This window comes from Cervus elaphus, chromosome 12, assembly GCF_910594005.1.
Source record: "Cervus elaphus chromosome 12, mCerEla1.1, whole genome shotgun sequence".
Lineage (NCBI taxonomy): Eukaryota > Metazoa > Chordata > Mammalia > Artiodactyla > Cervidae > Cervus > Cervus elaphus.
This window is the reverse complement of record NC_057826.1, coordinates 20,953,609-21,205,138: the sequence shown is the minus strand read 5'-3', so window position 1 is coordinate 21,205,138 and position 251,530 is coordinate 20,953,609. Positions and strand designations below refer to the sequence as shown.

Sequence of the window (251,530 nt, the reverse complement as noted above, 5' to 3'; positions counted from 1 at the left end):
GAATGGTATTTGCCTATAGATGAGCCCGTCTCTTGCTAAGAGCCAAAGAAAACCCGATCTCAGCTATTTGGGTTGTCTCACTCTGAGTGGGGGAGGGCGGGATGGGTTTCGGCTTTCCCTCCCTGAGGTGGCCCTAGTTCTGCCTGTTACAGGCTAACAAAGACGTGTGTTCTGCACTCTGAGAGTTCACAAGATGCAAATATGCTGCGATGAGGTGCCTGGGCCGGTGAAATATCTTCCCATGTGGACTCCCTGCTTCCAGCCTTCCTCCTCCAGCTACTGCCCACGTGGTCTTTCTAGCAAGTAAATCCCATCAGACTGCTTCTCTGCTTAAGTCCTGTGGTGGCCCCTGGTTGTTGATAGAATAAAGCTCAAGTACCTGAACTTGACATTCCTTGTCCTCCTGATCTTGCCTTCTCTGGACACTCTGCTTCACTGTCCCTCTCCTCCACTCACACTCCTTGCAAATCTGTATTCCTGGATGGCTGCATGCCTCAGTACCTTTGCATTTGCTATGTGCTTGGACTATCTTCCTGCTTCTACAGGAGAACATTAGCACCTTCTTTAAAAAAGGCGGGTAACGGCTCCTCCCACCTGCATGACTCTCCGACTAGGAGAGCACCAGCCAAGAGGTCGAACTTGAGCCTCTTGAGCCACACTTGTCCCTCTGGGTGCACGAGGCCGTGGCCAGGCCTGCCCAGCCCATCTGGCAACCCCTGGCCAGGTTGGACAGCTTCCCCTTTAGAGACAAGCAGACCCAAGATAAATTTAAAACCTCTCTCCTTAGGTTCTTTTTCACCTTCAAAAAGGTGCCTCATCCCTTCACCTGACAAAGACTTGGTGAATATCCCTTATGTACTAGACACTGTTCTAGACACTTGGATACACTGGTAAACAAAACAGACAAAAACCCCTGCCCTCAAGGAGCTTGTGTTCTAGCAGGGGACACAGACAGTAAACAATAAATATAAGAAAAAAGATAAATCATTTATTAAAAGGCACTGAAGGCTATGGTGAATAGGACAAGTTGAGCAAGATAAGGGAGTCTGGGTGTCCCAGGAAGGGAGAGTGGGCAGGTTGCAATAGTAATAAAGGAACAGGATCAGTCTGCTAAGGCTGCCATAACAAAATGCCCCAGACCTGGCGGCTTCAACCACCGAGATCTATTTCCCACTGCCCTGGAGCCTGGGAAGTCCAAGATGAAGGTGCAGTCCAGGTAGGTTTCACTCTGCAGTCCCTTCTCTCTCCTCGTTGGTGACTGCCATCTTCCTGTGTGTTCACATGACCTCTTCTTTAGAGAGCTCCAGGATCTCTTCCTATGTTTATTTTTGACAATGTTGTTCATGTTTAATTTTTATTTTTTCTATTTATTTTCTGCTGTGGGGCACGTGGGTTCTTAGTTCCCTGCCGGGAGATTGAACCCACGTCCCTTGCATCAGAAGCATGGAGTCTTAACCACTGGACCAACAGGCAAGTCCCTCTTCCTCTTTTTAAAAGGATACCAGCTCTATTGGCGTAAGGTCCCACCCTCATCATATCACTTAATCTTTATTACCTCCTTATAAGCTACTGAAGCTGAAGCTCCAATACTTTGGCCACCTGATGCAGAGCCAACTCATTGGAAAAGGCCCTGAGGCTAGGAAAGATTGAAAGCAAAAGAAGAGGGCAGCAGAGGATGAGATGGTTGGGTGGCATCACCGACTCAATGGACATGAATTTGAGCAAACTCCAGGAGATGGTGAAGGACAGGGAAGCCTGGTGTGCTGCAGACCATGGGGTCAAAAAGAGCTGGACATAACTTAGCACTCAACAACAACAAAGCTTCATTTCCAAATACTGTCACACTGAGTATTCAGGCTTCAACATATGAACTTGGAGGGAGGGTGGGGAAAACGATTCAGTCCAAAATGAGCCTTGCTGAGAAGGCAAAATTTGAGGATGGGATTGTAGGAGGTGAGGAAATTGGAATATCTGGGGGGAGGGCATTCCAGGCAATAGAATGGCTGCAGCAAAGAGCCTGGGGTGGGAATAGGGCCACAGGTTAGAAGAACTGAAAGGAGGCCAGGGTGACTGGGGTGAAGTGAGCAGGGCACAGTAGTGGGATATGAGGTTAAAGGGGTGATGGGACCAGATCATGCAGGGCCTTGCGGGCCATGTGAGGCTTTTCCTAGGCGAGAGATGGGAGCTAATACTGAGAAGGCCCTGTGAAGCTCCTGAACAGGAAGACTTTCTGTAGCCCCCATGTCTTTAATTACAGGAAATAGCCTCCATTCAGCCTCCATGGCCTCTCCTGAGTTCCAGTAGCCAGATTCAAGAAGTTGTTAATTGGTAAAGGGAGGAGATACCAGACCAGAGAGAAACAAACTTGTCAAGAGGAGCCTTGGGGCAAGGTTCTGGTTCAGCATTAATGGATACACACACAATAACTTTGAGCTATTTTGCAGGTGCTGAAAGCCCCTCCAGGTGGGAGAAGTAGATGATTAATGATGGTACACCGCCCACAAGCTTGTAGACCCCAGACCAACTGGATCTGAAGGTGATGATGCTGACTGCTACTTAACTCACCACCAACCCATCAGAAAACATGTCCGCAAGCTGATCACACCCTCTTTGAACAATTACTATAAAACTTCTCATTACCTTTTCCAAGTTGGGAAACACGGTTTTAAGTGCACTAGCCCCACTGTGGCCCCCTTTGCCTGACAAAGCAAGAAAGCTATCCTTTTCGGCTTCATCCAAACTGTCTCTGGGATTTGATTTGGCTCCGGGGTACAGAGAAGCTGAGTTTTCGGCATGAGAACCACCTGAGATGTTGAGCTGAGGGACAGCAAGATCAGACTTTAAGTGACCACCTGGTACTATATTGGGATTAGGCCATGTAGTAACACCTGTTGGGAAGCGCTTATAGAAATCCAGATAAGGAACGACAGTAACTTGGACCAGGGTGATGAGAAGTGAGGCAGTGAGAAGCGGTCAGATTCTGTACTTATTTGGGAAGGAAAATCCACAGGATTCCCTAACAAATTGGATGAGGAGTGGGAGAGGAAAAGGAGTCAAGATGACTCCCAGGTCTTGCCTTGGGCAGTGGGAAGAATGCAGGCACCATTAGTTAAGGTGGGGAAGGCTGCAGATAGAGGAGGTTTAGGGGAAAGGATTAGGTGTTTCGGTGTTGGATACATTGAGTGTGAGGTGTCAGGTATCTGAGTGGATGTATCAGGAAGGTAATTGGATCTATAAGACTGGTATTGAGAGAGAGTCTGAGATGTAGACATAAATTCAAGAGTTATCCCATCCTGATGGTGTTTAAAACCATGAAACTAGGTGAGGTCATCAAGAAGTGAGTGAAGATCAGAACAAAGCTCAGACCCTGGAGCACCCAACAAGAGGAGGAGCCTGCCAGAAAAGTAAGAGCATATCCTCTTAGTGATATGCTCAGAACCAGCATTCCAGGGGAGGACAGAGGAGAGACAGAAAACCCGAGACCACTTCCCGTAGGTTCCCTAGGACAGGTTCCTGATACCACCATGGTTAACCTCCTCACAAGGTCCCACCCCAGCTTATTCACTTAGGTTGTTATGCCATGGCCAAGAGTTTTTCAGTGCTTCCAAACCTCTGACCTTTAAAATGAAAAGTATGAAAATCTGAGATGAGAGCTCAAAGTTTGCATTCTGATCATCTGGTTTCCAGTCTCCAGGAGCAGAGGTCCCCCTCCCACCATGCCCCGTTTTGTTCCACTCCAGGAGGTGTGTTGCCTGCTGCTCCCGCTCCCCGTGAGTCTCCTTGGCAGCCTCCCGCAGCCTCATTCCCCGGCTTCCCTCCAGGTGACTTTTCTCACCCGCTCAGGCCAGAGGAGTGGCAGTCAGCCTTCCCCGCTGAGGGCCGTGCACACTGGCCCAGGAGTGTGGCTCCACGCAGATCCCCAGGAAAATAGCCCTCGGGAAAACAGTCTCACTCTTCCCCATGACTCAGCGCTGGGGATGCTCACGACTCATTTTTCTCACTCGCAGCAGAGACAAAGCCTTGGAGGTGTCACAAGATAATTAATAGTGAGAAAACTCCCAGAGATGCCCCACTTGTCCTCCCAGCACCTCGGGAAAGAGACCATTAGGTCCTCTGCACCTGATTAGTCACTCAGTTGTGTCCGACTCTTTGTGACCTCAAGGACTGTAGCCCACTAGGCTCCTCTGTCCATGGAAGGAAACTGGAAAAAAGTTGCTCTCTGCATTGACTGTAAAGGTGGAACCCAGGAGAGGCTGGAATGAGTCACCTTTTTGAAGGCTGGAAAGGAACCAAAGGAGAGGGACTTTTATTTATCTTGGGTCGTCCTCTGAAACCCTTCCCTCTCCCTTTGCAGCACCGTGTGGTCTAGCCAGGGGTACCGGACACCCTCCTCCAGTTTCCCTCAGCTCCCTGCAGAGGGTCCTTATCTTTCCTTCTACAGCTGAATGGATCTTTTTGCATTCAGTGAGATGCCATGTCTCACCTTCAGATCCACTCTCAGAATTCAAACATAGGAAAAAAAAATCACTCTTTCACTCTTTGAATTTTGTGCTAATTATTTCTGAAATCCTGCCTCTCCCGGCCCCCCCCCCCCGCCGAGTCCACCCACGAACAGGCTGGCGATATCAGCATAGAGCCTGGCACTCCCAATGCTTGTGGAATTGATTTCCCTGCAGCACAAGTCAGAAGGTCCACTTGAAGAGGTGACCTGCAAACAGTGACTCACAACAACCTGGGAGCAGGAGGGAACCTGCTTCGGGGAGGGGAGGGTGTCAGCACGTGGACTGGGTGTTGCAAAGCTTGAAAATACATCTAATATTCTAATATAATTTAAAATAATGATCACCATCCAGCATTTCTGGCCTTCAAACCACGGATAGTAGTAAAGCACGCTTGAGTCTTTTTGGACTATGAGTTAAAAAAATGTCAAGAATCAGAGCCTAAGAGATTGTTTGCCGGTAACTTCCTTGGCAGTGGGGATGAAGTCTCCCCTGAAGGACAGAGTTGGTCCTTGGGACAGTGACCACAGTGCGACCAATCACAGAAGGAACTGCTGTTCCCTGGGGCTGGCAGCCTGGACGCATGGGGCAGTTCTTAGGGGTTTGGCTCACTGTGAGTCTTATTAAGGAAGCCCATGTCCAATGTGTGCACAACACCAGATAAATTGCATCTAACTTATTTTCTTGGTAGAAAACATGGAGGATAGAAAAAGGAGAGGCAATAGACTGTCAGGAGAGTGAGGGTTCCCAAGAGGCCCAGAGAGAAAGAGACTGTGGATAAGAAAGGCCCAAGAGGCAGTTGCCATGCAAGTGTGATGGAGTAATAGGTGATGCCCTGTGAGGCTGACCAAAACCCTCTGGTTTCACTATTCTTACCACGCAATCCTCTGGTCCCTCCCTAGGTCCCTTGGGCGGATGTGGGCTCTGTGCAAATGAGGGGGGTGCTTTTCCATTGTAAAGAATGCATGCTCATTTGGACCGGGGCGGGGGGGGGGGGGGCGCTGGCTGATGTGAACCTCTTTCCCATGGTGGATTAGTTTCTGAAAGAGTTTTGGAACTGCTGAGTCAAGGATCAGACTGGGAGTCCTGATGACTCCACCACGGTGTGGAGGATGCCAGGAGTCTGACTGGAGGGAGGCTGTGGGACTCAGATTCTAGAACAAGCATGCTAACTGCAGACAGCCATCTATCTGCAGCAAAGAACCAGCACCAGGTAGTCTGCCATCACAGGGTGGCTCCTCGCGGTATTGCTGGAGTATGTTCTGTTCCTGACAAGCATTTAGGTAACCGGCAGGCTGGGACTGTATTTCACACACAGTGCGCCACTCCAGGGAACCTGCTGTAGCCGGAATGGGCTTGCTGTCCATCTGCACTCCAGCGAGAGCTTCCTGAAATGGGGGCTGGTGGCTCTGCAATCATAGCTGGTATTTGTGAGTCTCCTTGCTGTTGACAGCATGCCTTCACCTCCACTGCCTCAGCCCCTAAAGAAACAGGGTGGTGCTTTTCCAATTTCTGTTTTAAAGATGAAGAAACAGAGATCAGAGAGTGCCAGCTTCAAGAGAAGCTTGAAATCTCACTCTGCCTAGCCCTGCCCCTCCTCCCCTCCAGTCCCAAGGAATAGGATGTTATCAGGAGTGATCAAGGGCCTGGAGAAGGAGGCAGTGCTTTAGACCTGCAAGATGGGGAGGGTGCGGGCTCTCGCTCTTCTCCCTGCCTGGGATTTCTCTCCCTGAGTGAGCCTGAGGAATGTGGATCGGACATGCTCTGTCTGGGTCTTGGACAGGAATTCTTGCTCACTTTTCCTTGAATGCTTTTCCTAGGACTCACCTTTCCTTACTGTGGGACTGTTAAGTAGTTTTGGGATTCAGAAGAAAAAAAAAAAAAGAAAGCTCCTTCAGTGAGCCCTCAGCCTACAATAAGGAATCTCTTACATAGGGCAGCCTGGTCCACTTGGACAAACGAGTTTCAATAGTCAAGAGTCTGCATTTGTTTGCTCTGGGATAGGATAGGATTTAAAAAAAAATTCTATCCACCACATTTCTTTAGAGTGAGAGGTAAATAGTAAAAAGTGCATTTACTTAAAAAGCAAAAGAATGCCAAGATAGTAAGCTGAGACCCCACCTATGGTGGACGTGGGAGAGTCTCTGGCCACACACTGTCATCCTTATCCAGATAAAGTGACCCTGCTCAAACAACACATCAGTGACCCGCCCAAGATCCCAGTGCCATGATAAGTAGAACCGGGGCTGAAACTCAGCCAGGTCTCCATCTCTTTCCTTCCATCTGTTCTAGTCTTGAGACAAAGCCAAGACAAAATGGGAGGATGGGGGATGGCCCCGTACCCCTGGGCATTCCGGGAGGAGCTCTGCACGCTGGTGCCGGGTTCCTACGGGTCAAGGTTGGTTCCACGGTGGACAAGCTCCACACTCCATACTCTCCTGCAGCTGCCCTGGGAGGCATGTTGGCTTGGCACCACAACCTGACCACAACTCTTCCCTCAGTGCCTGTTCCTCAGGATGAGCTGAAGCCCTTGGGATCTTCTGAGACTGCTTGAAGGAGGAAATCTGTTCTATGTGTAACTTTTCTTCTCCCTACTTTCCCTCCCTCCCAGTCCTCCTTTCTTTTATCTTCCTATTCTCCCTGCTTCCTCCATGCATTCACTCAAATCTAAGCAGATGCATGCCTGCAGCATCCTATCTACTGTCTCCTGTAGGTTCAGAAGCTTCAGAAACTGAATACTTCCCCTGAGTCGAGAGCCATGCTGAATTATTCATAGGTCAAATCTGTTGCAAATTTCAAAGTGATTTTTTTTTCAAGGTTGTGGTTGTAAGACTGTGGGTGAAAGGATTAATGAATATGCCTAACATTAAAGGAGGTCAGGAATGCCCTCAGAAATCAGGTAGTGCAGGGTCTCTGTCTCATAAGGTCCTAGGACAAGCATGCTGAAGAGAAATGTCCTGTGTAGTGATTCATAAAACCTTGGCCTTGGGTGGATAGAACTCTGGACTCCCAGAACTCTTCAATCAGTGGACTGGTGGATTAAACACACCAGAAGATAGTTGGGACTCACCCAACCTCTACACCTGTATAGAATCCATCTCCCCCTCAGCTGGAACCATTCAGGAGGGGATCAGGGTACCCAGAGTTTTCTGACAGAGATACTGGTTGGGGGCAGTGAGCTCCCCAGCTCTGAAAGTGTTTGAGTTGGCAATGATGAGCAACCATCAGGCATGCTGTTGGGGCTCCTGCTTTGGGTATTGTTGGACTAACTGTCTGTGGATGATTATTCAGAATTATCCTGTTGATCAGTTTGGGGGAAAAGATCATCCGTGTAACTGAGTGTCTTGAGAGTCTAGAATGCAGTTACTAGGAATAATTTGATCTCAAAGCAGCCTCTGATCATTGATTCTCTAAGACTCAAAAATGGTTGGCTTCATCTGATGTTCTTTCTTGGATTTACCTGACAACTGTTGCCAATCCCCTCTCTGCCTCCTATTCTTCATTCATTCCTCACAGTGCCTCCACCATTGGGCACCATTCTGCCAGAGACTCCCAGAGTCTCCTATAGCCTCCTTGACCTTCTAGGTGGCTTTACATAGAGGAACTGTGGCCTCATGGAAAGACAAACAGGTCTAGAGCTGGGTGGACCTAGATCAATATCTTGGCTTAACCTTTAGAGCTGTGTGACTTTGGGGAAATTACCTAACCTCTCTGACTTTCACTTTACGCTTCTGTAAAATTAGAATGGTAACACTTTTTATTTATATATAGAACTGTGAGGTTTAAATGAAATAATGTTGTTAATGTATTTAGTCTAGTGTATGGTGTATCCTTTCCCAAGTCCATTGTACTCTTTTGCCTCCTGCCCTTGACTATGGAACATGCATAGACCATTCTGTCCCCACTGTGACAGAGACTTCTAATTGTTCACTAGTGTCCATTCACTAGTGTCCATTCCCTCTTCTTCAAGTTTTAGCTTGAGATATGGCAGACTAGCCAGAGTCTATATTCTCTAGCCTCTCTTGCAGCCCAGAGTGATCATATGACTAAGTTACAGCCCGTGAGATGGAAGCAAAAGTGAGGTAGGCAGCTCCTACAGGAGGAAATTGTCTTTTGTGTTCTCTCTTTTCCTGAAATGTGAAAACTGTGCTGGTGAGTTGGCTTTGATTTTACACGTGAGGAAAATGCCCTAGGAGATGGCAGGGTAAGCTAGAAGGAGGCTGGGCCCTGGAGCATCTATCCAGTCTGGACCATCTGCCTGCCTATGGAATGTCATGCAAGAGAAAAACAAGCCTCCCCTCAGCCTTCTGCTCATCCCTCAGGCCTCAGCTTAGATCTCAGTTCTCTAGGAAGCTGTTTCTGCTGCTCCCAGGACCAGTTTCCACCCATGTCCTCACTGAAGCACACATCACAGTCTTATAAAGATCTACTGGCTTATTTGTAACCCTCACCCTAGCAGTGCTTTAAGGCAGGGACGGCAATCTCACCCGCCCTCTGTTCTCAGGATCTGAAATACAGTAGGCACTTAGTGAGCGTTGATTAGATCAGTGGTAGGCCATGCACGTGCAGACTGCCTTAGTTCTTTCCTAAAGGGATCGTAAACAGCCCCACTGCGTAATCCCAAACAAAAGCGGAAGAACCAATCCCCATTCCTGTCTTCCTCCAAACATACTCAGGGCTCTCTTCCACAGTCCAGTAGGCCAGTCCAGGCCCAGGAGAGTAGCTCTCCCCCAGTGGTTTGTTGACTATGGCCAGATGCAATCTAGCACTCAACCCAGTCCACGGGAGTACATTTCCACAAGAGCCCTGTTATCAGGAGAGCTCCACCCCAATGTGAGACCTGGGAGTGTTTTGATTCCGTGGCGGCTCAGACAATAAAGAACTCACCTGTAATGTAGGAGACCTGAAGTTCAATCCCTGGGTTGGGAAGATCTCCTGGAGAAGGGAATGGCTAACCGCTCTAGTATTCTTGCCTGGAGAATTCCATGGATAGAGGAGCCTGGTGAGCTACAGTCCATGGGGTCATAAAGAATTGGACATGACTGAGCAACCAACACTAACTAACTAACCCTCACTAGATTATCTTTGACTTGAAAGCCCGGGCAAAAAAATAGTCTTTTGGTAAAAACGGGGAAAATCCATACATCAAATTTAATTAGAAAAGATATGTAAGCTCTTTTGTATTTGTTTTCAATTTATATACATCAATGAGGTCTGTTTACAAACCCGGAGCAGGGCAGTCCTGGTGGATTTCTCCAGTCACTGCATGCACCATCCAATGGACCAAGGCCTTGGCAGCTGACTTTGAATGCAGAGGCTCTGGCCCCCCGCCAGCCTTTCCTTGAAGACAGTTCCCAAGAGCCCTGGCCTTGGCAGCAGTTAGACGCTGTTGCTTTTCATTAGAGCTTCCTTGTCTTCTGCCAGACCTTTCTTTGGGGTACTCTATGTCGATGGCAACTTTCATCGCGGCCTGCGAGTTCAAAAGATCACAGTTGGCCTGCCTCACCATTCATCAGCCTTGGCTCTGGGGATCAAGCACACAGCATCATCCAAACTTCCAAACAGGCAGTGTTGTGATCCCACAGCCCAGGAGGGTCAGAAATGGCATCAGCTTTCCTGAGAGCTTGGTGGGTCTAGTGAGCCCCATTCCAGGGCCTAAGAGGCTGACCTTACCCCATAGCAGGGGGGTGTATCATTTAGCCTAAAAAGAATGAGATTGGTGCTTTAGAGAAGAAGAGGAGTACCACTTCAGAGTGGGGCTTTTAGTCTCAGGCACGACCTTGACCACAAGAAGATTATGGTGGTTTAAGCGTTTCTGGTGTTTGAGCCAGGATCCCGCACATTTGTGGAGGGATACAAAGGGCTGAGCTTCCAAGGGCTCGGCCTCTCATGGGCCTTGCTCAGATATCCTCCCCAGTGGAGCAGTGTGACGAGGGTGGGAGAGGAGGCCACCCTCAAATGAGCCATCAAACTGAGTCCTCCAGGGCCACTAATCCCCTGGTACTAGTTCACATTAGCTAATGTCGATCCTAGGGCACTGTTTCAAAGTTCATGTTCACCTTACTTAAATGTGTTCAGGTGACAAGTCACGTGCAAGTCATGAATCTTTGTGGTCTTAAACTTCAAAATACTCAATACACTTTGGTTTTAAATGGCTACCATTTTTTACTACATTGTATTAACAATTTAGATATCCAGAAGCACCAAAGTCTTAAGAAAAACATCATGGGTGGAGGTTAGTTGGTTTGTTCAGTTGCTCAATCGTGTCTGACTCTTTGTGACCCCGTGGACTGCAGCACATCAGTCCTCTCCATCCCTCACCATCTTCCAGAGTTTGCCCAAGTTCATGTCCATTGAATCAGTGATGCCATCCAACCATCTCATCCTCTGTCACCCTGTTCTCCTTCTGCCTTCAATCTTTCCCAGCATCAGGGTCCTAAAATTAAGGCAGCTTATGCTTAATTTTTTCTGTGAATTGACAAGAGAACTGAACTTAGTTCAGCTTTGGGGGAGAAACTTGAAGAGCTTAGTTGAGGGTCCATGACCTCACTCTAAAGGACTGTTAGGATCTGTGATTTGGATTTGAATACAGACACCTCCAGCCAGCCTCTCTGTATCCCTTCTAGCAGTTTCTTCCTGAGAATGAGGCTAAGAGAAATAGTTCAGCTCATAGTTACCTCTGTTCCGACAGAGCCCAGCTTTTAGAAGCACCTACTTTAAAAAAAAAAAAATCAAACAATGAAATTAATCATCAAAGCTCTTTATTGAGCTCATGTTACCTGTCAAGCACTGTGCTATTCTCTCTTCATACTTTATCTCATGTGGTTCTCATGACCACCTGAGACATAGGTACCATTATTATGCCTGCTTTACAGATAAGGAAACTGAAGCTCAGAGAAATTATATAATTTGCTCAAGGTGATGCAAAGGCCAGATTGTCTGACTGTTCCGTTTTTTTACTTTTATTATTTATTCATTTTTGGCTGTGCTGGGTCTTCACTGCTGGGCGTGGGCTTTCTCGAGTCGTGGTAAGAGGGGGCTCCTCTTCACTGTGGCGCTTGGGCTTCCCCTGCAGTGGCTTCTCTTGCTGCAGAGCACTGGTGCTAGGTGCATGGGCTTCAGGAATTGCAGCATGGGCTTACTTACCCCGCGGCATGTGCGATCTTCCCGGACCAGGGATTGAACCTGTGTCCCCTGCATTATAAGGCGGATTCTTAACTACTGGACTACCAGGGAACACTGACTGTACAATTTTGACCACTACATAATTTTGCAAAAAGTTTGATTATTGGGACTTCCTTTGTGGTACGGTGGATAGGAATCCAGTTGACTTGGCCTCCCCAGGCCCCGGTCACTGGATTGACCACTTGCACTGGCCGACTTGGCCTCCCTGGGGAGGGGCCTGGGGAAGCAGCTGGTCTACCCAGCTGCCAGGCCTGCAGAGGCCAAGTAGGCCTGCCAATGCAAGGGACACGGGTTTGAGCCCTGGTCTGGGAAGAGCCTACCTGCCAAGGAGCAGCTAAGCCCATGTGCTACAACTACTGAAACCCAGTCTCTAGAGCCCAAGCTCTGCAACAAGAGAAGACTGTGCATCACAAAGAAAAGCAGCCCTCACTCATCACATCTAGAGAAAGCCCTCATGCAGCAATGAAGACCCAGTACAGCCATAAATAAATAAACAAAAGAAGGCACCCTTAATTAAAAAAAATTTTAAGGGCTGATTATTAATGAAATGGGCAGAAACCAGGTTCTTCCATTTCAGAAAAGGCTGTGTTTTATCACCCACCTCTGATGGTCCCAGAAAACTATTCCACAACCCTTGTGCTCATGGGTAGGGAAGGATCTAAATGGGAATTAGATAAAAGAAAACAACAAAATAGGTTGTCTGAATTTCTTTCTTGCCTGAGTCTGATTTTGCCAACTGTAAAGGTCCTTATCACCCTTCAAGTTTGAAACTCCCCAAATGGTGTATCTTTGGCTACAGCTTCTTCTACCAAGTATATGGATTTGGCAGAGCTGGCTTCATGGGGGTAGTTCTTGTGTACCACCCGGGGCCCTGTGCTTTGAAGGGGCCTGTGCTTTGCGGACTGCTCTGCTATAGCTGTCTGGAAATGGTTTATGATATTTGAATGAAAGGTTGTCCATTTTCAGTTTGCACTGGGCACTGCAAGTTTTGTCATTGGTCCTGTAGTTTAGGAGATAAAAATAAGGTACTGTGGGATTTCCCTGGCTGGTCCAGTGGCCAGGACTCAGTGCTTCCACTTCAGGGGGCTTGGGTTCAATCCCTGGTCAGGGAATCAAGATTCCACATGCCATGTGGTGAGGCCAGAAAAAAAAAACAAAGTACTATGACGCAGAATACAGGGAGCCGTGAACTACCCCAAAGTCAGAGCTGACACTCCTGTGGTACCCGCTTTCTGTGACCACAGAAAACCACCCAGAGGAGACAGCCACTCCTTGCCTTGCAGAGAGGGCTGATGTTGATGGCAGAGCAGGAATTCAGCACTCTTTCCGTCAGAACAGAGGTGGAGGGAGTCCTGATGCTAATGAAAACCTCAGGAGAATGGGGGCAGGTGGCTCAAGGTTCCCTGAGTTTGGGTTTGGTGCCCTGACTGGTGGCCAATGGTCTGATTTCAATGCCTCTGACCTAAACATATCTTCTGACTCCAGATTGGAGTTCAGAGCCTTTGGTACCACCTGTTTTGGAACCAAACTATCAAACCACCACACCATCGGAGAAGGCTCTGCTTAAACAGTTTGGGGAGGGGTGCAGTGTGGGCATGGTGGGGGAGGCACCTGGCTTCTCGCTAAAGGCTACCCAAGGTCTGGGGGTCCCGCCTCTGGTTTAGCCGTAAAGAAGCTAGTTTGAAAGGCAGAGTTGGGGAGGAGAATCAGCGCCATCTGGTTTGGTTCCTGTCTTTATCCTTGTTTCCAGCTCGCAGATAAACCTCAGCTTGCTCCTCCGGCTTTCTCCCTTGTCTAAGGCCCCCATATTTTTGACGACAAGCTCCGCAAAGCTTCGCTGTGGATGCTGGGTCTGGAGCCGCCGTCTCTGCTGTGCCTGGCATTCTGCCCCAAGGTTAATGTCGTTCAATATTAGGGAGGGGAAGTAGAGCTTTTGGTTCTGAGGCTCTGGCCACCGTGGGATCAGCTGGGGCGGGGGGTGATTTGGGCGGGTGGGGGAGACGACATCTGTGAGACACACCATCTGGACAGCACTTGAGATGGATAAAGAATTTCTACAGTCACAAAGCAATGGCAGCCCATTAAAAAACCCAGGTCCTTTCTTTGCCGGATTTCTCTCTTGTTGTTCCGCTGCAAAAGATCATTCAAGGAGAAAAGAGGTCCAAGCTGCCCTGGACTATTGGCTTCGGAGCTAACATTAGGGTTTATGAATTATCATTGCTGGGCATCTGGAGGCACGGGCTCGCCACTTCCTCAGAATCTGCGGAATGTTAACCCCAGACTGCAACACCGCTAAGGCAGATTTTAGCATCCCTGGCTGAGCGGTGCCGGCTCTCTGCCATCCTGCCCCCAGGGCAGTTCTCTGGCTGCTCCGAGCTGGCAGTCTCCTCGCGGCCCTGTGTTGTCATGGAGAAGGTTTTAGAAATACATCGCTGGATTGCAGACGTTTTTCTGCCACCTGGAAACGTGTAGGCTTCTAGAAAAGCGACAATGGAGGGAGAGAAAGGGCTCTTGGAGGGCGGAGCTGGCGCCGGGGGAGCCGGCTGCAGCAGAGAACCGGGAGTCTGCCCTGCTGTTTGCTGTTTGGTATTCTGGGCAGGCAGCAGTGTGCTGAGCATCTCGCTCCCTGCGGAACTCCTGGGAGCATGCAGTCAGCCACGAGGCTATAGCCTCTGCAGAAAAGTTTGCAGATTTTAAGGAAATGAACCGCCCTGCAGCCCAGTCTGATGGAGGGGAGACCAGAAGGATTCTCACTTAGAAATGCTGATGTAAATGTATGCTTCCTGCAGGAAGAAAAGCTGCCTTTGCCCATGCACACCCGCAAGCTGCCTTTCACCTGTCTGCACTGGCTCCTTAAGAGACATCTCTCTGCATGAGACCTGGATGTCCCAGCCATCTGGGCTTCCATCAGGAACTTCCACCCCCAGTTCCTGCAGGGCCTTCAGACAGCCCATTTAGGGCACAAGTCACCCCACTGTTTGCTGCTTTGTAGGTCAAAAAACAGTTGAATATCAGTAATTTCCTATTCAGCCATATTGATAGCTTCAGGGCAAGCTGGCTCTTTCATTGGAATTAGATGATAAGAGCATCAAAGAAAATCAGCACTAGATTTTTCTCTATCCTAATAAACATCATCAATTACCTTCTACATCATTCTAAACTCTAGTGCTCTGTGTACATTTCAAGCCTTCACCTTCTAAATACTGTTACCCACCATGCCCTCAAAGTTAAAAGTGTACTGTCTCTTTTCCTTGAGTTTTGTTTACTTTTCCTGCTACTTGAGGTAGAAACTAGATCTGTTCTGGGCCCATGCAGAGAAGGTGTATCTCAAAAGTACCTTCAAATGGATTCCAAGCATCTGTTAACTGGCTTAATCACTAACACAAGAAATTAGGTACATTCTTTTCTTAGAAGTTTTGGTGACTTTTGGAAAGCCCCTTAGAGACTGCTTGCCTACCCTTTCCTTTGTAAATCTGACAGGTCTAGACTATGAACAAGTTTGAATTGGGACTATAGCTACTCTCAGTACCTAAGGCACCTACTTTCTCCTTTCTCCTCCCTGGATCTTGCTTTGGCTGCCTTAAGATAGCTCCAGTGGTAGGCCTCTTACTCCTTGATTGAGGCATTGACTTATTTAGCTATGCTCAGATTCACAAGACATAGATCCCACCTGAATTTTTCTTCTCTTTTTTAAAATGTTTATTTATTTGGCTGTGCTAGTTCTTCATTGGGGAATGCAGATTTAGTTCCCTGACCAGGGACTGAACCTGCTCCCGCCCCCCCACATTAGAAGTACAGAGTCTTAGCTATCGGACCACCAGGGAGGTCCCTAACCTTGAATTGTGCTGTCTCTGGCTTCTTCTTAGTATTTCCCAACCTCTTTTTAAAATTTCCTCCCTTTTTTCTTCCACTCTCACTGCATCTTATCTTTTCTCGGACATAATGATGCTCTTACTTATTTTAATGGCCCTTCATAAATCAGCCCTTTCTTTTTCCAAAGAATCTCACTTTCCTCCCTCCCCGTTATTTATTTCCACTTATTTTACTGGCTACAGAAAGTGGGAGCCCAGGCAGAATTTTCCACCCACCCATGGCAACAGGAGACTAGGAAATGTAGGGCCAGAGCTTTTGACTGAGCCCAGATCAAACAATTAAACTGCTCCACTCCTATTATACTTTTTCTGCAAATCTCAAGAGGCAGAAAGGGCTGGTCTAGTAAGTGACATGTGTATCAGTTGAAGTTAAGCCCATTTAAACTGAATTCTCCAAACCGGATTCTGTCCAACTAGCTGTGTGACCTTGGGGAAGTGACTTAAACTCGCTGCCTCAATTTTCTTTTGTAAAATGGGAATAATAATGTACTTATCAGTTACAGCTTAAGTGAGGATTAAGTGATTAAAATAGTCAGCTGCCCAACGGAAGTGCTTAGCATGTTAGCAAATTGCTCCCTTTGGTTCTGCGTTTTTCTTACCCTGAGGGTTCTCTTCAAACAAGCAGATATTCCTAGGAGGCACCTTCTGCCTACTCTCAGGTCCACTGCAGTCTCCCTCTAGGATATCCAGGGGCAGAAGAAAGGTGACAATGCAGGGGAGCTCCCAGCAACTTGCCTCACTTGTGGCCCTCACTTCCTGATGCACAGTATGAGCCAGCCTGGGCCAGGCGGCCTGTTCAGCATCTCTGTGCATTGATGTACATCCAGAGTCGGATGTGGACGTGTACAGATCCAGTCCTTCAGCCAACCTCCATGCAGCTGTGTGCAGGGCCAGGGAGTAGGGAAGGAGACAGGAGCATTTTCTGAGCCTTCTCAGACAATGTCATTTGTCTGACATAATGCACGCCTACCTCTCTCCTTTCTGGTCCAATGCCGGTTCCCACAGCGTGTCCATCGGCGCTCTCCCAGGTTGGGCTTGTCCCAGACCTTCTTCTTCATGCTCGTGGGGCCATAGCAGAGCTGGCTGCACATCTCAGAATTCCTGCCAGGTACCACACCTTGCGGTACCAGAGCACCCCAGAAGAGTGGTTCCCCCACACCCTCTTCTACTTGGTTCTGCTAAAGATGCTATCAAAGCACTGGGTCCAACCAGGACAATACACCTTCCTTTACCCCAAGAAAGAGATGCAAATCTTAAAACAGTCTGTCATTTTAGTCATCAAGTCTTAAAATAAAATTTCAAAACTTATCATCATACATCAATTTTATTGCCAAACATTTGGTAAACATGGTAATCCCCCCAACCCTACACTACAACACGTTACTGGGGACCCATTTTTCCAAAGCCCCTTCCCCTGGAATGGTTGGGGGATTGACACACAGCAAGGGGTGCATACTACTGCCAAGGGCTGCCATCCAAGCCTGCGCTCCACCTTCCCACCAGGCTGAAGTTCAACCTACCGCATTCCTTCTTTCACTACCGTTCCAAGTTCGAAATAACAGAATCCACAAATTGAATGCTATCTGCCAGGGACCGTGCCGCTTTCCAAGCATTTGACACATTTAATAACTCCATACCAAGTAGGAATTTTTGTCCCCATTTTACAGACGACAGGAGGAGCCTGTGGAATAGTAGGCAATAGTTTGAATAAGTCAACAAAGCTTGTTCCTTTGCCAAATGCTTTGCTTCGAAGGTATGGTAGCCTCAAGGAACTGGACTTTTAGAAGATATCAGTCATTCTGTCAAGCTGAGATGTTCTGGATGTCAGTATTTTGGCATCCAAATTCCATTTCCCAGTCAGCTTCTCACAATAAGTAGGGGAAGAAGTGTAGTGACAACATGAACAGCCTTTGTCAGCCACAGGGCTCAATGATGGAATTGGGAACATGGACACCATGCTCACCAGCCAGAGACTGAAGAAGCCATGGAGCTGGAGGTAGGTGGAATCAGTGGACCCCCACCAAGGGGGCATCTCACTGTTCCCAGTGCTTAGCCTTCTCTGAAAGAATGAGATGACTACAGAACCCCTCCCTCTGCAAGAATGCTGAGGCTGGGATGGGGAGGAGGATGTGTGTGTGCATGCACGTGTATACTCCAACACAGGAGTAGAGATGAACCATCTGACAGCCCTGTGAACTGCACAAGTGTTTGACACAAAAACACACCATCAATACTGTACGGGTGGAGAGGAGAGAGGCATGAACACTTCAACATGGCTGCTAATTTAAAAATCACTTTGGGGGGAAGAAAACATTTCGGCGACTTCCCTGGTGGTCCAGGGGGTAAGACACCACACTCCCAATGCAGGGGACCTGGGTTTGATCCCTGATCATGGAACTAGATTCCATATGCCCCAGCAAAGACCTGGCAGAGCCAAATAAATAAATAAAAATATTTAAAAAAAAAATCACTTCGGACTAGTTTTTTTGCGCTCATGTGGGACATGATGGTGTTTGATGCATCAGGAAGTTAACAATACTGTAAACAGTGATTACCAGTGTTCCTCAGAAAGAAACCACCCTCCACTTCTACATCCTAACACCTGCTACTAACCATACCCTCTGTCCTAACCCTGACCTATGTAAAGCCAAAGCAGCACCAGGGAGAGTATAAGGGGCTAGGGGCACGTGGGGGTGCATAGGGCTGGGAGGAGGTGCGTGTGGAGAGCACCAGAGCTCCGTGGAACAGAGCAAGGACGTGAACAGACGTAGTGCTCTTGCGGAGAGTCATGCAGCCAAAGCACGTGATCAGGCATGACGCTGCAGTGCCGCATAAGATACCCCGGCCAATGTGTCACATCTAAGGCCTAAATAACATTTCTAGAACCGGGAGCTGTCTGCTGCATCTCTGAAAGCCCCTTCCCAGGCTGTGTCGAGAAATGCCAGATTTCCTTATGCTCCTCTGCCCAATGTTTCCCAGGGACCTGCAGGGTGGAGATGGGCAAGTCTCCATAGCAACCCGGGGGGTAATCTCAATCATCTAGAAGCTTTAAGAGGTGGAATATTCTGGTTCACTGAACGTTCCTAGCAATTTAGTATGAATCAAAAATCTCTTTTTGTTGGGACTTTAAAACTGGAAATGCTTCTGAAATGTTGAGTTTCTTATCTCAGCAAGAACAGTGGAATTATGGAGCTGGTACCCTGTTTTGGTGATCTGGGACTCTGCAGGGCCTGAGGCTTGGTTCTCTACATCGACGATCATTATTTACACTGCCTCTGTTAAAGGCAACACCAATAATGCCCTTGAAGGTAATTAATCTATTTGTACTGTAATCTAAAGTTGATTAAGTACATGACCTTATGAATTTGACCTGAATAGTCAGGGCTCCTCTAAGAGAAAGAGAACAACAAGGACTCGATGATGGTTGGCTGGAGGATGGCAAGTCCCCAGGAAACTCCAAAGGCTTGAAATTAGTGCTTGAAGGACTATCGGGTCTGCCTGTGGTTGGATACCAGGATGGGAAGGCAGTTAAGCCCAACAAGGAAATAAAGGTGTCTGCTCATCTCACAATATCATGTTCTCCAGGGTCAATATCAGAGAGACCTTGTCTTCTCAGCACTAAGAGCAATGCCTGGCCCACCTGGTAGTGGGCTTGATACTAATTTGACAGATGAAGGGAGGCCTCCATTCAATCCATTCTGTGCAAATGTCCTCTGGTTACCATTCTCTGACCACCACCCATCCGCTGTCTATCCCTCTCTCCATCTACTGTTTATGTGGTTATTACATAAGAGGTGCTAAACCACGGGTGGACTCAATGGTAAGTAAGATACAGCCCCTTATGAAGAGTCAATCACTCCTCTGTTTCAGTGGACTTTTTAAAGGAAGGGGGGTGTTAAGTGGTGGGCTTTGCAGAGTGGCCTTTGCGGAGTGCAGAGAGCACAAAGGGCAGTTTCATGTGCCTTCACTACCCTACAGACTGTGCCTTTGGAAAATCCTAATTACTGCTCCCACTAAAGACTCACAGTCTGTGTGCTTCTGAAAGGAAACTTCTGTCTTCCTGTCCAGATGTGGTGTAGGCACTGGTCATTGCTTGAGCAGGACAATGGGCTAGCTCCACTGATGATTCCATCTGAAATGGTTTTGCCCTGCTTGTTTCCTGGGTAACGAACCAAACTAAAGTTTTTTCCAACCCTTCCCATTCTTCCTCATTCCATTTCATGCTCTTTCTGCTCTGAGCAAGGGGATATTCCAAGAGGGCAAGTGGGAAGGTCTGGGGTCATGTCAAGTCTGTATTTTCCTGGATGGTAGGAACTTGCAGCATGGAAGACAAATTCAGGGCAGTTGATGACAGTGTTCACATCAGGAGAAGTAAGACTTTCTCTGTCCATCATCCCCACCATGCCCCACTCCTCCGATTTTCTCTTGCTGCATTTCAGAGTAAGAAACACTACTCCTCCCTACCACCAATTCAAAGAAAACACTATAAATAAAGGGCACGCACACACACACACAAAAGGATCCTGGAAATTGTTCCTCCTCAAAGAGTAACATGACTACTTAGCCTAGAATACACAGAAGCCCCCCTTCTCTAGAGGGTGATCAGGAGGTTGGAAACTTGGAAGAACCATTCTTTACTATTACTAGGTTTAGCCTCTGTTTTTGCTTGAATTATTATTATATGTATTATATGTATTTAAAGAATCCCAAAGTCTTGTTTCCTTTACACTGTGCTTTTCTCTAAGCGCAAATCTCTAATTTGGTGACATTCAGACCCGGACCTTCACATCATATGTGGCATTATAATCCGCAATGTGCTTTTCGAGAACATTTCTTTCTGCACCAGATCACAATGGCCACATTACACTCTAGGCATAGTGCAGTCACATAATCCTTGGTTGTAGTGACTGTACCTGCCGTTCCAAAGTCCTAGAACTGACAGCACCACTTTGATTCTGATTCATCCCCACAGTGTTTGTGTGAGGAGGGCAGAAGTCATGATCCCCACTTTATAGGTGGGGAAACCAAGGCACACAGAGGTGATCTACCCAAAGTCACTCAGGAAGTCAGAAAACAAACTGACTACAGAGCCAGGTAAGATCACCTTTCAGCGCCTTGTCCAAAAAAAAGAAAAAAAATCCAAACAGATTGTATCCTTCTCAAACGAACGCATATACCTTGGAAGGAAGTGGTTTTAGGTGGAACTTCCTAGTAAAGTCTCAGAGTCTCCTCTGTCAAATCAGGAACCACCAGTTAAGAACCAGTATCACATTAACATTTTAGTTAAATACCCTTGACTCACCGACAATGCTGATTATTATAGCTCACTGACAACCTGGTTACCGACATGAAAATTTGAGGAAAACTTCATCCATTCAAGAAATAAGCCTTGGCACAGCTCCTTTCCTGGTTTCACAGCATCTGATGTGTAACAGCCAAGCACTGCTTCCTTCTACGCAATACTCCTGTACCTGTTGGCATTTCACTGGGGTCGGGGGCGGGGTGGGGAGTCGCTAACAGAATGTGTGCATGTGTGTGACACCAGACACTTTAAGGACAATTCTGCCCAACAGAATATACATGAACTATGTCTAACACAATACTTCTCTACCCTGATTCTTCTTCTTTTTTGGTAACTTTTATTTCTTGATCCTGTTCATGTAAAAAGTAATATTTTACTCCCCACCTTCCTTGATGAAGGTAGGGTCCTTGGGTGGACATGCCTGGGGGCTGATTTCAGCTTCCTGGAAGAGAAGCACTTGAAGGGTGAAAGTTGCCGGAAGACAACTGAACGGGACTTTTTGGACCAGAAAGTGTCTTGCATGTATTTTCCCCCAGAGGCTAAATGACCACCTGTCCGTGACACATGGCCAGGAATCCATACCCCTGGAAATAAACTAGGCCAGCAGCAGTCCTCCTGCCTCCCAACTCCAGGTCAAGAAAGGCACAAAGAAGCCCAACAAATAATACTGAGGCGGTGCTTTGGATCTGGGAGGCCTTGAGGTACCAGGAGAAAGAAGAGTACTGATGGCCCCATCTGGACGATGGGGAGGTGAGGCACAGAGAGACTGACTATACTTTCAGTCCTAGGGGAGAGGGAACCAGGAATGTTGGGTAGGGGTGGGTCCTCTTTTTCCTCATTCCGGGAAGGAGAGGAAAGGAAGATACACTGTCAAACCATAGTGAGCATGACCCTCACGGCAAAGACGCAAATTCCAGCTCTTCTGCCCACACAGTAAAGTAAATGCCCTCAGATGATCCCTTCACATAGGGAACGTGACACCCCAAACTCTCTGGGGCCCACTCTTGGGACTGCATCCAGGGCTGGAGATTGAGGCAGAATCGGCCTGGGCAGGCACATAGGTAGCTCTGCTTCTTAAGGCATGGATGCTGTCTGCAAGGAGTGGGCCCCACACTGGGAGGTGGCCATCAGACACTACCTCCCCTGAAAATACCCTGCAAGAAAGCTCAGTGGGGTGGAACACTGCTGCCTAAGGAATCCACATCCCCGGGCTGGGGGCTTCCACTAAAGCTAAACAGCATCACCAAACCTGTGTCAACTAGGAACATAAGGAAGACGAAAATCCAAACTGATCATTACTGGCAGATGATTGTCTAACTAGAGAATCTAGGGGAAACAACAGAAAACCTAGCAGAACTAAGACCACAGTTTGCACAAGTGGCAGATTAAAAGTCTAGTATACAAAAGTCAATAGCTTTTCGGTCACTTGAGGGAGGTGTAATACCTTGGAAGAGCTGTGCTTTTCTGTGAGGCCTCCAAGTGTTGTGCAACTTGCCACATTTTAAAAGATGGAGGGGAGCCAAGGAGATGCCTCCTCTGCTGCAATCTGTGCAGACACCTCAGATACCAAGTTTGTGAAGATGCCTGGGGTGACTGCGGCAGGAGGGGGCAGTCACTTCTGCACTGTCTCCTTGCCCCCCCCCCCGCCCCCACTCTCGACCCAGCCCCCTTCTCCCAGCTCTTTTCCTTTCCAATTCAACAGACACATTGGCAACCGTGGCAAGGGCCAGGGTGGGAGCCAAGAAGGTGGGATGTGGTGGAAGGTTGTGCTCTGTCATTTCCAAACAAAGCCGATTTTTAAAAACAAAGGCGGCGGACTGACGGGTCTCATACATCAGTCCTCTCATCGCCTCACTGGTTAGGAGCCTGGCGAAGCCACGGTGCTCTGCCCCAACTGGCGATTCCCACGGTCCGGACAAAATGGCCAAAAGGGGCGCCACGGGGCTGAGCGTGGCAGTCTAGCCTGCGCACTGCGGCGGTCATTTACGGTCCAGGTTGGCGTGCAGCTGGGCCTCGCGCACCATGCGATCGAAGGAGCGCGTGTTGGTCTCCTGGCGCACCTTCTCGCGCACGTGGAAGGAGGCGCGGGCTGTGGAGCGAGCGCTCTCCAGCGCGCTGCGCCGCTCCCGAGATAGCTGCTCGCTGCGCTCCAGCTTGCGACCGATGGCTTGGAGCAGCTCCCGCCGGCGGCAGTCTTCGTCCCTCTCCACCTTCTCCTTGTTGGCGCGCTGGGCCCGCTCCTTCTCCATCCGGCTCTGGCCCACGCGCCGCGCCTTCTGCTGCACCGCCTCCTCGGCCGCCTGCGCCGCGTGCTGCAGCCGCCGCTCGCCTGCCCGGGCCAGCGCCTCCAGGTGTGCCTGATGCTCCCGCTCCTTGCGCTCCGCAGCCTCCTTGGCCCGCCGGCCCTGCAGCTCCTCCCGCCGGGCCCTTTCGCGCAGCTCCCGGGTGCGCTGCTCCACCAACTGCTCGTAGTTCTCCTGCGCGCGTCCCAGGCTGGCCTCCAGGGAGCTCCGCAGGCCCTCGCGCTCCTGGCGTTCCTGCCGGGCCCGACCTTTCAGCAACGCCTCGTGGCGCGCCCGCTCCGCCCTGCTAAGCTCCTGCTTCTCCCGCTGCAACTGGCCCTCCTGCTGCTGCTTGACCTGGGCCGCGCGCTTAGCGCGCTCCCTGCGGAGCTGCTCGGCCCGCTCGCGCACCTCCTGCAGGCCCTCCTCCCGCTGCTTCAGGTTCTGTTCCTGCTGCAGCTTGCGCTGCCGGTCCTCCCGGGCCGCGCGCTCCACTCGCTCCCGCCGCAGCAGTCCCTGGCGCTCGGCCAGCTCCCGCCGCCGCTCCTCGCTGCGCTCGCACTGCCGCTGCCGGCGCCGCGCCTCCTCGCGTTCCTCGCGACCTCGGCGGCCGCGCCGCTCCTCCACCTGCGCCGCCCAGGCCCGGCGGCCCTGCTCCAGGGCGCGCTGCTTCTCGCGCTCCTCGCGCTCCCGCCGCTGCTCGGCGCGGACGCGCTGCTGCTCCCACTGGCCGTGGGCCGCGGCGCGCTGCTCCAGCAGCAGGCGTTCCTCCTGGTGCCGCGCCAACATCAGCGCCGCGATCTTCCGGTCGCGCTCCGGCACCCCGCGCAGACCCCGCTCGGCGCGCACTTGGCGCACGATGCGCTCCACGTGCTGAGCTGTCTGGGGCGAGTGGCTCAGGTCGCCGAGGCTGAAGCTGCGGCCGGTGAGCGGAACCAGGGCCAGGGCGGATGGGCGGCCCAGGGGGTTAGGAGCCGAGGCCGCCGACCCCGCCGCGCAGCTGTTCCTGGCCGAGGCCCGTGGCGGCCAGTGCAGTTCCCGCAGGCTCTCTCCGCTGTAGGACGACGACGACGCGCCGGACTCGGAGCTGAGGGCGCCCTCCCGCCGGCGGGACAGCGAGTCCAGTGAGTGGCTCTTCCTACCTGCCCGCGACCCCGCCGGAGGGGGTTGGGGCCGGGCCGGGGACGGGCTGGAGGAGGCCTTTCGAGCGGCGCGCGGGGCGGGCGAGGCCGGGAGGCTCGCGCTGCTGCAGCTGCTGCTGCTGCCCGCGCTGGGGGCCGAGGCCGCGGCGGCCGCCGGGCCCAACGGCGTGAAGAGGCGCCGCTTCTCCTCGCGCACGATGCGCTCGCGCTCCGCCCGGCACTGCTGCAGCTTGGCGCGCCGCTCCGCCTCGTATGCCTCGTACAGGCCAGTGGCCACTCGCATCGAGCGGCCGGGGGCCTCGCGCACCAGGTCCGCCAGGGCCCGGGGCAGCAGCTCCACAGGCTTAACAGCGCAGCGGGCGCAGGCCTCTAGCGAGCGGGGGCTGGTCAGCACGTACCGGCTGCCCTCGGCCTCCGGACAGTCGAAGTTGAAGAGGTCGAGGTGCAACAGCGGGGACTGCTCCCGCTGCCCGCCTTCGGCCGCGGACGGGACTTCAGCCTTGCGGGGCGCCACGGCGGAGGCCGAGGCCGAGGCCGAAGACGCCGTGGGCTGCTGGGCGCCCTGGGAGTTAGGGGGCACGGACGCGGCGGCTTCGTCCCCTTCTGAGCCTCCGGGCTCGGCTCCCAGCTTCTCCTCTTCAGGCACGGGATCCACCATGGCTGAGCCTGTGCCTTTGTGGAGTCACTGAGGATAACAAGGGAGGGACATCGAGGAATACATTTAAAAGCAGTCCACCCCCCCAACCCCCCCCCCCATTCCTGTTCATCCCCTCACCCAACTTAATCCGCTCTGGGATTAGGCTCAGAGGCCCGGTGGAATGTAAACCATAATACCGATGCCCTGAAAACCCAAGCGGGCGGGAGGGTGCACAGAGCCTCTGTCTCCCTCAGCGCCGGAGTGCGGGGCGGAGGCCTGTGGCCAAGCCCCCCCCCCCCCCCCCCCCCGGCCCCGGGCGTCTTGCCCGCTAGATGCATCTCTTCCCTGTTGCAGGTTAAAATGTAAAGATCGAGGTGCGGGCGGCAGCCGACCCGAGAGGCTCTGGAGGATTCCCGAGAGGATTAGCGTATTCATTTGTCGCTTAGGCGGGCGACCGGGGAGGCAGCTTTGCAGGAACAAAAAAGGAGGTCTGTGCATCCTCACAGTGCACTGCTGTGAAGACCCCATTTGCCCAGGGAAGAAGTTTATAGTTGATTTCCCTTTTGCCAAAGGAGACCCAAGCGTAGGGCTCAGAGGTGACGGCAGAGAGGAGAGAAGTGACTCTGCCCGAAAAAGACCTCCCCGGGAGGGCTGATCGATCCTTGCTCCTGCCTCTTGGGCAGGGCTTGCAAGGAGCTGTGCCCGCCTTCCCCGCGTCCCCACCACCGGGTGTTCACCGGGGGTGGTGAAGGAGCCTGGGTCTTCCCAGATGCACCCGATTCTCTCTTAAAGCCGTGCTAAAAGCGCCATCCACCCCAGTCTAGGCTCGGACACCTGTCCCCAGACGTCCTCCGAGTGCCCCCACCGTATCCCAGCGAGGTTGGGCTCCTGGAGCTCAGCGAGCCCGTCCGCTTCCCTGGTGCCCGGGCCGGCTCGCTTACCCCACGTCCCGGGCTCGGCCCCGCGCCGAGGCTTTTGTTCGCAGCTCGCCGCTTTCCTTGCGCCTCTTCAGTCCTTTCGCCGGCGGGGTCGGATTACTGCCGGCCGCAGCCGCGATAGGAGCCCCAGCTGCCGCCGCCGCCGCCACCGCCGCCAGCGTCTCTCCATGGGACCGCGCACACCCCAGACGCTCCCTACCCTCAGGAGGGGGAGTGCGACAAGGTCTCCCTAAAATAACGCAGCTCTGCTCCCTTCCCTCACGCTGATTCTTAAAAAAGGAAGCAAGCCGGGTTCCATCGCTGCTGCATCCACCGCCGCCTCTCCAATCGTAAAGGGACCGCAGGTCTTTTGACGTCCCCCGGCGCCTCCTGGTGGACGCTCAAGGGTGTTGATTTGCTTGCTTAGCAAAGAGAAGTTGGGGGGGGGGAATGAATATTAATGATACATTATACATACATATATAATATATATATAATATTTTTACAAGAAACCCTATTCTATCAGCACCTTAGCTAGGCAGAATGAAGGACTTGCTCAGATTTTTTCTCAGCCTGAGAAGCAAACAATCATGATGGCAAATAATTTGGTAGAACTATGGCTCCTGATCTGAACCATGACTATTTTTTTAAAGAAAAATCAAGGACATTCAAATAGGTTTGAGGCAGGCAGAAGATGTGTCTAGGGTTTAGTGCAACATTTTAGCACTTCCTGGTTCCAGACAATACAGATTAAAACCAGTCAGTGCCAGTAAGTGAGTGCTATTTAGAGACACCTCTTCACCACCTCTTATCCAGTTAGTGCGACAATGGCCACAGCAGACAGATGGAAGGTGTACTTAAGGGCAAGGTTTGGAGGGTGGGGGGGACATAACATTTAGGGAGCACAGTGAACTCTGTCGTTAATAACCTTGACGTTTCGGACAAGCAGTGAGGAGCAAGTGAAAGGCTTAGAGCAGGGAAATGACATGGTTTGGTTTATATTAATACTTTGGGAACATAGCTCTAGCAAGGATGGGGTGAAGGCTTTGGGGGGCAAAAGGGAGGCAGAAAACCAAGTTACCTGGACACTACAATCACCCAAGACAGGAAGGACTGGACCTGAGGAGAAACAACAGTAGGAGGCCTGGGCCTGGTGGGAGGTAGGGGTGTACAGATTCCTGAAATAGACAGTAAGAGAAGCAATACTCAAAGGGAACTTGGCTTTGGGGTGTGAGGAGCAGTGGAGGGGCAGGGATGACTTCCTGGAGTGACAAGCTGTCTGGGTGTACCACAAACCTAGAGCGTGGGTCCTAGAGGGAGGATTAGGTGGTGTGAAGGGCCAAGGAAGCATGTGTTCCTTTTAGGACCACCTGAGTTTGAGGTGGAGCCATTCAGCTGGGAAGGTGAGTGGTAAGGTGGCTAGTAAGTTGTGTCACAGGTCTGGACTGAAGCTAGAGTTTATCGCAGTTTTTCCAGTAGTTGTGTATGGATGCAAGAGTTGGACCATAAAGAAAGCTGAGCACTGAAAAATTGATGCTTTTGAACTGTGGTGTTGGAGAAGACTCTTGAGAGTCCCATGGACTGCAAGGAGATCCAACCAGTCAATCCTAAAGGAGATCAGTCTTGAATATTCTTTGGAAGAACTGATGCTCAAGGTGAAGCTCCAGTACTTTGGCCACCTGATTCAAACAACTGATTCACTGGAAAAAACCCTGATGCTGGAAAAGATTGCAGGAAGGAGGAGAAGGGGACGACAGAGGATGAGATGGTTAGATGGCATCACCGGCTTGATGAACGTGAGTTTGAGCAAGCTCCAAGAGGTGGTGATGGGCAGGAAAGCCTGGCATGCTGCAGTCCGTGGGTTCATAAAGAGTCGGACATGACTGAGTGACTGAACTGGACTGAATTGAAACATATTTGAGCTTCTCAAACAGTGTGAGTGAGATCATCCAGGTAGGGCAGGTGAAGCAATCGGGAGGTGGGCAGGGATGGGGCTGCTAAGGGAAGAGGAGTCCATGAAAGGGACCAATAAGGACAGGCAGAAAAGTGCAGTCTTATGGAATCTAATGGTAGGACACTTCAGAAGCGGGGTGTGCCCCTCGTGTTAAGGCGGTAAAGGTTCAGAAAGGTTTTGTTTGAATCAGATACCCACTGAAGCTGGCAGTAAGACAGTCTTTGGTGACATCAGCAGAAATAGCTTCAGTAGTGTCCTGGGAGCTGATGTCAAACCACAGGAGGTTGAGGTGCAGTGGGAAGTGAGAAAGTGAAAGTTATTGACTTTTTTTGACATTTGGGTGAAAGTGTTAAAGACTGTGAAGGGCATGAGATTTTATCCTACTTTCTTGCTAATAAGTTAGCCTGCCACTATGCATAGATGTTCACAGAAGACATGAAACTCTGGGTCAGAAACAAAGGGCTTTGTTACTCGCGGTACAGCAGATGGCATGAAGTTTGTGTTTTTGTTGATCCCTCTTGCTCCGCAAGTCTCATGGGGCAATGGAAATGTGGGTTCAGATAGGTATTGTACATGGGTTTGTGTCACAGCTGAGAGAGACCCTAAGCTTAGTAGTGGGTATGCCTGCTAAGTCGCTTTAGTCGTGTCCTACTCTTTGCAACCCTAGGTGGGTGCTAGTGGTAAAGAACCCGCTTGGCAGGTAAGGAGATGTAAGAGATGCAGGTTTGATCCCTGGGTCAGGAAGATCCCCTGGATGAGGGCATGGCAACCCACTCCAGTATTCTTGCCTGGAGAATCCCATGGACAGAGGAGTCTGGAGGGCTACAGTCCGTAGGGTCACAAAGAGTCAGACATGACTGAAGCGACTTAGCACACATGCTGCAAATTTAGGGTCACTCGGCCGTGTAGACCATACCCTTTTAAAGGGGGCTGCTGGCAAACCTGTTTAAACTTTGCCCCTGAGGGAGGCATTATGTTTGTTATCCTGGGAGAAAACAAATCTTCCCTCTCACGTTGAGGGAAACACTATCTCTGTCTTCCAAGGTTTGTTGTACAAACATCCTTGAAAAGTAGTCTAGAATAAAAGCCTTTTCAAGACTTACGGAAATGCCATGAACTGCCCTCAGTAGAGAAAAGGAGTGATTGGTCAGATGACTAGTAAGAGATAAGGCCGGGCTTTAGACCTGGCTCAGTCTCATCCTGAGTGGGTTCTGTGCATTGTATTTCCACTCCAAATTAAACCTCTGGAGAGGCGTGCATTCAGATGGAGATAAATGGGGTGGTCAGGTCAACCTGCTCAAACCTCTTTACTTCAATTTTCCCTTCCTTACATAAGATCCTACCAAATTGCTTATCTCAAGGATTAATAATGTCTGCTATGTAAATGTCATCTTTGTTCTTAAATAAGACAGTAATAGCCACCTTTCAGGGTTGTTGTCAGAACTGGAAATTAGGCAAAGTACCTAGACTGACACGTTTCAATGAACAGTGATAAAATCATTGATATATTTTTATGAAAAAAAATGTTAAAATTTATTTTTGGTTGCTCTGGGTCTTTGTTGCTGCACGCAGGCTTTCTATAATTGTGGTGATGGGCTTCTGAGTGCGGTGGCTTCTCTTGTTGCAGAGCAAGGGTTCTCGAGTGTAGATTCAGCAGTTGCGGTAGACAGGCTTAGTTGCTTTGAGGCATGTGAGATCTTCCTGGACCAGGAGTTGAACTGGTGTCCCCTGCATTGCAAGGCAGATTCTTAAGTGCTGGACCACCAGGGAAGCCCCCTTACTATTTATTTTGAAAAATCTCACCTAATAGGTGTGATCAGAATAAGAACACGTGTAGTGTCTGTGATATATTAAGGGAAAGCCCAACACATGTTTCACTCTTGATTAAGAAATGATTCTTTATCTGGGACGGTTACCGGAGCAGAGGTTGCTTGGATAGTGACCTAGCCAGACAGTTCAGCATTGATGGGGCGCCATTGAAAACTCAGATAGGGCTCACCTCTCATCTTTAAGTGCCTTGGACATTTCAGGAGTTGGGGTTTCACCCAGGTTAAGCTTTGATTTCCTCAGGTTGGGAGTCCCAGCCTGCCAGCAGTCAGGAGCATTAAATCCAACTTTATTAGGGTACCTAGCAAAGAAAGCGGCCCAGCTTGGGAATACCCACCTGTCCCTTGCGAGTGGGGTGGTGGACATGGGAGCTTTAGGAGTCAGTTTAATCATTCACATTCTGGCTCGGCTGGCCTCTATGAGTTGAGGCAAGTGTCTTAACCACCTTCAGTCTCAGCTTCCTGAAAAGAAGAAGGCACAACATGGACTTTGTCTTGCAAAGACCCTTAGAGATAAAAATTTCTTAAGTACCCCACTAGATCCTTTAATATAATAGCTCACTGTCTTAGTCAGTTTGGGTTGCTATAACAAATTACCATAGACTGAGTGGTTTAAAAAACAAGTTTATTTCTCACTGTTCTGGAGATGGAGAAGATCAAGATACTGGCAGAACCAGTGCTTGGTAAGGACCCACTTCCTGGTTTCTAGATGGCTGTCTTTATGTGTCTTCACACGGCAGAGGGCAATCCTTTCCTGTCATTTCCTGTAAGGACACAAAGCCCATCATGAGGGCTCTGTCCTCATACCCTAATAACATCCTAAAGGCTCCATCTCCCAACACCATTGTATTGAGCGCTAAGGTTTCAACATATGAATTTTTTTGGTGGGGGTAGCCACAAACATTCAGTACATAGCACGCATCTAATTTGGACAAAATAAAATAGAATGTTGACACTCAGTTCAGTTCAGTTCAGTCACTCAGTCGTGTCCGACTCTTCATGACCCTATGAATCGCGGCATGCCAGGCCTCCCTGTCCATCACCAACTGACATTATCTCCATTTAAATTCCTTTTTCTTAGCCTCTACCACCCACCTTTGTGGGTGCTCTGTGCATTCATCCCCCTTCCTCTCAATGTAATCCCCTTCACAGAACAGATGGTTTGATCTAAAGTTCTAAATCAGGAGTTGGTAAGTGATCTGTGGATCAAAACCACTGGCTGTTTTTGTAAATCAAGTTTCATTGGAACAGCCATGCTTATTTGTTGACTTGTTTTCTCTGCTGCTTTTCATGCAACAGTGGCAGAATTCAATAGCTTTGACAGAAATGTATGACTCAGAAAGCTTAAAATATTTACTATCAGGCTCTTTATAGAAAAAGCTTGGCAACCCCTATGCTAATGACTGATAACAGCTCGTGCCAGTTATGAGTTTATTGCCTTGCACCTCCTAATTTACCAGTTAGTACTTGCTCTGGATAATTCCCATGTGGCCCTGGTGGTAAAAACCTGCCTGCCAGTGCAGGAGACATAAGGGATGCGGGTTCTATGCCTGGGTCGGGAAGATCCCCAGAGAAGGGCCTGGCAACCCACTCCAGTATTCTCACCTGGAGAATCCCATGGACAGAGGAGCCTGGCGGGCTACAGTTCACAGGGTCACAGACAGTTCGACATGACTGAAGTGACTTAACACACACGCACGATGCTAAGGTCTCCAGTAGGGGAGCTGCAGGTCCTTGCAGGAGGAAGACAGCATCTCTCCCTGGTTCCTGTGTGCTGCGCTTTTTGTTTTTTCTTTCTTCTGCTCCATAGTGGGCGGTTCAGGTGTGTGGGACTGTCCTGTGAGCGCCCTCCCCAACTCCAGCTGCATACTTAGGACAGTCTCGTGGCAACCTTGCAGCCCTGCCTCAAGCCTGGGGACCACCTTCGCATGCCTTCCTGAGGCGGACACCATGTGCTCCGAGCCTTGAGCCTGTCACATCCCTTTCCCTCCCTCTCACCAGCCTCTGTGTACCTGTGCCGGTGACAGTTTCCTGTTCACCAGAAACCTGCAAAACACCTCTGCCCCAAACCAGTGGGCTGCAGCCACCCTGTTCAGGGTGGTCTGAGCCCCAACCTTGAGGAAGGGGCTCCCCTTCCAAGTTGTCTTTCCTTGAGGACTCCCCTCAGCCATAGGGAACCTTCGAGCATTCACTTTATATCTTCATATTTACTCTCTTGTCACAGCTTAGTACCTCTTTACATTCAGCTTCCCCTGTAAATTACTGTGTGGGCTTCCCTGGTAGCTCAGTTGGTAAGGAATCCGCCTGCACTGCAGGAGACCCTGGTTTGATTCCTGGGTCGGGAAGATCCGCTGGAGAAGGGATAGGCCACTCACTCCAGTATTCTTGGGCTTCCCTTGTGGCTCAGCTGGTAAAGAATCTGCCTGCAGTGCAGGAGACCTGGGTTCGATCCCTGGGTTGGGGAGATCCCCTGGAGAAGGGAATGACTATCCACTCCAGTATTCTGGCCTGGAGAATTCCACAGACTGTATAGGCCATGGGATCACAAAAAGTTGGACACAACTGAGTGACTTTCACTTTTACTTTAAATTACTGTGTAGTTTCTATCTCCTGATTAGACACAGAGCAATATGCAGTCAAAAGTAACCATTCCTAATTCTTGAGACTAAAGCCTTAAGAAGAAATTTATCACACACACCAGCAGGTAAAGGTAATAGTTGTTAAACGTAAATATGTTTTCTTTCATACTTTATTGAAATAATATGTTTATCAGAATGGGAAATTAGAAATGCAGAAAATAGGAAAGGAAAAAAATTACTTGAAGATAAATAATTACCTGGAGCCCACCAACTCAGTTACACAGCTTGGTGTGTGGGCAGCAGGGACTCAGAAGCTGTGGGAGGACCAGTCCAGGCCTATTGCTGCTCACAACTGCTTAGAGCGTGGTGCACAGTAGACCCCCCTGATGAATGCATCAGCAAAAGGGAACAGGGTATAATTGGTGCTACTTCGCTTATTGTATGTCCCATGAAACTGGCCTTGACACAGTATTTTGAGCTATTAGGCCACTTGGATGATTCTTTAGAGTTAAGTATCTTAAGCACATGATGCTCATGTTTGAGGACTACCCTGTGGAACAGGAGAGCCCAACCTGCCCTAAACCGTGGAGGTGTGTCAGCAAGGAAATCTAGAGGGAGTCTTACAATTAATCTAGTGGGGTTTTCCCTTACTCCCAGAAGAGCCACGCCTCATTCCATTTTGTATGATACTGGAGAAGTGGCATCAGTCCTCAGTATGGCCAAGGGGGTCCCCTGGGCATTTTGACTGTGAAACATTTAAGGATCTGCTCAAAAGAGGGGCTCTTGGGACTTCCCTTGTGGTCCAGTGACTAAGACTCCACACTTCCAGTGCAGAGGGCCCTGGGTTCAGTCCCTGGTGGGGGAATTAGATCCCACATGCCACAACTTTGAGTTCACCTGCTGCAGCTAAGACCCAGAACAACCAGATAAATAAGTAAAAATAATTTTTTGAAAAAGAGGGGCTGTTGCTCAGGACCCAGACTTGTCTTCGGTCTCTGCCTCTCTTGCTGGGTCATCTGTCTCTGGCCTGGAGCCGCCGGCCTGCACAGTGCTTCAGGCCGCTTCTGTTTTCGGAGGGATTACTCTGACTGTGTAGCTCCTATTCCCACAGGCCTTTCCCCCAACTATCTGGCAACACACACACATACTCACACATACACACACTCCTTTTTTTTAAAAGGGGAAATTCTAACACTGAACATTGTGCATCGTTGTTGTTGTTTAGTCGCTCAGTCATGTCCAGCTCTTTGTGACCCCATGGACTGCAGCACGCCAGGCTTTCCTGTCCTTCACCATCTCCCACAGTTTGCTTAAACTCATGTCCATCCAGTCGGTGATGCTATCCAACCATTTCATCCTCTATTGTCCCCTTCTCCTCCTGCCTTCAATCTTTCCCAGCATCAGGGTCTTTTCCAGTAAGTCGTCTCTTCACATCAGGTGGCCAAAGTTTTGGAGCTTCAGCTTTAGCATCAGTCCTTCCAATGAATATTCAGGATTGCTTTCCTTTAGGGTTAACTGGTTTGATCTCCTTGCTGTCCAAGGGAGTCTCAAGAGTTTTCTCCAACACCACAGTTCAAAAGCATCAATTCTTCAGTGCTCAGCCTTATTTATGGTTCAACTCTCACATCTGTACATGACTACTGGAAAAACCACAGCTTTGACTATATGGACCTTTGTCGGCAAAGTGATGTCTCTGCTTTCTAACATGCTGTCTAGGTTTGTCATAGCTTTTCTTCCAAGGAGCAATCATCTTTTAATTTCATGACTGCAGGCACCATCTGCAGTGATTTTGGAACCCAAGAAAATAAAATCTGCCACTGTTTCCATTTTTTCCCCATCTATTTGCCATGAAGTGATGGAACCAGATGCCATGATCTTAGTTTTTTGAATGTTGAGTGTTAAGCCAGCTTTTTCACTCTCCTTTTTCACCTTCATTAGTTCTTCTCTTTTTGCCATTAGGGCAGTGTCATCTGCATATCTGAAGTGGCTGATATTTCACCTGGCAATCTTTCTTCCATCTTGAGCTTCATCCAGCCCAGCATTTTGCATGATATACTCTGCATGTAAGTTAAATAAGCAGGGTGACAACATAGAGCCTTGACATACTCCTTTCCCAATTTTGAACCAGTCTGTTGTTCCATGTCTGGTTTCAACTGTTGCTTCTTGACCTGCATACAGGTTTCTCAGGAGGCAGGTCAGGTGGTCTGGTATTCCCATATTTTTATAGCAGTGGAACTCTATTGTCATGGAGAGAATAATGGGGGAGATGACTATAAATCAATCACACGAGTGCTGGTGGAAGGAGAGAGACTGCTGGAAGAGTATCCAGTCAGGCCAGAAATGGCCCTGGCCCGGACTAAGGCAGCAGTGAGGACAGAGAGAATAGAAAAATGATAAAGATACTTGTGAGAGAATCACAAATTGGTGAGTGATTAGGTGTGGGATCAAAACTCTTAGGATGCTGGCTTAGGCAGCTGGATGTGGGGAGGGTAGTGCCATCTGCTGGGATGGAGGATGCAGGAGGAAGGGGAAAATTTGGGCAAAGATGATATGTTCCTCTTTGGACCTGTTTAATGGCCATATCCATCGGGTGTCTAACTCATTGGTTGAGAGCTTGAGCTTCTGAGTCCACAAACCTGGGTTCAAATCCCAGCTTGTCAGTGTCCTGGCTGTGTGATCCTGGGAGAGTTAGTCCACCTCTCTGAACTGCCCTTTTTGTTCACCATAAAATAAGTATAGTAGTGTCTCCCTTATAAGGTTGTTGCTGAGAATTAAACAAGAGGGAATATGTTTAGCACATAGCACAAGTGTACCCATGTCACTGGCACATGGTAAACACTCCATAAATAGAATATCATTATTACTATTGCTAAATTTGAGTGAAATGATGAGCAAGTCCAAGCATTTTTTTTGGCTAATTTCCTTTATGCCTGTAAGTCATGTCTTTAAGTTGAATTTCAGTTCCTCTCTCCATTTGGAAACGTTGCCCGCTACTCATTTCACCTTTTGTTCCTGGAGATTAGGGGCTTTCCCTGATGCTCAGCTCCTTGATAGAGCTGAATGGCAGGCAGGATTATTTTGTTTACTGAAGGCAATTTTTGAGGAGGGAACTCAATGCTCGCTTCACACTGTGGCCTCCAGGTGGCGCCCTTCCTCCGCTCATCTGCTGGTGGTTCTCATGCTGTCCTCAAAGTGCAAAATCAGGACCAAAAACAGCAAACCCAATCCCTAAAGCCCAGAGGAATGTTCAGTGTACATGAGGGACAAGTCTACAGAAGAACTTGAAGGAAGCATCTTCCTCCTTTTGGCCATAGGAATTGACAGTCAGTTCAGTCATCAGTTCAGTCGCTCAGTCGTGTCCGACTCTGCGACCCCATGGACTGCAGCAGGCCAGGCTTCCCTGTCCATCACCAGCTCCCGAAACTTGCTCAAACTCATGTCCATCCAGTCAGTGATGCCATCCAACCATCTCATCCTCTGTCGTCCCCTTCTCTGCCTGCCTTCAATCTTTCCCAGTATCAGAGTCTGTTCCAGTGAGTCAGTTCTTTGCATCAGGTGGCCAAAGTATTGGAGTTTCAGCTTCAACATCGGTCCTTGCAAGGAATATTCAGGGTTAGTTTCCTTTAGAATTGACTGGTTTGATCTCCTTGCAGTCCAAGGGACTCTCAGTCCAAAGAATTCCTTGCAGTCCAAGGAATTGACCTGTACTTACAATTCTCTCAGCAGGCCATGCTGTTTCATACTTCGGCGTCTCCCTCTGTACGTAGCCTTTGCCAGCAATGCTTGTTTCACGCCCCTTTTTCCCACAAATTCCTTCTTGTCTAGCAAAACGCAGCTCAGATGGCCCCTCCTCAGTGACACCTTGCGTGGTTGGCCCTTCAGTCTAGGTTGGACACCCCTCCTCTGGGCTTTCTCCACACCCTGAGTGCTGTGTTTGAATGGAGCTACAGTATATATATATATATTTTTCCCCCCAAGGGGGTAAGAGTGATTTTCTTTCTTTATTTTTTGAATATTTCTTTATTGTCGGCCGAGCTGGGTCTTCATTGTTGTGTGCAGGCTTCCTGTGGTTGCAGCAGGCAGGGCTATTCTTCACGGTTGTGAGCAAGCTTCTCATTGCAGTGGCTTCTCTTGTTGTGGTGCATGGGCTCAGTTGCCGGGTGGCATGTGGGGTCTTAGTTCCCAGACCAGGGATCGAACCTGTACCCTCTGCCTTGGCAAGAGGACTTCTAACCAGTGGACCACCAGGGAAGTCCCTACAACACATATTTTTAAACATTTTATTGTAGAGAACTTCAAACTTTTTTTTAATTGAATGAATGAACTAAGAGCATCAATTTTGCTAAACTTAATGTCTGATTTTCTTATTCTGTTTACCCACAGATAAGGACCTCTATGAGGGAAGGACTTGTATTTTATGACATTTTGTCCCCAACCCCTGGGCCTGACACAGATATCCAGAAGGTTTGAGGAATAAATGGACACAGTACATACTTGGTCTCATCTCTCTATTCACACTCTCCCCCTTCTTTCCTCCTTTCTGGGGAGGGCCTTCCCATCACTGCCTCATTTTTGAGCGTCCAGTGGAGAGGCAGCCACGGGCACTGCCGGAGGGCTCAGGGCTAAGGCTCACCAGGACACCGTCCTCCACTGAGACTCGGCATGGGCTTTGGGACCACACACACGTCCCCGTCTAAATTTTGGATCTTATTTTATGAACACGACGAACGACTGAACATCTCTGAGCTTCAGTTGCCTTATCTGTGAAAACAGAAATTGTTTGCTTTGCAGAGCTGTTGTGAGAATTAAGTAAGATACCCAACTGCTTGGCACGTAGTAGGTGTGCAATCAATGCTAGTTTCCTTCCTGTGGGGTTTTATGTTGAATCCAGGGAAATGACTTCACCCTTGGGGAAGAATGGCCGTTATTCATTATGCAGGTGGAAGAGTGACAACAAGGATCTTTGGGAAACACCAGCTTCCCCTGCCTGGCCCAGGAAGCAGGTCAGCCTGCCTGCGTTACCCAAGCCCTCTGTATCTGAGCCGGGAGGCCAGGTGGGCGGAGGCAAATGCAGGGCAGCGGGGCCTCTGCACGGTGCCCTCCTGTTTGGATTGTCCTTCCTTCCATTCATCTACTCCTTCAGCTGATACTCTATGCTCTCGAGGAGCAAGGTGCTGGGGCTGGCGGTGAACAGGCAGACATGGCCGCTGCCCCCGTGAAGCATGTGGTGTTAGGGGCTGGGTGGAAGGAGAGACAGGTGCATGTTGCAAAGAGGGATAGAGTGAGTGTCAGTCGCTCAGTCGTGTCCGACTCTTTGCAACTCCGTGGACTGTAGCCTGCCAGGCTCCTCTGTTCATGGGGTTCTCCAGGCAAGATTACTGGAGTGGGTTGCCCTTTCCTACTCCAGGGGATCTTCCCAACCCAAGGATCAAAGCTGGGTCTCCTGCACTGAGGCAGATTCTTTACCATCTGAGCCACCAAGGAATAAGGAGTGTGGGCCCTGAGAGGGAACAAAGGAGCATCTAACCTAGTCTGGGGGAGGGGAGAGCTTCCCTGAGGAAGGGACTTGGAAACGGAGACAGAAAGGATGGCTGGGAGTGAGCCAGGACAAGTGCGGCTCACTCACTCTCCCCATCAGCTTGTGGGGGACTCCAGGTGGGTACCCCACCCAGAGCTACCTGTCACACAGCTCCACCCGAGCCAAGCCCCCCAAACCGCCTAGCCCAGCCCCTGTGGCCCTCATCTCAAGTGGCTGCAGGAACCAGAGGTTCTTTTTCACCAAGGAAGTCTCCCTAAGATGACAAATGGGAAATGTGTCCATTCAGGGAGCACTTGCCTTCTATTCAAGGATGCGTAGAGAGGACCTGTCTTTAAAGAACAGATTCCAAATACTGAGCATCTCAGGCACTTTCTGCCCAGTGTTAGGAAGTCATACATGGCTTCCCTCCTTCTCTCTCTCTCTCCATCACTGAACCCTTAACTTCTCCCCACCAGAGCAACCCACCAGCCCCCGGAGCTTGTCCTTGCTTTGGCACAGCCAGATGCCAGGGCCCTGGGCAGCCCAGGGGATTGGGCAGGGACCTGCAGGTTTTCTGTTGCCAGGAACATGATCCGGCCCAGCCCAGGGCAAAAAGTGAACTTGACGTCAGCCCAGGGTGGGGCCTGCCAGTGAATGGTCTGTGAGCCTCAAAAGGAAAAGAAGGATCACCAAGAACAGAGCCCAGCTGCTTTCATTTCCTTTTCTTGACAAGGTTAGCAGATCAGGGCAACACTGGCAATCCAAGGCATGATCCGGGACACTCTTTGTGGATGGGATGGTAAAGCTGGTCCCAATCAGACTCCTGCCAGTCATTCGGTCTACATTTCCAACTTGGATAGAGTTGCAGTGGAATAACTGGGATAAATGATGTAGACTTTTTTTTTTCACTTTTTGTTTATTAAAATTTTTATTTTTAGACAGGAAAATGTATACATGATAAAAAGTAAAAAAAAAAAATCCAGATGGTACAAGAATACACAGCGAGAAGGAGGTCTTTCTGACACTGGGCTCCACAATTTCCCACTCTAAACCAAAATTGCTTTCTTGTGCATGTTTCCAGAGATAATGGGTATAAACAACAGCTATATGTCTGTATAATCCACATTTCTTTAGAAAACGAAAATGGTTATACTATAAGCACATCTTTCCCTTTTTATTGATAACGTTAGTGACTGAGCACACATGCAATGTGTCTTGGAGACACTTCCTATCCTTGTCACCGCACAGTATTTCTTAAGGATGGACCATAATTTAATAATTTAACTAGTGGGGCTTCCCTAGTGGCTCAGACAGTAAAGAATCTGTCCAAAATGCAGGAGACCAGGGTTCTGTCCCTGGGTTGGGAAGATCCCCTGGAGAAGGGAATGGCTACCCACTCCAGTATTCCTGCCTGGAGACTTCCATGAACAGAGGAGCCTGGTGGGCTATAGTCTGTGGTATCTCAAAGAGTCAGACCTAGCTGAGCGACTAACAATTTCACTTTTCATGGGGGTTTTAAAGATGTTTGATGCATATCAATGAATCAGCAGAAGTGAGCTCTGGTTTACAACAAGAAGTCCTATAAACCCAGCTAATCAGTGAAACCAGGATTAAAATCCAGATCAGCTCAAAGCCATGCTATTTCTGCAAAGATGTTCAAAGACCAACAGCCCTGGAGAGGGAGTCAGTTGCTAGAGAATACCCTCCTCATACCTGCCAGAGAAGATTGGACTTAAAAATACATGTGAGGGGTAAGGCCCACCGTTTTTTAAAAAATTGTTAGGATACCAGCCGGATAATTTTATCCTCTATAGCAAATGCTTGCAATGCAGAGTGGAGGGTCCACCCATGGCAGCGTGAGAATGGACCTGCTCCACCTAAAGATACTCAAATTCAAACACATTATTAACTATGCTGAGCAACGTCAGCTTGAGACCTTCACGGTGGCAACGAGATCAAAGCATGCAATACAGAGCAGAAAGAGCAAGCCCTGTGCGCACATGTGGCTGGATCTCTGGTTAGGTGGACAGGACCTCCATCAGAGCCCTGAGGATCTTTTCTGAGACCTGAGTCTTCTTGCAGATCCACTCCGATATGGAACGGAGAGGAAGTAACACCGCTGAAGGCCTTCCCAAAGTGGCAGGGACGGCGGAACGTGGCCTGCAGAGGACCTTCTTGGGGGGACAGAGTTTATCTTTGTCCCGTGCCCCCTGTAGCGGAAATGAAGAGTCCTAACCACTGGACCACCAAGAATTCCCAAAACTGCTGTGACTTCTGACAGATTACTTCTTCTTTTTTTTTTTTGAGTGTCTATGTTATCCCTTGTCACAAAAGTTTTATCTTCTTCCAAGACATGTTAGAGAGGAGTACTTTAATCTGTGAAGCTGGGGAACCTGGAGAGCATACTGTAGACAGAGTGTCTTTGTTAACATGATTACAAAATATCAAAATGCCTATGACTGGATGAAAAGGTGCATTCAGAGACATCCTTCTTAACTCCAAATTCCCTGATATGCTGCTAGAAGTGACAACTATTTCTGCCTGAGGGTTAGTATCAAAGTTGAACTGTGAGTGTGTAAGTCACGTCTGCCAGCTCCTTGGGGTTGTATGGAGCCCACAGGTGCTGGGCGGGAGGTCCTGAGCAAGAGTGTACAGGCCCTCCTGGCTTCTCATCTCTGGCCGCCTCTTCCATCCCCAATCCCTCCAGCTCCACGGAGATCAAAGCCGCTCCCTCGACCATACAAAGCCATTGCTGGAAAGGCCACAGTGATGCGGCAGCTCCTTGCTGACTGGGGCTGGGAGTGGTGCCAGGCCAGAGATTTCGGAAGGGAAAGCTTCCAAAGACTGGATTAAGCCTCTGGAGCAGACGTTGCCTGTGGCTCGCCAGCATTCCGAGACCTAGACGGGCGGCCGGCATGGATGGGGATTCGGCTAGCTCACAAAACTGTTGAGTAAAGACCTGGAGACTCTGCTCTGAAAGGAGAGGCTAAGGAAGGGTCAGGTGTCAGGGGTTTCCAGGGAAGCCCCGCTCAGTGCCTTAAGAGACTGGCATCGCAGTGACTCATTTCAGACAGGAAGGGCACAGAACAGGCGTTCCCTTGAATGCCTCCCCAACACCCCGCCCACACGGCACTCCATGGATATCATTCCTTCTTGCAGCTTTTTACTCAGCCTCCCCACTTGGAAAAGGGGAACAACTGAATGCCTGAAGTTTGCAAAGGAGTCAGACTTTGATCAACAGTAAAAACAATGTAGGGACATATCCACAAACCATGGCATAGTTTTGTTTTTGGCTGTGCTGCGCAGTAAGTGGGATCTTAGTTCCCCGACCAGTGATCGAACCCGCATGCCTGTAGTGGAATAGGGGATCACCACTGGACCACCAAAGAAGTCCCTTAAATCATGGTTTTGTACACAGAACACAGCAGCTCAGACGGAGCTGATCTTGCCCTTTTGAATAGGTGAATGGGGGGCCAGAGAGGTATGCCAACCAGAAGACATCTCTCTCCACCGGCATGTTCCCACGCCTGCAATCCCATCACTCCCAGTTGGTAGCACTGGGTGGCCATATCAGGTCAAAGAAGACCCAAAAGGAGAGGCCAGGAGGCCGAAAAAGACACGGTGAAACATACACTTTGCTGACTGAGCAGATCTGCTTAAGGGCAGCTTTGGGACAAAGACACATTATTCCACGGTACACACGACTGAGCAGCTAAACAAAAACAACACAGAACAAATACCAGACTTGGAGTCAGGTACACCACCGTTTGAATCCTGCCTCTGACAATTACTGGCTGGGTGACTTTGAGTCTGTTACTTGACTTCTCTGAGCTCCCCTGGCTTTCCCATTTCTAAAGCAGGGAATTGATTCCTACCTCATGGGTTTGCCATGTGACTCCTGCCTCACAGGTTTGCCATGAACGTGAACATGCCCTTTTTCTGAGACCCTGAGCACACATGTAATTTATCAATAGTGGTGGTCCGGAACATCGGTGGCACCATCGTGGACGGGATGTTCCATTTGCCTAGCAGATTCTCTGCTGTGATTGCTCTTCTCAGCCCAAATCCCCTGCTTGTTCTTGGGCGGTTCCTTCCAAAGCTGTGATGACCTTCCATGCAAAGCTGTTGAGAGGCTGTTAGAATTTAACTCAAGTTTTCCAAAGGTATTTGCATTTTGAGGCCAATTTCCCTTTGCCATGGTTTTTTTTTTTTTTTCCCCTCCACTTATGTTCGGCCTTGGGGAGAAGGTTTTCATCTCTGAAATTAATCTTTGTCTGGAAGAATTTCTTACCACCAAGGAAGATCTAGGCCTGCCCTTCTCAACCCCTCGCATACACACATTTGCAAAGGAGGGCAGGATAGAGGAGGAAGAGGTGGAGAAAAATTGGAGTCAAGTTAGGAAAAGAAATGATGTGAAAGCAGCAGGTAGAGAAGGTGCAGGCAGCTAGAGGGCAGAGGAAGAGGGCCTTGAACCTGGAGGGTCTCTCCCTGAGTAACTGTGGGAGCCAGCAGTCCCTGTGAAAAGGCTTTCTCCCAGCGCCTCCTGTACCCACCAGAGCAGCCTGCCTCCATGGAGCTTTGCAGGGCTGCCTGCCTGTAGATTCTAAAATCAACTCCTTGTATGCCCCCAGAGTCTTCTAGCTCTCTCTCTCCTTTTCCCCCAACTGTAGCACGGGTCATGCTGGATCTTAGTTCCCTGACCAGGGATCGAACCCACACCCCCTGCAGAGGAAGTACACAGTCTTAACCCCTGGCCCACCAGGGAAGTCCCTAGCTGTCCTTTCCACAGGCCTTCCTGCTGCCTCTGAGAGGCCCGTGGGTTCTCCTGGTAACCACTCTCTCCCTAAGCCCCATTTCCTACGCTGCTTATTGCCACCCAGTGTAAGGTAGGGTTCCTGGGTGTGCAGCCTGGGTGGTTATAACAGGTCCTATGCTCAGAAAGAGCATTAAATCAAAGCAGATTTGATTTAATACTCTGTTTCTGTCTCCATCTTGAAACTTCTACTAATTTAATCTTTGAAATGAATAAGTGTTTTGTAAGTGAAGTCCAATGACTCGATGGAGCACACATGAGACAAGACCCCAGGTGGGCAGGCAACAGGAACACAAGGCAATAGGCAATAGGCTTAGAGGCTCTGCAGGGATACGCGTGCCTGGCAAAGTCTGGGACACCCCTGGGCCACACTGGGGCCTTGAGGCCCCACACTGGGGCCAGGTTCTGGACCCACACTGGTGGCAATGACCGTGGTGGCGGCAGGAACCACAGGAGGCGGGGGGCTCACAGGAAGGCAGCACCAGATCCCCCCGGGAGGCCTGCGTCTGCCCTGGAGCCCATCCTTGCAGTGTCTGGACAACTCTTGGATCTGAGCTCCCAGAAAAGAATTGCTGGCCTTCAGGCAGTAAATTTTGTCAATAAATTATTACAAAATAAGAGCATATATATAGATATTAGAATTATTAGAATTCTTCAGGGCGTTTAGACTCTTCAAGAACTACTACAAAATTGCAAAGCAAATATTCACAGGCTTACAAAGAATAATTAGAATCAACTTGAATTTTTTCATTCAATGGAAAAGAACACTATATTCATATGAAGCTTGGATTAAACCAATTATTAACAAGCAAGGTAACTTCAAAATTAACTTTTCTTGTCATTTAAGATACAATGAAAGAATGCATAAATAGGTGTTTTAAATTACATGCCAAAAATGAGGCCACTTTCAGTTTCTTATATGACCTCAAGATACAGAAAAAGTCAGAGGAAACATTAAAGAGGCGTGGTATAAATTTACATTTAAAATCATATTCAAACTTACATGAAATTGATTTGTATGAAGAATTAAATCTGCCTAGAAAGATTGTTCCATGGGAATCATCAGGTCTAAATGTACCAAAATTTATATTTTGAAGTAATTTATCAAAAATATATTCACAGGCCATAAAATATTCTTAACATCTTCAGTAACAGCTGCATCAGCAGAAAACTCCTTCTCAAAATAAAAAATTATTGAAAATATTTGCTATCTTACATTTGCCAAGAGCAACTAACATCACTCTCCATTATACTGACTGAAAATAAAGTTGCTAAAATTATAAATTTTGGTGACCTAATAAATTAACTTGCAGATAAACAAGCCAGAAAATTGTTATGATCAATCAAGATCTAACATTAAAGAATTATTATTATATGTTGCAATATATCTAGACAGCATATTAAAAAGCAGAGACATTACTTTGCCAACAAAGGTTCATCTAGTCAAGGCTATGGTTTTTCCAGTAGTCATGTATGGATGTGAGAGTTGGACTATAAGGAAAGCTGAGCGCTGAAGAATTGAGGCTTTTGAACTGTGGTGTTGGAAAAGACTCTTGAGAGTCCCTTGGACTGTAAGGAGATCCAACCAGTCCATCGCAAAGGAGATCAGTCCTGAGTGTTCATTGGAAGGACTGATGTTGAAGCTGAAACTCCAATACTTTGGCCACCTGATGCGAAGAACTGACTCATTGGAAAGGACCCTGATGCTGGTAAAGATTGAAGGCAGGAGGAGAAGGGGACAACAGAGGATGAGATGGTTGGATGGCATCACCAACTCAATGGACATGAGTTTGGGTAAACTCTGGGAGTTGGTGATGGACAGGGAGGCCTGGCGTGCTGCAGTCCATGGGGTCACAAAAAGTTGGACATGACTGAGCAACTGAACTGAATTGAACTGATTGCATTATATAAAATATGACACCAAAAATGCTTTTTTACAATTTGTGAGTTTATTTGTTACTTATGTATCTTTATTACCTCTGATAGATTCCATAAATTATAAAAATATTTGTAAAGGCAAAACTTTTACATTCTAGTACCTTTAGTGGCATGTTTTTCTTGCTTTTTGAACAGGGGCTCCCACATTTTCATTTTGTACTGGGCCCTACAAATTATGCAGCCTTCCCTGCTCAGTACCTTGGAGGCTCTCTAAATTTCAGCAAAGCCCATAGACATATAAACTCTACATTTTAAGAGTTTCCCCAGACTCCAGAGCAGAGGTTCTCAACCAAGAGTGATTTTGTCCCTCCCTCAGAAACATGTGGCAGTATCTGGAGAAACTTTTTTTATCATCACAACTGGGGGAGTGTGGGCTTCCCAGGTGGTGTTAGTGATAAAGAAGCCACCTGCCAGTGCAGGAGATGCAGGTTCGATCCCTGGGTCGGGAAGATCCCCTGGAGGAGGGCATGGCAACCCACTCCAGTATTCTTGCCTGGAGAAACCCATGGACAGAGGGGCCTGGCAGGCTACAATCCATAAGACCACAAAGAGTTGGACATGACTGAGCAACTTAGCACAGAACACCAGGGGCCTGCTATCAGCAACTGGTGAGTATAGGCCAAGGATGCTGCAATATCCTTCAATGTACAGGACCGCTCCCACAGCAAAATATTATCTGGTCCACAATACCAAGAGTGGGGCAGTTGAGAAACTCCTATATGGGGTCTCCAAGTGTGATTCTGGACCAGCAGAAGAGCATCCCTTGTGGGTTTGAAATGCAAACTCTCAGGCTCCACCCCAGACCTGCTAAGTCAGGATCTACAGTTTTAACAAGCTACCCAGGTGATCTGTGTGCACAGAAAAGTTTGAGAAGCACTGAGCTAGGGGATGTAAATGGTGTATTTTAGACATGTGAGAGGGGCTGAGAAGCTGTCATGCCAGATTAGACCAGCCCTGCAGGGACTCCAAGGACTATGCTGTTCCTGCCACTTTCTTCTTGCTTCTTGTTCATCTCCTGAGCCCCAGCCCCCAGACATGTGGTAGACAGTCCCAGGTGCAAGGACACTGGTCAGTGTCTGACAGCACCTCAGCCCTGGCACTCGCTCTGATTTTGAACTCTCTCAAGTCAAGCAAGTATGCAGAGAAAGACAGCAGGCTGGTCTCAGACCTGGGAACTTCCAAGTTCTGGCCTGCGTTCCAACTTGTCCCAGGCCACCCTCTGTTGCAGTGGCCCAAGGACTCTGCCACATGCCTTCATGTCCTAGCGACTGGTCCTCAGGAACGCCCCTGCTTCAGAGCACAGCCGCTAAACACACCGTTTCCTTCTCCAGTGAAATGTCCTTTTTCTTTCTCTCTCTCTTTTTTTGTCTAACTTGTATAGTTAATGATTTATTTTGGGCTGTGCTGGGTCTTCACTGCTGCATATGGGCTTTCTCCAGCAGCAGTGAATAGGGGCTTCTCTAGTTTGTGGAGCACAGGCTCTAGACTTGAGGGCTTCAGTAATTGTGGTGCAAGGGCTCAGCTGCCTCATGGCATGTGGGATCTTCCCAGACCAGGAATAGAACCTAGACCCTCCTGCATTGGCAGGCAGATTCTTAGCCACTGGACCGTCAGGGAAATCCCTGTCCTTTCCCTCTTTATTTGCCTCCCAACAAGCATTCAAGGTGGCTTCCCAGGTGGTTCAATGGTAAAGAATCTGCCTGCCAATGCAGGAGATGCAGGAGATGTGGGTTCGATCCCCGGGTCTGAAAGATCCCCTGGAAAAGGAAATGGCAACCCACTCCAGTATTGTTGCCTGGAAAATTCCACGGACAAAGGAGCCTGGCAGGTTACAGTCCATGGGGTTGCAAAGAGTCAGACATGACTAAGCATGCCTGCAAAGAGCTTTCAAGACTCACTCACCTGCTTATCCTGGAGACTTTTCATTTTCCTTGGGGTTCCCATAGCTACCAGCAGACAGATCTATGACAGCGGTCCCAAGCTCTAGGGTCCTCGAGACAGGGAAAGTAAATGAAGGCCAGGTAGAGACTGTGGCACATGCAGAGCTCTCAGCCAGACACACAAAGGCAGGCCCAGTGGGTACAAAGCTTTGGATTTTAGAAGAGAAGCAAAAAGTCTTGCTTTTTATGCAAAATCTCCTTTTCAAATACTAGTAACTGAATTAAAAAATTAAAACAAACCAAAGCGGACCACATTCCTCTACAGGAGGCTAGCATTGCCGATAGACAATTTGCTAGTCTATGTGAACGCTTATTATCTTGTGTTGTCATTATCTGTGGACATCTTTGTCTTCCCACTCAGCCTGGTAGCAACTTGAGGATGAGGCCTGAAACAAGTTGTCTTTAACACATGGTTGGTGAGTAAACGAATGAATGAATGAATGAATGTTGCTGCTACTTCCTATAAGTCGTGGTCATCAGGTGGGTTTAAAACCATGGTTCATTATGGGCAGTGTCACCTCCTAGGAGTTGTTTGGACAACTGTGAGGGTATTTTTGGTTGTTATAAGGATTAAAAGTACCATTGGCATTTAATGGGTGGGGGTAGTCAGAATGATATGGATGGATGTATGGATGAGAGAGCTGAACCATAAAGAAAGCTGAGCGCCAAAGTATTGATGTTTTCAAATTATGGTGTTGAAGACTCTTGAGAGTCTCTTGGACTGCAAGGAGATCAAACCAGTCCATCCTAAAGGAGATCAGTCCTGAATATTCATTGGAAGGACTGATGCTGAAGCTGAAACTCCAATACTTTGGCCTCCTGATGCGAAGGACTGACTCATTGGAAAAGACCCAGATGCTGGGAAAGATTGAAGGCAGGAGGAGAAGGGGACAACAGAGGATGACATGGCTGGATGGTATCACCGATTAGATGGACATGAGTTTAAGCAAGCTCCAGGAGATGGTGAAGGACAGGGAAGCCTGGTGTGCTGCACTCCTTGGGGTCACAAAGAGTCGGACACGACTGAGCGACTGAACAGGAAGTCAGAATGATAAAAATAATATTAAGCACTTATTTTGTTCTCACTGTGTGCCAGGCTTTCTTCCAAGTAGTTTATTGAAAGGAACTTATTTGATCTTTACAATAATCTTACAAGGTAGATACTGCCATCATACCCATTTCATAGTTGGCAAGGTGGGTGAGGGGATGCTAGTAGGTCAGCAACGGACAGAGCAGCCTTGCATAGTAAGAAATTACAGTTTGTTGTATGCTCCATTGGATGCTTATGCAGGAAAAAAAAAGCCTGTTTATAACCATCAGAAATACAATAATCACATAAATGAAGAAAGTTTTATTTTTACTAACTGCTGAAAAGAACTCACCATTTCATAAAAATCAACAGGCAGAAGAAAAAAAAAAAATCAACAGGCAGCAACATTGCTCAAGGCATTTGAGTCTCTAAACCCATATACCTACATCCATCTGAGTTTATAGTTACGAAAGTTATGGTGATTCTAGATGCAAGCATTGGATTGATAGATTTTTTTTTTATTAGTAAACTTTGTATTGAACAACTACGAACTTCAAAGAAGTGAATGAATCATAAGTATACACCTTATGAGCTTTTGCAAAATGAACACTTGTGTAACCAGGACTCAGATCAAGAAACAGAACGTTCTTAGCACCCCGTAAGTCCCTTCTAGTCACAATGCACCCTTAAGGTAACTAGCTACCATCCTGACTTCTAACACCTTACATTCATTTTGCCTATATATCTTTGAACTTTATATAAATGAAATCATGTAGTATATGCTTCTTTAGTGTCCGACTTCTTTCAGTTAAAATTGTGAGATTCAGCCACATGGTTGTGTGAACTGGAAGTCTGTTCATTCTTGTCATTGTGTAGTATTTCTTTGATGGACACACCACATGGATCTATCCCTTCTGCTATAGGTGGACTTTTGAGTTGTTTCCAGTTTTGAGCTATTGCAAATAATGATGCTGTGAATATTCTTTTGATAGCTGTCTTTTGGTAATACATGTATGCATTTAATTTCTGCAAGTATGTGTGTAGGCAGTTTATGGTACCTGTGATTTTCATCTCATAGCAGTAAGTTGTTATTTCAGTCACTAAGTGTTGTCCGACTTTTTGCGACACCATGAACTGCAGCACACCAGGCTTCCCTGTCCTTCACTCTCTCCTGGAGTTTGCTGAAACTCATGTCTATTGTGTTGGTGATGCCATCCAGCCATCTCATCCTCTGTCACCCCCTCTTCCTGGCTTCAGTCTTTCCCAGCATCAGGGTCTTTTCCAGTGAGTTGGCTCTTTGCATCAGGTGGCCAAAGCATTGGCAGTAAGAGGGTGTTACAAAATACTCCCTGTTGTCCTGTGCTTCCTGCTAGGGAGTGCCGTGGCTGAGCTCCAAGGAGGGAGTTTTGAGAATCTTGCCGTAAGACTAAAGGGCCGGGACTTCCCTGGCAGTCCAGTGGTTAGGACTTTGTGCTCCCAATGTGGGGGGCATGGGTTTGATTCCTTCTGGGGAAACAAGATGCTGCATGCTACACTCCCCACCAAAATTAAATCAATTAAAAAAAAAAAAAAGACCGAAGGGCAGAGACCTGCATTCTCACTTCCACCACTAGAGGTCAGGCATTCACGAGGGACAGGGACTGGCCACCCCTCTTCCGATCAACCTTCCTCTCAGGTTCCTGTCCCTTCTTCCCGGGTAACTGGGGATCCAACTCTGCCAGGGGAATTTAAACAAGATCTTCGTAGTGCACCTCAGAGGAGGCAATGAGCCCAACACACTTTGGGGGCAACAAATCTTTTTCACCCAACCTTCCCCGTAAAATGGAGACTCTGTGGGGTCTGGCTGTCTCTTAGGGGTAACCCACATGTTCTCTGTCCTCATTTACTCACTGTCTTTAATGGGGAGTGTATCCAACCCTGGGCCATCTCTGCTGGATTCACTGTCCCTACATGGTGACTTCTATACACACACACGTGCTGGTAAATGTTTACCAACTTGTTCTGGGAGCTGGGGGGTAATTTGTAGTGTTTACTAATTTCTGTGCTCGAAGTACTTTCACCATGTCTGATCTCAGTTATTAATGAGATGTCACTGAACCTGGAATTTGGAAGAGATGCTAAATAGCATATTCGTCATCATGCATATGTGCTCAGACATGTCTGACTCTTCAAGACCCCATGTATTGTAGCCCACCAGGCTTCTCTGTCCATGAGATTCTTCAGGCAAGAATACTGGAGTAGGTTGCCATTTCCTCCTCCAGGGGATCTTACTGACCCAGAGATCGAACCCCTGACTCCTGCAGCTCCTGCGTTGCAGGCAGATTCTTGACCTGCAGAGCCATTGGGGAAGCCCAAATAGCATAATATGATATAGTGTTTCCAACATACATGCATAATAGATGTAAATAAATTTGAAAGCATAGATAAGAGTACAATGTAGTAAAGTTAGGAAGTGATATGTTTTGAGTGTGTATTAGTTTAAAACTTTTGTTTTAGTGTAGTGTAAATGCCATTATTTATTATTGAGGTATAGCTGATGTACAATATTATATGTTTCAGGTGTACAACAAAGTGATTCATAATTTGTGAAGATTATATTTCATTTATAGTTATTACAAAATATTGGCTATATTCCTTGCGCTCTACAAAATATCCTTGTGGCTTATTTATTTTATACATAGTAGTTTGTACCTCTAAACTCTTATCTTGCCACTTCTCCCTTTCCTCTCCCCAGGGGTAACCACTAGTTTGTTTTCCATATCTGTGAATATGTTTTTGTTGTATTTACTAGATTATTTTATTTTTTAGATTCCATGGAGGAGGGCATGGCAACCCACTCCAGTATTCTTGCCTGGAGAATCCCCATGGACAGAGGAGTGGAGCGGGCTACAGTCCATGGGTCGCAAAGAGTCAGACACAACTGAGCAACTGAGCACACATAAGTGTGCACACATAAGCACACATGCATAAGTGATGTGCAGTCCTTGTCTGTCTCTGACTTACTTCACTAAACATAATACCCTCTGGGTCTATTTGCAGTGTTGCAAAGGGAAAAATTTTGGAAAAAAAAAATTTCATTCTTTTTAATGGCTGACTATTCCATGGTACATACCATGGTATATATATCTCTGTGGTATATATACACCACATCTTCTTTATCCATTTATCTGTTTATAGACACTTTGGTTGCTTCCATATCTTGGCAACTGTAAATAATGCTATTATGAACATTGGAGTGCATTTATCTTTTTAGCGTTTTCACTTTTTTTTTCCCCCCAGAAAAATACACAGGAGTGGAATTGATGGGTCATATAATAGTTCTATTTTTAGTATTTTGAGAAACCACCATACTGTTTTCCATAGCAGCTGTACCAATATACATTCTCCCTAACTTATAATTTATTTCACTTTACATATATAATTTAATTTTTGATAAAGGCTGTGTTTAACAACTGGCTCACAGAAATCTTAGGAATTTTACAGTTGGTTCTTGAGAGACAGATGAATAGGCTCCAGCACAACACTGCAGGTAAAAGGCTCTGGTCTCCCTTTAAGAAACTACATCAGAGAAAATAACTGCAAATGAAACAACTGACAAAGGATTCATCTCCAAAATACACAAGCAGTTCATATCTCAATATCAAAAAAACCAAACAACCTGATCAAAAAATGGGTGGAAGACCTAAACAGACATATCTCCAAAGAGGACATACAGGTGGCCAACAAACACACGAAAAGATGCTCAACATCCCTCATTATTAGAGACATGCAAATCTAAATGGCAATTAGGTATCACCTCACACAGGTCAGAATGGCCACCATCAAAAAATCTACAAACAATAAATGCTGGAGAGGCTGTGGAGAAAAGGGAACCCTCTTGCACTGTTGGTGGGAATGTAAATGGATATAGCCACTATAGAGAATAGTATGGAGATTCCTGAAAAAACTAGGAATACAACTACCTTATGACCCAGCAATCCCACTACTGGGCCTATACCCTGAGAAAACTGTATCTGAAAAAGACACATGTACCCCAGTGTTCGTTGTAGCACTATTTACAATAGCTAGGACAAGGAAGCAACCTAGATGGCCAACAGATGAATGGATGAAGAAGTTGTGGTGCATGTATACAATGGACTATTACTCAGCCATAAAAAGGAACACATATGAGTCAGTTCTAGTGAGGTGGATAAACCTAGAACCTGTCATACAGAGTGAAGTAAGTCAGAAAGAGAAAAACAAATATTGTACATTAACACATATATATGGAATCTAGAAAAATGGAAAATGGAATAGAGATGCAGACATGGAGAACAGACTTGTGGGCATGGCGGCCAGGGGAGGGAGCAGGATAAAATGAGACAATGGGTAAGAAAGTTCTTTAAAAAAATATCAAGACATATGTAAAGACCATTTGAGTCATTATTTGCTTTTTATTGGGGACAGGAGAAGTGATATGATTTAGCTGAAAAAGTGGGACTTTTGGAACAAACAAGAATGAATTCTGGTTTTGCAATGCTACGTAGTTTTTGATGTCACAAAAATCTCTCAGAGACTGTTTCCTCATGTGTAAAATGGTGTTGACAATACTTAAATTGAGGGTACTGTCAAAATTAGTGGTTACATGTATAAAGTTCCTACCAAGTATCTGGCACACAGTAGGTGCACAATAAATAGTAGGTCTCATTCCTGCTAGGAATGTCTAGGTTTGTCATACTTTTTCTTCTAAGGTACAGCATCTTTTAATTTCGTGGCTGCGGTCACTGTCCACAGTGATTTTGAAGCCCAAGAAAATAAAATCTGCCACTATTTCCATTTTTTCCCCATCTATTTGCCACAAAGTGATGGGATCGGATGCCATGATCTTCATTTTTTGAATGTGGAGTTTTAAGGCAGCTTTTTCACTATCCTCTTTCACCTTCATCAAGAGGCTCTTGAGTTCTTTTTCACTTTCTACCAGTAGGGTGGCATCATCTGCATATCTGAGGTTGTTGATATTTCTCCTGGCGTTTCTCATGATGTACTCTGCCTACAAGTTAAATAAGCAGAGTGACAATATACAGCCTTGATGTACTCCTTTCCCAATTTGGAACCATTCTGTTGTTCCATGTCTCGTTCTAACTGTTGCTTCTGACTTGCATACAGGTTTCTTAGTTCAGTTCAGTTGCTCAGTCGTGTCCAACTCTTTGTGACTCCATGGACTGCAGCACTCCAGGCCTCCCTGTCCATTGACAACTCCCAGAGTTTACCCAAATTCATGTCCATTGAGTCGGCAATGCCATCCAGCCATCTCATCCTCTGTCGACCCCTTTTTCTCTTGCCTTCAATCTTTCCCAGCATCAGGGTCTTTTCAAATGATTCAGTTTGCATCAGGTGGCCAAAGTACTAGAGTTTCAGCTTCAGCATCAGTCCTTCCAATGAATATTCAGGGCTTATCTCCTTTAGGATGGACTGGTTGGATCTCCTTGCAGTCCAAGGGACTCTCAAGAGTCTTCTCCAACACCACAGTTCAAAACCATCAATCCTTCGCCGTTCAGCTTTCTTTATAGTCCAACTCTCACATCCATACACAACTACTGGAAAAACCATAGCTTTGACTAGACGGACCTTTGTTGGCAAAGTAATGTCTCTGCTTTTTAATATGCTTTCTAGGTTGGTCATAACTTTTCTTCCAAGCAGCAAGGGTCTTTTCATCTCTTGGCTGCAGTCACCATCTGCAGTGATTTTGGAGCCCAAAAAAATAAAGTCTGTCACTGTTTCCACTGTTTCCCCATCTATTTGCCATGAAGTGATGGGATGGGATGCCATGATCTTAGTTTTCTGAATGTTGAGTTTTAAGCCACCTTTTTCACTCTCCTCTTTCACTTTCATCAAGAGGCTCTTTAGTTCTTCTTCGCTTAGTGGTGTCATTTGCATATTTGAGGTTATTGATATTTCTCCTGGCAATCTTGATTCCAGCTTGTACTTCATCCAGCCCAGTGTTTCTCATGATATATTCTGCATATAAGTTAAATAAGCAGGGTGACAATATACAGCCTTGACATACTCCTTTCCTTGTCTGGAACTAGTCTGTTGTTTCATGTCCAGTTCTAACTGTTGCTTCCTGACCTGCATACAGATTTCTCAAGAGGCAGGTCAGGTCGTCTGGTAGTCCCATCTCTTTAAGAATTTTCCACAGTTTGTTGTGGTCCACACAGTCAAAGGCTTTGGCATAGTCAATAAAGCAGAAATAGATGTTTTTCTGGAACTCTCTTGCTTTTTTGATGATCCAACAGATGTTGGCAATTTGATCTCTGGTTCCTCTGCCTTTTCTAACAGGTTTCTCAGGAGGCAGGTAAGGTGGTCCAATATTCCCATCTCTTTAAGAATTTTCCAGTTTGTTAGAGGAGGAAATTGAGCAGGGAGGAAGGGTGTCCACCTTCTGCAGTGAGTCTGGATCTAGAAAATGTTAAAAAACAAAATTCAACCCAATAACTTTGAAGATCTAATTGACTTTACTCAATGGTTCAGGAATCAGGGAGAATCCCATCTAGCAACTATAAGGGCATTCATAGGAGCTTTACAAAATGGAAGGTTTTTTACAGGAAAAAGGGTGGGGCAAGGGACCTATTGTTAAAAGAAAACAAAGGCGGGCAGGGAAGAAGTGCCAAGGGTTTTATTATGCAGATTGTTTCTTCTTCTCTTGGGGAATGGAGAAGGTCCCTGTGACAAGATTATGTGACAGCTCCTCATTGGTGCTGACCAGAAAATTCCAAACTCGTTAAGATTACATTTATGGTAAAGATTGAAACTGCAATTGGGCTTGGTATTAAATCTAGCTTTGGAATCATGGGCTTTAGCACAAGTGATGCCATTTTGGGCCTGTGGGTTTTTCCCTTTAACGGAACTCAGGGAGGAAAGGAGGCAGAACAAGGGCAGGCTAATGGAAAAGGGAGCAGCAGCGGTAATGCAGGGCCCAGAATGGGAGGGTTTCCTTGCTGCTGCTGCTGCTAAGTCACCTCAGTCGTGTCCGACTCTGTGCAACCCCACAGACGGCAGCCCATCAGGCTCCCCCGTCCCTGGGATTCTCCAGGCAAGTGTACTGGAGTGGGTTGCCATTTCCTTCTCCAATGCATGAAAGTGAGAAGTGAAAGTGAAGTCACTCAGTCGTGTCCCACTCTTCGAGATCTCATGGACTGCAGCCTACCAGGCTCCTCCGTCCATGGGATTTTCCAGGCAAGAGTACTGGAGTGGGGTGCCATTGCCTTCTCCAGGGTTTCCTTGGGATGGGTGTGTATGCTTGGTGGTGGACATTCTGGTTGCTTTGTTTGAACTACCTCAAAAATTTGACTTGTTAATTCACAGCACTTTTCTAGAGAAGCTAGCACAATTGGGCTAGGTGAGAGGCCTGAGAGGAGCGCCTGCCTGACCCAGGCTGCAGCAGAGGCTCTGGGTCCAAGCCCAGACTCTAGCACTGCCTATCAAGTAGGAACGCCTCAACATTAATTGAGCACCTCTGAGACAAGTATTATTCAAGACCCTGGGGCGCAAAGATATAAAATCAACCTTTTTGTCATTAAGGGGTTATTCTCTGGTGGCGCAGTGGTAAAGAATCTGCCTGCGGATAGAGGAGATGCGATTCCATCCTAGGGTTGGGAAGATCTCCTGGAGAAGGAAATGGCAACCCACTTCAGTATTCTTGCCTGGGAAATCCCATGGACAGAGGAGCCTGGTGGGCTCCAGTGCATGGGGTTGCAAGAGTGGGACACGACTTAGCTACTAAAACAACAATAAAGCCCTGTAAACACAAGCAGAGGACTTATCTCCTATGGCCGCAGGGGGACCACCTATATATATAGAGATGCTATAACTATAAAGTACTCAAACTGCTTGCATACTGTTATGTTGGAAAATAGCCCTGGGAGACAAAGCTCAGGCTGGGAAATAAAGCCAGGAGTGCTGCGGGGTTCTAGACTCGACTCTGCCAGCCCTCAGGCTGAACTTCAGTTTTCTGAACTTTGAGATTCGTTGCGTGTTTTTAGAATGCCTTTTAGGAAAGCCTGTTAAAATAGATCTTTAACTGGCTTAGATTCCAGTCGTAGCCTTTTTGAATCAGAATGGCTGAACGAGGGACCCTAAATCTGCATTTTTACACCCCTACCCCCGGGACAATCTGACGTTGGTAGGCTTCGCAACAACAAAAACAACAGCTTAGCGACGGGCCTGAAAGAGGGATTCCTAAATCCTAAGCTAAGGCAGCAGGAACGAAAGCGCCTAGTCGACTGGAGAGCAAACCAATCCTTTGCAAATAACAGTACTCCAAAAAACCAAATCATAGCCGAATAATACAAATAATAATACAAACAATAAGAGCAGAAGAACTGGAGAGGCTAAGCGCAAAGCCGTCGCAGTCAGTTCGCAACACCTCCTCCCAGTCTACTCCAGCGGAGTCGGCGTGACGGCCCCTTTAAGAACTCCCTTTCTTCCTCCGTCTCTTCTGCCGCCGGGCGTGCGGGCCGGCCGGCGGCGCGTGCGTGCTGGCAGCCGTCTACCGGCCGGGCCTTTTCCCCAACGGGACGATCGCGGCGGCGCGACGCCGGCGCTCGTTACGTGCGCGCGCGTGGCCCCGCCCCTCGCCCGCCCCTTCCCCTCCCCCCTCCGCGGGCCTCCCCCGCCCGCGCCGTACAGCTGGCCCAGTGACGCGAGCACTGCCGCCGCTGCCACTGCCGCCGCCGCGGTGTTCCATTCTCCTCAGCCGGCGACAGCCTCGTCCCCCTGCCACCGGCATCCTCCTCACGCAGCGCCGGCCAGACGACGGCACGCGCGCGGGGGCTAGCTTAGACCCGAGAGGGTTGCGGGCGCGCGCGGGCGGCGGAGCGGATCCCAGCGCCGCGGAAGCTGCGAGCGCCCCCATCCCGGAGGTCGCCGCGCCGTTCCCCCGGTGAGTTGTCACCGCGGCCGGGGGAACGGCGGCGGGGCCGGGCATTGTGTCACTGGAGCGCCCGACCGGGCCGGCTGTCAGGGGCGCGGGGCCGGCGCGCGCCGCCCAGGAGGGGGACGGCTTGGGGAGCCCGGGCGGCCGCCCCGAGTCGGCTGCTGTCCGCGCTTCCTGCCCCGGCGCCCCGGGGTGTCACCCCGAGTCCCCGGGCGGCGAGCCCCGGTGCTTGGCGTGGGCCGGGAGGGCTGCCGGGGTGGGCTGTGTGCCGAGGCCGGGAGGAGCACCGACCGGCAGGCTTACGGCCGGGAGCTTGGTGGCCGGGACCGGGGCGCGCTGCCCAGGGGCCTCGCCGGCCGTGCGGGGTCGCGTTCCCGACCGGAGTTCAGGGTGGAGACCTCACTTTGCAGGTCGCAGGAGAGGAGGTAGGCAGAGGCTTTCTTTCCTTTATTACTTGTTAGCCGTTTTTGCGTCAGGGCCAACGAAAGCGGCGGGTCCCGAGCTGGGGCAGGGTCGGCTTAGCGAAGGTGGACTTCGCAGGACAACCTTGGAGCCCAGGTGTGCAAGCCCCGGAGCTTTCTGGAGCTCCCGCGCCTCCTCTGGTCTTTAACCTCAAAAACTTCATTATTATCCGGGCTGAGACGCACCGAAACCACTTCCTGTTTGTGTATGTAGACTTTTTTTTTAAATTTCTGGTTTTTAGAAACTCCAAATATTGGTGTTGGTCTGACCCTCCCACAGGGTTGTGACTGTGGGGGCAGCTGAAGTGGGAAGAGTTACCTCGTAAGGGAGGTCAGGAGAAGGAGGTGGTTTGGGGCACCGTGAGACCCAGGAGAAAAGAAGCGTCGAAAACAAATCTTTAGCTGGTTCGAGGAAGTTCAGCAAGGAGGCCTGATACTACTGTTCCCATAGAATGTCCTCTGGTGGCAGGTACTTCCTCAGGCTATTTCTCAGATCACTTGCATCCTTATCTCTTTCTCCGGGGTACACATTGATGGTATGTTTGCACAACATTCCCTTGTTCATACATTCTTTCTTTTCTTTAGTTTCACTAAAGTATTTGTGATATAGAATATATGTCAGGCACTGTGTGCTAGGTATTTGGGTTTCTGCAGTGAATAAGACAGAACCCAGCCATTCCTTACAGAGTTCACAGTATTTAAATCAACTTATTTTGGATTATGTTGTTAATTTTCATTGGTGGCCATTGCTGCTTAAGGAAGTTCTGCCCGCTGTGTTAATAGGAGACAGTACTGGTACAAGGCCTGATAAATAGAAATCCCTGTCCACAGAGTGGCTTTTTGGATACTGTAGTAGAAGTGTTCCGTGAAACCAAACCTCACCTACAGCTAGATGGGGCAGGTCCCTGATCAGAGTAAGACATCCCAGGGCTCCCCCGCAGCGGCCACCACCACCACCCTGCAGTGCTTAAACCCTCAGAGCAAACCCATTGTCAGATGGCAGAGTTCAACTTATTTTCTTGAGGCTTGCCTGCTCAAAGGTCAGAATTTGGGCAGATAGAAATGAAAAGAAGAAGGGTAGAATGAACCATTACAGATGCAGGCTGGCAGACGATGAGCCCTCAGCACTTTGTCTGGTCTCCTGGCAGGTCTCCATTGTGTGCTGGTTGAACTTGTGCTCACATGTAATGGTCTCTTCGTGGGGGATTTCCTCCCTTGTGATGGCCAGGGCAGCAATCTCTGTAGCTTCCCCCCCACCCCGCCATAACACACACTTATGCACCCTCCAAAGGGAATTATTCACCTGACTTAAAAGTAAGAACGTATTTCAAGATTATTGCTATTCAGTGTTATGCATTTCCATCCTCCAGGAAAAAAATTTACCTTATGTTTTAAATCTTTCCTTGTTCTCTTTTTCCACATTCTTAACTCTTCTGATAACCAGATAACTACTGGTGTCTGTCTGTGGCCCGGAGAATTATAGTACTGTGTCTTTGAAAAAAATTTGTGAGTCATGTAATCTTCCTCATTTCTGTACCAAAACAATTGAACTGGCGAGAATGCCTTTAGCAGAGCCTTTTGCAGACTGAGGAGGAGGGCCAGAGAGCACATGTGCTTGTCTTCCCTTCTAGTTCTCCGCTTACCAAGGGGCGATTCACGGAGAGGGACATGATGCCTGCGTCTAGGCCTGACTTGCCCACTTGGAGGCATGAATGTCTGCAGACCCAGCATGCCCAGTTGTGTAATTGCCATGCAGGAAGCACTTTACTGAGCTCCTGAACTGACATGTGATCTCCTAGTGAAAGCTGACAAGCAGGATTCCTTTTCCCTCTTCCATCCGCCTGGACAGTAGGGAAGTCTTGTCTAGGGGGTATTCCCTCAGGCAGTAGGAGAAACATGAGAAGGGACTAGGAGAGGGAGAAGCCCAGTGCCTTTTTTGTTAACTTTGAAGGCAGTTGTTACTGTGGTGCAGACTTGAGTGCAAACTTGCTTCTTGGGTTAAGAGTAAGCATTGGGACAAATGCTTGTATGTTAATAGAGACTCTTTCTCCTGGTCGAGATGGCTTCAGGTTAGGGTCCACCCAAGTATCTATCTGACCATGGTGAGGCTTCACTTAATGGAGTGAGTTTTAAAAAAATTAATATTCTTAAGTTACATTGCCACATTGCAAGAAACTTGAAACTAGAGCAGTGAGAAATAAGGCCCGTAAATATGCTGGTGTTGTTTCCTTATTGGTTGGAATGAAGGATGCAACTCAAGGCTGGGGCTGGGGGGTATGTGATGGGTGTTGGAAGCTACTAACAGCTATGGATCTGAGACCAAAGAAGCAGTCCCAGGACAGCATGGGGATGACCATTCTTGAGCATCAAGACACGTTCACTCCTGCCCTGGGTAGGATTCACGGCAGCAGCCGTTGTGCCCATAGTTGGCTGTGAGTTCTGGTGTCTCTTTCTAAAATCTTTATCTGAAAGAGTAGACATGCTGCGGAAGGAGGCACCTCATACAAGGGCTAGGTTTTAGCAGCAGAGCCTGTGGGTACCTATAGAGGTTTCCCTTTTCTTGTGCTCACCTGTGTCTGTGATGCTGTCCTTTTTCTTTCCGTCTTAGTTCCTTAGCCTAGAAACCGGCAGGATTCCTCTATTTGCTCTCTCGTCTTCTGGTTCAGACCCGAGTGCGGAAGTCCCCACTCCTTCGGTAGACCTTGCAGTGGTGCTGAGCTGGGTCACTGCAGCTGTGGGAGGCCACCTGTGCTGCCGTGAGGGCCAGGGGATGGTTGAGTCTCTGTGAAGGTACTGGTACAGCAGGAGCAGGAAATGCAGCGACCGTGGTGAAAACTAAGTGGGTTTCACAGACTCTGTTGTTGCCTGTGATGTATTCTGCCTCCCTGACTCCTCCATCTCAAAAGAGGAAAATAACCACCCTTGAAACATCAGAAGCTGCGTGCCAAGAATTCATGCAGTCCTCCAGAAACAGGATATTATTGAAGCATTTTTCTCAAGCAGAAACAGATGTAGTTCCCTGCTAGTGTCGCCATTGTTAGTGGATCCTTATAAAATTACCTGCAGCAGTGTGCCCTTAAGTGTACTCCCCCCCCACGCATATACAAGTATTATTATTATTATTATTTTTGGCAGAGCCTCATTGCTTAATCTGGGGAAAGCTAGGCTGGAATTCCTGATGAAAGTTAGCCTGGGTTTGTAGACGCAGAGGTGGTGACTGACAGTTCCTTATTACTCAAGAGGATCTTCTGTGGTGAAAAATTAGATGACTCAGGATTCTCTCCTCCTGTAGTTGGTGATTGAACACAGAACCTCAGCGAAGAGACACAAATAGGGGTTTTTTCCCTAGTTTCCCCTTTCTTTCTGTCCTTTTTTTTTATGGAACACTTCACGAATTTGCGTGTCATCCTTGCGCAGGGGCCATGCTAATCTTCTCTGTATCATTTCAGTTTTAGTATGTGTGTTGCCGAAGCACTCTTTCTGTCTGTTTTTAAGAAGGGGAAAGTCTAATCTTTCTAAATCCAGCCTCCTGCCAGCAATGACTTGCCTTCATTCACAGAAGTTGAAAAACAGCATAAATTGCCCTATGTGTAGACTCTCCTTGCTGAAATTTTGGCTAGACTAGGCTAATGATGCAAAGAACTGACTCATTGGAAAAGACCCTGATGCTGGGAAAGATTGAAGGCAGGAGGAGAAGGGGATGACAGAGGATGAAATGGTTCGATGGCATCACTGACTCAATGGACATGCGTTTGAGTAAGCTCTGGGAGTTGGTGATCGACAGGGAATCCTGGCGTGCTGCAGTCCATGGAGTCGCAAAGAGTCAGACAAGACTGAGCGACTGGACTGAACTGAGGCCAATGAAACTTGCTTCTGGGAATGGGAAAGAAGGAGTGTTCATCCCTTTCTTCCTTCTTTGGGTTATTCTTAGTTGATCTCAGTAAACTAAGTTGATGGGAGTTTAAAAAAGAGAACTTGAAAAAGAGAACAAGGTGGTTTTGCTTATTTTGCATTTTCAGTTGTAGTCAAGACAAACTGAGGGGAGAGGGGAGACTGAGGTTTGTTTTTTTTTAATTGTTTATATGCTGGGACAAGATTACAGAAAACTTAGAAAATAGAGGAGGGGAACCACTGTGATTCTACCATCCTAACACAAACGTCATTTCCATGTATTCTGTGGTAGTCCTGTACATTCAATTTTCTATTTCTTTTTATCATCTAACATTATAGCATAAACATTTTCCTGTAATGACAGATAACTTTTATAATTATTTTTAGTGGTTTTATAAAATTCTGTTAACTATCAGCTGTGATTTAAATACCCTTTCTTATATATCTAGATTATTTCTAAGTTGGCTCAAGGAGACTTTTTGGAGGGTGATTTTATTTTGTCATGACATTTTTTAAAAACAACTTAATTGACACATAATTTATATATCATAAAGATCATCCATTTCAAATGTAAAAGCAGTGGATTGTACTATATTTAGCACTGTCCAGTGATCACCATAATCTAGTCTAATTTTAGAACATTTTCATCACCTCCCAAAGCAACTCCGTTAGTAATCACTCCCTATTTCTCTACAATTCCTCTAGTTCAGGGGTACCACTAGTCCACGCTCTGTCTATAGTTTACGTATTAGGACATTTCATTTGAATAGAATCATATATTATGCAGTTTTTAATGATTGCCTTGTTTAATTTAGCATAATGTTGCTGAGGCTTATACATGCTATAACATATGTCACTACTTCATTCTGCTTTATTGCTGAATAATCTGTTGTATAGATATACCATATTTTGTTTATCCATTCATTAGCGGATGAACATTTGGGTTGGTTCTTTGTTTTGGTGATTATGAACAGTGCTGCTATGAACTCATGGTTTTTGTGCAGGCATACATTTTTTCATTTTTCAGGGAATTATTTTAAAAGCTGCATCCATATTTTTATTTCGGATTTAATGTTCTACTTGGTTATGTTGTTTGTTTGGGTGAGAACAGTATAGTGAGATCTCTTGTCATAAGATGTTAAAGGTATTGCCCTGAATTAAGAGGTGCCCTATCTCTCTGTCTATATCATATATTTAAGAAGTTTGAACTCTCCAGTAGCATTGTTTCCAGATCTTTGGTGCAGAACTTTAAAAAGTAATGAGAGCTGATAGATGCAATAGTGCCTAAATTTAGTGCACATGTACTGCTACTTTAAAAAAAAAAGGAGGGGGAGCAAGAGGGGGTGGTTTAGCATGAAGCCTCCCAGTTCTAAATCGCATCATCATGTCTTTTGGAGACAGAGTTATCATGAACCCCACAGAGCCTTCCTTATCAATGTAATTTATAGTTCTCAAAAGTTTTTCCTCTCTGTATGAAAAATTGTGTGCAAGGGTTCTTTGCACTTGCTTGAGGCTGCTGCTGGGCTGGGGAGTGGCGTGTGTGTACTGAGGAGAAAGCCAGCCAGTGGTGAGGGAGGGTGAGGGGCTATGTAAACACAAGTCTAGAAAAAAATTCTTTAGAACAGCTCTTACAGGCAGACCTTAGTTGCACCCAAGGTTTAAAATATAGATCATGCCAGACACAAAGAGGAACAGATGGTGCTGCTGGGAGTGTCATTTCCTCTGCAGAATCTACCCCTGGGTGGTTTTGCATCATAGCAGCCTCAGTACTGAAATAGTGCCATGCCTACTTTCGCCCTTGTCCTAATTGGAACTCCTAGTATTTGTGATCAGTAGCTGATCTTGCTTCTCCTGATCCTAGGTTCCTACCAGAATGTCTTGAAAGTGTGCATGTATAGGCCACCTAAGGATCAGAGAGTCCAGATAGTTCTACCTCAGAAATATGTGGGACACAGGGCACATGCCCTTTGTCCACAAGCCAGACAAAAACTGGGAAGTTGAGTTATTTTCCCTTGTACCTGTTTCAGTTTCCTGTACCTGTAGCTAAGTCCCAGGACCAGTTCTTCCAGAAAGTTCATTGTGTGTGTGTGTGTGTGTGTGTGTGTGTGTGTGTGTGTGTGTGTAAATGTGTATGAGTGCAGCCATAACTTGCCAGCCACTGTTTACTGCCAAAAGTTTTAGATTTGGAGTGGGCTCTACCTGTTAATGGCTTCCCTTGTGGCTCAGATGGTAAAGAATCTGCCTGCAATGCGGGGGACCTGGGTTCAATCCCTGGGTTGGGAAGATTCCCTGGAGAAGGGAATGGCAATTCCCCACTCCAGTATTCTTGCCTGAGAAATCCCATGAAGGAGCCTAATGGGCTACAATCCATGGAGTCACTGAGCAACTAACACTTTCACTTTCACTCCCTGTTAATTTAAATTCTGTTCCTAAGTACTAGGAGTCTCAAAAGAGTGAGAAGACAGTATCCAGATGTTACTTGCACAGCACGCCAGGCATGTGACAGAGAGAGCTCGTGAAATGCCGAAGTTGGAAGGATGGGACTTGAGGATGGTCTCATTTCACCACCTCACTTTATAGAAGAGAAAAATGGGATATGGTTGCTCAGAGCTCATTTCCTTGAGTGGTGACAGGGCCAGGGCAGAAGCCAGGGCTCCAGATTCCTAGTCTGGTGCATTTTCTGTCCCAGTGTGATCAGCTTCTCTTCTCTGGGCCTCTTCCAGGAAAGCAGGCTGGAGCCCAAAAGGGTGTGTGGTTCATATCGTTAGGAACAAACTCATATCCCTCTGTGATTGAGGTTTTTGAATCTTTAATAGTGAAATTACAAAAGGGAATGAGCCTCTAAATTCTTCCGAAGAACTTCTCTGAAGTTCTGCTTTTCTTCTGAAGAACTGTTCTTAAAATGGGAGTTGTTGTGTTTAACCTGGCCTGCTTACCTCTTCTATCTTTGTACTGTGCTTCCTTACAATTTAGAAAACACTCCCTGACTCCAGGCTGATGGGATGTGTTTTCTGAGTCATTTTCCCCTTCCGGTCTCACTCACCCAGGTGGGACGGTGGCAGGTGCTGGTGGCATCCTGGATGTAGGAGGACTGCCCAGTATTTGAGAACATGCTGTCTGGGAGAGCTGACCGCCTCTTCCCTCCCACCCTGTTAGCAAAGCGAAACCCTTTGCAACTGTGGTTCTGGTTTCCTTGGGTTTCTTTTATGTGGGTCAGCCACCCATCCACATGCAGTGTGAACACAGGTCTCTAACTGTGTCTTTAAGCAGCGAGGAAGGAAACAGACTTCTTGGGTTGAATTGTCACATATACTATCTTTCTACAGATAGCCAGTGAGCAGTTTTGTGTTCAATGGGTGCTGTTCTTTCAGTTGGCATGCTCGGGGCATTTCTAGAGGGTTAGCACACAGTGTGTTGGCGAGTCTACACCTTTATCAATCCTTGATTCTCATCCACCCCCAGGTAGAAACTGTGCCATGGGAAGGCCATCTACCTCCTCGTTTCGGTCCTGTGGGGGATTTTGCTTGTTACACAGCAGGATGGCAAGAAAAACAGGCTCTGGGTTTCATAAGATTTCATTGGTCCATCTTAGTTTCCCCTTTACATGCACCCTCAAGCCCTAATCATTTGTGAGCTGAAAATCTGGTTGGGCGGTGACGTCAGACTGGTGGGAGGTGGGCAGAGGGTTGCTACAGAAACCAAGAGGAAGGAAGGAAGTCAGGTCATTTGTGTGGCAGGTACTTAGTGAATGCCTGTGGTTGTTCAGGCATAGTGAACAAAGAACAAAATGAACACAGCACTTGCCCTCATGAGGTTAACAGTCCGGAGGAATACCCATGGGTTATTTAATGTGACAGTAATGCTGGAGGAATCTGTTGTGTAAAGCAGGCGTTCAGCTTGGCTACTCAAAAGGAGTGGCTCTGGCTTTTTCAGGGACATTTGTGCTCCAAACCTACAATCACCTTGGAAAGGAGGAGGGCTTGCAGCATTCTCTTGGAGAATTCTACCTGGCCTCCCTAGCAAGAGGGCAAATTGCCTTTCTCCACAGAGCAAGCTCGGTCTAGGAGTTTGGAGTTTGGACTCCCATTTTCTGACTTTACTTGAGTGCTCACAGCCTGTGGGATCTTAGTTCCCTGACCAGGGATCGAACCTGTGCCTCCTGAAATGGAAGTATGGAATCTTAACCACAGGGCTGCCAGGGAAGTCCCAATTAGTTTTTAATGTGTGAATGTTTTCTGACCCTGAAGTATCTTCCCTTCACACCCCCCCCCCTTTCTTTTAGTTTAGAGAGAAAAGCCTGTGTGAGTTTAACAGTGAGAAATTGGGAGGGAAATAGGATCAGTGGTGTGAATTCCTTCGGGAATCTTTTATTCTCCATTTCCTTTAAGTCTCAATTTTAAATAATGTTAATTTGCAGTATCTCTTCCTGTTAGGGGACTTTCCTGGTAGCTCAGCTTGTAAAGAATCCGCCTGCAATGCAGGAGACCCTGGTTCGATCCCTGGGTTGGAAAGATCCTCTGGAGAAGGGAATGGCTACCCACTCCAGTATTCTGGCCTGGAGAATTCCATGGACTACAATCTATGGGATCAGAAAGAGTTGGACACGACTGAGTGACTTTCACTTTCACTTCCTGTTATATCGGCTTTATAACCTGCCAGGGGTGGTAAAGGACCCAGTACACTACTGGCACAGATAAGGGCCCCAATATGCACACTTCCCGTGTAGGCTCAGGTTCTTGGCTAAGATTGTAAGTTCCCCAAGGTCAGTGATTGTCTCTTCCACTTCTTTATACTCAGCTTCTGGATTAACTGGTTGATAAGAATTGACCAGATGTGGAGGCTTAAAGCGGAGAAGGCAATGGCACCCCACTCCAGTACTCTTGCCTGGAAAATCCCATGGACGGAGGAGCCTGGTAGACTGCAGTCCATGGAGTCGCTAAGAGTCGGACACGACTGAGCAACTTCACTTTCATTTTTCACTTTCATGCATTGGAGAAGGAAATGGCAGCCCACTCCAGTGTTCTTGCCTGGAGAATCCCAGGGAAGGGGGAGCCTGGTGGGCTGCTGTCTATGGGGTCGCACAGAGTTGGACACGACTGAAGTGACTTAGCAGTAACAGTAGCAGAGGCTTAAAGTAAAAAGGGTGAGAGGGCGAGGTAACTTTGAGGCCATGAGCCTTGGTGACAAGGAATATAAGAGTGGCATTATTAATGAAATTCTAAAAAGAAACATTTTGAGGGAGGCCTGGCTTGAGTGGAAAACAAATATAAACAGTGTGGTAAGAAGCTGTTAACGTTCACCAAGTTCATTCTGACTGGTGGCTGGAAAACAAGAGAGCTCAGGAACCATGGAGGTGGAGAGAGGAGGGGAAGGCAAGAGAGGATATTGGTTGCTGTCCAGAATGTTTCAGTGAGGCCAGTCAGAAACACATTACCCTTACGAATTTTGATCCTAGACCAGAGAATTTCCCCTTCTAATTTTCAGGTGCAGGTCTTTGTTTCTGGAAAACTGTCATTCTTTTAAAAGCCTCAAGAGGTATCAGTCACACCCTTAATCCAGTTTACACGTGTGCCTATCTACTTGTTTGGCCTTTTTTACAGATACATGGCATCCGCTGGGAATCTGGCTGGAGGCAAGGAAGTGGTTAACACAGGATGGCTTGTTTTCTGTTTGTTCTCCCAAACCAAGCTCTTCTGGTTGCGTGCTCAGTCATGTCTACCTCTTTGCAACCCCGTGGACTGTAGCCCTCCAGGCTCCTCTGTCGGTGGGATTCTCCAGGCAAGAATACTGGAGTGAGTTGCCATTTCCTCCCCCAGAGGATCTTCCCAACCCAGGGATTGAACCTGTGCCTCCTGCCTTGCAGGAGGATTCTTTACCACTGAGCCACCGGGGAAACCTGAGCTCTTCTGGGTTGGTACTTTTATTCTTGGAATTGTAAAATAGAATTGTGTGGGTCATTTGCTTTGAAGACCTGTGTGTGGTTTGAAAAATCACATCTTTGAAAGAATGGCTGCTGTCTGCAAAATGCTGACTGCTTTTCTTGGGATGTATGTGAGACAGTGTATGAACAGATTTCACAGGCTTTATTGTTGGTAAAACTTTCTGTGGATGGTAACAAGTAGATATTTTTCAAGCAGTGCATCGGAACTCATTTATTAATTGAACAAGTATTGACTGCTCTTTCCCATATAATCATCTCCCCACAGGATTCTTTGCAGCACAGTGTAACAGGTTTTGAATCCTTCCTCAGTACTTTGGTTAGTCTTTTCCCCTCGTAGATTTCAAACCCCTGGAGGAGAGAAGGGCTGGTTTAAGTTGCTTCCTCATTTACTTAGGCAGGTTGAGTCTTCATATTAATAGCAGTAAAGATCTGTTTACTTTATAGAGTATGTAAGGAATCAGATAGTTACTGTGAGGAAGATTTCAGTCCCATTTTACAAATGGGACAGCCAAGGCCTTTGATGACCAGTGGGCATTTAGAATCCACTGTGTTGGTAAATAGGGGTGCTGAATCAGCTGGGGCTGAGGCTGAATCAAACATTGGTATCCTGCTGGGAAACAGGAAAACTCCTGGAATTGCAGGCTTGCTAAATTTTAACTTGTGCATGGAAAACAATGTAGCAACCCCTTTCCTCATCCCTACCCCTGTGTCAGCTTGGCTGCTCTCAAGATCAGTATGTCAGTATGTTTTTGTGTATCAGTAGGACAGAGATGTGAAAGTATGCCTAATTCAAAAGGGCACATTGCATCTCCTAAGGACAAAGCATTGCTGTATAGTCTGAGAAGATTTTACTTTTATTTTTTCAGAGGAGCAGGAAGGCCACAGGGGCGACACCCTGGTATTTAGAAACCTGTGCAGTTTTGGGGTTAATAGAGGGTCCATTTGGGGATGAGCCAGAGCAGAAATTCCAAGTTCCTAGGACTCTGTGTGGGGATCTTGTGGGCTCTGCAGTTCCATCCTGTATCCGCGTTGTTGCAGTCCTGCTCTTTCTGCAGGTGTGTTCTGACTGGGACACCAGCTGTGGATCCAGAGCCCCCCTGAGATGCCTCCCACTCGTAAGGGGTCCTGAAGAGTGTCCTTTCTTGATGACGTGGGGATCCAGGGTCTCCTGCAGGCCTGGCCTGACCTCCTCTTCTCTTCCCCATTGTCCTGCCTCTCTTGCTTTCAGAGGCAGAAGATGAGCCTGTGTGGACAGTGAGCAGGCTGGAGGGGAAGGTCCTGCCTCAGCCAGGACAGCTGAGGTTTGAAAAACACAAAGCAGCACTAATGTTGCTGGGGCAGGGTGTGCTGAGACCGCGCTGTCTGTTTTTTCCATTTGGTCAGGAAAGTGGAGGCGTGAGACTGGCTGCGGGCCAGGCAGAGTTTCCCCCTTTCCTATGGCAAATGAAAATGGACGATTGTTCGGGGGAGTGGGTATGAGTGGGAGGCGGCGGAGCAGGCCTTGCACTCACACTGGCCCTGCTCAGCCACTTCTCAGCTTCATGACCTCGAGCAGGTTTAACCTCTCAGACTCTGAGTTTTATCACCTGTGAAGTGGAAGTGGTAATGTTACCGCTACCTGTCTCTGGTAGCCACCAGAATATTAATAATTACCTGGGGTGGGGAGTTCTGGGGTGATAAAGGGTAACAGGAAACTATAACTTCTTTTTTTTTTAACTTATTTTTTAAAAATTGGAGGATAATTGCTTTACAATGGTTAACTCTAACTTCTTTTTTTTTTTTAACTCTAACTTCTTAAACTTGCTTTTTGTTTGATTTGAACTTTCACTATTGGCATGCATAACTTAAATTAAGATTTAAATAATGTTGAAAAGTAACCCCTCCTAGGATTGTCAAGAAAATCAAATAAAATGGGATAGTTAAAACACTCGGTATGGTGTGTGACAATTAAAAGATAACTCATGGCAGTTTACTTGGGGAAAGAAGTGATGTTAAGTAGTAGCTGACCCTTGCTTTTTGTAGCGTTAGGTTTTCTGTCTGGCTTAGGTACTTTGGGTGAGTCTTTTTGTTAAGCCCCAGTTTGTCAGCTGAAAATGGGGTTAAAGTCAATATCTACTACATACAGGGGTTTGGAGGAGACATGCAAAGCAGCTAGCCCGGTGCCCGGCTCGTAGTCAGTGCCCAGTAATTATTGCCTGTTAGCCTGTTATCCTCTCAGTCACCCTGGAAGTGAGAGAGTGATGTCCACCTGAAAGCTTCAGAATGTGAGGCACAGAGTGTAGTTTAGGACAGGTGTCCTGTCTTAAGGCCAAGTGCTGAGTTAGCAGTAGAAATGGTGATACCGATGCTCTTGTGGCCTGTTGGCCCCTGTTGCAAACCAGAGAGGTCTCACCAGCAGGCAGGTGGGAAGTACCAGCCAGGGCCGTGGATGAGAAACACACCGCTGGCCTGGACATCGGGGGTTACTGAGGGTCAGTTTGTCCGGGAAGGTGAGAGGCTGGTTTTGGACCACTTCCTTTCTCCACTCTCCAAGGCAGATGGACTGCATCCAGACTGACAGAGAGGAGGGGCTCATTTCCTCTTGCTTTTGTTTCACATCCTCCTGGCTTGTCTCGCGGCGGACTCCTGAACACTACCCTTGTAGCGGGTTCAGTTTTCTCCGCTCCTTCAGTCCAGCCTTCTCTGCTCACCTGCCCTGCTGCTAGTCCGTGCCGACAGCCTCCCAGGCCTCCTCCTTGTGTCCTGGAAGGCCAGCGCAAGGCCTCTCAGCTTCTCTCCCCACACCCCTTTGGGGCTGCTGGTGACACTCCCCACCTGCTTCTCAGCTAGCTGCCCATCTGTGCGGCTGACTGGGTGAGCTGAAGCCAGACTTGGTGGGAAATCAGTCTTGAGCTTCCAGTTCTGTGTATTCACATTTTGCGAGGGAAAGAAAAAGACCCTGCTCAGTCTTGTTTTCCGAGAGTGAGAGGTTCTAGTCTCCAAACCCACTTGTGGGGCCAGAGCTGACTTTGCCCTGGATTCTCACCTTGCGTTTGTACAGTACGCTTCTCACCCTCCCCTTTTCGGTTCTCTTTTTACATCTCAAGCGTTACCACGTTTGCCTTGCTCCCTTCTTCATAGGGGTCACAAAGTCCTTACCCAGAATTGGTGAACAGTGTAGACACTGCAGTGTTTGCAGTTTTAGCAGCCCAGGTTTGCCTGGTGTACTGGAAGGAAGCATGTGCATGCTTGTGCAGAGTCTTGCACTTGATAGTTTTTATCCTGTTACCCTGTGTTTCGAACACACCCTTTTCCATTTCCATTTGATGGTGACTGGTGAGCCTTGTAGTCCATTTTTCCTTGGAGTGTATCCTTGCTGTGGGTGTTGAGTTCACATTTTATGCTTAATTTCCCATCAGGATCTGAACAGTGGGCCTGCTGTGGCGCTACCACCAGCCGAGTCATTACACCTCGAGACAAGTCTGCCCTGACTCCCAGGCTGCTTTCTTTTCCTTATTTATGGCTGCCTGAAGGCCTCATGAAGCGCATCAAAGTGTTTCTTGTTGGCTTGGCGAAAGGAAGACACTTGGAGGACCTTAAAGGTCTTGTGGAGGGGACCCTCTTACTCTTAGCTAATCACAAGTTAAGACTCTTGAGTGAAGAAGCGGCCCTCCCACCCACTTTGTAAAAGTCCCTCTGAAACTCAAGTACTTCTGGCTGTGTGTCATGTTGCTGGAGTATTTATCTGGTTTTTGAAGACAGACTTGCTTAAATTAATCCTGGTTGTAAGGGTGGTGCCTGGAAGTCTTGGAGGAGAAACTTAGGAAAGAATCAAACTCTGGGTTTATTTCAGGCCTAATCAGGAGCTGGCAGCAGTGGCTTTGGGGCTCCAGGGAGGGGGGAATGGCTCCCTGCCTTGGAGCTGTCATCTAGGATGCCACCTTTTGGGAACCAGACTGTAGACAGTTCCTGGCCCGTGTGAAGTTGTGCCTGGGCCTTATCAGAAGTGAACCAGATGGTGTTTCTAGCAAAACTGGCAGATGTTCTTGCTGTCAGAATTAATTTGAAAGTTTTACATGTAAATGTGGAATTATGGGAATTTTTCTTTTGGGGTTTTAGTTGTGTGTGGAAGTGCTACCCTTACCTTAACAAGGCCTTTATGTATCTCCTGCCTCTGGCCAGAAGTGACTCCCAACTCCATGTCCCCCCATCCCCTCTGGTTACTTTCCTCCCCAGATGGGGCCTTTGTGGTGGGGAGATAGAGGGTGACCAGGCCTCTCTTGAGTGTAATTTGAAGGTTGCTGATGGGACCGGCTGCCCAGACTGTGTCTCCTCTACAGGTAACATCAGCGACTAAAACGTTCGTCATTTGAGTCACTCCTTTGAGTTGAGACCTTTGAATGTAGCAAGTATGATACCTAGAAAGAGTGACTGTGTATCAGAGTCACAGAGCCCAGGAAAGAGGGAAGAAGAGAAATCCTGTGGGGACTGGGACAAGGCAGGAAGTCCTGAACGCACGCCCCATGCCAGGCCTTGTGCTGGGTGCTGTTCCTAGGGGGGCCTGTATCCACTTTACAGATCAGAAAATGAAGCTCTGAAAAAGTTAAGTACTGGGTTTCCCTGGTGGCTCAGTGGTGAAGAATCCACCTACTAATGCAGGAGACATGGGTTCGATCCCTGATCTGGGAAGATCCCACCACGTGCCGTGGAGCAACTAAGCCCGGGTGCAGCAGCTGTTGAGCCCACGAGCCCTTAGAGCCCGTGCTCTGCAACAAGAGAATCCCACGCACCACAATTAGAGAGTAGGCCCTGCTCACCGCAACTAGAGGAAGCCCACGCAGCAATGAAGACCCCGGCACAGTACCCTCCTCCCCAAAGAAAGTAGTGTAAGTAACTGTGTGTACCTTGAACCAAGGTTAAAATGATTCCAAAGTCTTTGTTGTTTTCATGGCAGATAAAAATATCTGATGAAGAAGTTGGGGTGGAGGATGAGGTGGTGAGGGAGACAGGGGGAGCCTGGAGAGACCAGAGTGCGTGGGGGAGCTGCGGTGGAGGTGTTCTGGGGAGTGGATGATCCTGGGTGAAGGATGTGGAAAGGAGAGGCTGGTGAGCAAAAATCATCCGAGCTGGAAAAGAGGGGAAAAGAGTTTTTGGTATCGCTTTGGAGGGGTTGACCATTGGCCAATGGGCAGCTCTAACCTGAAGGACTCGTCTCGGAGTCTGTTTGGGGTCTGGAGAATCAGAGAGCCTTTGTCTTCAGGCCGGTGGCAGTTGGGCCCGGCAGGAAGCCTTTTAATCCCTGGTATTTATAGACTGGCCTGTACTTTACTCTAAAGCAACTCCATTTCGGTTACTGAAGGCAGCATTACCTTGCCTTTGAAGTGCCACATTTATGGGTCCCCCGTTTGGCCCAGCGGGAGGTGCTGGGTAGTGCTGCGTCATATTGTCCTGATTCCCGGCTGCCTCAGAGGTTGTGCAGGGACAGTTCTGCCATTTCCCTGAGTGACCTCTGGCTGCCCCCGCTCCTGCAGCTGCTGCTTTTCCTCTGGGGGTGAGGGGGGAGTCAGGACTGGGGAGGTCAGCGCTCTTGTCTCTGTCTTCAGCGTAGCCGGGAATTCCCTAGAACAGTGATTCTGATTTGTTCCTCAGCTCCTTGCCATAAGCCTGGGGTTGCTTGGTTTATAGCACGGGCAGCCCTTGCCGTAAACCCTCAGTCCAGCCCAGCCTTGATTTATTGACACCTGCTGGCATGAGTGTGGGGAGTGTCAACCAAAGATGACGGAGACGGGTCTCTGACCCAGTGCCTGGAGCTGATGAACACACAGCTCGAGAGTAAAGATCAGGTCGGTTCCTCCTCCTTATGGCAGGACGTGTCCATACACCTTCAGTCCTGTCTATCGTAAATGATTATTGTGAGGGCTGATTGTAGCAATAATGAATTGAGACTGCTTCAGAAGTATAAAACTCTATAGATTCACGCAAAACCTTGTTAATATTACAAGGTGGAGTCTTAATAAAAGATGACATGTCTTGAGTGCCTTCTGGGTACCAGGCACTGATGAGATCTAAGTGACTTACATAGTTTATATAATCTTCACAGCAGCTTCAAAATAGGTTGCTTATATTATACCCGTTTTACAGTTATGAGAATTGATGCCAAAAGAGGATAAAAAACACCTTTCTAGGATGAATGACTGGTAAGTAGCAGTAGAAGCAGACACTCTGAAGTCTTGGCTGCATTGTGTGACCTTTCTGAAAACCCCAAGGAATCATAATGGGGGTGGGTGTCCCTCCTCAAAGGGAGGCGGCAGCCAGGACTTACCCTCAGAGACCAGAAAGGATCAGGGAAAGGTCAGCCCGGTGCCCAGAAAAGCATTAGCATTTCTGTACAACCTAATCACATTACCGAAAGCAGTCCTGAACTTGGAGCCATCTCTCTTGGATAGTAATGCAATTGACATAGATAATTTAAGCCAAAGAGGAAGGGCAAACTTGGTGAGCTCACATATGTGGATGGACACCTATTAACTCTAAAACATTGAGAGGCAAAACCTTACAGCAAGTGCATCTTTCTTCAGTTTACAAATGAGTGCCAAGACCCAGGCAACATGCCCTGTGTTGGGACTTTAAAAAAAACACACATTAAAAAATTTTTTTTTTCTCCTGTCAGCCCTTTTGTGTTGAAGTTTCTGTGAAGGGTATCTGAATTTGGTTATTAATATGCAGTGTATCCATCTTTGGCAGTTACTTTTCAGAGGAATCAGGCTCATTTTAATGGGGGGCAGCTTCTAGCCAGGTTATTTCAATTATGGAAGGTGTGGGGCAGATGGCTTCCTCAGATGCAGGTCTGTAAAGAAAAGAGAGCTTTGGGAATTAAAGTCGCTGAATTCCTGCTTCCCTTCACTCCGTTCTGCCAGCAGCATTCTTCACATGGAGCGCCTGTGACTGAAGGTGATGTGTCTCATTGCAGTTCATTAGCCATCAACATCTAATGACCTAGTTCTCAATTGCTGCAGTGGTTTCAGAACGTTTCCTAGAATACCCCCAAAGCATGTTTCTCAAAGTGTGCTTCGTCAACTGATCCACCTCTACCTGAGGAATTCTTACCTAGAATCAGTCTGCAAGTTAAAACTCTTTGCTCTGCTAAGGTTCTGAAGCAGAGCTGGGAAGCCAATCCAAGTCCACTCAAGAGGGTGTAGAGCTGCAAGCTGCAGTGTGAACAATATTCCAAACTTCCTGTTTTTTTCCCCCAGAGTGAATGGAAATTTTTCCTCTTATTCCATAATACATCTAGGATAATTTTAATATTTGAAATGAATTACAGTATCTATCTAACATGGAATTGATTTGAACCTCTACCAAGATTATATGCTTTGGTGTCAGACTGATTCATTTGTAATCTTGCTGTCATGAATTGCTATCTCTGTGGCCTTGGGCAAATTATTTAACTTCTCTATTACCTTGTTTGGGTAGAGAGTTGCTCTCCAAAGAGTCGCTAGGTCGACACTTTGCAGTCCCATGGACTGTAGCCTACCAGGCTTCTCCATGGAATTCTCCAGGTGAGAACACTGGAGTGGGCTGCCATTCCCTTCTCCAGGGGATCGGATCTTCCCGACCCAGGGATTAAACCCGTGTCTCCTACATTGCAGGCAGATTCTTTATCGTCTTGAGTCATTAGGGAAGCCTGGAGATAGGAGTAGTACCTTTTAAGGTTCTTATGAAGATTAAATCAGATATTAGATGGAAAATGCTTCGAGTAATGTGTAGTGATTAGGCAGTTAGATTCCAGGTAATAATAATGATGTGTTATTTTTCTTATCCTGAGGTTCCATGTTACTGGGAGTATGACCACCCCAGTTACAGAGTCGAGTCCTGCAGGATAAAAAAAATCCCTCTTTCATTGGTACAGCCAAGTCACGGACTTCTAAAAGGCCTTTTGCCGTCCATAGGGAGCCTAAACCAAACACTAGGAAAATGTTTTGTGATAACATATTCTCAGCACCCCAGTTTTAGTTCTCCGAGCCCCTGTGTGGAGGGTGTGGGTGACTCTTCTCAGGCAGTCAAGATCTGTCACAGGTGGGAGGGATGCACTTGTTTGGAAAATGTCAGGATCCACCAAGTTGTTTTAACCAGCAGCTGTTTGTTCTTCATTCAGTCTGCACTCTCTCTTCCCTCTTATTCTTGTTTAATGGTTAGGAAAGAGGGCTCAACTGCGCTTTCCCTTTAATGATGTGTGTGTATTTTGTGTGTGTGTGTGTGTGTGTGTGTGTTAGTTGCTCAGTTGTGTCTAACTGTGACCTATGAACTATGCTTTAATAGTACACATGTTAAATTCATTTCCCCCACCAACTTGTTTTAAAAAAATTTAACAAATCACAAGTTCTGCTTCTTTCTTCTTTTAAGTGAGCTTATTAGTGTTTTTTTTTTTTTTAATATATTTATTTAATTATTTGACTGTGCCGGGTCTTAGTTGCAGCACACGACATCTTTGGTCTTTGTTGCAGCACGTGGAGCAAGTAGGATTTAGGTCCCGGACCAGTGGTTAAACCCAGGCCCCCTGTATTGGGAGCTTGCAGCCTTAGCCACTGGGTGGCTAGGAAAGTCCCTCTGCTTATTTCTTGAAGAAAGATTAGGAAATACAGGTTACATGATTCATGGAAGAAGAAAATCACCTTTGATTTCCCTTCCAGAAGTCACCACTATTCACCTGTTAACTGTGCTACTTCAGTCTAGGATGGGCAGGGACTGCAGTGGCCGGCAGGGTGTCAGGGTTCAGAGGAGCGACTGCCTTGCTGAGAGCTGGGCTGGCGCTTTTGTGGCTCAGAGCCTTACACTGGGCAGCTCTGCTTGGGACAAGCACTTGGCAAGTCCTCAGGTGTCCTCCCGCCTTGAGAGTTACTGCGGAGGGCCAGTTGCTAGTTTCCATCGATGCCGTGTCCTCAAGCATTTTTGGCCTTGTTCATGTTGATTCTGCCCTCTTGATTGTGCACTCAGTTTTCACATAGCCAGGTGAAGTGGGATCTTGGGCCTCTCTTCTCTATAAGAGCTGGTACTGGCTCAGGGTTGGTGGTGCTCCAAATCTTGCCTCTGCCTTGCTGAATGTCTCTGGGAAGGCTCTGCCTAGGAGGAGAACTCACTGGGTAGGGAGAACACTGCCTCCCGGCTTTTAAAATGTAATGCCTCCTCCCCCTGTTCTCCGCTTCCCAGAATCAGAGCTGCCAGTAAAAGTTTAGTGCTGGACTATTGAGATGTATTTATTACTGCGTGCTGGACAAAGGAATTGTCAACTCATCCATCTCCTTCACCCCCTTGCAAGTGGGAATTACAGGAAATCACAACTAGCATAAAAAACTGGGCGAGTGGGAAGGATGGAATGTGTAACCCTCATTCCCAAAAATGGGCAGAATGTCAGAGCTGACTGACTTTAACCTTAGGCGGTCAGTGGGCCAAAGCATGGCCTGAAGCTCTCACCATCTGGGAATTGACACCGAATCTTGCTGCCTTCTGACTTTGTGTCATCATGACTCCCCTCTTCTGAGCCCCTCCTATCTGATCAATAACCAGCTCCTGCCAGTTCTTTCTACTGGAGATTTCTGTCACCACCACCCTGGCCCAGACCTTATCATCCTGTCTGGCCTCCCAGGCTGCTTTACTCTCCCTTGCCAGGTTCATGTCCCCTGAACATTGTTCTTATCTCAAGTAAGACTAGGTAAGAGCATGCAGCCTGTGTGTGTGGGAGGTCATACTACCACCCCTTCCCCCGTGACCCTTGAGGGTGAAGACTGAGTAGCCTGGTACCTCTTACATAGTAGGCCTTTAGGAAAGCTTGTTAAGTTGGGTGAAGTCGTGTTTACTGCTCAGGAACATTCCCTGGTTCCCTGCTACCTGTGGATCCAAAGCTGAGTCTCTCTGCCTGTTTTTCATAGGTGTACAGTCTGGCCTTATTGTAAGTATTCAGTGGAATACTTAATTTACTTTGTGGAATAACCAGAGTCTGTTAAGTGATAGATAACCAGGGAAACCGTAACAATTGTGCCTTGCCCTGAGGGATCGCAAATGGATTTTTTTTTTTTTTTTCTGTTCTTCCCTGATTCTTGGCTTCTTTCCCCACCCCTGCCTTCCCAATTTATCATGCTTACTTATGCCTTCCAGCCTCAGAAATTCCCTCTTTCTGTCTACGTACTAATTCAGCTCTCAAGGCTTTCAGGTCAGATCTGCCTTCCTTCTTTTTTGAGGTCCTTTCTCTCTCTTTTTTTAATATTTATTTGACTGTGCTCAGTCTTTGTTGTGGCACACAGGATCTTTAGTGTCAGCATGCAGGATCTTTTTAATTGGGTGTGTGGTATCTGGGCTTCCAAGGTAGCTCCATGGTAAAGAATCCACCTGCAATGTAGGAGATGCGGGTTCTGTCCCTGGGTTGGGAAGATCTTCTGCAGGAGGACATGGCAACCCACTTCAGTATTCTTGCCAGGAAAATCCCATGGACAGAGGAGCCTGATCGGCTGCAGTCCATGGGGTTGCAAAGAGTCTTACACGACTGAGCGACTGAGCATGCATGCATGTGGGATCTAGTTCCTTGACCAGGAATTGAATCTGGACCCTTTGCATTGGGAGCTCGGAGTCTTAGCCACTGGATTCCCAGGAAAGTCCCTCTTTAATTGTCTTGGTTCAGGTCCATTTCTGTCTTTCTCTCTCTTTTTTTTTTTTCATTATTCTGTCCATAACTCACAAGTAGTTGCTGCTTGTTCTTCCTTATTTTCTGAAACTCATACCTCACGATTTCGTGTTTTGTTGCACCCACAGAGAATCCTGAAATAGACACTCTTGCCTTCTTGTGTTTTGATCGTTTGCTGTCAGGGTGGGCAGCTTCTCCATCTCCACCGAAAGTGGACTGGGGCCTGTGGTTTGTGTGCCTTTTGCAGGCTTTACAGAGGACATGATGCTGCACAGAGCAGACAGAGGTGGAAGGTAATCTGGCCGTGCTCGAGAGTGTGGTTCCTGGCAGGAGTTTGGGTGGCCTGAGGCTGGAAGACCATCAAGGAGTGTTTTTTTAGGGCTCTGGAAACCAAGACCTGAGAGAAAATGGAAAGATCAGGAAGGGTTCAGCTTGTCCCCCAAGAGTTTTGTCCGGCTCAGAGATTCTCTTGAAACCCAGTTCACATGGAAATGTGTTGTTCTTGGGAATTGTGGGGAGGCCAGGTGCACGTGTGATGAATCCCCTCTAAAGGAGGATGTGAAAGGTGCCTGGCCATAGGGAAGCTCGTAGCTTGAGGGAACAGACCGTTAGGGGCAGTGGTGAGTGGATGCAGTTTGATTTGTTTGTATTAGTGGCAAATTGATTCCTCTGGGAAGTTTAGGGATTTAAATATATTCTATAAATACATGTTTTTCTTTGCTTTGTCACTGATGAGGTTTATGGCTTATGTTACGTATTTCCTTCTAATAATAGAATCTTATGTGAAATTAAAAGCAGTATCTTCCTCTTCTGACTTAGACAGAATTATAAGTGTACTGCTGACTCCCTACCCCGCTTTTATTTCTCATATTCAACCAGGACTGTGCAAACAGGTTAGTTACATCTGTGGGCTGAGACCGGTTTCAGCCAGCTAAATTCCCTGTAATCCAGTCTCCATCTGAGAGGCGCATCTAAACTTACTGGAGTTCTAGGTAGGAAGTGTGGTTACAGAGGCAAAGCCATTTAATTGTAGCTTGTTTGAAAATAAACCCAGCTTGAGTTTTCTTCTCACAAACTTTCTCTGAAACACTTCTTTAGATCTTTTATTTTTGGCAAATGGGTTTTGGGGTGGCAGCCTCATTACTTGTAATGGAGAGGTAAAATAAGCCAGTGGGTGATTTTCTGGAATCCTGAGCCTTTGAACATTGCAGTTCCTTTTGGAAAGTAATAAGTGCAGAAGCCAGGCTGACCGTCTCAGCTTTATACCCTCTTCCCATTCTCATCTCAACTAGTAAATACTGTGGCGTCAGTCTACCTAAAAACCTAACGGCTTAAATTTGTTTAAATGTCTACAGCAGTTTGGTGATGAAGTTTAGCCCTTTAATGATAATGATGATGGTAGTGATGATAGTAATAGACAAGCAGACTGACTTGAGTTGTGAATTAGTTCTTTTAAGGTTCCCAGGAAGAAAATCACTAACTCACTTTCCATGTCAAGGTCTTAGTGTTGAGTAGAGCAGGGAGCAGCCTAGAGAAACCATCTGCCCAAAGGTTACCCTTCAGACAAGTCCTTTACAGGAAATTGTGTGTTTTCTGTTTGGAGTGGGGTGTGTTCATTCTTTGGAGAAGCCTTTTTACAATAGTGTAATGGTTCCTTTGGAGCTCCTAGCAGTGTTCCTTTTCTGCCCTCTCCTGTATTTACAGCTGCTTTTTCCCTAGGGGAGCATTCATCTGTTTTAAAAAGCTGTGAGAGAAAACAAGAAGTTCTCTCAAACAGTGAGGTTTGGAAATCAAAACCGCGTTTGCCCTTCAGGAGGGCAGGTTCTTGAAGGGCTGTTGTTGGGGTGGAAGACAAGAAGTCCGGCTGTAGTGGCCCGATTCCCTGCCCTCACCGCACCCCCGTGCCCCTCCACCCGCAGGGTGCTTGTGGCAGATGGGAAGGGGTTTGAGCACAGGGCCCATTATGAGCCCTTGGTTGTACTAGATCAAACATTGCTTTTCAGCCCCTGAGTAAGGCAGCTTCTCTGTCAGGCCACTCTCTGGCCCCGCATATCCATGTCCAGGGTCCTGGGCTGATGTTGGCCCTGAAGGGCGGGAGGAGCCTATGGTGATTGCCCTGGAATGTGGAGGCAGCAGCAAAGCGTTTAGGAAGGACCTCTCATCATTAGGATGCTTTCATTATACCAATGCTTCAAGGCCTTGGAGCTGGGGTTTGCCAGGTCTCTAGATGCAGTTAGTCAATGGACTTCACCCCAGTACTCCTTAGCCTCTTTCTGCCCAGTTTTAACCACATAGCTGGTTGTGGATGTGCACCTTTGTTTGATGAAGAAAAGAGGATTTCTACTTTGCAGTTGAGTAACTGTGCCTTCTATTTAGGTTCTGTAGAGGGTTACATTTGAAAAGCTAATGAGTGTTTTCTTCCACTCTGCGCACACAGTGATCCAGGGTGGCTTGCAGTGCAGGTGCGGTTGAAGGCGGATGTTGAGGTGACAGTAAGGGCAGCTGGTGCCCTGAAGCTCCAGCGGCCTGGCCCCCTGGCTGACAGCCCATCCCCCAGGGCCAGGTCAACAGAGAGGGCTTCAGCTTCCCTGAAATGACTGCTTCTTACGGCTAGTGTAAGAAGATCAGCCAGAGGAGGGGGTGGGTTTCCTGGGGAAGAGGGTGGGAGAGCCTTAGCTAAGCCAGTCTGGTTTGGCAGTTAGCTCCCACTCGCCTCCCAGTCTGTGTTGGCTGATAATTCCCTTCAGCTCTCAGAACAAGCCTTTTTCGTTTCCAAACACACACCGCGCCCCACCCCGCCAAAACTACAGCCTCCCTTGAGTGTTAACTGTGTGTACCTTCTGCTTCCTTTCTGGAAGAGGCAGGTAGCTACTCGTGAATTTTTTCCCCTGAGCTGCTCTGGCTGCATTGGAGTTCCTGGAGACTCAGCGCTCCCGGACATTCTCAGCTGGCAGAGGCCTGGCCAGGAGCCATTCCTGGAGGGCTCAGAGTGGACAGAGCACCGGGAACAGTGCTGGAGCTGGCACTCAGTCTGAGGGAGCTCAGTGGGAGGTATTTGGGGGCACCTTGCTGAGTGAAGAGTTGGGAGAGCTGAGTTTTGGTTCAGCCACTAACAAGCCCTGTGTTCCTGGGGCAAGCCGTGGTTCCCTCTAGGCCTCAGTTTCCCTCTCTTAACATGGATAGGTTGAACTTTAGGATCCCAAGACAGACCCCATGAGTCTGCTCCTGATAAAAGAAGGTGACCAGAGGCAGCAAAGGTGGGTGCAGAAGAACCTTGGATGATGCTAGAGTTGTTTTCCAGGTTCATCTCATGGTGGCAGAGCATTGGGTGACTTTGCCACCCCACCCCCAGGGTGATCTTTGGAGGCGATGCTTGGGTTGGGCCTGGACTTTGCCCTGCTCCTTCCCATTTCCAGCCCTGGGGAGGGGTGGGCAGGCACGTGCAGATGGCTGTCTCTGCCAGCTGCCTGGGGCTGGACCATCTGCTGCTGACGCCCGCGGGTGGGGTGAGGGGTGAGCCCCAACCTAATCTCCTCTCCCGCACTAGCCGCTCAGCAGAGTCCACCCCCCTCCTCCCCACATTCTGTCCTGAGTTCCAGCGCTCTGTTCGGCTACCCTTCACCGTGGTCTTGCTTTGTTCCAGCTGCCCCCACCCCCAGGAGAACCCTTGCTGTGTTTTTCTTTACTCTGTGTGTGTGCTTTGCCCTTTAGCCTGTGCCACAAGAATCTTTCTGTAACGTGAGGCAGAGGCAGTAGGAAAACAATGAAACTTTGGACTCCTGTCGGTCTCTGTTCAGATGCAAATGATGAGTCTCTTCCCATCAGAGTTTGTACCTTTGGGTTCACCATCCCTCCTCCTGAGGAGTCTTTGAACGGCTGGGGTGGGCTGAATCAGTCGCTCAGAAAAGCTCTGATTTAGCCTGTGCTTCGAGTCTTGCTCCTTTCCGGCCTTGTGTGGATGTAGGCAGGAGGCAAAGAGAACGAACTTGTCCTCGTGACTGTTGGTGACTCCGGGTTTGGAAGTTCTGAACTGGTGTGTATGTGTTTGTGTGTGTACATGTGCACAAACTGTGCAAGGAGGTGGAGTTAGGGTAGAATGTGGACAATCTTGAAAGTCATCTTTACAAGTGAGGAGATGACAGAGCAGGGAATAGAAGGGCAGTATACCCTAAACCAGGGCTTCTCAAACTTTTAACTAGTCACCTGGGGAGTCTTATTAAAATGCAGATTTTCATTCTGTAGATCAGGGATGAGGGAGAAGGAAAGTGGCAGCCCACTCCAGTATTCTTGCCTGGAGAATCCCCTGGACAGAGGAGCCTGGTGGGCTGCTGTCCATAGGGTCACACAGAGTTGGACACGACTGAAGCGACTTAGCATGCATGCATGCATTGGAGAAGGAAATGGCAACCCACTCCAGTGTTCTTGCCTGGAGAGTCCCGGGGACAGAGGAGCCTGGTGGGCTGCCACCAATGGGGTCGCACAGAGTCGGACACGACTGAAGCGACTTAGCAGCGGGTTAGGGATGAAGGCAGAGACTCAGTGTCTCTGATAAGCTCCCAAGTGATTCCAGGGCTGCTCTTCAGTGGCCCGAGCCTCCCCCTCCTCCTCTTTAACACTGATGAATAAGATTGACCTGAAAAGACAAAAGGGAGACTTTCCTATGTATTTTAAACCTGAGAGCCTGGGCTGGGCTTTAAGCCCGTGTTTGCAGAGCCGTTTCTGGATCGCTTGTACCTGAGCTCCTGGCTTCTCCAGAGCTCCCCCTTGGCTGGATTCGGTCTCTACAATAGCAGAACCTCTGTCCTTCAGGGGTGGTTGTGCATACTCTCGACTAAGCTGAATCCTTTCTCTTTGGCTCATGATAAGGACAGATAGCATTTCAAATAGAATTTTAGATCTGGAAGAACTCCTCAGTCATCTTTTCCAAGCCTTCTGTTTTGCAGAGGAGGAAATGGGCCCAGAAAAGTTTTGTGATATGTAACAGCCAGAATCAACAGCTAGTGGCCGAGATGGGGTGAAAACCCAGACATCTAAACTCTTATTAAACTCCTCTCTCTGAGGGACTGTAAGCCTGAGTTAGGGACAACAGGATCAAAGTGTTGCCTGGAGACAGGTGATAGGAAGAGACTTGCCAGTGGCGGCAGGGAATTTACAAGACATGTACAACTTCTGCTGGTACCTGTTCAGCTCCATGCTGATCCACTCGGGCCAGGGTTCTCAGCTGAAGCCTTTTTGACATTTGGGGCCAAATTCTTTGTTCTAGGGGGCTGTCCTGTGCATCATGGGATGTTTGCTGGCACCCTGGACCTCTGCCTCTTGGATGCCAATAGCACCCACCAAGTTAAGACCGTCAAAAAGTCCTCCAAATGTTGCTAGAAACCCTGGGATCGGGGTGGCGTGTAAAACTGCCCCCGTTGAAAACCACTTGTTCAGGCAGTAAGGTATTTTGGGATGGAGAGTCCCTCTTGGGCACCTATACTAGGGTTTTTTGAGAGAGTGATGGTCTCAGAGTTTACAAAGAAAGCACAAAAAAACAGATAGAGCTCCAGCCTTCCCGGAACCTTATAGTTTATTAACTACAGTTTAGTGGAGAAACCAGACCAACCAATGTTGAAAACAGATAAATTGCCATTTTAATGGTCCCTCCAGGGTAGAACCCCAGGCTGGACTCTGAAGAATGGGGTGCCTGCCCAGGGTACTTAATGAGAAGAAGATTATGTTACCCTGGGCTGGGTTGTATAGCTAAGAATTGAGTAACTCTATTTCACTTCTTGAGTTACTTTTACCTACTTCTTAAGGAATATTTCTTTCATTCTGAAAAAATATTTTATCTGAATCTGTAAAGGCCCATCAGACACATTAACCAATAGATGTGTACACTTGAGGGAGGGAGGCCTCTTCAGGCCTAATGCTGGTGAGGCTGACTCTTTGCATGATGGGGTTTACTTTTTCTTTCTTCCTTGATTTGCTTCAGCTAAGGGATGGATCCTCTGGTAGACCTTGCTTGTCTGTTTTCCAGTGTCTTAAGGAATATGACTGTATAAGAGCTGTAGTTTGCAATGTTCTGAGTACATGAGTATAAAACGTGTCTCTACGAAAGTAAGAAAGGGTCTTTACCCCTTTTGACTCCTCGTAGAATACTGTACTTCCAAAGAGCTTCCCTGGTGGCTCAGTGTTAAAAGAATCTGCCTGCCAATGTTGGAGGTGCTGGTTCAACCCCTGGGTCAGGAAGATCCCTTGGAGACGGAAATGGCAACCTACTCCAGTATTCTTTCTGGGAAATCCCATGGACAGAGGAGCCTGGTGGGCTACAGTTCATAGGGGTCACAAAAAGTTGGCCATGACTTAGTGACTAAACAACAACAAGTACTTGCAGATGTTTATAAGACCACTGAGTTTACATCTTGTGCTCAGCACAGGCCTCCCTGAAAAATATTACTGCAGAGCACAAAAAACAGTGATGGGAACTCAGTTCCTGTCAACTTTTCCTTAGGAAATCAGTGTCAAATTGATTTTTTTCCCCAGTACTTTGAACATGATGCTCCATTGCCTCCTGGGTTCCATTGTTTATAACAGTAGACTTGCTGTAATTCTGTTTCTCTGGGTGCATTGTCTCTCCTCCTACCCCCTCATGGCTGCTTTTAATATTTTCTCTTTAATGATCATTTTCATCATTTTGATGGCAGTGTACCATGCTGTGTTTTCTTGTTAAGGTACTTCTTGTGGTTTGATGAGTTTCTTGAATCTGTGAGTTTATAGTTTACATCAAAAAAATTTTTGTGTGTGTACCTATGTGCTCTCCCCACGCCCCAGTTATGCACATGTTAGGCGGCTTGATACAGTTGTACTTCTGACTTATGTTCTGTGTATATCTCTTTGGATAGTTTCTATTGCTGTGTTTTCAAGTTCATTGATTTTTTTCTTCTGCAGTGTCTAATCTGTTAATTTCATCCTGTATATTTTTCATTTCAGGTATTTATATTTTTCCCTCTAGAAGTTTAGTTTGAGTCTTTGTGGTTTGTATTTCTTTCCTCACCATGCTCATGCCTTCCTGTTTTCTCTTGAGCACACGGAGTATATTTGTAATAGAGATTTGAACATCCTTGTCCACAGTTCTATCATTGGTGTCATTTCTAGGTCTGTTTCTATTCGTTTATTCCCCTCCTGTGACCATAGGTCATGGTCATAATTTTCTGCCTCTTTGCATGTCTGCTCAGTTTTGATTTGAAACTAGACATAGTGAGTTGTATGTTGTTAGGTGCTGAAACTTTCTGTATTCCTTTAGAAACTTTTTGGCTTTTTTCTCAGAAGCAATTCAGTTAGACTTGGTTTGATCCTTTCAAGGCTTGGTTCTCAGCCTTTATTTATTTATTTTTGTCTCTCTCTCTTTTTTTTTTTTTTTGCAGACAGCCTTTAGTCTAGGGCTAGGATGGTCCCACTGCTGAGGCCAAACACTTGTGAAGATTCCTTCCAGTGCCCTGTGAACCAGATTTTTTTCCCACTTTGGCCCATGGGAACGTGTAAACTTCTGGCTCTGTGTGAGCGCCAGGGGTTAGTTCTTTCCTTTGGTTCATTTCTCAGCCTTGCTGCTTTCCTCTGACACGTGCACAGATCAGCACTCAGGCTCTGCACATCATTAGTTTTTTCTCTTTGAGCTCCCTCCTCTCAGTTACTTTGCCCTGCACATTCTAGCCTCCTTGGCATCCCCAAATTCCCAGCTGTCTCTTTATCTCAGTGAAATCATTGAACTCTTTCAGGTTTTTATTTGCCTGCTCTGTGGTCTGAAGACTCCTTTAGGGGGTTAGCTGGGGCACCAGCAGGACTCTGCATTTCTTTCCCTTTTTTCAAAGGTCACTGCCCTGTGCTACCAGTTTTTGAATGTCTGAAAACCATTATTATCTGATTTTCCAGTTGTTTAAGGAAAAAGTAAATCTAGCCTCCGTTATTCCATTATGACTTCTGTGTCCCTCAGGCTAATTTTTAAGTATCTTTTGCCTCCTGTGTTCACTTGTTGAAAAATGAATCCAGTGAGACAGATTTCATTGGGAATTCAACCAGATTCAGGTCATGTCACTGTACCACACATTTACTGAACACCTACCATATCCAAAGGAATAGCATGGTGTAGTATCATGCAGTATGTGGTGTATAATCTGAAACTTAACGTGTATTATGATGCCATACTTCCGAGCAGAACACTGAGTGTGTACTTCAGGTTTATCCTGGCGTGAACATACACGTACATACACTCTGAGCCTCATTCATGTACCATTCAGCCTGGGTGACTGACTGAACTAAGAGGACAGTTGTTGTGCAGGTGCTCAGCTGTCTGTCCATGAGTGAGGCTCCGGACAGCTCTGCAGACACAGGAGCTCTGAATTCCTCTGTGCAGTGGGCCTTCCATCTTCCCTAGTCTTACTCTGCCAAATACTGTTTTAAACTCTTCAGAAATGGGTGAATTATAGACTCTTCACAATTCTGTGAACTAGATATTGCTACCCCAACTTCATATATGACGAAACAGAGGCTCACAGCAGGTAACGCGGGACACCTAGTACCACTAAAAAACAAGAGGCAGAGTCAGGATTGAATTCCTATGACTTTAAAATCCATATTGTGATTAATTCTTTAATTGACTGTTTCATTTCCTTCTGCCGGCTCCACCTTACTTCCCTGTTTTCTCTTTGGCACTTTGGCTATATATCTCCTACGGGTTTTCACATTTTACCTCATTGTAGTTATTCGTGTGTGTCTTACCTCCCCTGTAAACTCTTTAAAGGTATGAGCTTTCCCCCACTTTTGTACCTTTTGTGGAATCCAATATAAGTAGGTGCTCTTTATATGTATTGAATGAAGTCAGTAAGATATGTGTTAAGATTGGAGGAGCTATCAGATTCCCTCATCAAATTACAATGCTTCTGTCTCATCTGCTGAGTTTTATTACAGTCCCTCTTAACATCATCTTAGATGATACATGGACTTTATGAGGTTCTTCATTTGACACCTCTGCCTGAATTTTGACTAATTTGAAATAACTTTTGAGTTTGTATTTAGAGATTTAAAGGAATATTCCTTCTTGTGTGTTAATCAGATCCTTTCTTCTCAGGTCCTGACTTTGAACTCCACATCGAGAGAACTAGAGACATGGTTGGAGCTAGACCTAGAGCATGCAGGCCTTGGTGGATGGCTCTGTACCATAAGAGGGTCATGTCAGGGCAGAGGTAGTGCTGGGGCGTGGGACTAATCATAGGGGAAGGAACAGTAGGCAGGTTCCTCCTTCTCCTTCTTGCATGGGGCCTCACAGTCCAACCTTGTCAACTTACAGGAAGTTTGGGTAATTTGTGAGGAAGAGGACGGGAAGAGTCATGGTTTGCTTATAAATTAGGAGGCTTCTTGGAACTTACACAAGATGAAGAACATTTGGACTAGAAGACAGTGTCTTGATTGGTCTAAATGTATACCTCACCAGGTATACATTTAACAGTAAGCTTCAGTCGTTGGAGGTGAAGAACATGTTCTTGGAATCCTGAACCTGAATCTCAGGGGCAAATCCTCAGCTGACATTTGAATGGAAAGGAGGAAAATGGCAGAAACTGAGACCATATTTACAGAGAATCTTAAGGCCGGAGAGACACTAGGAGAGGCCAGTTTTCTAGCCCTGCCACTAGATTGACTGTTCCTTCTCACTCATCAATCCTACAGAAGAGGTAGCAGTTTTGGAAGAGGGGTGATGGGTTAGAGAGGCTTCTGCTGTTGTTGAACAGAAGGAAGCAGGCCAGTCTTAAACATTCATCCCCAGCGTCTCCCTAGCTTTGGCAGTCACAGTGTGTGGGTGTCATTTCAGAAGGACTCTCGATTGGGGTGGGGGTGGGGGGAGTGTCTCAGAGCTGCAGTTCCAGAAGCTTTAACTGAAAACCTTAGATAACTGAAAAGGTCCAACTCGTAGTACGCGAATTCTCTCTAGCCATCGTCCCATCTTTCATCTGCCTTCTTTTCCAGTTCCACCACCCTTCCCCCCAGTAGTTTTGCCCTTATTGTGTATGCTTTCTCACTTTGAATTCATGATCTTCCCTCATGACTCTAATAAATCCACTCTTGAGGAGGTCACTAGTGATAACCTAGTGATCAGTTCCAATGGATGTCTTTTAGGCTTCGTTTACAGGACCTTTGTTGCGTCTGCCACTCACCCTCACATTCTCGAATCACTGTGTCCCTCCCATGAGGGCTTTGATGCACAGGCTCCTGGTTTCCTTGTACTTTTGGGAGGGTCTTTTCATGATCTCTCTTTCCTTCACATGCTGCTGTGGTGTTGGAGAAGACTCTTGAGAGTCCCTTGGACTGCGAGGAGATCCAACCAGTCCATCCTAAAGGAGATCAGTCCTGGGTGTTGATTGGAAGGACTGCTGCTGAAGCTGAAACTCCAATACTTTGACCACCTCATGTGAAGAGTTGACTTATTGGAAAAGACCCTGATGCTGGGAGGGGTTGGGGGCAGGAGGAGAAGGGGGCGACAGAGGATGAGATGGCTGGATGGCATCACCGACTCAATGGGCATGAGTTTGAGTAAACTCCGGGAGCTGGTGATGGACAGGGAGGCCTGGCATGCTTTAATTCATGGGGTCGCAAAGAGTCGGACACGACTGAGTGACTGAACTGAACTGATAGTTTTTAGTGTGTTATGAATGCTGAGTGAATAAAAGAAAATGCCTATTAATTTCATCTGAATTTAATTTCAGTCTAGCACTTCGGTCTTGTTACTATACTCTGATTACACTCTTAACTTTTGGGGAAGGGCGTTAAATTTTTGACCACATTCAAATTATATTAAGGAGAAGGTACTTTTTTGTTTAAAACAGGACTGCTTTGCAGGAGGGATCAGTCATGACTAGAAGTGGGTTGATTGGCCACGTGCTCTCTTTCAGGACTCTCCTAGGAGCTGCGCACAGGTAGAGATGGGTGGGTGAAGTTGCGCTGTGCTGGCCCTGGAGGGTGTTGTGCTTCATGAACGAGGGCATGGAGGCAGCACTTGTGTGCTGCCCATGCTGTGGCTTCAGTGTGAGCCACAACTAAGACTCTCCCCAGGGAGCCGAGCATGCCCCCTCCAGCTCATTGATGAATTTCATTAGTTGTGTTGTAGTGTTTCTAACATAAACATTGAGGATATGTTGGTAACTGTCCTCCAAGTTGATCTCCCTTCCTTTCCATCTGACCGCCTGAAAAGAAAAAAAAAAGAAGGGACTTATCTGGCGGTCCAGTGGTTAAGACTGTGCCTTCCAATGCAGGGGTTGCGGGTTCAATCCCTGGCCCTGGTCGGGGAGCTAGGATTCCACATGCCTTGAGGCCCAAAGACCAAAACATAAAACAGAAGCAATACTGTAACAAATTCAGTGAAGACTTTAAAAATGGTCCACATCAAAAAAGAAAAGAAAAAAAGGAGAAGGTGACTTAAAGAGCCAGAGGAGTTTTGGAGCCAGAGAAGCTCTTCAAGTGGTGATCATCTAGCTCAGCCTTTTACATTTTCAGATTATGATGACAATAATAGATGGTGAAAACTAGAACACCTATTTTTGACAACTTACTGAATACAAGCAATGTGCTGAGTGCTTTACATGTAATTCCCATGTGATACTTATACCATATGATATACTTACACCATACATACCATATGATACCATGTGATACATAATATGATACCTACAAGGTAGCTATTGTTAGTGCTAGTTTATAGATAAGGATAATGGAGGTCCAAAAAGATTGGATAACTATATTGGGGTTAATGCTGAAGCGGCTGTTGTGCAGAGAGGTGAAACATCATGCTTTTTCAAGGTCAGGTTTTCCAGTTAGAGGCAGAACATGAGTAGAATCCAAATCTCCTGACCTTGAACTCAATAAGTGTGTATTTTCGTTTTCACCTGAGAATCCATTCTCTGTGGTCATTTTAGTCTAACTTCTCGTTCAACCCCTTTTAATTTCAGTGAAATCAAGTGAAGCAAAGTAAAGAGTGGTTTAGAGTTGGGGGTTTGGGTGAGTTTTTACAGTTTATTTTTAAATAGGCAGCATTCCCAGACTGACTGGGAATGTAGCAGAAGGCCTGAGAACCAGGAAATGACACAGACCTGTTTATACCCTCCCACTTGAGAGCCTTTGGAAAGCGATCCACAGAGATGGTAAAAAGTAAACACGACTGCTTCAGCCAGTTCTCTTGGGTTTGCTATTTTTGACCTGGAGGAGGTGTTTTCCTGCACAGCCATGAGTATGTACTTAGAAGACCAAAATCTAGCACCTAAACATCCCCTTGAGTGAAGATATATAGAGGTGTTTATTTCCTGTTGCCAGACAGCAGCAGTCAGCAACTCTTGGCAGAAAGAATTATCACTGTTTATTTTTCCTCTCTCTCTCTGCCATCCTTTTGGTGAATTGTTCTTCCGTTTCTTTTTCTTTCTTTATAATTAGACCTGTGGATGCAGAACAGGCCAGAGAGCTCACTAAATCTGTGCATGATTGTCAAGGCCCAGCTCAAAGCTTCCTCTTTCACCTCCCCCTACTCCCAACCAGAATCCTTTGTTCTTATGGCCTCTGTGTTCTCATAGCACTTTTTTATATTAAAAAAAACAAAAAAACCCTAGTAACAGTTTCACAGTGCTATATGGATAAACGTATAATTCCTCTCATGGAGATTGTGAATTCCTTGAGAGTAAGAACTATGCCCCACGTCACCTCGGTGACCACCCAGGCCTTGCACCGAAGACAGCCAGTAAATATTTGCTGAATTGCAGTATAGTCACTGCAAACACAGAGCCCTAAGAAATCGGATTTAGCAAATCAGCTTCCCAGCCTTTATTTGCCAAGTGAGTATTGAAACCTGCTCTGCTCAGCTCTGACGGAAACCAAGCAGAGGGCTGTGATGACACATAGATGCGTCTTTGGGTCTAGGAACCAATTGCAGCCATGTCTGTCAAGCATCTGTTTTCCTGCCTGGCAAAACGTTCAGAATTTATCTACCCTTCTCCCTTCCTGTTTTATATCTGCTGCTCCTTTGCCATCTTGTATTTCCTACACACATTATGGGGTTTGGGGTTTATCTTTTTTTTCCCCTTCTGTGAACAAATAAATGTTGAACACTCTGGGGCACAGAAAGAGGCAGCTGGTGGGCTCTGCAGGAATTTACCACCTACAGTAAATGTAGTATACAACAGTTAAGTAACTGTGAGCGGTCCACAGGGAAGGTTATGGTTGGGTCTCCCAGTGTTCATGCAGTGATGCTGTGGGTTCAGAAGAGCTGCCCCATGCTGTGGGCCCAGTCGATGAGTTTTCCCAGAGGAGATGCAAGTAAGCTTGACCTTGTATTGGGAAAAAAGAGCAGGGAGCCCTTTGCAGTGTGAAAGCAGGAGGAGGAAAGACTTCTAGGCCCCTTCGATTGCATTTATCTGTAAAATAATGGCACAGTGGCACCTATATAATAAGGTAATGAGTGTGTGTGTGTGTGTGTGTGTGTGTATCTTGGTCATGTAAACTCTGCCCTTTTCCTGTCCTATAGCATATTTGGGCTTTAGAACATATTTAGGGAAAACCTCTTTGGTCCCTCTAGACACATATCACTTCAGGATGCTCATGTACATGATTATATAATTTGGAGGGAGGAATGTTCAGTTCCTTAAAGATATGTATTTTTAGAACTTCATGGGAGAGACCTCTGGAGGTTTACTTGTTTAACCTCGTGGCTCTTCTTTCTTCTAAACTAACTGTGTTTTGAGCCTTGTCTCAGGACAACAGTGCCCTTTGGGAGTTTCATGTGGGCTCAGTCACAGCCTGTTAGAGCAGGAAGGGGCCTCCAGCAGTGCTAATTTGAGGGCCCAGTATTCCAGATGCTGTTCTGATCCTTCATGTTGATCCCATTTCCACCTCCCAACAGCCCAATGAGGTGGGTGTTATTTACCCATTTTGTAGATGGAAACTGAAAATAACTTGCCCTGGACCACCTAACAAACAATATCCACGAAGACCAGAGGTTCTTATCCAGTCTGCTGGAATCTTTCCACTGATCCAGCCTCTCTGAGTGAGAAGAACATGAAACTGTTTCTGTTTTACTGATGAGGAAACAGAGTCATCTGGAGGCAAAGGATTTGTCCTAGTTCAGGCCATCAGTCCAGAGAAGAGATACTTTCCTGTCTTCAGGGTTGGAAATGTATGACCTGAGCCACTTCCTGCTCACAAGCACTCTGCCTTGTCTCTCCTTTTTCCTGTCCCGAGTCTGTCTGTGTGTGTTCTTTTCCATCCTTCTCTCTTGCATCTTTCTGTTTCTCTCTGGGCCCCGAAAGCTGTGGTGATCCTTGCCTGTTCGTGTGTGGAGGCTAGGTTTTTTGTTGTTGTTGTTAGTTGTTATTTTTGGAAAGCACTTTAGGAACACTGGGTACGGATGGCCTATACAAATGTGGTGATGGATTGATTAAGCTCTAAATGGAAAAGCGGAATCTCCTGAGTTTGTTGCAGTGCAGAGGGAGGTAGATGCTAGGATATGTCTGCTCCGGGGAATAAAGAGGAAGGATTTAACATTTCTTCCTTCTAGTCAGAACTTTTGTTGACTTCTGTTTCAGAGGAAATACTTCGGGGCTCCTCCTTTTCCCTAGAAGACATTCCAGATCCCTTAAAACTGAAAGGACACTGGGGGATCATCCAGGCCCATACCCTGAGTGCCAGGAAGAATGAATGACTCGTCTGAGGCCCAGCCACTGTTGGTTGGTGGTGCTAGGACTTGAGAGCTGTCTCCTGCATGCAGGTCCATGCTGCAGTCATCCTGCTGCTGGGTTCTAGAAAGTAGTCATTAGAGATGATTACAGGGAAGGTTCCTTGTGTCTGCTGGTGTTCCTGCTGTCTGAAGCTTGAGGAACAGGGTAGAGAGAACAAAACAGCAAGAGGCTATAGTGAGCAGTTCTGGGAAGAAAGACAAGAATACAGGGATATCAGAGCAATTCAGAAAAGCCTCCAGTACCTGCTTTACCCTGGCTTCAGTGGTTTCGAGAAAGTGAAAGTGTTAGTCACTCATTTGTGTCTGACTCTGCGACCCCATGGACTGTAGCCCGCCAGGCTCCTCTGTCCGTGGAATCCTCCAGCCAAGAATACTGGCGTGGGTTGCCATGCCCTCCACCAGGGGATCTTCCCGACTCAGGAATCGAACCTGGGTCTCCTGCATTGTAGGTGGACTCTTTACCATCTGAGCCAACAGGGAAGCACCAGGAAGTTTTTCTGAGAAAAACTGAGAGTTATTTTTGTGATTTGTAAGAGGTAAATTTTAACAAGACTCTGATGTTTGTGTCCTTTGGGCTTTGGGACTGGAGATGAAAAGGAAATGGATAAAGTAAACATTATGACTCTCAAGGATCTCAAAGCCCAAAAGACAACTTTGTGCCTATTGAAGTACTCAGCTGATGGTGGCATAAAAGAAAGGGGAAGATATAGAGGTTAGCAAGATTGGAAGGAGCCATTTATCCCCGGGGAGGAAAAAAGTGAACTGAAGACATCTAGAAGTAATGTAGTTTTGTCATTTTATGGGGGAGGAGTGGGAGGCATTTAGATCTGATAAATATATAGGTATCTTTTGCTGCTTTTGCCCAGCCAAATCAGGATGAGTGAGAGTGAAGAGGGGAGACGCCACTGGGAGAAAGGGAGCGGTAAAGAGGGCCCCACGGCACATTCTCTGTTCTTATCACACCCTTTGAGGAACTCTGAACTCCACAGAGCTAGCACTTAATTTCTGTACAATCTGAAATGTAAGGGTTAAATTCTGTTCTGACTTCATGAACTGTTGTCTTCCCCCCATCACATGTTAGTATGGGGGTTGGTGAAGATGGTTAGTCAAAGGAACAAACTTATTCTAGATTCTCCATCACCACCGTCCCCTTTCCAAACTAGTCTGAAGCAAGGAAAGGATATCTGTTGGTCTTACTTGTTCACTTAGCTCTTATAACTAATGGAGAGATGGCCATGACTTAGGAAATAATCTGTCCTGAGTCTGAGTTGTAGAGAAACCCAGGTAGCCTCTGGGAGACAGGTGGGGCTGAGTCAGGACCCTTAGCCTCCATAGAGGAGGGCTCAGTAGAGTGTGACCTGAGCGTGCCACCAGCATGACTGTGACATCCTCAACCTGAGGAGCAGGGAGAACAGGGCATTGTGCGCAGGAATGGGCCCCAGGCACAGGGGCGACAGGGAGCTGGGCTGGGTGCCCTGGCTGTTCCAAGGTCCCCCTGACCCCTGCTGCTGCCTGTCTAGGCTGTGAGCCATTTTTCAAGGTGACTCTTAGGATACCTTTAATCTTAGCAGGCTCTTTGGTTCATCTGGAAGCATCTATGGCAACAACAAGTAAGCAAACTTTGTGAACTCAGAGCTCGTGTTACAGGCTGTCCTCAGCCCCAGAGGTGTGCCACGCTTATTGTCTTTGTTCTTATGAGCAGTTTTCTCAGGTCACCTTCTGCTGTCTTGGCTTAGAGGCTGAGACTGTGAATAGAAGGCCTGAGTCTTACCAGTTCACAGAGCAAGCAGTCCCTTCCATTTTGTCCCTTTTGAGCCTTAACTAGAAACTAATGAGATCACTCAAGCGTGCTTTTCACAGATGAGGAAGCGGAGGCAGAGCTGAGGGCAGTGTCCTTCCTCTTGGCTCTGGACAGGAAATGAGTGCTCACGACCATCACATTCAGCAGGGCACAGTCACTCAAGCTTTTGATGCTTTGGGTTCACAGAGGTGGGAGGGGCCAGATGGCAGTCTAAATCATGGTGGTCTCCTTTTACCAACAGGCTATAGGGGTGGCAGCAAGAATCCCAAGAAGGAAAATCAGAAGGGTGAATGTAGGTTTTTCCATGACTCTTCCTCACTTCATGTTTTGGAAGGGAATGCTGGACGAAGAAGTGAATTGTACAAAGAGAAGCGTGGATGCGCTCTGGAGGATTCTGTGTCTGAGAGAGACTTTGGAGCCGTTTTTTAGGTGTGAAAACAGAAGCCAGAGAGTGTTCCTGACCAGCAAGCTGGTTGGTGGCAGCTGGTCCCCCAGGTCCTCTCCTCTCTCCTCACGTCCGGTTTAGATGCTACATGCCTTTTAAGGATGGGTGTGAGTGCAGGTTTTGGAAGTAGGCATGATTAGTTCCCAGTTCCTCTTGATCATAATTTTTCCCAGTTTTTTTTTTTTTTTTACTGTGGTAAAACACACATAAAATAAAATTGACTATCTTAACCATTTTGAAGAGTGGTATTAAGTGCATTCATAATGTCGAACAACCATCACCACTGTCTGTCTCTATAACTCTCTTCATCTGACAAAACCTTAAACAGTAACTTCCCATTCCTTCCTCCCCCCATCCCATGACAACCACCATTCTACTTTGTTTCTCTAAATCATAATTTTTTAAGTCAGGGGAAGTGGTCACTAAATCCCCCCCCCGCCCCCGCCCCGTAAAAGAAATACTGAAGTGAAATGAATTCTTTTTTTTCCCCCCACGTTTTCGCTTAGGTTTTTTCTGGGGATTGTAATGAATACTCAATCTTAATTTATTTTCAGTGTTTTTCTTTTCACCTTGTCTAAAGCCACACTTCAAGGACAGTTTTTTAAAATTTTGCATTCAAAGCAGATCCTTTCTTAAAATGATTAGATGTAGTGTGAGCCTTTCTCTGTAATAGCTGAGTTTTCCCATTTTGGGATACTCTGGGGCTGTGGGGACTCACTTTTCTCCAAGTTATTTCTAAAGCACTACCTTTGGCTCAGCCTTGTGTGTGAACATTCCTTGACTCTCCTCTGTTCATCTTTTCTCTTTGCAGAGCCTGAATTTCCATCACCCCATTTGTTCTGCACTTGATCAGGTCTTTGACTCATGGTGGAATTAGTCCCTTGGCCCAGATAGCTGCTTAACAGTAAGGGAGGAACCAGCTGTTTCTTCAAAACAAAACATGAGCTTATATGTATGCATATTTTCCCCAGTTCCATACTTGCTTCTCCCCATAGTATTCATGAGTTTGGCAGGCATTTACTGCCGGCCTGTCTGGTGCCAGGCCCTGTGATGGCTTTTGAAAATTCCATGTTGAGTAATTCACAGTCCCTGCCTTCAGGAACTTTGAGCCTGGTGAGGTAAGACAGATAAACAGATGTAATCACCTGATAGAGGTACAGTCAGAGTAGGGTGCTCAGGGCACTTTGGGAGTAAGAAGAGGGTTATTTCTACTGGAGGTGGGTGTGATGTGTCAGAAAAGAATTCCTCCAGGAGATGACCCTTGTGCTGAGCCCTACAACTAACTATTCCTGGCAGAGAGAATCAGATTTACTGGAGTGTCCATTAATTTGTTCAGGAAGGAGACAGGTGGCCTATGGGAAGGCCTTGCTGCATTAATTTTATTTTGTATTTTATCTATTTGATTAGGTAATATACAAGGTACAACACTCAAGGAGATGAAAAGGGAATACATTCAGTGAACACTGAGTCTTCCCCCCTCTTCACCCCTAGTTCCCCCCTGATAGCACTTGGTAGCTACCAGTTTCTTGTGCATCAATTCCAGAGAGAGACTTTCAGTGCATACAAGAGTATGTGTATGTATGTGTGTATGCATGCATGTGAGTGTGTGTGTGCATGTGCACACGTGTGTTTCCTTTAAAAACACATGCACACACGCACATGGTTTTCTTCACGTACTAACTTTGGAAGTCATTCCATATTAGTACAGACTGAACTGCCCAGTTCTTTTTAAACCACTGCATGTATTCTGTTATGTAACTTAATTAACTAGTCCCCTTCAGTCTTGTGCCAGTATAAATAATGCACTGAATATCCTGCATATGTATCATTGCACACAAGTGGTTTCTGAGGACAGATTATAGAAGTAGAATGGATAAGTCAGAGAATATGCGCATTTGGGGGCTAGATATTGTTATGTGGTTCTCCAGAGAGCTCTACTTTAATTGTTTAGTTGCTAAGTCATGTCTGGCTGTTTGCAACCTTGTGGTCTGTAGCCCACCAGGCTCCTCTGTCCATGGTATTTCCTAGGCAAGAGTCCTGGAGTAGATTGCCGTTTACTCCTCTAGGGGATCTTCTCCACCCAGGGATCGAACCCAGGTCTCCCTCTTGGCAGGCAGGTTCTTTACCACTGAGCCAACGGGGAATCCCCTACATTAATTACACAGTGCCAAATGTAAGATTCTTTACCACTTGGTAACCCTGCCTCATACCAAGTTACCCTCCCCTTGGTAACCAGTCCTCTAAAATCCGTGCCACAGTGATCTTCCTGAAGGAATTTGCTGTTAGAACTTCCCTGTGTTCAATCCTTATAAGCTCCACATGGTCTTCAATGATAAATTGAATGTTTATTCAATTTTTTGAATAAACATTTTTATTTTTAATTTTTTTTTAATTTTTATTTTTTAATCTATTTTTATTTATTTGACTGCACCGGGTCTTAGTTGTGGTGTGGGGGATCTAGTTCCTAACCAGGGGTGGACCCAGACCCCTGCATGGGAGCATAGAGTCATAGCCACTGGACCACCAGGGAAGTTCTGGTCTTCAGGATCGATTTTAAATTTAGCATAGTCCCTGCCTCCAGCATCTTCCGGGAGTGTAGGGTTCCATTGCTCCCAGCTGCTTGTACTTGATGTGTTTCTTCTCCACTGGACACATCATTTAGTAGTCTGTCTAGCATCCCCTCTTCTGGGTTGTCTTTCCTGATTCCCTCCACTCCTGCACGGAACAATGAGCACCACCCTGATCTGGCCTCGTCCATTCTCTGCAGAAGCACTTGTGCACGTGCTGTCATGGGCACGAGTAGGTGTCATTCTCCATGATCCACTGGTTCTTGCCTCGCGGGGTGGTGAGTGCCTGCCCAGGTTACCCGCTCTGGCTGCCTGTACAGTGGCAGCACCAGGGATCCATTGCTAACTGGCTGGTGGCCTGGGCATAACCTTTAACTCTCTGAACCTTAGTTTTGACTTCTTTCAGAAGAGGAGATGAAGCCTGATGACCTCTAAGGTCTCCTCTGATGCTCAGATCTTATTAATAATTATGACAGCAACAGGTGCCATTGTTTACTGAGGACTTGCAAAGTGCCAGGCACTGTTTTGAGCACTTTGTCTGATCCTAATCCTTATGTCAACCTTATGAAGATGTTGGTATGGTTACTGTCTCCATTTTACAGATGAGAAAACTGAGGCTCAGAGAGTAAATTGGCCACAAGTCATAGCAGAGGAAAGAGATTTGAATTCTGGCATTCTGACTCTACCATTCTTAGCTACATAACTGTTTTTACACATTTACACACAGGTGGTTTTGTGTACCCTTTTGGGTCACTAGCAGACTCCATCCCTAGACCTCTCCTTGAACCATCCCTGTTCTACAGCTGTGAAGGCCCAAGTTGGAGTCTGGGTAAAAGCTGGGGACAGAGGACTCTACAGTCCCAACCATTTGAGGGTGGTGAATGAAGACCCAGTGGCTACCTCTCTTCTTGAGCCCCTTGGTCATGCTCATTGAAGACCCTCATAGCTGCTTTTCCTTTAGACTAAGACAGTTCATATTGCTGTCTGCAGTACCTCTCTTTAGAAGGGCTGTGTAGGCCTGAGCCAAAGGCTTCATACATGGATTAAAGTCAGGTCTGGGTGATATCCCTCAGGGACATCCTTTATTAGGATTGTAGATGGCAGGCTCGCTTATCTGTTTACATAAAGCCTTACTGGAGAAAGAGGGGTGTATGGCATTTAAGAAGGAAGTGTAACCTTATATTTGGAATATCTTTTATAAACTAGGATAAATGATATCAAATGAGTTAAGTAAAATATAATAGATCTATATCAAAATGGATGATCAACCCTTCTGCTTTCCTTAAAGCAAGTGGGAAAAAACCCTTAGAAGTCTTGATCCCTGATTTTTTTTTTCTCTTTCAAAGATACTGGTTCCTATTCTTCTTAAGTCTTTGAGCCAGAGTGGATGGTCGGGCTAGTCAACAGTTATGACTTGTTCTCCCTTCAGTCATTGTCACATAAAGCCAACAGATGTGGCCTCTGGGGTCGCAGGTGTGTTGGGTGAGCCTTGATTAATTAGTCCATTTTTGAGATTCCCTGGCAGGAGCCAGGTCCCCAGGGGCTTCTCCAGCCTCTGGTGGTTGAGCAGGCCGAGCCAGGGGCTCTTGGCGCTGGCTGTGGCATTCCTTCTCTAGGCGGTGCATTTCTCCCTCTTAGACACTGTTCTCTGTTTGTTTGTTTGTTTTCTGGATAGTTGAATCTTCTCTGAGTTCAGTGGCAAAGGCAGAGGCAAACTCTGGTGCAACACTCTCCACGTGAACAACCATCTCTTTCCTCCTCTCTGCCGGAGCCCCCAGGGCAGGCAGGCAGCAGAGCAGTTTTTGAAAGCTTTGCCTAGCTTGACGGATCCCCAGGTGAGCCAGCACTGGTCTCCTTGTCCTGTCACAAGGATCTGGCTCCCAGGTGGTGACCACGCCTGTGGCAGCTTACTGTGGGCCTTGGCATTTCCCCAGGCAAGAGTTGAAAAGCCACTTACATGCTTGTCTCTTCTCCTGGCGGTAGGGATTCAGTTGCTAGAATTCTTTCAACTTTTTGTATGTGACCATGGCTTCCTTATCATAAAGGAAGGCCTATTGTAACTAACGTATGGCTAAAGCTTTCACTTATGTCCTTGTTGTTTTTTTTTTTTTTTTTAATAGGTGAATCTACCCGAAGCTGACTTCAGAGTTCTTCCTTCTTGCTTTTACATTTTTCCTTTTAAAAATAACTTGGACGGATAAAAGATGTGCCATGGCAGGATAGCACCAAAGAGCACCTCAGCGTTTGCCGTGGCCTCCACGGGACATGGAGTATTCCTTCCCCTGGTGATTCTTAGCACCCTCCTTGGAGACGGACTTGCCTCAGGTAAGCGCCATCCTGCTGCCTGTGTGTGCGAAGGAAAAGACTCAATACCATTGTTTTCCCAAAGGCTGGGAGAGGGGATCCTTTGCTTCTGGAGCAGTTAATGGGAGAGGAAAGGGTGGCGGCTTTGGTGCTGGTGCTGCGATACAGCCGGGAGCTAGTCCTGGGGGGCAGGGGGGCTCCAGGGGACCTAGGGAGCCAGCTGGAAGTGGGGGGTATAGGAGCCTGCCAGGGGTGACTTGACCATCCCCCTCCCCTAGCCATAGTCACGTGTGGGACTGAGGTGTAGGATTCAGAGTGTGATGTTCAGGTAAGGATGCGCGCTTTGGAATCCTCTGCCTGTGTTCAGGGCCCAGTCCTGCTGCTCACTAGTTCTGTGACCCAGAGCGAGTCTCTGCTTCTGTAAGCCTCAGGTCTCTCACCTGTGCTATAATGACAGAGTTGGGTAATTGTAACATAGACCATGTAGTCCCCAAAGCCTAAAATATTTACACTTTAAGATATTTGGTCCTTTATGGAGGAGGTTTGCCACCTTACCCCCAGCCCAGAACAAGTGATGCTCACTAAGAATGTGTATGAATGGAGTGGCTGTCAGAGTAAGAAGAAAGAAGGGACTGGGCAGAGCTAGGACGGACCTCAGAGGCTGTGCGCTGGCCCAGGGTCGTGCTCATGGCAGCCCTGGGACCAGAGCCTTGCACAGTGTCTGGTGCACCAGCACGCTGTCCTCTTCCCCAGCTCCTCTGGGGAGGTGTCCCAGCATGTTACATGGCCGTGCGAGGGCAGAGCTTCTGCCTTCGGCCTCTTTAGCTTCATCGGGCCATCGCTGGTACCCCCTACTTTCTTTTATGGGCTTCCCCCAACCCTCCCATTCCACACCCCATTTTCCAGCTACCCACACCTTCCCAGCTTTCCATTCAGGGTCTGAAATCAATTATCAGGGACTGATGTTCCCAGACTGGCTGGATAAAGGGATTATTCTTCTCCAGTATGGAAAAACATAAGTCTGTAGTGTGGGCTCAGACCGGAATGGGAAAATTGGCTCTGTTGTTTTCTTTCCTTCCCCCCATTTTCAAAGAATCCTTCCTCCCCTGCCATCCCACCCCCTCTGCCCAGTCTTTTTATTCCCCATAAAACCTATGTACTGGCGCTGAGCAGGGTACAGACAGGGGAAGGGGTTTCACCATTGCTTCATTCTAGTGCACCAAGTTGCGATATTTTTTCCTCTCTGGAGTGACTTCTGGTGGAAAGAGGTGCCCACAGCTTGGCCTGAAACCTAGAGCACACCTGTATGGCTGAGCTTGCCATGAGTGGCATGCTAGGCAAGCTTGCCAAGAAACCAAGACTCTCAGATAATCTGAAGTTGAGGAAAGGCAATCAGGTCAGAAGAGGTCTCCTCTTCCTGCATTGCTTACCTTTTCCTATAGCTGCTCTTAAACAGCCATTCCAGAGGCATTATAAATGAGATGCTTGGTACCCAGGGAGCTTTAATAGATATGTTCATGTGTCCTGGCACAAACATGACTGCAAGAATCTCACTGGACAGAGGTCAGCAGGCATCCTCTGGAGGTGATTTGTCTGTGTAGTCTGTGGTTGTAAATACCACGTGCATGCCTAGTATTGGTCGTAATTGCTCAGGTTTAAAAGAAAAGCATCATGAAGAGGCACTTGAGAGTTCTGGGGTAAAGTTCTGGGTAAAGTGATATATGTCATGTCCCTAGTTCAGTTTTCTGTCCTGGTTTCTCTTATCTGCAGCCCTTGATTTGGAGTTATAATGGAGACAGGGTTACAGAGGATTGGGTTCAGTTTGCCCCTTGGTCATATGTTTAGCAGAGACGGAGAGAGTTACTGAAAGTTCCCTTTTTCGGAGTGGCTAAAGGAAGCATATCTTACTCTTCACACCTGGGCACAGTCTGCAGGGGAAGACCAAGTCTAAAAATAAGGCCTGTGCTCATGTTACCCAACTTGCCTTTCTTGGGCTAGAGAGGAATTAGGATCCCTGCTGTGTAGCAGTCTCTCCCAGGTCTCTTTGCTTGTGACTTTAAGAAACTTGCGGTATGTATGACCTCAGGTAAATCACTTGACCTCTTGGTGTCACCTATAAAACAGAAATACAACACTTGAGGATGTTAGGTGGGTGTTGTGTAGACTAATAAAAATGATTGGAAGGCGCTTGACATGTAAAGTGCTCTGTGTAATTTTAAATAATAACAACAGCAGATTTGGTATGTGACCTCCTGTTGAGTCACTCTGGGCGGGAGACTTCATGTGGATGACGTCCTCTTCTGTCTTTAAAAAACAAACCTGGAGAGACTTCCCAGGGGGTCTAATGGTCATGCTTCCAGTGCAGGGGGCTTGGGTTCGACCCCTAGTCAGGGAACTAGATCCCACATGTCACAACTAAAGATTCCTCATGCCACAACTAAGACCTGGAGCAGCCAGATAAAGTAAATAAATATTTAAAAAGCAAAACAAAACTGGAGATGTAGAGTCATTTCTTGGGTTGAGGATAAGGGGTTGGTAGGAAGTGTCAAACCTGACCAGTTAAGGAAGGATTGATTACGTCTGGAATCCCTTTCGCCTTCCATGTTTGCATAGTTGGATGGCCCAAGCCAGCTGCCTTGCTGACTCATATAAAAAGCCTTTAATTTCCATTTTCTCCCTGTTCTGAGCAATTTTATTGAAAAAACTCAGTATTTTATTTGTTTTTGTTTTTTTTCCCCTTTAAGATGTTACCATGACACTTAGTGGCTGTGTTCAAAAAAGCACCTAAAGCAAGGAAGGCAGAGTGAGAAAGCTGAGTGCTTAGTGTTCGCTGAAGATGGAAAATGCGGAGAGCTCGGCTCTCGGGGGGATGGTGTGGCTTTGGCCCTTAGCATCACTCTGGCAGAGAGATGTCAGCAGGTGGCCCTGGCTCACCTCACCGTATCTGAAGGGACTTGGAGTCCGAGGTAACACACACTGAGCTGGGAAGAGAGGACAGGTGGGGAAGTGATGTGTATGGAGCATCATTTGTGTGTCAGGCTCTGTGTTACCACATAAAAGTTCTCAGAATGCCCGTGATCTCTGTGGCCCTGTAACGATTTTACAGATGAGAAACCGAGGCCGAGGGAGTTCAGGTAGCTTGCACAGAGGCAGACAGTTGTAGGTGGGGAAGCTGGCTGGGATTTGTACCCAGTCTATCTGACTCTTGCCCATGCTCTTGCTGAGAACCACACTACCTTTGCTGAGTGGCTGGCTTCTCTGAGACCTGTTTCTTGTACTGCTCTCTGTTGGAACACTCAGATCAGCATCCTTCAGAGGATAATTTTGACAGAGGAAGAGAGACACCGTCTGTTCTCTTTCCTGGATGAAAGAAGCAGGAGTCATCTCTGGGTTACCCGGTCTACCTCTGTGGTTGTTTCTGTTCTTCTCTGCAATGACCCTTGGTTGTTTGGGTCCCAGTTCAGGCACAGGGTTCGCCAGGGCAGTTCTATTTTTGGAAAGGAACAGTAGGGACCACAGCAAATTGTTTGCTAAATGAAGTTCCCAAAACATCCGCAGAGCATCTTCCTGTCAGCTGCCGACCATGCTGAGGACGTGATGTAATCTCTCCATGGTGTAATTACCTGTGACTATAAAAAGACTTGGGGATTGTGGTAGGAGGCTGGATGGGTCATTATAGAGCCGGCTGAACCCTGGCGTCATGAAAAGACATTGAGAAATTGCCCTCTGCTTGCTGAATGTTGTGCCATGATTAGAACACCGCCAGCACATGGTATGAGCTTTGCACTGTAACTTTCGAACAAAAGAAGCCAGAAGTCTACCAGGCTGAGCACCTCAGTGGTTCTCCTCTGGGTTAAAGCCTCATTAAACACAAATTCCACCTACCAAACAAAGGTGCCCCGCTACCCTGGTCCTTAATTACAAGCCTACAGGTTATCCTTACCCACCTCTTTCTGTAAAAGAGGGTCACAGGGTGCTTTAAAAAAAAAAAAAAAACCTAGGTGACTGCTCAGAGTCTTTAATTGTTCTAGGTAGGTTTGTAGATGAATTCTTTCACCACCTCTCACCGACTGGGAGATTCCTTTCTCCCTCGTCACCCCAGCAGCATGAGCCTACAACGGCGTAAGCAGTCCTCCCATCCCAGGTGGCTGATACTGGTGTAGCCAGCTGCCTGGACTGTGGCCAGATCAGGAGTGACCGTGGCTGCCTGTGTGCAGCTTTGGGGCCTAGAGGAACGGCAGTGTTTCGAGACAGTTCTTCCATGGTGCGGTGTGACTGAGAGGGATGCCTGCTGCTGGATCTCCCTGACCTGTTTACCCACCTCACCTTAAGCCAACCTTCAGTTCGAACTCTCCATGAAAAGGATGAATACTGCCTCAGTGCCTCACTGCCTGTATTACCTTGGATAATCTTGCTGACCTCATTGTCGGTGTTTCGCTAGAATAGGGAAGACAGTAGATGATCTTACTTCATACGACTGTTGTGAGGATTAAATAAGATAGTACATACGAAGCACTTAAGGACATTGGCGTACAGAGAAGTAATTGCCAGGTGTGAGGACCAGACTCTAGCCCCAGTTGATAGCAGTCTGTACTTCTGACACCACAGCTGATTAGCTCCGTTGGAAGGTGCTCCTTGTTTCTTCCGTGTATCTTGGATTCTTTCGGATTCAATTCAGTGCATCTTGAGTATATTTAGACACATACGGATGAGTTCTTCCCAGTCCGCATGCCCCTGATTCTCAAATGCCACATGTTGGCATCTCACACATGCAGAAAAGAGCAGCAGTGGCCCTTTGCAGTGCTGGGGCTGAGGGTCAGCCAGGTCATCTCACAGTCAGTCCTTCCCTTCAGTGAGGCTTCTTGTTGGCATCTCAGAGCTGGGATTCCCTCAAAGCTGCTGGTTGTTAGGAATGTCCAGAGGTTTTTTGAAACCTTAACAAAATTGATAATGCAGAGGTCTGTTCTTTTTTTTTTTTTGGATTGTGCTGGGTCATCATTGTGGTACGTGGGCTTTCTCTAGTTGTGGCGCACCGGCTTCTCGTTGCAGAGCACAGGCTCTGTAGAGTGCGTGGGCTGTTTAGGTGTGGTGCGTGGGTTCAGTCATTGAGGCTTACGGGCTGTAGTTGCCCCACAGCATGTGGGAATCTTAGTTTCGGACCAGGGATCGAACCCGCGTCCCTTGCATTGCAAGGTGGATTCTCAGCCACTGGACCACCAGGAAGGTCCCCCAAGGGTCTGCTCTTTAAAGAGGTATTTCATCTGCCCAGTGATGAGAATGAAGGGTTACATTCTACAGAATTTCTAATCACATCTAGGAGAACACAAGATAGAATTAAAAAATAAGAACTCTTTCCTCATCTCTCCATTTTGGTAGTGCTTTTGCCTCCTCCTCCTCTCCTTAGCCGTGTTTGACAGCATTTCTTTCTGTAAGAGCCTTTTTCCTACCCAGGTTCACTTGTTTCCCTAGAGACAAGGTTTTCCCCCTGTGTTAACTGCCATAACTTGTTAGCTTTGCCAGTAGCCAAATCTTTTAAAAGTACAACTGTTTAATCATTTAGAATTCTGGGAAGTAGTGCAGAGAAGATAAACAGATTCTCTTCAAGGTTTATTCTTTGCACAGCGTTTTTTCTTTTCAAATTCACAAAAAGTATTTTAGCTGTCTAAACCAAGGAGGGGAGATGTGTTTCAGGAAGTTATCGCCAAGAACTCCTGCAGGATTATAAAATAATTCTGCTCTGGCCTTTGTTACTCTGAGTAGCCAGCGAGTGACACTTTATATAATACAAATGTCCTGACTATCAGTTCTTCACATGCAGTGGATACAGGTCTCCCTGGGAGAAGGCGGGACCTGCGTATTTATTATCACTGGCTTGAGTTCTGACAGCTCGGCCTTGTTGACTCTGGCAGTGGGCGGCTCAAGAGAATGTTGTTGGGATTGTCACGCACCAGACAGGGACAAACGGGGCGTGGGGAGCCGCCTGTCAATATCTGCCAAGCACCGATCTCGGCACTTCAAGGTGCGGGGCCAGCAGGAGCGGAGCCTTGGATGTTTCTGCTTCCCAGTTGGTCTCATTACTTTGGAGGCCAGATTGCAGAGGACTCAGTGCAGCCATACTCAGGCTCCTGATGACGATGCACGCTTGCTCCAGATTGCTGACTAATAGCCTGTGAAGCTGACATCAGTGGACTGTGTGACCCTCTGATTTGTGCCCATCATGCAGTGGAACTTGATCTTAGTTCATGTTCTTCTTGGCTTTATAAAAGTTTGCACATAAGCTCCTTGAAGGCAGAGACAGTGTCCTTTGTACTTTGTTATAACCAGGCCAGGGGTCGGTCCCGGGGAGGTGGTGGTGGGAGGGGTCACCCCCGGTAGGACTGTGCAGGGTCATGGTCCATCCTGTGTATGAGGACAGGCAGGACGAGTCCCTGGCCCTGTGAGCAGCAGCAGCCTAATCAGTGGTTCCCCATAAGACCCTGTGCCCATCCTTCTTGGGAGTGGAGAAGGATGTGGAAGTATCTTCATGCTTTAGAGGGTGAATGTGGTCGGGGCGCTCTTCTGAGGGGAAGGGAGTGGGGCTGGGTAGGTCGCCCAGACAGGTTCATCACCCAGTGTGTTAAATTTCAGCTTGAGCGAGAGTCTTTGAACCCAGTGAGGGTTCCCTTGGGTGATGAGGAGGGAGGAGGGGTAGGCTTTCATTACATGTAGGGAGTGAAGTCGTGTGGAATAATGCATGTGCGAACCATGCTGGCTCTAAACTTATTCTGACGCTGGAGAGGGAGACGGCTGCTTGACGGGTTTGGCTTCCCTTCCCTGCCCACAGGTCCCTCTACCTCTGTCCCTAAAGTCAAGGTTGAGGGCACTCCTTATTCCCCTTTCCTTGAGCACTAGAACCTTCAAGCCTGTCTTTACACTGTTCTTTCAGTGACTAGATTTCCTGTAGCTAGAAGTCCGCTGTCTCCCCTCCCTCCCCTTCTCCCTTCACTTCATCCTTTAAGATTCAGTTCAAAGTCACCTCCTCTGAGACAGCACCCATCCCCTTACCACTAGAATGAATAAGGTCTGAGGGAAGGAGAGTTAGGCTACGTGTGTTATTTGCTGAGTGGAGTAAGCAGGAGCTCTTGGTCTCAGCCCTTTCTCTTGGGAGGATGTCAGAGAGTTTTTCCTATGAACAGGATTCTGATTCCAAGAGTCTTGACTGTCTTTGATTATTGAAGGGACTGGACAGCTCATTAAGGCTTCTGGGAATTCCTGCTTTGGGGAACCGGAACCCTTTGTCCTAAGATCATGATACACAAACCCTGTGGACTTGTTTCAGACCCTAACACCCAGGTTTGCCGTGGAACAGATTGGATTTCGTGTTTTCATAAGCGACATCAACTCGTTTAGCAAGTGTGTGTTGATGATATAAGGCTGGCCAGGGGTGGGGTGGGGCAGCTGAAGATAGGTAATGCCATGGAGGACTTTCAGGAACTGGGTACTGGACTGGCTCTTGTTGGAAGCTGTCACATGTAGTCGGTCCACACGGTCAGCCCATGAGAGGTGGGTGGCTGCAGCCAGGAACAGCACTCTATACCAGGAGGAATGCAGACGGGGCGGTTTAGTCTCTGATATGTCCACTGTTTCTTGTTGAGCTCCTGCCAGGGGTTGCGACAGTGCTGGCTCCTGTTCTGTGAGATACTCCCCGTGGTCGCTATTGCTGCCCTGGAATACTCACAGGCAGCGCTCTGGACTCAGGTGCAGATGGTTGTGAAAGGCCTCTCTGAGGGAGAGGAGTCTACCCCAAGACCTGAGACAAGCAGAGGAGATAGAATGGCAGAGTCAGGTTAAGAATGCAGTCTCTTGGGCCGGGTGGGCTGCTTGGAATCCCAATTCTGCCACTCACGTGTTGTATGATTTTCAAGAAGTTTCTCAGCATCCCTCAGTCTTCCTACATGTGAGATGACGTACATACCATGTGGGGTTGTGGTGTGACCGTCATCACTGTTGTTATGTGATACCTCAGCCAGCCTGTTGAGGCCAGTCTAGAGGGAGAGAGAGAGTGAGTTTCGTGTCTGCTGGGTTCACCTGGGCTCTTCCTTCCTTTGGAACTTGCAGCATCACTTCTGTTGAAACTTTGGAAGTCCAGTATACTCTGTCCTCTAAACTAGTTGGCTGCTTACCCTGCTGGTTGAGTGAATGGTCTCTTCTATTTTGGTGGAGTATGTTTGGAAGCCAGAGTTTCAAAAAAGAAAAGAAGCGTAGCCTTAGCCTAAGAGTTCAGAGATTGGGCTGAACATCACCAACAGCACAGTTTGGGGGAAGCACCCAGAGGGGTAAGATGCCGCTGGTGGAGGCAGCTGGGTGCTCTTCCTAGCTGAGTTGTCAGAGCAGTGGAGGAGGGAGAGGGAGGAGGAATAAGCTTGGTGTTAAAGGTCAAAAGGTTAGGGAAAAAAACAAACACCAGTTAGTTAATGGATTAAGGGTTGAATGAGTCTAAACAAGGAAATAAGGAGGACTGGAAGAGGGTGTTGCTTTTGGTACAAGTCCCTGGAGAAGATAGGGAGGAGAATGAACTCTTTGCCTGTGGGGTCTGGAAGGGACTGGCTGAGTGAGGCCACCTCTCCAGGCCGGCCCCTCATCCTCTGCATCCACCCAGCCAGCCCATGGGAGGCGTGCCTGACAAGAATGACTTATTTCAGCCAGTCTGACACACTGCATGGGGTCCCACATCAGGAATTCCATGGGGAAGCTTCCTCATGCTCAAGAAGGGAAGGGAGAAGAGGGGAGGAGCAGCTGGCCATGGGCATGCAAGTGTATCCAGAACCGGTCAGCTGGGGTTGGGCCAGTGCCTGGAGCTGTTGGGCTGAGGACTCTCCCGTGACTTGATGTGTGCAGGTACAGAGAACCGTTGTGCCTTCTAGCAGAGATGTGTTTCCGGTTTGGCCACACGGCATGCAGGATCTTTAGTTCCTTGACCAGGGATTGAACCCCTGCCCTCTGCACTGGAGGAGCAGAGTCTTAATCCCTGGATTACCAGGAACGTCCCAGTGTCTCAAATTTCTTACAAGAGACCTTTAGCAGAGGAACCCCGTTTTCTACGCTGTTGCTTTCAGCACCTCTTTGTCAGGCTCTTGAGAGGCTTTGCGGCCCCTCTTGTTCAGAAATTCTGTTACTGCTAGCAGCAAACCCTGGCCCTGCAGGAATAATTAAGATTGTGAATGATAGGATTAGGTGAGTTAGTACATGTAACTGGGTAAACCATAAAAATTATTCCAGTGGAAAGGATTGTTGTAATGCTTTTTTTTTTTTTTTTTACTTTAGAGAGCATCTCTTCTCTGAATTGCTCGAAGCACTTGGTTAACACTAACTGGTTAATCCTTCATCTGTCCCTGGGCAGAAGGCTGACTTTTAAATAGCCCACTTTGTATAGATCAAACTAAAGTTTCTAACAGAGCCCCAAATCTTGAGTCTAAGGCCCAAATCTGTGGAGTCTAAAGCTTGGATCTCCAAGTGTGAGACTGCCTCACTCCTGGGAATAAAGAGTGTGAGATAAGAAATGGAGGGATCCTTTCAAAAAAATATTTTTTAAATTTCCACTGACATGGTCATGTCTGACAGGGTGGCTGTAGTCAGGATTTTGAGAAGCCTAGAAACCTTCCTCTTGGAAAGGCCCATGTTCTTGGAAAGCCCCAGAGTCCTGTTGGGAGTGAGGGCCTGGTGTCAGCTAGGGAAGCAGAAGGCTAACCCTGGACACAGAGTTCTGTTTAGGCTGTGGTTGGTGGTACCTGAGGTGCCAGATTCTGCACCATAGTGCCAGCATCCCCGCCCCCCCCAGCACATCCCTGTGGAAACCCACTTGCCACCCCGACGTGTCCCAGGATGTGTCAGGGCACCCACCGCTGGTGCCTGTTGCCATGGCAAGGCCCCAGGGAGGTAGGATGAGGTACCTCCCTGAGTGTCTGGCCCAGGGCAGTTTTCCTGCAGAACAAATATTGTAGCCTCCACTGGGCAAGATGGCATCTGGGCAGATCAGAGTCATGACAGCTCTCTAGTCAGGAAGAGGCCTGGGCTGTTTGACCCACCGTTGTCCCTTCTGACGTCTGGTCTCAGCAGCGTAGAGCTGGCGAAGGGAGGTTTTGTTCTGTTCTCACTGTTAGGTAAGGCCCTCCAGGACCATCCAGATGTTTCTTCCCAGGCTCTTGCTTTCCAGCCTCTGGTCACAGCTTCAAGGGCAGTTAGTGTACTTTCTTGCACAAGGTCTTGAACCTAGAAGTGAGGGAAGAGGGGCTGAGGTGGAAAGCTCCTCCTTCCTCCAGCGGCAGCTCCGTGGGCTTCTAGCTCAAAGTTCAGGTCGTTCAGCTAAGAGTCACCGACTTGAGAGGGAAGCAGCAGGCTGACCCTTGTAGATTATATGCACCATTGGGTCTCAAATTTGAGTGTGTGTTCGAATCCTTTGGGGGCCTGGATTGCTCGGCCTCACCTCCAGAGTTTCTGATTTGCCAGGTCTGGGGTGAGGCCTGAGAGTCTCTGTTTCTATTAAGTTCTTACGGGCTGCTGCTGAGGGTCTGGGGACCGTACTTTGAGAACCATCGGTTTGCACTTGGGCTGAAAAAGCCCACTTGACCTTTCCAGAGCAAATTTGATAAGATGTGAACAGAGGGTTGGAGAGGTCACGAACTGCTGGGATAGAGGAAGGTCAGAAATAGGATGCTGCAGGTGGACCAGCCTAACTTGAAAACTGAGAAGAAGTTAAATGATTAAGGAAGGTGCTGGCTGGTCTCTTACCTTCACCAGCCCAGTTCTGGTCCTTGCCAGCTATCTGAGAAAGGGAGGGGCCAGGCCTGGGGAGCCCAGCGGCCTCACTTTGGGCATCTCCTCCCTCCACTTCCTATTCTGCCCTCTTAGGCAGTGATGAGCTCCGAAAGTCTGTGTTTTAAGTCTTTCCACAGCTTGAGTTCCATGGTACGGAGAACAGGGTGCCGAGCTGGAGTCCCAGACATCAGCCCCTGTACCACCTCTCACGAGCAGAAACTGAAGGCTGCTTCTTCATGGCAAATAGATGGGGAAGCAGTGGCTGACTTTATTTTGGGGGGCTCCAAAATCACTGCAGATGGTGACTGCAGCCATGAAATAAAAAGGTGCTTACTCCTTGGATGGAAAGTTATGACCTACCTAGGCAGCATATTAAAAAGCAGAGACATTACTTTGCCAACAAAGGTCCGTCTAGTCAAGGCTATGGTTTTTCCTGTAGTCATGTATGAATGTGAGAGTTGGACAATAAAGAAAGCTGAGCACCAAAGAATTGATGCTTTTGAACTGTGGTGTTGGAGAAGTCTCTTGTGAGTCCCTTGGACTGCAAGGAGATCCAACCAGTCCATCCTAAAGGAGATCAGTCCTGGGTGTTCATTGGAAGGACTGATGTTGAAGCTGAAACTCCGATATTTCGGCCACCTGATGCGAAGAGCTGACTCATTGGAAAAGACCCTGATGCTGGTAAAGATTGAAGGCAGGAGGAGAAGGGGACGACAGAGGATGAGATGGTTGAATGGCATCACCAACTCAATGGACATAGGTTTGGGTAAACTCCGGGAGTTGGTGACAGACAGGGAGGCCTGGTGTGTTGCAGTCCACGGGGTCGCAAAGAGTCGGACACGACTGAGCTACTGAACTGAATGAACACATTGCTCAGGGGTGAGCGCTCTCCAGGGTCCTTCAAGCTTGTGTACCCAGCATTCTTCTTCCTTTTTTTGGTTGCGCTGGGTCTTCGTTGCTTACATGTGGGCTTTCTCTATCTGCACTGAGCTGGGGCCACTCTCTAGTTGTGGTGCGTGGGCTTCTTGTTGCGGTGACTTCTCGTTGCAGAGTACAGGCTCTAGGCACGTGGGCTTCAGTAGTTGGAGCTCATGGATTTAGCTGCAGCGCGTGGATTTAGCTGCTCTGCTGCCTGTGGGTCTTCCCAGCCCAGAGATCGAGCCTGCGTTCCCTGCTTTGGCAGGCAGATTCCTACCCACTGTACCACCAGGGAAATCCTACATGGCATTCTTTAGTGCCTCCTCTCACGGCTTCTTCAGCAGGGCGAGAAACTTCTACTTGCTTGTTGTTTTTTTATTCTTTAATGTGTGTGAAAACTTCTGTTCATACTGAACCAGAATCCCATCAAGGGACTGACTGTCTGAAAGTGAAACCAGAGAAGTTCGGAAATTGGAGTAACTACTTTTTAGAGTCTGTGGCCTCTGCAGTTACGCTGTTCCATAAAACTGTCCACAGAGGGGTAACTTAGCATCATTGTCAGGTGCCAGCCCCTATACCCCAGATCGTCACACTCTTTGCCAGCAGTGTCTCCCAGGATGTCTGAGTTCTCATTTCCAGGTGCTCAGAGAGGTCGGCCTCCCTTCCCCACTGCCCGGCACAGCGCTCATGGGAGGCCTGTGGAAGTATTAGCTGGTGCATGGAATAGAGGGATGTAGCCAAGCGCCTCTTCTCCTTTGATTTAAACCTTATGTTAAGTGCCCTCCTTTGCCCCTTCTCTCTCCTCCCTTTCTGCTCGTTTTACTCACTCTGTGTTCTGGCACAGCTGGCCGCCAGTGTTTGTGCACCATGCGTGGAGGGGCTGGGGTGTGCCTGCGGAGTTCCCAGGGGTCCTACCCTAGCCATCTCTGTGAGGAGCACATCCAAGCTCCCCAGTCTTTCTACTGTTCCCTTCTGTCTTCTGCCCACTTTAAGCAGAAGAGTAACTCATTCCGTGAGCTACAGAATGTTTTCACCATCCTAGGGGAGGTTGCTGCTCTTCAGGTTGAATTGGACCCCGTTTGCAGTCTTTATTCCCTGCCCCCGGTATTGGCAAGCTGGAGGACTCCTGGCCTGCCTGCCTCAGAACCGTCATCTGGCTCGTCTCCCCAGCCTCCGTCTGAAGGGGCACACCAGAGATTTCCCAGCCTTGGCTGACTGTCACTTAGCTGCTCTGCTGCCGCCTGGGTGGCTTTCAGGCAGCTCAAGCAATGACTAGCCTGAGGTCTCCCTGGAAACAGGGGAAGATTGAGGCTGATTTAATTCATTTTAAGTGAAATCACCAGCCTTTTGATGATTCCATTAATTTCCTCCCTTCTGAACACACTCATGCTAGCAGTAATTGGAAATCCTGACTCTGTTTCTGATTTCCCCCCACTCCTCTGCTTTAATCTGAGGCAGCTGGATATTGTGCTCTGCTTTTTCATTTACTGGAAGAGCAGTTTGAGGATGATTTTAATGACCAGCTTTGACAGTACTTCCAGAAGCCGAGACTGTTGCTGTTCTTCAGTTCACACCCACTTGGGGGCCTCTGGCTAACTCACCTTGCTCCTATAAAACTCTGCTTTGCTCTCCGTTTGCAGATGGGAAGGGGGCCCTGTGAGAATGCTCTCTTGTCCCAGGTAGTGTGTGCAAGCTTTTCATCACTCAACATTTGCAGACCTACGAGGTGTGCCAGGCATGGTCTAGTTACTGAGCGTTTCCCTGCCCCCTCTTCCCTGACCTGGTGGAAGCACAGAGGCTTGAGCCTGTGAGGTTCCAGCAGAACTTGTGACTACAGACCTTGGGAATTGTCTCTAAGGCTTTCTCTGTGTGTCTTTATGATAGTGATGCCTATTTCAGTTTTTCCTTTCTTGGCTCTAAAGAGAGATAAATAATGTGAACCACCTCCCAAGATCAGAGAAATAATGGTTGCTTGCTGCCATTGGCTGTTGACAAAATATAAAGCGCTTTCTTGTGTATCATGTCATACTGGTGTCCTCATAATGACTTACAACAGCCAGTAAAGGATAAAGCTGGTTTTGAACCCAGGTCCTCCCATTGCAAGTGAAATACTTTTTGTACTACATTGTACGTGTGAGTGTGTGTGTGTGTGTGTGTGTGTGTGTGTGTGTGTGTGTTTAACGCTGACTTTCCAATGTCATTGTCTTTAGCATATCAACCACTTAAGTGTTAAACTATTATGTATGCACTGGGCCTTCTGCCAGAGGCTGAAGTCCTCACAGTCTAATTGGGGGGAAAGATAAGATAGAATGCATCTTCATTCCCTTGAGCGGTTCAGGTACTGAGTGCTATTAGAACGAAGAGAATTAAGCCTGACATCATCCAGGAAGGCTTCCAGAGAGCTGAGACTTAACGCTGGGCCTGGTGGGAAGGCAGGATCCAAACCAGGGAGAGCTGGAAAGGGGAGTTTGGCATTTGGCCGCCTAAGACTCTGGGATACAGAAATGGTGATGAGGTTTTAGTCCTTCATCAGACTGAGAAAACTAACATCCTCTGGGTGATGCTTTCCCAGCTTTCCTGTGCTTTTAAAATCAGGTTCACATACCCCATGCCCACAAAGAACCATTCAGTTGGTCTGGAGTGCAGCCCAGCAATCTGCATTCTTTAAAAGTTTTTTAAAAATAATATCAAACAATCTCCCCTCCCTTCAGTTCTCTTTCCTGAACAGAAGAAAACAAGGGTGCAGGTTTCATTTGTTCCAGAGGCAGAACCTATTCAATACACTGTTTCAGGTGGTGAGGGTGGCCGCACTTTGAGAAACACTGTACCCTAAGCAAATGCCCTCTCTACTGGAGGAAGCATTAGGGGTTAAGAATCTGGGTTTTGACACCATAGAAGCCCCACTCCTAAGGACTAAGTGTTTAGGATAACTAAGGAGGAAAGGAAGGTATGGTATTAACTGATATAAGTTTAAGGTGACTCTGATAGCCACTGGGTTAGTTGGGGTGCTCTCTTGAAGGCAGGTAGGTGGTGGGGGCATTGAGGCCTAGGACCTATAAACAGTTCATGCTCCGGAGTTAACTGCATGTGCCTCTGACTCTTAAGCATTTTTATAGATGCTGTGTGGTAGCTTAGCTTTCAGGTGGATGTTGGGGGTAGAAGCAGCCAGGGATCAGTCAGTGGGTGGATGGAAGGTGGTTTAGGATTCAGGGTTGTTTACATTGAGAGCCCTGGAAAAGGTAACGCTGTGTCTTCCATCGGAGTTGGCAGTCTTGGTGAATCTTATGATTTTTCTGTCAGTATTTTGGCAACAGATGGGACCTAGGGTGGCCGTGAAGATTAGAAAACTTACCAAGTTACTAAACACCCTGTTAGGAATTAACATTCTTGGGATTTTCTTGATGGTCCAGTGGTTAAGACTCTGCGCTTCCATTGTAGGGGGGCTAGGTTCCATCCTTGGTTGGGAAACTAAGATCCCACATGCCTGGGGGTATGGCCAAGAAAAATGATATGTCTTAGTTTTGGGGTGTTGTAAAATACCTATAGTAAATGTGTGATATATTTCAACTAATAACCACTTTAAATCTATTATCCCATTCTTAGTTAATGAAAATTTTCAAATACTAAAAAAATACAGAGACTAATATACCTGGATACTTGCCCCCCAGATTTCATATTTGCCTCATTTGCTTCACATGTTTTTCTGCAGAGATATAGCTAGTATCCTAAATCGATATGTATACTTCTAACCGTGCCTCTTGTATTTTTACATACTTACATGTGCATTTACATCTAGTTTTTTAAAGGGCCCTCAATCTGTGGAAGTCGGATTTCATTTATTTATTTTTTTGCATTTTGTATATTACAAGTTTTACATATTTACTCATGCATTCCTAAGTGATATAGAATATTGTTTTGTGTTTTAAAGTGTGTGTAATCTTCTGTAGCTTCCTTTTTTCATTCAACATTGCTTTTGAGGTTTATCCATGTTGATAAATTTGTTTTACCTACGGTATAGCATTCCATTTTGGAATTCTGGTATACTGTTAATATACCAGAATATTTATAACCATTCTCTCATTAATGGATATATAGGGGACAAGTTTTTCATTCTTAAAAACAATACTGCAAGGAACATCCTTGTACATGTGTCCTAGACATGTATACAAGGTTTCTCTGACATACACACCTAGCAATAGAGTTGCTGGATTGTTAGAAGTGTTCAACTTTCTGTGTATTACCAAGTAGCTTTCCAATGTAGTTGTTTGAGTTTTCACTGCTAGTGATGCGTATGAAAATTCATAGTTCTGCCCTGGTGGGTCAGACGATAAAGAATCTGCTCGCAATGTGGGAGACCTGGGTTCAGTGCCTGGGTTTGGCAAGAGCCCCTGGAGGAGGGCATGGCAACCCACTTCAGTATTCTTGCCTGGAGAATCCCATGGACAGAGGAGCCTGGCGGGCTGCAGTCCATGGGGTTGCAAAGAGTCAGACACGACTGAGTGACTAAGTGCAGCACCATATGCTTTGCCACAGCTGGTCTTGTTAGATATTAATTTTTGCCAATCTGATGGACATAAAATGGGATCTCTTGACTTTTGTATTTCTTTGACTGTCTTCTAGTTTGCAGATTATTTTAACTTTTATCTACGGCAGTGGTTCTGAAGGGTCATTGGGGTCTTTTCAGGTGATTGACAAGGTTAAAACAGTTTTCGTATTACTACTAAGATACTGTTTGCGTTTTTTGCGCTCATTCTTTCACAGGTGTGTAGTGGAGTTTCAGAGACTACATGATATGTGTTGATACCATCACTGTGACTTTATTATTTTTAAATGAATTTATAAATTAGTAATCAAAATTGGTTTTATTTTCAACAATGGTGTGTGTTGATAGATGTAACACAGAGACAACTTTGAGGGTTCTCAATAATTTTTGATAGTGTAAGGGGGACTTGAGAACAGAGTTGAGAACCGCTGCTTCTTTATTCATACTTTTTTTCTTTCTGAAATGTGTTTTCTTTGATTTTCTTAAGAAATCCTCTTCAAATTTCATAAAAGTTGGGCTCATATTTTCTTGTAAAAGTTTATTTTTTTAAAATTTCTTTCCTTATGACTGCACTAGGTCTGCCTTGCAGTGCGCAGGCCTTCTCTAGTTTCGGAAAGCGGGGGTCCTCTCTAGCTGCGGTGCGCAGGCTCCTCATTGCGGTGGAGCGGGCGCTCTAGGGCATGGCCTCAGCAGTTGTGGCACGTGGGCTTAGTTGCCCCGCAGCATGTGGAATCTTCGGGGACCAGGGATTAAACTGGTGTCTGCTTCTTTGGCAGGTGGATTCACCACTGGACCACCACGGAAGTCTTACTTCTAGAAGTTTACTAGTGTACTTTTGTGCATGCTGTCTGCCATTTCCCAGGCCCTTCAGCCACTTAATTTTATACCTTCTCAGAACATTTGTAGAGCCTTAGTAGAATGTTTTCCGTGCCTCTTTTTATAGCAGAATTTTTTGGAGCTTTTTCGGGGTAGTGGGTAGTGTGGATGGAAGGATAGGCAGGGATTTAGTCACCTTTTCCAGCTCCTTTGTTCAAGAGAGGGTCCTAGCATTCTGCTGGTTATTGCCGTGTCTCCTTGAGATGCTGGTACACTCTGATTTTGGATCCTTCTGTTCATTAGTTCATCACAACTTGCTGTCCAAGGACCAGAACTCACCAGTGACAGGGATTCTGGAAGCGCCTCCCCTCTCTAAAGCCCCCTTTTTCCACTGGACATTTGAGTTCCTTTTAGAGAAGGAACCAGGAAGATCTCTTCTTCCTGGTTGTATCTGGGCTGGCTGGTTGGGCAGGGGGTAGAGGCATTGGGCAGGCAGGCAGCTACCAGGTTAACTACAGTTGGGGGCATAAATGGTAGCCCCCTTTAAGGAAAAAAAAAAGAAAAGCACCGCTAATGTCCAAAGCCTCATCTTTCAGCAGACTCTTACTGGTTTCTCTGTTTCCAGTATATTCCTTACCTCCCTCCCCTCAAATCTAACTTCTACCCTGCTGCCAGCGTAACTCAAACTCTCAGACCTAGCATGATTCTTCTCCCCTTAAAACGGAAGCAAACTCAAAGCTCCCTGTGCGGCTGCTTTTAAGGTCTGTGCCCTCGCCTGTGCGATCTCTCCAGCCACTTCCCTAGCCTGTGCTTCCTCCAGGAAACGCCACCAGGCATTTACCCCATGACACACCATCTCGTGTGCCCCCAGTGCCTCGCTGATGCTGTTCCCTCCACTTCAGATGCTGCTTTGACTGCCAGCCTTTTTCAGTAGAGCAACATCATAAATTATATTATTTACCCCTTAGTTATGTTCTAGAAGTGTTTGTATGCTCCCCATGTGTTAGGGGAGAGCTTGTTTGACTCTCAGGCGGGCCCCACAAAACTCAAATACAAATTCTAAGAAGATGATCCCTTTCCTCTTTCATCCCCACTAACTCAGCCTTTCCAATTAAAGTGAAGACTTGGAGTTGATTTCTCTTTAGTCTTTGTTTCACTTGTGGCTTTTCTGGGGGACAGCCGCTCTATCTCCTTCCCTTCCCGCAAGTTCCTTCCCCATAAATTGTTTACTGCATTGACTCCTGTCACTTTGCACCTTGGTTCTTTAGTAACCGCAAGCGAAGGGGATTTCTTCTTTGTGGTTAAGGAGCGGATGTAGGCATCCTAATAAATTGTCTTCCAGCATGTCTTACTTGCAAGGGAGGGAATGTGCTAAACAGGCAAATGAAAGCACCTAGTCCCTCACAGATATTGCTCGTTTTGAAAAAAATAAAAAACTGACATTTATTTCAAATTGACTAGCATATTTTAAAAGTGATGCATGAGTTGTATGTATGTGATAATGCTGCCAGCAGAAAGGCCTGCTCAGGGAAGGAATTCTGGATGGTGTTGTGTTTCCCATTTAGCCACACCCAGACTCCTGCTTCCCCTTCAGCAGCTTAAAAAAAGAAAATTTTACAAACTCTGGAAATCTGTTAGAGATGCAGATTAGGTAGATTAACATCTTTTCTGAAAGAGCTTTGTAGTAGGAATCCGCCTGGTTCTAGAGAAAGGGGGCTCCCGCTTGAAAGCCTGCAGGCCTGTGTGCTTGCTGTAGGAGGTTGGGGTGGGGACCTGAGAAGGGGCTGCAAGTCAGACTCTGAGCTTGCAGGAGCCTTCCTCACATCATTATTTTGTCTGAAAGGCTTGAGTTTCTTTGACAGCTTGTTTATGGCCCTTTCCTTGGTTCTTGAGAATGGCCACTAGGTAGGTTGGGAAAGTGAGAAGCAGAAGGGGACGAGTTGTTCCTTGCTTGTGTTGCTAATGAGGGCAAAGCTAGGATTGATCTGTTGCACTCTGCCTCCTGGTTCATGCAAACAGGCCACGTGGGCATGAATTCTCAAGTTCAGGGAGAAGGGGCTTATGCCAAGGTGAGGTCTGAACACACAGATGCCGGTTACTGGGTATGAAAACATTAGGCCTTTATATGGACATGGGACCTGAGTGGTTTCCTTGGCAGGTGATGCTTTTCTTTCTTATTTGAAGAGTATTGCTAATGCTGTACTGTTTGATTAGCAGTAGTTACAAAGATGAAAGATGAGGAGTAGTTCAGTAAGCCTTGCAGACCAAGCAAAATGATGCGAATTTTCTCCTCCTAACCCAGTTAGCTCATGCTCCCTCCCCTGAAATGCAGACACTCTGGAATACGTGAGAAAATAATCCTTATAATCAAACCTAATGTATAAAATACAAAACATACCGACCGCCCCATTAAAAAAAAAGAAGAAGAAGAATGCAGTTATTGCAAAAGGATTTTACCATCCTCCAAAGGAAATGGCAACCCATTCCAGTATTCTTGCCGGGAAAATTCCATGGACAGAGGAACCTGGCAGGCTGTAGTCCATGGGGTTGCAAGGAGTCAGACACGACTTAGTGACTAAGCAACTCCTCCAAAAGAGTTACCATCGTTGTTTTATGTGGTGCGGCTTGTGGGATCTTAGTTCCCTGACTAGGGATCCAACCTGAGCCCTGTCAGTGAAAGCACCCAGTCCTAACCACTGGACCACCAGCGAATTCCCTGTGCAGTTGATTTTAAGTAGAAGTATCCCTGGTGGGTGTGAAACACTGCATTAGCACCCAGCTTGACAAGGTCACATCTGCTGTTGAAGGAGTCCAGTAAGAGAAGGAGGAAATGAGGAGCTCCCATGGCACCTTGGCAGAATGAAACGAGGCATTAGGTAGGGCCGCCAACTCTGAGAACCGCTGCGCTCTATGTCTGGCCGTGAGGATTTGCCTCCTTCTTCCCCCTGTGGTTTGTTCTCTCCTGCTCCTGCACACAGCAGGCTTCTTTGCCAAGGATGAAGAGCCTGGATGTCAAATTCTTTCTCTCTGCCCTTGGCAAGGCAGGCTGTTACATTTGTTTTTTAAAGAAGCCTTTTTTGCACTTGGGGAATTTTTTTCTTTTCTCTTATGGGAAATTGCTTCATCATTTCCCAAAAATATACCGCACCTCTTGTTTAAACAGGGTGCCCTTGGAGAGCTTTGGAGCCTGAAGCGGGATGGGGGTGTTGTGAAATCTTTTGTTTGACGCTTTGATGCGAGCTGGAATGCTGGCTGTCCGCAGGCAGAAGTCTCAGGATTTGCCAGGACTGGGTCCAGGAGTGGGGTGTTGCTGGGGAGAGACTCCCTGAGATGCAAGAACTGGGGTCTTTTTAAGCATTAAACAGTCCGTGTTGTCAAAGGTATCAGCCCTTCCGGACACAGACACCATCACGTTTTTGTCCAGCACCTTCAGTGTGCCCAGGCTGGTGACCGTGGATTCGCTGTTCTGAGATGCTCACGGTGCCCTGGAGAGGCAAGACCAACTCACGCAACGGTGAGTTGCAACGGTGAACAAACGGTAGTAACTGTGGGCTAAATTTCAGAGAAAGGAAATTCCTGTAGAAGAGAGCACTGAGACCAGGCCTTGCACTGTGGGAGGGGTTTAAGCTGATGGAGGGTAAGAAAGGATGTTGAGAGGGGAAGAAGGAGCTGAGAAGAGCCAGCAGGCTGATCTGAGGCTATGAACATGGGTGAGTTAAGCCCAGTGGTGGGGGTAGCCCAGCGGGCCTTGACGTTGGAGAAACAGGACAGACCACATTGTGGAGAGCCTGGCATATCCAGGAGAAACATTTAGACTTACAGAAAGAAATGGGCAGCCTTTCTCAGATTCTGAGAAGAGAGCAACAGCATTAGGAAAAATGTGGCTTTGGGGAATATTAGCTGACCCCAGAGTAAGCTAGAATATGCCTGCAGGTGGGCAGGAGGAGAACCCCAGTTCCGTCCACAGCTCTTGGGAGGACTTCTTACTTGGGTCCTGGGAGAGAGGGATGGCCTGGTACCCGGCTTCTGTCTTGGGTGAGTGTGATTGCACAGTGCCCATGGCCTGTGGCCCCCTGCAACTCCCCCTGGCAGGGCACAGCAACTCAGGCCACGAGGTTAGTGCTGGCTGGGTAGGATCAGGTGTTAGGTGCCAGCTCGAGCTAAGCTTTGACCAGGGCCCCTGTGGAGGTGCTGTGCCCATCTGGGCCCAGTGGAGCCAGGCACGAGGTGCAGTGGGTTTCACGCTGCTAGTTTGGGGATGGGATTGACCAGGGATGATTGCTCAGATCCAGACAACATGGGTCACCTTGTGCCTAATCAGGAGTCAGGGTGCAGTGTGCAGAATCCTTGCCCATGCTGAGTACTGTGCCCTCGACCCATGCCCTCCACCCCTTCACAATTGTAAATGAGGACTTTGGGCAGCTTTGGACTATAAATAATACCAAAGAGGATCAGTCAGAAAGTATTCTTCTTAATAGACTACTAGTAGCTGCTGTTTATAGAAAATGAAAATAGAGAAAGTAAATTATCGTTGAGGGAGATTGTATCAGTGGGGACAAACACATCATCACAAGATCTATTGAGTTCCAATAGAAGAGGGAAGAGTAAATGATTGCCAAGGGAAGTACTGCCCAGTTTGCCTAAGTCAGGAACGTAGTGACAGTTTCCATACTAGCCGCTGGGCCAGGGCGGGGTCTGCCCCTCCCAGCTGACCCGCCCCAAGCTTCCTGGCACGACCCAGAGCATGTATGTCCAGGGCAGGCATCAGGTTTGGAACCCTGGGAAGTGAGTGGCTTCTCTTTGGGGATCATCCCAGCCTGTCGCCAGGGCAGGATGTAGGCCAGCAGAGACTCGGCTGCCACTGGGGGTTTGGGCCCTGGTGCAGGAGTGGGACAAGGGCTTAGCCTGAAGCCTTGAGGCTTCAGTTTTGACCTCATGTTGCTGCTTTTAAAGACCAGTGCTTCCCCACCCCCCCCCCCCCCGCCCTTTTTCTGTGTGTGAAAACTAAGGCCCCAGACACCCTGTTCAGATTGCTGGTAGATAAACGCTAAAACCATTCTGGAATCACCTTTTTTTTTTTTTTTAAGTTGAGTAACAAGTGAAAGTGAAGTCGCTCAGTTGTGTCCAACTCTTTGGGCCAACCCCATGAACTGTAGCCTACCAGGCTCCTCTGTCCATGGGATTTTCCAGGCAGTAGTACTGGAGTGGATTGCCATTTCCTTCTCCAGGGGATCTTCCAAACCCAGGGATCGAACCCGGGTCTCCCACATTGTGGACAGACGCTTTACCATCTGAGCCACCAGGGAAGTCCTGAGTAACAGGAGTAGTCCGCAAAACAAGGTTTGACTTTCATGGCCCAGCCCACATTTGCAGAAGGCCCAGCTGCCTTTGGGCTTCCCAGGTGGCACTAGTGGTAAAGAACCCTCTCCTGCTAATGCAGGAGACCTAAGAGATGCGGGTTTAATCCCTGGGTTGGTAAGATGCCCTAGAGGAGGGCATGGCAACCCATTCCAGTGTTCTTGCCTGGAGAATCCCATGGACCGAGGAGCCTGGCGGGCTACAGTCCATGGGGTTGCAAAGAGTCAGACACGACTGAAGTGACTTAACGCACACACACAGCTCTCTTTGCTCTTTATTATCTCTGTCCCTCAGAGGGGTGAGGCTGGCTGGGAAAATTGAGAGGACTGTGTGAGAGAAAGCAGCAGACCCACAGTTCAGAATCCGTTGCTCTGCAACTTCTCTGCCATCTTGGAGTGTATGGTTTCATTTGGTTTTGCACATGGGCTGCAAGTACAGATAGACTAGCCCCAGAGGATTGCCCACCCACTCGTGTGGAGTCTGTGAAGCACATGGATCTCTTTCCTGTAGGCCTAGTTACTCCCAGCAGCTGGGGTGGGATGTGGAGGGAGAAACTATTGTTCTGCTCACATTATTCCACTGCGAGAAGCACCTGCGAAGACTGAGGATCGCCGATTGCACATGTAACAAGCCTTTTCCATCAACAAGGCAGAGAGAATCGGAAACCCAGGATGAGTAACAGGCCTGTGGCGTGTGCCGACTAGCTTGGCTTCCCTTGGTACCATGCAAACCTCTGCGCCCTGGCTGCAGTCCTGGCTTCTTTGTGAAGTGCAGGTGTGTGTGTGTTGCTGAGTGCCAGTGATCCTTAGACACATTCCTCATTCGTATTCAGGTCTTTGGGGCTGGGTCGTGAGGGGCAAAGGAGTCCAAATCGGATACCTCGTGAGGTGGTTCTGAAGCAGTGCTGAGGAGTCAGCTTTTAAATGTTCATCTTAGGAACAACCTGTACTTTGGTACATTGTAAATTGTCACCCCAGTTGCCTTTTGGGTAGTGAGTTTGGACTTTGGTGCAGCAGCTGAGAAAGAAACCTCATGGCCGGTGGGTCTGGGGTGTGGCTGCCTGCCAGCCTGCAGCACGCTCTGAGCAGCCTCGCGGACTCCATCTGTGCAGCCGTGTATGTTGCAGCAGTAACTTGGGTTTGGGGCCCTTTATTCTCTACGGATGAGTTGAAAATGGGAAAGTGACATTGCTGATGGTAGTTATAAGAAGGGCAGGTCTTCTAAAGCTGACAACAATTGAGAAGATTTTGAAACTCAGCATGCCAAGAGCCAGGAACCATTAGTGTCAGTTGAACGTTTGCTGACTCTTAGGTCAGCGGCCCTCCTCAGTGATGAAGAGGAAGAACACAGTTAAAGAATAGTGTTAAAAAAAAAAAGCCTGAGTTATGCTATCCAGGAGTATAAAAGCCAAAGCATAATTAGGCATTTTACCATCTTGTTTGGCTTCCTGAGAGCCCATCTCCATTATAATGTATAAACCTATCATTTGACTTCGGGGGACTCTCTCTGGAGAAATGGGAAGACTGTAACCAGGTTCCCTGTGATCAAGAATTGTGCAAAAACAAAACCCTGTTTGTAAGGGTGCAAGGCCCTTCTGGGGCTGAAACTGTCCCTTGGAACACAATCCATACTGACCCACTCTCAAGGCCTTTCCCCTGGCAGTGTACGCATTTATATGCTAATTTCTGTTATCTTTTTTCTATTTAGATACTTTTAACGTATGATTTTAAGCTGTCAGATGGGCTGTATTTATTTAAAAGGCTAGGCTGCTCAAACACTGCTGGCTTTCTCTAATTGGGAAAGCCCCAGGTTTGGGGAGGTAAGAGAAGACCAAGCACCAAAAATAAACTAGAAACTAGTGCCTGGACTGTGAACTTTTTTGTATACTCCAGTCTCAGGCCTTGACTTTGTGAGTTTAGAGTTTTATTATATATGTGCTTTAAACAACTAAGTTTTTAAGTAAAAACCACTGACATCCCACACCAGGGTACTATTATAATGAAAAGAGAAAAATCTGTTTAATTGTAGCAGTGTTGCGGCCTTCTCCCATGCCTGGCTGGCCAAGGCATAGAGTTGATAAGCATGCAGTGTCTTTCATACTTGCCATTACAACATGTTAATTAAGAGAATTCAGCTGTGGCACCAGCTGGGGATGTCTGGCTTTGTGGAAGATTGCAATTAGATGCTTTATTTTCTATTTTCCTTTTCCCCTTTCAACTTTGGTGGAATGCCTTTGAGTGGGGGCTTTTAGTCTCAGCAGTATAAATACTTTAATGTGCCTAATTATGTAATCATAGACTTACACTCCTCTGTGTACACACACATCATTTTATGGATTTTCATCCCCTTTTCCAGTATATGGGGCATCTCGCCTGCTTTTTGGTTTAGTTGGTATTCTGTGCCGTGGGCAGGAAGAAGAGGGGCAGAGACAGTTTGGGGTTTTCCTCCGATTCTGATCTGTCCCTCTGCTCCTTGCCCCCTCCACCCTCCTTTATCTCTCAAATAATTAGCATCTCAATAGTTTCCTAGCAAAGTCAAGGTAATTTAAATGAAATTGGACTTTATAATACTATATCTTTCCATGAATTTGCAAGTGCAGTCTTCCAAAGTGTATAGTTTTATTTTTCTCAGTCCTCAATTCCAGGCAGGCGTAGGGCATGAGCCTGGACATGAGAGCTCAGGCACAATGGAACCCATTGATTTCTGGCATTCAGCTTGCGCGGAGAGGTCCTGTGACCCCAGCTGTTAGACTGGGATCTGGGAGCAGCTGTTTTCCGAGATTCAGTCCTCCAGGGATGGGCCATCTGCTGCCGTGTGAGAGAACCCTGGGAAAGAAATCGACCGCAAGATCTCTCTGTACTCCTTTTCTCTGCTCTAGTCCCTGCAGTTTTTCCCGGACCCCCTCACCTCGGCACACTTAAAACACATGATGCATCTGCACCAGAGAACTCACATGGTTTCCTTTCGGTTCTTCTGCACCCCAGCTCCACTGAAAACTAGTTGCCAGCATCAGCAGGGAGATTCAGATGGCTTCTTCAGCTGGATTAGAAACATAGAGCAGGCTTTCATTTTATTAGTAATAACATTTCCAGTTCCTAAAATGCAAAGGAACATTTGCATTTTAGGAACTGGAAAGAGCCTTAAAATCTTGTTATAGGGAAAAAGAACCCAAGATTTTTTCATTCTTCAGATTTGTATTTGGGGCCCTCCTTGATTTTCTAAATTTCCAGCTATCTCCTGCTACACACCAAGATTTTTTCATTCTTCAGATTTGTCTTTGGGGCCTTCCTTGATTTTCTAAATTTCCAGCTATCTTCTGCTACACACACACACACCCTCACACCCTCTTCTTGCTCCTCTGCTTATGTCCTTATCTCCCCCTTGCATGTTCTTCCCCCTCCTTTATGCAAGTCACAATCCCCTAGTCAGTCTTTCATCCCATGTCACAGTCCTATTTACCTCTAGATTTGGAGTTTTGGTATCATTTCTTTCTTCCTTTCTGATCTCTTCCCCCATTGAATTAACCCTTCTTTAGAACCTCCTAGTGTAGCCCAGATTGATTTCTAACGTGTCTCCTGTGGTTATTTATTAGACCATAAGCTCCCAGAGGATATCTTTGCCACCTTCCCAACCCTCCTTCCCCATTGCCTGCCACAGTGCCTTAGTGCTTAGTTAAACCTGTTGAAAGAACGGATGGACACATTCAATCCTTAGGTGAACTCTGGGAGATAAACAGAGTAGATATTACTATTATTGTAACCTACTTGGGGCTCCTCACCTGTACCTTCAAAGAGCCTGAAGTCTCCTCAGGGACAGTGAAAGTCACTCAGTTGTGTCTGCCTCTTTGTGACCCTGCCTCTTTGTGGACTGTAACCTGCCAGGCTCTTCTGTCCATGGAATTCTCCAGGCAAGAATGTTGGACTGGGCAGCCATTCCCTTCTCCAGGGGATCTTCCCAACCCAGGGGTCGAACCCAGGTTTCCCGCGTTGCAGGTGGACTCTCTACCGTCCGAGTCACCATTGCTCTTGAAGTTCTAGCACCAACCTGGCACACTGGTTGGGGCTCATAGATATGAATTTGTTATATTGAGAAAGCATTCCTATTAGTAGAGTGAAATCCAGAGGGAATAAGAATCAAGGCTTGCAAGTGTTTTTTAACTCTCTTCTGGGTGAAAGTCATTAAGCCATTCTTTGGAAGACAGAAGATTAAAGGATATTTTCTGTTCACCTGTGTGACGTTTGAACACAGGTATCTACTGACACACAGATGATTGAGGCTGCAACAGACAGTGTCTTCTGACCAGGAGTCTTGACTGGTCAGTCACAAGTGGCTTATCAGGCGCAGGGGTCCACAGACCTGAGAGAGGCGGGGGAGGCAACAGGAGGGCAGGCCTCAGAGGGACAAATAATAGCACAGTTGAGACTCTGTCCCTAAAGCTCACTAATCTGTTTTGCGTTTGCTCTGTTTAATGATCAAGTGATCTTGACAGTCTGTCAGAGCCAGGCTAATAAATACTCAGGCTAAAATCAAAGGGGAAGCAGGTCCCAGACATGTGAGAAAGCGCTTGAGGGCAGGGGCCCTGCCATGGACCTCACAGCAGGTCTGATGTGAGTGAATTCACAGGAGGTGATAGGGACTCTGGCCTTCCCTGCTGCCTGGGAGGAGGAAAGGTATCTGCCAGGAGCCCTCTGGCTCCGTCTGGCCCAGAACTTTAGAAAAACGCACAAGCTAAAAGTTCAGTTCAGTTCAGTCGCTCAGTCGTGTCCAACTCTTTGCGACCCCATGGACTGCAGCACACCAGGCCTCCCTGTCCATCACCAATTTCCAGAGCTTGCTCAAACTCATGTCCATCGAGTCAGTGATGCCATCCAACCATCTCATCCTCTGTCGTCCCCTTCTCCTCCCACCTTCAATCTTTCCCAGCATCAGGGTCTTTTCCATTGAGTCAGTTTTTCGCATCAGGTGGCCAAAGTATTGGAGTTTCAGCTTCAGCATCCATCAGTCCTTCCAATGAATATTCAAGACTGATTGCTTTTAGGATTGACTGGTAATAGAGAAGAATAAAACTCCTCTGGGGAGACTTCTCACTGCCCTTGATCAGCTGATGATAGCAGAGGGTGGGAAGTTCCCCTTCTAGGAAGTGCAGAGGAAACCAAGAAGGCCGGACAAGCTCCTTTTCCTGTGGTGGCTGTATGAACAGTGTGGTTAAACTGATGAGGCATTTAAATAAGAGACTCTCCTTCCTCACGAGATGGAGGAAGACTCTCCAGATGAGTAGATTTTGTAACTTTTGACTCTGTCTTCCCATGGCCCATTGGTCACAGTGTTCCTCATATTTGTTGGCTCAGAGGTGATTAAGGCAACGACTCCTGGCCCTTGCCGCTTCATTGCCCATGCCACGCACCCCCGCACCACCAAAGAACCACCTTATCTTTTCACTTTTTTATCTCCCTAGTCTTGTGGTAGGGTCAGGCCTGACACAAGCCCCCACGGAATGTGCAGGGATCACTTTATGGCCGGCCTTCAACCTGTAGTCTGTTATTTACACCTTGTCTGTCACAGCAAGACCTAGTCACATCTCTTTCTTCAGAAAAGATTATTCAGTCCTTTACCCCTCAATTACTGGGTGAGTGTTTTTCCAAGAAGTGTGGCGCTTGCCAGTTGTAGGTCACCCCCATCGCTGATTTCTGCCCCCTCAGCTGATTTCTGCCACCCTCTGTGGCTGGAGTTTTCCAGCTACTCCCTTTCATTCTTTGCAGTTGTGTGGGCCTGGGTAAGCAGCAGTGGCTTATTGAGCACCCGGCATAAGCAAGGCGCTGCCTGACTCCCTGTTTGGAGGTAGGCGGCACAGGCAGTTTATTCTGGGCCTTGACAGAGCTGCCCTGGTGAGCCTCTGTGTTCTAGGCAGCGGGCAGAAGGGCAGCCCTCTGTCCCCACGTAGCCCCCACCCCCGTGCTGCACTTAGTGGCAGCCTTCCTGTTGTGTACCCTGTGGAAGGCGTGTGTTCCCAGCTGAAAACGCCCCATGCCCTCTGCCACCTGCAGCTCTGGGCTCCGTGCTCCTTAAATAGCGTCATTGTTTGTAATGCTCAGACATTACTAAAGGAAACCGTCTTGCCTTTCCCCCACCTCTCTGGAAAAACGTGGCCCCACTTGAGAAATGAGCTGAGTTCTCTGGGCACAGGTAAACTCACCAGTCCACATTCTTCTCCAAACAGGAATTACTGCAACTTTTCGTCAGATGAACCCCACCCCCATGCCACACTTTTGTAGGTCTTGGGGTAACTTTTTCTGGTGGCGTCTGTAGTCAAGGAACTGGAGAAAGGCATGCCAGAGTTTGAATCCAGACTCTACTATCAGGTGGCTTTGCAACCTCAGGCCACTACTAAATTGCTCAGAGCATCACTTTGTTCATCTGAACAAATTGAGTATGACACCACTTCCCTCATAGGATGGAAGAGTTAAATAGATTGGTAACTTTAAAGTGCCTCGCATAGCGCCTGGTGATAAATGTTAATTCTCTTCATCACTTCTACCCTGTTGGACAGCAGAGATCTTTAAGTTTGTTTTAAATTTAAATTTGTGTTTCTCAAAGGCCTATTGTGTGCGCCTGACACCGGACTTGGCATCAGGGATTTCCATCAGGTGGTAGAACTGGGAATGAAATCACAAGTCTGAGCTTTGTACCTGAGAGTCCAGCCCTGTCATAAACTCCTAGCCAGACTCCGAAGTCAGTTATCACTTGCTCGTCAGTTCTCCTTCTGAGGTTGGTCAGTGCCTTAAGCAGCTGACTGGGGCCTTCCTGCAGAGAACCAGCCTGCATCCTCCTAGAGGTGGGGAATTCTGAGGGTGAGAGCAGACACTTGGGCAGCTTCTTAAATGATAGGATGAAGGAGATGAGACCAGGAAGTAGGAATCGCTGATGAGAAAAAATAAACATCTGTTTTCTCTTAACCCTTTACTGCTCTCAGGGGAACGTAGTATCATTTGTTAATGCACATGGAATGGCCTGGCTCCTTAGCTCTGCTGGCATCCCACCGTCCTGGGGTGGGGGCGGTGGAAAATTGTGGGTGCTGCTCTCTGAAGTCACTACAGTGAGTGGGAGGGCTTTTGATACTGTGAGGCCCAGGCCTGGAGTAGCGCAGGAGGATGGTCATCCCGCCTGCCCGTCTCTTCGCAGTCGTGCAGTGTAGGGTGGGCTGAGGGTGTAGCCCCAGGTGGTACCATGTCTCTAGGTCCCTGAGCTGTGAGAAAAGGGGTGAAAGGGTAACAGGCCATACGGAGGCTGTTAATCTTCCCTGGTGACTCAGAGGGTAAAGTGTCTGCCTGCAGTGCTAGAGACTGGGGTTCAGTTCCCAGGTCAGGAAGATGCCCCAGAGAAGGAAATGGCAACCCACTCCAGTACTCTTGCCTGGAAGATTCCACGGAAGGAGGAGCCTGGTAGGCTATAGTCCATGGGATCACAAAGAGTCAGACACGACTGAGCAGCTTCACTTCTCTGTCAGCCAAGAGCAGCTCAGGCTCTGCCGAGAACATAAGTGGGGCAGGGGGCTCGCATGTCCCTGAGCTGGAAGAGGGGCGCCGGGCAAGCCAGAGTGTTCACCCTGCTCTGCTCACTGCCTGTCCCTCTCCAGATATCCAGAAGTTTCTGAAGCAATCCTTTTTCTTTGCCGGAGTCTTTGCCTTGCCCTATTCCAAAAACCAGAGATAAGAAATTAGTTTACATTTACACGAATGAGTTTACATTTACAAATCACATTTACAATGTGAATAATAAATGTACAGAATTTAAAGAAAGTGCCTACTATGTGCCAGGCATGATGCAAGACACTTTCAGGTACACAGTGTCATCCGTCCCCTCAAGCACTTCCCGAAGGTGAGTATTAGCTGTTAGGGAGTACAGCTCAGGCGAGGGCAGGCCCCCAAGTCAAGCCCTGATGCGCCATCAGACCACGCTGTGACCCTGCATGGCCCTGATTCTGGTGGCTGGGAGTATATTTTCACGGGGAGTGTCAATTTAGAGAACATGAGATGTACCATGCCAAGGGAGTCTCTTTGCTAGAAACCGTGCAGCTCAGATTAGGATGGAGCCTAAGGTCTTTTAACTGAGATCACACATCTGGCCTCAGGACTTAATGAAGCAGCAGAGGTTCTTGACGTCTGATTGCAGAAAGAATTCAATAAGAGACAGAGTGATAGGTAAGAAGTAGCTTTATTTACAGAGAAGCACAGTCCACAGACAAGAGTGTGGGCCATCTCAGAAAGCGAGACTCCGAAATATGGTGTGGTTAGACTTTTTATGGATTGGGTAATTTCATAGGCTAATAAGCGGGAGGGTTATTCCAGCTGTCTTGGGGAAGAGGGCGGGGGTTTCCAGGAACTGGGCCGCCACCCACTTTCCGACTTTTTATGGTTGGCCTCAGAACAGTCCTGGCCCCAGTCGGTGTGTCGTTTAGCTACTGCATGACAATGAGTGTATAAAGAGGCTCAGAGTCTCCTGGGAGGTTCATCTTCCACCATCTTGGACCTTGTTAGTTCTAACCAGTTTTTTGTCATGTCCTACGACTTTGTCATTCTAAAAATTGTGCCCTGCCTGCCCCCTTCCCTCCTGTTTTAGCTCCTGATTAATCTCAAATCAGAAACCATGTGACCCTTTGCATTTAAAAAGACAGTGCCTTGCAATGTGGGCAAAATTTTGTAGGTGAAGTCAGTTTTTGCCAGTTTCTGTACCAAGATCTGGGAATACAAAAAGCAGAACAAATGCTTGCCCTACAGCTTGGGTATGTGGGTGGGTTAGTGGAGAGGTGGGGATGGACCGACCTGTGAGAAAATAATTACAGAGACAACAATACAGCCAGTGATTTATGGGGAGGCATGAAGATGTTTGGAGAAAACAGAGGAGGGGTAATAGAGCTGCTGTTTATTGAACGCTTGGTGTATGACAGGCTCTTTACTGGGTCCTCGACCTGCATGATTGTGATGAATCGGCACAGCACCCATGAGGTACACACCTTTACTGTCCCCCTCTTACAGGTGAGGGAACTGAGGAATAGGAAGACTTGCCCCAGCCCACATGGTGGAGACCTGTCCTAACTCACCCGGCTGCTCACTGTAGGCCGGGGGGGTAAGCTCTGCCCCGTGCTGCTTAGTTCTCTTTGGGACTGTGTCCTGGGGCAGGCGACCTGGGAACTGAGTCTTGAAAGATGGGTGGGGTTCCAGCTGACGCTGTGTACTTTCAGGTCAGGGTTTCTAGGCCAAGGAGCAGCACTTCTTCTTTCAGAATGACTTTGATGGTCGCTCTCAGATGACAAGAGGTTTCATGTTTGGGGCAAGGTGCCATAAAAAAAATGTTCTTCCTTCTTGTTGGCTCTGACCTGCCGGCTGGCATGTCCCCTCTCCTGTGAGGTGGGGGGAATGAGGGACAGTCTCTGAAGTTGGACCTGCTTATGAGCCTGTTAGTCCCCTGGAGTGGGGCTTGGGCCGGGCCCCTCTGAGAGGGCAGCCTGAGCCATGGTGGCTTCTGCCGCTGCTCACCCACCCTCACTCTGGGGCCACACCCTGGGAAAGGCTGGAGCACCGGCAGCTGGCCCTCCCCCGCGTGTGGGAAGTTCTCATGAGAAAAGGGATCCTGGCTGGACAATGGGCTTCCTGTCTGACCACTGGGAAGGTTTGTCTCAGAGGAGAGGAAGGTTGCAAATGGCATGAGAAATCGTCTCTTCCCTCTCGTTGCATGCGGCCTGTTTTAGACTTGTGACTGTTCAACGAGAGGGTCAGGAAGGCAGAGAGCTGGGGAAAGCGATGGGCAGAAGTAGCCCCTCGTTCAGCCGCTCGTTCTCTCTGGAGCAACCAACCTCCTCTGGCCTGGTTCTCCGCCCCCACCGTGCGCCCGAGGTGGGACTCTGCCCTGACATGGCTGCGGGCGCTTCTGCACAGACGGGATGCTTCTCCTGGAGCCTCCCACACGGTGCTCAGTTCAGAACTGGAGTGGCTGCGGGACTAACAGGAGAGGAATCTCGGGTCGGTGAGGCTGGCCATCCCCCCAGCTTGACGCAGGTTTGCAGATGGCAGACGAGACCTCAGAGGCCTTCTGGTTTAGCACCTTCACGTATGGAAATTGAAGCCGGGAGAGACCAGTGTCCACAGGCAGCACCCAGATGGTCTTTGTCACTGGGCTCCCCTTCCCGTGGCTCACTTCCTAAGGTGGACTATGAGAGGAGAAGCTGGGCGCAGAGCCCTTGTCACTGCCCAGTGCCGTGGAGTGGAAGCCAGCCTTCCTGGGTTCAGATCTTTACTCGCCGGGTGTCTGTGATCAAGTTTCTTAACCTCTCTCACTCCATTTGCTCATCTATATAATGTTATAACAATATGTTTCTTACAAGGTTTTTGTGAAGTTTGAATGTGTTAAGACATGTAAAGTGCTTAGATCAATACTTGGAATATAGTAGGTGGTCAGTGAATAGGAGCTGTTATTACTGAGATTTCTAAGGGAGGCCTTAGAAGAAACCTTTATATCACAGTGAGATGTGGTGACCCACCCACTACCACCACCCCCACCCCAGCCTCTTGCTTGTCTGTAATACCCAGTTCCAACTTCCTTGAGAGGCTTTCTTGAGGAAAATCACGTCCCCGTTGAACCTAGCGAGCTCACACCTTTCCCAGAGCAGCAAGATGTTCCAGAGGCCCAGGCCTAGTCCATCGGGACATGGACTGGTACCCTTGCCTCCTCTGCAGGTCCGCCTGGGCTTCGAGGTCAAGCCTGCAGCTCAGGAGCCAAATGCCTGTTGAGTCATTTAGAGATGAGCAGCTCGGAGGAAATTACTCAACTCAGCTAAGGCTCATTGTTTTTAATCGGCAAAATGGAAAAAAATATTAAACCTCATTGTTTTTAATCTGTAAAATGGAAAAAAATAGAGCACCTGCTTCGTGTAAAGAGAGAGCTCAGAAGAGTGCCTGGCATAGGTAATAATGCTTTTTGCAGTAATTATTATTTTCCTAGTCTTACGTCCAAAAAGAAATTTGCACATTTGAATACCTGTTTTTCCCCCTCATTTTGCCTTGCTTTTTCTCTGGCTCTCTCTGTTCCTAACAAAGCCTTGAGGGCTAGAAATAGAAATTAAACCTTCGTGTATCAAGAAAGGGTTTTGAAAGCAAGCACGTAAACAGTGCTTTAAAGAACAACCTGAAGGGACCCTGAGTGCTCCATGGCGTCTTCATCTGCTGTTTACCCTCCTGTCTCACACCCAGTGGTGTGGTCTGAACCCTTCCTTCTGTTCTCAGACCCCATCACCTGTGCCATCAGTACAGTGGCCACTGGCCTCGAGTGACTGTTGAGAACTTGAAATGGAATTTGTCTGACCTGAAATGTGCCATAAGTGTAGAAAAGAATATTATCAAATATCTCATTAATAAATTTTTATATTATGTGTTGATATCAAACATCAAATATATTTTGCATATATTGGTTAAGTAAAATATATCATTAAGATTATGTGACTAAGAAAATCTAAAATCACCTCTGTGGCCGCATCGTGTTTCTGGGGGACAGTACTGTGCTCGGTGTGTGCTTCCCTTCCATTCCTTCCTCCCCTTTCTATTTTTTTGCACCTGCTGCTTTTTGCCTGGGCCCTCACCTTCCTCTGGTTGCCAGCGGTTCTCAGATGAATCCTCTGGTTACCAGCAGTTCTCAGATGAACAGAAAAGATGTCCCTGCTCACACCCAGGGCCAGTAGAAGAGCTCACCTTTGAACACTTTGCTTCTTTCACTTAGATGAGAGTTAGCCACGCGTGTCTGTGTCCTGTCGACGATAGCCTTTCTGAGGGTTTGGTCCTGTCACGCTTAGCTCTGTGGCTGTGCTAGGGCGTCTTATGAGGAGAGACGCTCTGATTGATGGAGTTACAACCACATAAGGGCACGTGTGATGCCGCCTCAGCTGTGTCCCCTGTGACCACAGCTGCTGTGTTGATGTGCTGGGTCTGGGGGAACCACTTTCTCCTCTCAATTCCCAGGAAGGTTTTCTCTGGCCATCCTTTCTTTCAGCACCTTCACTAAGCACCTATTTCTCTGTGCCCAGTCGTGTTCTAAATGCCACTACGCTGGTTTTAGTGTAAAACGACATTATTTCAAACCTGCGGGTGGACACCAACAGTTTCTTAAGCCCAGGCACTTAAAGCCGCAAAGAATCGGACGTGACTGAGACGACGGCGCACACGCAGCATGTGAGGGAGTTGGGGGGTGTTTCGTGTTTTGTTGGGGTATAAGTGCTTTACAATGTTGTGTTTCTGCTGTACAGTGAGGTGAGTCGACTATATGTATACACACATCCCCTCTTTTTTAAATCTCCTTCCCGGTTAGGTCACCACGGAGCATTAAGTAGCGTTCCCTGTGCTATACAGCGGGTTCTCATTATCTGTTTTATACATATTAATGTGTGGGAGTTCAGGGTTTTCTTGATGACTGATATCAGATGGAAATCTTTTCTGTTGAGTCTTTTTAACTGCTCTAGGTATTTGCATTCTACTTCCTGGCAACACACTCCAGTATTCTTGCCTGGAGAATCCCATGAACGGAGGAGCCTGGTGGGCTACAGTCCACGGGGTCGCAAAGAGTCAGACACGACTGAGCAACTTCACTTCACTCACTTCCCTTCCTCAAGCTGATCTTCACCCTCCCTGCCCTCCACACCTCATTTTAAAAGGGGCTCTGTGTGTTAAACTGGACATTTTGACTCCAAGGCCATTCCCGGAGCTTGTTTTGATTCGTTTGTTATGGAATCTTAGAATTTGTTTTGTCTCTTATTCCTCTCTTCCTCTTAAAAGTCTGGTCCCCAGAACAGCAGAAGAAAATCACATTATCTGAGGGCTGATTGGGGGTTCTTATTGGTTTCTGCTCTTGGTTTAGGCTCAGGGGTGGGAGTACCAGCCAGATCACTCTGCCTCCCCACCTTCTGCTCCCTCCCCATCTGGTCTGACGTATCCTGCTTCAAGACAGCTGTGCCCTGGGCACTCCACAGGCCCCCTGAAGAATTACCTCGCTGCTTCCTGTGCTCATGGGAGGCCAAAAAAAAGTTGCTGTAAGAGATAATGGGAAGCAGAGAAGGAAGCTAAAGGGAGCTAATTGATTTTTTTTTTTTCCTGTAAAATTTCCATCTTCTGGCTTTCTCCCTCTTCTTTTTAAAATTATGCAACTTTGCCAAATCAGATGAGTTCATTGTCTTCTTGGGGCTAAGAGCAGATCTTGAAACTCCCTCTGCGGACCTGGGGTTGTCAGTGAGAGCAAGCCTGATGCACAGATTAAGTCAGCCTGTTGCCCAGAACAGTGGCTCCTGGAAGCCACTGAGTGATTTATTTGCTCCTCCTTATGTTCTTCCCGGTCCTTTGATGCTCAAGCATCGCTGAGGGTCCTCTCCCAATGCCTGCTCCTTGCCAAGACGCTCCCACTCTGCTTTCTGATTGGGCAGGAGGGCCATATTTTTTCCTTACGTCCTTGGCATCTTAAAACAATCCTGCCTTTTTGTGATTTTTCCTTCCGAGACCGCCTTATTTCTTCCTTTGACTTGGGGCAGTCCCTTCATGATGCCGAGTCTGCTGTACCCTAGTTTGTTTCTTTTGCATGATCCTCATAGAACTTTTTAAGCCAGTTTATTTCCCCACGTGAGGGTTGCTCTACTGCTGACCTTCTCCAGAGGTTTTCTCCTCCTCTGTCCGTCTTACATCAAAGTCAGCTCCCCTTATGGTTTCAGCCACTAAATATGGTATGAACACCTCCTGTTGCTGCCAAGGCCCCTCTGCAAGATGGTTTCTTCACAATATTATTGCTACTACTACTATCATCATTATTTATTTATTTGGACAAATCTTCTTATGCAGTCAAGCTAACCTAGGCTACCCAATGTTCTCTGGGCTTAATCTACACTTTGCTACTTTAGAGCATTTGATTCAAGCCACCACCTCCTTTCCTGCTGAAATCAAGCCCCATTGAAAATGCCGCTTCCTCCAGGAGCCATTCCTGGCCTTCCCCATACAAGGTTGATCTCTGCTGCTCTGAACTCCCCCTCTTGCAGCGCTAATCCCTTTCTTTGACATGTATACGGTAAAATCTGTGTGGAGTATCTCTGGGGAGAAGCACTGAGTGGCTGGGACAGAGGGCTTGCTTTTCTGTGCTCACCCTCTTACTTTTTTTCCCAGGTATATATTTCCTATGATTATTTTTTCCTATTATTATTTTTTTTCCCATCCGAAGGTATTATTTACATAACAAAGACCCAGTCTGTTAAACTTGAGAAGAAAATATTGGAGAGTACATTTAGAAAAGTGTCCTAAACATACTCTCCAAAATGTGTCACGACATAAAACTCAGAAGCCATGAAGAAAAAAGCTTTTAAAATACACGTGTGGACTTATTTGTCATACCCCTGTTTGGCTACAAGTAACCGAAGTGCTTGGGCTTCCCTGACGTCTCAGTGGCAAAGAATCTGCCTGCAATGCAGGAGATGCAGGTTTGATCCCTGGGTTGGGAAGATCCCCTGGAGGAGGGCATGGCAACCCACTCCACTGTTCTTTCCTGGAGAATCCCATGGACAGAGGAGCCAGGTGGGCTATAGTCTATAGGGTCGCCAGGAGTCAGAAAAGACTGAGCACCTGAGCACACATGCACCTGAAGTGCTTATTATCTTTTCATCCCTTTTCAGAGCATAGCACAGTGATCCCTACCCAGTCATCAGTAAATATTAGGTGAATCGAAATGAATTGTAAGTAGCATCTTTGTAGACCTCACTTTTTGTACTGACATAATGAGTGCCAGGTGATGTCCAGGGCCCTCTCAGGGATTCCATGACGATGTGGGCTTTATGGGCAGAAGTGCCCAGCAGAGCCGGAATGACTTGAGAATCAGCAGCCCTTCCCCTGGGACTGTCCTCCCCCGCACACTGGACCTGTATGAGTCCTGCCTGCTTTTGGGAGCTGCTGTGGGATGCTCAGCATTAATTACACTGAGGAAATGAACCGATTAGACACAATCTGGAGAGAGCCAGGCGATCTCTGGCAGGCTTGTTGCCCTGAACAAAAGAGGGAGCGTGTACAAGGTAAAGCAGATTGCTGAGCTTCCTCTGGAAATCCAGCTGGCCAGCTCCCTGAACGACTTGGCCAGAGTTTAGAGAGGCACCAGGAGAGGTGTGACGCCTGTGTCTGCCTCCTGTTCTAGACTTTGGGCGAGGTGGGTGACGTGGGAAGAGTCTAGAGATGACGGTGTGTCCTTAGAGGGCGCTGAGTGGGCTTATTTGGGCTCTTCTACTAATTTCAGAGAGGACGTTCAGACTTCTCTGATACCTGTGGACCTACCTCATTATTTTAATAGGTTAAGTAATGGAGTCTTTTCTCCAAATCTCAGTGATAAGTAGCCTGAGGGCAGGGAACCGTCACCTCTTTTTTTACTTCATATCCCCCCCTCTCCTGACTGGCAGTCATCTTACATAAGAGCAGTTTGCAGGCTGAAGGAAAGTGGTATTTGGTTGAGAGAGTGGTGGGCAGTCCCATGAAGGGAAAGTACCGTATCTCAGACAGTCAGAAACTCTGGGTCTATTAGAGGAAGTGAAAACCAGAAACCCAGCAGTTTTTATTTTCATATTGACATCCTTGTGATATCTTGATGGGGACAGGGTATTTGTCAGCAAAATCTAAAGTCCTTTGGAGACTTTCATCTTTCCTGTGTTAGTAAGGCTTGGGCTAAGCTGAAGTTTGTGAGTGCCTGGCCACCTGCCAGCGTATCTTCTTCCAAACAATGATCCCTGAGTGCCCCTGTTGTCCTCTTCCTATTTTTGCGAGGCACACCCCTCAAATCTATTGCCTGGGTACTTCGGTTTTGCAGTGCCCATCCAGGCGCTTCACGTCCTCCCCAGGCCTTGGAATCGGAGGCCACCTTCTCCCTGGGCCGCTCCAGGGAGCTTGTCACCGCAGCTTGTCTCCATCCGAGTTCCCCCTGCACTTAGGTACCGTTTGCCATTTCCCTTGTTCAGAGGGGAGGTAGCCTTGACATACACAGTCCTTTAAGGCCCACTCACTCCTGGGGTGGAAGCAGTGTCTGCTGGTGGGAAGCGCACAGGTTTGAATCAGGAGACCCAGCTGTGTTCCCCAGTCTGCCCTTGACTCTCTCTGCCTCACACTTGGCTCAAAGTCATTTAACTTTTGTGGACCAGTGTCCTCATCGTCAAAGGGCAGGCATTATAACTACTTCTCAGAGTTGTCAGAACAAATAAGTAAGATAGGCGATGACCGGAGGTGCTTCTAAAGCTGAGCAGGCCTACCTCAGTGAAGTCCTACCTCAGTGAAGGCCTACCTCAGTGAAGGCCTACCTCAGTGAAGGCCTACCTCAGTGAAGGCCTACCTCAGTGAAGGCCTACCTCAGTGAAGGCCTACCTCAGTGAAGGCCTACCTCAGTGAAGGCCTACCTCAGTGAAGGCCTACCTCAGTGAAGTCCTACCTCAGTGAAGGCCTACCTCAGTGAAGGCCTACCTCAGTGAAGGCCTACCTCAGTGAAGGCCTACCTCAGTGAAGTACCGGCTTTACCGTGGGGTGGAGTCGAGGAGGCCAGGGACCGTGCAGGTCGGGGAGTGCGACCGGCTTTACCGTGGGGTGGAGTCGAGTGAGGCCAGGGACCGTGCAGGTCGGGGAGTGCGTGGTGCGGGGGGGTGGGGAGCCTCCCGGGAAGCACATCAGAAATCCCCTCTGGAGCCAGGAAGGCACGTTTTATCACACAAAGGAGTCCTTTCTGATCCTGATCTGGAAACAAGGCTAACATTTCCCCTGTGCAGGTTACTGGTGTTTTACCACCTGTCACTTGGTTTTGTTGTGTTCCAGTACGTTTTATTAAAACCATATTACACACTAGGTCTCTGTGAATCTGGCTTGGTCAGAGTCTACTGTTGAGTGAAGGTTGTGGTTCTCTGCAGGCAGTAGGGAGGGGGAAGGTGAGGGGACGTGGTGTTGGCAGCCCGGCTTCCCCTGTTGCCAGGGCACCTCCCTCTGTCTTTGGCAACCTGAGCTTCCAGCGTTGGGCAGCAGCCTTTCCAAGGGGCTGGCACTCTGCTCCTGGGGGTTTCCTGCCGAGGCCTTCAACACTGCCCCTCTCTGTGTTGCTGACAGTGCTCCCGCTGGAAAACCTCACCACAGTACCTCCTCTCTCTCCATCTCTGCAGTGTGTTCCCTGCCGCCGGAGCCAGAGAATGGTGGCTACATCTGCCACCCCCGGCCCTGCAGAGACCCCCTGAACTCCGGCAGCGTCATTGAGTACCTGTGTGCCGAAGGCTACATGTTGAAGGGTGACTACAAATACCTGACGTGTAAGAATGGCGAGTGGAAACCAGCCATGGAGATCAGCTGCCATCTCAACGAGGGTCAGTTTGGCAGGCGAGAGTGGGGTACTTGCTGCTGGGCTCCTTCTTCCCTTCCGGCTCCCGGGAAGTGGCGCGCACTCGCTCCAGAGGGCCCTGTGCTGTGGGGGGCAGCGTGGCCCCTCTGACGCCGGCAGCCTCCCTTCCTTTGGGGTTTCATGTCTCGGTTAGACATTTGGACTGCTGGTGTGTGTCCCGTGGTGTTTCAGCCGAGCCACTGAGGCATCTGCTCTGCTATGCAAAGTCCCTTTGATGCCCTAGCCCAGTGCTCGTGACCTCTGACCGTGTTCTGCTAACACACGGGCACAATGTGAGCACCTTCTATAGAGTCTCTGGTATATTATTTTTCCCTGAATGGAACGGCACTGTTTTGTTACGGAGCCATGGTCCAGCTGGACAGAAGCACTCTCCCCCTCGGCCTCCTCCTGTCATACATGACATGAGGTCCAGCCTCCTGGGGAAAGTGTGTGTCATGCAGCCGTCTCTGGGCTTTTCACTCCAGTTTCAGGACCATGACACCCCAGAGAAGGGTGAGGACTAGCTTTAGATATACAGCTAAAGATGCAGGACCTTAGAACAGAGGGTTATTACAGCCCTGTTTTTATAAAATTTCCTGCCACATGGGTGGAACTTTAGATGGTGGAAAGATGTGTGCATTTGAATGGTTCATGTCTTTCAACCTGCTGTTGAGGACAGGATCAGCTGGGGTTTATAAAGGTAAGATCTCTAGGGGTAAGTGAATTTAGGTGTTAGATGGTCCTCAGTGGTCCAAGGTGAAGGGAATTTTAGTTTCAGGAACACAATAGGGAAATGTCCGTTTTCCTTGACATAAAAACCACTCTGCACCGTTGCTCCAAAGGCGACCCTGGCCATACCTAGCATGTCTCATGTCACATGCTAGCGTGACACCATGCAGGGGGCCTTTGAAGGTCAGCCATGGGACTCAAGTTCCTTGTTTCTGGATACAAAACACTGCTGATGATGGCTTGTTTCCGTAGACAAAGACACCCACACGTCGCTCGGGGTCCCCACGCTGTCCATCGTGGCTTCCACTGCCAGCTCCGTGGCACTCATTCTCCTCCTCGTGGTGCTGTTTGTGCTGCTGCAGCCAAAGCTGAAGTCTTTCCATCACAGCCGGTGAGCCCAGTGGTGGTAGCAGCAGGCGTCACTGGGGGGGGGGGGGGGGGCCAGCCCTGGACTGGCAGAGGGGTGCTGGTGGGCCTGCTGGCCTCTGCTGGTCCGTGTGTGCCCAGGGGAAGGGGAGGGCCCTGCATGTGTTAAACTTCCAGGTGTACCAGAGAATGTGCTTTTGCTTTGCATCCGTCATCGTAATCCTCACAGGATCGTTGCAGATTAAGAAACTGAGGCTCAGAGAGGTGAAGTCAGAGAGGGTCATCCCTCTAGGTCAGGTCCCCCCAACCCCCGGCCTCTAGGCCACAGACCAGTAGCTTCTGTCAGGTCAGTGGCAGTGTTAGATTAGAGATAAGGTGCACAGTAAAAGTAATGCACTTGAATCTTCTCCAGACCACCCCCTGACACACCCCTGTCTGTGGAAAATTATCTTCTGCAACATCAGTTTCTGGTGCCAAAAAGGTTGGGTACCACTGCTCTAGGTGAGATGTAAGCCCCGGTCTGTCCCACTCCAGTGCTATGTTACTCCCGCTGTGTCAGTGGTTCTCACATGTGGTCCCCGCAGCAGCGGCATCACCTGGGCGCATGTTAGGAATGCGCGTTCTCAGGCCCCACCCAGACTGACGGGATGAGAGGCTCTGCCTTTCTTCAGCACTCCAGACGATCCTGAGGCAGGCCCGTGTTTGTGAGCTGCTGCCCCGTCCCCCGGGTCCCCCCTCCTGGACGCACAGGGAGGCTCCAGTGGGGAACTAACAACAAGCGCCAGCACCTGGGCCTCAACCCCCAGATTGATTTGGTTTGGGGCGGGAGTCTGTGTATAAAAGTGATCCAGAAAAAACGTATTTGCACGGCTAAATCTCCCAAACATAATGTTGAGTAAAATACAAAACCAGACACACCTATTCACACACAAACACACACGTTTACTATCTATCTCATTCATAAAAGGTCACAGAATTTCAAAACTAAACGGTGTTGAAGAATTCATGCTTAGGCATTAAAGTTACTAAAATAAAAGTCAAAGGAATGATTTTAATGTAAGTTAGGATAGTGGTTACTTTTGTTGGTGAGGTGATAGGAATGGTCATGGGGTGCTGGGGCTTGGGTGCTGGCAGGTTCTATTTCTTGACCCAGATAGAGGTTACACACTAGCATTATTGTTGTTTAGTTGCTTAGTAATTACTGACTCTTTGCAACCCCCTGGACCACCAGGCTCCTCTGTCCGTGGGATTTTCCAGGCAAGATTTCTGGAGTGATTTACCATTTCCTTCTCCAGGGGATCTTCCTGACCCAGGGATCGAATACGCTTCTCTGCATCTCCTACATCGCAAGCAGATTCTTTACTGCTGAGCCACTAGGGAAGCCCATAGACTAGTATTACCTTTGGAATACATCAGCTATACGTTTTTCTGTGTTTGTCTGACATTTGTGTTATAATCCACAGTTCTTTTTTTTTTAAGTGTACAAAATTTAAAAAATAAAAGGCAAGTAAAGTGCCTTGAGTCAAAAGAACAGAATTCTTCCTTCAGTTTTTGAGTCCAGTGTCCCATTTCAAGATCACGGTGTTTCTTTTCCTTCTCCTCTTTTTCAAAGGAGCTTTATGGAGATGTAATTTGCTTCCCTGGTGGCTCCGCAGTGAAGAATCCGCCTGCCAATGCAGGAGACACGGATTCAATCCCTGGGTTAAGATCCTGGAGAAGGAAACAGCAGCCCACTTCAGTGTTCTTGCCTGGGAAATCCCATGGACAGAGGAGACTGGTGGGCTCCAGTCCATGGGGTGGCAAAAGGGTCGGGCATGACTTAGCAACTAAACAGCAACGAATTTACATGGCATACAGTGTGCCCGCTGGAAGTGTACAGGCAGGGCATGTTCACAAGGACGTGCAGCCACCGTGCTCCCACTTGCTGGCTTAGCTGTGCTGAACCAGTGGCTATGTTTCTGAGTCTCGAGCTTCTGAGTTTTTCACAGGACCAGAGGGCCGGGTGCCTGTGTACCTAGCGGTTAGTAACATAGTCTCTGGAAGCAGGTGGAATGGACGCACATCCTAGTTTCCTCCCTTACCAGCTGTGTACCTGGGCAGGTTACTTAACTCCTTGGAGCCTCATCCGCATTCTTAGTGAAGGACTCAGGAGAGGATGCCAGGGGATGAATTGTATAAAGCCCTTAGTGCCGTACCTTGGTGTTGTTGGTATCGTGATACCCACTTGTGTGTGTATTCTGATTCTTCCTTTGTCCTTTCCTTCTGTGGTGCAGGCGTGACCAGGGAGTGTCCGGAGACCAGGTCTCCATCATGGTGGACGGAGTCCAGGTTGCGCTCCCGTCATATGAGGAGGCTGTATACGGCAGTTCCGGTCACTGCGTGCCGCCCGCGGACCCCAGAGTGCAGATTGTGCTGTCAGAAGGGTCTGGGCCCAGTGGGAGAAGTGGGCCGAGGGAGCCGCACCTGCAGGACCAGGGGGCCTGTTCTTCTGCAGGCAGCGAGGAAGAGGCCCCAGGCCAGTCTGGACTGTGTGAAGCCTGGGGCTCCCGGGGCTCAGAGACTGTGATGGTGCACCAGGCAACCACCTCTTCCTGGGTGGCCGGCTCAGGGAACAGCCGAGCGGCACACAAAGAAGCCCCAGATTCGGAGAACAGTGACATCCAAAGCCTCACGTCAGAGGACTACACAGATGGTAGGTGGGCTGCGCTGACCCTCAGTTATTATCTGCCCGGGGCCCTTGCTGGGAGTGAGGAAAGTCTGTGAGCCTTCCTGATAATTGTTGTGCTTGGGGGCAAAGAAAGATAATACCTAGGGGATTATCTTACAAAATAGGATTTTATCCTAGGTGGGCCTTTGGGTTCTGTGTTGGGAGACTTTTCGCTGTTGTCTGAATCTTAATAGGTTTGGAGTCTCTGCAACTATTCATGGCCTCAGGGAAATGCTAAATCAAAGGGTAGACAGCCAGTTGGTGGTGGAAGTGGGGCCTGTCCTCTTGTTATAATTTTTATGTTCCTGAAAGGACAGGAATGACAAGGACGTGTGGGGTCTTCGGAAAACTGGAGCCTCTCTCTCCCCCAGAGCATTCAGCTGCTTCATTTTAAACAGGAGTATGTCAGCTCCTGTGCTATTTGGTTTTCTTGCACTACCTCAGTCAGACCTCACGGTGATCCTGAGAAGTAGGTATTTTTACCAACCCCATTTTACAGATAGGGAAGCTGAGGCTCCAAGAGGGTAAGTCATTTGCCCATTGGTAAATGGCTGAGTTGGGATTTGAAGCCAGATGGATGTGCTCCCAGCCTGTATCATAATCCATGGTGCCATGCTGCCTCCCAGGTAACCCCGGGGCCTTTGTGGTAAAGCAGTCAGAGGATGAAACTGCTGCCTCCTGACACCTCCGCCTTTACCAGAGCTGGAGCATCAAATGCTGGGATTGACTCTTGTCACTTTAAAAGCCATCTTTACATGAAATCCCACTGTGGTTCAGGATGCAGAATAAACCTAGATGTTTCCCTTTAAAAAAGTCAGGACTTCCATGCTTACCAATCCACCCCGTCCCCCACCCCTCTGCCAAAAGCACTTTAGAGCACTCTGCTTCCTGGGAGTTCAGGGCACAGTTAGTGTCTAAGGTTTAGAATATCTGAAAGCCAAGAAGTAGGAAATTTTTAAGTGCAGATCAGGTTTAGGATTTCCTGAGTATCAGCAGTATGCCTCCTATTTTCTTGGTGGTATGTAGAGCTAGGAAGGGGCCATTAAATACTTGGGCCAGATTTAAAGTTGGAAGCCAGTGACCCCCGGGGCATCCGGCTGTACATGCTGTGTGTTGGCATGTATTGACATAGACCTCAGCGCTTGACCTTCCTAAGGAGCCCTGGGGTGCCAGCTCTTCTCCCTTCTCCTCCTTGTCCCCTGGCTTTGTTCCACGTGTTGAACAAGCATTATTCAGACAGAGCCCATCTTGTGCCTGGTGCTGGATTAGGTTTCAGGTGCGATGGAAAGACTCACGAAACATGCTCTCTGCATGCGTGGACTGTCAGTCAGTTGGGAAGATGGAGCATATACCTGAGGAAGAAAATGGAGCCAAAAAATGGTAGGGTCCATGTCAGAATCTTGTTCGGTTGCTGTCGTGTCCGACTGTTTGCCACCCCATGGACTACAGCACGCCAGCGTCCTCTGTCTTCCGTATCTCCCAGAGTTTGCTCACATTCATGTCAGTTGAATAGGTATGTCAGAATGAGAGGTGCACAAAACCAGACACGTAGGTTATTGAGTTGGTTGCAGGCTAAGCCCGAGTTATCCGGGGCAGACAGTTCTGAAGGAAGTCAGGCCCTTCAGGTATCAGTCTAACCCAGGTAACGTGTGAGATGACTTGAGACCCAGAGAAGGGGAGTGATTTACTCAGAATCACACAGCTGGAGGATGGCTTTAAGAAGGAGGTGAGACTTACCAGGGCTCAGTAGCCTCACAGGATGAGAATAAGAGTAGAAAGAGAAGCAACTAAACCAGCAGCATCAAAGCAGAGAAGAGGGTGCCGGGTGGCAGGACCAGAAAGGGTTTGAATACTGGACTGACTCTTCAGCTTTTGTCACACAGACAAACGGAGAGATGAGCAAGGAAGGCCTGGAGAAGGGGTGAGGGGTTTAGACTACCTAGAAGTGTGTGAGGGGTCCCCGCAGTGGGGTCAGCTGTGCTGCCGTCACCCACATGGGGGTAACCACTGTGCTTTCCATCTTCCTCCGCCCGCAGATATCCCACTCTTGAAAGAAGCATGAGGGCTGCCACGGGCTTCTCTCCTCTCTGCCCTTCTTCCTCTCCCTGTGGGTTTGAGCGCCATGTCCTCCAGCCGCCCTGCCCGGAGACCCTAGCTGCCCACCTGTGTGTCTGTGTATCTCCGCACCTCTGAGGGCCCACAGGCCCACTTCGCCGGAAACTCCAGGAAGAGTGTCACCATCTGCCTGCTGGAAGGCTGGAAGAGCTGGCTCCCTGCCCGGCCCCACCTTCCCACCTGTGTCGGGGACACTATCTGAACGTGCTGGGTTGGACCCTTCCCTTCTGGAGCCCTCCGGGTCCCCTCCAGCCAGCTCTTGGGCAGCAGCCCCGCCAGCCCGTGTGGGCCCGAGCGCGCCGTGTTTACTTGTGCCTTCCCCCCAGCCCGCCCGGTTTCCCGGTCACGCAGGCTAGTTGCTGTCCTACAAGCCTTCATGGCTGCACTGCTGCCCTCCCGGGGGCCCAGGCCTGGGTCTGGCCCGTTCACTCTGAAGGCTGGCACCACTGCCCTTAGCAGGAGCAGATCCAAAGGTGGCTTCAGCTGGGGCCAGAGTGTGGGGCCCCTGGGCCTGCCTTGGCCGACAGCGGTGGCACCTTGCCTCGGCTGAGGACCGAAGCTGTGAGGAGTCGCCCCTCGGCCCAGCCGTCTCGCTTGCATGTGGTGGCTCCTGGCCCTGGTGACTTCCTGAGAATCGTCCAGAAGATCCCAAGAGAGGGGAGGAAGGTGGCTGTTAATGATTTGTCTTCCTAATATGCAAGTCCTCACTTCCTACTTCCAGCATCTGGCCTTCCTGGCCTCGGTTTTTTTTCCTCTTTCCCTGAAGCTTAAGGGGAAGGTGCCTGCTGCCTCCTGGGTGTGACGCCACGTGGCCCTGGCTTCCTTGCTGGCCAAGGCTGGTGGCGTCCCCCGTGGGACGTGAGAGTTCTGAGATGCCGTGGGATGCCCCCCTGGTCACTGGCATCGGGGGCCAGTGGCCTCGTCCTGGGTTCATGGTGATGGAAGGGGGCCTGAGGGGCTGACCGAGCCCCCAGGCAGCTGCAGGCAGCTCCAGCCCGGCCCTGAGGGTCCTCGTCACCGCAGTCACGTGCCTTAGTAACTGTGCCCGGGAAGCATGCTGCCGCTTGCTCACTGCTGCTGCTCCTCCTCCTCCCGCCCTCCCCTGCCACCTTCCACTGCTGACAGACGACCCCCAGACCTCCCCGGCTCCAGGGGAGGGCCCCGGAGACAGCAGCACACACCCCCACCCCCTGCGCGCGCTGGCTGGTGGGGACGGTTTGGGAGCAGCCTGGCTCCAGGGCCCTGGTGTGGAAGGAGTGGCTCCCTCTGCCCAGGGCGGCAGCAGGGCCCCGCAGGGCTGCTGTGGCAGTAAGGAGTGCTTGTTACTGTTTCTGTTCCTGAAGCACTGCGCCTCCACTCCTCCCCCAGCCTGAGGAGACTGGAGCCCAGTGTGTTTTCAGTTCCTGACCTAACAGGGTAGCTCCGGTGGCCTTGGAGAGAAGGGGCACGCAGGGCCTTCTCTCAGCCTCCCGCCCCCTCGCTCAACACTCGCACTTTATTCCTGCTCATCCCGGCCTCTCGCACCCCTGTGGTCTTCCTTCCTCTCAGGTAAGGGCAGTGCTTGCCAAGCGTCTTTCTCTCTGTCCTCCCCACCCGGCGCCCACAGCCCTGGCCCGCGAGGAGGAGGTGCCCGAGGGAAAGTGCAGAACGGAGCAGGCCTGCCCTTGGCCTCCAAAGAGGCCGTGTCCAGAGACGCACCTGCCAGCCGTGGCTGGCTCGGGGCCCGTCTGGAGGGCAGGGTCCCCACGACCCCAGTCACTTCAGCCTGCACAGGTTCTGCGCCACCCGTGGTGCCCTTGTCTTCCTCCAGAAGGGAGCAAGGCCCTGTGGGCAGCTGGGGGCCTCCAGAGTCTCACTGCTGAGCCTGCAGCTTTCATTTCCCCATCTTCCAGCACCTGAACTCGAGTCTAGAATATTTTTTTAAACAGAGCTCTTACCCTTTTTTATAGAAGTACTCTGGGGGTTTTCCCCATGAGATTGCACTTTTTGTTTGCGGTTTATCCAGTCACAGAGATGATCCGTCTGGAGCTTGAAAAAAATGAAAAAGCCTGCCTTCTGAACCCTACTTCCACCTTGCCCACCCACCCCGGGGATCACAAGCCCAGACTTGCCACCTGGGAGGGAGGAGAGAAAAGTTGGGAGGCTCCCCTCCCCTGCTCCCCTGTCCCTGGCTTTGATGAGGCCTGCCTCCTGAAGGCCCCTGGCCTGTGGGTGCCGGGCCAGCCTCACCTCCCTGCTTATTCCTGTGACGGCTTCCTGCAGTTCTCGTCTCCCACATCAGCCATGAACTGCTGTTTCTGGAGCGTCTGGCCCTTGTTTCTTGTGAAGGATCAGGGCCTCCACGGCGGCCTTGGGGTGAGGCCTGGCTGAGAGACAAGGTGGTGTTGGGGGCCTCCAGAGGGGCTTGGAGCAGTGGGGAAAGCTGCCCCGGTCTGGCTTCCCCCAGCTCACCTCGAGGGGAGCCCAGCAGAGGACTTGTACAGGAGGAATGGTCGGCACCAAAGGACTTTTAAGAAGCGGTTTTTTCTTTTTATTTGCGTACACGGGCTGACTCAGTGCAGGTTTTATATCTTGGCAACTTGCAGTCATATTCCAGTGACTTTCAAGGGCCAGTATATGATAAAAAATCACTTAAAATTTCTAACATTTTCAATGCCTTAGTTCAGCAGGTAGGCTCTATCTTTTGCCATTTTTGAGTTTTGTGTGCTGTGTTCCCATTTCACTGGGTGTGAAATGGGCCAAGTCCTGGCCACTTTGTGAGTTCTTTTGGTTTTATAAGGCATTTCAGCGTACATCCTCCCAACACTCCATTTGCAAACAGAACTTAGCTCATGTCTCATCTGCATTTTTCCTGCCTGCCGCCTCCTCCCCTCCCCCAGCGGTGGAGCTTCGTGGAGAAGCTGATGGCCAGACAAAGGTATACTTTTCCTGCTAAGTCAGTGGTGGCACAGGGACCCTAGCACTCAACCTTTCCCCTCCCCACTCCCATGGAGCTCAAACCACTCGCTTCCCACATAACAATGTCACTTCCATTCCCAGGGAGCATCCCTACATAGAGAATGGAAAATGCTGCAGATGTTTCTAGATCCTTGCCTGTTTGTTTTCCCCCCCTCCTTGAAAATATAGGGCCCAGGAGGGAAAGGACACAGGCTTGACAGCTTCATTCCAGATGTGCTTGCTGAGGACAGAGTCCAGGAGCTTCCCTGAAGCCTGCCGGGGCTCCTGGCCTTCAGCACCGGGCCTGTTGTTACTGGAGTCCAGTGAGGGGGCTCGGAGAGGATTTTGTGTGGCAGGTTCTTGGACCGAGTGGTAGAGTAGCCAGTTCCCTGGAGAGGGAAAGGCAGGCTCAGCTTTCCTGGGAAGCGACTCCTCTTAACTGCCAGTTGAAAATCTAGTAGAATTTTGAATGAGAACCCCAAGGTTGAGCCCTCTGCTAGGAGCTGGGGGGATGCGCCTGGGCAAAGCACTTGGGTCTCCAGGCAGGGAGAAGAGAGGGTGGAGGGTGGCCTGGCGGCTCGTCACACCACTATGGAATCTCAGCAATTGTTTCACATGACACGCATCATTGGCTGTGCAGGATGTCACTCAGTCAGTTTGGGTTTGCTTTATTTTATTTTATATATATATTTTTTGGTATCCTGTACATTGCAGTGGGTGTGAAGATAGTATTTTAATATTTGTACAAAGTTTAATTTAATTTTAATTGTTCTCTGTATATAACTGCATTTCTAAATAATAATAATAAAAAAAGTTCTTATGAAGGCAGTTGTGAGAGATGTGATCCTTCCAGAAAGTTTTTGCAGAAACCCTCTGAGGGGCAGGAGCTCATGAAGGGGATGAAAACACCAGCTCTGAGGGGGAGAGGTACCTGATAAGAGGAGACGGGACAGGGAGGTAGGTGGTCTATGGAACAAGGAGGAGAGACCACAAACACAAGTGAAAACATGTCAGTCCTCTTTTTAGAGCTCTCAGCATGCCAACCACTGTGCTCAGGCTGGGATTCAGCAGTGAGCAAGACGGTGAGTTGGGGGCCTGCATGGGATTCCTAACATGTCAGGAAGGAAAACAGAGTGACATCCAGTGACGGCTGTGGTGACGGAAGTTACGTTGAGGGGACAGTCAGAAACACCTTATGGGTGAAATGCCATGTAACTGAGAAGAGAGAAGCCAGAACAATGAGACTGAGGGGCAGGACCCAGCGTCTGCGTGGACAGCAGAAAAGCACTTGTAGTTTGAGAAACCAAAAGGAGTCTACGGTCGCTGCAGGGGGCTGAGGGCAGAGGGCTCAGGGGGCGCTGAGGGAGGCAGACAGAGGCTAATGGGAGGAGACCCTCGCCAGCCACACTGGGACGTTTCACTTCCTAAGGGCAACAGGAAGTGCCTTCATGGTTTTAATTAGTAGAATGAGTTAGCTCCACTATTTTCTTTGTTTTTGGAAGCTCTGTCTCTTAAGAAGAATGAATTTACGGGGATAAAAACATACGTAAAACAGAGACCATGTAAGAAGTTGTTGGTCCTGTGGAGAGTAAGGTAGTTTGAGCAGCTAGGTGAATAGCAACACCGTTCTCTGAGGGGGAGAGGAAGTGCTGGATACTTAGAGCTGAAAGAGCAGGCGGTGTAGAGATGAAAAGAGGTCATCGCCAGGTAGGAGAGGCCAACAGTACTCAACAGGTAGTAAGGGAATGAGTAGAAAGAGGTATCAGGTACTTTGGGATAAAAATTCAGGCCACCCTTAGGTTTGTCCCCCTGGGAAATGGTCAGGATGTGTTGACACACAGTGTCATGTGGAAAATCATTCTAGGGGTATCTGTGCCCAACACCCAGTCTCAGACTCAGAACACCCATCTTCAGTAGGGTCTGCCCGAGCAACACTGCCATAACTGCGAGGGGGTGGAGAGATGAGTGTTCCAGCTTCGAAGAGGGATGGTGATAGTGGCAGTGAAGTGAAAGGCACTCACTCAGTCGTGTCCAACTCTTTGCAACCCCATGGACTGTAGCCCGCTAGGCTCCTCTGTCCATGGAATTATCCAGGCAAGAAGACTGGAGTGGGTTGCCATTCCCTTCTCCAGGGGACCTTCCCAACCCAGAGATGGAACTCGGGTCTCCTGCATTGCAGGAAGATTCTTTACCATCTGAGCCAGCAGGGAAGCCCGATGGTGGTAATGGCTAGTCCTTAAAAAGCGCTTACTCTGTACCAGGCAGGGTTCTAAGTGCTCGGTGTATATCAATTCATGGAACCCATGCAGCAGCTCTACATGGCAGGTATCAATAGCTTCCCTGCCCAGAGCTCTGAATCACATAGAATGGAAGTGAGGCCTAAAGAAGTGAACTGACTTGCTTAAGGTAGAGCCAGAATTGAATTCAAACCCAGATAGCCCTGAAGGAGTGATCCCCTCCCCGGCCCACTTCCCACCCCACCAGATTCTGCCTGCCTCTCAAGGCCCTCATCCCCTTCCTACTGCCTTTCAGAGTCTCTGTTCTCCAGCAGTGAGCTTCAGATAGAGGAAGAACTCTTAATTTCAGAGCAGGAAAATGGCATACAGTCATGAGGATGATACAGTACCCTCATCTCAGAGGATTAGGACGTGCCCATCGTGGTGTCGGAGGAGGCATTTAAGCTATGCAGAATGTGATGAAAAATAAATTCACCAAGCAGCAAGAGTTGTTCCTCCACAAGAAAAAAAACCCAGAAAGACAAGACTGCTTGTTTCAATGAGAGGTAAGTCGTCTCTCTCATTGAAATACAGGAGAGAAGCATATCCCATCAGGTAAGGAATGCTGGGGAAGGGAGTTTTGTCAAAACGGGGTCAGCCACAGTTTGGCAGCCCTTCTCTTAACAGATGAGGGGAACAAAAGAAACAGCCCACAAAACCTGCAGAACTGCTGGGGGAAGGGCTGTCTTTGGAGTGATTGGCCCAGATTGGAAAGGAGATGGAAGGGGAGAAAAGAAATTCCCTACCCTGCTACTGAACCCCCATCTCCCAATTTGGACAGCTGAGACTCCTAGTCAAGGACAAAAGTAACAATCTCCAGGGCAGGTCTTTCTCAGACTACTTAAAATATCTTTAAATATGCCAAAGTAACACAAAATCATTTCAGAAAATTTAGAAAGAAAATTAAAATCACCCATAATTCCACCTTCTACTGACAATGTTCTAATCATAAGATTTCATCGACACCATTTTCAACGGTTGCATAGACCCTATCATATTGGTAATCTGGACTTTTAGGTTGTCAAAAAATTTTTTTAATTCTTATAACCAATGATTTGATAGTATTTTAAATTTCTTCTCTGGGATAAACTGCTGGAAATGGAATTGCAAGATCAGAAGAAGCACATTTTAGAGGTTTCTGGGAAATAGATGGGGAAACAGTGGGAACAGTGTCAGACTTTATTTTTCTGGGCTCCAAAATCACTGCAGATGGTGATTGCAGCCATGAAATTAAAAGACGCTTACTCCTTAGAAGGGAAGTTATGACCAACCTAGATAGCATATTAAAAAGCAGAGACATTATTTTGCCAACAAAGGTCCATCTAGTCAAGGCTATGGTTTTTCCAGTGGTCATATATGGATGTGAGAGTTGAACTGTGAAGAAAACTGAGCGCCGAAGATTTGATACTTTTGAACTGTGGTGTTGGAGAAGACTCTTGAGAGTCCCTTGGACTGCAAGGAGATCCAACCAGTCCATCCTAAAGGAGATCAGTCCTGGGTGTTCATTGGAAGGACTGCTGCTGAAGCTGAAACTCCAATACTTTGGCCACCTGATGCGAAGAGTTGACTCATTGAAAAAGACCCGGATGCTGGGAGGGATTGGGGGCAGGAAGAGAAGGGGACGACAGAGGATGAGATGGCTGGATGGCATCACCGACTCGATGGACATGAGTTTGAGTAAATTCCAGGAGTTGGTGATGGACAGGGAGGCCTGGCGTGCTGTGATTCATGCGGTCACAAAGAGTCGGACACGACTGAGTGACTGAACTGAACTGAACTGATACAGCTCAAATTGCCCACCAAGAAAGTTACTCCAAATTACAATCTCATTGGCAGTGTTCATTTTCCCAGCAACCTCACCAGCCAGCATAGGTTATTTTGTTTTTGTTTTTTGATTTATTGGCTGCACTGGATCTTCATTGCAGCACGGGGACTTTCTCTAGTTGCCACTAGCAGGGGCTACTCTCTAGTTGCGGGGTGCAGGCTTCTCATTGCAGTGGCTTCTTTTGTTTCTGTTGCGGAGCATGGGCCCTAGGGCTCGTGGGTTCAGTAGTTGTTGCCCCTAGGCGTGTTGGATCTTCCCAGATGAGGGATCAAACTCATGTCCCTTGTATTGGCAGGTGGATTCTTAACCACTGGACCACCAGGGAAGTCCAGCATGAGGTATTACCTTTTTTAAAAAAAAATAAGCCAGTTGAAAGAAAATGGCATTTTGATCCACAGTTATTTCATTATTCCTGAAGTTGAATTTTAAAATAAATTGAAAACTGTCCAAGTTTGAGGTCCAAGACATCCAGGTTTGGGAGAGAGAGAGAAGTTCCTGAGGCAAGAAATGAATCTGTACCTGGGTAGACAAGACACATTCCCACCACGACAGGCCCGGGTTGTTGCTCTAAGCTCTGTGGAGGTAGGGGAGCATCACAGGGCTTGGGGACTGTCCCATCCCACGCCCAGAGGTGAACAGCTGTTTAGAATTTCAGATTTCCCATGATGCCCCAGGGCCACCAGAAAAGGAAATTTCATAACAGGAATGTCCTGAGCAGCCCGTCTGGGGCAACTTGAACTGTTACCGAGCCTGGGGTGGCTGATGACTCTCAACTTGGCAGAAAACTGGGGAGGCTTTGCAAGTGTGGACTTCCCCACCATGGAGCTGCCTGGGGAAGCGGGTTGTCCAGCCTCCAGCAAAAGGCCACATGCTTGCGGGTTCAGCCTGCTGACCTGGGCTGAGCATCAGAGGTGATCTTGGGCGTGTGGAGGAAGGATTTCATCTCCACATAAACACACCAAGGATGGGGGCTGCTGCTGTGACTTCTGGCGTGGTCTCAAAGCCCTTGAACATCGAGCTCTGAAGACTTTTACAGAATTTGGTGCTGTAGCCTTTTTATGGGATGGCCATTCCCACTCCTGTTCTAGTCATTCATTCATTTGCCAATTTAGTCAACAGCTTTTTTTTTTTTTTTTTTTTTTTTAAGTTTCCCTGGTGGCTCATTTGGTAAAGCGTTTGCCTGCAATGTGGAAGACCCAGGTTCCATCCTTGGGTTGGGAAGATTCCCTGGAGAAGGAAATGGCAACCCACTCCAGTATTCTTGCTTGGAAAATCCCATGGACAGAGGAGCCTGGTAGGCTGTAGTTCATGGTGTCACAAAGAGTCGGACACGACTGAGCAACTTCACCTTCACTTTCTTTCTTTCTTTTTTTTTTTTTTAGAGTTAGCTTTACACAAAATCTGGTACTAACTAGGTCCCAGGAGTACAGCAGTGAGTAAGAGTCAGTTTTTGTCCTCAAGGAGTTTGCAGACTAATAGGGGAGAAAGAGATTAAACAGCTGCCAAAAATTTAAGGCAGAACTTAAAGGAAGCTATTGGAGCACCCGCAAAGTGCCTGGGGAGTGAAGAGTTCATTTCTTGGGGGATGAGCAACGATTCCCCAGGGAAGGTGCCATTTGCTTTACGTCATAAAGGATGAATTTTATTTTAATACTCTAGGTAGAAGAGTAAGTCAACAAGTAGCTATAGGGTGGGAAGTGTGAAGAAGCAGTTCCTTCAGGCTGTGTGTATGTGTGTATTCAGTTGGGTCCTACTCTTTGTGACCCTATGGACTGCCTCCCACCAGGCACCTCTGTCCATGGAATTTTTCAGTCAAGAATACTGGGATGAATTGCCATTTCCTACTCCTGGGATCAAGTCTGAGTTTCTTGTATCTCGTGCATTGGCAGGCAGATTCTTTACCACTGAGCCACATGGCAAACCCATTCTTCAGGCTGCAGAGACCTATAGGAGCAAAGCACCAGCACATAAAATGAGGAATCATCTGAAATTGCCACTTCTGCAGGTTAATTAAAAAAGGTCAGTATGAACAATTTCAACCTAAAACTTAAGATCTGCCAAAATTAGAAATGCCTTTCTCCTCTGGATTGATTAAACTTTAATTATTTTAATCACAAGAAAGAAATCCAGGATACCCATAGACAAGTGTCTGAGACTTCCTGTCCCAGAGTCTGTCTGTTCCCTACAAAAATAGAGCAGTGAACATAGCTGACTTGGTGTCAACCTGCCAGCTCCTGCTTCTGCCTGCAGGGGGCGTCTTCAGAGCTAGCGCGAACGGGTCCAAGTCTCCAGTACAGGGCCAATTCACTTGCTCTTTGGGGACAGAAGGGACACCCAGTGCTTGCAACCAAGTTTTTGCCAGCAGCAGCCAGGCAGCCATTTCAATGTTAAGAGGTGTTTTTGCTCTTTCTGTCATTTCCTTAAAGCGGAATTAAGGGACAGTGGTTACATCCAGCTACAATACTCTTTCCTTGTAACGTTTCTCTCTTTTTCAGTAGAAACATTGAAAAATAAGCTGTCTTATAATGAGTGATGCATGTTAAAACATCGGAAGTAATATTTTTTTCACCTATCAGTTTGGCAAAAGGAAAAGCTTAAAAATATCTAGTGGGAGTGTAAATTGGTACATTCTCTACAGAGAGTAATTTGGCGACAACCATCAAATTACAATGCAGTCCCTCTTCCCTTCATTTACTGAACAATTCAATTCTAATACCATTAAGTGGGGGCAGAATTACACAATCAGGAAAAGAAACAGAACAAACACAATGAACCCTGCAATGTCAGATTGGAATGGTAAGATTCCACGGTTTCAATCTATATAAATAGAGAAATATAAATAAACTAATGCATGCACGCAGGTTCACACACACACACACACTCAGTAGAGCTAGATATTCCCAAGCTCTTTCCAGAGGGTTTGGGATCAGTGATACTTCAACAGTAGCGAGCACACCTAAAGTTTGGATCTTGGCTTTTAAAGACTGTTTTCCACTAAAAGGAACCTGGGCTCCTTGGAGAAATGGCTGATTCCAGAGCCCCAGCAGCAAGATTACTAGATGAACTTTCAATATTTTGTTGTATCAGAAAGTAAAAAAAAAAAAAAGAAGTGCTAAAAAAAATGATGGGTACATGTCCAAAGTACTCCTACTTGAACCGGCATCTGTTGACCAAATCAGGAACAACATGAGCATCAAAATAATGATAATAGATTATAATCCATTGCATAAAATAGGAGGCCACAAATGCATATAGGTAAACTGAAATCCATATAGGTAAACCTGGTAGACATTACTTCATTCAGGGGGGCAAATCAAAAATCATGTACCACTTGACAGAATGCATCATGTCCAAACATGTCCCCAAAACTCATGAAATCTAATCTAATCTAAATCTAATCATGAAAAAATGATACAAACCCAGACTGAGTGATTTTTTACAAAAACTGGCATATAGTCCTCAAAATGCCAAGTTCACACAGGAAAAAAAACACTGAGGAATTGTTCCAGAGAAATGCAAGGCGTGATTCTGAATTGAATACTTTGACATAAAAGACGTTATTGGGACAACTGGTGAAACTTGAGTTCAGTGTGAGGATTTAGATGGTAGTAATGTATCTGTGTGGTAGTTTGAGCATTGTTTGGTATTGCCTTTCTTTGGGATTGGAATGAAAAACGGACCTTTTCCAGTCCTGTGGCCACTGCTGAGTTTTCCAAATTTGCTGGCATATTGAGTGTAGCACTTTCACAGCATCATCTTTCAGGATTTGAAATAGCTCAACTGGAATTCCATCACTTCCACTAGCTTATTTCGTAGTGATGCTTTCTAAGGCCCACCTGACTTCACATTCCAGGATATCTGGCTCTAGGTGACTGATCACACCATTGTGATTATCTGGGTCGTGAAGATCTTTTTTGTACAGTTCTGTGTATTCTTGCCACCTCTTCTTAATATCTTCTGCTTCTGTTAGGTCCATACCATTTCTGTCCTTTATCGAACCCATCTTTGCATGAAATGTTGCCTTGGTATCTCTAATTTTCTTGAAGAGATCTCTTGTCTTTCCCATTCTGTTGTTTTCCTCTATTTCTTTGCATTGATCGCTGAGGAAGGCTTTCTTATCTCTCCTGGCTATTCTTTGGAACTCTGCATTCAAATGGGAATATCTTTCCTTTTCTCCTTTGCTTTTCGCTTCTCTTCTTTTCATAGCTATTTTTAAGGCCTCCTCAGACAACCATTTTTGCCTTTTTGCATTTCTTTTCCATGGGGATGGTCTTGATCCACTCATCTCACATGCTAGTAAAGTAATGCTCAAAATTCTCCAAGCCAGGCTTCAACAATATGTGAACCGTTAACTTCCAAATGTTTAAGCTGGTTTAGAAAAGGCAGAGGAACCATAGATCAAATTACCAACATCCGCTGGATCACTGAAGAAGCAAGAGAATTCCAGAAAAACATCTATTTCTGCTTTATTGACTATGCCAAAGCCTTTGACTATGTGGAACACAATAAACTGGAAAATCCTGAAAGAGATGGGAATACCAGACCACCTGATCTGTCTCTTGAGAAACCTATATGCAGGTCAAGAAGCAACAGTTAGAACTGGACATGGAACAACAGACTGGTTCCCAATAGGAAAAGGAGTACATCAAGGCTGTATATTGTCACCCTGCTTATTTAACTTATATGCAGAGTACATCATGAGAAACGCTGGGCTGGAAGAAGCACAAGCTGGAATCAAGATTGCCAGGAGAAATATCAATAACCTCAGATATGCAGATGACACCACCCTTATGGCAGAAAGTGAAGAGGAACTAAAAAGCCTCTTGATGAAAGTGAAAGAGGAGAGTGGAAAAGTTGGCTTAAAGCTCAACATTCAGAAAACTAAGATCATGGCATCTGGTCCCATCACTTCATGGGAAATGGATGGGGAGACATGGAAACAGTGTCAGACTTTATTTTTTGGGGCTCCAAAATCACTGCAGATGGTGACTGCAGCCATGAAATTAAAAAACGCTTACTCCTTGGAAGGAAAGTTATGACCAACCTAGATAGCATATTAAAAAGCAGAGACATTACTTTGCCAACAAAGGTCCATCTAGTCAAGGCTGTGGTTTTTCCAGTGGTCATGTATGGATGTGAGAGTTGGACTGTGAAGAAAACTGAGCGCTGAAGAATTGAAGCTTTTGAACCGTGGTGTTGGAGGAGACTGTTGAGAGTCCCTTGGACTGCAAGGAGATCCAACCAGTCCATCCTAAAGGAGATCAGTCCTGGAAGTTCATTGGAAGGACTGATGCTGAAGCTGAAACTCCAGTACTTTGGCCACCTGATGCGAAGAGTTGACTCATTGAAAAAGACCCGGATGCTGGGAGGGATTGGGGGCAGGAAGAGAAGGGGACGACAGAGGATGAGATGGCTGGATGGCATCACCGCCTCGGTGGGCATGAAGTTTGAGTAAACTCCGGGAGTTGGTGATGGACAGGGAGGCCTGGTGTGCTGCGGTTCATGGGGTCGCAAAGATTCGGACTCGACTGAACAACTGAACTGAACTGAACCGAACTGAACTGAATGTATCTGTGTTAATTTCTTGTTCTGTTGGTTATATTGAGGTTATTCAGGGCCATATCCTTGTTTGTAAGGAATACATGTTAAAGGGGATCCAACAACATACTCCCCCAAATGATTCAGGAAACTTTCTATAAATTTGTTTCTAAATAAAATTATTTACTTAAATTAAAAAATATTACAATGTACTCTTTGAGCAAGAAATTCTCCTTTCAGGAATTTTTTCTGAAAGATGTTCTTGCATAAAAATATCAAATGTATACAAGCTGTTCATTGCAGTTGTCTAATAAAGCCAAAAGTTCAAAATAACCTAAATGATCATCAACACAGGCTAGATACATATGATACATCAAACATTAAATGAATACGGTGGAGGAGGCAGGGGAAGAGAATAAAACAGCTCTGGACTATTCTGCAGAATACATTGTTATTAAAAAAAAAAAAAAAACAGGCACAGAAGAGGGTGTTGGAACACTATCATTTGTATACCAAAAAAAAATCTTTTAAATGTGTCAATGTGCAGCCTTTTCTTTGCACAGAGAATCACTCCAGATATGGGCAACACTGGGTGCCTCTTGAGGAGAGAGAGTGACTTGGGAGGAAGGGTCACTTTCTATACTTTTGCACTTTTGAATTTTGTAGCAAGTGAATATATTACCTCTTCAATAAATTATTCCTTAAAAAGGTAAAATGCTACAAGCAATAAATGCTGGAGAGGGTGTGGAGGAAAGGGAACCCTCTTACACTGTTGGTGGAAATGCAAACTAGTACAGCCGTTATGGAGAACAGTGTGGAGATTTCTTAAAAAACTGGAAATAGAACTGCCATATGACCCAGCAATCCCACTGCTGGGCATACACACTGAGGAAACCAGATCTTAAAGAGACACGGGTACCCCAATGTTCATCGCAGCACTCTTTATAACAGCCAGGACATGGAAGCAACCTAGATGCCCATCAGCAGACGAATGGATAAGCAAGCTGTGGTACATATACACCATGGAATATACTCAGCCATTAAAAAGAATTCATTTGAATCAGTTCTAATGAGATGGATGAAACTGGAGCCCATCATACAGAGTGAAGTAAGCCAGAAAGATAAAGACCAATATAGTATACTAACACATATATGTGGAATTTAGAAAGATGGTAACGATAACCCAATATGCAAAACAGAAAAAGAGACACAGATGTAAGGGACAGACTTTTGGACTCTGTGGGAGAAGGCGAGGGTGGGATATTTCGAGAGAACAGCATCAAAACATGTATATTATCTAGGGTGAAACAGATCACCAGCCCAGGTTGGATGCATGAGACAAGTGCTCGGGCCTCGTGCACTGGGAAGACCCAGAGGAATCAGGTAGAGAGGGAGGTGGGGGGGGATTGGGATGGGGAATACATGTAAATCCATGGCTGATTCATGTCAATGTATGACAAAAACCACTACAATATTGTAAACTAATTAGCCTCCAACTAATAAAAATAAAAGGAAAAAAACAAAAAACAAAAAAAGCAAAAGAAGGGGAAAAAAAAGAAAAAGAAAAAAGAAAAATGCCTGATACCTAGGCACACAGAAAATATACTCAAAGAATGTTGAAAATGTACCTGATCTTTTCATTTGTTACAAATTAGTAGTCTGTCTTCTGGGAAGGGACACACAAAGAGCTTTGCTTAAGAACTAATAAATCATATTCATTGCCTGTTATTTCCACCTGCCTTTCTGAAGAAAATAAAACTGTTTACTAGAATCTTTAGTGTTATGAACTGAATTGTGTCCATACCTCCCCCCCAACCCCAACAAATGCATATGTTGAAGTCTTAATTCCCAGTATCTTAGAATGTGACTGAAATTGGAGACAGCATCTTTAAAGGCGTAATTAGGTTAAAATGAGGTCATTAGAGTGGGTCATAATCCAATATGATTGGTGTCCTCATAAGAAGAGGGAATTTGAATATATATATATACAGAAGGAGGGGCCTCCCTGGTACCTTGGACGGTAAAACGTCTGCCTACAATGTGGGAGACCCGGGTTTGATCCCTGGGTCAGGAAGATCCCCTGGAGAAGGAAATGGCAACCCATTCCAGTATTCATGCCTGGAAAATCTCATGGACGGAGGGGCCTGGTGGGCTACAGTCCATGGGGTCGTAAAGAGTTGGACACGACTGAGCAACTACTCTTCTTCTTCATACAGAAGGAAGAGGGCTTCCCTGATGGCTCAGTGGTAAAGAATCTGCCTGCCAGTGCAGAAAACATAAGAGATGCGAGTTCGATCCCTGGATTGGGAAGATGCCCTGGAGGGCAACCCACTCCAGTGTTCTTGCCTGGAGAATCCCATGGATAGAAGAGCCTGGTGGGCTGCAGTCCATGGGATTGCAAAGAGTCGGACACGACTGAGCGACTAACTTGCACTTTCCCTTAGGAAAGTGGGAGCCACCAAAGAATTCTGGAGAGCAGGAGAGGCTCTGAGTATATTAGAAAAGAACTTGGTGGACAATGAATCAGAATCGAAACCCACCCAGGAGACCACTGCAAGCACCCTGGGAGGGAAGGAAAATTCAGCCGTCAGATGATTAGAATAGAAGGTGTGGAAGAAATGAGATCATTGCCCAAGATCGTTCAGGTTAGGAGATCTGAGGTTTGTGTGGCTGACTGTACTGGGTGGAGAGGAATAAGAGACAGAAAGGTCAAAATGACAGTACAGGTGACCCTGGAATAACATGGCTGTGAACTGCATTCGTCCACTTATGCATGGATATTTTTCAGTTGTAAATACTACGAGCAGACTCGTTGGAAAAGACCCTGATGCTGGGAAAGAGTGAGGACAGGAGGAGAAGGGAATGATAGAGGATAAGATAATTGGATGGCATCGTTGATTCTGTGGACATGAGTTTGAACAAGCTCTGGGAGACGGTAAAGGATAGGGAAGACTGGTATGCTGCAGTCCATGGGGTTGCAAAGAACTGGATATGACTTAGAGACTAAACAACAACAACAGATACCATGGTGAATAGTACAGAAGGAAGAACTGATGCTGAAGCTGAATCTTCAGTACTTCAGCCGCCTGATGCAAAGAGCTGATTCATTGGAAAAGACCCTGATGCTGGGAAAGATTGGAGGCAGAAGAAGGGGACGACAGAGGATGAGATGGTTGGATGGCATCACCGATCCCACATGTCAATGGACATGTGTTAGAGCAAACTCCAGGAGATGGTGAAGGACAGGGAAGCCTGGTGTGCTGCAGTCCACAGGGTCGCAAAGAGTCGGACACGAATGAGCGACTGAACAACAATAAATAGAACAGGATCTGAGGTTGGTTGTAACCACAGATGGGGAGCCTTGGATATGGAGGGCAGACTGTAAAATTATGCTCAGATTTTCCACTTCTGAGCGTGGGCACCCCTAACCCCCATGTTGTTGAAGAATCAACCGCATAAATCTCTATGGTAAAGAGGAGAAAAAGAGGAAGGACAGAGAAATACACAAAAGGCTTTGATTGGAAAGAGAGTGTGTAGGGAGTCTTGCAGAGGGTTCAGGAGTGGGAGGCTGAGGGTCCCGAACTCAGGGAAGGATCATCACACTTGTTCAGGGAAGAAACTAAAGCCTGTGCTAGGAAATTGCTTCTGGGGTGAAAAAAGAACTGGTTGGCCTCCCACAGGAAGGTGTAGGGGAAATCCAAAGGATCAGAGCACCCAACCTGGGAAGGCACAATCTGGAGGGTAGGGTGGGGGGTATCGTGGGGGCATGGGGTCGTAATCTGGTTCCTCTTATTTCTCTCAGCAACTCAGACTGAGGCTGGGAAGGATGATTTGCAGGCAGAAGGATCTGATTTCCTCTCTCTGATAGAACAAAAGCCAATTCTTGGGGAAGAACTTGAAGTAGTTGATGCCTGGTCCTTGTCTTGGCCTCTGAAGATCAGCCCACAGTTGGGGGTGGTTGGGATGGCTCAGCCTGCTAGCGCCATCTAGTGTCCGACTGGTGAGAGTTGGACTACAAAGAAAGCTGAGTCAAAGAATTGATGCTTTTGAACTGTGGTGTTGGAGAAGACTCTTGAGCGTCCCTTGGACTGCAAGGAGATCCAACCAGTCCATCCTAAAAGAAATCAGTCCTGAATATTCATTGGAAGGACTGATACTGAAGCTGAAACTCCAATACTTTGGCCACCTGATGAGAACTGACTCATTGGAAAAGACCCTGATGCTGGGAAAGATTGAAGGCAGGAGGAAAAGGGGACGACAGAGGAGGAGATGGTTGGATGGCATCACCTACTCAATGCACATGAATTTGAGCAAGCTCTTGGAGTTGGTGATGGACAGGGAAGGCTGGCGTGCTGCAGTCCATGGGGTTGCAAAGGGTCGGACACGACTGAGCGACTGAACTGAACTGAACTGAACTGAGACACTAGTCCTCTGCCCGTCAGAGGGGAGGCTTAAGCTAGGCCGATGGGATAATCTGGAATATTGGGGTCCAGACTGCAGCGGAGTTTTGGGCAGCTGTGGCCTCCAGGGGTGATGGAGAGGGAATGTGGCCAAGAGTTCACGGGCAATGAGCCTGGGACTCTGTATTAGTTTCCTGTCCTTCCTGCATTCCCTCTATCTCCACCAGTCATCGGATTCGGATCCACCTGATCCAGTATGACCTCATCTAAACAGGAGGACATCTGCGAATCCCTGTTTCCAAGTAAGGTCACGTTCACAGGTCCTGGGGGTTAGGACTTGAACCTACCATAGTGGAAAATGCAATTCAACCTACAACAGACTCCTTTCATCCAACAGTGTGTCTGCAAAGTGCCAGGCCTGTGCCAGGGCTGGGCTTGCGCAGCTGAAGGTGTGGACACTGCTGGGGTGTTGAGGCTCCTTTAGAGTCTTGTCAGTGATCTGTGGCTTCCTGGTTCACCCTTGACTCCTCAGAGCCCAGCAGGGCAGGTCCAGAGACTCAGTGTTTCACTGAAGTAGGAAAGGAGGATGGAGGAGGGGCAGGAGAGAGGACGGAGGGGCTGCAGGAAGGATGAGGGGGGAGATGACACAAGGGAAAACGGGGAAGGGGCTGCAGGACCACTGGCTAGAGCTTTTGCAGAGCCGGTGACCTTAAGCTGGGACTTGAGTTTGCCCAGCAGAAAGGAGATGAGCAGAAGAGAGGCCTTCTGGGCTGAGCTAAAAGTCTGAGCAGTGACTTAGAAGCCTGAAAGAGGCTTGTGGCGTTGAGGGGTTTGGTGTGGCTGGAAGGGAGGGTGTGTGTGTGACGGGGGGTATGCTGCTGTGTGCTGTGCTCTATGGTGAAGGCTGGGTGGGTCATTCTCAGGGCTTTAAATACTGTCTCTAGGTGGACAGACACCTTAGGAGGTTTTAAAGCCAGCTCTAGGTGTCAAAATTACCAGGAATAGAGACTGAAGCAGGGTTTCCCTGGTAACTAAGATGGTAAAGAATCCGCCTGCAATGCAGGAGACCAGGGTTTGATCCCTGGGTCAGGTAGATCCCCTGGAGAAGAGAATGGCAACCTACTCTAGTATTCTTGCCTGGAGAATCCCATGGACAGAGGAGCCTGGTGGGCTACAGTCTATGGGGTTGTAAAGAGTTGGACACGACTGAGCGTCTAACACACACACACACACACACACAGACTGAAGTAGGCAGAGACTCATGAAAAAGGGGTTCAGAGAGTGTCCTGGATAAAAATGAAAATATCCAATCTCAGAATTGCCCCCATTTTCTGAGAGCATCTAGTGCAGAATAAAACCACACTGCCTTGAAACTTACCCCAACTACTTAGCACATGCTTCCAAAACAAGCCCCTGGTATGTGCAAGCTCCTTCATGGCAGCAAATACCAAGAAATCCAATCTGTGTGACTTCAGGTGTGTTCCCTATAGGCTGTGGTTGTGGGCATCAATGTAGCTAAGTAAGTGCCATTTAATTTCTAGTTTGCCGATTGTTGTTAATTATGAGCATTTGACTTCATGGAATACTTTTCTGATAGAATAGATAAGATGTAACATAGTTTTCCTTAATCCATCAATATAACTCATTATATTGAATAATAATAGAATTGATTGTTATTAAACCATCCTTATATTCTTGCTAAACCCAACTTGATTAGGATAAAAGCATGTGCGTGCTTGTGTGTTTTAAAATAAACTGCCGTTTTTGTTTAATTGGCACCTATTGCCAATTAAAAGCTGTTGATCACCATCTGGTTTTGCAAGAATGAAGCCACCGTCGCCTGCCGTTGCAGACCTTCCACACACCCCAGAAGGAGTTCAGGGCCAAAGATCAGGAATGAGGCCCTCTGTGCTCCGGGAAAAGCTGGCAGAACAAGCCTTCAGATATTTGGATATTTTCAGGAGAAGATGTAATGAGCTCAATTTCTCACATCTTCTCATAGCTAGAAAAGGATTAAAATTCTTGATAGAAGCACCTGCGCTTCGTGACCAGCAGCAATCTTCTGCCAAAAATGTGTGACTGCTTGTATGTATCCCCCTTTACCTTGTGGCTCAGTTGGTAAAGAATCTGCCTGCAATGTGGAAGACCTGGGTTCAATCCCTGGGTTGGGAAGATCCCCTAGAGAAGGTAAAGACTACCCACTCCAGTATTCTGACCTGGAGAATTTCATGGACTGTATAGTCCATGGGGTCTCAAAGAGTTGGATATGACTGAGCGGCTTTCACTTACTTACTTACTTCACTAAAATCATATATATACTGTGACTGCCCACCCCTGGCCCCGCCTTCAGAGTGGGTCCTCAGCCCTTTCTGAGCGGAGGTCTCCCAGGCTATAATTCTCATTTGGCCCCAAATAAAATTTAACTCACAGCTCTCATGTTCTGCATTTTTTGAAAATTTCTTTTCTTGTCCTTGTTTGCCACAGAGCTATAGTAACCCCATGTAACAGTATTTTGTGACTTCCCTCTTTTTAATTTTTGGAAGCTTATTGGTTTCTTAACAGTCGGATGAAAATGACCTATAAAACCATATGTGCAATTCCCTGAATGATTATTGATTGAATTAGGTTTTCCATTTTATTGAAATAATTTTGGTGATTTTTTTCTATGAAGTTATCTATTTCAATGTATGTTTTTTAAATGTGTTGGCATAGAGCATTTTGATTTTTAAAACTTTATATCTGTAATCATACCCCTTTAATATTTCTCAGTTTCTAAAATTGTTTACTTGTTGTGACTTTCACTTTTTCTTGAGCAATCTCACCAAAGTCTTTTTTTTTTTTTTGAAGAGTTCAAGAGCTGTTTACCAGAGTCTTATCTTTGGCTTCATTTGTTTTAGTCGGGTTTATTAACAGCTACTTTTATACAGTAAAATTCACACTTTTTCATTTTTAGTTTTGACACTAATACAATCACGTAATCACCACTACAATTAAAACTGTTCCATCACCCTCTAAGATGTCTTTGTATTCCTGTGTAACCACCCCTCCCCAATTCTAGCCCGAGGCAGACACCTATTTGTGTCATGTCTTCATAAAATTTCTGCTTTTACAGAATATCATATAAATAGAATCATACATTATGTAGCCTTCTGAGTCTGGCTTCTTTTACTTAGCATAATGCGTATGATTTTTGTCCATGTTTTACATGTATCAATAAGTTCTTCCTTTTTATTGTCAAATAGCATCCTGTTGTACAGATGTACCAGGGTCTTGTTTGTTTGTTTTATTTCAACAAAGTTTGGTAATCAGCTTTTTAAAAAACTGATGTATCTTTTTTTTTTAAACTTTTTATTTTATACTGGAGCATAATTTGTCTTGCTGGCTCACATGGTAAGGAATCCTCCTGTAATGCAGGAGAGCCGGGTTCAGTCTCTGGGTTGGGAAGATCCCCTGGAGAAGGGAATGGCTACCCAGTCCAGCATTCTTGCCTGGAGAATTCCACGGACAGAGGAGCCTGGCGGATCACAGTCCATGGGGTCACAAAGAGTCAGACACGACTGAGTGACTAACAGTTTCACTTGTTTCATAGTTGATTGACAATGTTGTGTTAGTTTCAGGGGTACAACAGTGATTCAGGGCAGTGACTCTGTTATACATACACATGTATGCGTCTTCAAATTCTTTTCCCATTTCAGTTGTTATATGATACTGAGCAGAGTCCCCCTGTGCTATACAGTAGATCCTTGTCTGTTATCACTTTTAAATAAAGCAGTGTGTACGTGTCAATCCCAAGCTCCCTAACTATCCCTCCCCTCTACGCCTCCCCACTGGTAACCAGAAGTTCCTTCTCTAAGTCTGAGTCTGTTTCTGTTTTATGAATAAGTTCATTTGTATTACTTCTTTTTAGACCCTGAGTATAAGGGATATAATACAATATTTCTCGTTCTCTGACTTATTTCTTAGTATGACAGTCTCTAGGCCCTGGATGCACAGTTGCTTTAGTTGTCCGTGTTTTGTGTTTATTTATTTGACTGTGCTGGGTTTTCCTTGCTGTACACGGACTTTCTCTAGTTGCGATGAGCAGGGGCTACTCTTCGTTGAGGTGTTTGGGCTTCTCATTGCGGTGGCTTCTCTTGCTGTGGATCACAGGCTCTAAAGCACACGGGCTTCGGTAGTTGTGGCACGTTGGCGTAGTTGCCCCTTGGCACGTGGAATCTTCCCAGACCAGGGACTGAACCTGTGTCTCCTGCATTGGCAGGCTGATTCTTTACCTCTGAGCCACTAGGGAAGCCCAGAAGTTTCCAATTTAAATGAAGTTCATAAATTAAAAAAAAAAAATGATGAGATTGGGGGTTTGTCAGTTCCTCTCTATTGTTTTTTCTCTTGTTGCTTTCTATTGTTATTGTATCACTTAAAAAGTTCCTTCTTTGGTCTTCAGTTCAGTTCAGTAGTTCAGCCCCTCAGTCGTGTCCAACTCTTTGCAACCCCATGGACTGCAGCACGCCAGGCCTCCCTGTCTGCCACCAACTCCCAGAGCTTGCTCAAACTCATGTCCATCAAGCCAGTGATGCCATCCAACCATCTCATCCTCTGTTGTCCCCTTCTCCTCCTGCCCTCAATCTTTCCCAGCATCAGGGTCTTTTCCAATGAGTCATATCTTTGCATCAGGTGGCCAAAGTATTGCAGCTTCAGCTTCAGCATCAGTCCTTCCAATGAACATTCAGAGTTAATTTCCTTTAGGATGGACTTGTTTGATCTCCTTCCTGTCCAAAGAGCTCTCAAGAGTCTTCTCCAACACTACAGTTCAAAAGTATCAATTCTTTGGTGCTCAGCTTGCTTTATGGTCCAACTCTCACATCCATATATAACTACAGGAAAAACTATAGCTTTGACTATACGGACCTTTGTTGGCAAAGTAATGTCTCTGCTTTTTAATAGGCTGTCTAGGTTGGTCATAGCTTTTCTCCCAAGGAGCAAGTGTCTATTAATTTCACAGCTGCAGTCACCATCTGCAGTGATTTTGGAGCCCAAGAAAATAAAGTCTGTCACAGTTTCCACTGTTCTGCATCTATTTGCCATGAAGTGATGGGACTGGATGCCATGATCTTAGCTTTTTGAATGTTGAGTTTTAAGCCGGTTTTTTCACTCTCCTCTTTCACTTTCATCAAAAGGCTCTTTAGTTCCTCTTCGCTTTCTGCCATTAAGTTGGTATCATCTGCATATCTGAGGTAATTGATATTTCTCTTTGGTCCTAATGTAGGTTTATTAAGTATTTCTGTTTGGCTCCATTTGTTGAGTACAATTTATTTATTTTAACTTGATTTTCAGGAAATGCATTTAAGGCTACCAATTTCCCTCTAAATACTACTGTAACTGCATTTTGAAAGATTTGATTAGTAGTATTTCCATTGTTCAATTCTAAATAAATGTCATTTCTCCTTTAACATGAGTTATTTGAAGATAAAATTTTAAGTTTTCAAATATGAATTAAAAACACTTTGTTTTAGTTATTGGTTTTAAATTTAATTGCATTGTACTTCTTAGAGACAGTGACTAGTATAACAGATTACTTGAATTATCTTGAGATTTTCTTTGTGACCTTATAGCTGGTCAACATTTGTGATGGTTTTTTCACACTTGATATAATGTATGCCTATTTTTGGGTGCAAAGTTCTGTATTCAAGCAAAATACTTGGAATGGTGCCAGGCATATAAGTTCTTAACTGTTAGCTAATAATTGTTTTTTATTTTGTGATTTTTTTTCTTCATGATCTATTGATTTATATGATAGAGGCTGTTAGGTCCTCCCACCAGGCCTTGTGATTTGTCAATTTCTTTTTATAATTATATTAGTTTTTGCTTTCTGCATGGGCTTTCCAGGTGGCTCAGAATCTGCCTGCAACGCAGGAGACCTGGGTTCGATCCCTGGGTCAGGAAGATCCCCTGGAGGAGGGAATGGCTACCCACTCTAGTATTGTTGCCTGGAGAGTTCCATGGACAGAGGAGACTGGTGGGCTACAGTCCATGGAGTCGCAAAGAGTCAGAGAAAACTGAACAATTAACTCTTTGCTTCCTATAATTTAAGAGCGTCTTGTGTTTTGAAAATGATTTTATTTATTTATTTTTGGCTGTGCCAGGTCTTCATTGCTGCAAGGCCTTTTCTCTACTTGCAGAGTGTGCTTTCTAGTTGTCTTGGGCAGGCTTCTCACTGGGGTGGTTTCTCCTGTTGCAGAGCACGGGCTGTAGGTACTCAGGCGTCCATAGTTGCAGCACGCGAGCTCAGCAGTTGTGGCTCTCACTTAGCTGCTCCTCTGCCTGCAGGATCTTTCTGGACCAGGGATCGAACTCATGTATCCTGCATTGGCAGGCAGATTCTTCACCACTGAGCCACCAGGGAAGCCCAAGTTCATCTTATTAATTACCTGCTACTGTGTAACAAAATGCCCCCTGGATTTAATGGCTTAAAGCAACAATACACATGTACAGTCTCGTGGTTTTTGAGTCTGGGATTCATACATGGCTTCACTTGGCAGCTCTGGCTTCGGGTCTCTCATCAGTTTGCCGTTGTTGGCAGGAGTCACTGTTCTCTAGAGGTGAGCACAGGTCTGGGGACCTGCTTCCAAGCTCACTCACCTGGTTGGCAAGTTGGTGCATCAGTCTTCCCCCACGTAGGCCTCTCTGGGACTGTGGGAGTGTCCACGGACATGGCAGCTGGCCTTCCCCAGGGCAAGTGATTCAAGAATGTACATACACACCAAGGAAACAAGAATTGAAAGAGACACGTGTACCCCAATGTTCATCGCAGCACTGTTTACAATAGCTAGGACATGGAAGCAACCTAGATATCCATTGGCAGATGAATGGATTAGAAAGCTGTGGTACATATACACAATGGAATATTACTCAGCTATTAAAAAGAATGCATTTGAATCAGTTGAATCTAATGAGGTGGATGAAACTGAAACCTAATATACAGAGTGAAGTAAGCCAGAAAGAAAAACACCAATACAGTATATTAATGCATATATATGGAATTTGGAAAGATGGTAACAATGACCCTATATTTGAGACAGCAAAAGAGACACAGATGTAAAGAACAGACTTTTGGACTCTGTGGGAGAAGGTGAGGGTGGGATGATGTGAGAGAATAGCATTGAAACATGTATATTACCATATGTGAAACAGATCGCTAGTCCAGGTTCGATGCATGAGACAGGGCGCTCAGGGCCGGTGCACTGGGACAACCCTAAGGGATGGGATGCGGAGGGAGGTGGGAGGGGGATTCCAGGATGGGGGACACATGTACACCCATGGCTGATTCATATGAATGTATGGCAAAAACCACTACAATATTGTAAAGTAATTAGCCTCCAATTTAAATAAATTAATTTACAAAAAAAAAGAATGTACAATGAAGAAGCTGTGATGTCTTTTATGATGTGGTTTTGGGAACCACATACTTCACCATATTCTACTCATCAGAAATAAATCACTAAGCTCAGCCCATATTAAGGCAGGGGAGTTAGGCTCCACCTTTTGAAGGAAAGAGGGTTAAAGCATTTTCGTGCATACTTAAAAATAATTCAGCTGCTCTTTAATCTATCCAGACTTATGATGTCCTCTTTTCTTAATGGAGTATTCCTTTATTATGTACTTTTCCTCTTTATGCCCTATTGATTTTGTTTTAATTTAACACCACCTAGTTTATTTATTTGCCTATGTTAGGTTGCTAAGCCAGCTTTTCACCCCTTTATTTTCAAATATTCTTTCTGGTTTTGTTGTTAGGTCTCTGTCATGAGTAGCATATTACTGGATTTATAGGACTTTAATCTGATAAATTATTTTAATATCTGAATTTATTATGTTTATCTTCCTTATAATTATTAATATATTTGAACTTACATCTATTAGTTTGTATTACCCTCTAATTGTTCTTCATTTTACTTTTCCTGCTTTCTTTTGGATTGAAAATATTAATAATTTTCTATAATCTCTGTTTTACACTTCTCCAGTTGGCAAGCAATACAATAGAAATATTGTATTTCCATTCTTAGAGGTCACCAAAGTTTTTTGAAAAAAATGAAGTTATTATTTCCATCCACCAATGTTTCACAAACCTTTGCCTGTCTTGAGATTAAAAAAAAAAAAACTACTTTTGTTATACATTTCTAATTTTATTGCTTTGTCATCAAAGAGTACAGTCTGAATGATAAGGATCCTTTGGAATTTGTAGAGGTTCCTTTTGTAGCTTACCGTTTTAAAGGGCTTCCCTGGTGGGTCAGCGGTAATGTGTACACCTGCAACGTAGGAGACATGCGTTCGATCCCTGAGTTGGGAAGATCTCTTGGAGGAGGGCATGGCAACCCACTCCAGTATGCTTGCCTGGAGAATCCCATGGACAGAGGAACCTAGCGGGCTACAGTCCATGGGGTCACAGAGAGTCGGACACGACTGAGCACACACACACACGTACTGTTTTAAAGGTTGCATATCTCAAAAAAAAGTATGTATTCCTTTTTTTTCCCCAGTTCAGAGTGCTGTATATAGCTCATAACTCAGTCTATTAAGTGTATTGCTTGACCATACAGGAGTGTGGCAATATTTCAAACTGCAATATTATTATTTTGTCATGTGTTGCTTGCCTTGTGCGAAGAGGCTCTCCTGCACTGTCACAGACACAAGCCACATTGGTTTTTCAGTGCATTTATTGAACTGTAATGCCAAGCTCTATTCTTATTTGCTCCGTTTGGACGGTTTATTGTCCAGGCACATGATCCTTCTTCAAATTAAAATAAAAACCCTGGTGAAGGTTAGAAATGGGTTTAAGTCAGTACTTTGTGACAACCCAGAGGGGTGGGATGGGGTGGGAGGCGGGAGGGAGGTTCAGGAGGGAGGGGACATGTGTGTATCTATGGCTGATTCATGATGATGTATGGCAGAAACCAACACATTATTGTAGAAAGCGGAGCCCGAAGAATTGATGCTTTTGAACTGTGGTGTTGGAGAAGACTTTTGAGAGTCCCTTGGACTGCAAGGAGATCCAGCCAGTCCATCCTAAAGGAAATCAGTCCTGAATATTCATAGGAAGGACTGATGCTGAAGCTGAAACTCCAATACTTTGGCCACCTGATGCGAAGAACTGACTCATTTGAAAAGATCTTGATGCTGGGAAAGATTGAAGGCAGGAGGAAAAGGGGACGACAGAGGATGAGATGGTTGGATGGCATCACCAACTCAATGGACATGAGTTTGAGTAAACTCTGGGAGTTGGTGATGAACAGGGAGGTCTGGTGTGCTGCAGTCCATGGGGTTGCAAAGAGTCAGACATGACTGACTGAACTGAACTGAACTGAACACATTATTGCAAAGCAATTATCTTTCAATTAGAAATATTTTTTAAAAAATAAATATGTTCAAGTTACTAGAGTAGTGGTCAGATACTGAAAATGCATTTGGTAATGAGAGATAAACCTGTTTCCCAACTTTTATAGAGCTTTCCAGTATCTGCGACTTCATGTCAACTCCAGGGAGACAGCGTGCAATGCAATTTGCCCACCAGGTGGCGCACGAAGCACATAGTCTATTCTGAGACGACAAAACGATCCCAGTAAGAAATTTAAGGAAGGAACGGGAGGCTTTCCAATGCAAGATCAGGACTCCACAGTCAATTGTGTGTGTGTGTGTGTGTGTGTGTGTGTGTGTGTGTGTGTGTGTGGTGTACTAGACCAGGAACTTACAATAACAGAATCTAGGATCTGGATTGGATCCTCGGCATCTTCTCCCTTAACCCTCTTTCCTGGAAGAGATAATCACTACAAAGGATGAAACAAATGGTTTGATTCAAAACTAATGTAAATGTAGTTAAGGTGTATTATCCACTATACTTCTTTCTATAATGCAATATTTGTTTTATTTTAAAATTTTAACAGGGATGATTTTATATTTCCACTACTGAGAAATGTGATGCGTTGCTTTAGCTATTGAAACAAACACAGAAAAACTCAGTGAGGACTTCCCTGGTGATCCAGTGGTTAAGAATCTGTCTTGCAGTGCAGGGGACACAGGTTCCATCCCTGGTCTGGGAAGATCTCACATGCCATGGGGCTGCTAATCTCGTGTACCACAGCTACTGAGCCATTGCCCTGGAGCCAGCAGACTGCAGCTACTGCGCGCATCTGCCTAGAGCCTGCGCCCCGCAGCAAGGGAAGCCACTGCAATAAGCCCGGGCACCACAGCTAAGAGCCAGGGCAGCCAGTAGATTAATTAATTTCTAAAAAATCCCACTGAGTTGTTATACTTACATTATCACCACCCCCTCCACTGTTGTTCACTTAGGACACCTCTAATTTTTTCCATACAGGCACTTTGAACCACAATTATAAAGCTTCTGTTGCCACATTGAGAATGCTTATAGTATGACAGGCAACAGAAAAGAAGGCATAAAGTAGATTTTCAGTCATTATAGCCATGATTATACAGTGGAAATGAGAAATAGATTTAAGGGACTAGATCTGATAGACAGAATGCCTGATGAACTATGGACAGAGGTTCGTGACATTGTACAGGAGACAGGGATCAAGACCATCCCCATGGAAAAGAAATGCAAAAAAGCAAAATGGCTTTCTGAGGAGGCCTTAAAAATATCTATGAAAAGAAGAGAAGCGAAAAGCAAAGGAGAAAAGGAAAGATATTCCCATTTGAATGCAGAGGTCCAAAGAATAGCCAGGAGAGATAAGAAAGCCTTCCTCAGTGATCAATGCAAAGAAATAGAGGAAAACAACAGAATGGGAAAGACAAGAGATCTCTTCAAGAAAATTAGAGATACCAAGGCAACATTTCATGCAAAGATGGGTTCGATAAAGGACAGAAATGGTATGGACCTAACAGAAGCAGAAGATATTAAGAAGAGGTGGCAAGAATACACAGAAGAACTGTACAAAAAAGATCTTCACGACCCAGATAATCACAATGGTGTGATCAGTCACCTAGAGCCAGACATACTGGAATATGAAGTCAGGTGGGCCTTAGAAAGCATCACTACGAAATAAGCTAGTGGAAGTGATGAAATTCCAGATGAGCTATTTCAAATCCTGAAAGATGATGCTGTGAAAGTGCTGCACTCAATATGCCAGCAAATTTGGAAAACTCAGCAGTGGCCACAGGACTGGAAAAGGTCAGTTTTCTTTCCAATCCCAAAGAAAGGCAATGCCAAAGAATGCTCAAACTACTGCACGATTGCTCTCATCTCACACGCTAGTAAAGTGATGCTTAAAGTTCTCCAAGCCAGGCTTCAGCAATACGTGAACCGTTAACTTACAGATGTTCAAGCTGGTTTTAGAAAAGGCAGAGGAACCAGAAATCCAATTGCCAACATCTGCTGGATCATCAAAAAAGCAAGAGAGTTCCAGAAAAACATCTATTTCTGCTTTATTGACTATGCCAAAGCCTTTGACTGTGTGGATCACAATAAACTGTGGAAAATCCTGAAAGAGATGGGAATACCAGACCACCTGATCTGTCTCTTGAGAAACCTATATGCAGGTCAAGAAGCAACAGTTAGAACTGGACATGGAACAACAGACTGGTTCCAACTTCAAGGCTATATATTGTCACCCTGCTTATTTAACTTATATGCAGAGTACATCATGAGAAACGCTGGGCTAGAAAGAAGCACAAGCTGGAATCAAGATTGCCAGGAGAAATATCAATAACCTCAGATATGCAGATGACACCACCCTTATGGCAGAAAGTGAAGAGGAACTAAAAAGCCTCTTGATGAAAGTGAAAGAGGAGAGTGGAAAAGTTGGCTTAAAGCTCAACATTCAGAAAACTAAGATCATGGCATCTGGTCCCATCACTTCATGGGAAATAGATGGGGAAACAATGGAAACAGTGTCAGATTTTATTTTTGGGGGCTCCAAAATCACTGCAGATGGTGACTGCAGTCATGAAATTAAAAGATGCTTACTCCTTGGAAGGAAAGTTATGATCAACCTAGATAACATATTAAAAAGCAGAGACATTACTTTGCCAACAAAGGTCTGTCTGGTCAAGGCTGTGGTTTTTTCAGTGGTCATGTATGGATGTGAGAGTTGGACTGTGAAGAAAACTGAGTGCCGAAGAATTGATGCTTTTGAACTGTGGTGTTGGAGAAGACTCTTGAGAGTCCCTTGGACTGCAAGGAGATCCAACCAGTCCATCCTAAAGGAGATCAGTCCTGGGAGTTCATTGGAAGGACTGATGCTGAGGCTGAAACTCCAGTACTTTGGCCACCTCGTGTGAAGAGTTGACTCATTGGAAAGACCCTGATGCTGGGAGGGATTGGGGGCAGGAGGAGAAGGGGATGACAGAGGATGAGTTGGCTGGATGGCATCACCGACTCGATGCACATGAATTTGGGTGAACTCCGGGAGCTGGTGATGGACAGGGAGGACTGGTGTGCTGCGATTCATGGCGTCACAAAGAGTCGGACACGACTGAGAGACTGAACTGAACTGTAAGACAGGTGCTCATATGGATGTAGGTTGGAGGTGGACCATGGAGAAATAAACATGTAGTTTTTTTAGGGAACTGGAATTGTGTGTGCTTCTTCCTCTATTACAAATCATACATTGTTGCTACAATAAATCGATAAGGAATAAAAAAGTGAAGCCAAATATATATATGCTTTGACATACAAAGCTTAATGTGAGAAATACAAGACAAACTTCATTGTGGTCATTTTTTTTTTTCTTCCCCTCTGGCCATTCTTATTATTGGTTTCATTCCATGATTCTTAATGAAAATAATTTTGTTGTGTGGAAGAGGATGGTGTTCAAAAATGATCTACTTTAGTGGTCAAACATACCGGGTCTGCCCCTGTTGGCGGTGAAGATCCTCTGGAGAGGAGGAAATGGCAACCCACGCCAGTATTCTTGCCTGGGAAATCCCATGAGCAGAGGAGCCTGGCGGACCACAGTCCACGGGGTCGTGAAGAGTCGGACACGACCGGGCACCCTCAACGCTGCTATCGGCAGTCTGGGTCTCCTCTGCCTCTTGGGGAAAAGAACAGGACTGTGTGAGGGTTAAGTGATCTGCATCACTTAGTTGAAAGAATCACTTTACATTTATTCAAACTTAAATGCGTGAAGCTAAGAAGGCCTTGCTGAAGGAGAGGGGCGTGTCTCCCCAGACTTCTCCCCGGAGGGCACCCCCTGGTTGAAGCCACCTGCAGGAGTGGGAACAGGCGTGGCTTTCTGCTGGTGTCAGGCGGATGGGGGTCGGGGGCCTCCAGGCCTCCCTCCCTAGCCCTCCCTGCAGCTGTCACAGCAAAGGTGCTGGTTTTCCTGCCACCTCGGGGCTGGAGTCCGCAGGAGAACCGAGTCAGTTCAGCTTGGGAGTCAAGCTCAGGAAGAAGGAGAAAGGCGAAGGCTTTAGAGGACGGGAGTCTCAGGTGAGTCTCTCCCTTCTGGACAGACAGACTGGGCGGACGGGGGCTCTGCCAGCCTTGGCCAGGTGGGCAGGAGGGGCCTGGGGGTCTCCCATGTGTCTGGCTTTGAGACAGAAGAGGGCAGGACACAACCTTTAAAATAATGACATGGTTATAGGACGCGACATAAACTGATTAGAACCAGCTAGGTCCAAGATGGCAGACTCGACTTCCACTTGACTTGGACCCTCAGTATACACTCAGTGTGGGGGCTTCCCAGGTAGCACTAGTTGTAAAGAACCCACCTGCCAATGCAAGAGACATAAGAGACGCAGGTTTGATCCTAGGGTGAAGATCCCCTGGAGGAGGGCATGGCTACCCACTACAGTATTCCTGCCTGGAGAATTTCATGGACAGAGGAGCCTGGTGGGCTACAGTCCAGGGGATCACAAAGAGTTGGACAGAACTGAATGACTTAGCACGTAACATACATAACACTTAGTTCATTGTAACATACCCCAGGTGCCATGGCCATAAAGGCCAAAAAGTGGACAGTGGCCCGACTCCTGGAAATCCCCATGCCTTCCCCAAAATAGCTGGAATACTCCTCCCACTCATGAGCTATGAAACTACCCACCTCTATAAAAAATGACAACTCCATACCCTTGGACGTATCCTCTGTCGGTAGAGTGTGTTTCCTCCCTGAGTAAATCTTCTTCCACTTTACTATGGCTTCCCTTGAGTTCTTTCCTGTGTGAAGCCAAGAACCCAGACTTGGTGGCTATTCCAGGGACTCAGACGTAACCTGGGAAATGACCATCCTCTCGTGCCCCACTCTCTTTCCTGAAGCAGCTTCATTGCCCGAGGTGCCCTCTCCATAGGTCCAAGGCTTTTCCTGGGGGGCCAGCGCGGGGTCCTGCTCCCAGGACTTCTCTGCTTGCCAGTCTCACCTTCTTAGATCACTCTTCAGGCCTGTGCACTCAACGCAAATACCTGCACTGTGTCCTCCCCACCCTGAGGATGGAGAAAACCCATTTTACAGATAAGGAAACTGAGGTGGGGCCTCTACCGTCTTCAGGATAGCGGAATTCCCTCAACCAGCCAAGAGGCTCCTTTCCTTGGTGCAAATACCACCTTGTTCTGGGAAAACACAAACAGTACAGGCCTCGTTGGATCTTGAGGAGCTGGAGTCTTGGTCTGAAGAGGGAAAATTCAGTGTGATCATTGGTTAGACTGTGAGCTCCTTAAGGAGGGAGACTGGTTGGGTCATCTCTGTCCCCAGTGCTGCTCAGATGCTCAGTCGTGTCCGACTCTGAGACCCCATGGACTGTAGCCTGCCAGGCTCCTCTGTCCATGGAATTCTCCGGGCAAGAATACTGGAGTGGGTTGCCATTCCCTTCTCCAGGGGGTCTTCCCAACCCAGAGAGCGAACCTAGGTCTCCCGCATTGCAGGCAGACTCTATTGCCTGAGCCACCAGGGAGATGAGCTATGGACTGTAGCCCGCCCTAGCTGGGAATTAATTGGTGATAGGAACCACTGTTACATCAGAATAAGTACATTTTCATCTTACTAATTCCAGTACCATTGTATTTGAAAGCAAGAAGTACCACCAAAAAAAATAAAGAAAGGACTTCCCTGCAGTCCAGTGGTTAAGATTCCTCACTCACACTGCAGACGGCATGGGTTCGATCCCTGATCAGGGAAATAAGATCCTGCATGCTGTGTGATGTGGCCAAAAAAAAAAAAAAAAAATACCACCAATTGGCCAAGGGGTTCTACATTCAGAGAAAGAAGGTCAAGAACTGGGAGAACCAGTCTGAAAACTATCTCATTTCGTCATGTGTGAATGAGCGTAGAGGTGGGGGATCCAGGCGTGGGCATTGTATAAAAAAACAAAACACCCCACAGAACCTGGGGAGACACTGGACATGGTGTGTGTGTGGGTGGGGGACCCTTTGGACAAGTAGCCCTGACCTGGCGCAGCAGGGTTGAAAGGAAGCCTTGGCTCCTGATAAAATAAGTTTCTCTTCAAAGAGCCTTTATATGATTTGTGTATGAGAAATGCAACAAAGTCCAGAAGTAAAGCCCTGACAGAGGAAAGACAGCAGAAGGCTTAGGTAAGGCAGTGCTCGCCTATCACTGGTAAAAAAAAAAAAAAAAAAAAAAGAACCCGTGACTCTGGGCAGAGTTAGACCCTCCCAGACTAGGAGCCTCTGTGGTGCTTCTATGGGGAGGAATCCCGTGTGGTCTGAAATTTAAAGAAAGTTGTCCAACTTTTAACTGGATGCAGCCCATGCAGCAGAAGGAAAGAATGACTTTACAGGAAACCTAAGTTAAAAACACTAATGCTAACAATGTTCCTACCACTACTAAGAGCATCTGCCATTTATTTATTGAGCCCTTATTATGTACTTTGCATACATCATCTCATCTAACTCTTGTTACCACTATGAACTATAAAATTGTGTGATTTAACATTAATGACATAGGGCTGAGAACTCTGTTCTCTAAAGTCCATGGACCATGAGAAGCTTTACTACTTGAACTCTTCCATAACAATGGAACATTCCAGAGTTCTGAGCCATGCAGGTCACTATAACACATAGAGACTGTGATTTCCATCCTAGGTGCAGAGCTTGGGTTAAAGGGTTTGGGGATGCGACATTCCATGTGTAGCTTCATTTTGTGAAATGGAAACCAGATCCTGAGTTCACTTCCTAGTCCTGATGGTAGTCAGATAAAGTTTCTACCAACACCTAAAACAGTGTTGCTGAGGACTTCTCTGGTGGGCCAGGGGTTAAGACCTTACCCTTCACTACAGGGGGTATGGGTTTAATCCTGGTTGGGGAGCTAAGATCTCGCAAACCTCCTGGCCAAAAAGCCAAGACAAAAAATAGAAATGGAATTGTAACAAATTAAATAAGGACTTTAAAAATAGTCCACATCAAAAATCTTTAAAAGAAAAAAAAAAACACAAAAAAACCACAATGTTGCTAAGGGCCCCTGACCAAAGTCGCACAATCCCACTATTTCTGAATCATTATTACTTTCTTACTTATGACACCCTTATTTCTCCCTGAAGGAAATTTTCTAAAAAAAAAAAAAACCCAATTCAAAGACTTCTTTCTTGACAGACATTTTAAAAGGAAATACTAAAAATGTTTAAATCTAACACAGTATTCAAGCCACAAATGGCTGTTGAACACTTGAAACATGGCAAGACTGAGTAGAGATGTGCCCAGGAGTAAAACACAGCAGATTGCCAAGACTTAAGATGGAAAAAAGGTAAAATATAACATTAATAGTTTTTACATTAATTGTGTATTACAACAATAATATTTTGAATATATTGAGTTAAATGAAATATATTATTAAAATTAATCTCACCTGTTTCATTTACCTTTTAAAAAATAAGGCTGCTAGAAATTATTAAATTATGTGTGTGGCTTGCATTTGTGGCTTATATTTCTCTTGAAGAGCGCTGGTTCAGATAATCACTGTTTTTTTTTTTTTTTTTTTAATTTTTTTATTAGTTGGAGGGATAATCACTGTTTTTGTGTTGTTGTTTAGTCGCTAAGATATGCCTGACTCTTTCGTAACCCCATGAACTGTAGCCTGCCAGGCTCCTCTGTCCATGGGATTTCCCAGGCAAGAATAATGGAGTGAGTAAAAAAAAAAAAAAAAAAAGAATAATGGAGTGGTTTGCTATTTCCCTCTCATCAGAGGATCTTCCTCATCCAGGGTTTGAACCCTTTTCTCCTGTTTGGCAGGTGGATTCTTTACCACTGAGCCACCTGTGAAGCCCAATCATTGTCACTGGTTGCTGTTTTTCTGTCGCCCAGTCGTGTAGGACTCTTTGCAACCTCAGGGGCTGCAGCAAGCCTGGCCTCCCTGTCCCTCACCTTCTCCCGGAGTTTGCCCAAGTTCATGTCCATTGCATTGGTGATGCCGTCCAGCCATCTCATTCTCTGACTCCCTCTTCTCCTTCTGCCTTCCGTCTTTCCCAGGATCATCATCATTGTCATGATGGTGGCAAAAGAAGAGAAAAAAGAGATGGGGGAGGGGAAGTGGAAGAAGAGGGGGTGGGAGAGGGAGAAGGAGAAAGAAGGGAGAAGGAGAGGGAGGGGAGAAAGACGTCTGGTTAAAGACTATCAGAAACCTCCCAGGACTGGTCAAAGGTCTGTAGGCTCCTCCCAAGATCGTGGAAGGGTAGTGAGATTCCAGAAAAGGTACTTAAACCTGTTAATGTATACCAGAAAATTGCTTAAGTGTTTTTTAAGGTGCAGAGTTCTAGGAAAGAACACCTATAACAGACCACACAGTTCCATTCCCACCTGAGTTCAGGACAGGTTCTTTCTCAACCTCCAGAGAATATGATTCCATGGGTCGAGGAGGGCCCTGAAATCCCGTGGTTTTGCCGACCCTCCTGTGGCTGATTCTGTGGTTGCATGAGTTTGAGAGTTGTTGACTTAGAAGGTGGTTGTATAGTGTCAGCTATAAATTGGCCCTTACCAAGAGCATGACCAACAAAGGCATCAGCCATCTATGGGGATTGAACCCTGCTGCAATAGCTGTTGACCTTCAAGGAGTTCAGGGTGGAGTGAGGCACTCTGTGCTCCAGGGAATCTGGTGGGACAGGTCTTTTATATAGTTGGATGTTTTTAGAAACAGATTTTATGATCTCAATCCTAGCATCTCCTCATTTCTAGGGAAGTGCTAAATCCCTTCATGGTGACATCAGATCCTCATAACTAACAAAAAACCTTTTGTAAAATGAATGCTTAATGGTATTGAGCTCCCCCTTCACCAAAATCTTGTAAATTTACCTTCCCCCCTGCCTCTTTGGAGCAGTGTCTCAGAGCTATCTGAGATGCTGCTTTCTGGGCTGCAGTCTTCTGTACAGTTCAGTCACTCAGTTGTGTCCAACTCTTTGTGATCCCATAGACAGCAGCATGCCAGGCTTCCCCGTCCATCACCAACTCCCGGAGATTACTCAAACTCATGTCCATTGAGTCAGTGATGCCATCCAACCATCTCATCCTCTGTTGTCCCCTTCTCCTCCTGCCTTCAATCTTTCCCAGCATCAGGGTCTTTTCCAATGAGTCAGTTTTTGCATTAGGAGGCCAAAGTATTGGAGTTTCAGCTTCAGCATCAGTCCTTCCAATGAATATTCAGGACTGATTTCCTTTAGAATGGACTGGTTGGATCTCCTTGCAGTCCAAAGGACTTCCAAGAATCTTCTCCAACACCACAGTTCAAAAGCATCAATTCTTTGGCGCTCAGCTTTCTTCACAGTCCAACTCTCACATCCATATGTGACAACTGGAAAAACCACAGCTTTGACTAGACGGACCTTTATTGGCAAAACAATGTCTCTGCTTTTTAATATGCCATCTAGGTTTGTCATAGCTTTTCTTCCAAGGAGCAAGTGTCTTTTAATTTCGTGGCTGCAGTCACCATCTGCAGTGATTTTGGAGCCCAAGAAAATAAAGTCTGTCACTGTTTCCATTGTTCCCCATCTATTTGCCATGAAGTGATGGGACCAGATGCCATGATCTTAGTTTTTTGAATGTTGAGTTTTAAGCCACCTTTTTCAACTCTCCTCTTTCACTTTCATCAAGAGGCTCTTCAGTTCTTCTGCACTTCCTGCCATAAGGGTGGTGTCATCTGCATATATGAGGTTATTGATATTTCTCCTGGCAATCCTGATTCCAGCTTGTGCTTCATCCAACTCGGCATTTTGCATGATGTATTCTGCATGTGAGTTAAATAAGCAGGGTGACAATATACAGCCTTGACATAATCCTTTCCTGATTTGGAATCAGTCTGTTGTTCCATGTCCAATTCTAACTGTTGCTTCTTGACCTGCATACAGATTTCTCAGGAGGCAGGTCAGGTGGTCTGGTATCCCCATCTGTTTCAGAATTTTCCACAGTTTGTTGTGGTCTTCACAGTCAAAGGCTTTGGCATAGTCAATAAAGGAGAAGTAGATGTTTTTCTGGAACTCTTTTGCTTTTTTGATGATCCAGCGGATGTTGGCAATTGGATTTCTGGTTCCTCTGCCTTTTCTAAATCCAGCCTGAACATCTGGATATTCACGGTTCATGTACTGTTGAAGCCTAGCTTGGAGAATTTTGAGCATTACTTTGCTAGCATGTGAGATGAGTACAATTGTGCAGTAGTTTGAGCATTCTTTGGCATTGCTCTTCTTTGAGATTGAGATGAAAACTGACCTGTTCCAGTCCTGTGGCCACTGCTGAGTTTTCCAAATTTGCTGGCATATTGAGTGCAGCACTTTCACAGCATCATCTTTTAATATTTGAAAAAGCTCAGCTAGAATTCCATCACCTCCACTAGTTTTGTTCATAGTGATGCTTCCTAAGGCCCACTTGACTTCCCATTCCAGGATGTCCGGCTCTAGGTGAATGATCACACCATCATGGTTATCTGGGTCATGAAGATCTTTTTTGTGTAGTTCTTCTGTGTATTCTTGGCACTTCTTTTTAATATCTTCTGCTTCCGTTAGGTTCATACCATTTCTGTCCTTTATTGTGCCCATCTTTGCATGAAATGTTCCCTTGGTATTTCTAATTTTCTTGAAGAGATCTCTAGTCTTTACCATTTTATTGTTTTCCTCTATTTCTTTGCACTGATTACTGAGGAAGGCTTTCTTATCTTCCTTGCTATTCTTTTGAACTGTGCATTCAAATGGGTATCTTTCCTTTTCTCCTTTGCCTTTAGTGTCCCTTCTTTTCTCAGCTATTTGCAAGGCCTCCTCAGATAACCATTTTGCCTTTTTTCATTTCTTTTTCTTGGGGATGGTCTCAATCACTGCCTCCTGTTTAAGGTCATGAACCTCCGCCCATAGTTCTTTAGACACTCTATCAGATCTAATCCCTTGAATCTACTTGTCATGGATTCACAAGATGGCAGAGTAGAAGAATGTGCACTTATCTTCTCTGTGAAAACTCCAAAATTAAAACTGGTTGCTGAACAACTGTTGACAGGAGAATGTTGGATCCAAGGAGAAGCCCCAGCAAGATGGTAGGAGGGGTGAAATAGCATTTAAATCAGACCCTATACCCGACAGAGACACTCGGAGGGCTCAAACAAACTTTGTGCACACCAGGACCTAGAGACCCCAAACAGACTGAGCCAGAACAGTGTTTGAGTGTCTTCTGCGGAGGTACAGGCCAGCAGTGGCCTGCCACAGGGGCAGGGGCTCTGGGTGCTGTAGACTTGGGTATGGCGTAAGCCCTCTCGGAGGAGGTCACCATTAATCCTACCACAGAGCCACCAGAACTTACACAGGACTGGGGAAACAGAGGAGGGCACAGACAAAACCTTGTGTGCACCAGGACCCCGGAGAAAGGAGCAGTGACCCCACAGGAGACTGACTCAGACTTGCCCGTGAGCGTCCAGGAGTCTCTGGCAGAGGCGTGGGTTGGTGGTGGCCCGCTGCAGGGTTGGGGGCACTGAGCGCAGCGGTGCATGCATGGGACCTTTGGAAGGAGGTCGCCGTTATCTTCATCACCTCCACCATAGTTTGGCCTCAGGTCAAACAACAGGGAGGGAACACAGCCCTGCCCATCAACAGAAAATTGGATTAAAGATTTACTGAGCATTGTCCTGCTCTTCAGAGCAAGACCCAGTTTCCCCCTCAGTCAGTCTTTCCCATCAGGAAGCTTCCGTAAGCCTCTTATCCTTCTCCATCAGAGGGCAGATAGAATGAAAATCACAACCACAGAAAACTAATCAAACTGATCACAAGGACCACAGCCTTGTCTAATTCAATGAAACTACGAGCCATGCTGTGTAGGGCCACCCAAGATGGATGGGTCATGGTGGACAAAACGTGGTCCACTGGAGAAGGCAATGCAAAACACTTCAGTATTCTTGCCTTGAGAAACCCATGAACAGTATGGAAAGGCAAAAAGATAGGACACTGAAAGATGAACTCCCCAGGTTGGTATGTGCCCACTATGCTGCTGGAGATCAGTGGAGAAATAACTCCAGAAAGAACGAAGAGACAGAGCCAAAGCAAAAACAACACCCAGTTGTGGATGTGACTTGTGATGGAAGTAAACTCTGATGTTAAAGAGCAATATTGCATAGGAACCTGGAATGTTAGTTCCATGAATCAAGGCAAATTAGAAGTGGTCAAATAGGAGATAGCAAGCGTGAACATCGACATTTTGGAATCAGTGAACTAAAATGGACTGGAATGGGTGAATTTAACTCAGATGACCATTATAGCTACTACTGTGGGCAAGAATCCCTTAGAAGAAATGGAGTAGCCATCGTAGTCAGCAAAAGAGTCCGAAATGCAGTACTTGGATGCAATCTCAAAAATGACAGAATGATTTCTGTTCATTTCCAAGGCAAACCATTCAATATCACAGTAATCCAAGTCTATGCCCCAACCAGTAATGCTGAAGAAGCTGAAGTTGAATGGGTCTATAAAGACTTACAAGACCTTCCAGAACTAACACCCTATAAAGATGTCCTTTTCATTATAGGGACTGGAATGCAAAAGTAGGAAGTCAAGAGATACCCAGAGTAACAGGCAAATTTGGCCTTGGAGTACAGAATGAAGCAGGGCAGAGGCTAACAGAGTTTTGCCAAGAGAATGCACTGGTCATAGCAAACACCCTCTTTCAACAACGGAAGAGAAGACTGTACACATGGTCATCACCAGATGGTCAAAACCAAAATCAGACTGATTATATTCTTTGCAGCCAAAGATGGAGGAGCTCTATACAGTCAACAAAAATAAGACTGGGAGCTGACTGTGGCTCAGATCCTGAATTCCTTATTGCCAAGTTCAGACTTAAACTGAAAAAAGTAGGGAAAACCTCTAGACCAGGCCTCCATGTCCATCCAGTTCCCAGAACTTGCTCAAACTCATGTCCATCAAGTTGGTGATGCCATCCAACCATCGCATCCTCTGTTCTCCCCTTCTCCACCTGCCTTCAATCTTTCCCAGCATCAGGGTCTTTTCCAATGAGTCAGTTCTTTGCATCAGGTGGCCAAAGTATTGCAGCTTCAGCATCAGTCCTTCCAAAGAACATTCAGGACTGTTTCCTTTAGGATTGACTGGTTTGATCTCTTTGCAGTCCAAGGGGCTCTCAAGAGTCTTCTCCAACACCACAGTTCAAAAGCATCAATTCTTCAGCGCTCAGCTTTCTTTATAGTCCAACTCTTACATCCATACATGACCACTGGAAAAACCATAAAACAATAGCTCTGACTAGATGGACCTTTGTCGGCAAAGTAACATCTCTGCTTTTTAATGTGCTGTCTAGGTTGGGCATAACTTTTCTTCCAAGGAGCAAGCATCTTTTAATTTCATGGCTGCAATCACCATCTGCAGTGATTTTGGAGCCCCCCAAAATAAAATCTGACACTGTTTCCATTGTTTCCCTATCTATTTCCCATGAAGTGATGGGACCAGATGCCATGATCTTAGTTTTCTGAATGTTGAGCTTTAAGCCAACTTTTTCACTCTCCTCTTTCACTTTCATCAAGAGGCTCTTCAGTTCCTCTGCACTTTCTGCCATAAGGGTGGTGTCATCTGCATCTGAGGTTATTGATACTTCTCCAAGCAACCTTGATTCCTGCTTGTGCGTCTTCCAGCCCAGCGTTTCTCATGATGTACTCTGCATATAAGTTAAATAAGCATGGTGACAGTAGGCAGCCTTGACGTACTCCTTTCCCAATTTGGAACCAGTCCATTGTTCCATGTCCGGTTAACTGTTGCTTCTTGACCCACATACAGATTTCTCAGGAGGGAAGTAAACTGGTCTGGTATTCCCATCTCTTTCAGAATTTTCCACAGTTTGTTGTGGTCCACACAGTCAAAGGCTTTGGTATAGTCAATAAATAAAGCAAAAGTAGATGTTTTTCTGGAATTCTCTTGCTTTTTTGATGATTCAATGAATGTTGGCAATTTGATTTCTGGTTCCTCTGCCTTTTATAAATCCAACTTGAACATCTGAAAGTTTTTGATTCATATGCTGTTGAGGCCTACCTTGGAGAATTTTGGGCATTACTTTGCTAGCATGTGAAATGAGTGCAATTGTGTGGTAGTTTGAACATTCTTTGGCGCTGCCTTTCTTTGGGATTGGAATGGAAACTGATCTCCAGTCCTGTGGCCACTGCTGAGTTTTCCATACCTAACCAATAGTGTTTCTAGTGATCTCTTTGTTTGGTGCCTGGTGGCTCAGACAGTAAAAACTCTGCCTGCGATGCAGGAGACCTGGGTTCCATCCCTGGGTCGGGAAGATCTCCTGGAGAAAAGAATGGCTATTCACGCCAGTATTCTTGCCTGGAGAATTCCATGGACAGAGGAGCCTGGCAGGCTACAGTCCATGGGGTTGCAAAGAGTAAACACGACTGAGTGACTAATAGTTTGGTGCCTTGGAGACACTCCTCTCCCACTGAACAAAAGTGACCCTCTCACTCATCCTGAAGAATTGTCAAGGGAGCGAGGGAACTTTGGAAAGGGGATGCTTGGACCAACAGGAGAGTTCACAATCAGATCAACTTGGGAAAGAGTTCGCATCACAGCAGAGGATTGTCACAGACTAATGTTTGTGTCCGCACCCCCCCCCCCATTCATATGTCAAGATCCTAGTCCCCAAACAGATGGTATTTGGAGCTGGGGTTTTGGAAAGATAATTAGGTAATGGGATCAGTGCCCTCATAAAAGAGACCCCAGTGGGCTCCCTAGCCCGTTCACGATTGTGAGGACATGATGGGAAGACAACCATCCATGAACCAGGAAGTGGGCCCTCAGCAGACACCCAGTCTCCTGGCATCTTGATCTCGGACTTCCCAGCCTCCAGAACTGTGAGAAATAAGTGTTTGTTTACAAGCCACTCAGTCTGTGGTATTCTGTTAGAGCAGCCCACATTGACCAAAACAAGGATACCGAATGGCAGATGGATCTCTTAAAATGGAATTTAGTGCCCAGATATCCCTTGGGAAATCTGGGTGTGTCCCCCAGGGGTTCACCTGCCCCAGGCATTCACATACAAGCCAGACACAGTAGCTGCTGCAGATGAGAATGATGTGAAGATAACCTCGACCCACTGGTGAGAAGGTGGAAGTTGTTCCCGGGTGTGTTCTGGGCCCCTTGCAACCCAGAGCTGCCTCTCAGTTCAGCTGGTTTCCCCTCCATGGGAAAACGGCTCCTCGGCCTCATCCTCCCCCTTTATGTGACAGATTCTTTCCTTTAACTTCTCTGGGTATGGCCTTAAATTTTTCTTCAGCACATATCCAGTATTTATTGCTTTGTCATGGTAGTAAAGGTTTGAGCTCTCTGAGACAAACAGCCTGAGTTCAAATATTTACTCGTTGTGCGACCTTTGGAGGTTACTTTCTCTAAGCCTTGGTCTTCTCTTACAGAAACTTGTTTTGTTCCAAAGTTTCATTGATTGAATGCACAGGATGTTCTGAGTGTCAGGAGCAGTGAGCACTCCATAAATGTGAGCTAGTGTTATGATTGACAGTTGCCCTACACTTGGCCTTTCGAGTCTTCCTGGGACAGGCAATGCTCACAAACAGAAATCACTGCACAGGTCTCAGACCCTATTGTTCCATCACCTTAACTCTGCTTCTTATTGGCTCCGTTTTCCTGGGGAAGGTGGGGTCAGAGGGGCAGTGTGCTGAGTTAGGGCTTGGGGGAGTCAGTGTTGGACTCAGAATGGAAGCAAGTCTCCCAGTGCCTGAGCTCCCCGGCCTGAACTCAATTTCACCCTCAGCTTCTGCTTGCTGAGGCACCTGAGTGTACTCTACCTACCCCTCTGATCCATACTGAAGGTGACCTTGGCTGTGAAAAGAGGTTAGACCAACCAGGAGTTTGAATCCTGCACTGTGATTCCCAAGTTGTCAAACTTGGGAACTAGACCTCTGGGGACATAGCTCCTCTCCTACAAAATAGGTCCAGCAATATGCACCTCAGGGTTAAGGCGAAGGTTGAAGGAGGTAAGTCTATGAATCCCCTGGCACAACACTTGGCACATAGTAGGCCCCCAGTTATTTCTGAATGCTGCCCAGTATAGTAGGTAATTATTAGGTTATCTTTCTAGTTAGACATAGCGAGGAAAACAGGCATGACTCAGGCAGATGAGATGGTTTCACATACCCTTGCTCAAACAGAGCCTGGTGTAGGAAGATAGAGAAGCCGGTTTGGCCTGCTTCAGTAGCAGGGTGGTGGGTGGTTGTGAGTTAAATCCAGGGCACACTGGGCCATTTTGAAGTTGAACTGCTTGCTAGTTCAACATTTGGGGTGTCATCCTAGCTCACAAAGACTCCTTTATGAGTTGGGCTCTCTAATGGCCATGCTTATGCCATGTGACCTCATCTTCTCTGATGGGATCAGGACAGACACCTCATCCAAAATGGGCTAATCAGATTTTCCTCTCCAGGAAATTTGGAATTGGGAAGAAGAGATTTCACATTCATGCTGAGTTCTGCTTGTGGGTGGAGGAGATATAAAAACCGGGTGACATGGTGGGTGGGGCCTTCTTCTGCCCTATGAATCAAGAGGTAGGGAAAGCCAGGCTGCAAGAGGGGAAGAAATGAAACAAAAACAAAAAACAGATAGGAGAAAGGAAGACTTCCCAAGTTCTTGACAGTTCCCACTTCCTGTTTCTGGACTCCACATATGTGGGCACATTCTCTTCCTGGGATTTCACGAGACACTGCTGAATCCATAGGGGTGAGCCTGTATTTGGGGCTTGCACTCGATAATGTTGCTTGTTAAGCTACTTTGTGCACAAGTTACAGAAGCCAACTTGAGCTAGCTGAAATATAAAAAGGAACTTTCTGGAAGGTGTTGGGGTATCTCCTGAAATTCAGGAGGTTCAAATCAGTTTCAGGAGGTGCTAGCAGGGAAGTTCTGGGTACGACGTCAGCCACAGACTGGGAAACTGACTTCTTTCTGGCAGGCTGCTGTGAAGATGCCTCAGCGTGGGGTGTTTCAGCTCAAAACTCTAAATTCCTGTGGTGGAGAGAACCCCATTGATCGGTGATGAGTGCATTTGTGATACCCGCGGGGAGCTCCAGGCTGAGCAGTACAGCTGCTGAGAGAATGTACTGTGAGGTCAGGACGTGCTGCTCCTCAAGAACAAGGAGTGGGCATTGATCAGCCAGTGCAAGTGATGTCTTATGCAAGCTGGTTCCTACAATTGACTGCACTCAGGGGATTGTGCGTCTCACGGAGTGGGCTGCAAAGGTTTATAGAACAGGGTCTCTAATATCAAAGAGCTTATAATTTCCCACAAATAATAATACTCTAAGGCAGCCTGTGGGCTTCGCTTGTAGCTCAGTTGGTAAAGAATCTGCCTGCAGTGCAAGAAACTCGGGTTCGATCCCTGGGTTGGGAAGATCCCTGGAGAAGGAAATGGCAACCCACTCCAGTATCCTTGCCTGGAAAATCTCATGGACAGAGGAGCCTTGTGGGCTGCAGTCCATGGGGTTGCAAAGAGTCGGGCACGACTGAGCGACTCACACTAACTAACTAACTAACTAAGGCAGCCTGTGGCAGTGCTAGAGGACACCTACAAAGATGAAGAGCCACAGGAGCTGGGAGACAGGGGAGATGCCTCTGAGCCATGGGGACTACAGTCCAGGCTCCAGGCCATGTCAAGGTGAGCAAATGACTTATTGAGTGAAACACTGAAAATACACTTAACATGCCTTATGATAACAACCGGAAGGACCAGGTATTTACAAATAATTATACGTTAAATGCAATTAAACAAGAATGTGTTTTTGATGGATCCAGAGTGTCTGAGCCGTGGTGACACATGCAAACGCACCAGGTGAAAAGTAGACACACTCTATTGGACCAGCGTCCTGTCTGAATTTGAAGGTAAAGTAGTGCTATCCCAATACTTTGGCCACCCGATGTGGAGAGCCGACTCATTGGAAAAGACCCTGGTGCCGGGAAAGATTGAAGGCAAAAGGAGAAGAGGGTGGCAGAGCATGATATGGTTAGATAGCATCACCAACTCAATGCACATGAATTTGAGCAAACCTGGGGAGATCAGAAAAGACTGGCGTGCTGAAGTCCATGAGTTGGACACAACTCAGCGACTGAACAGTCTGTCAATCAATAGTCCTATTCCTATACCCTTGGCCCCAGCCCAGCTTGTCAGCCTCTGGTCAGCTAGTCTCCCCAAATCCTTGTCCTCACAGTGTTCGTGCTTGGGATTTTCTGGGCTGATGCCTTTTCTCCACTGGTCACCGGAAAGATCCTTCCAAGATGAACACATTCTTAAATCTGTTCACAAAGTACTCCCTTCATGTCTTTGTCTCATCAAAAACCTGGGTGGCTATTTTTATTTCCCTGGTCACATACATGAGGATTCCTTTTAACGCGATCTTAGAAACTGTTCTCTCCTGTATCAGTCTCCTATACTTCAGACCTACGGATCCTGCTGCTCATGGACTCTCCTCCCAGGATGTTCCAATGCAACTAACCTGAGTAAGCACATGGGCTTTACCCCTTTATCCTGTATCCTCTCCTGTGCCCACACTACAGCCTGGAAGTGAAATTTGATCCTTATTACCCCTACCCTCCACATTAAATCAGTCCCCAAGTTGTTAGAATTTGTCCCCTTCCTCTACTATTGCCCCATCAATCCCATAATTGACTTAAGGCACAACTGCTGATTTTGCCTCACCATCTGTGTTATCTACTGCAATGTGACCAACTACCCAAAACTTAGTAGTTTGAGACCAAAAATATATACTATCTCCCATAGTTTCTGAGGATTAGGAATCTGGGAGAGGCTTGACTGGGTGGTTTTGAGGGTCATTTCCAAGGCTGCAGTCAAGCTGTCAGCTAGGGCTGTAGTCATCTCAAGGCTTGATTAGGGCTGAAGGAGCTGCTTCCAGGCTCACCCATGTGGTTGTTGGGAGGCCTCCCTTCCCTTATGGCTGTTGATTGGGGGCTTCAGTCACCCTCCCAATAGGTTGTCCGAGGGTCACAATTTGGCAACTGCCTTCCCTCAAAGGAAGTGGGGTGTGTGTGTGAGAGAGAGAGAGTTCTAGATGGAAGTCATAGTCTTTTAAACAACATAATTAGAGAAAAACGTAATTAGGGACTTCCCTGGTGGCCCAGTGGTTAAGAATCCACCTGCCAATGCAGGCGACGTGGTTCAATCCCTGGTCCAGGAAGATCCTAGATGCTGTGGAGCCACAGCTACTGAGTCTACATTCTAGAGCCATGCTCCGAAACAAGAGAAGCCACTGCACCACAATGTAGACTGGACCCTGCTCACCACAATTAGAGAAAGCCTGAGTGCAGCAGTGAAGACCAGTGCAGCCAAAAGTATATATGTTTATTATATTTATGTGTATATATAAAATAACATCTTAAAAATTAAGTTTGTTTCTTTTTTTAAATTGAAATATAGTTGATTTACAATACTGTGTTAGTTTTAGGTATACAGCAAAGTGATTCAGCTTTATATATATGTATATATAGATGATTTTCCATTATGTATAGGTTACTACAAGATGTTGAATATTGCTCCCCGTATTCTTAGTAAATCTTTGTTGTGCTTTTATTTCTTTTTTAAAAATAATTTTTAAAATTTATTTTGTTTTTGGCTGTGCTGGGTCTTCTTTGCTGTGGGGGCTTTCTCTATTTATGGTTTTCAGGCCTCTCATTGCGGTGGCGTCTCTTGTTTTGGAGCATGGCTCTAGGGTGGGTGGGCTTCAGTAGTTGTAGTTCCCTGGCTCTAAAGCACAGGCTCAACAGTCATGGCTCATGGGTTTAGTTGTTCTGGGGCACGTGGGATCTTCCAGGACTGGGGATTGAACCTGTGTCTCTTGCACTGGCAAGTGGATTCTTTACCACTGAGCTACCAGGGAAGCCTGTGTTTTTGTTTCTAATTAATGACTTTTTGCTTTTTTCTTTCCAGTTTTTTTTTTTATTAGTGAAGTCTATTTTATTAGAAAAATGCTAATAAAATTAGTAAAGATGTATTAAAATTATTAGAACAGGATGAGTTGGAGTATTTATTACCTTCATTCTTGATGTAATTAATTTAAACTTAAGTTCATATGATTTGTTTTTGTTTTTTTTTTTTTAATTAGTTGGAGGCTAATTACTTCACAACATTTCAGTGGGTTTTGTCATACATTGATATGAATCAGCCTTTCCTTCCAGTTTTATTGAGGTATAATTCACATACAGCACTGAATAAGTTTAAGGTGTGCAGCATAACAATTTGACTTACATACATCATAAAATGATCATCACAGTAAGCTTAGTGAATATTCATCATCTCATACAGGTATAAAATCAAAGAAATAGAAAAAACCCCATAATATTTTAGAACTGAATTTCCAGCGTTTTCACTTTGGCCATATTCTATTGGTCATATAGACCAAATCTGGTATATGTAGGAGAGTATATGTGAATATCAAGACGTGAGGCCCAGTGGCCATCTTGGGAGTTGGCTACCACAGCATCCATTTATCCTTTCTGTTGGGTAAAATGAACTCTTGCTTTTCCTCTGGGGAACCACCTCTCCCACACTGTTAAGCTACAGTTTGAGTGGAGTTGCCCCACCCTCTTTTCTGGGGAGGGTTCCCATTTACAGTGTGGGTCCTGTTTAATGAAGGTCTGTATCAGCTTATTTTGCTTTGGACTGAATGTTTGTGTTCCTCTGAAATTCATATCTCAAAACCCTATCCTCCGATGTGATGGTATCTGGAGGGGAGGACTTTGAGTGATAATTAGTGTTAGATTAGGTCATGAGAGTGGGGCCCTCATGATGGGATTAGTGCCCTTATAAAAAGAAGAGAAAGCACAGGATCTCTCTCTGTGCTCACACCAAGGAAGGGCCTATGAGGACATAGCAAGAAGAGGGTTCTCACTGAGAACCTGATTGACCATGCTGGGACCCTGTTCTTTGACTTTCAACCTCCAGAATTGTGAGACATGAATATCTGCTGTTTAAGCCAATGAATCCTTGGTCTTCTGCTATAGTTGCTGGTTCAGACTAAGATCCAGTCACTCTGGTCTTAGTGATGGGTTAGGGATGAGCAGATGACCCGAACGAAAGGCAGTGAGACACAGGGAAGTGTTTGCTAGGGATTCTGCAAGGATCTAAGATGCTTCAGTGAAAGATCCTGGAAAATATGCTCTCCCTTCCTCTGGCCTTGGTGAAGTGAGGCTGTGAGGCTAGGTCTTCTAGCATCTTGCTAACACAATGTGAGCCTGCCTGGGAATGAAACTGATACTCAAAGGAAGTTGAGCCAAGAGAAGGATACCAGAGATTCTCTTGAACTCTGGATCCAACCAAGCCTACAGCGGGGCCAGTCTACAAATTGCTAAGTTATACTAGCCAATAGATAAACTCATTTTATTAAGGTGGTTGTACCAGGGTTTCGGTTCCTTGGCATATAAAAAGTCCTGATTGTGGCCGCTGTCCTTCTCAGAGTCCATTCCCTCTAAAACATAAATCTGATCATATTTTCTTCTTGCATAAAACCTTGCAACATCTACTCAGTGTCCTCTAGATAAAGTCCAAGCTCATTAACATGGTAGTTGAGACGCACTATTATGGTCTCTGTCTCTATCTCCAGCCTCTTCTTTCCTTGCTTCCATTTTATACAACATTCAACTATTTATACCATGTGCCCTGCTATTCTGAAGAGTGTCTGGGAGCACATGAGTCGTAATCAGGAATTAGGGTGGTGAAAACCATCAGAGAAAACTAGAATCAGCCTCCTCAAGGTGGCGCAGTGGTAAAGAGTCTGCCTGCCAGTGCAGGAGGCACAAGAGATGAGGACGGTTCTATGCCTGGGTCGGGAAGATCCTGTGGAGAAGGAAATGGCAACCCACTCCAGTATTCTAGCCTGGAAAAATCCATGGTCAGAGGAGCCTGGAGGGCTACAGTCCATGGGGTTGCAAAGAGATGGACACAACTGAGCTTGCACAAGCACACACACACACACACACACACACACACACACACAGAAAAACACACTTCAAGATCACCTGGAAGCCCGAGACCTAGACCCAGTAGCCGCACCAGTCCTTATGTGCTAATACTGGAGGTGCTGGGCTGTCCTGGTCACCAGAATCCAAGTTTCTGCTGCTCTCGTTCCTAATAGTATCTCACTGTGAATGCAGCGAGATCTCCACCTTGCTCAATAGGATGCCTAATTGCTTCATTAGCAGGATATCTGACTCAATTCTCCTTATCCAAGGCCATTTGAATTAAATACTCAATATCAAAGCTCTTAAGTCAGGAGATTGCTTATTTGAGGTACAGAGGTCAGGAAGAAGCTTCCCTTTCCTTCCACAGCTCTTTATCTGAGAGTAAGCCATTTCTTTCAGACTAAACTTGACCTACTTCAGGGTACTTTGATTTATCAAACAGACAAATGTCAAGTGTTCTTCACTGGATTGGTCCTGTGTGACTTGACTTTAATTATTGTACTAGGGAAGGAATCATTGCCAGGATTGGGACTGCTCTTGGGGACGGAGCCTCTTCCAGCCTGGACTCTTTGCTGCAGTGCTTGTACTTGGACAAACATCTCCTCCAACAACAAAATATAAAGAAAATATAAGGGACTAAAAATAACTGTGTGCATGGGCAGTTGGGGCAAATTGTGGAAAACAAGATACAAAATGAACAGAAAGACCAACTACCACTTCTGAAGAGCCCGGAGCAAAAAACAGGATGTCGGGAGCAAAAGCAGGGTACTTCCACATGCCCCCTGCACTCAACACCACCAAAGGGGTGGGCCAACCACCTAAGCCACCCCTTTGGTGGGACTCCTAGACCTGCCTCTACCCTCACCCCATAAGGAACAAGCTCACCCCACTCAGCAAGTGAGCAAGGGGACATGTTTGTTCTTGCTCCCTCCTGCTCCAGCAGGGGCCCCAATAAAGCATTGCCTGAATTTCTATCAGTTTCTATTGATTAAGAAGGCCAAGAACCTTAGTCAGTAACATGTGCGCCCCACTACAATGGTTCGTTAGGAATCATTATTTGGAGAATTGGTATTCTGAGGCTTCCTTTTTTAGTTATTTTTTTCCTGAGTGGTTAAACAACAAATATTTATTTTCTCACAGTTCCAGAGATTGGTCCCAGCATGGACAGGTTCTGGTGAGAGCCCTCCTCCTGGCTTGCTAATGGGATTTCTTGCTATGTCCTCATGTGTTGGAAAGAAAGCTGTGGTGTCCAGCCCTCTATTATAAAGGTACTATGTCTATTGGATCACAGCGCTACCCTTAAGAGGAGGCTTCCCTCTGGATATCAGAGATGTAAAGAGCCCAGTCCGCAGTTGGGGACCAGTCCCCAGTTCCTAACAGCTTGTTGGGTGGAGTAGGTGTAGAGGACAACTAACACTGGGAGGCAGCTCTTGGGAAGAAATGGCCCTTGTTCAGTTCTTTCTCTCTTTTATAAACGCTATGAACTGTTTGACTTTGGGATGTTTGTTTTTTATATTTTACCTTCAAAGGATTTGGGGTCATGAAAAAGAAACTAAACTTCTGTCTTCCTGGGTCCCCTTGTTTCAGCAGTTTAAACTCCCCTGTGATTGTTGTCCCTTCTGACTTGAGAGGGCTGCCTGGATCACTCATTAGAGCTGAAATGTGATACCTTACATGCATTATCTCACCTAATCCTCATGATAATCTTATGAATTAACTACTATTATTGACCTATTTCTCACACGTGAAAACTGAGGCTTAGAGAGGCCCAGCACCATGCTGCGAGTCTTCCATTCTCTCCTTTGCAAATATGGTTGGAGGACCTGTGGTATGCCGGGCCCTATTTAATTCTCTGGAGCTTCCCATACTAAGTGTTGGGCCTGAAATTCCAACACATATCTGATTCCAGATCTGCACATTTTGCTGATGGGCTCAGCTGCTTCCCCTGTGGATGTCACCTGTAACATAGACTAGATGCTTTGGTCCTTGATAGTAAGAGTTGATGCTGAATTCATTCATACCTTGTAGCTTACACCTTTGTAACACAGAGACGAAAATATAGCTGAAGTTACTTGTCCATGATGTGAAATTTGCTCTCCTGATTTAAAAAAATGCTATAGGTTTTTGACTTTCCCTTTGAGTATGTCATTTAACTTTAGAAAGAAAATCCTTTAGATCCACAGACTTAGAAAAGGTGCCCAAGGCTGAATCAAGGTCCTACCATTTTCAGCTGTGTAACTTTGAGCATTGGTTTCAACATATTAAAAAAAAAACACAAGGATATGAACTGACATCAGAGAGTTGTACAAAGGCTGAATTGGCTGATCAATCCAAAGCCCCAAGCACTATGTGTGGTGTACAGTAAGGGAAAATGAATGGCAGCTTTCATTAAGGAGGTTGAAAATTGTAAAGAGGCTGCTGGATTTTGCAGTTGGATTGATGATGAACATTAAGAGCAGTTCAGTGGATACGTGGGGTGGAGGTCTGGCTGTAGGTGAATGAGAGCTTGAGAAAGTGACACCTCAGAGTGTAAAAACTACCTGCTCTTGGAACTCTGCTGTCCATCCAGTGATTAAGACTCCAAGCTTTCACTACAGGGGACATGGGTTTGATCCTTGGTTGCAGAAATGACATTTCACAACCGAGATCCAGTATGCTTCGAGGTGTGGCCAAAAAACCAAACAACAAGAAACTACTTGGTCTGTAGCTAAATATATTGGCTTAAGAAAGGTGAGATGGGGCAGCTTTAACGAGTGATACAGGTTGAGGTGGGCTTTTTTTTTTTAATTGCCAGTTAGATAAAATCAGGGATGTGATGAAGGAAACATTCCAGTTATGCGGAAAGTCTCCCAAAGAGATGACTTTGATAAACTTTATTTTAATCTGATTTCTCTGCATCTTTTTTCCTTTACTATAGATTTGCTACTCGGATATCCTAGGAAAAGAATGCCAAGTCCTTTTGTTGAAACATTAATACAGGAACAGGAACACTTAAGAAAAAATTGCTAATGTAAACCCAGTTCTACAAATATTGAGTCTTTTCTATGCTAGGCATTTCTGGAAAACAAAACATGAATAACACATATCTTTTTTATGTCAGTGTTGAAGGAATTACTGGGGTGTACACAGACTACCGCTGGATCACATAGAAGGGAGAGTAATTCTACTCATGAAATATGACTTTTTTTATTGGAGAAGCTGGTCAGAAAATCTAGTAGGGAGACTTATTCAACAGTTTTCACAGAAAAAACAATCACTGCAGAAGACAGATGGTTTAAAATACAGTCGATTAAGTCACTAGGCACTACTCAAGACCAATTACCTTTGTGGAAGTCAGAAACTTTTTAACGTTAAATAAATCAAGATACTATATTAAAAAATTAATCCTGAAGACAATCACACCACTTCGGGCTGAGAGCAGCAACTTTTTAAATGGTGGATAGCACCATTATTCTTGTTTTTCACCCCAGAAAATATTTTCCAGATTACTCTTATTGCAGCAAAAATAATGTTTGCTGAGTGAAATCACAAGATGTTGCTTACATATTCAACACAGAATGTAGAGAATAATTGCAATTGAAAGACTGATTTCTTTTATAAAAAATATTATGCAGGAAGCTAAGGAGCAAGGCTTGGTCAGAGACGGTCAGATATTTTCAGCAAAACCCCAGTTTCTTTCACCCAGTACTCTTCCGGGTATTAAAAAAAAACTTCAGATAAAAACGGCGACCATTTGCCTTAGGGTATTTTTATGGGATGGGTAATGATGAACCTAACGTCATTGCCTAGGAGGTGCGAACGTTGTGGACCCCAGCCTCCCAGCCCCGAGCACCTGACGGCTACGCCCAGACCATGTCCCGCCCCTCGGCCCCGCCCACCTCGACTCATGGTCACTGGGGCCAGCGCCGTAAAGAGGTCCCGCCCCGCGGACACCTCTGTCCCCGAACCCAAGGGGTGTTGTCAAGGGCGGTCCCGGAAGTGACGCAGGGACGCGCCCTCCATTTTGTGGGACGCCAGAGGAGCTAAGTGCGTCAGTTGTGGAGAGACGTAGACGAGTTGAGTCCTGGTCTGCGGGGAGGCGGCCGGCTCTATCGCAGACTACGGACCTCTCTGGGTCTCAGCTGCCAAAGATCCTGTCCGGTAGGTGAGTGGCTCACTTTGAGGGAAAGGCTTCTCGGATCGAGGCTTCTTCATGGCCGCTCAGATCGCGAGTGGTCAGGGCTGCTCTCTGTGCGGAGGACGGCGTCCAATGAGCGCAGTTTATTCGAGGTGGGCGCTGGGGCACGTCTCCCTTTGGGTATTGTGTGAGGGGACCTGAAGGTGGAAGGGCGGTCCTGGGCAGGGTCGTTTTTACAGAGGGGTCTTGCGCCCCTCCCTGCCTTTTTGTTTCATTGTCTGAACCCCGGGAGTAGTGGGCCGAGACCTTTGCTCGGGGTGTGGTCGGGGCTGTCCCAGGGTGGGTACAGTGATCCGGAGCGGTGGGGTCGGGAGAGCGGGAGGGAACGGGGGGGTTTGGCAGGCGCGGTTCTCCCCACCGCTGGCTCCGAGGCCGCCATTTTGTGGCTGCTCCGCGGCCACCCGCCGCCGTCTGCGCAGGCGCGGCGGTGGCGTCGCGAGATTCCGGCTTCCACCCGCTGTGACGCTCCCGGGAGGCGGCGACGCGCGTGCAGCCCGTCGCCATTGGGCTGGCCTTGCGGAGGGCGGGGTCGGCTCCGCCCGCACTTCTCGGCCTTTCCTAACTGCGGCAGATGGGAGGGGGCCAGAAGAGCCGGGGAGAGTGTGCGGCTGCGCAGTTCCAGAGGCGGCAGTGGGCGTTGCGGTTGCTGCGGTCTGGGCCCAGGGAAGGATCGTGTTGGGAGCCGAGTTTTAATTTTGTCTGCAAGGGACCCGGCCTAATAAGAGGCACTCTTGGCAATCTTGTTTATAACATCACCGGGTAAACATTTTATTTTATGCTGTTTATGTTTTTGGTCCCTTGACCAGGCATTCCTCTGACATTCACTGGTACTATCTCAATTGAATTTATTTCCTGACAGAAAGTACTAGCCGGACATGAGTGGCTGTCGAGTATTCATCGGGAGGCTAAATCCGGCGGCCAGGGAGAAAGACGTGGAAAGATTCTTCAAGGGGTATGGACGAATAAGAGATATTGATCTGAAAAGAGGCTTTGGTTTTGTGGTAAGTGTTTAGAATTGGTTGAATTATCTATTGTTAGTGGGTAAAGATTGTTAGAAGCAGTGCTTTTAAGTTTTTTGAGTCCCAGCAGAGTATGTTTGGGAAATATGCCTTCTTAAGGTAGTGAATTTTCTTAACGGAGAAAAGAATTTCACTCCTGGCTGGAGAAATCATTTCCGGTCCCTTTTTGATTAGGCTTATCTATATGCTGTTGTCATTAAGATACTCTTTCACAGGTATTGAGTGGTTTTAATGTGTTGCAGAATAGAATTTTAAAGCAGTGTTAGGCATTATATATATGTGTGTGTTTTAGGAATTTGAAGATCCCAGGGATGCGGATGATGCTGTATATGAACTTGATGGAAAAGAACTCTGCAGTGAAAGGTGATTATTTTTAGTTTTATGACTTAGCACTCTGACGATAAGCTAGGTATTGGGCTAGATATTTTTTGTAAATAGATCTCTTATGTAGCTTAAAGTGGATAATGAAGATTTTTCTTCCTTTCTTGTAGGGTTACAATTGAGCATGCTAGGGCTCGATCTCGAGGTGGAAGAGGTAGAGGACGCTACTCAGACCGTTTTAGTAGTCGCAGACCTCGAAATGATAGACGGTATGTGATTAATGGTGGATGGCTGCTTTGAACAAGCATTACTGTAGGAGGAGTCTTGATGTTCTAAAGTTGTTAGCAGAAGTGATTTTGCTGTATATGTATAATCAATTTTGTCATTCATGTATTAGTCTACTGTTTCTAATAAGATTGAGTCATAAAATAATGCAGAAACTGTTGGTGGAAGTCAGTTGAATGACTTGTCGTACCTGATTGCTTGAACTTGCCCACAACTGAACACACTAGGTGCACGTTGCTGCATTTCTTCCATTGTGAGTACTCATTTTCTTCCTCAGAAATGCTCCACCTGTAAGAACAGAAAATCGGCTTATAGTTGAGAATTTATCTTCAAGAGTCAGCTGGCAGGTTTGTTGAAACACAGTTTTGAGATATTTTGATGTGGTTTTTTAAATATTAGTGGGTAGTTAATGTTTTTATTAATTTTTATTAAAAGTAGTTTTATCTATAAATGGACTTTTAATTGTAATTTTAAAATTTTAATTAAATGTAATTGGGGGATATTTCAAATTTTAATGTTAGTGATCAAATGTAAATGTTTTGAGGATATATTTTCTTGTTTTTAAAAATCAATTTTAACCAAATATTAAACCCTTTATTTGCCAGCCTATCTGTGTCGTTGGCCTTATGACGAGGAGTGCCTGTGGGTTATCCTAATCGTTGTCTTGGTCACTCTTGGTTGGGCCTGGTTGACTTTGCCAGTCAGCTCCTACAGTGATCAATTGGCCACCTCTAGATCTGTGTTTGCCGGTCTAGACGTAATCGGTGCACTTCTTGAAGTGCCAGGTTGCAGCGATCCCAGAGCGCTGATAACGTGATCTGATCCCTAAGTTGAGAGCTGTCTTCCTGTAACGCTTCCGAATAAGAGGTCCTGGTCGAAAAGAGTTGAAAGATTCGAAATTAGGTGGTCGTTGGAATCCTGATCGCAGTAAAGTGGTCCTTGGTAACTACACAAGAGTAGAACCTGTCTGCATCCGCCAATAGTCTGCTAATAGGGAGGGCTGTGCGATTAAAGGCTTCCATCGATTGGGTAGTGTCCTTCAAGTGGGTGGCGAAGAGCCAGTCGGGCATATGTCATGAAGGTTTCTCCGACCGATAAATGGTTTGCTGCTTGACTAGCCTAGGGAAATAATAATAAAGGTAAAGTAAACTTTTTTAATGACATATGGGGCACAAAATAACTGGTGTCTTGTAAATGTTCTGTTTTTAAATATAAAATTTCTACTTTAGTCTTTACTTTAAAAATATGTATTGTTTCTTTTTGTTTTTTTTGTTTGTTTTGTTTTGTTTTTTTCCTTTTGTATTGAGCTCAGTATAGACTAATACTACTTTAATGTTAAAATCTAAACTTCCTCTGGCATTTTGCTTAAAAGCAATATGCTATTTGCTTATTTCGTGCCCTGACATATATTATTTTAAAATTCTGATAGACTACAAGTGTGGTAAATACCATGTTTGTACTTTATCTAACATCTTCTCTTTCAGTAGTCTTGTTTTTTATACAATGTGGTTGTTTGTGTGTCACTTTTCCTTTTCTCTGCTTAACTCAATTATCTTGTGTTAAGGATCTCAAAGATTTCATGAGACAAGCTGGGGAAGTAACCTTTGCGGATGCACATCGACCTAAATTAAATGAGGGGTGAGTATGTATTGGCGTATGAGAGCCTTTTAAAATGTTCTGAAAGTTGTACTGTGAATGTTAGAGGTCTCAAAATTTGGACATCCTGAAATGCAGCGGTTCTCAATCAGGGTTGAATTTGCTTTTCAGGGTACATGTGGCAGTGTCTGGAGGCATTTTGGTTGTCAGAATTGAGGTTACTACTTGCATCTTACGGGTAGAGGTCATGTTGTTCAGTCACTAAGTCATGTCTGGCTCTTGGCAACCCTAAAAACTGCAGCACGCCAGACTTCCCTTTGCTTCGCTGTCTTCCACAGTTTGCTCACACTCAATGTCCATTGAGTCCGTGATGCCATCCAACCATCTCATCCTCTATCATCTCCATTTGCCTGCAGTCTTTCCCAGCTTCAGGGTCTTTCCTAGTGAGTCAGCTTGTCGCATCAGGTGGCTAAAGCAGAGGTCAGAGATGTTATTGATCTTCCTGTAGTGCACAGGAAGGCTCACTACCATTGAATTATGTGCCTTAAAATGTCCACGGTTTGGAGGTTGAGGTATCCTGTTTAATAATAGCAGTAGTAAAATGAACATTAAAAAGTAAGTAAACTAGACTGATAATGGTTTGTGAGATGTTAAGAAGTATGTAACTTTACAAATAGTGTATTTTTTCTTTGTAGGGTAGTTGAGTTTGCCTCTTATGGTGACTTAAAGAATGCTATTGAAAAACTTTCTGGAAAAGAAATAAATGGGAGAAAAATCAAATTAATTGAAGGCAGCAAAAGGCACAGGTATCTCTAATATTTTTAAGTCACAGTTTTATTTAAGGGATTTGTGGGGCCTGCTACTTAGTTTTGTTTTGGTTTTTTTTTTTTTTCTTTCTAGTAGGTCACGAAGCAGGTCTCGTTCCCGTACTAGGAGTTCCTCGAGGTCTCGTAGCCGATCTCGTTCCCGGAGTCGCAAGTCTTACAGCCGGTCCAGGAGCCGGAGTCGGAGCCGGAGCAAGTCTCGTTCTGTTAGTAGGTCTCCTGTGCCTGAGAAGAGCCAGAAACGTGGTTCTTCAAGTAGATCTAAGTCTCCAGCATCTGTGGATCGCCAGAGGTCCCGGTCCCGGTCCCGGTCAAGGTCCAGATCAGTTGACAGTGGCAATTAAACTGTAAATAACTTGCCCTAGGGGCCTTTTTAAAAAAAAAAAAATCCCAAACCATACTTGCTAAAAATTCTGGTAAGTATGTGCTTTTCTGTGGGGTGGGATTTGGAGGGGGGTGGGTTGGGCTGGATATCTTTGTAGATGTGGACCACCAGGGGTTGTTGCAAACCAATTGTATTAAATGTCTTTTGATAAGCCTTCTGCTCACATTTTTGTGAATGTCTGAAGTATATAGTTTGTGTATATTGACAGAGCTCTTTTATTACTAAAGCAAATTTAATTTTTTTGTACTAGAAAAATTTTGAACGTTTTAGTTCCTGGTTATTCAGATAATGTTAATGCAAAATTAGTTTAATGCCTCAATTAAACTAATTAATAGCTTTGGACAGTTAAAAGAGCTCTTAATTTGCTTGTACATAAAGGCTTAATGAGTTTTCCTTGTTAGGGTTAAGGGTGTCCACCCACCCACCCTTTAACAGCTGTCTGGCAAAGACGTTAAGACAGCTGTTTGTTATTGATAATAAAAGGTTATAAAACTGCATTTGTGTGTTTGTCTGAAGGAAGTATGGCTATCGACTTCTCCTTCCCCATGCACTTTTGATGCATTTAAAATCCCTCATCAGGAATGCTGTAGCAGTGAGGTAGGTGTATGTGTCCTAGTCATGTCCAACTCTTTGAGACTCTATGGACTGTAGCCTGCCAGTCTCCTTTCTCCATGGAATTTTCCAGTCAAGAATATTGGAGTGGGTTGCCACGCCCCCCTTCAGGGGAATCTTCTTGATCCAAGAATCCAGCCCACACATCTCTTATGTCTTCTGCATTGTCATGTGGATTCTTTACCACTAATGCCACCTGAGAAGCCACGTTAGGTATGGTGAGCCTTTTTTTTTTTTTTTTTTTTAAATTAGTACCTTTGACATTTCCAGGCTAGTCAAAAGATGGATGAAGTGTGAAGTATTGAAAGCAAATGATGACTTAGTTTTTTATGACGGTTTCCCTTGTGTGTTGACCCTACCTGATTTTGGCATCAGGTTACTTAGGTTTCCATAGCCAAGAGAGGGACAGTTTGGGAAGCAGATTGTAAAAGCTGATAATTCATGCCTAACTTAAAGGTTGTAAAACGATTTTGATGGTCCAAGATCATTCCATAAAACTTAAAAATAACTGCATGTAAATGCTTTAAGAGGCTTTCACACATGCATTTTCTTAATAGTCCTCAGACATTAAGTGTAACAGTCTGTTGAAGGGAAAACAGTTGGTAGTGAAACTGCTTAAGGTTCTACATCCACCTCTATTAAATGTTAGAGTCCTATATCTGTAGGAAATTAGTTTCATTGTTTCTTCTAGGACTATCTCAGACTCTGATTGAATGCTAGTCAAGATAAATACTTGTTAAAATAACTGAGTAACACTTAATAGCTCTGTTCTTTGCTTACTTGTTAAAATAATTGAGTAACACTTAATAGCTCTGTTCTTTGCCTATGTAATGTCACTGAGTCCTAAACTACTTAACTATTAACATGTAGTATTTATACATATGTATGTATAATTTTATTTTTTGATACAAAATTTTCCAGGAGAGCCAGGGCCTGGAACAAGTAAATGGTAGTAGATTGGTATTAGAACCCTGGAAATCTAGTTCCAGAACCCCAAAACCATATTTACCTGCCCTAGCCTTTCAGGGGTTTTGAGGAAAGCAGAATTGGCAGCACTAGGAACAGATTGGTCTTCCCCAGAGTATGGCATTTGATAGTGGGAATCTGTATTAGCAGGGAGTGCATTTGACAGTTCTTGGTATAAAAGCTTTCCTGTGTTCAAGACTATAGAACTTAGGCCATAAAATTGTGAAGCTGATCACAATTCTTGGGAGAGTTTGTGTGGTATACTTGTTGATTCACTTGAATGTGGGGCATTTTCTAGTTATCTCTGTGGGAAACCGAGGTTTTTTTCCTTTATAATGTATCTGAAGGGTGTACAGTTCAGTTGGAAGTTGCTGATTGTCAGGTGGAGAGGTGTGGTTATTTTCCCCTTTGGATTTTTTAGATGTGGTAACTCAGAAGGTCTTGGTGTATGTACTTTGATGTTTACCGGTGACTTTTCACCTCTGTCGTTAAATATGTAGTATCAGTGGCTTACCACTCTTAATAGGATAAAGCGCTTTCTTTAAACTAATGGCAGAGATGACCAAGTTATTTTGAATTGATAAGTTGGCCTGAATTCCCAGATACAGAACACCAGAAGTAATGAGCGTGGCTATAATCCTAAGCAAAGTTTTAGGACCAGGTTTTAACAGTTTCTCAGTTGTGTCCAACTGCAGGTTTTGTGTGGTGTGATGTAACTTTTTTTTTTGCTGTGCGGTGAGGCATAAGAATCTTTGTTCTCAGATAGGGATAGAATCCCTGCCCCCTGCAGTGGAAGTGTGAAGTCCTACTAATCACTGGACCACCAGGGAACTCCTTGTAATTACTTTTCTATATATAGTTGGCTCATGAACAATGCAGGTTTGATTGGCATGGGCCTGCTTATATACAGACTTTCAATAAATATCTGTTGCTTTATTACACGGTCCATGGTTGGTTGAATCATTTGATATGGAATCTCAGATACAGAGAACTGACTAAATTATACTCGAATTTTCAGCAACATTGGAGATTGGTTATTCAGGGTTCAGCTTGGTCTTCTAAGGGAAATTTGAGTGTAACATATTTCAAGTTCAGCCATACTTTATGCTTAATTGTTCTGCCTAACCAGGTCTCCTAGTAGATGATGTCAGCTAGATATGAGAGAAAACAATTTGAACAGATAAATAAATGTAGGTAAAATGTAAGGTTGATAGGTGGCAGATATCTTTACAATTTTTAAAAAAACTTAACAAAAAGCATTTTTAAGAGGTGGTTAGTGACCCAAGGTGGTGTTCTGTTGGGAGTAGTGGTAGTTCTGGACATTTGCCAGATGGATGCCAAGAAGTTTACTTGTCTTGGTTTCCAATTGTACTTCACATTAAGGGATACGAAAAACACAAGGAACCTAGGTATGGTCAGCTGTTTGCAAATCTTTTTATTTGTTAATCTTTGACTTAATGTGCCTGTGTGTGTGTGTGTGTTTGCCTGTGAACAGTATGGAAAATGTCTAAATTTCATTGGGAAAAATTGGTAATTTAAGAATTTCAGTTACTTTAAAGTTAGCAATCATTAATTTTGGCAGTAGTTTACTCTCAATTTTAAATTTGAACATAATGTGAAAACTACTGATACCTAATGAACTGATGGGGTAGATTATTAGATTAGTGAAATTATTCTCTTGGTATTTATACTTCTCCTTGCTTTTTTTTTTAAAGTTGTCTTCCAGAATTGTGTTCTCCAAAACATCCTTTCATCTCAATGTGGTTTTGAGTTTGTCTTAGCCAGTTGGTGTCATGTTCTCAGTAGTTTTGGTGCCAGTGATGTTAAAGGGGAAAGAATGGGATCTAGATTTTTCTAAATCTAAAGGTTAGAAATGACTTCTGAAGTCTACTAATCCTACAATACTCTGAGCATCTTATTTCCGTTTTGGGTCACAAAACTGGGAATGGAATTTGGATATTCGAGTTTAGAGTGAAAGCCCATTTATTGACTAGCTCAGAAGTTGCTTTCTTGTGCCTAGGCACTGTTCTAGGGATACAAAGGCAGTTTTGGTGCCTTCCTTCGTAGGGCTATCCTTGAACAAGTTTTTTATTTTTTAAACAGGTATCAAGTCCTGAACTGAGGAAAGGTAAGCCTTGTGGGGTAGACTCCCACTTTGTTCTCCATGCAAGGCTTAATGATTCTGATAGTTTATGCTGACAATGCTGAAGAAAGACGTAAGAACACCACAGGTGGTTCCTCTTTCTGCTCTCTGTTCAGTTTGCCACGTTGAGTTGCTCAGTTGCCTTCTGACCAGAATCCAGGTCTTTGGGGGAGGCTGAAGTAAACCCAACATTACACTCCTCCCCTTTGTAGGTGCCATTTCCCAGAGCTGTTGAGAGGGTTTCTTCAGTTGCATCAACTTTGTAGGTCATTTTTGTGTTATCTGTAAAGTTGAAAAAAGGGTCATGGGTTAGGAAGAACAATAGAGTGATTAAAAAACTTGTTATGTCTGGGGGATACTATCAAGTTACCCTTAGGGTGTGCTATGTGTTTTTCTCTTATCTCTTGACCACCTCTTTCCCCATGACTTAGTCAAACTGAGGAAAAATTAGGTTTCCCCTCAACAACTCTAAATGATAATACTAGTAACAAAAGGTCTAATAAAGAGCGCTAAGGTCTAAAGAGCACCAACTCTTCATCACTCCATCTCCATCATCTTAGTACAAGTGGTACAGTTGGGGAGTTGAGTTCATGTAAGCAATGGTTGACTTGCATTCTGGGAGCCAGTGGGGTCAGGGAGCAAAGTGCTGTACGTGGGAAGTCTTCCCAGAGGTGTTTCCATACCCCTGTTGTGGTGTTGGATTTACTTCTGCCTACATGGTGGTAGCGAGGAGATATGCTTAGGGTTCACTTTTCCCATTTTTCCATCTTTCTAGAAGGGTACAAGGGTCCAAAGCACAAAAACGGACAGATCCTTAAACTTGAACACTACTTGGGCCCAGACAGTATGTGAGATGAGTAATTTTCACTTAGTTTTCTCACAAGGATCTTCCTACATACATTGATTTCTAGAGCCAGAGGCTGCAGAGGCATTTCAGCCCTTTCTGGTACTAAACTGCAAGCCTGGGGATCTGGAATTTTTTTGTTAAGAGGGTGAAATCTTGAATGGTAACAAATACCTTGAGTTGTTCTTAGAGCAGTATCAGACTGCATACCTACCCACAGCTCTGTAGTTTTCAAGCAGACCTTAGTAAAAGTGGTTCGTAAGTAATGATCAGTTATTTATTGGTTTCTTTTTGGCTGCTTGATAACCAAGATTACATCTTTTAAGTTACAGTCTTCATTTGCCTACTATAAGATAAATTCCACCAGGCTAAGTTGTATCTTTCTCCCAGGGTGTGAATCAGTTTCTCTGGGTCTTGAAGAGGTCTTCAAGACATCCTCAAGTTCATGGGAAGTTGAGTCAGTTGAAGAATGAGTGGTTAAATGAATATACAATGTTTAGAGTTACAAAGTACTGAAATATGTTACCAAATGAGATTGAGTTTTCTGGGTTTGAAAAAAGATACTGAAAAAGGATACATATATGTTCACTTTGAGGAAAGGAGTCAATGGGCTTTCTTGAAGTTTGTATCTTGAAGAGAATGAATGCTCTTCAGCATCTTAAAAAAGATGCTATTGGCTAGGAATTTGTTAATCCAGTAGTAATTATATTAAATCTAGATTAATAGTTGCCTTTTCATTACTGTGTAACCAGAGTTGGAATCCTCATTTTTTGATTTTGGTTTATTAGACTGCATTGCTTTCATGTTTTCCCTCGTAAAGCAGTGCCAGTGGTGCTGGGACTCTGACCTGGTTTCATGGCTTGAGAACCTACTCTTAACACAGAATCTTACTGATCTCTCAACCATGTAATGCTTAAGACAGTTCTGTCCGATTCATCCTAAATCTTGCATGGTCTCCGCGGTTAAAGCAGCCCAAATCACCCCTGTTCCATGAGGCGAAGTCCATAGCTTACTCTCCCAGCAAAAATGAGATGCACTTATTATGGGTAGTTTTGGTTCTTTGAAATTCCTTCCTGCACATTGGTGCTGTCTGGTTCCTAATAACTTTATGGGTTACAGCCCCTCTTGAAAGGTCCTTGCCAGAGACAGTTGCTGGCAAAGTCATGTCCCAAGTGAGAGCAGAGCAGGGGAATGATTCAGTACTTACCTCTGGAAGGCTTGAATTTCTCATAGCACCTAAAGATGGCGATAAGGAGAAGCCCTTCTCCAGCCTGGAAAATCATGTACAGGAGAGGGAAGAAGAAAAGTGGTCCAATGACTTCAGGGGGGAAGGTCACGTTGAGGATGGTGGAGCAGAGTTGAATATTTTGGCATCCAGTCTCCATGCTGACAGTGCGTTTGCATCTGTTTTGATTAAAAAACAACCAGATGCCTTCAGAGAAGGGACATAAGGGTGCAACTTCACTTGCTCATCTTTCTCCCAAATACTTTCTAAGAGAGGCTGACAGTCCAACACAGAAAGATGGAACTGAAGCACGTGTGGAGTGCACCAGGTTTTGAGAAAAGTCAAATTGACCCATCTCTTGGATCACTAGTCCAGCCTTGTGGAAGATGGTGACTAGTAGGTCCATGTTGGGGAGGTTTTAATGAGGGAATTTTTGATTAGCTTAGAAATCTAGTTTGTCACTTGTGGAATTACCAAAATGAATTTTGGAGAAAATGTCTGGCTATAGGGAGAAAAGATATGAGCCAGTATCATTCATTGGCACATGTTGAGTTATGTATAGGACAGTTAGGATTTCAGCGTAAAGGAGAAGATTGTCTAAATGTCTAGGAACCTTGTTCTGTGGTCCGATTTCTGGCTTGGATGTCTTCAAAACACAGCTGAAAGTTTGGTTCCATTATCTGCCTTTAGAACACATTCTCTTTTGCTTTACATTTTATGGGCTATGGGCTAAAGATTGTACTGTTTAATACAACATTTTATTCGCTGAATTGCAATTAGTGATTAAAATAGTTGTTTGCTAAAAAATTGTTAGCACTGTCTCCGCACATTTATTATAGAGTTGCCACCCCAAGGTGGTGTGTTACAACTAAAACCTAGACAGAAAAGGAGGCAAAGGGGAAGGGATCCTTTTCCTCATCAAGGCTTGTCATGAAGACATGGAGCTACTCTGCTGCCGTTTGGTACCAGGGAGTTGGGCAGGTGGTGGAATCTAGGCTCTGCTAGGGAGCACTTCATGAACTGTTCTTCTTTGCATGATTAGATACCTTTGGGTTTTGTTTCTCTACCGTGTTATTCATCCACTACCTTGCCTCCCCACTGTTTAGTCCAAATTTCCTTGTTCCGTTTTTGCATTTGAATATATTGCTTAAAAATTATCTTCCCCAGATTTTGGATGTTTTTTCTGAGAGGCGTGGGACAGTGGAACTAAAACGACAATACCTACCGTCCGTTGAGGCAGAAAAGTGCAGAGAGAAGGTAGCCTAGCAGGAAGCCGATGAAAGGCATCAAGGAGGAGGTGGCCAGCAAGTGTGGTGTCATGACAAACAAGATGCTCTTGCCCACGTTGAGGGCAGAGAGCACTACAACCGCCACGCTGCACAGAAGCAGGAGGATGATCCCCCCCTGCGAATAGGACGAGAAGAAAGGCAGTTAGAAGGGGGTGGGATACGGAGGCGCACAGAGGGCTAGGGAAGCACTGGTGGATACCAAAGGGGGGAGACATTTTAGTAAGCAAATTGAAGTGGAAGGGAACATACAAGACCTTTATCATTATCTTGGATTTCTTATCTGTAGCTGGGCAGCTTCCTGGAGGTCATAGATGTGATTACCACGTTACTGAAAACTCAGCCAGACAGAGTTTCTGATAGACATCTCTGGGTAGTAGGTTTTCAGTGAAGTGCTGTAACTCTGAAGGATGACTATTCAGCCCTCCGGCAAAGTGGGTATTGTAAATGAAAGTTCTCTTTACACACCCCAACAATACTTTGGATGCTCTGGATATTTTGGAATTCAGTAGAAGTTGTTCTTAGAACCTGTCATACTTGTCCTAAATACCTCCTTTATGGGTAGGGACTTTATCTATTTTAGGATGAATCGGATTTCTGGAAGTTGATAAAAGTCATGTGAAGCAAAGCTGGTTAAAGCAGGTAATGAAGTCAGATAATGTGTTTTAGATCTAAATGATGTATAGGGATGAGTGCTTTTCTTGAGTGACATGCAAATTGGAAAAGTTCCTAAAAGGAGTTTCAAATAGCTCAGGTAATAACGGCATCTTTAGGAACAGTGCAGGTCCACCCTACCCCAGGTAAGAGCTGTGAAAGCAACTGTCATCAGGAACAACGGTATGTTTTTGTTTATTTTAAAATGTATGATTTTATAGTTGGATCTTACATACCACTTAGAATTTTCAATAGGTAATTTATTATGAAATTAGAATGTTAAGAATTTTTCCTACTGACAAGGATTCAAGGTTTCAAAGTGTGCTTACATGTCTGCATTTTAGAGAGTGACATCTAAACTGATGAAATATATGCATAAACTTAAGCTCTGTCCCTCTCATCTTCTGAGTTGTGGTGTTTAGTCATTAACTTGTGTCCGACTCTTTGCAACCCCATGGCCTGTAACCGCCAGGCTCCTCTGTCCATGGGATGTCCCAGGCAAGAATACTGGAGTGGGTTGCCATTTCCGTCTCAGAACGATCTTCCTGACCCAGGGATTGAACCCTCATCTGCAGTGGCAGGCGGATTCTTTACCACTGAGCCACCAGGGAAGCCCCATCTTCTCAGTAAAGGTGTGTGCAGCAAACTTTCCTTGAACTTACTGTGTTCTGTAATGGTTATGTTATGGTTCCATTTCCAGCTCATTTCACACTTGTGTTGTATTTCCTAATGCAATTTTTTAAAAAATTGTGGTAAAATATGTAGAACACAAAAGTTGCCCATTTTAACCATTTTTGAGTGTATAATTCAATGACATTAATTACATTCGCAGTGTTGTCCTAGTGACAATTTAATGTTTGTTTATATTGCTCTAATTGCAACTGCGCAGTTAGTTCAGCCTGTGTTTCTAAAGCATGTTGCAACTGATTACTGTCGGTGGTTCTGTCCCAGGATAGAAAGGAATCTCACCAGTAACAACATGCTTCAAGTTTTATTGAGAGACTATTAACTGATACAACTGACAGGGAAGCCTGGCATGCTGCAGTCCATGGGGTTGCAAGAAGTCGAACACGACTGTGTGACTGAACAACAAAAATTAACTGATTAACTGCTTAGTTACCCTTGGGTTTTGAGTTAATTTCTCTGTTTGGATTTTTGCCTCTTGGGTTTGTCCTCTACCTGATGTCCATATTTTGTTCTGAAGAGTGTAATGAAGAATGTAGGTGGTATTGGGCTACAAGGATTGTCCGTGAATCCAGAAGCCCTCTTTCTCTGTGTGGGTGTTAATCTCAAGCCCTCATTCTCATTCTCCCACTCTTGGGGCCTTTAGAGTGGTGGTGAGCACAGACATTGGTGTGACCCAGGTGTGAAAACTGGCTTAGCTGTCCTCAAGATGTGTAAACTGGTGAGTCCTTCAGCCTTTTGAGTGAGGTTGACAGCACAGCACCTGGCATCTTGAGTTGTAGCTTGTAGGGAAAGGAGAGGAGTTTAACATCCCAAAGTTTCTTGTCACTCTCAGTCCTGCCATTTGTGAAAATCTCATGTCCGTGAACTCTTGCTAAGAAGAGAGGCCACAGTAGTTTTTTCATAGGTCCCGTGTTTTCTATCACCTGCGTTGCCCTGTCCTTGTTGACTAAAGCTGTGATGAGTGTCCGTCCACTCATGGACAGCCAGCTCAGCTTGCCAGTGATCCGGGAGATAACCGGCCTAACTCCTCCCATGCAGGTGACCTGGTTGGTGAATGACCCCACGAGGAAATCCTTCCTGTCATTTAGAGAGTTTGTAGAGTTACAGAGAGGGGGAGGCAAGAGCAGAGACAAGTGTGAAAATTTTGACAGGGAGCCCCGCAGGCTGCAGAAGTCACAAGGTGGCATAAACTGAGACAGAGTCAGGTCTTTCATCAGTAGCAGCAGGTGTGGGGAAAGCATAGGTAGAGTGGTGAGTCAGTGTCAGGATGGGATCTTTATTATAATGAGAGTGGTGAGTGGCTTATGCTGAGAGTGGTCCTGGACTGTGTCATGCCTCAGGTTTACCAACTTTCTAACTACATAGGCTTGAATAAACTCCTGCATGGGTGAGTTACAGTATAACTTGAATCGCCTTTCCAAATGGTGAAAGTGTTAATTGCTCAGTCGTGTCCAACTCTTTGTGACCCCCTGTAGCCTGCCAGTCTCCTCCGTTCATGGGATCTTCCAGGCAAGAATACTGGAGTGGGTTGCCAGTTCCTTCTCCAGGGGATCTTCCAGACCCAGGGATCACACCTAGGTCTCCCATGTTGCAGGCAGATGCTTTACCATCTTAGCAACCAGGGAAGCCCAAATGGGGCATCCTTAAAATTGTATCTTGGTGTGTCTAAATGTGACCTGTCAGTAGGGAATGCAACTGGTTGAGCAGAGTTGGAACAGATACCTTCTATCACAGCCAGTTATCAGAAGTTGGGTGATTTTGATTTGAAAGTCTCTAGGAGTGTTTGGTATGCAAAGAAGCTGGGACAGTTGTTCCAACTTGTAACTCACTACATTAGGAAACGGAGATATTAAGAATGAGCATAGTCCTCAAACGTAAAAGCAAGAAAACTTCAGGCTTTACATCTTGGCCACTTTCTTTTCTCTGCAACCTCACAGGCTTGATACCCTGTTTGGGAGCAATTGATAAATGGGGCTGTTGCCCTTCTGCTTGTCTAACCTTGGAGGTTTGGCCAGCGGCAAAGCAGGTCCCAAGATACATTTTATGTGATTCTTTGTTACTGGCTCCTGTCTTTCCAGTCCAAGTGTATCTCAGACCTTTTAATGTCTTCTGGGATCATTTGCTGTAGAATTGAGTCATGGATGTGTAACAAAACAGGAATGAGAAACATTCCCTGGACCTCAAGTTATTCTATATATGAAATGGAAATAAGGCAGGAGACTACTTCATCTTGAAGCCCTCTCTAGCTTTAAGATCTGAGATTCTTTTTTCCATCATCAGAACACTTTAAAAAAAAAAAAAAAAACTGAAGTGTACTTGATTTACAATGTTGCGTTCATTTCTGCCATACAGCCAAGTGACTCAGATAAATGTCATATTCTTTTATGTTTTATCACAGGATATTGAATATAGTTCACTGTGCTATATAGTAGGCCTTGTCCATCCATTCTATATATAATAGTTTACTAATCCTAAACCCCAATTCCATCCCTTCTCTACTACCCCTCTCCTTCTTGGCAACCACAAGTCTGTTCTCTATGTCTGTGAGTCTGTTTCTGTTTCCCAGTTAAGTTCGTTCATGTCATATTTTGAATTCCACATATAAGTGATATCTTAAACAGTATTTGTCATTCTCAGAAGAATACTCAGAAGATCAGGAGACATGTTCTTATATCAGTTGCTTTTGGGGTTCTAGTCTCTGGTTTCACCTATAAAGGGGAGGAGGGCAGAGTTGCTTTAAGTGATACCACAGGTCATTTCACATTTTTATCTTCTGTGATATATTTTTTTCTTTTGTTCCTACATTCCACAAGCTCTTCAGTAAGTGAGATAATAGGTTCATGGTTCTGGTTTTTTGTTTTTCTCCTAATGTGTAGGAGAGACAGGATTTGTCCTTTGTTCCTTTGTTTATTCTCGGGCATTAGATGTGAGTGTTGAGAATTCAATGTTAAGACAGCCTTAGGATCTTATTTCTTGCAGGTGGGTGGGGAATAAAAACGAGTGGTATTTGTAATGCAGTATGATAAATGCTACAAGGATTTGGGTGATAAGGGAGCAAATAGGACACAGTTTCTTGGTTAAGAACAACTTCCCAGAGGAGGTGCTAATTGTGTTGAGACTTGAAGGATGTGACCAATGAAAGGTGGTGGTGAGGGAGGTGGGAATTTGGAGGGAGGAGGATTCCAGGCAGAGGGAAGGGCATGTGCAAAGAGAAGAGCTGACACTGGAGAGGTTGGTTGAGACCAAATCAAGAAAGAGCTGAGGAGCCTCATGACTCCTGGGGGAGAATAAGGAACCAGTGAGGGACTTTAAGCAGTGGAGTGACCTGATAGTTTGTTCTTTCCAGACTCGGGTTAAAATTAGGTTAAGAGAACCAGGTTGGAAGTCTGACTAGCTTAGTGAGAGAGAGTGGCCTGGATGAAGACGGTGGATGCAGGGATGGAGAGACATGACTCAAGCAAAAGAAGGCAGAGCTGGCAGTAGGTGATTAGTGTGGGTGGGGAGGGAGAGAGGACATGGAGAATGGCTTTCTGGTTTCTGACTCAGGCAGTTGGGCACATTAAATGCCATTCATTGAGATGATCACACAGGGAGGAGGGAAGAGCAAGCTTGAGGAAATGGTTTAAATTTAAAACATACTGAGTTTTAAACGCCTGAGGCATATTCAGTAGAAAGATTTGCTAGTTAATACTTGGATTCTGGAGTCAGGAGAGACATGAGAGCTGAAGATACTGTTCTGGTGGTCACCAGCTTGTAGATGGCTGTTGAGATGGGCCAGATCTCATGGTGGGAAGGTCCCGGGCTTAGGTAAGAAAAGCAGAAAGCTTGGGCTGAATGCAGAGAAGTAACCTTTGCCAGAGGAACTCACAAGGGAGTTAGAAAAGAAATGCCAGAGAGGTGGTAGGAAAGCAGGTGTCCTGTCACTGAAGCTGAGGAGAAAGATTTCTGAGATGGAGGCAGTGGTCAGCCATAGCAAAAGCTGCTAAAAGAAGAGCTGAGACATGTCTGTTGGATTTGGTGAAGAAAGTGGAGTCAGGTGGTCATCAAAATGTGAGTGGATGGGAGACTGAGGAGTAGACATTGATTGATGAAGGTGGTCACTGGAGAACAGCCCTGGGGGCAATGTGGTGGGAGTGGAAGGTAGGTGGGGGCAATGGGTGTCTCCTGGGAGCACAGTTAGGAAGGGGAGGAAAGACAGGTGTTGGCTGAAACAGGAAGTACAGTCCAGTGACTACTTACTAAAAAAAAAGGAGAGATGTAAACCAGAACCGATGTTGATTGGGAAGAATTAATATGGTATCATTCTAGAAATGAGGGTGAGGAGGAGGCTATGGGGATAGAGGATATGATGAATAAAAGGAGATTACTGAGAAGCAGGGGTGAAAACAGAAGATGCTGTCCAGAGCAGAGTGGGATGATCAGCCATTTGGCAGGAGGTTTCACATCTTCCAGCAGGTCGGGAGGGGAACTGTGGCCGTGGTATTAGGACTGCACCAGGGCAAGGGCAAAAATCTACCTTTGGCAATGGTACTGTGAAAATCGAAAGACCGTGGAAACCTGACCAAAACTCTTTGTCTTAGGCCCAAAGCTGCTGCCAAACCTTACGCTTCCAAGTAGTGTACCCTGTACACCGGCTCAAAGGCGTAGACCCAGGGGCAGGAACAAAAACAGGCCTTCAGGGGGCAGAGTTTATCCTGAGGACCAGGTTGGCGCTTGGATCCCAGGGATGAGCAGTGAGCCAGAGGAGAGACTGGTGGGGACTGAGCTCCAAGGTCGTAAGAGTTGGCAGAGGGACCTCTCTAAGAGTCTGTTTTTTCCAAAGGCGAGGCAGTGGCATGATGCCCTCATAGCACTCCCCCACACCCTTTGGGACCAACTCTCCACTTTCCTCCCATCCCATTCCCAAAGTGCTATGAGTATGCCTACCAGCTCTTCTGGTCTCTTCCCCTCCAGCTTCTCATCTAGTCAGCCATGTTTGCCTTTGGTCTCCCTCTGAACTCCTCTATTCAGGCATTTCCTTAGGCTTACCCAAATCGGACCCTTTCTTCATGGTCTGGCTCAAGACCACCTCTCCTTCCATCCTCGAGAGAAGCCTTCCTTGACTACCTGGCCCTTACTAACCTTACCTTGCATTCTGCCAATGCCTGACTGTACACTGTTGGGTCTTGTTTCTCATGTGTTATTGATTTTCTGCGAGTAAACTCTTTGAGGACAGTGAATCCTCAGAGAGTAGCATAAAACTTAGCATCTAGTACGCACATGATAAAAGCTTAATTTTATTATCAAAATGATTGCATGTTTTGTGTGGTGGTTTCCTTTTTTTCCTGCTAACTCTTCAAAAATACTCTCATGTGCATTAAAGTCTCATGAAGTAGGTTGTATCAGTAGCCGACTTTTTTTTTTTAAGCAAAGAAAGAAACTGACACAAAAAGCCCAAATGACTCGGCTCAAGCCATTCACTGCTGTGATGGTGGGGTTCTCACTCCCTGCCCAGACCCCCAGGTTCTTACCTTGGTGACATAGCGTACGTATTGTGGCCGTTTGGATTTGAGGATGATGCCTGTGGTGCAAGGGATGAGAATCAGGATCAGTGATATCATGATGCCGCCGTAGGGCACCTTGTCCTTCAGGGACCCATCATAGATGCCCCTGGAGTAAAGGTACAGGAGGAGGGGCATCATGCCCAGGGCAAAGAATGTGGAGCAGGTCGTCATCACGATACTGAGAGGGAGACATAGGAAAAATGCAGAGAGAGAGATCATTAATTCAGGCATACCTCATTTTATTGCTGTTCACAGTTGTGTTTTTACAAAGTGAGTGAGTGTGGCAATCCTGCATCAAGCAAGTCTATTGGTGCTGATTTTCCAACAGCATTTGCTCACTTCTTGTCTTGTCATGTTTTAGTAAGTTTTGCAGTGTTTCACGCTTATTCACTGTATTTGTTACAGTGATTTTTGATATTACTATTGTAATTGTTTAGGGGCACTATGCATCATGCTCATGTAAGATGGTGAACTTAAAGGATATAAATGTGTGTGTTTTGATTGCTCCCCCTTTTCTCTCTCCTCGAGCCTCCTTATTCCTTGAGACACAATACTGAAATTAGGCCATTTACGAACCATACACTGGTCTCTTAAGTGTTCAAGTGAAAGGTAGAGTTGGATGTCTCTTATGTTTTTAAGTTAAAAGGTAGAAATGTTTACTCTTAGGAAACCCTGTGGATATCCCAGGCAGACAGAAGGCCAGGCTTCTTGCACCAAACTGCCAAGTTGTAAGTGCAAGGGAAAAGTTCTTGAAGAAAATTATAAGTGCTACCATAGCGAACTCACGAATGAGAAGAAAGCAAAACAGCCTTACGGAGAAAGTTGAAGTGATCTAAAGAGATGATCAAACCAGCCACAACAGTCCCTTAAGCCAAAGTTTGATCCAGATCAAGGCCTGCACTCTCTTCAATTCTAGGAAGGCTGAAAGAGGTGAGGAGTCTGCAGAAGAAACATAAGCATGTTTCTTGCCATATGCGTATATGTGGAAGTGCAAGGTGAAGTAGCAAGTTCTTACGTAGAAGCTGCAAGTTATCCAGAAGATCTCCCTAAAGTCGTCAATGAAGGTGGCTGTGCTAAACAGATTTTCAGTGCAGATGAAACTGTTCTATCAGAAGAAGATGCATCTACAGCTGCCATAGATAGCAACTCCTCTGGATCTGTGCAAAGTTAACAGAAAATCTTCAGGAAAGGATTCACTGTTCTAGATGGCCATTCATGATTCTTGGAAAGAGGTCAAAATATCAATGTTACAGGAGTTTAAAAGAAGTTAACTTCAACCCTCATGGATGACTTTGAGCAATTCAAAACTTTAGTGGAGGAAGCGACTACAGATGTGACTGTGGTGAAAATAGCAAGAGAACAAGAAGTGGAGCCTGGAGGCGTTACTGGGTTGCTGCAGTCTCATGGTAGAACTGGAATGGATAAAGAGTTGCTCTTTACGGATGAGCAAAGAAAGTGGTTTCTTGGGATGGAATCTACAACTTGTGAAGATGCTGTGAAGATTGTTGGAATGACAACAGAGCATTTAGCATTTTACGTAAACTTTGTTGATAAAGCAGTGGCAGGGTTTGAAAGGACTTCAGTTTTGATAGAAGTCCTATTGTGGATAAAATGCTGTCAAACAGTGAAATCATTTGTGAAGAAAGAGAAGGGAAGAGTCAATCAATGGGGCAAACTTCATTGGTTTATTTTAAGAAATTGCCACAACCACTCTCACCTTCAGCAACTACCATCCTGATCAATCAGTAGCTGTCAACTTTGAGGCAAAACCCTCTACTGGCCAAAACATTACCATTTGCTGAAGCCTCAGATGATGGTTAGCATTTTTAGCAATAAAAAATTTTAAAATTAAGGTATATAAATTTTTATAAACACAATGCTATTGCACCTTTAATAAGTCACAGTATAGTTTAAACATAATATGTATATGCACCAGGAAACCAAAAAATTCACATGACTTACATTATTGTGATATTCTGCTTTATGGTGGTGGTCTGGAAATGAACTTGCAGTATCTCCAAGGTATGCCTGTACTATTTGTGGAGTGCTTGCTATATGCCAGGCATGGCGTGAAGAACCTTACATACATTGCTTTGTTTCCTCTTCCCAGTAGTTTTAGGAGGTAAGCATACTATCACCTTTTTACTAATGAGGAGAAAGCTGGGGACTTGAAGGGTTGTGACTTGCCCAGGATCACAAAGGTAGGAAGGCTGAGGCAGGATTTGAACCCCAGGTCCCTGTACACTTCACTGTGAAAGTGAAAGTGAAGTTGCTCAGTCGTGTCTGACCTTTTGCGACCCCATGCACTGTAGCCTACCAGGCTCCTCTGTCCATGGCATTTTCCAGGCAAGAATACTGGAGTGGGTTGCCATTTCCTTCTCCAGGAGATCTTCCCAACCCAGGATTGAACCCGGGTCTCCCCCGTGGTAGGCTGGTGCTTTACCATCTGAGCCACCCGAGAAGTCTTCTACACTTCACTGGGGAAGGAGCCATTTTGATCTCCTCTGTAATAGAACTGTTTTTGCTCTCTGTACTTGCATATATGCACAGCCCATTTTGGAAAAAGCTGTGCGATCCCATTGCTGACTATAGCCCCTTGGATTGTAGAATAACACCTGACCTACAGTGGCTAAGTGTCTGCCTTTAGAGCCTAGGGCATGGCTGGACATGGTGGTTCTGTCTAACTAAAATAACAGATCAAGCACATCAAGAACATTTTCTCTCAGGGAGTTTGAATGTATACACAATGATAGAGCACCTGGTCTTTGAGAGTGGGTGGCATGGGAAGGATGGTCAGGCAAACCAAAAGCATGCAAAAAAAGGCAGTAAACAGAGGCTGTGATTAAGTGTGAAAGCCACTCAGTCATATCCAGCTCTTTGTGACCCCATGGACTATACATCCATGGAATTCTCCAGGCCAGAATACTGGAGTGGGTAGCCTTTCCCTTCTCCAGGGGATCTTCCCAACCCAGGGATCGAACCTAGGTCTTCCACATTGCAAGCGGATTCTTTACTAGCTGAGCCACAAGGGAAGCCCATACGATTTAAGAGAACTGTTTAAAAAAAAAAAAAAATGAATTGAAGGAGCACAGTAGTGGAGTATTAGAGAAGGCAGCAACCCACTGTCAAGTGACAAGATACTCTGGTCATCAGACCTGTTTTGTATCTTGAGTATTCTAGTTCCCAACACTTGAGGGTTTCTCAGGTGGTGCCTATTGGTAAAGAACCTACCTCCCTGCCAATAAAAGAGATGTAAGAGATGTGGGTTCGATCCCTGGGTTGGGAAGAGCCCTTGGAGGAGGGCATGGCAGCTCACTCCAGTATTCTTGCCTGGACAATCCCATGGAGCCTGGCAGGCGACAGTCCAGTCTGGGAGTCACAAAGAGCTGCACATGACTGAAGCGACAGCACACATGTGCACACACACCCAGCACTGATACTCTCATGTCCCTTACCTTTTGGCTTATTCTTAACATTATTTATGGTAAATTGAGTGCGAGTCTCAGATCCTGAATAATAATGTGTCTTCCCAGTTCTCATTTGTATCCTAACTGTCCTATTGCCATCTGCATTTGGTATCTCATTCTTGTTAATCGCAGAACACTGTGTAGGAAGAGGCTCTCCAGAAAGACCAACAGAGAGGAAGCTGCTAGAGAACATTCTTGGCTTTGAGACATTCACTTTACAATATATGCTCTGGCTTCCATTCCAGTGAGTAGGTTGGGGATGAGGGCTTGATAAGACCCCAGGAAAGCCACGCTAAGTGTGCGTCCCTCCTCTCCATAGCCCTATTCACTATCTACACTTATTCATTGTTTTCACAGAGATCAAATATGACTTAAATGACTGTCAACTACATCCTAGTCCAAAGGGTCTGGAGTATAGCCATCAAGAACACAGTTGGTGGATGTATATCACGAGTAAGAAGCTGAGGAGAGACCCTCAAAAGATACTGTAGACTGAATAATGGGACATCCCCCCAACATACTCATGAACCCCTAAAACACTTGAGCACATACTCCAGCTTGTAAGAAACTGAGGGAAGTTTCCCGGGACTAGAAACAAAGAATGTCGAGTAATTAGTAGGCTTGTGCTGAAGCTGCAGCATGTGGAGGAGTAGATGGTAGGGTGTTAGTCTTGGTTATCTGGTGTTTAGGTTTTAATACCCAAGGGAGGGGCCAGAGTTGAGACTTTAAGCCTATGAAAAAAGGAGAGGTGAAACAAATGTTTACTCAGTAGTCAATACTCCAAAAGGACTATTGGAAAAATAGAACATCTAATTCTCTTATGGTTGAATATGAAATCATAATGCAAAAGAAGAATTGGAAATATTTGGAAAAAAGAAGTAGAAGAATATAGTATTTTAAAATATGGGTAGATGACAGAGGATGAGATGGTTGGATGGCATCACCAACTCGATGGACATGAGTTTGAGCAAGCTCCGGGAGTTGGTGATGGACAGGAATGCCTGATGTGCTGCAGTCCATAGGGTCGCAAAGAGTTTGACACCACTGAGCAACTGAACTGAACTGACTTTGGATTGGGCAATGATTTCTTAGATGTGATACCTAAAGCACAGGTAACCAAAGGAAAAACAGGTAACTGACTTCAAAACTTAAAAAACTGCTTCAAAGGATACTCAAAATAAGTCTCTCACATAATGGGAGAAAATATTTGCAAATCACGTTAAGTGTCCAGTATCCAGAATAAAGTGGTAATGAGATACCACTTCACACCCACTAGTAGAGCTAAACAATAAAAAGATATGGATAAGTCTTGGTGAGAATGTGGAGAAACTGGAATCCTCTTCTGTTTTTGATGGGCATGTAAAAATGGTATAACTACTCTGGAAAAGTTTGACAGCTCTAAAAAAGTTAAACATAGAGTTATCTATCATATGTCCCAGTAATTCTGCTTCTTGGTATATACCCATAAGGAAAGCATATGTTTACACAAGTACGTACAAGTGTTCATAGCAACATTAGTTATAGCTGAAAAGTGGAAAATAAAATATTGATGGATAAGCAAATTGTGGTGTATTCAACTATCACATAGATGAATCTTGAAAACATGGCAAGTGAAGGAATCAAAAACATAAAAGGCTAGGTATTATATGATTCCATTTACATGAAATCTATAGGCACAGAAAATAGATTTGTGGTTGCTGGGGGCTGGAGTGAGAGAATGGGGAGTGACTGCTAATGTGTTTAGGTTTCTATGGGGGATGATTAAAATGTTCTGGAATTACTGGTGATAGTTGTGCATCGTGAATATACTATAAACTACTAACTTACACACTTTAAAAAGGTGAATTTTATGGTGTGTGAATTATATCTTAAAAAATAATATTAAAAACCTAGAGGACAGATAAATTCATCCTTAGAGGAAAATTTATAGCTTGAAATGTTTATAAAGGAAAAGAAGAAAGATTAAAAAGTTAATGAGCTAAGCATTTTATTCAAGAGTTGGAAAGAGAAAGTAAACCCAATGAAAGTAAGAGAAAATATTAAAGATGAGAGAATAAGCTTTAAAAATTATATAAATTAATTGAGAATCAATTACACCAAGAGCAGGTTCTTTACAAAGTCCGATAATATCTTGTGGCAAGACTAGCCAAGAGAAAGGAGAATGGGCACAAATTGGTGTTAGTATGAATGCAAAAAGAAATATAATTTCTGATACAATAGAGATTTTAGAGGACCATAGAAGAAATCAAGGATAGTCTTATATTTTCATTTTTCTCTTCAGACTGAATGGACAATTTCCTGGGAAATATAATCTACAAAAACTAACTTAAAATGAAGTTGAAAACCCGAATCAATTTAAACTCACTAAAGACATTTAATAAACACTTTGAAACCTATTATCCAAACGTCACAAAAAATGTATATGATTTTACAGTAGAGTTCTGCTAAACATTCAAAGTACAGATCGTCTCAGTCTTATAGAGAGTAAAGAAAGGGGAAACATGGCCCAAATTATATATGATTAGTATGATTTTAGAACCAAAGGTAAAAAAGTCACATTATAAGAAAGGAAAATTAGGGACCATTCTCATTTACAAACACAGAAGCAAAAGTCACAAAATGTTACCTAGTGAATCTAGCCATACCTTTATAAAATAGTACAATGAACAAAATGGGTTTATCCCAGCAATATAAAAATGGTTTAATACTAGGCAATCTACTGCTATGTTCACTGCATTATTGGATTAAGGAAAAAAATGGTATCATAGATATAGAAAAGTGTCATTCAACAAAATTTAGTGTTCATGCATGGTAAAAATCAGCACACTAGCAACAGAATGGATTCCCTTTACCTGAAAAGGGTTATTTTGTCAAAAAATCTACAGGAAATAGAAAACCTAATGGTGAAAAATTAGAAGGAATAAAGGTAGGATACCTGTTCTCATCACATCACTGCTGTTAATTACACGTCTTTGCTAGCATTGCAAAACAAGAGATAGGAAAACTATATAGATGGGAAAGGAAGAAACTAAAATATGCCAATGATATAACTGTCCACAGAGGAAATTCAAGTGATTTTCTATTATAACTAGTAAATAGAATCCATGAAATTCTGAATACATTAGCAATAAAAAATCAATTAAAAAATTGAGTTCTGATATACTATGAAAAATTATTAGTAAGTGAATTTTTAATTATATGGCAGAACTTCCTAATATGAAATGATTGAATAAAAGGAAACCTATGTCAGTTTCATGGATGGGAAGATTCAGTACTGATCTATAAGTTTAATGCAAACTTAATCAAATTTTCAGAAATAACTTTTGTCAACTTGAGAGTTAGTCTCAAAATTCAAGTGATGACTAAAGGGTCAAGAATAATTAACGTAATTTCCAAGAATAACAAGGTAGGGCAACTCCTTTCAGTTATCAAGATTTATCATAAACTTGTGATTAAGAAAATGTGATATCCTTTTGTAGTTCATGAGCATGATGATTGGGTGTTCACGCTGCTGCGTGACATGTGCCTCCCTCACAAACCTTGTTACGACATCGGCACATTACCTGTCTGACGTGAAAAAAAAAAAAAAAAAGAAAATGTGATATTGGTGCAATAGCCACATAAAATAGAAGAGAGATCCAGACATAAACCCATGCTTATTTGAGCATCTGATCAACAAGAGATGGCGTTACAAGTTGCTGGAGAAAAATTCACTGATCTTAGGAATTTTCTCTATTCACATGGAAAAGATAAAATTAGATCACAGAATACATACTAATAAATTGAAGATCTTCATGTAAGATGCAAGGCTTTAAAACTTTTCAAACATAGGTGAATGTATGTATGACCTTGAGGGCAGTAAAGGGTTTCTTAAATAATCCCCAAAATATAAAATGTCAAGGAAAAATATTAATATAGTTGGTTAAATTAAAATATGCACTCTTTTATATCATCAAAAACGTAAGGATAAGCACCAAAAAAAGCAAGTTGTCAAATGATATGGGTAGAATGATACAGTTCATATAAAGTTTAAAAACATACAAATGCAGGAGTGTATCTTGCTGATGGATATATACATACATAGTAATAGTATAAAAGATAAATATAAAAGGGCTCATGGGAGTGCTGAAAGTCAAATCCTGGGAGGTGCTCTGGTGAGTAGGGAGAGGGGAATGAGATTGGGAAGGGCATTCGGTGGGCTATAGCGCTAGCTATTGATCTCTGCCTAGGAGAAAGGCCACACACGAAACTTGTGTGCTTGTTTTGATGACCTTGAACAGGAGTCATGCTTACTTTGGCTTGGCATGTCGAGAGCTTTGGAATTTGCTCTGGGACTTGGTGTGCCTTGGTGGGGGTGTGTGTGGGAGCCGTGCTCCCAGACCCCCTGATACCTCCTCTGCACGTGCAAGGGCTGGACTCTTGACCTAAATTTCCGGTATCTGTGATGGTCGTGATCATGTTAACCCTGAAGGGCAGTGCTGGGAGGGCAGTCCTGTTGTAGCTCTGAGACTGGAACCTGTCGCATAGTAACATTGTGAATCTGGATTTCAGGCAGATTCTTTACCAACTAAGCTACCAGGAAAGCTGGCAACCCTTCTGCATCAGAATTAAGATATGGTCCAGGTTTCTCTCTACAGGACCCAGAGTCTGCTATGGACCCTGTCTAGGGGTCCAGGGACCAGGGGGAATGGAGCACATTTCTTTTTTCTTTTTTTTTAAACCTTTCTGCTTAAATTCTCAGAGCACTTCACACAGCCTCCTTTGGGGCAACTGTATATACCCTGCTTGAGGGACAGGTTCTGCGCTCCTGTTAACAGGTGCTGGCGGCAGAAGCTGAGGGAGCGGTGAGGGAAGCGGTCAGTCTCTGTGGTGAAGTGGGAGACTTTGGGGAACCCGAGAAGCTTCTGTCTCCCCCTGCCTAGTCTGTCATGGTAGGGAGAGCTGTGAGAATCCTTGGGTTGTCTCCACAGCCATTGGCTCTGCTGTTCGCTGTAGGCTGGATGAGGGGTGGGGGGAGCAGGTGAACTTGAGGGGTGGCATAGGTGGTCGTCAAAGGGGCCCAGTTCCCGCTGGCCCTCTCTCCTCTGTCCCCCAGGGAGGGCACGTTCTCTTGCCTATGGGTCTTTTTTGGAGTATCACTCTCAGCATCCTACAGGAAAGAGCTGCTGTCCCTGGCTGCCTTGAGAGGTCCACCCCGGGGGGCGCCCAGCCTCCTGAAATGTACTTTCTCCTCCTTCCCCCCACGAGGGTCTCCCTCAGCCTCACTCCAGCCGTGAGGCAGAATGACAGGCAAGAGAGACCCTGGGACTGGCTCTGGACACAGCTTGCCCATGGATTCTCAGTGGAAGCCTCTGGCAAGTCTCTGGACTTCAGCTTTCTCACGTGTAAAGTGGATTCGGTCTCAACATTCCTTTCTAATCCAGATGGGAATAACATGGTATTGTACACAAGCCTTAAACCCGTAGCCTCTGGGTGGCATCTGGGCCTCTGATATGTACAGTTTGGCTTGCATAGCATTTTAAAAACTTTGAAATCATTGCCAACAATTAAAAATTTGGAGATTTCACCTTCAAAGGGTGATTCCATCTTCTCCTGAAAATCAGGAAGCTATGCCGGCCATGAGTCCCTGATCCCACAACACCCACGGCAGAGATGGATGGCATATGCCCTGTGTAGGGAGGCCCACGCCTCCGAGGCTGGCGGTCACCCCCCAGGCATTGAAGATATTTGAGTGAAAGCACAGGCTTTGGAGCCCCCAGACCTTGGATAAATGTATTAACCTCTGTAAGGCTCAGTTTCCTCATCTCTAGAATGGATCTCCTTACAGCACCTCCTCATGGAAGCTGTATCAGGATCCCACGTAGAGTGTTTGGCCCATTGCCAGGCTGTCTTTTATTATCAGCACCATTATCATTACTATAATACCTGTAACAAGTTGTCCCAGGTGAAGAACTCAATCTGGAATTTGAAGTTTTTGGCTGCTTGTGATGGTGGAGGGTGAGTGGGGTCAGAGGCCTGGTTTCATGTGCGTGGAAGGTTGGTCTGTGGGAAGGGGCTTTATGGCAGAAGGTGGCTGTCCTGCAAAGCATTATCTCTTGAGGGGCCTAGGTGGAGGTGACAATTCCCACGTATCCAGACCAGGACCCTGAGCAAGACAGCATGAGTCCCTGGAGGCTCCGCTGGTGGAGGCTTAGAGCCTCAGAAAAGCAGGCATTGCCAAAGGGACCTTATTGGTCCACTGGCTCAAGAGACTGGGACATCTGGTCACTCACACTTAGAGACTCTCCTATGCTTTACACTGCCTCCCACCTCCCCACCCGCCCGCCCAGCTCTGCTGATACAGAGCCATAAGGCCCTGAGTACCCTGCCAGGCTCCTCTGTCCATGGGGATTCTCCAGGCAAGAATACTGGAGTGGGTTGCCATGTTCTCCAGATCTTCCCAACCCAGAGATTGAACCCAGGTCTCCTGCATTGCAGGTGAATTCTTTACCAGCTGAGCTACCAGGCAAGCTTGCAACCCTTCTACATCAGAATTAAGGTATGGTTCAGGTTTCTCTGTATGGGACACAGGCTGAATTTGACCTTGTCTAGATCAGGTCAGGGGCTTGTTCTGCAGCAGGAAGAACCTGGATCAGATAAGGAGAAGAACTTCCTCACAGTAGGTGGTTGAATACTGGACATGTTCCTGTGAGAAACTGTACAAACCAGGCTCTCTCTCCATCAAACACCTCAGTGAGGGTTGAATTATATGGGTGGAGAGTCCAGAGCTTCTCAGGCGGCAGGTCCAGGTAACCCCCATGATCACTATCATTTTTTCATTTAAGAATCAGCTCCAGCATCACTTGGCATCACCAAGAAGAGGATTCCCTACTTGGCTGGTTTCGTTAGTACAGTTCAGTCAGGGGCAGGGTAGTGACAGGCACAAGCAGATGGACTGTCTTGAATTTACTGCCCTGCCTGGCATGGAATAGCCTCTTCACTGAGGACTGAACCATAAGAGACAGGCTTGAGATGGACAATTAAGTAAGAGCCAGAGCTTTTGTGCTGGTGAGTTTTCTTCAGCCAGCAGAAGCTGCTGCTGTAGCTGGAGCTGGTCTGACATGGCCTTTCCCTGGGAAGCATTCCAGACCAGAGTCCCACCCTTTGGAAGGACTGGTATTCAGCCGCCCCTTGCAGGATTCCACCCTCACTGACTTCTGCTGTAATGGTTTGGGTGTGGGGATGCTGCTGTTGCCTCCTCCCACTTTGGTTGAGGTGAGGCTCATCCTGACATGGGACCCTGACCTGGTGCTGGGGGACTCCAGGATCTACCTGGCTGTGTCTTTGCATTGAAGGGTTCTTGCCTCTGATGGGTGGAGAAGGGAGGTTCAGAGAGGACAGCCACTTGCACAGACAGTTTGGGATCTTTGGCAATTCCTTCCTGCTCCGCAGGAACTGGAGGTGCTCTTTGGTTCTGAGCTGCCTTGATATCCTTGCAGATCTTTGGAACTAATCTACACTCCCTTTTGTATCTCTGGTCTTGAAGCAGAATTCTGCCCACCCTGGCAGATGGGTGAAAGTTCACCAGAGGTCCCTTTGCTTTAAATCAATAGAGTATTCCTTCAAGACAGTCCTTGGGCTCCATTTGAGACAACCCTGGGAGTAGGGGTGGGGTCTCTCCAGGATGTCCCTGGACCAGCTGAGCCCCTTTGGCTTGGAGCCTAAGCCCAAGATGTACCCCAGCTCCTGCCCCCAGCCCAGTGTTAGCTTTTGACAATAAATGGCTGCCACCCCCTGCCCTAGCAGCTTCCCAGCCCCCATTCACTCCCCTCCTGGCTCTTCGCCTTGACTGCAATCTCCCCAGGTCGCTCCCTCCTCACCCCCAGTCTTACCTCAGGTTCATGTCCCCCTTTATGGCCAAGGTGAAGATGTTGGAGAGGTTCCCCCCTGGCGAGCAGCCACAGATCAGGATGGCCAGGGCCTCAACGTTGGTCAGCTGGAAGAACTTGCCCAGTCCAAAGGCAGTGAGGGGCATGATGCCAAACTGCGCCACCAGGGCGACGGCCAGCCCCTTGGGCCTCCAGAAGTGCGCCTTGATCTTGCTGAACTCCATGGTGCAACCCAGCGAGAGCATGATGGTTAACAGCATGATCACCAGAATGACGCTCAGTGCCCGGTCGGTGGGCCGCTTGCCGAAGTTGTGCGGGAGGGAGAAGTTGAACGGGGAAGACTCGTTGAAGGCCTCCATCCTCCTGGACAGCAGCGGTGGAAGAAAGACTGAAGTTCCCGCGCACCCCTGGCTGGTCTGCTGACTCCCTGCCCTGCCCAGTCCTTGCTGGGTGCCTTCCTCAATCGTTTCCCAGGGCAGGGAGTTTCAGGGCAAAATGTAGATCTGAGCAAATAGAAGGATTATGCAACTGGCTGTTCTTTCTCTGGATTTGGCTGCAAAAGTGTGCCCAGAGCCTTTTTTGTAGGGCTATTCTTGCCCCTCCTGAATTCCTCAGCTTCTGCCTTCCTGGGTGCCACTCACAGCTCTTCTTACCTCCCGGCTGCTTCTGGGACAAGAGGGCTTATATCTCTTCTCTGCATCCCCCACCCCGCCACTTCCGAGCACGCCCACAGGCACTCTGTCCTGAGGACCGATCTGGGTCCAGCCCCTCTCATTCTCTGCTCAGTTCCAGAGGCCACAGTGTCTCATTCAGGGGAAGGTGCCTCCCCTTGTCCAGACCCAAGGACGTAACAAGAGTTGAGTTACCCTTCCTTCTTAGAAAGGGGGTTATGGGACAGAGTCAGGACAGGCGAATTGCTGGCTTCTAGATGTGTCCACGACCCTTCTGAAAGAGGAGAAGTGCCTGTGTCCTTCCCACTTGGGCTGGGAAACCCTTGTCTTATCCCCAAACCTGGCCACACGGGTTCTGGGGGAGGAACATGCCCCCAAGCAGGCTTTCCTCCAGGGAGGAGCCTGATGGGATGACCCAGGGGCTCGCAGGAAGCCTGGGGGCACTTTGCCCAAAGGGCAGCTCTGAGGGAACCCTGGCTCGGGAGATGTAGTCAACAGCCCGAGGAGCCCTGCTGCTTGGGGGATTTGCCTAGAAGGAAGCAGGAATGCAGGTTTTTCTTTCTGATTCCTGACTGCTCTACTTTTGCTGTGCACCTGGTTCTGGATGAAGGTGGCAGTGGACAGAGGCAGGCACACCTGCTGTTCGGGGGAGGTGGGTGTGTCCTAGGTCTCTCCTCCCATCAGCCTTGGAAAGTCAAGCATCTTCAGTGAGGGACAAGGAGCAGCATCACAAGAATTGCCTCTAGCTTGGGCTGGAATCCAAGGGGCCTGAATGGGATCGCATGTCTTCATCTTTGCTGAAACATGAGATAAGGCTTTCTGTGTGAGGCTCCAGAGGATAGGACCAGAATGTGAACCACTCTGCAAGGATGGTGGAGACAGATTTTGTCTTGATATGAAGAACCACCCAAAAATTCCAGCTCTCCACTAATGGCCCCAGGGCCTCCTGAATCCTGCATAGATAAAGGTTGAGGTACAGGATCTGCACATTGTGTGCTCAAGAAGGCTGCTCTCTGGAGTTTTGCAGGTCACAGAGCTATACACTGTGACCTCAGTGAAACTGAAGTCCTTTTCCCTCTGAGAGTCTCTGACACTAATGATTTCCTGGTGCTTGAGTTGATCTGGCCTCAAGGAAAGGGACAGGACAAGTGGGAATGTTTAGATGCTCATGGGGGTGGGTGGGGCATGGACTGAATGTGCCTGGAGAGTTGGGGTAGGCCCAAAAAAGGCTGCTTTTGGTCTCTAAAGCTGATCAGCAGAGACCCCTAACAGAATTGCTGGGGGAGAATTACTGATCATCAACTGAGTGCTAGGCACTGTGGGAGCATTAAAAACTATATAATCCATGTTCCTGCCCTCAGGAGACTTACGGTCCATACAATGATCCACAATGCAAAGCAAAGAGTAATCAAGGGTGGAGTCCAGGCAGGGCTGCCATGAGCAGTTGTTCAGGCTGTGCACTGCACAACGCTAGGGACACCACACCCTCAGCCACACTGTGCGACCACAGGTTTTTACACATCTGCCTTATGCCCAAGGAGGTGAGGAGTAATCAATCAGTATCTGTTAAAAGGGTTTCATGCTGTCTGGTGGTGACCGCATGGCAGTAGGGATGGCTAAGGTGGCGGCGGCCTTGGTGGATGTAGGCTTAGCCGGGCAATTTGAGGAGCTACTGTGCTTCAGAGCCAAGTCCCTCCTTGTGGTCCATTACTGGGCACTACGGACTCCACGGTGCATCAGATGAACGGTGTGATGGCAGAGCTAGCAGAGAGCATTCCCAGGTTTCAATCATGAAGAAATATTTCCAAGGAGTTTTAGTGCAGTGAAGGTTTTCGGACTTCAGATGCCCTTGATATTCTGGGGAACGCTTTGCTTTTACTAGTACTCCTGGTCTGGCCTCAGGCGGCTTTGCCTGCCACCGTTGCCTTTGTCTTATTAAGAGTTCGTCTTCTGGGAGCTCTTTTGAGGGGAGGCACGTGTAGTGATCCTCTTGGCCTCAGCAGGAGTTTCAAGAACATCATTTGCTTCCCAGAAGGGTTTTCAGTGAGGGACGCTCCTGGAAACCAGCAAGAATATGAGACGAGATCAGCTTTTAGGAACATATAGGAATCTGATTTTATGAGTCAGGATGCTACTTGTTTTGTTCTGGTTTAAGACTGTTATCTTGTTTCAACTTAGTATTGCCTGTTTTTTGATTTGTATCACTTTACGATTAGAATCCAGTAGTGCCAGCCATGGGGATCTTCACTGCGCCTGGCCCAGTGCCCAGTGTGTCGTGGGCGCTCACCAGATGTCAGTCCATAGAGTGACTGAGGTGCACTGTCTTTGTCATCACCTTTCTGCCCTTCTTTGGTCTGAGTGTGGAGTTGTATGAAAGACTATGGCACAGAAGTTTCTTAGACTTTAGAAAGAGTCTCTTTTAAATAGCTGTCTCTGAATGCTTTACCTTCTCTTTGTTCTTTTTTCAGTTCTATTGGAAACTGAATAAGAAGTTGGGGCTTCTCAGGTGGTGCAGTGGTGAAGAATCTGGCTCCCAAGAGATGTAAGAGACAGTTTCAGTCCCTGGGTTGGGAGGATCCCCTGGAGGAGAAAATGGCAACCCATGCCAGTATTCTTGCTGGTAAAACCCCATGAACAGAGGAGCCTGGTGGGCTAGTGTCCAGGAGGTCACAAAGAGTCGGATATGACTGAGCGGCTGAGCATACACGTTGGATGGTTGACACTGATTTTAAAATGTATACAGTTTTTCACATTAAAAAATGAAAAGAATTTAAAATATTGCTTCAAAAGAGCATTCTAAAGAAAAAAGAATTAAGGTAGTAAAAGGCCACCCAAGAATATATGAGATGAAAAGTATAAACGAAAGTCAAATGACTACCTCAAATTGTATCATTGTCATTTATTTGGATAGAAACACCAGATTGGTTAAAGTGATAGATAAAGATAGTATTTCAAGCCCAGTGGAAATCTTTCACTCTTGGAAAAATACATGCATATATATTTAAAAACCCTTTAACAATATAACTTATCAATACATTTCCTATAGGTTAAAAAAAAGAAAAAGGATTTAGGGCTTCATGATGTGTCTTTTGATCAGATAATGCCCACAGAAAGAGCAGAGTTCCCATTAACACACCTGAAAAAGTTGGCTTAAAGCTCAACATTCAGAAAATGAAGATCATGGCATCCGGTTCCATCACTTCATGGCAAATAGATGGGGAAACAGTGGGAACAGTGGCTGACTTTATTTTTTTGGGCTCCAAAATCACTGCAGATGGTGACTGCAGCCATGAAATTAAAATACACTTATTCCTTGGAAGGAAAGTTATGACCAACCTAGAGAGCATATTAAAAAGCAGAGACAGTACTTTGTCAACAATGGTCCATCTAGTCAAAGCTATGATTTTTCCAGTGGTCATGTATGGATGTGAGAGTTGGACTATAAAGAAAGCGGAGCGCCGAAGAACTGATGCTTTTGAACTGAGGTACTGGAGAAGACTCTTGAGAGTCCCTTGAACTGCAAGGAGATCCAACCAGTCCATCCTAAAGGAAATCAGTCCTGGGTGTTCTTTGGAAGGACTGATGTTGAAGTTGAAACTCCAATACTATGGCCACCTGATGCGAAGAGCTGACTCATTGTAAAAGACCCTGATGCTGGGAAAGATTGAGAGCAGGAGGAGAAGGGGACGACAGAGGATGAGATGATTGGATGGCATCACTGACTCAATGGACATGGGTTTGGGTGGACTTCGGGAGTTGGTGATGGACAGGGAGGCCTGGCGTGCTGCGGTTCATGGGGTCTCAAAGAGTCGGACACGACTGAGCGACTGAACTGAACTGAAACTGGATACTAAGCCATTTAATTTCTGTCAACTCTTTGTCCTTTTCCCTTTTCAGAAAACCAAAGTTCTACCTCCTACTGTGAATTTTTTCCTTTTGAAAATACATCTTCTTGCTGTCACCTCACTTCCCTCCTGACTCTTCCCTTATCCAGTTTGTTTGTTCCTTTGCAAAGAATGGAAAAATCTCTTCTAGGAAGCTGACAGTCTTCATCCTTTTCTCCTTATCTCCTCTGCACCTACTCTAATGCCATAAAATTTGGAAGGCAGGCAGGTATTTTGTGTTACATTGACAATAACTGACAGCTATTAAGCACGTGCTATGTGACAGACATGGTGGTTTCAGTTACATTTCTTATTCAGTCCTCCCAATAGCCTCACGAAGTAGGTACTATTACTGTCCTTATTTTACAGATTAGGAAAGTAAGGTTAAGAGATGTTAAGCAATCTGCTCAATTTGTACGGCTATTGATTGGTGAAATTGATATTCATACGCAGGTCTGAGAGTCTGGGTATGGACACCCAGCCTGGTTCTGTGCCCCGGCCATGATGCTGAGTTGTTTTGTTGTATTCCTTCTTCTGCCCCATCCTAGCTTCTACTCACCCTGCTTTTAAGACCTGGAAGCTTTGACTGGAAAAGTCCTTGTAATTACATGTTTCTTCCCAAATTGGACTGGACTAGTTTTTTCATGGGCTGGATATACCAAGCAACACAACATCCAAATGATTTAATAAGGATAGTAGTAGTTGAGGGAATTTAATTAAAGGGCACTGTAGCTTCAGCTCTCGGAGAAGGCAATGGCACCCCACCCCAGTACTCTTGCCTGGAAAATCCCATAACGGAGGAGCCTGGTAGGCTGCAGTCCATGGGGTCGCTAAGAGTCAGACACGACTGAATGACTTCACTTTTATTTTTCACTTTCATGCACTGGAGAAGGAAATGGCAACCCACTCCAGTGTTCTTGCCTGGAGAATCCCAGGGAAGGGGGAGCCTGGTGGGCTGCTGTCTATGGGGTTGCACAGAGTTGGACACGACTGAAGTGACTTAGCATTAGCAGTAGCTTCAGCTCTAGCAAAACAAGTTCTGAAGTGTTATAAAAAGTCTTCAATCAGCTATTGCCCTATTGCCCTTAACTCCCAAATTCTACTTACAGAAAATGATCCTACAGAAATATTTGAGTGTGAGGTTATACATACAAGGATTTTCACTGCAGCGCTGTTGGTAGCAGTGAAATGTTGGGAAGAATCTTGTTGCAGTTGTTTAGTCGCGAAGTTGTGTCCGATTCTTTTGTGACCCCATGGACTGTAACCCTCCAAGCTCCTCTGTCCATGGGATTTCCAGGCAAGAATACTGGGAATGGTTTGCTATTTCCTTGTCCAGAGAAACCTCCTGACTCAGGGATCAAACCCATGTCTCCTCCATTGGCAGGCAGATTATTTATCACTGAGCTACCAGGAAAGCCCATTGCAAGCAACCTTAATGTCTGTTAATAGGTGATTGGTTATGGTGCATTTAAATGAATGTAACCATTTAAAAAATATACTGGTGATTAATGCTATGAAAGTGGCAGGAGAAATTAGAATTTTCCTTTCTTTTCTTGGAGATCATTCAATGATCATAAGAATAATGGAGGGGAAAACACACAGAAAAATCCCACATGCCGCAACAGAGAACTGACACAGTAATAAATAAATAAAGGGGCATGGAGGAAATAAATAAGAATGGCAAACAAAATAGAGAGGAAATAAAGATGTAAGAAAAGGGTAGAGTGAACATGATAGATATAGAATACAGGAAAAGAAAATTTATTATATACATAATTGGAGTCTCTCTAGAAGAAAACCAAAACAGTGGAACATTTCAAATAGGAACATGTTTTTTGGAAATACAGAAGACTTTAATTTATACCCTGTATCATGGGAAATTATCCCAGAAGAGTTAACTTAGACATACTAACCTGGTAAAGTTAGATTACAAAGATGATCCATCAAGGAAAATGACCAAGTCACTTATAGGGGAGAAAAATCAAGCTTGCCTCCAAGTCCTCTATAGCAACATTCAATGCCAGAAGATGGTGGTTTCATACCTAAAATATCTTCAAGGGAAAAGTATTACCCAGGGACTTTATCAACAGCCAAATTTCCCTTCAGCTGTGAAGACATGGTCTCGAACCATGTGAAGAGATGGTCTCGAACATGGAAGAATTCAGAGAATATCAATTCTATGAACCTTTCTTCAGGAAATGAGAGAGAATGAATGTGAGACAACTAAGAGATAATTGAAGAACTTGTGGAAAAAAAGATTGATACCAGGTTTTGAATACATTTATTGTGAACCCACTCCAACGTTCTTGCCTGGAGAATCCCATAGACAGAGGAACCTGGCAGGCTACAGTCCACGGGGTCACAAAGAGTCAGATACGACTGAGCAAATAAGCATGAAAGCTAAAGTAATTCTACACGTTACGGTGATTGAAGTATGTAAAAATGATATGTCCTGAGAATATATAAACAGTGTAAATAATGGATATTTGCAGAGGAAGTGAGAGAGTAAGTGAGAAGTAGAATAAGTTTACTGATTGCTGTACCTTTAATAACTGGGAGTCAAAAAATATTCATTAAAGGTGACAAACCAGGTAATAAAATAAGCACTTTTAAATACAAAGGTAGACTCTGAGAACTATATTACTAACTAAAACTGGCCAGGAGAGGAGACAAAAGAAAAGAAGAGGAAATATGCTTACTTTTTCTACCATTGTTCACAGTAAGGAACTAATAGATATTTGAAAACAGATAATAGAAAGCTGGAGGTATTAAAGTTTTTATTATAAAAGGAACTTCCAAAAACTTTCAATAAGGCCACAGACTACATGGTAAGAGATTATTAAAAACTATAAAATTAAAAAGTATAATATGGTATTAGTGTGATAGAACTAAGGTTAACATATGTGACGTATCAATAAATGTTTAAATAGGCTTAACTCACCTATTAAAAGAAAAAGAAATTCAGATTATATTTCTCAGCAAAACTGACCTTATGCTGTTGTCAAGCAAATGACCTGTCTAAAATAGAGTGTTTCCCAGAAGGCTGAAAATAAATGTATAATGATGTATGAGGCAAATGCAAAGAAAAGAAAGCATGAGTTGTAATCTCAATATCATATCAGGTGAAGATGAAGAGAGGCACTTTATAACATCCAAAGATGCAATTCACAATGAGGATATAACAGTTATGAATGCCTGTCTACCAAGAAACAAAGAATAATATTCATAAAGCTAAAATTACATGCGATATGGAAAAAATAGACAAGCAAACAAATAGTGGGAGACTTTAATTCACCTCTTTTCAATCAGTGATCTTGACTATCTAGAAAAAATAAATTGGATGTAGAAGACTAAAATATCCTATTTGGAGAAACAGATACAGGTTCACAATTCCTTATCCAAAACCCTCTGTAATTTTCCAAAGTTTGAAAAGGTGATATGATACATAGAAACATACATATGATCCCAATTGGTATTTGTGATGATATATAATACATATGGATTTGGGGCTTGGGGCAGTACCATAATCAAACACACTGATATTTCTGCTGTAAATCATTATGACGGGATAAATAAAGACTACAGATAGCCTTATCATACCAGTTCATCACAGGGTTTGCTGTCAAAGGAACTACAGGAAAAAAAAAACAACTTTCAGATTTCAGAACAGTTTGATTTAGGAACTGAAGAGTTGGGAAGTGAATCTGTTTCTGATTCTGCAACAGAGTGAGCTTGAGGCTCAGAAAGCCAAAGTCTGACAGCAGGTGTTGCAGCAAAGGAGGGATTTTTGTTTGCAGGGCCCCAGGCAATGAGTGGGAGGTAAGTATCAGGTTCGTGCCATTTTTGTCTTTGAGTTAGGAATGATTTGAAGAGGAATAACAAAGAAACCAGGATTCATGATTGTTTGGGGACATTTCTTCGATTTTTTCCTAGTTGTGGTTTCGGAAGCTAGAAGTTTTTCGTTTACAATTCTCTGGGAAGGTAGTCCATGGCTTGGTGTGGGGTGGCTGGTGGTCTGTGAGCTCATCTTGTCCTGGAGAAACAACCTGAGTTTGTAAGTTAATGGTGATATCTATAATAGTAATTTTAGCACATTAACAATGTTATCAACCACACCAATCTCAGTCATCTGACTGGTTGATTAGTGTCCAGCTAGCAAAGGACTGAGGTCAGAAGGGACAAGAAAGGGATTGTGGTCAGACGAGACAAGCAAGGGAATAAAGTTTGGGATGGAGAGAGTAATCATGAATGCAGTAAGGGAAACTGGTTCTTCTGGGCTTGGTTTCAATTCCACATAGGGAAAACCTTTAACCTGTAACTCTCTAAAAAAGGATGAAGTACCTTGAAGTGCCTGTCACTGCTGGAGGTGGGGTGGGTGAGGTTCAGGCAGAGACGACCCTTTTCCATGAGACTCAATTTTTGTTGTTTAGTCGCTAAGTCATATCTGACTCTTGGTGATCCCATCAACTGTAGCATGCCAAGCTTCCCTGTCCTTCACTATCTCCCAGAGTTTACTGAAACTCATGTCCATTGAGTCGATGGTGCCATCCAACCATCTCATCCTCTGTCACCCCCTTCTCCTCAATCTTTCCCAGCATCAGAGTCTTTTCCAGTGAGTCAGCTCTTCGCATCAGGTAGCCAAACTATCAAAATAACTATCCAAACAGAGATTCTAGGGTTTCACTGGTTGAAGGAGGGGATACATTAGAAGGGGTTCATTCCATCCTAAGCATTGCCTGTTAGTTGCAAGTCTGTTGTTAAAGCAAAATGGCATCTGCTCAGTGTTGTAACGTGTGGTTGGGAAATATTTATACAAGACAGCAAACACGGTCTTTCAAACACTCTCAGAGGATTGATCTCCTACAAAGTAAATATGAAAAGTGCTGAAAGGTCCATGTGGGGTGTGGAAAGAACAACTATCTGATCCTTGTACTTTCTATGACTAGACATAGTGATACCACTCCTGGAGTATGTCTGGACTTTTTTGAGTCCACAAAACACATCAGTAACTGTCTGATTTGGGGGCTTCACTGCTGGGGCCACAGCAAACTTTCAGGTAGTCAGTGATACTGATTATCAAGAACCTGGCCCACCTCTGTGAGCTCAGAGGCCAGGAGGATTCCCTGGAGTGAAGGCAGTGATGGGTGGAGGACGTTAGGCCTTTGACAGACCAAGGTTGACCTGACATTTACGAGCTTGAACTGGGGGACGGGGAAGACAGTTCGCAGTGTCTTACAACTTTTAGTGAAGAAGTTCTTCAATGGTCCTCCCAGTATCGCTCGGGCTATGATTACTGCCATGCTTACTGTGGATCCTACTCCACTCAGCCTGGAAGATGCTGAGGCTGGTGGAGTGGAGTTTAGCTTCCCCTCCTGAAGCAACTTCTTACCCACTTGTAAGCAAATATGCCATGGTCAGGAGAGAGCAAAGGGCATTGGAGACTAAAGTCCCTGGGGACAGAGAGCCAGCAGTCCTTTTTAACATTGATTTCTTTTCAGCTTAAACAAAATTACACAAGGGGCACAGGTGGATTTTAGAGTAGGCAGAAAGGGAAGATAAGCACAAAGAAGAAAACAAAAATCTCACCACCAGCAGCGAGCATGGTTAATATTTCAGCCTGGTGGTTTCCAACTGGGTTCTTGGAGGACCTGGAAGGTGCTTTTAGGATTCCAAAAATGCTAGTTAGAATTTAATCAAAGAAGTAGGGAAAAAAAAACCCATAAAAGTTGCAGTAAACAAACGTACAGGTGAGCTTGATTGAGCAGTAACCTTGTGGGGACCTCCAGCACAGGAGGATGTGTGCCTCTGCTGGTTCTGGGCGTTCACGTGCACTTGTCATAGACATGTCTTGGTCGGCAGGCTGCAGCCTCATGGGAAGGTGCACTTGTGAGAAACTGCACAGGATCCCAGGCGGCTCATGGTGCAGGTCTAGATTCAAGGCTCCCAGGCTTAGGGCCTTCCCTTTTGCACGTGGACATTCACCTCACAGGGGAGTCACAGCTTGCGCAGCAAGGGGTGAATTTGTAACTCACTGTGGTGCCATTGCATCACATGACAGATCATTTTAGCATGTGTCTTTTGTGTTTATTTTTGAGGCATGGTAAATATCTTTGAAAAGAAATAACTTTTATTAATAAGTGGCGGAATGATAATGCTGAATATTAACCTTTCCCGTCCCTAAACTCACACTAACCTTCACCTTGAGGTCCCTCCGCTGACTGTCTGGTGAGTTCTCTTGGCCTTCAGAGGAGGATTTCAGAAATGCAGAGAGAAAGAAGCAAGGGAATATGCAGGCTTTTTATTTAAAACTTAAAACAGAGAGGAGTCTCGATCGCTTTCAAGAGCAAGGTCTGAATAACAGTCTCAAAGGATCCGGGAGTGGGAGGACAGAGAATCAGAGAGGAAGCCAGAGAGAAATGAAACCCCTTGGAAAGGGGTTGCACTCTGTCCCTGCATCCCACTCAGGGTCATGACCCCAGCCTGAGGATGGTCACCTGAATAAATCTGGGGGCTCTGTGAGCAGAGAGGACCTGTGATCTTTCCTGGGTGGGGCCTGAGGGAACCACTGAGATCTAGCCAGCCCCTACCTGCTGTGGACACAGGATCCAGGTTTAGAAAAGAAACTGTGAATATAGGATGCAGAGGGGCCCTGTACCCTTTTTGAGGGTGGCAGGCCAACCCCGAACCCTGCTGCCTCTTGTCTGTTTCTAGTCTGAGCTGACCTTCCACCCTCCTATGAATTCTGTGAAAACCCTTTTTTCTTTTAACATCCCCCCTTTTGTTTAAGACCATTAAAGTTGTTTTTCCCTGTGGTTTTCAATCAGGCACTCTGACCCACACAAGATGCAAAAACATTAATATATTGGATTCCCCTTGCCATGGTGGGGGCGGGGGCACAGAGATACAGCTTACAGGGCCTTAGAAGTCATTGTCAGGTTTTATTTCTTGGTCTGGGGGATCCATACTGAAGTATATATTTTATTATTCATTATATATATGCACTATTTGGACACAGAATATTTTGTAATAAATATGAATATTTGAAAAATCATTGGAATGAATGGAAATTTCATGCCTGTTTACTCAGGTTTCCACATGACACTCTGTTTGTATCAGGGAAAAAGTAAACTGGTCCTGCTTTCACTGATTTTGTGCTCTAAATTAGGAATAAGAAAGTCCTTAAAAAAATAAAGTCCTTGGTAGCTCCAAACTGGATCTAGTAGGTATTTTTGTGACCTGGCAATGCAACTTCTTCAGTGCAATGCTAGGTTGCACTACCAGCTCTGACTGCCATTTGAAATCAGCTGAAATTCTGAAATCAAATAATCTGAAATCAAATAATCATGACGTAGTGTTATCCAATGGGGTAATTTATTATCTCCATTTTAAATCTTTAAATTTGCCTTTCAAAATGTTGCCCAACTAGGCAAATTGCAAAAGAAAACAGAAGAGAGAAGAAATACAGGAAAGTTGGAAATATTTTGTTTACAAAGTCAGAAGGAAAATTTTCAAGCACTTTTGGATATTCTTTTATATCTGTGTGCTTGTAAATGATCTCTTTCCTTGGTTAAGTGTGAATGATTAGAACTTTATATGAGTTCATGGAGGCGATTTCTTATGTGAGCACAAGGAATGATATAATTTCTGTTTTTATTAAATAGAGAATCCGTACTCCAACTAACATATGTTAAAACAGGTTGAAGGGGTGCCAAGTTATCATCAGCTGCCAGGAACCCAAATGTCTCCATCTGATGCTGGGAGGAGTGTGGGCATGTTGGTCCATCTTTACATTCCCAGTAGCTCCTAGAGCATTGTGAAATAAACGTTTGCTACAGTGTCAATCAATTGCAATGTATAAGTGTATCAACTCAACATGTTGTGCATGTTAAACTTACAGAATGTTACTTGTCAATCATATCTGAATTTAGAAAAAAAAAGCTTTGTGTGTGCTAGATCTCCTTCTGTTATTTTTACCAGAAAAAATAAAAATGAATACAAAATGTTAGCGGCCCTTGCCAATTCTACCACCAGATGGCAGCAAGTCACCTCTGGTGGGATTGCCCTACACCTAGGGCAGCCAGGGCTTGGGGACCAGAGACTAAATAGGGGTGTATGTAAAGGCCACGGAAAGGGTAGGAATGACATTTTTGTTTGTTTTTTATTTGCTTTTGGTTTTGGCTGTGCCACATGACATGCGGGATCTGTTTAAAAATTTTTTTTGGAAAATTTGTTATTGATGTACAGTTGATTTACAAGCTGTGTTAGTTCCTGCTGTGATTCAGTTATGTATGTGTGTGCATGCGTGCTCGTGTTTGACTCTTTGTGACCCCGTGGACCTTAGCCCGCCAAGCTCCTCTGTCCATAGAATTTTCCAGACAAGAATAACTGGAGTGGGTTGCCATTTCCTACTCCAGAGGATCTTCCCAACCCAGGGATCAAACCCATGCCTCTTGCATCTCCTTCATGGGTAGGTGGATTGGTTACCACTGTACCACCCGGAAAGCCATATATGTATATATGAATATATATATTGTATGTATGTATAAGAATATATATAATACATATTCTTACGTATATTGGGCTTCCCTAGTGGCTTAGACAGTAAAGAATTGGCCTGCAATGCAGGAGACCCTGTTTCAATCTCTGGGTGGGGAAGATCCCCTGGAGAAGGGAATGGCTACCCACTCCAGTATTCTTGTCAGGAGAATTCTTGTGTGTGTGTGTGTGTGTGTGTGTGTGTGTGCGCGCGCGCTAAGTCCCTTCAGTTTTGTCTGACTCCTTGTGACCCCATGGACTGTAGCCCACCAGCCTCCTGTGTCCATGGGATTCTCTAGGTGAGAATACTGGAGTGGGTGGCCATGCTATCCTCCAGGGAATCTTCCCAACCCAGGGGTCGAACCTAGGTTTCCCACACTGCAGGCAGATTCTTTACCATCTGCGCCACCAGGGAAGCCCAAATGAAAGTGAAAGTCGCTCAGTCGTGTCTGATTCTTTGCGACCCCGTGGACCATAGATATAGAGTCCATGGAATTCTCCAGGCCAGAATACTGGAGTGGGTAGCCTTTCCCTTCTCCAGGCAATCTTCCCAATCCAGGAATCAAACCCAGGTGTCCCACATTGTGGGCGGATTCTTAACCAGCTGAACTACAAGGGAAGCCCAAGAATACTGGAGTGGGCAGCCTATACCTTCTTCATCAGATCTTCCCGACCCAGGAATCGAAGCAAGTCTTCTGCATTGCAGGTGGATTCTTTACCAACTGAGCTATCAGGGAAGTCCATGTAAATATATATAAATAAATATATATATTCTTTTTTTATATATTGTTTTCCATTATGGTTTATCACAGAATATTGACTACAGTTCCCTGTACTATACTGTCGGACCATTCTATATATACTAGTTTGCATCTGCTAACCAATCCCAAGCTTTCAATGCATCCATCCCCCACCCCCTCTCCCCCTTCACAACCACAATCTGTTCTCTACGTCTGGGAGTCTGTTTCTGTTTTGTCGATATGTTCATTTGTGTCTTATTTTAGATTCCTCACGCAAGTGATATTATATGGTGTTTGTCTTTCTCTTTCTGAATTCACTTTATACGATAATTTCAAGAGGCATTTTTAAAGTCATAGGTTTAATGTGTGACATTCCTACAGTTATTGGCTACCAGTTTCTTGAGACACGTTGGAAACCCCCTGATCCCTCATGAAGCTCATCCACCCAGGTGTCACTGGTTCTGAGCCATGTCTCCACGTGGCCCCTAATTTCTGCCCAGGGAAATCTCCATTTGAGGAAGAGCCTTGATTTCCTTTATATCAAGAAAATTTCTGCTTGTAGGAGGTTATCCCCTACTTTATGCTTCTGGGCTTATGTCATCTTGGGGATCTTTGAAGCAAACAGGTGATGCTTGTGGGATCTTAGTTTCCGGACCAGGGATCAAATCCTGGCCCTCAGCAATGAGAGTGCTGAGTCCTAACCACTGGACGTCCAGCAAATTCCTGGGATGGCGTTTTGATTTAGAAAATTCTTAGTGGAAAAGGGAAAAACCTGTTAGAAGTATAACTCAGCTTTACACATTTCACTGTGTCTTACAGTACTGTGTATAAACAACTTTTTTTGTTGATTAGTCTAATTTAAGATTATTTTTCTATATATCCATATTTCCTCTTCATCTTTTATATAGTAGTTGTGAAATATAAGCTTCTCTTGCTTTCATGGTTTAAATATTCTCCTCCAAAATCCAACACTTCTAATTGATTTGTAAAAAGACCTTTAAAAATTAAAAACTGGCTTCCCTTCCCATTTAAGGAGCACCTATGACCTTTATTCAAGACCTACATTGTGTGAGGCATTTTAGGTATCAAATCCCTTTCATTTCTCACAACAGTGCTGTGGAATATTTACCATTAACCCCATGATATAAGCGAGAAAACTGAGGCTCGGGGAGACTTAAAAACTGGTCCCATAACAAGTCAGTGGCAGAGTCAGGCCTCTTACAAGGTTTTTCAGCAGCATCACTGTTAACACTTTGGGCTGGATAATTCTTTGTTGGTGGGCTGGGCAGTGGGGTGGGGGGCAGTGCAGGTGTTATCCTGGTTATGGCAGGATGCGTAACAGCATCGCTGGCCTCTCCCCACGAGATGCCAGCAGTATCTCCTGACTTGTGCCAACCAAAAATCTCTGCCGACATTGCCACATGACCTCTGAGAGGCAAAACCATGACCAATTGAGAACCACTGATGTATTGGAAGCTTTGCCTGGGCTTCTGGGTGCTGCCTTAGATCAGAGAGACAGAGCTCTGCCAGGCGCTGGCTGTTTGAAAGTCCTGCTCCAGCCGCCTTCCAGCTACTGCTCTCCCCACAGGGCAAGGAGTCCATGGAGCAGAGGAGACATGCCCCCCCGGAGCAACCCCACCTTTCTGGACCACGTTCTGTTTTCCAGGGCCTGTGAGGACTTACTGCCAGCTCTCCTGGCTGTTGGAGCGCCTGCACGTCTGCTCCCGAGGGGTGGCTAAGTGTGTCTGCTGAGTGGGGAGGGAGGCATGCTAAACATGCAAACTATGCGTTTTGGACGCAAACACGCACACAGGGCTCCTCCGATGAAGGATGGTGGTGGAGGTGGGAAGAAAAGGACGGTAGACTATCGGCAGGGGCCTCCCTGGAATCTTGACTCAGCCTGCAGATATGCGGGTGGCCTCTCCAGACCCCGGCTGCTGGTGTAGTCGGCGGGAGGTGTGGTTGTAGCTCACACATTTTTGATCCATCAGCGTGAAGACCTCAGAATCACCATATTTGCCAACAGAAAAAGCCTCTTAGGGCTCCAGGCTTTCTCCTGAAATCCACATTTTCTCTAGAGAAATTTTCACTGTATTTCTCACTTGGTGGTCATTTCTCACCAAGAAACAGCATTTTTTTTTTTTTCTTCTCCTGGAAAGGCAGAAAGGAGTCAAGGAACCAAAGACACCCTGAAAATTGGGGCTCAGCCAGGCTCTGTCACCAGCTAGGGGATCCTCACCCACAGCAGCTTTCTAGCAGGGGGTACAGTCAGCTTTGCAGAAGAGAGATGACGGCCCCCCAAACCTCCCTTTATCCTCCACAAATGGAACTATCTTTACCATTTTTACTTGAGGAAATCACATTGAGATGACCTCTAGGTATACTTGATCACAGCTAGTATGGGGTGGGACTGTTTTAACGCATTTGGAATCACTCAAAGCAAAAGTCTACCCATAATCCTCGTTAATGGATAATTATAATGTTTTTTCCAGTTACATTTTTTATTGTGGTATAATTGAGATACATTATAGTTTCAGGCATAAAACACGATATTTATATATATTGTGAAAAGTTCACCACAATAAGTCTAGCTAACATCTGTCACCATACATAGTTACATAATTTTTTTCTTGTGATGAAGGCTTTTAAGATTGCTTTTCTCAACAAGTTTCAAATATGCAATACAGGGTTATTACTATGGTCACCATGCTGTATATTACATCCCCACAACTTATTTATTTTATAACTAGAAGCTTGTACCCTTTGACCCCTTCCACCAATTTTTCCCACCTCCAACCTCCTCAACTCTGGCAAGCACCAGACTTTTCTCCATATCTATGAGCTGTTTTCAGTTTTTTGAACATTATAAATAATACATGTCTGTCAGGGGAGGACTGCTTATTCATTCATAGTACATCCATATGCTGGAACCCAACACAACCATTACAACCAGCAGCAAACTTAAAAAGACCAGCTAAGATTCATTTCTTCATTTACTCATGTAACAAATATATTCTGGGCATATAGTATGTGTAGGTGCCAGGTTAAGTGCTGAATAATAAAGAAATACATGTTTTGACTTGCAAAAATGTCCATAATGCATTATTAAATTAAAAAACTCCAGTTCACAGTGTGTAATAAAATCACATGTATGCTATCATGTATTGGTATAACGGTAATAATAACCATTTACTAAATGCTGAGACCCATTATGCCTGAATTACTAGACTAAGCACTCAGACATGATAATTACACATAATCCTCATATCTACAAGGATTGTACTAGCCTATCTATTTTGCAAAAGAGATAGTTGAGGCCTTAGAAGTTTAGGTAACATGGTTAAGTTCATCCATACAATCTTAAGCTGCAGAGCTGGGATCAACTCTGACTAAAGAGCCTGAAATATCTGCAACTGTGCTGTATATCTTTTCCAAAAATGTATATACATGTAAGACAATTCAGTAAGACTGTTAAAAGAAGTAATCTGTGCTGTTTAGGATTATGGGTAAATTGCAGATTATACTACTTTCTATACATTTAATGGAATTATATAATAAATTTGTCAAGTACCAGAAAGAAACTTGAGATTTTGATTAAGATTGCATTTAACTTAGAGAATACTGTGGGTAGAATTACCATACATAATAGTCAGAATTCCTATCTAGTATTTTGGCTGATTTTCCCATATATATTCAAGTTATTTCTGCCTTACCCTTAAATTAAGTGTGATAATTTAAAATGCATAGACCTCACATCTTTCCTGTTCAGTTTAATACTAGGTACTTCATGGTTTCTGTTGCTGCTTTAAAATGGACTTTCCCTCCAGTTTCCTTTTCTAACTGGGTATTTCTGTTCTATGTCAAGGTAACTGATTCTTGGGTGTTAATTTTCTATTCAACTACTGTATTAAACCATCTTATGTTTAAATTTGAGGTGAAATTTACATAACATAAAATTAGCCATTTTAAAGTGAACAATTCAGTGACATTTAGCACATTTACAGTGTTATGCAACCCTTGCTTCTGTTTAGTTCCAAAACATTTAATCATCCTGAAATCAATCCCCTTGTCCATTATGCTGTTATTTCATAACAACCATATAATTTTTTTGAATTGATTATCAGGAACTGGGGCTATGAAGCCCTCCCATGGAAGTCATCAGGCCAGGTGGCAATGCCACCTGATGGAGGTGGTCGTGATGGTATTGTGAAGAGCTAGGCTGTGAATCTTCTTGTCTCCTAAATTGTGGGAAACCCCACAGATGTGGATTTTTTTTTCCATTACAGAATCTCACCGGGATTTCAATCTTCCTTCCTTGCAGCTGGCCCTCCCCACTTCCAAGATAAAGCTGAGGCCCTGCTGACCTGCTTCCTCTCCTGTTATGACTACGGCCTCAAATTCCTGGGGGTTTCCATGGGACAGGACACATGTTTTAGGATGAGCTGTGTTGGAAAATGAAATGGATGTAAGGTTTCTCCAAGTCTTAGACACATCTCTACGCCCATTCTAAGCCTGCTTGAAAATAAACAGTTCAAGAGATTCACACTGGAATGGCCCTCAGACTTCCTTTGGCCAGTCACAAGCCTAGGTCTTGCTGCCAAGGATAATTGGTGCTTCCGCACGGCTGGAGCCAAGCTACGTGCTGCCAGGCTGGTCAAGAAACCCTGGGGGCTTGGTGGAGGTGGGAGGGCTGGGAGTGAGGGCAAATGCCTGGGAAGCCTGTTCATCTGTGATTGTCAAGACTCAGGGATATTTGCATGGTGTCTCATATTATTTGTATAAGCTGAAATTTATTCTTAAATTTCTCATTCTTTAGAAAGTTTATAATGATGCAAATAACACAGGAAAACCTTTCCAATGTTTTTACTGTCATTGTGAGTCTGTTTTCTATTCTACTTTCCATCCATCACTGGGTCAATGTTGGGGTGTGTGTGTTGATCTGGGTGCCACATCCTGTGCTAGGCTGAAGATAGTAAGACAACGTTTTTTATTGAGCTTCTGTTGGGAGGACTAGAAACCCAACTCCGCTGGCCTCCACCTTCATCTTATGTTGCTTATCTCTTGTTCTCTTCACATGCAGCCACAACTGGGATTGTGGGACTGAGTTAGTTACATGTGGCAGAAACGAGCCATGAGGTGAAGTTGGCTCACATGTGAAGAGTCAGCTCCCAGTGGATCCCCACAGTGTCAGGAAATTTGTGACCTTTAGTGAGTGCGTGGAAACTCTGCATGCTCTGAGCCCCTGCCTTGGGGTTTGGTATCTGTTACAGACTGAATGTCCATGTTGCTCCCAAATTCGTGTGTTGAAACCCTATCCCCAAAAGTGATGGTATTAGGAAGTGGTTAGAATTAGACGCACTCGTGAGGATGGAGCCTCATGAATGGGATTAGTGCCCTTTAAGAGTCATGAAAGAGATTGCTTCCTGTCTCTGCCTTCCTCCCTGTGAAGATGCAACAAGAAGACAGCAGTCTGCAAGCCAGACGAGGACTCTCAGCAGAACTCAACCATGATCTCAGACATCTAGCCTCCAGAACTGTGAGAAATACATTTCTGTTGCTTATAAGCTTATAGTCGTAGCCCAAATGGACCCAGACAGTATCTAATGCTAGTGTTCCAGTGGTACTGGGGGCCTGCATCTGGGCAGGCGACTGATCCTGGAAGACATTCTCGATTGTGCTTGGATAGGCTGGTTCAGTTTTCATTTTCATCCTGCTCCTGGAGCAGCCTCAGAGTATGTGCCGATGGCTCCTCCACCTGCTGGTCTCACAATTCCTACCTTACCTCTCCTGTCCTCTCCCTTTTTTTCAGTTGTGTATTTTCTTTATTGATAATTTAACTTAAATTTTCTGATAGACAGAGTGCGCTAATTAAGTTAAGCATTCAGTAAGTTGCCAATGATCTCACTGTACTGTGGAAGTAAATAACGACAGCAAAACTTCTGGTCATAGGAAATAGAGTGAAAAGTTTAAAGTGGAATCAAGCAACAGAGAGCTGCCACAGAAGCAAAATGATCCACAAGGGTGAGGACAGGAACCCAGGACTCAGGTCGTGAGGTCTCAGTTATACCTGTTATCTCATCTTCACATGTTATGTCTAGAGTTCTACCTACACATAAATCAACAGAAGAATTCTGTGCAGTGGGCTTTTGTAACTACCATGGCCAGCAGAGTATGGTGGAAATGATACTATATGCCATCTGAGGCTAGTTCATAAAAATGCCATTAACTTTTATCAACAATTCTTTACATTTTTTCTTGCAAATACTATAGCTTCTTCTTTATGAATATGGTTGCTGTATATTAATAATTTTATATCTTCATGGTGAATTATAGGCTTCATCATTATAAAATGCTCTTCCTGGTCTCTTTCAGTGTCATTCCTCTTATTGATTCTTGTATTTACATATTCCTGGCATACCTTTGTCCATTTAAAAATTATTATGCTATCTGAATTTGTTTTTAAAGTTTGTCCCTTGTACATTGCACAGGTCTTCATTTTGCTTTGTTGGCCAGTCTAAAAATCTTTTCCTTTTTTAAAAAAACATTTATTTGTTTGGCTGTGCCAGGCCTTAGTTGTGTCATGTGGGATCTTTTAGTTGGGGCATGTGAACTCTTAGTTTGGATCTAGCTCCCTGACCGGGGATCAAACAGCCTACAGTATTGGGCATGAGAGTCTTAGCCACTGGACCACCAGGGAAGTCCCCCAAATCTTTTCTTTTTAATAGGTGAGTTAAAAGGAAAGTTGTGTGATCAATATGTTTGACTCATTTCTGTCATATTATTATGACATGTCATATATCTCTTATTTCTCATACTTCTTGTTGTATATCTTTCACTATGTGGACTTTATTTTTTTAATTTTTTTTTAAAATTTTTTATTTTTTATTAGTTGGAGGCTAATTACTTCACAACATTTCAGTGGGTTTTGTCATACATTGACATGAATCAGCCATAGATTTACACGTATTCCCCATCCCGTTCCCCGCTCCCACCTCCCTCTCCACCCGATTCCTCTGGGTCTTCCCAGTGCACCAGGCCGGAGCACTTGTCTCATGCATCCCACCTGGGCTGGTGATCTGTTTCACCATAGATAATATACATGCTGTTCTTTCGAAACATCCCACCCTCACCTTCTCCCACAGAGTTCAAAAGTCTGTTCTGTACTTCTGTGTCTCTTTTTCTGTTTTGCATATAGGGTTATCCTTACCATCTTTCTAAATTCCATATATATGTGTTAGTATGCTGTAATGTTCTTTATCTTTCTGGCTTACTTCACTCTGTATAATGGGCTCCAGTTTCATCCATCTCATTAGAACTGATTCAAATGAATTCTTTTTAACGGCTGAGTAATATTCCATGGTGTATATGTACCACAGCTTCCTTATCCATTCATCTGCTGATGGGCATCTAGGTTGCTTCCATGTCCTGGCTATTATAAACAGTGCTGCGATGAACATTGGGGTGCACGTGTCTCTTTCAGATCTGGTTTCCTCAGTGTGTATGCCCAGAAGTGGGATTGCTGGGTCAACTATGTGGACTTTTATGTTCTTTCTCTCTTGATACATCTTTTGGTATTTGGAAAGATTTAAGTTTTGTTCTAATGGTCATCTTTATATTCATACCTTTATATAACGCCCAAAGTACCCTCTCTTCTTTGAAGGTGACCCATTGTCTTCTGGTGCCATAATACTAAACAATATTAAAATCAGGTAGTGACATCTTTTCCCCGCCCCCTCCTTTTACACCAGTATTTGAAGTAGTATTGTCATATTTCCCAAAAAATACTTATAAGGCAATCAGGATTCTTATTCTACTTTTCATCCACACCCTCCATTCTTACCCACTTTATGATAGTTGTATTTTATTTACATTATCAGAAATGTAAGCACTACATGCTATCCTGTCTCACAACCATAATTAAGTCTTAATTTTACAGGTAAATAAGTATTTCATGTCCACCACGAGTGCTTATGCAGGTATCTTTCCAGCCATTTTTTTGTTTGTTTTCTGAAACTAATTTTTCTAGTGGATTCCTTAGGAAAAGATCATGGAAAAATGTTCCAGAGTTCTTGCATCTTATCAAAAGTTTTACCTGTGGCCTTTATACTTAAAGGTCAATTTGGCTGGATATAAAACCCAGCCAAATGAACCCCTTTACATTTCTTTTCCTGAGTGTCTTAAATATGGTATTTGATTGTATTTTGGCAGAAAGCACTGCTATCAGAGGGTATGAGGACAACCTCATTTTCTTTCCCTTATAAGTGATTCAGTCTTCTCGCTTGGATATCAGTTCTTTTCTTTCTCTCTTTGGCCGCACTCTGCAGTTTATGGGATCTTAGTTCCCCAACCAGAGACTGAACCCGGGCCCTTGGCAGTGAAAGTGTGGAGTCCTAAGCACTGGACTGTCAAGGAATTCCCCAACAATCCTTTTCTCTTTTCTGTTACTGCTTTTTTTATTTTAAAAAAGTGAACTGAGTATTTTTGGAGAAAAGAGTTAAGAGTTTTTTAGACTCTTGGTTCTAGTGTTCCTTCTGTTGCTTTTGCAAAGAAATAAAAAATATGGTGTGGCATTTTCTGACATTAGTTTCCTCTGCTTCACATTTTTTATCCTTTGCTCCTATTGTCCAGTCCTGTTCTACTTGGGTACTATTTCCAGCACCTTCTAGGTTTTCTTCTCAGATTAACTCGCTGTGTTTCTCAATGAATTTGGGGTGTTTGGGGATACTTAGTAGTTTGGGGGTACCCTGTTACCTAATACTGTTGTCTGAGGCCTCTGATTTTTCTATCCAGATAACTTCATCTGTGTTTGGGGGAGCTATAGGAGATTAAAAAGCTGTGCCCTTAAGGAAAAAAAAAAAAAAAAAAAGCTGTGCCCTTGCCACCGTTTTCTCTGAATCCACTCTCACCCCTACATTTTAATAATAAACTTTAAATTTTTTTGAGACAGTTTTAGATTTGTAAAAATATTACAGAGGTGGTACAGAGAGATCCCATATTCTCTGCCTCTGGGTTTTTCCTCTTGTTAACATCTTCCATTAGCACAGTACCTTCATTGTAATAAATGAACCAATATTAGTACTTTATTATTAACTGAAGTCCATATTTTATTCAGATTTCCTCACTTTTTTACTAACATCCTCTCCTGTCTCAGAACCCCATCTAGGACATTACCTTTAGTCATTAGGCCTCCTTGTGCTTCCCTTGGCCATGGCAGTTTCATTGTTTTTGAGGAGGACTGACCAGCTATTTTGTAGAATGTCCCCCATTTGAGATTTGTCTGATGTTTTTCTCATGATTAGACTGGGTTTATAGGCTTGGGGAGGGCTTCCCTTGTGGCTCAGCTGGTAAAGAATCCACCTGCAATGCGGGAGACCTTGGGTTCGATCCCTGGGTTGGGAAGATCCTCTGGAGAAAGGAAAGGCTACCCACTCCAGTATTCTGGCCTAGAAAATTCCATGGGAAGGGCTACCCACTCCAGTATTCTGGCCTAGAAAATTCCATGGACTGTATAGTCCATGGGGTCGAAAGAGTCAGACATGACTGAATGACTTTCACTTCACTTCACTTCATGGGTTTGGGGAGGAAGAGCCCAGAGTATCATGCCATTTTCTTTCCATTGTAGCAAGGGCACAGACAGCCTCTGTCTTCTTGCTATTTCTGATTCCTTTGTCCAGCTCAGAGGAAATAAGACTTATTCAATCTGAATAAGATTCCAAAGGTAGAAAGTGACAGAAGCCAGGAGTCCAACCCAAACTCAGCCCGCTTTACCTTGGAGCCTGAACGCTTAACCACTCTGCCACATTGGTTCTAAGAATTAAATCACTGATTTAGCATAGGTCCCACACCACTTCCCTCATATCACAGTTGGTAAAGAATCCACCTGCAATGCAGGAGACCTCAATTTGATTCCTGGGTTGGGAAGATCCCCTGGAGAAGGGAAAGGCTACCCACTCCAGTATTCTGGCCTGGAGAATTCCATGTACCATACAGACCTATACAGTGTAGCCAAGAGTCAGACAAGACTGAGCGACTTTCACTTTCGCTTTCTACACCATTCTCTTCTTTCTCATTCCTGTTCCTGCATTGTGTCCTCTCCCCAAAGCCCCTCTCATCCAGGGGCCATGTCTCCCCTCCTATCCTTGCTTTATGAAGGAAGTCCGCTCTTCCTCTTACCCAGGGCAGGGCCATTTCCCACTTGCCCACCTCTCCCATCCCCACAACCAAGCTGCCAAGAGGCTCTGTGATGAATGGGAAAGGAAAGCGAAAGGGGAGAGAGGGAGGGAGATGGGAGGGCGGAGGAGAGAGGGATGATGAAGAAGAGGAGGGAAGAGGTGGGAGGGGAAGGGGGTGGGGGCCAGAATGGCAGATCCACAAACCCTAATTTAATCACAGGGCCCCATGCTCAATTTAACAGACACAAGGGCTCGGAATGGGGTCCCTGTGCGGTGGTGGGGCAATCAGCCCGCTGTGGTTCCTGGGAAAGCATTAATTGTGATGACAATGTGTAAACAGTGGGGATGAATGGAGAGTGCAGGTGTGAG

The 251,530-nt window shown here is 46.1% G+C and overlaps 5 protein-coding genes and 2 non-coding genes across 13 annotated transcripts; 3 read left to right on the top strand and 4 right to left on the bottom strand.

Annotated features, from left to right (window-relative positions):
- Positions 1-16,864: 16,864 nt before the first annotated feature.
- CCDC177 (coiled-coil domain containing 177) lies at positions 16,865-26,154 on the bottom strand. The gene is made up of 2 exons (XM_043921128.1): positions 25,861-26,154; positions 16,865-24,967 (listed from the first exon to the last, which is right to left on the bottom strand). The coding sequence occupies exon 2, from the start codon at positions 24,938-24,940 to the stop codon at positions 22,838-22,840; it is 2,103 nt and encodes a 700-aa protein (XP_043777063.1). The 5' UTR covers positions 24,941-24,967; positions 25,861-26,154; the 3' UTR covers positions 16,865-22,837.
- A 27,547-nt stretch (positions 26,155-53,701) lies between these two features.
- On the bottom strand, positions 53,702-56,549 carry LOC122704410 (translation initiation factor IF-2-like). Its single transcript, XM_043919045.1, has 2 exons — positions 55,779-56,549; positions 53,702-53,872 (listed from the first exon to the last, which is right to left on the bottom strand). The coding sequence occupies exon 1, from the start codon at positions 56,397-56,399 to the stop codon at positions 55,962-55,964; it is 438 nt and encodes a 145-aa protein (XP_043774980.1). The 5' UTR covers positions 56,400-56,549; the 3' UTR covers positions 53,702-53,872; positions 55,779-55,961.
- On the top strand, positions 56,226-148,665 carry SUSD6 (sushi domain containing 6). 2 transcript variants are annotated; one of them, XM_043919043.1, is made up of 6 exons: positions 56,226-56,354; positions 98,975-99,179; positions 138,776-138,973; positions 139,969-140,107; positions 142,356-142,774; positions 144,826-148,665. In XM_043919043.1, exons 2-6 carry the CDS (start codon positions 99,059-99,061, stop codon positions 144,849-144,851), a joined length of 903 nt encoding a protein of 300 aa, XP_043774978.1. In that variant the 5' UTR covers positions 56,226-56,354; positions 98,975-99,058; the 3' UTR covers positions 144,852-148,665. The 2 variants fall into 2 exon arrangements, with proteins under 2 accessions (XP_043774978.1, XP_043774979.1); XM_043919044.1 differs by lacking the exon at positions 56,226-56,354 and adding an exon at positions 56,597-56,773.
- LOC122705983 lies at positions 60,182-60,284 on the bottom strand. The gene has a single exon (XR_006344251.1). It is a non-coding gene; the product is annotated as a U6 spliceosomal RNA (small nuclear RNA).
- Positions 148,666-197,243: 48,578 nt separating the features above from the next.
- Positions 197,244-202,361, top strand: SRSF5 (serine and arginine rich splicing factor 5). Of its 6 annotated transcripts, XM_043920291.1 has the most exons (9): positions 197,264-197,526; positions 198,141-198,193; positions 198,294-198,435; positions 198,746-198,816; positions 198,945-199,043; positions 199,337-199,406; positions 200,624-200,697; positions 201,351-201,461; positions 201,556-202,361. In XM_043920291.1, the coding sequence occupies exons 3-9, from the start codon at positions 198,310-198,312 to the stop codon at positions 201,821-201,823; spliced, it is 819 nt and encodes a 272-aa protein (XP_043776226.1). In that variant the 5' UTR covers positions 197,264-197,526; positions 198,141-198,193; positions 198,294-198,309; the 3' UTR covers positions 201,824-202,361. The 6 variants fall into 6 exon arrangements, with proteins under 6 accessions (XP_043776228.1, XP_043776224.1, XP_043776225.1 ...); XM_043920293.1 differs by lacking the exon at positions 198,141-198,193 and having other exon boundaries at positions 197,244-197,401; positions 201,559-202,361; XM_043920289.1 differs by lacking the exon at positions 198,141-198,193 and having other exon boundaries at positions 197,245-197,401.
- Positions 202,362-204,852: 2,491 nt separating this feature from the next.
- On the bottom strand, positions 204,853-227,816 carry SLC10A1 (solute carrier family 10 member 1). Its single transcript, XM_043920638.1, has 5 exons — positions 227,163-227,816; positions 215,792-216,002; positions 208,880-209,058; positions 207,637-207,833; positions 204,853-205,867 (listed from the first exon to the last, which is right to left on the bottom strand). The coding sequence occupies exons 1-5, from the start codon at positions 227,516-227,518 to the stop codon at positions 205,698-205,700; spliced, it is 1,113 nt and encodes a 370-aa protein (XP_043776573.1). The 5' UTR covers positions 227,519-227,816; the 3' UTR covers positions 204,853-205,697.
- On the top strand, positions 222,759-222,864 carry LOC122706059. Its single transcript, XR_006344309.1, has one exon. It is a non-coding gene; the product is annotated as a small nucleolar RNA U13 (small nucleolar RNA).
- Positions 227,817-251,530: the final 23,714 nt, after the last annotated feature.

What these genes read in the sequence shown, in the direction of transcription:
- LOC122704410 (XM_043919045.1), bottom strand. Translation starts at nt 56,399, where the DNA reads ATGCCCGGCCCCGCCGCCGTTCCCCCGGCCGCGGTGACAACTCACCGG.
- SRSF5 (XM_043920289.1), top strand. Translation starts at nt 198,310, where the DNA reads ATGAGTGGCTGTCGAGTATTCATCGGGAGGCTAAATCCGGCGGCCAGG. An exon ending in AAAGAGGCTTTGGTTTTGTG is followed by an intron (nt 198,436 to 198,745) that starts GTAAGTGTTTAG and finishes TGTGTGTTTTAG; the next exon opens with GAATTTGAAGATCCCAGGGA. An exon ending in CTTCAAGAGTCAGCTGGCAG is followed by an intron (nt 199,407 to 200,623) that starts GTTTGTTGAAAC and finishes TCTTGTGTTAAG; the next exon opens with GATCTCAAAGATTTCATGAG.
- SLC10A1 (XM_043920638.1), bottom strand. Translation starts at nt 227,518, where the DNA reads ATGGAGGCCTTCAACGAGTCTTCCCCGTTCAACTTCTCCCTCCCGCAC. An exon ending in ACGTACGCTATGTCACCAAG is followed by an intron (nt 209,059 to 215,791) that starts GTAAGAACCTGG and finishes TCCTATTCGCAG; the next exon opens with GGGGGGATCATCCTCCTGCT. An exon ending in GAAATTCAAGCCTTCCAGAG is followed by an intron (nt 205,868 to 207,636) that starts GTAAGTACTGAA and finishes TCAACTTTACAG; the next exon opens with ATAACACAAAAATGACCTAC.
- CCDC177 (XM_043921128.1), bottom strand. Translation starts at nt 24,940, where the DNA reads ATGGTGGATCCCGTGCCTGAAGAGGAGAAGCTGGGAGCCGAGCCCGGA.
- SUSD6 (XM_043919043.1), top strand. Translation starts at nt 99,059, where the DNA reads ATGTGCCATGGCAGGATAGCACCAAAGAGCACCTCAGCGTTTGCCGTG. An exon ending in TGGAGACGGACTTGCCTCAG is followed by an intron (nt 99,180 to 138,775) that starts GTAAGCGCCATC and finishes CCATCTCTGCAG; the next exon opens with TGTGTTCCCTGCCGCCGGAG. An exon ending in CAGCTGCCATCTCAACGAGG is followed by an intron (nt 138,974 to 139,968) that starts GTCAGTTTGGCA and finishes TTGTTTCCGTAG; the next exon opens with ACAAAGACACCCACACGTCG.